Consider the following 288,358-nt stretch of genomic DNA (forward strand, 5'->3'; position numbering starts at 1 on the left):
GGCTAGATTTGAACTCAGGAAGAGGAGTCTTCTTAGTTCCAGGTCTAGCATGCTGTCCATTGTGCCATCTAACTCCCTGAGTGTTAGGATGGTATAACACAGGACTGTGTTAATGAACAGATTCACAGATTAATTGGCACTAGAGGGAAGATGTCGAAGGAAGTTAGCATTCAAGATGATACGAAATGATTGAGCAGAAACTGACTATAATAGGAAGACACAACAATGACAGTTGAATGAACAGCCAAAATGGTAATTTCCTTGAGTGACTCAGCATGGACAACAGAGTGTCCTCAAGGGCTTAGTGCAGCTTTAAGCTATTAAAGCTCAAAACTGCACTAAGCATTTTGGGATACCCTGTAATTGGGAGATCCTGTATTTTCAGAGAGAAATGCTAAAAAAAATTGATCTTAAAATTCCTCCTGCCCTGGTGGAGGGCAATTAGTTTTGGAGTATTACTCTATCACATAAATTGGGCTTTTGCCCAGTCCTTTGCAGGCTTTTTAATCTTTGGACACAAAGTCCCTCCTCCCTTCCACTTAGAGAAAATTAAATGCCCAAAGTCAACTGCTGAAGAATGGCATTAGACACAGATTAGCTTCGAGGTATACTCTCCTCTTCATGCAATCACAAGGGGTGGAATGCCTTGCTATTTATCATTCACATAGCTAGCTTGCAGTATACCAGGAGTCCTGGCTTCTGTATATCCATTAAGTCATTGTCTCCAGAAATTCCAATGTGTTACTTACCTGAGATAAGTAGCTACCACTTGAATGCTAAATGAAACAGACAGTTTTACTCTACTTCAATAATTAGTTATGGGAGCAAGGCCAAGTTAACCTGAGCCTTGGTTGCCTTATGTATAAAATGGGAGAAGTTATAAAACTTCTACTTACTTCATAGTAGTTGTGGAGAAAGCATCTTGTGAAGCTCAGAGCATGATGTAAGTATGTTTTGTTACTTGGATGAAAGGACCGGAATGAAGGGGAAAGGAAGAAGAAATAGAGTCTAGAGGGGGAAAGCAGAAGTTGCTTAGAGTTACTTGTTGAAACTGAGAAGTGTGAGAAGCTAAAGGAAGGAGGAAAAAACAAAAAGGAGAAAGTGTAAGAAAAAATAATTTTAGCTGTAGAAACTTAGGGGGATGGAATGAAAAAAAAATCATCCTTCCAGGGATATACTTATTATCAATTTTCTGGGAGGTACTACAGATTGAGCATGAAAATAGGTGGTGTAGTTCAATCACTGAATCTTCACTTTAACCATTAAATGTCTGTGGCGGGGTGGGGAATCTGCTGCCTCAAGGCCACATGTGGCCTTCTAGGTCCTTGGGTGCAGCCTTTTGACTGAGTCCAAGTTTTACAGAACAAATGAACAAATACTTTTTTTTTTTAGGCAATTGGGGTTAAGTGACTTGCCCAGGGTCACACAGCTAGTAAGTGTTGAGTGTTTGGTCTGAGGCCGGATTTGAACTCAGGTCCTCCTGACTTCAGGGCCGGTGCTCTATCCACTGCACCACCTAGCTGCCCCAACAAATACTTTTATTAAAGGGATTTGTTCTATGAAGTTTGGATTCAGTCGAAAGGCCGCATCCAAGAAGGACTCAAGAACCTAGAGGGCCACATGTGGCCTCCAGGCCACAGGTTCCCCACCCCTGGTCTATGGAGTCCTGATACTTGGTACATAAAATTGTAGGTGGTGCCTTGAGCTATTTCACATGGATCCTGACATGACAGTTAAATACTACCTAATACCTACCAAGCAAGATTATTTTCTGAACTTTTCTTGTTTGTCATTTCAGTCACGTCCAACTCTTTATAATCCTAATTCGGGGTTTTCTTGGCTAAGACACTGGAGTGGTTTGCCATTTTCTTCTTCAGCTCATTTTACAGATGAAGAAACTGAGGTAAACAGGGTTAAGTGACTTGTCCAGGATCACACAACACAAGTATCTGAAGCCAGATTTGAACTCAGGCAGATAAGTCTTCCTGACTCCAGGCCAACATTCTATCCACTGTGCCATCTAGCTATCCCTTTCTGAACTTAAAAAGTTCAACATAATTTTTTGAAAGTTGCATTCTAATAATTAGTATCTTTGTTCATCTGGTACTATATCCTGGGCTCTTACTTGAATTTTTGTGTTTATTTATTGAGACTAGGTCTCTCTCTCTTACCTGGGTTGGAAGTGCTGTGACCATTCACAGGCCCAATCCCAGTGCTAATTGGTATAGCATTAACTTGTTCCACTTTTTGGTCCTGGGGGGTTTGCTTCTCCTTAGACACCTTGGTGCCCTCCTCTATTCCTTAGGGAGGGATCACATTGGCATTACATTGGCGCTGAACTAAGTGAATCCACTCAATGGTTTTTAGCCTTGCTGAAGGCCAGAAACGCTGAACTCAAGCAATCCAGTAGGCCCAGTCTTCCCCAGCAGCAGGGATTCCAGGCATGGGCCACCATTTGAATTTTAAAGGAAACAGATTCATTATCAAAATCATAAACAATATGACAGCAGCTAAGAAAATTAAATGGAATGGCTGTGACCTACAGGTGCTAATTCAATGTATTTGAAAAACATAGTGGATTTAAAAAAATTAATTCCTCTTTGGGAAAAATAAGACATCCCCAAAAGCAACAACTGGAAATATGTAGCAACAGCTCAGTTATTGTGACTAAATTCTGATTAGACAGATCGAATTCTCAGCTATGGCTGGGCATCTTTGGTATCATTCCCGTATGCCTGTGCTTTCTATATCAGACCTGAAAACACCACAGTACAAATAGCACTTGAGAGACAATAGGTGTCAGCAAGAGACTCATGGTTCTATCTCATGCATTGTTTATAGGCTGGAGGAAAACTGGGCCACGCCGTGCTGCTTTTTGCCAGTTGTCTCTCCCACGTGGAGCATCTGCTGTGTGTCATTTTCTGGGCTATAATTCTGGTGCATTGCAGTGCTTTGCATTCTCTCCACTTGTATTCTCTCTCTCTCTCTCTCTCTCTCTCTCTCTCCCTCTCTCTCTCTCTCTCTCTCTGTCTCTCTCTCTTTCTCCCCCCTTCTCCCTTTTTCCTTCTTTCCTTCTCTCTTCTCTCCTCCCCCTGTGTCTCCTCCTCTCCCATCTCTCTCCCTCTTCCCTCCCCTTCTCTATTTCTTCTCCTTCTCCCTCCTCCTACTAACTCTTGGCCTTCCAGTTTAGTTTTTTTTCCTGTATTAGCCATTCGGGCAACCACTGTTTTGGCTTTTGGATGCCCTGCAAAGGAAAAGGAGGGGTATGTGTGTGAGCATGTGCACAGACACTGTTTGATGTATCATAGAATAGCCATCAGTTGGAAGTAATGAGAAAAGGGTTGGGATCTTTCTGTAATTAGTCAATTAAAAAAAAAAGGAATTGATTTTAAAAATGACATTTAAATGACTGTCTTCAGGGTTTCATTTAAGGTGAGGCAGTATTTATAACTAACTGATAATTATTTGGGTTAGGATAATATGTTGTCAGATTGCTTACTTGGCTTTCTGAGTGTCAGGGCATGAGCACATTTAAGTAGCTCTATTTTTCCCTGGTTAAATATTTATCCTCCTAACACTTTTAGAAAGGTAACCTGAAAAAAACTTGGCTTTGCCAATGCTGCCAATTCTTGATATGTGTGATGGAGGAGAGCAAACATGGACAAGTGAATCCATCTCTAATCCCCAGGCCTCACTACCTGTCAGTTGCCACCTCGCCTCTTTCAAACTTGAACCAAAACTGGCAAAGAGAGAACTCTGGAAGTGCTAACATGAAATGCACTGGCAGGTAATAAATAAAGAAAGAATCTTAGAATTTTGGAGCCTGGAAGAATCATAGGGCTTATTTACTCTGTTTCATTATAACAAGGTGGACCGGAGTTGCAGGTTGCCTCCAGTGACTCAGCTAAGTGTGGTGGATCTGGGTATTCATATGTACAACTCCCTCAGCTTTTGTGTTCTGTTCATTATACCCTACTGCTTTCTCAAATCCTAAATAATTAAAAATGTGTGTAGGTAGGTGGCACAGTGGATAGAGTGCTGGGCCTAGAGTCAGGAAGACCTGAATTCAAATCTGACCTCAGACACTAGCTGTGTGATCCTAGGCAAGGGTTAACTCTGCCTCAGTTTCCTTATTTGTAAAATGAGCTGGAGAAGGAAATGGCAGACTGCTGTAGTATCTTTGCCAAGAAAACCCTATCTAGGATCATTAGGAGTCAGACATGAGTAATTGACTAAACAACACCAACAATACTAACTTTAATGATTTTAAAACTGTACGTTGAGATTGTTGAAATGGCTTTTACCATTTTGAGTACTTGATGTCTCTTCTACAAGGTGGCACAGAGTCTGACGACTCTGTTATACATCCATTAGGCCACTCTACCCTGTGCCTTCTGTAACTTCAGGAGGCTCACCCACCACTTTTTACCTGGGAGATCATCAAATCTAAACAGATTGTTTCAGTGTCAGTCTACTGGCAAAATATACCCAAAGGACCCTTAAATATCATACTCCCCCCTAACAGAAAAAGAAAGTCAAGAAAGATGAAGTATTTGGTCCTATGTTACTTTTTTTATTTTTTCAAGTTAGGAGGCATAATATATTTCTGAAGGACAGTGGTATACTCATCACAAAGCATATTCAAATATAAGTTTATATGCTAAAATTCATGCTATTCAAGTTTCAATAGCATCCTAGAAAACAATAAAGACATTTCCAACTGTGTGAATACACTGAGTGAACAGTAAACTCTACTAACTGTCTTTGGGTAAATGATACTTTCTGGTGGCAGCATCTGCCAAGACTAGGTAGTATGAATGCATGTATATTAAAGCTACCCACTGCTGTGAAACGCTATACCACTGCTCTCTGAGTGGTCACCCTCTCTGGGTACCACTGAATTTCTCCGCTATTTTCTGAAGTTCCATGTCCATTGCAGCCAAGTTTTCTAGTTCCTTCTCCTGTAAAAAATTAGAAAGAGGATTTAGACCAAGGAATATGAGATCTAAACACAAGTTTAGCCCTAGGTTTGAGATGGATGGGTTAAATAAAAGTAAGCAGGCTTGAACCTCTAATCTCTGGGGCCAGATCATTCTGCTTGCCATCTTCTACCCTTTCTAGCATAAGACCTTAAAACTTTCCAAATGGAAGGACTTTAGAAATAAATGAGTCTGTCCCCCATTTTACAAATGGAAAAACTTCTGTTCAGAGAGTTGGTGATTTCCCTAAAGTCACACAGATAGGTTGTGACAATCTTCTGATTCATTCTTTATTGCCCTTTTAGTCACTCTATACTTCCCTAGTCCTTGAAAAGATCTACAAGTAAAGTTTTAGCTCTTCTTTTGTGAGATAGATTTGACCTGCTGGGACTAGGGAATGGATACAAAAATATCCCTAGAACAGGATTCTTAACCTGGGATCCATGAACTTTAAAAAAAATTTTTTAATTAACTCTTTAAATATAATTGCGTTCCTTTGTAATCCTCCATATTTTACTTTATGAATTTTAAAACATGATTCTGAGAAATGGTTCATAGGCTTCATTAGGCTGCCAGAGGGGTCCATGACATAAAAAAGATTAAGAAGCCCTGTCCTAGAGGTTTCTTCCAAACTTCTGGTTGCATGAAGAGGAGGTTATATTTCTAAAGTACTCTGTCTAATGCTATTCTTTGGGAATTGACTTTGGGCCTTCAATTTTCTCTAACTGGGAGCTGGAAGAACCTGAGAAAACTTAGGGAAAGTCAGATATACTGCTCCAAATAGTTATAAAATAGTAACCATGGTGAATGCAAACACTGACGCCTTCAGGATTTCCTCTTTTTCTTTCCCAGTTGGTAACATGGTAAAATAGTAGCTATGAACTTCCAACCAGGTGTTTGGAAGATGGTTTCTATCTAAATTGAAATGTGTTAAGAAGTTTGAGCAGAGAGAAAAATGAAGAATCCCACCTTGAAAAAGTGGAGAATTCTCTGTAATGATTAAATAAAACCTGAATAAATGGTTTCCAAACCTCTATTGGCAAAATAGCTTTGTGACAGGATATTTCACCACCCTTTCCCCCACCACACACGTTTCTTAATTTGCACAAATTTCCCATGGCCACTGTTTCTCTACCTTGAAAACATTTTTGTTCTTACTCATTTTATACCCCTAGTAAGCACTAGTCTTTAAAAGGCCACAGTAGGTAAGGCTCCCATAGAACTCCATTATGAGTGGCAAGTGTCCCTAAGAGTCCATTACATCATATGCTTTGGTGTGTATTTGCAGAAATGGCTCTTGACAAAGGGGAGAATATAGAGTCTGTGGTTTAGATTACTTTTTTCTTTTTTTTTAAATTTATTTTTAACTTATGGAATAAAACAAGCATTTCTATAACATAGTACTAGATTATTTCTTTCTAAGTCCTCTGAAATCCCATGTAATTTTAATACCCAGGGACAGCATGGAGTAGTGGATTAAGAGCTATCATCACAGTCAGGAAGACATGATTCAAGCCTTCCCTCTGACATAATAACTGTGCGATTCTGGGGAACATACAACCTCTCAGTGCTACAGATAACTCCACATCTTTTGTAAAGCACTTGCCAATCTGCATTGGTATTCTTATCTGCAGCAATGAAAATGCATGTCTGGATCCACTCCCACTCCCACCCCTCAAATCTGATAAGCTGCATGGATTACATGCCATCAATCTTATTTATTCATTCTATGTGAATCAATAAGGAAAAGGCACATTGCTTAGGCAGGATGCAATAGCTTCAATAAAAAAATGATCTCCACAAATTTGAAATTCTACTTTACTATATCAATTTCCTTTGTCTTTCACAAGAACTGTTAGCCAGTTAGCAAACAAATTCAGTTCACCCGCTTTCATAATCTGTGTCTCCTTTAGGGCTGAAGGCACTAATGCACTGTGAAATAAACAAGAATCAAGCAGTAGGAGAGAGGTAGTGTGTAAATAAGGGCCTTGTTTATGTAGCTGTGCCCTCCCTATTTTCTCCCAACACCCCAAACATACACTTACATAATCAAGCTTAGGAGGAGACTGTACTCTATGGAGAAGCAAATTCCCTCTGTAAATTTTCTTCCCTTTAATTTCCCCCATTTGCTACTATCAGGTATTCTTGGACCCATCTGTCATTAAACATTGACTAACTTTTTCAAATAAAATTCAAAGGCCATACCTCCTCCTCTGTCAGAGGCCTCTGACCGAGGCCACCATTCTCATTTCTGACCATCTGGTGTTTTCTCATGTCTTCATCAGAGTTATAGAATTCTGGAAATTCATCAGACTTCTTCCTGTAATTGAGAAGCTGAGCAAGTTCATCAACTCTGTCATATTGCCTTTTCAGATCATATTTGGGGATGCTGACAAGATTTCTCTTCTCATTATGCTCCTGATTGATGTCTTCTACAAATGGCTTTTTGTCCCACCAGTCATAATCATTGTAATCAGGGAAGAAAGTCTTTTCATTCAGGCTAGATCTGTTTTCCTCTTCATTCTTGGGAAACTGATCACTCGTCCTGTCCTTTTCCTCAAAATGTCTGTTCTTCCACTGGAGGGGTTCATAATAAGGACTGTATGGAATCCCTAATCTCTTCATTTTCTCTTCTTCATGATGGGTATTAAACTCTTTTTCTTGAAACCTTGTTTCCTCTCTGTTATTTTCACCATCTTCATCTTCTCTCTGCTGCCACTTTCCTATATCACCTTCCTCACTCTTTCTCTTATCATGGTCTAAATAGCTTTGGTCTTGCTCTTTCCTCCCCCTAGGATGCCTCCTTTCATTGTCCACATTGCTTTCTTTTGCATAATGTTGTCTTTCACTGGGATACCTTTTATCATCTCTATTTCCATGAGTGGAATGAACACCTGGTTCTTGTTCTCTGTCTCCATGATGACGGCTCTTGTCCTCATCAAAGTGCCTCCCTTCCTCACTTTCTCCATCATAGTGATGTCCCACCTCTTCAGTTTGTCTGTTGTGATTGTTTCTTTTCTCTTCTTCTTCCTGGCTCTCCTCATTGTGATGTCTCTTAGCTCTGTACTCTTCACTTGCCCTGTCACTATATCTTTCTTCCTCAAGATCATCAAAACTGTGGCTCCCGTGGTAATTCCCCTTCTCTTCACCATAACTTGGTTCCTCCTGTAAATCTTCATAATTGTTTTTGTGGTGGCCTCTCTTGTCCCAGAAATGGTCCTTATCTTCATTTGATTCCTCGGATTCAAGTGTGTTTCTTCTTTCTTCAGAGTGAGCCTTTCTCTCTTCAAAGGACTGATCCAGTCTATATCTCCTGTGATGGTGTCTTGGTTTCAACCGACGTTTGGTCACTTCAGAGACAGAAGCATCTTCACTTTCATCTGATTCTACACTTCCATGTTGATTTTTAGGCTCCCAGCCACGTTTTTCACTACTATTACTCTCACTCTCCTCTTCACTCTCTTCGCTGCTTCTTTCCTGGCTATGTGTCTTCTCAGGATGCTCTACAGAGTATCTATTATGTTTGACTGCAAACTTTTCATTGTTCTTAGCTGTGGCTTTGTTTCTTTTGTCAAGAAAGGTATTTTGAACCTCCGCTGACTCTTCAAAGAGAGGTTTCTCTTGACTTCCTTCTTCACTGTGATCACTTTTTTTATATATCTCAATTTCCCCTTCTACCTTTTCCTTTTCTTTCTCGTTGCTATTTTCAGGCTGATGCTTTCTTGCCTCTTTAAGGCTTTGGTCTTCATGAAGATGAAAGCTTGGTTGATACTTTCTTCTTTCTTCTTTATCTTCTTCCTCCTGCTGGAGCTTTGCTGTGTCTTCTTCCATTTGCCTTTTAGACTCTTCCTCTGCTGGGTTTTCCTCCTCTAAACTCATAGGTACATGAGTTTCCTCATTAGTTGGGTCTCTTAACAACCTTACTGCAAATTTGGACTTTTCACTTTCATTTTCTGTCTCATCTTTGTCCTGTTGCCCACCTAAAATAAAAATTTCAAAGAACACAGTATAACTCATAATCTGTTTCAAACTATTCAATAATTACTCATTTGACTTCCGTATATCCTGAGGCTGCTGAGATATAGACTGAAGTAAATGGCCTCTGAGTACCTTTCTGTTTTTTTCTTTACTTTTTTATATTTATTTATTTATTTTCAATTTATGGTCAAAAACAAGCATTTCCAAACACAATATAATAAAAAAGATGATTGCACACGAAAATGTAAATCTATTATGTACAACTTGCTATTCCTTTTAAATATATAATACAGTTGTCTTGTAAATTTCTTTTTTCTTCCCTCATTCCATTTTATTAGCAGAAAGAGTATAGGTTATATCAAAATTCAAATATAGAATTAGAATCATCTTTGAACTAGAAGGGATCAGTCCCTTTTTTAAAGATGAGCATCCTGAATCTCAGCAAAGTCAAATATATTAATACTCATATCTCTATTTGTGTGTGTCTCTATCATGAGTCTCAGGATTATTCTTTATTGTATTCATCCTGATCCTAGGAATAGAAAGATTATTAAGTAAGATGGAGATATGATCACAGATCAACTAAATTTAATCAAGGTAAACAGCCAATCTGTATAATTCAAGTGCCCAAATAAATCTTCTTCTCTACCCCCAAGTGATCTATTTTGGTAATCTATCTATAATCATCAAATTAATTAGGGCAATGAACTAATCTCTTCTTTTGCACTATGTAGATAGCACCTAAGAGTTAGGACATGATAACTGAAGAAGAGATGGAAACCCTCTGACAAAAAGGGACGTTGTTGAAAAATGTCCAGTAAAGGTCACTTGCTACCTTGTAAAATAGTTCATTCAGTTTTCAGAGAGCTCTAGTTGTTAGAAACCCCCCCTTTTTTTAATTGAGCTGAAATTTGTGCCATTAAAACTTTCACTCATACGGCCTCACTTATATCTGATGGACCTACCAATTAGTCAAATCCCTCTTTCACACAACAGCCCTTCAAATATTTGAAGACAGCTAGGGTGTAGCCCCTTTCCTCTAGGTCTTTTCTTTTCTAAGCTAAGTAGCACTAGTTTTTTCAGATGTTCCTCATGTGACAATTTCAAGAGTCCTCATCATCCTGGGCTTCTTCTTCTGGACATGTTCCAATTTACCAATATCCCTTTTATATGTGATGCTCAGAATTTAGCACAACACTAGATAAATATGTGACAAGCCTAGAGCAGAGTGGTACTATTACCTCCTGCATTCTGGATACTATATATAAAGATGTTAACTTTTTTTAGAAAACAGTACAATATTGGTTCAAAGTAGGCTTGTCATCAATTACAATTCCTAAAAATATTCCTAAATAAAATTCCTGTGTATATTGCTATTAAACCATATTTCTCCCCAGTCTACCCTTGTCAATTTATTTGTTGAACCTAAGTACAGGGCTTAAAAGTTAACCCTATTAAATGCCATCTTATTAGAACTGGTTCATTAAATCACCCTGTCCTTTTTGGGGAAAAAAACAACTCTGTCCTTCAACATATAAGCTGCTTCCTCCAGGTTTTGTGGCATTTGTAAATTGGATACATCTGCCACATATCCTTTTCCAAATTGCTGATGAAAATGTTAAATAGGATAAGGTCAAGGATAGCAAGCCTCCTAGGCTGATACTGATCTATTAATCAACATTCTTTGGCTACTATTATTCAATTAGCTATGAATCTAGGTATCTATCATGCAATCTCCATTTTTCCATCTTGTCCCCAAGGATCACAATATTTCCTCAAATCTACATACATTCTTCCATAGCATTGCATAGTAATCTGACTAAAAAGGAAAATACATTTAATCTGTTACAATTTTCTCTTAGTTGGCTCCGAATGGTTATTGTTTCCCTTTCCATGGCAATTTGTAATATCGTTTACATTCTGAGCCACCAAGCAAACATCTTAGGAAGAGTTAACTGCAAAAATATCCTTTCAGACATCCCACTGAGCTCAGAGGCTGCTCAGGTAGTATTGTTCCCATTCCTTAGCACATAAGCTGGCATGATAATGACCATTAGCTTATATATTTTACAAAGCAATGGAAATTTTATCATTCTAATTATTCTTCTTTGCTGTAGATTACATTCAGCTGCAACTGTGATGGTTGCATTATCAGTTTCAGTTCTGTTGGCTTGGAAGTTTAACATCATCACAGGGAATGGGAGGGTCCAGCTAGCTAAGCAGAAAAAAATTAAGGTAGGAAAAGTATCATTCTCAAGATACAGGCAAATTTCAGAGTCTGTAAAGTCTGAGAATCAATAAAAGCAGCATTTATTAGTAGGGTTGAATGGTGATCCTAGGGTAGAGGGCTTGTTTCATACTAAGTGTGGGTGTGAGTAGTCTTTGATCATGGCCAGAGGGAGGTTAAGGGCACAACTCTGCTTTCAAGTGAAACTTTCCTCTGAATGATGCAAGAACAGTTTCTATGATTAACTTAAACACAAAAGATGTTTTGTTTTGAATTTTTCTCCAGTTAAAAAGGTTCTTGTTTGAAGCAATAGTGTCCAAATTGTAATACTCCCTGCTAAATTTAGCTGTAAGCCATAGCAGATGATAATAAATGAAGGCTGCAATTACAGCTCACAGGCTTAAGAATTCTCCTCTGGGGAATGAAATACTGAACCACAAAATTAAGTTGTGACAAGTTCCACAATTACCCTAATTTCAAAGTCACTAGAATAACCAAAAATGCCATCTAATTTATAAGCATTATGGTATAGAGGAAATAGGACTGAAATGGAGTCAGGAGATCTGTGTTTGAGTCCAAGCTCCAATACTTACTAACTATTTGTTCTTGGGAAAGTCACCTAACATCTGTAAGCCTCAGTTTATTCATCTGTAAAATGAAAATAATAATACTTGCCTTACCCATTTCCCAGGATTGTTTTGATCGAAGTGCTTTATGAACCTTAAAACAGTATGTATATGTGAGTTATTATGTTGTATCAATTGGAGCATTACAGATATCAGTCAAAAGTTAGTCTTTGATATAGAAGGGATCTTTGCTGTAGAATGATTGGGAGATTGGGCTAGGTGATCTCTAAAATCCTTTCCAATTCTAAGACTCTGTAGTTTTGAAAATTCTAAATTTCTATGATTCTCACTTTCCTGCAGTTTTTGTTTTTATTCAAGGACTACATACTGGTTTCAAGATGAGTTAATGGAAAGGTGAAACAGGGAAAAGTAAAGAGGAAGATTGAGAGGAAGAAGACTAAGAAAAAAAGAGTGGTGAATCCAAGGGAAATTCAAAAGCAGGTCACTCAGAAACAGGGATTAGCAATTTCTTAACATTCTGGGCCGAGGAAGCCCATTTATACATTTAAAACAAAGAAGAAAGAAAGGAAGAGGAAAAAGAAAGCATAGAAAAGGAAGGTATTGGCATATAGGGACCTCAAGTCGAAGCTACATCTTTTAATTATTATTACCTTTCTCTGGGGCTCTCTTACTGACCATGAGAGCCCAGGCACTTTTGGTCACTGACCAATAGAGGGCCTAGGTTCTGAAAAGTGGAGACTTTACTAAAGACTCATAAGGAGTAATACTTAGGGTGAATGAATGGCATTTATACTGGCAAATGGATAGCATGGAAGGGAGAAATGTGTTTATGTGTCTAGACTCTAGAAGAAGACCATCCCATTGTTCTGGGTACACAGATATACATAGAGATCCATCCTTTCATCTATTTCTTCTAGAGAAGGGAAGAAGGAGAAAAAGAAGATACAAAAAAAGAAAAGGAGGTTTTTGGAGTGGAGAGTCTTGTCATGCAGAGCAGTGGGAGACAATCTCTAGGCTACATTGGGTATCTGGATAACACTGAGTTTTTCTTTCAACAGACATTTAATGAGTATGATGTGCTGGAGGAAAGGAAAAATGAAAGGCTTCATTCCACTATTTCTAACTCAAGATTTTTTTTTAATAGTGAAGAAGGATAAGAAAAAAAAAAAGAATGAATCTTCTTGACTTATTTTTATCTGGCTTGATTTTTGTACATAGTTGAAAAAGGACACATGATTTTGGAAAACACCTCAGTTATATTTACTGTAAGTAGGTCCTGTACTGTTTGTATTTGTTCAGATCATAATTAAAAGTAAAGACGTCATCAATGTCCCAGGCACCCCAGATATGAGAAATTGACCTTATAAACATGCCCAATAAACATCCTGCTTCAAGCTGGAGTTGTAATCCACATATACCTTTTCTATTCTAACAGGGTTCACACTGAAAGAGACTTTTAAATGATCAGCACCATATGTAGGTCAACTGGTTTTTTGTGTCAATATTAAAGTCACTAACATGACAATGGCAAGTCAAGAGGAATATATTCAGAAGAATGCTTCATTTCTTAATCTTTTCTCTTGTCTTCCCTTATATTCTCCGCTGTTCCTTACCCCATTTACAATTCCATTATTTAAAATATTGTTCTTAAAGAATGTGTGTTGTTAGTTGAATATTGATGAAGATCAATATCAACTGGGAAGTAGGTTTCTATTAATAGATCATAGAGGTCTGACCTTAGCTATATCCAATTTGATATATCTCCACCATATTTGGGGACTAAAGAAAAAAAAAGGTTGAAGGGTTAAATTTCATTTGGCTGACATATTATTTCTTGAAGTTTCTAGATAGTGAATGCACAATCTGGACTGATCAGACTTCATAATCCTACTACATTGTCTCAAATCCAGTTCTCTCTGCTTTTAGATGACCTGAGAGAAGCGATGAGTACATTATACTGCAGGCTGGTTATAGCATATTGAATATGAATATCTCTGTCTCTCTCTCTCTGTATATATATATATATATATATATATATGTAACATGTTGAATATAAATATGCCAGCACCTAACCTCGATGAAGAATGAATATAGCTCAATGCCAAGTCAGAGAAATCAAAATCAACTTCTTTTCAGGGATCTTCAATATTCCGCTTTTTCACTTGCTTCTTACCATCTGCCTACAAAAAAGCTCAGCTTCCTTATCCAACAACAATAAGAAAAAAGTTCTTTGACCTTTCTAACCAAGTCAAAGATCTCTCTCCATACCTTCACTGCCCAACTTCTTGAAAAAAATTTCCCCTCTTCCTTACCTCCCTCTCCTCAGCCCCCTGCAATCTAACTTTCATATCATACTACTAAAACTACTCTCTTAGAGGTATAAATAACCTCCTAATCATGAATCCAGTGAGCTTTTAAAAATCCTCATTTTCCTTGATGTTTCTGTAGCATTTGACTTATCAGGTGTTTCTGGGTATTCTGTCTATCTTGTCTGGCCTTCAGAAACCTCTCTCTCTCTCTTTCTGTAGTTTCTCTTCACTTAAAGTGGATGTTCCCAAAGGTTGTCTTTGGCCCTTTCCTCTTCTCTTTATATTCTCTACTTTGGCAATAATATTTATTTGACTTTAACAATCACCCCAAGTCTATCTCTGTAGCTCTGCTCTTTTCTCCCAGTCTTCAAATTCATATCTTTAATTGCATATAAGATATTTCCACCTGGATGTCCCATTGTTAATTCAGACTCAGCATGTCCTGAGCTTGAACCTCACCTATTTATATCCCTAAACTTCTTTCTTCTAATCTTCCTTTATTTTTCTATCTATAGCATCACTGTCCACCTAGTCTTGGTGTTATTTTTTAATCTTTCTTCTCCCTTACTTCTATCTAGTCAGTTACCAGGTCCTGTCAATTTTAACCCTGACAAAATTTCCCTCACATCTGTTCCCTTCTCTCTGTTCCCACTATTACCATCTTACTAGAAGCCTGTATTACTACCGGCTTGAATCACTGCAATAATCCTTTGACAAACCTCCCAAACTCTCTTCTCTCCCCAGGTCAATTGATTATTCATAATTCTGTCAGATTAATCCTATTTTTGAATAGATTTGGTCATATCAATACTCAAAAATCTTCAGGTACTCCCGATCATATACCAAGTAAAATTCAAATTCCTTTGCCTGGCATTCAAGGCCCTCCACAAGCTGATGCCACCTTACCTAGAGCTGTACCTCTACTATTTTCTATTTCCTCTACTGTTTTCTCTCTCTTTTTTAAAATTTAATATATTTATTTTTAGTTTTCAACATTCACTTCCATAAGATTTTAGGTTTTAAATTTTCTCCCCCTCCCCAGATAGCATACAATCTGATATATGCTCTACATATTTATTCATGTTAAGCATATTTTCTCATTAGTCATGATATAAGGAACAATTAGAACTAATGAGAGGAACCACAAGAATGAAGCAATAAAACAAAACTACAAAGGAAAAGGAGAGTAAATAGTATGCTTCCATCTGCATTCAGATTCCATATTTCTTTCTCTGGGTGTAGATAGCAATTTCCACAGTGAATATTTTGGAGTTGTCTTATATTCTTGTGTCACTGTGAAGAGTCAAGTCTGTCAAAGTCAGTCATCCCATAATATGGCTGTTAATGCGTGCAATGTTCTCTTGGTTCTGCTCATTTCACTCTGCATCAGTTCATGTAAGTCTTTCCAGGTTTTTTCGAAGTTTGCCTGCTCATCATTTCTTATAGCACAATAGTATTCCATTACATTCATATACTGCAACTTGTTCAGCTATTCCCCAATGAATTCTGCAAGTACAACTAAATTGGATTACTCACTGTCACTTTAAATACTCCCTGTACTTTCCTGCTTTTGGAGCTTTACTAACATTGTTCCCAACACACAAAATTCCTTTCTTCACTGCCTTCACCTATTCTAACTCTTCTTTAAAATTCTTTAAAATTCAGCTCAAATGCCATCTCTTCCATGAAGCCTTTCTTGATTTCCCTCTACTCTTAGTTAGTAATCAAAAATGACCTAACTCACGTGGGCTTCACGTAACACTTTGTTTACACCTCTCTAAACTACTTGCTGTACAGTCTTTCATGTTACAGATATTTGTGTATGTGTCATAATCCCTTATTAGACTTTAAGCTCTGTGTCTTTAAGATATTGCTTCTCCCTCAGTGTCCAGCAAAGTTTTCCAAACACAGCAGGTACTTAGTAAATTGCTGTATAAAATGCTACAGCTAGAAGTCACTGAAGAGATCATCAACATGGTGGGAAAAGCACTAGATCAAGAATCAGAGGGTTTGGCTCAAATCTTCTGACACTGCCTGTGTGACCTTGGGGAGGTCACCTAACCTTCCTGGCCTCATTTTCCTCATCTGTCAAATGAGAGGTGTGACAGAAATGGGACTAGAATCCAGGTTTTCTGCTACCCAGCCTAGCCATCTTTCTTCCACAATACTCTGCCAGAAGTAGGGTTGTGCTGGAGCCAGCTTGTACTGTCTTACAAGAACCAAAGGTTAAATTTTCAGTGTGAGAGCATTTATGCCTTAGGAGTCATCAAATGCCATAAACCACGGTTTGATTTATTATTTAGTTGTTTGTCTGGACCTAGAAAGTGATGAAGAAAATGTTAATAAAGCAGATTAAACTTTTAAAGCTTGTCATGTGTGCATTTTTCTCCCTGAGAGCCAGATGTTAAATATTTCCCAACACACCTGGTCAGAAGCAACATGGCTGCCAAATTAAAATGAAACTGAACCCCAATCTAAAAAAGGAGGCTGCTGTGTACCACCAAGTCTCTCAGCTCAAGTCAGGGAGCACAAGATTACACTTACCCTTCTTCAGGATTTTCCTGCACTCCAGACTTATGGGAGGAGCATTTGGTCTTGATAAAGCATTGGAAAGGACTTCTACTATGCAGTGGGTCACCTGGAGAAAGAGACACTTTCATTAGCAGAATCAGTCTAGGGCACCGCCTAAAAAAGACATCCAAAGGAGCAAGTCAATGTGTCATGTACCTGTGAAGGACACATAGAATTACAGATATTACACCTAGGGAAAACCCTAGTGACTCTTATAGCATTAATGCAGATTTATAATCAGGATTTATTTCTAAAGTGATATACTCTAAAATGTTAGTACAATTTTGCCTCATGGAAAGGACAGAGATGAAACACCACTATACCTAAGACCACATAATGAAATTTTGATACTGATAGGAAAATAAATAAGCATGTGAATCTAAAAGAGAAATACATATGGATGTTGATATTTAAAGTAATTGACAAATATTTATTAAGTGCCTATTATGTATAATACAATCATACTAGGCACTATGGGAAATAAAAAGTGCAAGTCACTGATCCTGCCTTTAAGGACAATAGAGATGATAGAGATAATTATATAATGTACACTGATAATTTATGCAGATTTAGGGCCAACTGCACAAGAAGCTTTATTGGGAATATTTGCATAAAATCTAGTGGGTATAGTAAAAAGATAATTGGAGAAAAGGGAATTAAATAGAACATCTCTCTTCTGAGACACTGAATCAGGAATATAGACTTTCAAGTTGAAAGAGAAATTAGAGACTATCCAATACACTACACTCGTTTTAAAGTTGATGAAACTGAGTTTCAAGTAAAGTGGCTTGACAGAATCAAGACTAGAACTCAGGTCTTGCGAGTCAGGTCTACTTCTTTTCTATTATGCTAAGATGCTTCCACCAATTCAAAATAGCAAATGTCAAGTGACATATTAAAGGCATAAATAATAAGCACAATTAGAATTCAGAGGAAAAAGAAATACTTAGGTCCAGGATTGCAGGCAGGTAAGACTTTCTGGGAAAAATAAAACTTGATCTGGGTCTTGAATGAGTAGCACTTTAAAGGCAAAAGGAATAGGGGAATAAAAGTCAGTCATCCCATAGTGTGGCTGTTACTGTGTACAATGTTCTCCTGGTTCTGCTTATTTCACTCTGCATCAGTTTATATAAGTCTTTCCAAGTTTTTTTGAAGTCTGCCTGCTCATCATTTCTCATAGCACAATAGTATTCCATTACATTCACATACCATAACTTGTTCAGCCATTCTACAATTGATGGGCATCCCCTCAATTTCCAATTCTTTGCCACCATGAAAAGAGCCGCTATAAATATTTTTGTACATGTGGGTCCTTTTCTCATTTGTATGATCTCTTTGGGATACAGCCCTAAAAGTGCTATTGCTGGGTCAAAGGGTATGCACAATTTTATAGCCCTTTGGGCATAGTTCCAAATTGCTCTCCAAAATGATTAGATCATTTCACAACTCTACCAACAATGTATTAGTGTTCCAATTTTCCTACATCTTCTCCAACATTTATCATTGTCCTGTTTTGTCATGTTAGCCAATCTGATAGGTGTGATGTGGTACCTCAGGGTCTTTTTGATTTGTATTTCTCTAATCAATAGTAATTTAGAACATTTTTTTCACATGACTATAGATAGCTTTAGTTTCCTCCTCTGAGAACTACCTGTTTGTATCCTTTGGCCATTTATCAATTGGGGAATGATTTGTATTCTTATAAATTTGACTCAGTTCTCTATAGAGAACTCTTGGCTCTTCACAGCAACACAAGAATCTAAGACAACTCCAAAAGACTCATGATGGAAACTGCTATCTACACCCAGAGAAAGAAATATGGAATCTGAATGCAGAGGGAAGTATACTATTTGCTCTCCTTTTCCTTTGTTGTTTTGTTTTATTGCTTCATTCTTTTGGTTCCTCCTATTAGTTCTAATTGTTCTTTACATCATGACTAATGGGAAAATATGCTTAACATGAATGTATATGTAGAGCCTATCTCAGATTGTATACTGTCTTAGGGGGAGAAAGTTTAAAACTCAAAATCTCATGGAAGTGAATGTTGAAAACTCAATATAAATAAATTAAATTTTAAAAAAAGGAACAAGGGAATAAAGAAATGTTTTTCTGAGCTTCTCAAGGTGGGTATCATTTACTTCTTTTATGTCTCCCATAGTCCATAGCACAATACCATAGCACAAATTGGTTCTCAAAAGTAGGTGTTGCTTGGGAGGAAGAGTGGTATGTATGTAGAAGTGATAGAGGTGCAAAAAAAAAAAAGAAAAGTGTAAAAGAACAGGAAAATAGAAGACTGCAAAAGAAAACCGAAGGGGGACACAGACAAGCAGGGAAGTATTGGAGCTACCCTGTTAAATATATACTTTTTAAAAAATGATGTGCATATGATAGAGATTCATGGTTTTACATACAATCTTTTTCTTTTTCTCCTTCTATTCCTCTTTGTATATACAAATGTTCATATTTGTTGATACTTAAGGTCACAATTTAAAAAATTTGAGGAAAATAAGTGTGTGGACTTTACTAGATCTGAAAGTATTTACTTCAAAGTATACCAGAAAGAAATTATTGTGCAACATTGGGACCTCCTTCATTATCCAGTATTGGGCCACTGCCTCATCTAGGATTGTGCTGGGGGAGCACAAGAGAAGGCATCCATATCCTCAAGTGCTAGAACTTTGATTCTGATTCTGAAAAAGCCAAGACCTCCAGGTGGCAAAGTTAGTTTCAGACCTTGGGGCTCTAGTGTAAGGGGATCTACAATGCCTTTCTTGATACCTCCTGGCTGCTTGTTCCATATCTCTCCAACTACTTGATATTTATTCTGTTTATAGTTGTATATTCACCATATTTTCTTCTCTGATAGAATGTATCTCCTTGAGAGCAGAGACTTCCATTTTTTGCTTTTGTTCTCCAGTACTTAGCAGAGTATCTAGTATGCAGTAGGCACTTAATGGCTGCTTGTTTATTGGTTGATCCAAGGGATCAGGCTTTTGTAGCAAACTATGAAACTTGACTTTTTTTTAACCATAGGAAATTTCACTGCTGAAACCAGCAAGCTGGTTTTGGTATCACATTGATGTTGGGGTTGGAGGAAGGGAAGAGATAAAATGCCACCTTTTAAGAAAAAAAAACACATTTGGGGAAACAAAACTAGGGTTAGGAGGTGGATGCTTTGGGGAGGTGGAGGGGAAGAGGGAGAATTCTAGAATTGTGCTTTTAACTATGATTTCAACTCACCATTTCTTCTGTGTGGTCTCCTTTATCCACTGGCATGGAACTGACAGCTTTAGAAGAAGGTAGAGAAAGAGTTGAAAGTTTTATGAATTGATTTAAAAAAACACACAACAAAACTAAAATATATGAACCAAAATTCACAAGACTCCTATCTCTCCATGAGACAATTACCATAACTCACACTTCTACATCACTTTAAAGATTGCTAGGTGTTTTCTCACCTACAACCTTGTGTGGCAGGCAATTGTCCCCATTTATAGGTGACAAAACTGAGGCTGGGTAAGTCAAATGATTTGCCCATGGTCACAAAGCTAAGTAAGTGTTGAAGTTATGACTCAAATTCAAGGCTCATGACTATAAATTCTGTGCTCTTTCCAATCCACATTCTTTCAAGACAGAAGCAGAGAACTGAAGCTGTTCCTAATGTAGACCAAATCCTCATGAATGTTTTAGATTTCAGGTTGGATTCTCTCGCTCCTCTCTCTCTGTCTCTCTCTCCTCCTTCTTCCCTTTTTCCCCCACCCTCCACCTCAGCCCTTCCTGCCAGCAGTTGGGAGAGTTACTGGTGCTCAAGTTTACAGAAGAGCAAGCAGAAACAAAGCCAAGCAAGTTTTGAAAATGACACTCATTTGCAGTGGAAACTGTCCCTGTGTGATGTTGTCCACTGCTTCTACTGTGAAACAAACAACTTGACTTATCCCAGAATAATACTAACATGCTAGCAGGGGAGGAATTTTTCTGGCTTTAAAAGTATGTACAAGGGGGGCAGCTAGGTGGCACAGTGGATACAGCACCGGCTCTGGAGTCAAGAGGACCTGAGTTCAGATGTGGCCTCAGACACATAACACTTACTAGCTGTGTGACCCTGGGCAAGTCACTTAACCCTCATTTCCCCCCCCCCCAAAAAAAAGTATGTACATTTATCAAATATTAAAGTAAAAAGTATCCCTTTTTGCCATCTCTGTTTGTTGTACCCCAGGCAACTACTTACTTGGCCCTGCCCCTAGTCTCAGCTCTGCTTTGTAGCACCCATTATTATTACAGGTTCCAGTCTAGTTCAGCAGGTAGGTGGAGTTTGGGGTGGGGGAGTAAAGGGGAGGTGGCTGTAGTAGCTGATGGTTAAAAAAAAAAAGCATGAGGCTTATATATATAATTATATATTATATATGATAATATATTAATATTATCATATATAATATAAAATTATATATATAATTTTTCTTTCCCTTCTCATTCCCACCACAAGGCAAAGTTTGGGTCCCCCCCTTCCCTCCCCCCACCACTTAAAAAAGTTTTTTAGGCTGTTGTTTCATGATTTCATTGTTCTTTGATATTAATTTTAACCTTGTTTTACCTGTATGGGAATGGGAGAGAGAGAATGAAGGAAGAGAGACATAGTAGGAAATGCCTCAGATCCTGTACCCATTGGCTGGAAGAACTGAATGGGCACATATTCACTTCTAGAGGACCCTGAGGGCTGAGCTGTCTTGATATGTGAGGAAAAGCTCATTGAGCCCACTATATCTAGTTGATATGATCATGCTTCACATTCTAATCAGCCACCTACAGAGGCTACATTGTCATTTTCCCTGATGCCACTGTGAATACCACCCCCAACTCCCAATACTTTCTGTCTCCTGCTTTGGGCACAGTATCTAGATCAGTACTACCATTGCTTCTGGAAAGGGTATGTCTGTCAGCTGCCCTATTAGACAATTCACAATTCCTATCATTCTACAAACTCAAACTCCCTTCCTGACCACCACTTCTCTATATATGTTTTCCCTCCTTTATTAAAATGCAAGCTACTTGAGGTCAGGGATCAATTTATTTTTCAAATGTTATTTTTAATTTATGAAATAACACAAGCATTTTCTTAACATAGTCAAATTAAAAAAAGATGATTGCACATGAAACTTCAAATCTATTATGTACAACCTGCTATTCCATATATATATATATGTATATATGTGTGTATATATATACATACATATATGCATATATATGTATAATTAAATTATCATATAACATTTTTTCCTCCTCCTCTCACAGACTATCCCCCCCACCCTAGAGATAGCCACCATTAGATACAAATATGTAAAATCATTCTCTATATACTTCTGTTTTTCAGTTCTTTCTCTATTTTTGCATTTGCAGTTTAATACATAGAAAAGGTTCTGGCACATAGTAAGCACTTAATAAGTGCATTTTAATTCACTGACCTGCAAAGAACATCCTTCCCCCCCCTGCCATTTTAGTTACAGAAGCTAAGACCCAGTGAAGGTAAATGATGGAAAATGTTATTTTTCAGTGGCTGAGCCAGAAGCAGAACACATGTTTTAAGAGCTCTAATCCCCTCCTCTGTTTAGCCCACTGCTCTATCCATTACAGCAGGCTGAAAATCTTATTGCCCCTATTTTGATTCCTTGGGAGCCAGTAAGAACTGCCCAAGAGAAGAAAAAGAAACTCTCAGCAGAGGGGAGAGTGAAGTGTGGAGAAGTAAACTACCTGCAATCTCCAAAGAATGCAGGTAGTAAGTTATGACCTACTTAATGATTTCATGAGCTTTATGACATCTAGACCTCAAGGAGCTGAGTTGCTCAGAAATTTCTTTTTTTGGGGGGAGGGGGATGCAATTGGTAATTAGTTTCTTAATTATTTGCAAGTCTGCTCTACCACAGTCAAGCCAGCTCCTATAATATTGGGTAGCTTCTTTGAGAAACTTATATTGCAGATAATAAAAGTCAACAATTCCATTTTATGTAGTTGTCAATAGGCAGAAGTATTAATGTTATTAACCTGAATCTGACTCAGGCAATTTTGTATCTAGATTGCAGTGCTCTGTACATGTTAATACATAGATGGAGTTGGCAGAACTGTTTTCTCACTTTCCTGGGTTTGTGGATGATTCATTCTGGAATCATTTGTTTGAAAGACTGCCAGGAATTTGGGGAAAAATATTTTCACGTGAATAAAATAGTTTCACATTTCCTGGAGTACCACACTTATAAAAATACACATTCTGATTTATATCATACTTATTTGTGAAATGTTGTTTTCTCCACTTAGACTATATGCTCTTTGAGCACATGATTTGCTCTGCTACTTACTGCCTAAGTGACCTTGGGCAAATTAACTTCTCAGGGCCTCAGTTTCCTCATCTGTAAAATAAGGGAGTTGAACTAGATGACTTCTAAGGTCTCTTTAAGTTCTAAATCTATGATTCTACAACTGGATTTTATTTCATATTTGTACTCTGGTACTCATTGACTTAGAAACAGGAAGTGATTAATAACTGTTTATTGAATTGGGGCAGCTAGGGTGCTGCAGTGGATAGAGTGCTGGCTCTAGAGGTAGGAAGACTCATCTTTCTGAGTTTGAATCTGGCCTCAGACACTTAGTAGCTATGTGACTCTGGGCAAATCATTTAACCCTGTTTGCCTCAGTTCCTTCACCTGTAAAATGAGCTGGAGAAGGAAATGGCAAACTACTCCAGTATCTGCTAAGAAACCCCAAAGGGGGTGATGAAGATTTGCACATGACTGGAGTGACTAAAGAACACACACACACACACACACACATGTATATATGTATGTATATATGTACACATGTACACACATATATGTGTGTGTTTATACATTACACATGTATGTATATATGTGTGTGTGTATATACATATATATTTATATGATTGTATGACCCTTGGCAAGTCACGTAAACTATTAGTGTCCCCAGGAAAGGTGGCTTTGTCAACATTACCATCCTATTGGAATATCTAGGAAAACAAACCAAACTTAGAGCCACACAGGTGCCTAAAGGTGTCAGTATAAGTATTAATCAGATCTGTTGAATGCTGGCTCAGTGTATATGTATACACAACATGTATACAAAATATGTATACATAATTTCTCTTCCGCCCTCCTACTCCAGCAACAGCTAAAATATATTTCCAAAGTGCTATACCCTCAAGCTATCATACTAGATCTCTGCATTCGTGGCCAAACTCCTTAAAAAAAAAAGCTGTCTATACTTATTGCCTCCACTTCTTCTCCGCTCCTACCTCAACTCTTTGCAATCTAATTTTCAGGTTCACCATTCAACTGACATTGCTCTCTCCAAAGCTATTGATGAACTCAGTCTTCATCCTTCTTGACTTCTCAACTGCATTTGACATTACTGACCACCTTTCTGGATATTATCTCCTCTCTGGGTTTTCATGATAACAACCTTACTTGGTTTTCTTCCTACCCGTTTGGCCACTTCTTTATACTCTCCTTTGATCAGTCTTTGATTCTTTACTCTCTCTATAATCTTTCTCAGAGATGTTATCTTCTTTAGCTCCCATGGGTTCAATTATTATCTCTATGCAAATGATTCACAGATCTATAAACCTAGCCTGAGTCTCTCACCTGAGCTCCAGTGATGAATCATGACATAATTATTAGACATTTCAAAATGAAGGTCCTGGAGACATCTCCAAATAGATGTGTATAAAACAGAGCTCATGTTCTCTACCACAATGACCCCTCTTCTAAACCTCTATTTTTGTCAAAGACACCACCATTCTTTCAGTCTCCCAGACTCATAACTGTGATGTTATCCTTGACTCCTCACTTGCTTTCATCTATATGTCCAATTAGTTGCCAATTCTTGCTGTTTCTGCCTCTACATCATTTCTTGCATTTTAGCCCCCTTTTTTCCCTACTAATATAGCCATCATCTTGATTCAAGCCCTTACTGCTTCTCATCTAGATTATTGCAGCAACCTTCCCTGCTGACATTCTTTCTCTTCACCAATACATCATCCATATAGCTGCCAAAGTGATTTTTCTTGAGCTCCGATATGCCATGCCATTCTCCTACTCAATAAATCCCAGTTGTCTTAAGAATCAAATATAAACCCCTCCATTTAGCTTTTAAGCTTTCCATAAGCTGACCCCAAACTGTCTTTCTAGCCTCATTGTATATTTCTTTCCCTCTCACACTCTGTGATCCAGCCAAATTGGCCCTCTCCCTGCTCTTTAAACATGGCACTTCATTTGCAGTCATTGTATTTTTGCACTGACTGTCCCTCATGTCTGGGATACGTTACTTTTCACCTCAACCTCATAAAATCCCTGGCCATTCAAGATTCAGCCTCAGCATCACCTGCCACATGAAACCTTTTCTGATTCCTCCAACTATCAGCACCCTCCATCTGGAACAACTTTGTATTTATTTCTATTTTATTTGGGATTTACTTCTTGTCTCCCCTGTTAGAATGTATGCTCCTTGAAAACAGAAGTGGCTTCATGCTTTATATTTGAATCCTCAGGGTCCAACACAATGCCTAGCACATGGTAGGTGTTTAACCAATGCATGTTGATGGATTGATGATCATTTTTTAAAAACAATAAAATTTCAATCTTCATTTAAACCTGAGTTTTAAATGTTAATATCTTAAAGAAATGACTCGAGGCATTTCAGTTTGCCTGTGTCACTTTGCACAGTGCCAGGCACATAGTAAGTGATTTTTGACTGACTTTGCAAAGCTCCTTAGACCTTTATAGTTTACATTGTTACTTTGTCCTTTTAAAGTCCTTTTCACTAGAGAATTTCAAAGCATTTATATATAGCCTGTACATGGTAGAATCATTACAGCCCTCTCAGAATTCCATGTCACAGACAGAGAAGCTGAGACAGAGTAGCATAATGAGTGGTTCTAGGTCATACAGTAATAGGAAGAAGAGAGAACAAAGCTCAAGTGTTTAAAAACACTTAATACTATAGATCAGTAAAACAACCATATACATATACAAAACAACAACACTATAAACCAGTAAAATAATAATTTTATGGATGATTACCACCCTGAAATCTTTTTTTCCACTCGATTGCTACCTTATCTTCATATGTAGTATTATGATAGGTAGTGACATATAAACAAAATACTACCACTTCCATTTATATTGTTTCTTGTCAAGATGAATGCCTGATTGTTGTGATCTTAAGCCCATTCTGCCAGGCAAAGCAAAGTGACTCAGATCATTTTCATCCTTTACACAATAGCCAAAGAAATCCAAATTCTCTAGTTCAGTAACAAATGGGTTACTTGGAATAGCAAAGTGTACGAAAACTTAAGCCAGGGAAAGAAATTTAGGCAAGTTTACTAAATGCTCTAATTTCAACATATTGGACTTTTATCTTCCTTGCCTCCATTTCTATGTAGTCTCTCTGGAGGGTGGTTCACCAGCTATTTTAATTTCATCTCAGGAATGGCTATTTCCTAAGACTACTCCTGCTGTGTAGCTGACTTTTCCCAGATGAGAAATCTATAAAATTCTTTGGAATGAAAGGCCTCTGAAGCTGCAAGATGATTGTTCCCTTAATGAAATATAAAGTTATCTATTAAAATCTAGCTAGAACCAGCCTGCCCTCAACTCTGCTATTTCTAAAAGTATTCTATTTTTACATAAAAGTGTAAAATACTCAGTACCCAGTGTTACTGAATTGCTTTCATTAATGCCTGTAGGTGCCAAAGTAATAATATCCAATATGTTCAGGTGGATGATAATGTGTTCTTTTTCACAGCAACAAACTGCAACTTGATATTAATTTTTCAGTTGCTAATTTGGCAGAACAATGCACTTCTATGGGATTAAGGTTTCCATCTTTCCATTTGATCCTTTGTAATTAGACCAGAAGCTCTATGCTTATAAAAGTGAGCACATCAGTTTTGCCTGTGAAAATAAATCCAAAGCTGCTTTCTTTGGGGGTGACATGCTAATTGCTATTGGCTTTCATCTACAAATAACATCTGTGACATCAGACAAGTGATTTTTAGGTCCCATAAGGTGACCCCTTTCATGTTATGCCAGTGCTTTTAATAAGTTTACTTTTGCATAAAGCAAGACTCACAAAACATCTAAAAAGGGAAAACTAAATGATCAAATTATAAATCAAATAAACAGATGGTAAATTAACTTTTGAGTTATGTATAAAAGGAATTTCTTATGACCCCAAATGGATCTACCATCATAAATGTCTACAATCTCACTTTAGTTTTGGTTACAGGATGAAAATACTGAAGTCAAATGGAAATCTAAGTACCATTTTATGTATGTCGTTGATAAAGATAAGTATAATGTACCTACCCCCTGAACATTTATTTTTAACAAAGAAGACACTAGAACAACACCATTCATTGTGAGAAATTATGAAGTCTCCTTCATAGGAAATCTCTTTAACAAAGTTATAAGACTAGATGGCCTCTTCAGGTTCCTCCCAGCTCTGTCTGAATTTCACATTTCCATTTTAGATGTAGGAAAATAATTGTGAAGCACACAGACAGACACAGAAACTGCCAGATACTTATTGTCTTCAGCTTCATTTCTAAAACTGATATAAAAACTCTACCTAAGATTTATTCTTCAGTTTTTTTTCCATTGTCCTCATCTACTTGGTTCTTCTCTCCTCCCCCAGGTATGTGAAAATTGAAAGAAACACCCATAGGAATTTCTATTATTAGCTAACTGAAACTGATTTAATTGTGTTAGAAAACACCACCATAGAAAATGAAGTATATATACAGACAAATTGATTACACACATGTGTGTACATACACAAATACATACAGGGAACACATCTTACTACATTTTATGTATTCATAGTAAAATACAAGAAACAAATGCCTAATTAGCACTGCATTGTTTATACTCACATATCTTCTTGGACACTATCTTTGTCAGAAGTCAGATAAACAATTTAAGATACTCTAGATTAAATTTACATCTAGACCAACAGAAAAATCCATAGATTTAAGAAATGAACACACACACACACACACACACACACACACACACACACACACACACACACACACACACACACCCCAGATATCTTTCCCTCTCCCCAAACCCCCACCACCTTAACCCATATTAGGTGTTATTCTTTGGGGCAAAGATTTTTCAGTAAAATCAAGTTGCTATCCTTTTAATACTCTTTCTTACCCAAAATAGGTAGAAGAAAAATTAAATACTCCCTAGGTCAGGCTAGGAAGACCCCCAAACTTCCCCAAAACTGAAGCAGGAAAAGGGAAAAGCAAGAAGGTTGTACAGGAATTACCAAAGTGACATTGGAGACAGAGGAAGCCCCAAGAAAGAGGGAGAAAACTCCTCACACATCCCAATCCTGTCCCTCAGCCTCACACACACATTTTCTCCAATCCTCCCATGGCACTGCAGGGGAAAGATAGAAGGAAGTACAGCCAGACATAAGGGAATAGCTCGAGACACATAAAGAGCTATCCGAGGTGCTGAATTGATTCCCCAGATCAACTCACCTCCTAGAGCCATGGCTCCCAGTAGACTGAGTAGTATTAAGGGCCGCATGGTCCTTGATCGCTGAGGGCCAGCGACTTGTGCTGGCCAGTTGGTGGGGTAGTTAGTGGAGAAGGACCTGGAGAAGAGGGGAAAAGGAGGTATTAGCTGAGCTCGGAGGCAACCGCAGCAGTAGGGGGCTCAGGAAAGAGCTGCTCTACCACACCCTAGGTTCACCGAGGGGCGTAAAGAAGCAGCTGCTCTACCTCTATTTAAAGTGGTTGAATGGGGGCGGAAGGGCCAGGAGGGGGCAGACAGCAAGAGCTGAGATTCAGTCGGGAGGCGGGGACCCCTAGTTCTGTCCTCCTGCGTCACGAGGAGCCCAGGAAGAAGTGGCTGGGAGGAGGGGAGTAGAGGAGGGGGAGGGGTTAGAGAGACATACAGGAGGGAGGGGGAATCGCCGCAATGAGGCAGAAACTTCAGCCTGCCCAGATGCCTACTACCTAGGACTTGGGAGCTGAAGCTGAAGGAAAGAAGGGAATAAATGGAGAAAGTTGGTACAAATCTGACTCTGGAGGGAGGATCTATGCCCAGCCTGCCTTCTTGCATCCCTCACCTCTACTCCCACCCTCAACTAGAATGACAAAGAGAAAAGACAATAGTCTCTTCACCAGGGAGTTTTTGAGGTTGCCTCTGAATGCATGCATGTGCTTATATATATTAATTGTGTATAAATACATGCATATATTGCTATAATAGATGTATTCAGATATCTGTGTATTAATTAATGTTTGCTTTATGGTATGAACATGCTGCCAGGGAAGAAGAAGGATGGAAATAGGGAAAGGAACTGAAGGTGGAGACAAATAAAAGAAAGATTATTCTTAAAAAGAAAAACAAATCTTCCAAGATTATGGTTACTAGATTATATAAAGTCCTAAGTGAAAGACTACTAAAGAATATAAGGAACCATGTTATTACTGCAATTAGATATTCAATAAATACTGCAGAGTTAAAGTGAAAATCAGTCCAACTGTGTGATCCTTGAGTTTCTCCTGTTCATATGGAGAGAGAGATTTTTCTCAGTTTAGAAGAATGTTCCCTATATTAAAATATAGCCAAAATAACCCAGGCTTGTCTTCAGTTTTTTACAATTGGGATAGGATTGTATCTCTGCCATACAGCCTTGAAAAATGAGCAGCATTTTACAGTACAGAGAGCATTGGCTCTTGAGTGAGAGGACCCAGGTTCATAATCCTACCTTTACTGCCTGTGTGACTTTGGACCTTAGTTTCTTCATCCTTAAAATAAGGGAGCTGGATTACATAGCTTCTAAAGTCTACTCTAGGTCTGTGATGCTATGAAAGATATATTCCCTTAGTAGAGATGAGAAATGTTCTCCTTTCTCACATCGATCATCCAAACTAGTCTCTTCTCAATGGAAAAGTTGCAATGTGATTCCAGAAGTATATGCCTTGCATCAGAAAGAAGGAACATTCCAGAGTCTTCATTTATAATGTAGATCTTAGTAAACAGGTTATGGACACAGATTTGTGCCTTCACTCAAGGTCTCCTTTCAGGGAAGGAATATAAATATGTAGAATTGGAGAGTAGCATTTGCATTCCTGAGTTTAATGGAGTCTAATTATTTTCACAGAGGTTAGGTTGCAAATTTTGCACTTTTTGCTGGCCTTCTAAAGTAAACCAAGTTACTTCACCTAGATGATTTCCACTGACTATTTTAATTTGATATTAAATAATGATATTAAATTAAATTAAATAATGATATTAAATTAAATTAAATATTAAATAATGATATTAAGTACAATGTCAAGTGGTACATTAAATATATGTATATACTATAAATATAAAGCAGTAAAAATCAAAAAGGGATGTTTTGAATAGGCTCTGCCCTTTCTTCCAGTTGTGATTTGTATGAAGCTCTTCTTCCCCTGATGAAAACTCATTAGAGTTATAACAGCTCCTTAAAAGTCATTGATTCACCTCACACAAAGCTCTAAAATTTCAGTCTCCAAAAAAGAAGACTGAATTCCTGTTTCACCTTCTGCCAATAAATTCCTCCTTATCCTCGCTGCCTCAAAATTCTGTAGGCAATTAAAGTTCCTTTTTTTTTTCATCTGAATGACCGGGATGCCAAGTTCTTTCTTTTATTTCTAAGACTAGATATGTGCATAGTATATTGCTAAACTGATGACAAGACTATATTCATGAGGCAGGCAGTTTAAAGTGTTTTCAAATGAGCAATTTAAAATTCAAAAGAAACATTTGCATGGATTTGTGAAAGACACCAAGCCTTTCTTCTCCATGATCTGGGGCTTGCATTCACAACATTGACCATTCTTTACATGACCGTGGTTCAGGTTGCAGATATTGCTGAAAAGTAAACTTTGGTGAATACTAAAGAAAATAAAAATCCACAAGCTAGTGGAGACAAAAGGTTTTGCATTTGATTTCTGTGAGAACTGCTTTACCTACAGGAAGGATATTTGGATTTTTTCCCAGTAGTCAGTAACATTCCCTATTGTAATTTCTATCTTTAAAATGAACTGCTGGAGAATTCAGTGCACCTGAAGCAGACAGAAATAGTATTTTATCACTTATAATGAAAAGGATTTGCTCTTGATACAAAGTGTGTTTACACCACTCTCACTAAAGGTGTAAAAGCCTAACATATTAAAGAAGGAAGTATGTTTGGTGATAATCAAAATCCAATTCTCTTAAGTAAGTTATTTCATGGATATTTTGGCTATGTAACTCAGTGATCAAATCGACTTTCCATTTGGACAATCCCAATCAACACTCCCCATGCAATTTGGCACACTCAGTTTGTAAATTATAACACACCTGTTACTCCATGTATTTTGACACATTGATTAAAATTTATATTTCACCAGTGAAGTAGCAATTGCAACAACCTTTTTCTATGAACAAAATTTTTCAGTATTCCATTTGAATCCAAATGGGCAGCTACTGGAAGGGTGTTTGAAGAACAGATGGATTGGCTTTCTCAAAATGAAAAGAAATTTTGCAAAATAATGGACAAAAGGGTATATCAATACTGAAGGGGAGAAATATTGCCACTTTGGAGATGAGATGAACAGGTTTAATGTCTGTGAGACAGACAGTGGTGCATCTGTCTTTCAGTTAATCCTTTGGAGGTACAATAATCTTCAATCAACTGATTAGGGAACTGACACTAGATATACACTTGGGTGTGATTACTTTGCTACTCAGTTTTGCTCTGTTGTTTTGCTTTGTAGCTGGGGAGAGTTAAACGGGAGTGAAGGGTATATTGGAAAATAATTGTGATATTAAAAACTCCAATGACATAATTTTAAAAAGAGGAATAACACTAATAATCTTGAGGACATAAACTTCCATATGTACTACTGCCTTTTTATATCATATTAATTTTTAATATATCCATCCCCTCTGCCTAATAAGCCATCCATTATAACAAATATCTGGAAAGAGGGGAAAAAATGTGGCACAAGAAAACTAATGAATAGTTATCAGGCATTCCTTCCCCCCCTCTTCCTACATCTCTCCCTCCCTCCACTAAAAAAAAAAGAATTATAGACTCACATAAGCACAATTAAGTAAAACAAATTTGTGCATGGGTCATATCTACAAAATGTTTCTTATTCTGCATGTTAATCATCTTTCTGTCCTGAGGCAGAATAGTATTCTTCTTTATCACACATCTAGAATCATGATTGATCATTTAACTGTTAAACATTCTTAAGTATTTCAGAATTATTCATTTTTATAATGTTGATGTTAAAGTATAAATTGTTCTTCTGATCCTCTTAATTTCATTCTGCATTAGTACACACAAGTCTTTCCATGTCTCTTTGAAACTGTCTTTCTCCTAATTTCTTATAGCACATAGTATTCCATTACATTCATAGGCCACAATTTGTTCAGCCATTCATTTCCCAATTGATGGATACCTCCTTAGTTTCCAGTTTTTTGATAATAAAAATTTTGACAATAAAAAGAGCTATTATAAATATTTTTTTATAAATAGTGCCTTTTCCTCTTTATTTCATTTATTTAGGATATAGGCCTAGCTGTTTTATAGCTAGCTCAAAGGGGTTGTACTATTTAGTAAATTTTCATACATAATTCCAAATTGCTTCCCAGAATGGTTGGATCCATTCACAACTCCACCAACAATGTATCAATTTCCCTGTAACTTTTTTTTTCTTGGTCTTCTTTGTAATATCTGGTGGGTGTAAACTGTAATCTCAGAAGCATTTAATTTGCATTTCTCTAATTATTAGTGATTTGATGCATTTTCCCACATGACTGTAGATAACCTTGGTTTCTTCTCTTGATAATTATCTAATTCGTATCAATTAAGAAATGACTTATTTTTATAAATTTGAATTAATCTCATATATTTTGGAAATGACATTTTAATCCAGGAAACTTACTTTTCCCCTTAGCTATTTCCCTTCTAATCTTAACTGAAATGAAAATTTCCATTTTAATTTCTGTGATCATCTCTATCCCTTGTTTGGTCACAAATACTTCCCCTACCAATGATTGTGAAAAGTAATTTCTTCCTTGTTTCTCTAATTTACGTTTTTATGTTATATGGCAAGATGTGTGAGATGTTGTTCTAAACCTAATTTCTACTATACTGCTGTTCAGTTTTCCAAATTATTTTTTTTAACCAAATAGTAAGTCCTTATGCCAGTAACTGGAGGCTTTCTATTTATCTAACACCAGGCTACTAAGTCAGTTTGCTGTTCCACAGACCAATCACTCTATTTTATTTAACCAGTACCAAATTAAATTATTGTTTTGTAGTATAGTTTGAGTTCTATTATTCTTGGGCCTTCTTCTCCTCCTCCTTTAAAAATTATTTTCTTTGAGATTTTTAAACTTTGTGACTCTATATGAATTTGTTATTATTTTTTCTAGTTTTATAAAGTATTTGGTAGTTTTATTAGTTTGGCATTGAATAAATAAATTCATTTCAGTAATACTGTCATTTTCATTATATTAGTTCAGCCTACTCACAAGCAATAAATATTTCTCCACTAATTTAGGTTTGCCTTTATTTCTGTAAATAGTGATTTTAGTTGTCTTTATAAGGTTCTTGTGTGTATCTTGGTAGGCAGCTTCCCAAGTATTTTATATGTTCTATAGCTATCTTAAGTAGAATCCTTCTACTTATTCCTGCTGCATTTTATTGGCATTATAGAGAAATGCTGGTGATTTATATGGATTTATGTTCTACCCTGCAACTTTGCTGAAGTTATTGTTTCAATTAATTTTTAAGTTGACCCTCTAGGGTTCTCTACATATATCATCATATTATCTGCAAAAAGTGATAGTTTTATTTCCTCTTTGCCTATGCTTATTCCCTCAATTTCTTTCTCACTGCTATAGCCAACATTTCTAATACTATGTGAAATGGAAGTGGTGACAATGTACATTATTATTTCACCCATGATCTTATTGGAAAGAATTCTAATTTATTCTTTTGCATATAATGCTGGTTCTCAGCTTTAGAAATATGTTATTTATCATGTTAAGGAAAAATACATTTATTCCTATGTTTCTAGTGGGTTTTTTTTTTACCCCAACAGACATGGGTGCTCTATTTTGTCAAAAGTTTTTTCTTAATCTAGTTATATAATTGATGTTGATATACTGATATATAGATAGATAGATAGATAGAATAAATGATTTGTCATTTTTTATATTGATGGTTGATTAAGTTTTATTATGGTTAACTAAGTTTATATTTGTCCTAATATGAAATCCTGCATTTCTAGTACAAATTCAGTCTAGTCATAGTGTATAATCTTTGTAATATGCTATTGTGGTCTCATGGCTAATATTTTGTTTAAATTTTTTGCATTATTGTTTATTAGGTATACTGATCTACAATTTTGTTTGTGTTTTTTTTGGTTTTGACTACCCCAGGTTTAGGTATACAAGACAGTGTTTGTGTCATGCAAAGAATTTGACAGAATCCCTTCTTTTGCTATTTCTCCAAACAGTTTGTGTAATATTTAAATTAATTCTTGTGAATCCATCTAGTCCTGAAGTTTTTTTTTTCTTTTGGAGTTCATTTATGGCTTGTTCAATTTCTTCTTCTGAGATTAATTTAAATTTTCTATTTCTTGTTCTGTTAATCTGGTTAACTTATATATTTTTTTGGTAAATGTTAATTATATAACATTGAAATAATTTATTCAAATTGATGTTTTTCTTGGAACATAATTGGGCAAAACAGTTTCTAGTAATATTCTTTATTCCTTCATTTATTGTGATTTCTCCTTTTTATTTTTTATATTGGTTTTCTTTGTTATTTTTAATCAAATTAGTTCATAGTTTATTTATTTTAAAAATAGCTCCTGGTTTTATTTAGTAATTTGTTGTTGTCATTTTACTTTCAATTTTGTTAATCCCTTCCTTGATTTTCAGAATTTCTATTTTGGTATTTATTCAGGGGATTTCAATTTGTTGGCTTTCTAGGTTTTTTTTTAAATCTGAATGACCAATGCAATGATCTGTTCTTTTTCTTTTTTGTTAATGAAAGTGGTTAGAAACATAAAAATTGTCTTAAGGACTGCTTTGGCTGCATCCCAAAAGTTTTAGTAAAAATTTTTTAGGTTCATTATTATCATTATCTTTAAAGAAATTATATATAATTTCATGACTTGTTCCTTGAACCATCAATTCTTAAAGATTGTTATTTAGTCCCTAGTTGATTTTTAACACTTTTTAGTGGCCTTTTATTTTACATATATTTTTATTGTATTGTGGTTAGTAAATGATGTGTTTAATATTTCTGCTTTTCTGCATTTCTTTGTAAGGTTTTAATATCCTAATACAGGGCTAATTTTTGTAAAGGTGCCATGCACAGCTGAGAAATTTACTGTAACTTCTCATGATATACTTCTTTGTATGCCTATTCTATAATTACCAGAGATCTGTCAAATCTAATTTTTGTAAAAATTATATTCAGGGGCTGAGTTCTAGGTCTCTTCTACTCTGACCAAGTTAAGACTCTTCCCTTTCCCCTAAGCCCCTTCTTAATCCTGGCAGTCTTTCCTTTACCTGGACCCCCCATTTCTGGGAGCTCAAACCAAGTCAGGGCCTCTAATTTAGCCCATGTCCTGCCTTCATCTGGTACACAGAGATTACCCCCTTCTTTGGGATGGCTCTTAACTGAAGCTCTTTCCACCAGAGGGGAAGAGAGATGAAAGAGAAGTCTTTTCTTTAATCTGTGGCTAAATCCTAGGTTGCCCCTCTTCTGATGGAATGGACCTAGTGGAGGCCTCTTCCTAGAGAGAAAAGGGTAGGGGGCATGACTTTTTATTTAAGGCCTTTTTCTTTTACCACCAGCTAAAACCCTACCCCCTTTATTTTTCTAAAAGCAACTGACAGCCTGAACTAAAGCTTTTTGCTTCTTTCTGAACCTATTTTTGTTTACTTTCACTTTCACCCCTCAGGGCATCCAGATCAGCTCTATTGTTTTTTGAGGAGGGTGAGGTTGTGTTTTAATTCTGTTGTTTGGTGGATGGGATGTGCTCAACTCTACTATTTTCTTCTACTCCACCTTATTGGTCAGAATCCATATATCATTTATACAGTGTGTACTTCTGTCCCATAATCCAGTACAGAGCTATTTACTTTCAGAACTTGTGTTTGTGGTACACATGTACACACACAAATACACATCATCACCAGAAATAAGCACATAACAAGGGTACTCTAAAGCTAGATTGGAGGAGGTGTAGTGAAGGTTGTCTTAGGCAACTAGGGAGAGAGAAGTAATTGGGACCTGGAGCCTAGTAGAGCTGCTAAAACAGGTGATTACAAAAAAATTTACCTATGACATAACTGTACCCAGGTCATACATAATACTAATGAGAAAAAGGAAGGAAGGAAGGAAGGAAGGAAGGAAGGAAGGAAGGAAGAAAGAAAGAAAGAAAGAAAGAGAGAGAAGAGAGAGAGAGAGAGAGAGAGAGAGAGAGAGGGAGGGAGGGAGGAGGGAGGGAGGGAGGGAGGGAGGGGGAAGGAAGGAAGGAAGGAAGGAAGGAAGGAAGGAAGGAAGGAAGGAAGGAAGGAAGGAAGGAAGGAAGGAAGGAGGAAGGAAGGAAGGAGGAAGGAAGGAAGGAAGGAAGGAAAGGAAGGAAGGAAGGAAGGAAGGAAGGAAGGAAGAAGGAAGGAAGGAAAAAAAAAAGGAAGGGAGGGAGGGAGGGAGGAAGGAAGGAAGGAAGGAAGGAAGAAGGAAAGAAAGAAACAAAGAGCCATTACTTTCCCTTTACTTTTCTTCCCTCTCCACTTCTCAGGATAATTAGGGCTGGTCCTTTGCAAAATTGTGAGTATGCTTTCACCTTTCCCTTTCTCTGACCTTTTTACCTTTTAGTGATACTTCACCAAGGTAAACTGGATGTGGTCAAACAGGAGAGGGAATAGGTGCATTTAATTCAGCTGATAATTACATATACTACTGTAAGCAAGACTCCCTTAGAAATGGAGTAGCTCTCATAGTCAATAAAAGGGTGAGAAAAGCAGTACTGGGATATAATCTCAAAAATTACAGAATGATATCTGTTCAAATCCAAGGCAAACCATTCAGCATCATGAGTCTATACTCCAACCACTGGTGCTGAAGAGGCCAAAGGTGATAAGTCCTATGAACATCTAGAAATAATACCCCCAAAAGATGTCACTCACATTCATCGTAGGGGACTGGAATGCTAAAGTAGGAAAGTAAAAGATTATTGGAATAACAGGCAATTTTTGCCTTGGAGTGAAGCAGAGCAAAAACTAATAGAGTTTTGTTAAGATAACTTGTTGGTCATAGCAAAGGCTCTTTTTCAACAACCCAAAAGGTGACTACACATGGACATAACCAGATTGTTAACATCAAAATCAGATTAATTATGTACTTTGCAGCCTGAGAGAAATTATTTTCCTATTATATTAATGACCAGTTATAAAATTGGGATCCAGGCTTTTCTCCTCAATTTCCTCATTAAGGCTCAGTTCCTGTAAAAAATCAGTCTCTGAAGGGCATGAATGATTGAGGAGATTACCCCAACCCTCAAGGAACATGCTCTTCAATCTTGGGCAGGACCCCACCTGACTAGGAGACCTAACTTCTGTTTAGAGTATAAACAGAATCCAGTTTGGATGAGTTCTTACCCTGGGGAAAGGAGCCCCTGTCCTTGTTCTCCTCCATTAGAGTTTAGGGTGAGCCAGCTCATGAAAACCAACCATAGTAGTCTGGATGGAGATGGATTCCCCTGTCCAGATTGCCAGAGGTGGCTGAGTCTTACAATCAAGTTCCTTTCTCAAAAGGAGGAGCTGAAGACTTTTAACCCACCTATCATTAAATTCTACCAATCAGGGTTGATTTCACTTGTCAGGGGCATTCCCTTTTTTAAAAAAAGTATATAAAGCTTTCAGGCTCTCCATAGGTTGTCTTTGGTTACCAAGAGAAACCACTAACCATCAATTTATTGATTGCTGGTTAGTCTTATTAATAAATTGATTACTAATTACCCAGAAACTCTGTCTCTTGGGGTTTTTCATCCATAACAAGACAAAAGTGGAGAAGCAATCAGTTAAAACAAGACAATTTGGAGCTGACTGTGGCTCAGATCATGAGTTTCTTATTGCAGAGTTCAAATTAAATCAAAGAAAGTAAGGAATACCATCAGACCATATAGGTATGACCTAAATAACATCCCTTATGAACATGAAGTGGAAGTGATGAATAGATTTAAGGAGTTAGATCTGGTAGATAAAGTGCCTGAAGAATTATAGATGGAGGTTCACAATATTGTACAGAAGGCAGCAACAAAGCATTCCAAAGAAAAAGAAGATCAAGAAAGCAAAATGGTTGTCTGGTGAGGCTTTAAAAATAGCTAAGGAAAGCAAAAGGAAAGGAGAAATAGAAAAATATCCCAACTGAATGCAGAATTCCAGAGAATAGCAAGGAGAGATAAGGTACTCTTAAATGAGCAATGCAAAGAAATTGAAGAAAACAATAGAATGGGAAAGATAAGAGATCCCTTCAAGAAAATTAGAAATATCAAAGGAATATTTCATGCAAAAATGGGCATTACAAAAGACAAAACTGGTAGGGACTTAAGAGAAGCAGAAGAGATTACACAAAAGAACTATACAAGAAAGATCTTAACACAACCACAAAAACCATGACGGTGTACTTACTGATCTAGAACCAGACATCTTGGAGAATGAAGTCAAAGGGCCCTAGGAAGCATTACTAATAATAAGGCTAGAGGAGGTGATGGAATTCCAGCTGAGCTATTTAAAATCTCAAAAGATGTTGCTGTTAAAGTGCTGCACTCAATATGCCAGTAAATTTAGGAAACTCAATAATGGCCACTGAATTGGAAAAAGATCAGCTTACATCCAAAACCTAAAGAAGAACAATACCAAGGAATGCTCAAATTACTGAACAATTGCAGTCATTTCACATGCCAGAAAGGTTACGCTTAAGATTCTGCAAGCTAGGCTTCAGCAATATGTGAACTGAGAATTACCAGAAGAGTAGACTGGTTTTTAAAGAGGCATACAAACTAGAGACCAAATTGCCAACATTTGCTGATTGTGGAGAAAGCAAGGGAGTTCCAGAAAAAAAAAAATCTACTTCTGCTTGACTGATTAGACTAAAGCCTTTGACTGTGTGGATCACAACAAAATGTGACAAGTCCTTAAAGAGATGGGAGTACCCAATCATTTTATTTGTCTCCTGAGGAACCTGTATGCAGGTCAAGAAGAACAGTTAGAACCACAGAACTGATGAGTTTAAGATTGGAAAAAAGTATGACAAGACTATAAATTGTCACCTTATATTTTAAACTTTTATGTAGAGTACATCATGTAAGATGCCAGGCTGGATGAATCAAAAACTGGAATTAAGGTTGCCAGGAGAACTATCACCAGTCTTAGATATGCAGATGATACTGTCCTGATGGCAGAAAGTGAAGAGGAATTAAGAAGCTCTTGATGTGGGTGAAAGAGGAGAGTATAAAAGCTGGCTTGAACTTTACTTAAAAAAAAAACAACCCAAAAAAACTAAGAGCTTAGCAACTGGTCTCATCACTTTCTGGCAAATAGAGGGAGAAGAAATGGAAGCACTGTCAGATTTTGCATCCTTGGGTTTAAAGATTGTTACAGATGGCAACTGCAGCCATGAAATTAAAGATGCTTGCTCCTTGGAAGGAAAGGTATGACAAATCTGGACAGCAAACTAAAAAGCAGAGATATCACTTTGCTGACAAAGGTCCATATAGTCAAAGCTATGGTTTTTCCAGTAGCAATGCAGGGCTGTGAGAGTTGGACTATAAGGAAAGCTCACCACTGAAGAACTGATGCATTTGAATTATGGTACTGGAGAAGACTTTTGAGAGTCTCTTGGACAGGAAGGAATTCAAATCAGTCAATACTTAAAGAAATTAATTCAGGCTATTCACTAGCTCAAATACTGAAGCTGAAGCTTAACTACTTTGGCCACATAATGGAGAAGATAGGCAATCAATCAATGAATCAATGAACAAGCATTTATTAATTACTAGGCACTATCTTAGGTGCTTGGTATACAAAGATAAAAGCAACACAATCCCAGTCCTCTAGCATGGTGGCAAGTCAACCAAACTTTAGTTTCCTCATCTTTCCAATGAAGTGGTTGGACTAGATTCCCTATAAAGTCCCTTCCAGCTCTAGATCTAGGATTCTATGAGGCTCTGTCAAGCATCTTTAATTTCTAGTGTGTCCTAGCAAGAGTTAAGGAAGATGAAATGGAAGAACCTGCCTAACCTGAAATCATTCCATATAGACAGCAAACTACTCTGCCTACTTGTAAGTCCAACCATATGGAAAATTTGGATCCAATTGTCTGCCCCAAATAATGAGTATGTTGAACTGTATCTTTCCTTTCATGTCAACTGCCAAATTTCTCAGCCCCTCCAATGTACTTGTCAACAATCATCAAAGGATTTTAGAAAAGGTTATGAATCTGTGATTGCGTGAAATTTGGCTGATTTTATAGGCCCTCTAATTACTATGAGAGGAAGGACTGTGCTGTTACTTTGTTATTTTCAATTATTTATGTTAAACACAGAACATTCTGAATGCCTAGCTAGGCTTCAAATCAATGAAAAAATTGCTTTATGGATGCTAAATACAAGAAAACTTCATGTAGACTAATTTCAACTCTGTCACTAAAGAATACTTACTGCTCCAGCACATTATAATGGTCCTAAAGAAACCAATACAATTGGGTAAATATGTATAATTAAAATTAGCCCAATATGTAATTATACTTATTTCCATTCTGCCTAATAAAAAAACTTACTCTTTTAGCACATCAGCTCTCCTAACCTTCAACTATAAGATTTCTGTCCCTCTATTTATTAATCTCTTCAGTCCCATTGCTCTCTATTTTATATTATATTTACTGATAAAGCACAGAAAATGCAGTCCCCCAAATTTCTCCTTTATACTGCCACATAAATATGATGCTCTCTGAAAATACAAATTCTAATGGATGTGCCACTTCCAAAATAAAATTTGATGACTGTATTTCTGTTAGTGCTTTTTCCTTTCCTTCAGTCATGAAGCTAAACAATAGAATTCTTACTTGTCTGACTTTATAGACTTCCTAGAACTGGCTTTTTCCTTTTCTTTCCTTGTTACCTATATCTGATTCCCAGAAATAGAGTGGAGGTAGAATCCATAGCTAGACTTAAGGGAGATAGAAGTCTTTCTAGAACTCTGCCCAAAAATTCTGAAGCAGTAGAGAGACCTAGATCCAGTCATCCTGAACCTGAATCCCCAATCAGTAGAGAGCAGATAGGTAAGGCAGGGTACTATATGCATCTGGAGTACAAGGAACACTTTTTATTATTACTTTTTATAAATGTACATATTTTTAATGCCAGAAAATTCTGTTCTCTCTAGAACGCAGGTTTGTATTCTGTGACATGTCAAGTCATTTGAAAGCTAAAAGCCTCAAGTGTACAGAGATCACAATTTTCATACCTTCTGAATATACATGGTATATACTGTTAATTACAGACCCCACCCAAGAGTTCTCCAAATTATGGATAATCTGGGATTGGTTTGGCTCTCTCTAGAGCTAAAGTTACACTTCTGTGAGTTAGAGCATTGCCTTGAATGTATAGGACTTCAATACATGTCTATTTAACATATCAAACTTCATGTGACCACAATATGGGCTTGAGCAGGAACAGAGAGAACACAGACAAAGTTTTTATCCATTGTAGTAGAACCACACAATAGGACTCTTAGAGGGTGGTGCTTTCTGCTTCTTGTGCTACTATTGTGTATACTGTGTTAGTTGTGTTGAATCATACAATGCTGTGACACAGGCACAAACTTAGGTAAAATTTTGGAATGGATAAAGTCTATGATTAGTTACACTCATCTTTTCTTTGTCTACTCTTTTCCTGTCTCCCATTTTACCCTCACCACAACTTGTCAGATTTTCATACTGCCCACACCATTGAATCAGAAAGAAATTTTATCTAAAAAGTTACTAATGTCATTCACTCAACAAATATTTATTGAATAACCCACTAAACTCCTTTAGTGAGACAAACATCATTCTTATATCAAGCCAGGAAAGGATAAAGAAAGTCAGTGTAGCACAGTGGAAAGCATTCTGGATTTGGAGTCAGAGGATCTGGTATCAAATCTGACCTTTGCTGTTTATTATCCATGTGACCTTGGGCTAACCACTCCTGACCTATTACTATAAAAAGTAATAAAGGGATTGTGCTAGATGATCTCTGATATCTTTTTGAACACTAAACGTATGACCATAAGAACTGTATACCAAGATTGCTAATGAACATTGACATAAAATCAATAAAATCTTAACATAAATATCATACCAGTATTTAAAATTTACTTACTATGACTAAGTTGTATTTATAATGGGTATGCAAAGATGGTTTAACATTAAGAAAATATTTTATAAAATTAATTATATAAGCAATAAAAGGGACATAAAAGCTTTTGACAGAATACAACATTTATTTATATTAAAGAATTGTAGAAAGCATAGGCACAGTGGGGCTATCTTTACTATGATCAAAAGTACATGAATTCACATAGACACCAAGCCTCTGATTTCATTTTAGTTGTCATAATGATATTCCTTGATGTAAAGTAATTGAATAAAATGGGAACTTATTTAGTATTCAGCAGCTAGATGGTACAGTGGATAGAGTGCTTGGCCTTGAATCCAGAAGACCTGAGTTCACATCCAGCCTCAGACACTTACTAGCTATGTGAGCCTGGGCAAGTCACTTAACATCTGTCCTTTACAAACATTAAAAGCGCTATATAAATGCTAGCTGTTTTTATTATTTATTTAGAAGAGGCAGGATGGTCAGTAGGCCTCTGGGGATTTTCAGTATTGATTTGTTGACTTTCGGGTAGCATCTCTCATGGTACCATTCACCTTTCTAAAATAGTAGTTTTCACCCCTTTTCTCTTTCTCTTCAAGACCACTTGTGGTGTGGTGAAACTATGAATTATGACAAAGATCAAGATGCAAGTCTCTGTGGGAAGAAAAAGAAAATGCTTGAACAGGTAGATAACCTAAAGGTGGATCACTCCTAGCTTCAAGTTGCCAAGGTCTCTGGTGGTGCTTGACCTTCATTCAAGCTATCTAAGATCTGAGTTGTCCACAGATTCATTGCTTGATTCCTGACTATTACCAACAAGATTCAGAAAAAGAACCTCAGGAAATTCTACAAGGGTAAAAATACAAGCTCCTAAACCTGCACTACAGTCTTAATAATCATGCAAAGTGTCTAAAGACCAAAAAATAGCAGAGGAAGGAACACTGTACCATCTTTGGAAATATGCTGTTAAGGCATAATTTGTTAAGATTCTCAATAAAAAGACAATCTACTATTTTTTTAAAATAGTGCTTCTTGCTATCTCCTGAAAAGTTCTGCACAGATCAATGCTCCTAAAGTGTGTAAGGATGAACATCTCTTTGAAAGCACAAGCATTCTTACTCCCAGATATTTCCTTATTCATTGCAATATAACTAATTCTTAAAATTGAAAGCCATGTACATGATGAGATAAGATGCTTATGTCAGAGCAGAGCACACTAAAAATAAATATCCTCCAAAATACTGATTCTGGCAGCTAAAACTTTTTCATGATAGTTTTTCAAAGGTTAGTCTACAAGGCTGTCCCCCGTGTGTTCCTCTCTTCTCCACTATGAAACAAAGTAAGGGGCCATTTTCTTGTCATCGGTCCAAGAGTCTTTAGATCTTTTCTGTTATTCTAAGCCCAAATTATTAGAAATTGCTGTTTTGCTGGGATTTAAAGATAAAATAAAGCTGTGGTATGGAGAGCTGTCAGTAAACAAGTCCTTGGTGGTTCTTAGGACATGTGTCTGGTATGAATCTTTGGTTTAACTTCCTCTGCTCAGCTTCAGGATATGGGTATATTGGAGGAAGAACCCTTTTACTTGGCATATAAAGTCTACTATCCCCTTCCACGAACAACATATACCTGACCAAGAACTTGCTTCTACATGGAGCCACACAATTGTATCACTAACACTTTACTCAAGCAACCCCAAGTCTCTAAAGCATGTGGCCCGTAGCAGCCAGAACATTCAATTCATGCATGTATATTTGAAGCAAATGAGGTATAGTGGAAAGAGTCTCACACTATAAGTCCTGACTCTACTACTGTTTCTTAGTTATCTTGCTAAAGTCATTTAATCTCTCTGAGCCTCAATCTCCTCAGCTGACAAATGGAAATGAAAATGACTGCTCTTTCTTTCATTAAGTTCAAATGGATAATGTGAAAATGTTAAGAAAACCACACAGGTATAATTCATTTTTAGTACAATTGTTGTTTTTGTTATTTCAAGTCCTTCTCTCTCCCGGAGTTCTTTGACCCTTCAGAATCAATGAATATGCAAACACTTATTAAGTGCCAAGCAATGTGCTGAGTTTTGGGGAATATGAAAAAAATACAAAACCATTCCCTGCCCTTCAAGCAGCTTATATTCTATTGGAAGATAAAATATATGCAAACAAGAACATAGAAGATCAATATATGGAAGGTAATGTTAGAGGAGAAGGCACTAGCAGTTGGGAAAATCAGGAAATGCCTCCTGGAGGAGGTGGTGATTGAGTTGATACTTAATAGAAGCCAAGGATTCTAAGAGTAGAAGGTTGGGAAGGAGTACTAGGTAGGGGGGTCAGGTAGTACAAAGCTATGGATCTGGGCTATGGAGCGTCATGTGTGAGGAACAGTAAGTAGGCCAGGGCAATATGGCCTGAGGTATAGAATGTAAGAAAACTGGAAAGGTAGGAAGGGTTCACAGGTTATGAGAGCTTTAGATGAAAAAAAAAAAGGAAACAAAGAAAGAAGTAAAAGAAGAAAAAGGGGGAAAAAAGGATTTTATATTTATTAAGATCCTAGAAATAGCAGGTTGTCATTATAGTTTATTAAGTAGGAGGATGACATTGTCAGACCAATGCTTTGGGAAAGTCACTTTAGTATCTGTGTAGAAAATAAATTACATTAAGAAGACAATTGAAGCAGGGAAAAAATTAGAAAGTTATTTCAATAGTATAAGAAGAGGTGATAAGAGACTGAATTAGGATAGTAGCTGTATAAGTAGAAAGAAAGGAACATTTCCAGAGATATAGAAAAAGAAATTATAAGATTTGGTAATAGAATGTTCTTATGCCAATTCAAAATAAGCCAACTAGGGAAAAGAAAAGAAATGAGCATTTGTATGGTGCCCATTGTGTACTAGAAGCAGCCAGGTGGCTGTGGAGAGAGTGCTGGGCCTGGAGTCAGGAAGACTCATCTTCCGGAATTCAAATCTGGCTGCAGGCACTTACTAGCTGTGTGATCCTGGGCAAGTTGCTTAACTCTGTTTGCCTCAGCTTCCTCATCTGCAAAATGAGCTGGAGAAGGAAATGGCAAACCATGTAGTATCTTTGCCAAGAAAACCCCAAATGGGGCAGCTAGGTGGTGCAGTGGATAGAGCCCAGGCCCTGGAGTCGGGAGGACCTGAGTTCAAGTCTGGCCTCAGACCAAACATTTGACACATAACTAGCTGTGTGACCCTGGGCAAGTCATTTAACCCCAATTGCCTAAAACTTAAAAAAAAAAAAGAAAGAAAGAAAACCCCAAATAAGGTCATGAAGAGTAGGATATGACTGATAAATGACTGAGTAAAATTTATGTACTAGGCACTGTGCTAAGTGCTTTTACAAATATTATCCCATTTATCCTTAAAAGAATTCTGCAAGGTAGGTGTTGTTATTATTTCTATTTTATATCTTTGGATATTGAGGTAAACAAAGGTTAAATAACTTGTGTCTGAGGTCATATTTGAATTCAGGTCTTACCGACTCCAGGCCTAGTGGTCTATCTACTGTGCCTTGTGGATTGGAAAATAAAAGTTACCTCTATGACTAATAGGCAACCTATACTATGTGGTCTTTACAATGTCATTTAGTTGCTCCAACCAGCTCTGGTTCATCACCTAGTAACTGAAGATTTAACTTGAATAAAATAATTTTTAAATGTTAATGGTGGTGCAGTGGATAGAATGCTGTGTTTGGAGTTGGGAAGACCTGAGTTCAAATTTGGCCTCAGATACTTAGTAGCTGGGTGATCCTGGGCAAATCACTTAACCCTGTTTGCCTCAGTTTCCTCACCTATAAAATTAGTTGGAAAAGGAAATGGCACACCACTCCAGTATCTGCCAAGAAAACCTTAAATGAGTTCATGAAAAGTCAGATGTGATTGAACTGGCCAAACAACAAAAGCTAATACTTATGTTTTAGTTCCTTTAGTTGCCAGTTACAGAACAGAATTATTAAATCCTCCTCTGCCTCTGAGCAATAACAAGCAACATCACCATCAGCCCACCTTGAGTCATTCATGAGGGCATCCAGGTAAAACAAAAGAGACAGAAAGAGAGAGACAGACATGGAGACAAGACAGAAGCAGAAAGAGGAGAGGGAGGGAAATACAGAGGAAAAAAGAGAGAAAGGGGGGAGGAAGGGGAGGGAGAGAGAGGTGGTCTAGTCTCTGTTGACTGCAGCAACAGGGTGAAAAAAAAATATTAGTTTTATGGTCCAAAAGATGTTTTATCGTCTTAGGAAAAAATGTTCATACGGAGGAACTGAGTTTGGTAAACACAGAAACAAAACATTACATATGTAAGGAAAACCTTAATATAACAAGAACGCAGGGTGAATGTCACCAGCTCCACCCTGGCCAACCAATATTTTTAAGTGTTAACTCTAGTGTAATACTACCGGGAAGGGGACTTGATAAGAATTGAAAGCAGTTTACTCACCACAATATATATATATTATATATATATATATATATATATATTATATATATATATATATTATATATATATATATATATGGAAGAAGGGCAAGGGAGGGGAAATTCATGCAGAGGGGTAACAACATTGCTAAAAGAAAAAAAAGACTTTGACCTTAACAGTCTTGGCTGAGCTGGCTGGGTGTGACTGTGGGACTGATTAACAAAAGAGTTGAAATGTGCTGATTAACCTGAGGCCTATTTTTTTTTTTTGCTAGAGAAGTCTTTTAAAAGAGCTATAACCCTCCCTTCGAGGAAAAAAACCCTAGCAGCTGAAGATATCACCAGTAGATGGCAGCCTCTCAACAGAGAAGGAAGCCAACCACAAAAGGCAATAACATCTTAGCGGAGAAGAAGCTTAGCAGCACCTCATAATAGAACCTGTTCAGAACTTCAATAAGCCACAATTTTGGAAATGGTGTGGAGCAGCAACGAGGCATAGTCGACTGAGGAAGGGGACCACAAGATATGTTCCAGCAAGGATGACACCCTAGGGGCTTGAGGTCATAGGTTCATAGATTTAGAGCTGGAAGGGATCTTAAAGGCCATTAAGTCTAAACCCTTCATTTTATAGATGAGGATGCTGAAACCTAATGGGGTTAAGAGACTTAACCAGGGTAACATAGGGTGTTTGAGGCAGGACTTGAGCCAAAGTCTTTTTAATTCTAAGTCTAGTACTCTATGCATTCTACCATGTTACCTTCCAGACATCCAGGGACAGGAATATTATTTCATTCTTTGTATTTATACACCCAGAGCCTGGCATAGTGCCTGGCATATAGCACACAATTAATAAATGCTTTTTGATTGAATGTCCCCCTTTTTATCAGCAATATATGAATCTCTGGAAAATTGTGCCCTTTTTCATGTGTATAATTTTTCCTTGTTATTTTGTTTTAATTCAATGTCTTTTGCTTTGAATTAATGTCATTTGGTATGATCTGGCATACATATTCATTGGAATGGGGTCTTGGAGTTATAGACTGGTACTGATGCTAACTCAAATAACTTATGGAACTTAGGAAGTATCAAGAATGCCCAGAATTATGTAAAACCCTGAGGGGACCTATGCTACAGACACTATCAGAGTAAAGCAGGTGGAGAATGGAAACCACCACAGTACAAGACAAGAAAGGACATTGGAGGAGAAACTGTAATCATGAAGGAATGTATATCATGGCATGTCATAGCCCGTGGTAGGAAGTAAGACCCCACAAAATTATCTTGGTTGGAAGATAGGTCTTGTTTCCTTTGATAAGAGGGCAAAATGGAGAAAGTTTTCTTAAAGATCCTAAACTTTAAAGATAGCCATGTATCCCATGCACCTCAACCCAGGTATGTAATCAAACAGGACTTTGGTTTTGGAGGAAGAAGATAAATGATCTAGGCTCTTGCATCCCTTTCCTTTTTCTTTTTCCTATAAACATATTCAAAGGTATTCAGAGGCAGCTAAGGTGGATAACTTCCAGGACTTCCTGAAGTCAGGAAACCATAGATTCAAATATTACCCCAGTCCACAACCAGAGAAAGAACTATGGAGTTTGAATGCAGATCAGAGCATACTATTTTCTCTTTGTTTTTTCTTTCTCATGGTTTTCACGTTTTGTTCTGATTCTTTCACAACATGACTAATGTGGAAATATGTCTAATATGATTGTACATGTATAGCCTATATCAGATTGCATGCTGTCTTGGGGAGGGGGTGAAGGGAGAATAGAAAATTTAGAACTCAAAACTTATAAAAGTGAATGTTGAAAACTAAAAGTAAATAAATAAATTTAAAAACAAAAGAAAGGCACATCAACTTTGTAGCACCTCACCAAACAAAGTAAAGAAGCTTTAAAGAATGAAAAAAAAAAACACCAAATATTACCCCCAGATAATTGTTAGCTGTATGACCCTAGGAAAGTCATTTAATTTCTCTCTGTCTCGGTTTCTTCATCTGTAAAATGGGATAATATAACACCTACTCCCCTTTGGCTGTTGTGAGAGTAAAATGAAATAATTTTTGTAAAGTGCTTTACCAACCCTAAAGTGTTATATAAATGCTAGTTGTTATTATCATTGTCATCCTCATAGTCATCACGATCATTGTTATCGCCATCATGTACATGTAAAGAAGACACACAGGAATACCTGCAATTAACCCGATGTCTGGAGGCCCTGTTCCAATCATATTGATGTGGCTCACAAATTCGATTTCCTAATTCTTCCTCTTTGCTGTCTGGCAGTATTGAATGTCAAATGACATAGTGACAGATTGCACTATGTGATTTGCATTTTAAAAGAGGACCAAAGGGAGAGGTTTTCAGACACTGTGGCATAGGAGTAAGAGAAATGTTTTGGTACAATGGAGTCAAGCTAGTTCCCCCAAAGTCATACCATCTAGGCTACTATGACCACTGTCAAAAAGGGATGCCTCAATAAATATTAGCAATGGTGAGGCAGGGATAGAAGAAAAAAACCTGCTACCTGGCTATTAAGCACAGGAGAGGCATGATAAGTCAATCACCAACAGATGTTTCCCGAACGTTAATGTGCTAGGCACTCTGGGGGATAAAAAGTAGTATAAGACCCAGTCTATGCTCTCAGAAGCTTAAGCTCTTGGGAGAGAAAACATATACATAAGAAAAGTTAACTAAATATGAAAGGCAGTAACAAATGGCAAATGAATAGTAAAAATGGCAAGAGATATGGGGTTAAAAGAGAGAGATCCATAGAGGCTGGAGTAAAGGAAAGTTCAATGGAAGAGCTGGGGGCTTGATTTGGAGACAATTGCTGACGGATAGGATGCGGATGGGAAGAGATGGGGCTGGGGACAAATGGCATCTTGGCGAGGGGAACAGCGTGAAGTAAGAGCCTTGGGGGTGGTGAGAACAGCCTGGCTAAAGCAGTGGCACAGAATGGAGTCACGTCTCTCCAGAGAACTGGGCAAGCCGCATTTCAAATGTTTCAAATGCCTACAGCGGGTTACAAAGGGATATTAAAATCATCAACATCTAGGAGAGGAAAGCAGGGAATTCAGGATTTTGTTGTTGTTTAAAGCCAACATCTGTACCTTGTCCATTACAGGGGTCATCTCAATCCAACAGAAAGAACATGAAATGAGTTAAAAGTCTGGTTTCTAATAATGTTGAAAGACTTATAGCAACTATGAAAAGGAAAATGAGGTATATCATACTTGTGACAACCTACATTCTAGCCCATCCACATACTAATGCAAATTAGTCACTCTTCTCTGATCTCACCCTGTCATTCTCTGCAATACACTTTTGAAAATGTCATTCCCCATGCTCAGCCCAGTCTCCCTCACACTTCTGCCTGATGAAATATTTCTCCTATGTTGAGGTCTAGCTCAGATGACCTTCCTTCGTGGATCCCTCACTGATTCAGCCTACTCCCACCCCCAAGTTATATGCTTTCTCCTTTCTTAAATCATATGCACTACTATCTAGTATTCCTATTTGCTTAACATATCATGACTTGTATTATAGTTACTTTGTATTTTTTATCTCCTTATTAGAAGATAAAATACTTTTGGGCAAGGAATGTTTATTGGTAGGCACCTAGTAATAACTAATACTTTGTACTTTGGGGAAGGAGGATCCAGATCAGTGATTTCATCCATGTAAGAAATACCTAGTATGCCCACTATAAATTGGATTTGAACCCTGGTCCTTTGATTGATATGATACTCTTTCCATTATATATGCTGTCGACTATTAGGTTATTGAGAAGATTTCTAGTAGATCTGTGCCCAAGTCCATGCCCACATTCTTTAATTAATACAAAATTTAATATTTTATAAATGTATTACCTCCTTTCTCCCCAACAATCCTTGCTAGCAGGGGTTAAAAAAACTGTCCAGAGCCATCCTGAGTATAGTCAGTCTTGTAGTAGCCCCAAGTTAAGGATCTCAGGAAGCTACCCTCACATAGCTTCCCCATTTTTCTATATTCTTCCCCTTCCATTGTAACAATGCTTATTATTTTACCAATTAACAGATTCATTCTTTTCCTTGGGAGAGCTCTCAATCATAATTTATATTTTTTCTACACTACTCTGGCCACAATGTCTTCTCCTCCACCCCAAACTTGGATTCAGCCTTAGGATATTAAACTCTGATAAGTGAGTAGTCACCTTATTTTGTCAAGAACCAAATCTGCATGCCACTTGCTGCCATCTCCACACCTTGATACCCTGACTTCTTTTTTCAGCTCTCCCTCATGTGTTATCTTCCTCCATTAGAATATGAGCTCCTTGAGGGCAGAAACTGCTTTGCCTTTTTATATTTATTTTCCAGCACTTAGCATAGTGCCTGGAACATAGTATACACTTCAATAAATGCTTTAGCTATTTGTCTGTCCTCTCTCTCTCTCTCTCTCTCTCTCTCTCTCTCTCTCTCTCTCTCTCTCTCTCTCTCTCTCTGTCTCCCTCCCTCTCTCCCTCATTCCCTTCCTATTCTCCTTCTCTCCCCATCTCTGTCTCTCTCTTCATCTCTGTCTCTCTGTCTCTCTCTCTCTCACTCTCTCTTTCTTTCTCTCTCATCAGTACTCGATAAAAATGAATTGTGTCTACTATGTGCCAGGCAGCACTATGCTAAGCACCAAGCATACAAATAAGGAAAAAACTGCCCTGTGAGGGCTTACAACCTAATGGGGGAACATCAGCACATAAAAGGGAACTGAAAAGGCTGAGAGGTGCCAGAGGGTACCCAGCATGGGGATAAGATGTTCCTGGAACTGAAACCAAACAGAGTAGCTGGTGGGAAATGAAAAATTGACTGGAAAATTCTGAGCCCCCTATATACATAGGGAGGCTTTGGGAGGAATTTCTTACTTTGTCCTCCACTTAGAGGGGATAGGCAACTGAGGGTACAGAGGAGGTGCTAAGTATCAAAGCTGAAGCAATCTCCATAATGATAAGCTTTCTGGTATGATATATGATAGGTATTATTATCCTGGGGGAAGCATGATTTCTTAGAGTTGAAACCAAGCAAAGAAGTTAGTGGGAAATAAAAATTATCTATCTATCTATCTATCTATCTATCTATCTATCTATCTATCTATCTATCTATCTTTCTTTCTATCTATCTATCTATCTATCTATCTATCTATCTATCTATCTATCTATCTATTGATCTATCATCTATCTATCTGTCTTATCTGTCTTTCTGTCCATCTGTCTGTCCCTCTGTCTGTTTTCCTCTTAGCCCTTATACTTACTCTTATCCCTGAAGGAAAAATTTGAATAATGGAAAGGTAACTTTGAATATTGGACTGTGTTGGAGGGAAGGTCTGAATAACATCCAAAAGTGCAAGACTTCAGGCAGCCTGAGGACATTATGGGTTGCTGGAAACCTGAAAATAATGTAGAGAAATTTAGAAAGGGAATAGAAGAGAGTATTTAAGGCAAAATTTTGCCTAGACCCAACTTTATTAATAAAGCAAAGATACTATGCCTGAGTTTTTTATTTTATTATTTTTATTTTTTCATGTCAAGCATATTTCAATTAATCTGTCCCTATGTCACTAAAAAACAAAGTTTAAAAAAAAGCCCCCCCCAGCCAATATGTAGCTGCAGAGTCAGGGGTGGGAGTGGGGGAATCCTACAATACCTAGATCTGAAAATGTATTTTTTGCTGCATTTTAAATTCCTCCCTTCTCTGTCAGGAGGTGAGTGGAATGTTTCATCTTTATTTCTAGTTTATCATTGTATTTATATCATTGCATCACAGTTCTGATCTCTTAAAGTTATTTTTCTTTATAATGTTATTGTATAAATTATTCTTCTAATCCTGTTTGCTTCACTCTGAATCACTTCATAAAGGTCATCTCAGTTTCCTCTGGAAATGTCTGGTTCATCATTTCTTTTCTTTTTTTTTTCCCCCAGGCAATTGGGGTTAAGTGATTTGCCCAGGGTCACACAGCTAGTAAGTGTTAAGTGTTTGGCCTGAGGCTGGATTTGAACTCAGGTCCTCCTGACTTCAGGGCTGGTGCTCTATCCACTAAGCCACCTAGCTGCCCCCTAGTTCATCATTTCTCGTGGCACAATAATATTCCATTACACTGATATGCCAGTTTGTTTCATCACTTAGACATCCCTTTATTTCTGACTTTTTAACTGCAATGAAAAGACCTGCTATAAATATATTTTTACATATGAGTCCTTTCCCTCTTTGATTTCTTTCAGGGTGTAGGCCTTAAAATGGTATAGCTGGGTCAATGGTAACTTTCTGGGCTTAGTTCCAAACTGTTTTCCAGGAGGCTGGACCAATTCACAGCTCTACCAACAGTGTGTACTAGTGTACCTGTTTCTCTCATCCATATAAAACACTCCATGACTATTTCCAGGTCTTTGCTTCCTCCTCACCTCTACCTCTGAATCCCTAGCTTCTTCTTCTTTTTAGATCAAATAATTAATTAATTTTTAATTTTCAACACTCACTTTTATAAGATTCTGAGTTGTAAACTTCCCCCCCTTTCTTCCCTCCCCCCTCCCCAAGACAACATACATTCTGCTATAGGCTATACATGTATTAAACATATTTCCACACTAGTCATATTGTAAAAGAAAAATCAGAACAAACAGGAAAAACCACAAGAAAGAAAAAACAAGCAAACAAAAAAAGAGGAAATAATATGCTTTGATCTGCATTCAGACTCCACAATTCTTTCTCTGGATGCAGATAGCATCATGAGTCTTTTGGAATTGTCTTAGATCATTGAGTTGCTGAGAAGAGCTAAGTCTATCAAAGTTGGTCATTGCACAATGTTGCTATTACTGTGTACAATGTTTTCCTGATTCTGCTCATTTCACTCTGCATCAGTTTATGTAAGTCTTTCCAAGTTTTTTCTGAAATCCACCTGCTCATCATTTTTTATGGAACAGTAGTATTCTAATGATGGGGGCAGGGCCCAGGCCAAGATCTTCCCCCCCCCCCTTGCAACAAAGGGAATCTGGCTCCCATTTGTCCACAGACCCCAGCTCCTTATCTCCCTTTGGAAGCCTTTGCCTTCACCTTTTGGCCTTACTCAGATGCCTTCCAGCCACCTCCATTACAGGCCCCATAAAACACTTAAACTGCTCCCTTTATCTTCCTTTGACTGATGCCTTCCTGTTCCCTCCATTAGCTATTCCCATTGTCTATTTAATCTCTCAGACCTTCCAATCCGAATTCTCACCTAGACCCTTTTCCCATCCCTCTTCTCCATCCACCCAAAGTTACTTCAGTGTATAAAAATTCCACCCTGGCCCCCATTCAGACGCTGAGAATCTCAAGCTCAAAAGGCTGAGACTTTCTCATGCCCACCAGTCCACTGGCATTAATGGCTGAGAATCTCTCGTGCCCCAAAGGCTGAGCTTTTCTCATGCCCACTCATCCTTATGGGTGTCACCTGGCCAATGCGATTTATCACTGATAAACTTTTCCTCTGGCTGAAGAAGATTTGAGTTGAATTCCAGCGCGATTTGGGGTTTGCAGCACCCCAAAAAGTCCTAGATCTCTTCACTATTACATTCATGTACCATAACTTTGTTCAGCCATTCCCCAATTTATGGGCATCCCCTCAATTTCCAATTCGTTGCCACCACAAAAAAAGTTGCTATAAATATTTTTGTACATGTGGGTCCTTTTCCCTTTTTTATGATCTCTTTGGGATACAGACCTACTAGTGGTATTGCTGGCTCAAAGGATACGCACTATGCTTTGGGCATAGTTCCAAATTGCTCTCCAGAATGGTTGGATCAGTTTACAACTCCACCAACATGCATTAGTGTTCTAATTTTCCCATATCTTCTTCAACATTTATCATTTTACTGTTTTGTCATGTTAGCCAATCTGATAAAATCTCTAGCTTCTTTCAAGACTCAGCTGACATGACACCTACAGGGTGTCTTTCCCAGTCCCCTACCAGCTGCTAATGCCTTCCTCAGTAAGATTACCTTATATCTACTTTATATTTGTCTTATACATATCTATATGTATTGGTTCTCTCCCCCTTTAGAATGTCTACTGCTTAGCACGTTGCCTAAACATAGGTAGCCCTTGATAAAAGTTTGTTGATAGAGGGGAAGACTTTGATCATGTAAGAAAGGCCGTAATGAAATGTCATAAGTTGAGGGAGGGAGGCCACAGTGATTCTCTTATCTACCATACCCTGGTTTCATTTGGAATTATGGTCATTCTGCCTCTACAAGATACCTTTATAGACTCATAGGATCTCCAATTTAGAAGTGGAAGGGATGTTACAGACCATCCAATCCACTGGTATTTTATGAGTGGGAAAACTGAGGCCCAAAGAGATTGTTAAGTAACTTGTCTAAGGTTACATGGTTAAGTAGCAGAAGTCAACTCAGGTCCTCTGACACCCAAACCTATATTCTTGGCATTATACCAAGGCACAACCCCCCCCCCCATCACCACTTTGGTGACTGATACATCAATCAGCTTGGCTAACCTGATCAGCTTTTTCAGACCAAAGGACTAGCATCTTTTCACGTGCTGAGGAGCAAACAAGGACAGAACACAAAACAACAAAGAAACTGTTGATTACCCTGAGGTGATTGCAACATAGTTCCCTGCCCCTGGTTAATTCAGATGGTACAGTATGTACTCAGTTCATATCACATCCTCAAACACTCACCACTACAGAGGGAAATTGTTCTTCATTAATGCATTAAAGTCACCTGTCTATGCCAGGTGCTTTCTCTGAGTCAGAGCCTGGTGAGCAAAGCCAGTGCTTGAAGGGGATTTATTAGACACCTGCTTAATTTCTCACTTAATTTAATGCCATGGAAGCTTTTCTGGAGGCCTATCATAAGTTTATCAGGTCAATGAAACACAGCTGCTCTTGGGAGTAGAGCCACAGTGTTCTGTGAAGCCAGCTAAGAAAGGATGCCCTTTACTCTTTGGGAGATATAGTCTGAGTTTACCCATCATCTCCCACGATAGCTAATCTCTCTGCCCCTCACATTTTTCACAAGTACAATAACTGGAGGAAGGAAAATATGACAGACATACTTTGAGGTAAAGGAAAGAAAAACAAACAAAACCAGGAACTAAAATTTCTGCTCTTGAAAAAAAATTTTTATAGGGATGACACAGAAAAATTCCGAGGCTATGCAGTCTGTCCTCAACTCAACCTATCTTATCTGCTTACTAATTGTAAACTACTTTAAGGCATCGACTGTGTCACTGTTTATCTACTCTGGGTATAGTGTAATAGAAAGAATTCTAGATGTGGACTTAAGTTTGAATACTGCCTCTGACAACTGCTAGCTGTGTGAACATGTAGTAACTTGCTGGCCCTAAACTTCAGTTTTCTTATATGTAAAATATAAGTAATGTAATATAATAAATATAAATATATGTATATGTGTGTATGTGTGTATGTGTGTGTATATACATATATATATATAATGTAATGTAATATAAAATATTGCCCCTGCTCCAACCTTTAGAGAGCAAGCTTTGGAGTCAGGAAGACCTGGGTTCAAAAGTGACTTCTGATATATACTAGCTGTGTGATTCAATTTCTCTTCTCTCCTTCACAGATAAACTTCTTGAGAAAATGTATTGCTTCCACTTCCTGCCCTCTCTCCTTAATCCTTTGCAATCAATACCTTGAAGTCTGATTTCAAGGTGAGGTCCTCTTGGGGCAGGCTGATATGAAGAACTCCCAGTCAGGGTGCCCTTCCCTTATTCCTTTCCCCCAAGACCTGTGGGCTGCCCATTCTTTTAACCCAGGGCTCCCTAGACCTCATGAGGTGGCCAAGTAAGAAGAGCAACAAGTTTGTTTCCACCATTTAGATAAGCTGGGAGTCATCACCTACAACTGTTCCAGTGACACAGAGGAACAGAAGGTCTCATCACCTCCTTTGCCACTGTATTCTAAAGCTGGCCTTCCCATCTCCCTTGCTGCTATGCCCCACCCATCCTCCAGATAGGGGCATGTTTGTAAACATTCAACAACCATCTCTCTGGGGGAAAATGGACCTATCACACATTTTAAAGTTTAATCTGCATTATTAACATCTCATCCACTTCTTTCTTAAGTTTAGACAACAAAATAATAAATCAAGCCCTGATTTGTAGTGTTTGCCTACTTCCTATATGGAAATGCTTACCATGAAAATTTAACGATTGGTTCTTGTGAGTTCAGAGCTGGCTCCAGCACACCCCTGCTTTTAGACCTTTGGGCAGTCATCCTAACTACTAGTTCACCCTAAACGTCCTTAGGCATTGCCATCTTCCCCAGGGCGGAAACCTCAGGGCTTCTGGGCCCTTCTATCTGCCCTGTAGCTGAACTCTTTTTATAAAAATGTGTTACTTCCCCTAGAGTATTAACTCCTTGAGAATAAGGGTTGTCTTTTTTTTGCCAATATGCATCTCTAGCACTTAGTACAGTGCTTCTCACATAGAAAAGCATTTAATAAATATTTTTTCATTCATTCATTATTTTACTGAAACTTCTCTCTCAGAGCTCATAGTAAGTGTCACAGTAAACAGCCACTATCAATACATGTATCACCAATGGGCATCACCAGAAACAGAAGGGCAAGCCTCACCAAAGCTTAACTTCCCTCACAAAGCAGCCTTTCCACACTCCAATGAGATCATTCTGAGCCAATCCTGCATGACTAATACCACATATTATAGCAAAGGCCTGATACAAACCAATCCCTTGGTAGGTTAGGTTCAAGAGTAGAACAAAATGAGACATTTGTGGAACCCTTCACAATTGTTAAAAGGTTTACTTAGCCATAACATAGGAAGGGCATTCAGAGCAGAGAAAGGATGTTCCATGAGGACACGATTTTGATTCACTGAGCACAGCTTTCCTCTGTCCATATTGATTATCCCACTGGTCTGAGGTCAGTGGAGCTCCTTGTGTGCCCTGGCTGTTTTTCTGTTCAAGTGATTAGAAAACTATGTCAACAGCCTGAGCCTCAGTCCCCTAAACCAATTAAATCTCAAAGACAGTTTCAATACTATTTAAATAAAACTAGTTCAATCTGTATGGGGTGAGTATATAGTGTACTTTGCTCCCATCACCCACACCACCACCAACAGACACAACTAATGCTTCAGAAGAGGTGCTTCAGAAACAGTTTTTACTTTCAGTCTCTATCTATGACTAGATTTCTTTGTTTTGAAAATGACTTCCACTTCAACATCAGAAAGCATTTATTAAAATTATTACCTGAGCACAATGCTGTGAAAGGTCCTATTAAAAGAGACTTATCATACATGGTCAACAAATACCAACAAAGAATTCTTTAAAGAGCAACAACTAGTGACAACCATAAGAAGGTTCCAAATCACTAATAATAAGAGAAATAGAAATCGAAACAATTGTGAGGTTTTGTCTCACATCCAGAAAAGGAATGCTGTGTTGTAATAAATGATGAACATAATCAATACAAAAAAGCATAAAAACCCCTTATATAATGGGAAATGTAGTTGATGTAAAAAATATCAATAAAAAACTTTGAAAAAACAATAAAAATCTCATCCTTGCCTTCTAGGAACTTACAATCTTCATTGTTATTAAAATTTCAGTTAATTTTTGTACAAGACAGGTTATATTCTGCTTTCTCCCTACATGTTGGTGCTTTGGGGGAAGTCACATTTGAACCTACGTCTTCCTGACTGTACATCTAGTGCTCTATTCACTGTTCCATCTAATTGCACATTTGCAAATAGACATGCTCTTATACCCTGCCTAAGAACAGAGAGCAACCTTTTTTGCTTAGTGTTACTTGTGTGTGATTGGGCAGCCTGCTAAATGCCCACCGTTCCTGCCTCACCTTGCCATTGGTTTCATTTTGTCCATGCACTGGAATTGAAATGGCAAGGCATCAAGTAGAATAGCCTGAAAACCCTTAGTAACTAACTACAAAGTAAGACTCTTCAATACAAAGCATTTACATTTGTTGAGTTTCTTCTTTCTTTAACATATTCCCCATCTCCAGTAATGAGTTTGTTGAAATGTGGGGGAAATCTCTAGCCTCTGTCTCCTCAAATTCACACATTCTACAGGGAAGAAGAATGCTAACTACCTAGGAAAATAATCTTTTTTGATTTACTGACCAGAAGGGCTGGTAAATCAGGAAGGAGAAAATGATGTATCTTTTCTGGCAATCATCACAGGCTTGTTCCTTTAGGATTGGAAGACTAAGTCAAACAAAACTACTGGAGCTTCTGTTTCAACCAGGAAATGACAGCAATGCTTAGGAAATAAGAAATAGACATCTACTCCAACATTTCCCAAATACATTTAAGCAACCTACTACATTTTTCATAGAGATTATAGACCAAAAAAAAAAAAGAGTCCTGCCACTCAAGGTGAGAAAAAATTTGCCTAGAGTTCATCTATTTTAGCATGTCCCAAAATCTTTTATAAATCTTTTGTTGTTAATTAAGATATTCTCCACAGATTTTTGAAGTCAGATGGCTGTCTATACTGCAAAGAAGGCAATGCAGCTGAGCTGCAAGGTCATAGTTGTATCCAAGAACAGCACAATGTCTTTTATACCAGAGCATCCTTCAACTACCACACATAAAGAGAAAAAAGCAGAGATTCTACTCCTGGTATTTGGAAACTAGCCCACATCACATACAGTGTACAGAGTCCAATTGCGCTTGGAGGATCTTTTGCTGGTTCTTCATCAGTGTCAACTATTGGTGTCCCTAAGGCTCTGTCCTGGGCCCTCTTCCTTTTTCCCTCTAGTTGTAGTCTCATAAGCTCCCATGGGTTCAGTATCATCTCTATTCCAATGATTCCCAATCTATATGTCCAATTCCAGTTTCCCTCCTGAACTCCAGTCCTACATCACGAATTGCTTATTTGGCATTTCAAACTGGATGTCCCACAAGGATCTCAAACTTAACATGTTTGAAACAGAACTCATTATCTTTTCCCTTACCCATCCTTCTTTCAAACTTCCTATTTCTATCGAAGTCACCACTGTTTGTATAGTTGCAATCCATGTATCATCCTTGGCTTTTCACTCCGACTCACCCCACGTGTATAATCTCATCATTTCTAACTCCACATTTTAATACATTGTAAATTATGTGCAATATTTTGTATATCTCTGCCAAGGGTGGGGTGAAATATCTTCTCATATCTTTTCTTTTGAGCCATGCTTGTATTTTATAATTTGGAAACATTCACTTTCGATTTTTTTTATGATTGTTCTTCCACTTACACTGTTGTGGTCATCGAGTATATTATTTTCTCAGCTCTGCTTACCTGACTGCATCAGTTCTGTAGATCTTTCCACGCTTCTCTGCATTCATCACAGTTATCATTTCTTACAGTACAGTAATATTCCATTATATTCACGTACCACAATTCATTTAACCATTCTCAAATCCATGAACATCTACTTTATTCATAGTTCTTTGCTATCACTCCCTCCATTGTCCCCCCTATACACACACACACACACACACACACACACACACACACATACATGATGCTGTAAATATTTTGGTGTATATTTTGGTGTATATATTTCTCTTATCAATGGCATCCTTCTGGTATAAAATGGTAGTTGAATCTCTGGGTTAAAGAATATGGACATTTTAATCACTTTATTTGCTTCCAAATTGCTTTCCAAAGTGGTTATATTCATAGTTCCACTAACCCTGAGGGTCTTCTCCCAGATTAATTTTTTTTTTGACTAGGTGAAAGAAGTCATTCTCTGCCTCATTTCTTACCTAGCCTTAATCATTGAATGGGTGTTGCCTCAGTCAAACTGAGACCTGTTAAAGACTTCAGCTTAAAAAGGCCAACCTGCATTCAGGATCATCTCCAATTGTCACGATCTATATTTTTCCACTGGACCCAGATGGCTCCAGAGAAGAAAGTGATGCTGGTGACTTTGAAAAGCCTTCCCACACTTAAATCCAGTTCACCTATATGTCATGCATGGCATCATCTTCCTGACGTCATAGTCTCTTCCAGAATGAAGGACGAACAATAACAATGTACTTATTTTCCTACAACTCTTCCAACATGGATTATTCCCATCTTTTGTCATATTTGCTCATTTTAAGGGTGTGAGGAGAAACCTTAAGGTTACTGATTCGCATTTCTCTTATTATTAGCAATTTGGACCACTCTTTCACATGGTTGTTAATAGTTGGATTTTCAAGTCTTTCAAGTTCAATAGTCTTGATTTTCAAGACCATCTGTAAGTTAGAGGACCCTTAAGCCATCCTTTTTATATCAGATTTGGAGAAATCCACAGATGATACTAATACTTGGAGTCTTATTAGAACCATTGAATCATAGCTGAAAGAGACACTAGAGAGCATCTATTTCCAATTCCCTCATATTCTAGGTAATGAAACTGAGACCCAGAAAAGTTAAGTGATTTGCTTACAGTCACACTGAGAATAGCAAAGTCATCATTGAAACATCAGGTATTCTGAATCAAAATTCACTGCACCACACTACCTCTTTCTTTCCCTCAGACAAAGAGACTTAAAAGATATAAATAGCCTTTAATCTAAAGTCTAATATATGATATAGAATTATAAAATGTGCAGTCAATCAACAAGCCTTTATTAAGCACCTCCCATGTGCCAGACACTGTGCTAAGCTCTGGAGATATAAAAAAGATAAAAGACAGTCCTTTCTCTTAAAGAGCTCACAATCTAATGAGGGATTCAACATACAAAAAACTATGTACACACAAGATCTATACAGGATAAATCAACAGAAGGAAGGTACTAGTGTGAAGGGAACAGGGAAAGGATTTCTATAGAAGGTGGGATTTTGGCTGATACTTGAAGAAAGCTGTGGAAGCTAAGAGGTAAAGATCAGGGAGAGGATCCTGGGAGTCAGGAGATGGATTGTCTTGTGCAAGGAACAGCAAGGAGGCCAGTGTCATCCCTATTTAAAGGGACTTCAGGGATCATGTAGTTCAATCCTTTACTTTATAGAAGGAAAAAAAATCAGACTTCACAGAGATAAGTTGACTTGTCCAAAGTGTCACAGCATCAGACCAGAAATCAGGACAGCCAAGTCCAGTTCTGTCACTCATGCCACACTCTGCTTTCCTAATTTAACCTCAGTAAGTTCTAAGATCATGCTGATTTTTAGCCCTTTGTCGCTTTTCCTACACATTCTGACCCCCACTACACACTCATTGGTCAGTAGAAGTCTTCCCCAGCAAAGTAGCACTGTTCTAAACTCAAGATCTGCAAAGCAGGGAACCAAATCATGTCAGAACAGGTATCCTCTGCATGATTTGTTCTTTAGCCTCTGTTGCTCAGAAGGGCCACTCTGAACACGCTGTAGATGAAAAGTGAGAATTAAGCTGTCTCTTTGACTTTACTTTGATGTCCAAAGCAAGCATCCTGGTTTCTAAGACCAAAGGAAACCCTGCCCTGGGGTTTCTGCTTTACTTCAAGTTACGCTGCTGGTGTGATTCACAGCTGTTTGGTGCAGTTATATGTCAAATTGGGACAAAAGCTCAGAACTCCTGAGACAGGTCACAGGAGTCTGTTTCCTTGCTGTTGAATTCTATGGGGGAGATTTTGTGCAATGAATAGTACTGTGCAGGAGCTACCACCATAATTAGCAAAGGATGAGAATCTATGAGTGGCAAAAAGTGCGCTTTAGTGTTCTGTACCACCATGAGGATGTCAGGCAGGACCTAGATTCTGCTGTTCTCTGCTGCTTGGAAGGATTATAAAGTGAAATATCAGGTCTTCTTTTCATTGCCTTTTCTATCTATCAGCCTTAGTGTTATCAGTCACACAAACTCCAGATTCTTTAGAAAATCTTTAACTGCATCCTTCATCCTTCAAATCCCAATTCTCATTGAGAAATTCCCATTTTTCCCCATTCACATCACATTTTTCATTGGTCTTAATGAGTGAGTTGACGATGTGTTGGACTTTTCTCCCTCACTGAACGTACACATGTTTACACGATGTCCTTAGTACCATATACTGCCTATTGTACCAAAATTGCCAAGACTTTAGTGAACAGTTGTGTTGTACTGTGAAAAACAATTTTTTTAAATTATTTTGTTCTTCAAAAATATTTTTATGATGCATCAAACATACAGAATGAGCGCTGAGCACTGGGACTAAATAAATGCTCCACTCATTCCTGCTACTGCTCCCTTTTCTGTGATGGGGTGACTTGGTTGGACCCGAGCTTTAGGAAAATCACTTTGGTGGCTGAATGGGGGATGGATAGGAGTGGGGAAGAGACTTGGGTAGACCAGCAGACCCCCTAGCAGGCTATTGCAATAGTCCAGACATGAGGTGATGAGAGCCTTCACCAGGGTGGTGACAGTGTCAGAGCAGAGAATGGGGACTATGCAAGAGTTGTTGCAAAGGGGAAATTGACAGGCTTTGACAGCAGGGTGGACAATGGGGGCCAGTGAGGGATAGTGAAGAGTTGAGGATGACACCTGGGTGGTGAGCCTGAGTGGGAGGATAGTGTTGCCTTCTACAGTAATAGGGAAGGGAAGAGGTGGGGAGAGTTCAGAAGGAAAGATAATAAATTCCGTTTTGGACATGTGGAGTTTAAGACGTCTACTGGACATCTAGTTCAAGATATCTGAAAGGCAGTTTGAGATGGGAGATTGGAGGTTAGCTGAGAGGCTGGGTCAGAAAAGGTAGATTTGAGAAAGCCAAGTAGAATGTGAAAATGGAGTTAAAAGAGATACCACCCCCTCCCAAAAAAAGGGCTATGGAAATATAGAGGAGGAAGGGATTATTCTGGCTATGAGAATCTGGGGAGGTTTCAGTGAGAAGACAATCATTTCAGCTGGGTATTAAAGGAAAGATAAAAATTAACACTGGGGTAAGGAGAGAGTATAGGCAGAGAAGCAGTAAGGAAGTGAGAAGACTTATAAGGGCATAAGTATTACCTACATGTTGGGACAAGGGAGAATGAGAAATCAAAGATTATTCTGAGGTTTTAAATTAACCTGAATGGAAGAATCATGGTTCTATTGAGACAAATAGGAAAAGCAGGCTTTGGAAGGAAACAGAATTTTACATTTGGGTGGGATTTGGGGGGGCCACTTAGTTCTACCTATATTTTCTCCTTTCCTTCCATCCCAAACCTCATTAAGTAGTCTTTGCCCAAAGACCTCAGTGTATGGGAACTTCCCAAGACTGGTATTCCATAACATTGCTTCCTTTTCTTTGAGGAAATCACTTTGTGGAATCACTTTGTATAGCTTCACTTATTAGAAGTTTTTCCTGACATCAAGCCTAAATTTTTCACTTTGTAACTGCACTTTCTACCCCTGCTCCTGATTCTTATGTCTGAAACCAAACAGAATAAGCCTAATCCCTTTTGTACTTTGCAGCAATTCAAATACAGGAAGTCTGTTATCTCTATCTGAGTCTTCTCTTCTCTAGGAGAAACATCCCTATTTCCTTCCACTGATGCTTATATGACATAGACCCAGGGACCTTTCCCAGTTCAAATCCTGGCTGCCACCTCCTGATACTCTCTAGCTTATCAATCTCTTTCTAAGCTGAGGCACCCAGAACTGAATATAAAACTACCAAAATGATCTGATGAAGGCAGAGTGCATCCTCTTAAGGAAGCCACCTAATGAGACAAAGGAAACAGGACCACAGCAAGAGGAAAGCAACTGGATCTTAAGAAATAGGTTTTTTGTTCATTTTGGTTGTCTTTATCATCTGAGTGAACTAATCAAATTTGAAGGCAGAGGGCAAGCAAACCAGTGGATGGGGAGAAAGTAAAGATTCTCAAGTGTTCTGATTGGGTTCTGATTCTATTCTTATTGACAAGAGTCCTGTATAGAGGCATTTGCCTAGGTCACACAACACAGCCCCTTCATAAAGAGAAAGCAGATGACAGGTGTGCTATGGGATCCTGGAAGGAACCCTTTAATATGTCACCAGAGGGATAGCTAGGTGGCACAATGTATATGTTGTGGTCTAGAGGGTCACGGGAATCCTGAAATGCAAGGGTAAAGAGCACAGGTCAATCTTGAAAGAAACTGACCACTCAAGTCTTCTTTCAGTCCAAGTAGTGAGTTTATTAAAACACCTGTTAGGGTGGGCACTGATTTTAAGGGGTCTGATTTTAAGAATCTGAGCATTTGATGAGGGTAATGTTGATATTTTATACAGAAAGACTGTGGGAAGATCTGGACGGGGATTAAGGATTGGCAAGCAGCCTGGGGTAGGCCAGGTGCAGACAATTGAGGGAGTTAAGTGGCTGGAGAGCCACAGTGAAAGGGCAGTTAAAAAGATTTTTTTTTTTAGGCAACTGGGGTTAAGTGACTTGCCCAGGGTCACACAGCTAGTAAGTGTCAAGTGTTTGGTCTGAGGCCAGATTTGAACTTAGGTCCTTCTAACTTCAGGGCTGGTGCTCTATCCACTGTGCCAACTATCTGCCCCAGTAAAAAGATTATTGACTGGGATGGGAGATGCCTCAGAGGAAGGGGAGGGATCTGGGAAAGTTCAGAGCCTTTTAGGGGTCCATCATTAGTGCCCCATCAGATAGAATATTGGTCCTAGAGGCAGGAGGACCTGAGTTCAAATCTACTCTCAGACATTCATCAGCTGTGTGAACCTGGGCAAGCCAATTAACCCTGATTGCCTCAAAAAAAAATACACACACATCACTGAAGAATCTGAACAGTTCAAATGGACAGGAATAAATATTTCATGAGGCAGAACTCAAAGCAATGCTATAGCAATCAACACTGAGCAAACTCCTCTAGAGGACAGGAAACTTCAGGGGGTAAAAACGAAACAGAGAAGGTGCCCATTATTTCCAGAGTCTTCCTCAAACATACATTCTGAATTACTAGATGTGGGATTTGAACCCTGGGCCTCTGAATCCCAAGCCAGTGCTCTGAAACCAAGGTTTCCGAAAATAAAGTGATCTGGCAACTCTATCTACAAGTTAAGTATTGTAGATGTCCTTTCCCAAGGGCACCCAGTTTGCAGCTAGGCCCAGAGATGGCTAGGGATTTACATTTTGAATATAAAGCTGTTGCTCAAGGGCCCAACTGAAGCAAAGTGATTTCCTCAAAGAGAAGGAAGCAACGTCATGGAACACCAAGCACCAGAGAGAGAACTGAAGGAATGAGGAATGAGAATGCAGGGTTAAGGTTTGGGGGAAGGGACTAAAAAAGACTTAGAAATGCAAAGGAAAGCAATAGGCTGTCTCCAAACATACTGAACTATGAAAATTGTTATGCAAATGAAATGCAACCACTGGACAGAATGGGAATGTCTATGCAAATGGTTCTGCCCTCAAGAGATCTCCAGATGAAAAGATTTAAATGCTGGCTGCCATTGTTTTTTTTTTAAGACTTGTGCTCACCTGGACAGTGCAAGGTTCAAAATGAACACTGTTGGATAAGCCATTCAAATAAGGAGGAGTTTATAAGTCTAAAACCTAAAAGAAATTACACTAGGTCTAAGAGGAATAAGGCCCCCAAGAAATTAAACTATTTAACAAAGAACTGAAAACAGTGACAAGTGGTTTACGGAGCATAAGCAAAGAATCCCAGAATTGGAAGGGAACTGAGTCTAACTACAGCTGAACAAGAATCACCTGGCCAAGTCATCATCCACCTTTGGCTGTAATACTAATGCTAATAAACAGAGAACTTTGCAGAATGTTTTACATGTGATCCTTGTAAAGCAGGTGCTAGCATATCCATTTTACAGATGAGGAAACTGAGGTTGATCAAGGGTAAGTGACTTGTACTGTGTCACACAGCTTTTAAGTTTCTTAGCAGGATCCAAACTTGGTTCAGGGCAGCTAGGTGGTACAGTGGATAGAGTGCCAGGCCTGAAGTCAGGAAGAATCAACTTTGTGAGTTCAAATCTAGCCTCAGACACTTCCTAGTTGTACGACCCTGGGCAAGTCACTTAACTCTGTTTGCCTCAGTTTCCTCATCTGTAAAATGAGCTGGAGAAGGAAATGGCAAACCACTCAAGTATCTTTGCCAAGAAAACCCCAAATGGGGTCACAAAAAGTTGGGCCACAACAACAACAATACAAGCAGCACAGTACATTAGAAATGCCAACCCAACTTGAAATCAAAAGATCTAATATGAATCCTGCCTCTGCAGGAGCATAATCAAAGAATCCCAGAATTGGAAGGGAACTGAATCTAACTGTCCTATGCAGGATTCATATTTGTCCATCACTTCATGTCTCAATGCCTTGGTTTCCTATAAAATTAAAAGCATGAGAGTAGATAACTCCTAATTTCCTCCTTGTGCTGGAACATACCCTCCTACTGTCAAAGTCATTATCTTTGGACACAGATAAGTACAGGCTGGTAATAACCTTTGTAGGCTGATAAGATCTTGGTGAGTCTATCTGCAAAGCTGAATCAGGCAACAGTGCCCAAAGCCAGGGGAACAAGACCTTTGTCTCTGTTGTCATTAAAGCTCTTTCTGGATAAATGGGCAGTGTTAATCTGTCCTCACTAAAGTTCAAAATAAAGATAAAGATTGAAGGGAGCCAGATCTCTCTCTCCTATTGACGCATCACTACCACTTAGACACAAGTAGACTTACCCCACTAGCTCTTTAACCTGAGGCGATTTTGGCTTTTAGATTTCTAAATTATCTGGACAAGATTTAATGCCATTAAGATATTCTACCAGGTGCCAGGCACTCACAGCTCCATGACTAATAATGGTGACAACATTACTGATATTGAAATCTCACAGAGGAGCAGAAGGCCACTGCCTACTCGATAGATTCAGACAGTTTGTGCACTTATCAAATATCTAGGAAAATCATATTTTAAAAGTCATCAGTTTGGTCTTGTTCATTAAACAACAGGAAAATAATCTTCAGTCACTGAAAAGTTGTTTAGTTGTTTCATTCCTGTCTGACTCTCAATGACCCCGTATGGGGTTTTCTTGGCAAAAACACTGGCATGGTTTTGTCATTTCCTTCTCCAGCTCATTTTACAGATGAGGAAACTGAGACAAATACAGCTAACTGACTTGTCTAAGATCACACAGCTAGTAAGTATCTGAGGATGAGTTTTCCTGACTCTAAGCTGAGCACTCTCTCCACTGCGCCACCTAGCTGCCCCACTGAAAACTACACTCTTCATATTATTGCACCCTGTATGAGACTTTAAATATTTTTAATCTGAGATTTTATGACAACCTCCGTAGTTTCTCTATCATTTTACTGGCCTAAGATTTCAATAGAAGAAATAAGAGAGACAGGAGTGAAGTCTCTTCTGCCAAGAGGAAGCTATCTTAGAACTCCTATTCTTTTCCCTACAAAATATTCATTCCTCCCACTTAGATCTATTTCAAATAGTATTGTCTGAACTTGTTTGTCCTCTTTCCTTCTTGAAATTCTTTTGTACACATTTGGATTTATCTGTGTAAAGGTTACATCTCTCTGCCCCCAGAAGAATATAAGCTCCTTGAAGGCAGTTTTGTCTCATTTTTGCCAGTGTAGCCCCAGCACTTAGTACAGTGCCTTGTACACAGTAGGCAATGAAAAAGAAATGTTTGGTGAGTTGAACTGAATTGAATTGTTTGGAAGCTCTTGCCTCTGGATCTTCCCAAAATTCAGAGTTTTAAATTTATAATTCCCTTCTTTTAAATCAATCCTCTGCCCTATCCAAGTAACATCAATTGTGTAGTCTTCTCTGCTTATAGAGGCAGAGTTCAACTACCCAGTATTTGTTGGAACCCACTCTCTCTCCCAAAAGTAGGACCACTGATAATTTCTTGATTTGTGTCAATGATTATTTCTTCCTTCAAAAGGTCAAGGAACCAACAAGAAGTACTATCCTGCATCTGACTGTATTCAACCAGAAGGAAATAGCTCCTGGGCTGTAAATGATGGGGACCTTAGAAGAAAGTGATTACCCATCCTATTTTTTTGTGATAGAGGAAAGGTAAACTAGCACAGTACCTGGCACATAGGAGGAGATTAATAAATGTCGATTGATTGACTGATTGATTGAATGCTATGACATTCACCTTATATTTGGGGAGAGCTGATTATAAAGAGATAAGAGGCTACATAGGATCCCATGGCCTAAAATTCTATAGATGTGTCAGCCCAGGAAGGATAAACACTCTAGATCTGAGTTCAAATCCTGCCTCAGACATTTACTAGCTGTGTGATCCAGGGCAAATTGCTTGGCTTCTCTTAGTCTCAGTTTTCTCATCTATAAAATGAACACAATAATCTCATGGGATTTGAAGAGTCAATTAGGAACAACTCCAATTAGGAGAAAAGGATATACACATATATATGGATGCAAGGGAAAATCACTAACCAACTTGGATTTTATAAACACATGTCCAGAAGAAGAAAGCTAGAAAAGATAAGAAAGGATGAATACAAAATCATGGCAACAGACATAGCCCTGTAAGAATAGGGCCAGGAATGCTAATGTTAAGAATGAACTGAATTTGGAGGAAAGCTAGGGGCCACAAAAAGGTTTTTAGGGTTTTTTTAAGGTTATATTGGAGGAAAGAGGAGGCTCAAAGAGAAGACAGGTCCCTGTGGCTCAAAGTGGATGGGAGATGACAATGGATGACCAAGAGAAATTTCAAATCTTATTTTGTTTCTGTATTTTCTATCCTTCCCCCTTCCCCCCCCAAAAAAAAATTACCTTTGGAAAGGATAGAACAAAAATGACTAACAAAGAGTTTCACATTTAAGATAAGTAGGGAAATAGTAAGAAAGTCCTTTACTGCCCCAGATGAGTTGAAGTCATGGAGCTTGAACTACATCTAGGGCAGTGGTGTCAAACTTAAGCAGAAAAAGGGTCACTAAACCATACATAAAGATCCCCGGGGGTTGCATATATATATATATGTGTGTATATGTATATGTATATATGTATGTATGTATATATATATATATGTGTGTGTGTGTGTGTATATGCATGTATTTAGCAAACTACACATGTTTATATATATATGTGTATATATATGTATGTATGTATGTGTATATATATATATATATGTATGTATATGTATGTATTTAGCAAACTACACATGTTTATAGATCTTTTTTAAGGATATATCAACACATTAAAATCAGATAGCAACTACACTTGAATCCAGTTCCGGTTCAAGCCCTTGGGAGTGTTGTGGGCGGCATGCTGCCTGTGGGTCAGTGTTTGACACATCTGTACCAAGGCACTGAAAGACCTGGTAGGATTTCCTACTATCTGCTTCCTTTACTCCTATGCAGGTTCTGCTGAATGGAGCTAGAGGAAGATATGCAACCATGCCAAGACCACTACAAATCTATGTTTTCTATTACCACCTGGGTCATGACAAACCTTTAGGGCAAGGCCAACCTTTTGTTCCTCTCTAATTGATTCTCTGCCCCACTCCCCACAGAGGCTGCTCCTTCTCTTCTCTCCATACCACTCTCTTACACAACCTTCTTAGCTGAAGGTACTTTAATGAAAAAATCAAGTCCATTGGCTGTGAGCACCCTCTCCTCCCTTTCTCTACATTTTACATCCCCATTTTTTCCTCTTATTTTGGTCTCTGATAAAAAGGTAGCTTTTTTCCTTGTTAAGGTCAGCTCTTTTCCACATACCTTTGATCCCATTCCCTCCCATATTCTTCACCATATTTCTTCTACAATCATCCCTGCAAAAGAAAAAAACAGAGCAAAATAGTATGCTTTGATCTGCATTCAAACTCCATAGTTTTTTCTCTGGATGTGGATAGCATTTTCCATCATGGGACTTTCGGAGATGACTTAGATCCTTGCATTGCTGAAAGGAGCAACGTCTATCAAAGTTAGTCATCACACAATGATGTTACTGTGTACAATGTTCTCTTGATTCTGCTCATTTCACTCAGCATCTCTAATGTTATTCTTGTAGCAATGATGTAGGAATGTGAGCTACCCAATGATATGGTTAAGTAGACTGAATAGCTAGATACAAAGTGCAGACATTAATGGTCTGATATTAACTTGGAGGTAGGTTTTCATTGGGTTGTCCCATGGATCTGTATTTTAAACATTTTGTCAATGACTTGGAAAATCATGTAGACAGTGTTGATCAGAAGTGCAGATAATTTCAATGGGGAGGGAGAGCTGAGATGAGAGTCAGGATCCAAAATTATCTTGTTAAGTGCTAGGACATTGGCCTTGATTGAATAATGCACAAAAGAATAGGAATAAGAATGAAGTCTTATTATTGGGTTCAAAAAATCAATGTCGGAAGAACAATATAGAGGTGACATGGTTAATAATGATAATAAGTGACATTTACATAGTATGTTAAAGTCTGCAGAATACTTTATATACATGAGCTCATTTGATGTTTACAATTCTATAAAATAGGTACTACAGGTATTGTTATCCAAAATTTTTGTTCAATAATTGCAGCTGTGTCTGACTATTTGTGACCCCATTTGGGGATTTCTTGGCAAAGATACTCAAATGGTTTGCTATTTTACAGATGAGGAAACTAAGGCAAAGTTAAGTGATTTGTCCACGGTCATAGAACTAGTAAGTGTCTGAGGCAAGATTTGAACTCAGGAAGATGAGTCTTCCTGACTTCAGGCCCAGAACTTTATTCACTGTGAACTGCTCTGAAATCTAAAATATATAGATGTTGAAACTGAGGCTCATATAGGTTGTCCAGGGTCACATAGCTATGAAAGGGTAGAGGGTGGCATTTGAATCTGGGTCTTCCTGCCTTCAAGTCCAACTCTCTACCCACAGCATCGTGGTGTCTTTCACAGAAGTTCATCTAAAAATGATCTGGGGTTTTTGGTGGATTATAAACTCAACATCAATCGACAGCAGCTAGGTATGTAGTAGATAGGATACTATATCAGGGGTCAGGAATACCTGAGTTTGAGGGTTGTTGGGAGAATCAAATCAAAATATGTGTTAAATATTTTGCAAACCATAAAGTACCATATAAATGATAGCCATTATATGGCATCCCCACAAAAAAGGTAATATAATCTTAAGTTCCATATGGGCATTATTCCCAGGACTGAAGCTCTAGTTCTGCTATACTCTGCTCTGGTCAGGCCATATTTGAAATGTTATAATCAATTCTGGGTGCCACTGCTTAGGAAATGGCATTGATAAGCTGGACAATGTCAAGAAGATGGTAAAGAGACTCAAGTCTCTCTAATGTGAAAATTAGCTGAAGGAACTGGTGATGTTTTGGCTGAAGAAGAGAAAACTTGGGTAGGCATGATAGCTGTTTTCAAATTTGTGAAGGGCTGTCAAGTGGGAAAAGAATTAGATTTCTATTGTTTTATCTCCCCTGAGGTAAGAATCATGAGCAAAGAATGGATGTTTCAGTTGAAAAAAGGGAAACTGAGATTGATGGCAAGAATAAATTTCCTAACAAATGGAGCTATCCCCAAGAGGAATAGGCTGCCTTAGTAGGTTCCCTTTCACTGGAGGTATTCAAGCAAAGGCTGGAGGGTCTCATATATAGATAGGTTGTGGTGGGGATTCTTTCTGGGACAAGGGCTGGAATAAATGTCTTCTGAGATTCCATTCAACGCTGATATTTTTTGATTCTGTGATCAGTTCTCTGTCTTCTTTTAAAACTATACTTATATTATGCTTAGATACTTATATAGTGAGCCTTTTGCAGAGCTCTTGGATTAGTAAACTTGGTACTAGGCCAATTAATTTTGACCTAAATCTTCTAAAATGTATACTCTTGCTTCCTAACTACACAGGATTATCAATCTCTGCTCATGATAAGCAATGTAATACTTTCTGTCAACATAATTTCTTCTGAGGAGTATAAGGTTCAGTATTAATAAAAAAATTTTTTTCTAAATATCTGTATGGTATGTTCTGTAAATACATCAACGCTAACTGAAATAGTGTTTCATTTTTTAAAGTCCATGATACACACACCCTGAAGCACTTGCCAAGCACAAACTGGGATCATCTGTTTAGAAAGGCACTGAGGAGATGTACTCTTCAACTCTGCTGGAGAGGGGCACCGTGGACAAGGAGCACCTGGTCTCTGAAAAGGTTACAGGAACATCCCACTGGGCAGCCATTTGTATACAGACCTCATGGCAGCTTGAGAGAAGATAAACTAGCTAGCCTCAGGAGACCCAAGCAGATTGTTAGATAATTCTCTAATTGTTCATAAAATGACTGAGGGCTTTGGTTTGAGATTTAGCATCTGGAAATAAACAAATGAAAACAAAAATAAAAGAGAGGCTGCTACCATTTCAGCAGTTAATAAGTTTCTCTTCCCTTTCAACTAGAAATTGACAGGCTGAGAACACAGGGGCTTACTATAGCATAAGTCAGCATATACATGTATATGTACATATATACATGTATATGATGACAATTGGAATTTACTTTTTTCTCTCCCTTTCCATTTGCAATGTGACAGAGAAAAAAAATTGTTAACTTATAAAATCCCCCATGTTCTTTCTATCTCAAACTTTCACCTCTGACTCTTGAGAGGAATACGCATCATTGAAATATGCTAGAGTTTTACTCTAGTTCTTTATTTGTATTCTTTTAGTTCATACATTCTTTATCATATGACCTCAGCCTTATTTCATTAGATGACATCTCACACTTGAATATGCACAGATTCATTTCCATAATAACACCATTTCCCAACTGCTTTCATGTCTTATGTGAGGGCATTTAAATTATCACCTATCAACAACAAATTATATGTCCAGTCCAGCTCCTTTAGCTATATGAATTATGTTTCTTTCACTTTATTCTCCTTTAAGAGAAAACTAATTACATCTTTTGAAAGTCCTGGGGTTGGCTTTTCTTTATCCAGAGAAGCATCTCTTTCTTCCAGTGGACAGAAGAGAACATCTTTAGAATGATTTTGTATGACTGAATATCCATCTCGGTTTAAAATCACCTGGGCCATCTGAAAACTGCGGAGTGCATACTTTTGATTCTCTTGACTGGTCAGTTCTGTGATTTTCTGAGAAAGGCGATGAGATGCTGTCTCTGAGAGTCCATCCCTTGGAGGGGGTAGTGTCTGACCATATACTTCATAGAAACGGTCCAGAGATTTCCTAAGTCCATCATCTTCCATGGTCTCTGGTTGGTTTGCCATGGAGTGGTTAAGCCAAAAGTTCTCACTGGTCCCAGAATCATTCTGTCGTGAATTTAAGTGGCTGCCTTCTAAAAAATAAAACATTTCAGTAATTGATTTCACATTTAAAAATATTAGAGGGCAGATCAAAATCAGATTATGCCACTTGGTTACAAGCTCTCCCATGTCATTCCCTGCCTCCTCATATCATGTTGCTGATATATCAGCAGCTGATTCTTGAATGTTCTCCCTTTGCATTCCTAGACTAATACCATGATCACTCTTTGAATTTCCAGGGTAAGATGTTAAAGACGTCCTGCAGAAAACTTAAACTCAATATATCTAAAATTGAGCTTATTATCTTCCCCTTAACTTCTATCTTCCTAACTTTCCCATTATTGTTCAGAATACAACCATCCTCCCAGCAACCTGGGCTCACAACCTAGTTGTCATTCTTGACTCCTCTCTCTCTCTCTCTCTCTCTCTCTCTCTCTCTCTCTCTCTTCTCTCTCTCTCTCTCTCTCTCTCTTTCACACACACACACACACACACACACACACACACACACACACACACACACACACACACACACACTCATATCCAATCAGTTGCCAAGTCCTGTCATTTCTTCTCTCATAAAATCTCTCAAATATGCTCCCTTCTTTCCTCTGACACTGCCACCACTTAAAAAGGTGATGGTTTCCCACTGCATCCAGGGCCATCTCCAGTTGTCCTGATCTATATCTTGCCACTGGTCCCAGAGGGCTCTGGAGGAAGGAGTGAGGCTGGTGACTTTGCACAGCCCTGCCTGATTTAAATCTAATTCACTTGCAAGTCATGGCATACCCTTTCTGTTGTCATGGTCCTCTTTAAGAACAAAGGACTAACAACAAAAATCCTCATCACCTCACATCTAGACTGATGTAACAGTTGACTAATTGTTGACTGATGATGGTGAGGAGGAGGAGGAGGAGGAAAAAGAAAGAGAAAGTAATGATATTATTATTATTAGTACTACTACTACTATAACTACCACTACTACTACTACTACCACCACCACCACCACCACCACCACCACTACTACTACTTATTACTACTCCTAATGACTAGCATTTATATAGTGTCTACTCTGTGTGCCAGGCGCTGTGCTAAGTGCTTTACAAAGATTATCTCATTTGAACTTCACAACAACCCTGTGAGGCAGATGTTATTATCCTAGCGCTTAGTATAGTACCTGGCACATAAATGGCCCTTAATAAATGTTGATTAATTATTCCTATTTTATAGTTGAGGAAACTGAGGCAAACAGAGTTTAAGTGATTTGCCCAAAGTTATACAGCTAGCAAATGTCTGAGGCTAGATCTGAACTCAGGTCTTCCTGACTCCTAGCCCAGTGCTCTAGACACTGTGTCAAATGCTTATTTAACATTTTAAACTGGATGGGCTATATCTTAAATTCATAAGATCATATATCTAGAAGTAGAAGGAACCATAGACCCCATCTAACCCTTCACTTCAAAGATGAGGAAACTTGAGGCCCAGGTGGGCTTGCCCAAAGTCATTCATACATGTAGCAGTATCTGAGGTGGGATCTGAATTCAGGTCTTCTGACTCCAGAGCAATGGCTTTTAAATTAAGTTTGGAGCACCGGCCCTGAAATCAAGAGGACCTGAGTTTAAATCCAGCCTCAGATCAAACACTTGACACTTACTAGCTGTGTGACCCTGGGCAAGTCACTTAACCTCAATTGCCTTAAAAAAAATTAAGCTAGGAACTTAGATCAGAATCAGATTAAGCTGTGATTAAAGCAGTGAAGGGTTATTAAAATAGTTACTGATGTGCCTAGTTTTTCTTTTCTTTTTTTAAAATTTAAAACATTATTCTTAACCAGTAGTTCTCAAAGCACGGCCTAAAGACTTTTGGAGGTCCCCAAGACCCTTTCAGGAGGTCCACGAAATCAAAATTATTTTCATGATAATACTAAGTCATTATTTGCTATTAAAATTCTCCTCCCTTTTCCAACTGCACATCTCTGTAAGGCCAGATTATTTTCATATGCTTATTTCATCTCAAACAAAATATCATGACAGACTGAATGCAGAAACAGATATGAGAATCTAGCTATCTTCAACTAATCTAAACATTAAAAAGATTTGCAAAAATATGTAAAACAATGCCACTCTTCTCACAAACTTTTTTTTATTTTGGAAAATATTTTCATAAGATATGTTATTTATGTTACCATGTAATAGTTTTGTTATTGTTATTTTAAAGTGAATAAACATTTTAAAATTTATCATTTAATTTAAATTAAATTTTAAATTAATTATTTTTAAATCAGTTTTAATTTTTTAATGTGGTAAATATTGGTAGATATAACCTACATAAAAGCACTTTGGGATGCTCAATAATTTCTTTTTCAATGCTCAATAATTTTTTTAAATGCTCAATAATTTTTAAGAATGTAAATGGGTCTTCAGAACAAAAAGTTTGAGAATTGTTGCTCTATCTTTACCAAGTTTTAAACAAATTTGAAAATACCATTGACAATTTAAATCAAAAAAGAATTCTAATTTTTTAGAGAAAAAGAACAATTGGTATCATTCCTTCACCACGGCTATATCCACACTGCCTGATATCCTCTTGGTTGAAAGTAAAAAATACAAATGAATAGTGGAAGTAAGAAGGGGAACACTTGATAAATTCAGTTCATGGCAATTCAACAAAAATGTATTAAGTATCAATTGTGTTCAAGGCACCGAGATAAGACTACAAAGATAAGAACAAAAGAGTTCCTTCTAATTAAGCAGCTTATATTCTATGTTCGTATACATTGATATTAGGCATTCATTCATTCATTCATTCATTTATTCATTTATTTGTTTATTTATTTATTAAGAGGTAAGTAGGTGGTGCAGTAGATATAGTGCTGGACTTGGAGTCAAAAGACCTCAGTTCAAATCCAGCCCAAGACACTTATTATCTGTGGGATGCTGGGCAAATCACTTAGCCTGTTTGCCTCAGTTTCCTCATCTGTAAAATGGGAATAATAATAATAGCACCTTTTTCTCAGAGTGAGGATCAAATGAGATAATGTATGCAAAATGCTTTCCAAACTTTATAAGTTTGTATAAGTTAACTGTATAAGTTAACATTATTAACATTATTATTGTTATTATCTTATCTTCCTCCCCCTGCCCCCCCCCAAAAAAAACACAGTCTAGGGAGGGGTAAAACGTTATGTCTAAAGGCGACTTATTTAAGTCTTGGCAACTGCAAATATCAGGAAGTTTTTCCAATATCAAGCTGAAACTTACCTCTCTCCAACTTCAAGTGTAAGGGGCATGAATAAGTCAGGGGCTGTAACAATATGATTACCAAGGAACTGGCCAGCATATTGCTATTGCAAACTCTACTTGGTTTTGGACTAGTCGTTTGGAATCCAATGGCCACAAATGTATACCAAAAATACACCAAAAATGTACACCATGCAAAAAATGCCTGGACACTATATTTTATCTAAATATGAAATAGAATTCAGTCCTATATATTATATAAGAAATTTACCTCTTGAGAAATTTCATACTACAGGGAAAGTTTTTCTATGGACCACATAGTCTCAGTTTATTTTCTGTTCTCAGTCCTGAAGTTATAATAAGAGTTGAGTAAAATGTCACATCATATTCTTTTTTTAAAAGACATTGTCCTTGGTCCACTTAAGTCTCTAATCTCTTCTTAAAATCTGCTTAATTCCCAGCTCTAAAATAATTCCTGTCATGTGTCAATTTATAGGCAATCTAGAAGAAAGCTCATGTGTTTCTTTTTCATATCACTAACTGCCTCTTCACCAGCAAAACTAATAGAGAGAAGGAACATGGTCCTTTAATGACCTACTCCCACATGGTGTTGATGTCTATGGTGAAGGTTAATGCATCTTCAATAAATCAGCCAGCTGTGTTTCAGTGATGTATACTCACAGCTATTTTCAAATTCCTACTTTATGTATAGCCAAGAGGAAGGAGATGCCTAATGCTGTGATCCTTAAAGACTCTCAGACAGATAAGTAGGCAAGACTGTTACTATTCAACTTGGCAGAAAGACTATCTTCATTCCCTTTCATTATCTCATTATTTAATTCTCCTCACTCCACCCTCTTCTCCCATCTTTTTCTTATGTCTCTCTCCCTTCATGCTAGCCTTCATTTCTAGAAAACCATGCAAACAATATAATGGGTCTCTTCCTTTTCCTTTGACAAAACCACATTCCTTATTCAGAAAAGAATACAAAGGTACTGGAATGATACTGAATCTACACTTGCTAGTTGAGGATATGGCAGAAGCAATTACAGATCAGATTCAGAAAATCATATAGCTGATTTTGTTTACCTTTAAATGTCATAAAAAGTTTCCCCCCCCTTCCTTTCAGTTTAAGGATGTATGAAATGCTTGTGTGAACAGAAATCTGACATCTGTTTCACTATATTAAAGCCTCCTATGAGCACAGATCCAGTTAAGTATGACTTCCACTGTACAGGGTAATAGAAAGAATAGAATAATGGCAGAGGAGTAGAATGAAGCAGGTGAATACTGAGCTTTCATGTAGCCCAAGAATGAATAACACATGTACTTAAAGGACAAGAATAAAAGACAATGAAATCCTTCAATGATTAATCAAAATCATATACTTATGAACACAACATCAATAAGGCTAAACTGTTTACATCACTATACAGTAAAATGATATTTGTAACTCTTGAGAACTGTATTAGTTCTCTATTAGGGCAGTTAGAAGGGGTATACATAGACAGAGGGTGTGGGTATAATTGACTTAGATGTGATGGTATAAAAAATTAAGGGGTGAAAAAAAGGATTATACTGGGAGAAGATGAAAGGGGTAGGCAGAATGGGGTAAATTACATCAGATGAAGAGGCATGAAAGACCTATTACAGTAAAGGGAAACAAGGGAAGGGGGTGGCAAGCATTGTTTAAACATACTTACTCTCACTGGATTTGGCTCAAAGAGGGAATAATATACATACCCAGTTAGGTATAGAAATTTATCTTACCCTATAGGGAAGTAGGAGGGAAAAGGGAAAAGAAAAGGAATGGGGGGAAGCCAATAGAAGGGATGGCAGATTGAGGGAGGCGGTGGTCAGAAGTCAAACACTGGTGAGGAGGGACAGGGTGAAAGGAGAGAAAGTATAAACAGGGAAAAGTAGGACGGAGGGAAATATACAATAATTATAACTGTGAATGGAAATGAGATGAACTCTGACATAAAACAGAAGTAGAGAGCAGAGTGGATTAAAAACCAGAATTCTACAATACGTTGCTTACAAGAAACACATTTGAAACAGAGAGACACACACAGAGTAAAGGTAAAAGGCTGCAGCAGAATATATTAGCTTCAGTTGAAGTTAAAAAAAAAAAGAAGCAGGGGTAGCAATCCTAATCTCAGACAAAGAAAAAGCAAAAATAGAGCTAATTAAAAGAGACAAGGAAGGAAACTACATCTTGCTAAAAGGTACCACAGACAATGAAATAATATCAATACTAAATATATATGCACCAAGTGGTACAGCATCCAAATTCTTAAGGAAGTTAAATGAATTACAGGAAGAAATAGACAGCAAAACTATACCAGTGGAGGGACCTCAACCTCCCCCTCTCAGAACTAGAGGAGTCTAACCACAAAATAAATAAAAAAGAAGTTAAGGAGGTGAATAGAATTTTAGAAAAGTTAGACATGCTAGTCCTCTGGAGAAAAATGAATGGAAATAAAAAGAAATATAGCTTTTTCTCAACAGTACATGGCACCTACACAAAAAATGACCATTATTAGAGCATAAAAACCTCATAATTAAATGCAGAAAGGCAGAAATATTAAATGCATCCTTTTCCAATCATGATACAATAAAAATTACATGTAATAAAGGACCATGAAAAGATAGATTAAAAATTAATTGGAGACTAAATAATCTAATCCTAAAGAATGAATGGGTCAAACAACAAATCATAGAAGCAATTAATAATGTCATCAAAGAGGATGATAATAATGAGACAACATACCAAAATTTATGGGATGCAGCCAAAGAGAAACTTAGGGGAAATTTATATCTCTAAATGCTTACATGAATAAATAGAGAAAAAGCAGATCAACGAATTGGGCATGCAACTAAAAAAGTTAGAAAAAGAACAAATTAAAACTCCATAATTAAATACAAAATTAGAAATTCTGAAAATCAAAGGAGAAAATAAAATTGAAAGTGGAAAAACTATTAAATTGATAAATAAAACTAAGAGCTGGTTTTACAAAAAAATAAAATAGATAAACCTTTGATTAATTTGATTTTAAAAAAAAGAAAGAAGAAAACCAAATTACCAGTATCAAAAAGGAAATGGGTGAATTCACCACCATGAGGAAATTAAAGCAATAATTAGGAGCTATTTTGTCTACTTATATGCCAACAAATCTGACAATCTAAGAGAAATGAATGAATATTTACATAAAGGTAAATTGCTCAGATTAACAGAAGAGAAATAAAATACTTAACTCCATTTTAGAAAAAGAAATTGAACAAACCATCAATGAACTCCCTAAGAAAAAATCTCCAGGGCCAGGTGGATTTACAAGTGAATTCTACCAAACATTTAAAGAACAATTTAATTCCAAAACTATATAAACAATTTTGGAACAATAAGTGAGGAAGGAATCCTACCAAATTCCTTTTATCAAACAAATATGATTCTGGTATGTAAACCAAGAAGAGCCAAAATAGAGAAAGGAAATTATAGACCAATTTTCCTAATGAATGTTAATGCAAGTTTTAAAAATAAAATAATAGCAAAGTGATTACAGCAATTTATCACAAAGATAATATACTATAACCAGGTAGGATTTAAACCAGGAATGCAGAGCTGGTTCAATATTAGGAAACTATCAGCATAATTGACCAAATTAATAACAAAACCAATAGAAATCATATGATTATCTCAATAGATGTAGAAAAAGTCTGACAAAATGCAGCACCCATTCCTATTAAAAACACTTGAGAGCATAGGAGTAAATGGAGTTTTCCTTAAAATGTTAAGTAGCATCTATCTGAAATCATCAGCAAGCATTATCTGTAATGGGAATAAGTTAGAAGCCTTCCCAACAAGATCAGGGGTGAAACAAGGATACCCATTATCACCACTTTTATTCAATATTGTACTAGAAGTATTAGCTTTAGCAATAAGAAAAGAAAAAGAAATTGAAGGAATTAGAATAGGCAACTCTTTGCAGATGATATGATGGTATACTTGAAGAATCAACTAAAAAACTACTTGAAATAATCAATGGCTTTAGAAAAGTTATAGGATATTAAACAACCCATATAAATTATCAGGATTCTATAAACTATTATTAAAACCCAGCAGCAAGAGATAAAAAGAGAAATTCCATTTAAAATAACTGTAGATAATATAAGACATTTGGGAGTCTACCTGCCAAGACAAACCCAGGAACTATATGAACACAATTACAAAACATTTTTCACACAAATAAAGTCAGATCTAAATTGGAATATATCAATTGCTCATGAGTAGGCTGAGCTAATATAGTAAAAACGACAATTCTACCTAAGTTAATTTGGTTATTCTGTGTCATGCCAATCAAACTATCAAAAATTATTTTATAGAGCTAGAAAATATAATAACAAAATTCACCTGGAAGAATAAAAGGTCAAGAATATCAAGGCAAGTAATGGGGAAAAAAAATCGCAAAGGAAGGTAGCTTAACCATATCGGATATAAAACTACATTATAAAGTAGCAATCACCAAAACTATTTGGTACTGGCTAAGAAATAGTGGTGGATCAGTGAAATATATTAGGTACACAAGACACAGTAGTTAATGACTATAGCAATCTACTGTTTGATCAACCTAAAACTCCAGCTTCTGGGATAAGAACTCATATTTGACAAAAACTGCTGGGAAAACTGAAAAATAGTATGGCAGAAACTAGACATAGATCAACATCTCACATCACATACCAAGATAAGGTCAAAATATTTGGACATAATTGGTAATATGATAAGCAAATTAGGACAGCAAGGAATAGTTTACCTATCAGATCTATGGAGAAGGGAAGAATTTATGATCAAACAAGAGACAGACATCATTATGAAATGCAAAATGGATAATTTTGATTACATTAAACTAAAAAGGTTTTGCAGAAACAAAGCCAATGCAACCAAGATAAGAAGGGAAGTAGAAAGCTGGGAAACAATTTTTACACCCAGTGGTTCTGATAAAGGCCTCATTTCACAAACATATAGAGAACTGAGTCAAATTTATAAGAATCTAAATCATTTCCTAATTGATAAATGGTCAAAGGATATAAACAGGCAATTTTCAGATGAAGAAATTAAAGATATCTATAGTCATGTGAAAAATGCTCTAAATCACTACTGATTAGAGAAATGAAAATTAAAACAACTCTGAGGCACTACCTCACACCTATCAGATTGGCTAATATGACAGAAAAGGAAAATGATAAATGTTGGAGAAGATGCAGGAAAATTAAGACACTAATGCATTGTTGGTGGAGTTGTAAACTAATCCAACTATTCTGGAGATCAATTTGGAATTATTCCCAAAGGGCTATAAAACTGTGCATATTCTTTGACCCAGCAATACCACTACTAGGTTTGTATCCCAAAGAAACCATAAAAAAGGGAAAAGGACCCACATGTACAAAAAATATTTAGAGCAACTCTTTTTGTGGTGGCAAAGAATTGGGAATTGAGGGAATGCCCATCAATTGGAGAATGGCTGAACAAGTTGTGGTATATAAATGTAATGCAATACTATCATTCTATAAGAAATGATGAGCAGACAGAAAAACCTGGAAAGACTTACCTGAACTGATGCTGAATGAAGAGAGCAGAACCAGGAGAACATTGTGTACAGTAATAGCAACATTGTGCTATGACCAACTTTGATAGACTTAGCTCTTCTTAGCAATACAATGATACAAGACAATTCCAAAAGACTCATCACGGAAACTGCTATCCCATCTAGAGAAAGAACTATGGAGTCTGAATGCAGATCAAAACATACTATTCTCATTTTTTTTTGGTTTTTTATTCGTTCTCATGGTTTTCCCTTTTGTTCTAATTCTTCTTCAACAGTATGACTAATGTGGAAATATGTTTAATATGACTGCACATGTACAACCTATATTAGATTGCTTGCTGTCTTGGGGAGGGGGAGAGGATGGAGGGAGATAGGAAAGTTTGGAACTCAAAATCTCATAAAAAATTAACATTGAAAACTATCTTTACATGTAATTGGAAAAAATAAAATACTATTTCCAAACAAAAAAGACAATCAGCTCTTCAATCAGAATAATGCTCCAGATTTTAACAAACACAAGCTTACAAGTTCTGGCTCTCTTTGCATATATCTGCTACCTATGGTTAACCTAAGGCTAGAAGAAAAACCAGTACCCTCAACATGGCTATTGGCAGCAATTGATGCTTCCTTGTCTTGACATCTCAAATGTATTAATACCATTTTATGCACTCTGCAAAAGTTTAGCTCAACGTTCCTTAATACTAATTTAGTCAACAGAACACTTTGGGGACTGAAATATATTAAAGGAATCACACGTACTAGTCCAGGGAATTTTGACATAGAAAATTCACTTGAGAAAAAATAAGGTAAGAATCAATTTTGGAACAAGACTGAAAAAAAGCTACTTTCAAACCAAAATATGTTATACATTGTAAGTATTTTTGGTACACAATTCAGTATTTAATTTATTGTAGGAGAAGATTTCAGTAGCATAAAAATTCTCACAGAATCCATATTCACTCAATACCTAAGTTCCATGCAATAGTCCTAGAAATGTTGTTTTAGTTAAGGCTCTTAATGATAACACCTCATATGTTTTCCAGATGTCCCCACAAGTAAGAAAATGAGGAACATCTAATCCATGTTGATTCCCAACATGTGTATTACCCACGGAAACATAGTACAAATATTGGAACAATGCTGGAAGGCTTCCATACTTTGCTTGAACTTTACACAAGAAGGGATACGGTATGGTATATTAGCACTGCAGGTAATATCTAGGCTTTCTTTGTTATTCTGAAAATAAAAACTCCAGTTCTGTTAAAGACTTATTTTCTAATTTGAGAATCACATCTGGAATTTGATAATTCCTGACATTCATAAGGATCAGATAACATTTTGAAAACAACCAGAGACATAGTCTGCACCTGATATGTAGAAGTGCTATAATTATAATGTACTGAAAAAAGCATAACTCTTAGTCACCTTTATTCCAACCTGACCTTACAATAATGATAGTTATAAGATGTGTCACATCTAATTTGCTACCTGCTCCAATTGTCCCACCCCAATTAGCAGGTACAGATCATCATTTACATAAAGAAATAAGGCCATGAGAACTTTAAAAGACTTCTATGGCTTTCCATACTTTTCAGAATTAACCTATCAATTAATTCATATCTGAGCCTCTGCAAGACACATGGGGTATACAACTTTAATGAACACAGTGAATCAGGAAACACTGTCCTGGTACTAAGGCTTTAAGGGAAACAAAGAATTATGCTAACTTAAGAAAGGAAATTCTCAATTTGGGGAGAAAACCCATAATTCAAATCACTCATAATATGAGAAATGTAAGCCAAAACAACTCTGAAATTTCACAACAAAACAGGCAAAGATGAAAAAAGACAGAAATAATCAGTGTTAGAATGTTAGTTAGAGAGTTTAACTTCTCTGGTTAAAGAGGCTGTGGGAAAACAAGAACATTAATAGATTGCTGGTAAAACTATGAATCAGTTCAACCAATCTTGCAAATAATTTGGAATTATTCAAGAAAGTCACTTAAATTGTCTTTACTGTTTGAGTCCAGAGACCCACTGTTGAGGAAGTCAAAGACAGAAAGAAAGGTCTCATATATCAAATATTCATTGCAACACCTTTTGTGTTAGCAAAAAAACTGAAAACAAAGTGAGTGCCAATGATTGGGGAAAGGCTGATAAAGTATTGTATAATGTCATAGAATATTACAATACTATGAGAAATTACAGATATGAGGAGTTCAGAGAAACATAAGATTTTTATCAACTGATGCAGAATGAAGTAAGCCAAACCAGAAAAACAACATACACAACTACAATAAAGTAAATGAAAAGAACACTAAAATGAAATTTTAATTATCTATAACTAGAATGACCAATCTTGGCACCAAAGAAGAGATGACTTAATGTATCTTCTTCCTTCTTTTATGGAACATATGGTGGTTGCATCAATTGCTTTAGCTTAATTGTTTTTCTTTTTTAGTGGGAAGGCTCACTAGGCGAAAAGGTGAAATTTGACAGGGGAAAGTGAGTGCACTAGGAAAGACTGTGACATAAAAACAGAAGGCATCAATAAAGTTTTTATAATTAAAAAAGGATAATAAAAAAATTTCTAGTTTCAGGTAGACAGTGGTCTACTGCACATAGGTCCTACACCACAGATATAAACTTTTAAAGAGGTAATATACATAACGTTTGAAACATAGACACTTAACAAAGATTTGCTAAGTTGAAATGAATGACAAGGAAACCCAAAATATAAAGCAGTAAATTACATATTCCAAATAAGTAGCACAACTAGTAATTGTTGTACAAATTATAAGAAAGGAGAGAAGATTTTAAAATGAAATGATCAAGGAAGGATTCATGGAGAGCAGTGGACATAGTGCTCAATTTGGGAATCAGGAAGATGAGAGCTCTATTCCTGCTTTAGACACATGCTAACTGTGTATGTGTGAGTTTCATAACCTCTCTCAACTTCAGCTTCCTTACCTGGAAAATGGGGATAATAATACCTACTCCATAGGGTCACTGTATGAATCAAATCAAATAAGCGACTATATTTAAAGCTCTCTGCAAACTTTAAAACATTAATAATAATAATAAAATGTATAATTTATTAACATGTATTATATTAATAAATATAAGTTTAGTTATTATTATCCTAATGGATGATATAGGATTTAATTGGGTCTTGAAGAAGGGATAGGCTTTAGAAAAACAGAGGAGAAATGAGGGATTCCAGGCCAGGGAAATGCTGTGAGCCAACAAGCTGAGGCAGAAAACATAAAGTCTGGGGATAACAGTTTGATTGGACTAGTAAACATGGGTAATAGTAGGAGATTAAAATGGGGATAGGTTCTGAAGGTCTGCCTACACTGCCAGAATTAAAGAGCCAGATGAATATTTCTGAGAGCCACCCTCACTTAGTAATACCATACTATGAAAATAATATTATAACACTAGTAAAATGGGGACAATTCAATTGAACTCAATAAATATTTATTAAATACTATAGACAAAACACTAAGTAACAATTGCAGTACAGTTTTTTGGCTACATTGAGCTGAACTTCATACTATGAGCTAATGGAGGGAGGGAACATAGAAAGAAAAAAATATAAAGTAGTAATTTATATGTTAGAACTGGAATAATCAGAGGAGCATAGATTTCAATCTAGAAGGGACTGGATAGTCCAACCTTCTCATTTTATAGATTTGAGAACTGCAATCTAGACATTAAGTGACTCACTCAAGATGACACAGATGAGATTTGAACCCAGGTTCACACTGGTCCTGAAAGGGAGTCAACATACTCTCCTCTACAATGCCACTTCCAAACATATTCTTTTTATTGGCAACTTCCATTTAATTTCCTCCCTATTTCAATAGCTACCCCATTCATTAACCTTGCTTTCCAGGTCATATTCCTATTATTATCTGCCACTTGGAGGAATCCTGATTCACTATACTAGATCCTTATGTTTAAAAATTTTTCTTCTTCTTAGTCTTATTTTTTTTTTAAAAATTCATACTTAGCTTATTGTACTTTGAAAAACAATAGTAGAGATTTATTAAAATTTCAAAAGATCATTTGCCAGCATGTATACAGTAAAAACTTATCAATCAATCATTTTCTACATGTAATCAACAACAACAATAACAATTCTTATTAATTGGTTAAAAATCTTCTTAGGAAAACCAATTCTAATAGCATCAACTTCTCACTACTATCAAATGCTGATTGTGTCAACTCTATGAAAGTCATAAAGCCATCTCTAAATATCTACATGATGTACAAAAATGTTGTTAAAAACACAGGGTTCTCCCATTTTCATTTTACAAGTGAAGAAACACACAGATGACTGGGCAAGACTCACAGAATGAAGCTGTGATATGCTAATAACAAAATCCTTGAGAGTCTAATGCTGAGCTATTGTTTGGCCCCTTATGTAATTTAAAGTCTCTCCAAGTGGCTGTATTTTACAATGGGGTGGAAGATAGTAAATGAACTTAGAACCTACAACACTCAGGGAAGGGCTTACAGAGGAAATGGGGGATTTGTGGGGGGTTTTTGTTTGTTTGCTTTTCTCTGTGTGTGTGTATGTGTGTGTGTGTGTGTGTGTGTGTGTGTGTGTGTGTGTGTGAAGACAGGGAAATACAAGTTTAAGAATCAGGAAGACTTGATTCAAATTTCACTTTTTATACTAATTAGCTGGGTGGCCATATGTTGATATATTTGCAACTTAAGGATGCTGGCATATTTGATTTAACATTTAACTCGATAGAAGTGCCCAAGTTTAATGGTCTTGGTCACTCCAAGTGGCCCCCCCTTCCCACTTATAATTGGGAATGATTAAATGATGGTTTTTTAAAATGAGGAGCAAGATTAGGCATCAGAAGTGAAGGCCCAGAACAATGGTTTCTTGAAGTACTATTTGGGAGTAGGGGATGTTACTCAGACACTGGTAACACTCAGTAAATGATATTTTAGACTAATAGTTCAGACTATATTTTTACTTCATTTTAAATAGGTTTCGGCAGAGATGTTTCATATCCTAGACAATAATGAGAAAGATTTGTAAATAGAGGGGAAAAACATTTAATGCATGATTTGGATCACTGGTTGCCATGGCAACATGGTATTTTGATGAACACAGCTTTAGCAGAATTAAGTTTACCAGAAGAAGTTAATTAAAATAGTGCTTAAAGCCTGGAGTGTAAAAACAATGCTAAAATTATTTAGTCAGGTTGGGCTGCATTTTCAGCAAGGCCTCATTCAGCATGGGGTAATTTCCATTTACCATGTGAGAAAGAGCCTGATTTCTTCTTCTTTCATTGAAATAAAATTTCCCACAATCTACTCAAAATCAACAAGTAAAGTTTTGGTAGCTATGAGAACTAGAATATGATGGAATAGGATTCACATCAAGACAGGGTAACCTCTAGTACAGAAATCTACATAAAAAGGAGGAGGGGAACTTTTCAAAATGAACTATATTTGTGCTTTATGCTTATGTTGCATGGGATGCATACTGCTTTTTTTCATACATAGCTGAGATTCTCTTGGATATAGACTTCATCCTACTTTGTTGATTACCCTAAATCAGGAGTGGGGAACCTATAGCCTCAAGTCCACATGTCGCTCACTAGGTTCTCAAGTGAAGCCCTTTGACTGAATTCAAATGGCCTCAAGGCACAGGTTCCCCACCCCTGCCTAAACCAATCAATATAAGGAAGGAAATTAAGTGATTACTCTCTTCTAACTAAACTGTAAGTAAGGTCTTTGAAGATATTTTTTCTCTTTCCATATTTATATGAACAGAACCTAATATAGTGGTGATTTGGCTACTCCTTCTACTAATACAGATTGCAAGCCCTCCATGACCTGGAAAATAATCTTCAAAATGTGCTGGGTCCAAACTAGTAGCTCCAATCTAGTCTCTGCAAATTCAGCTATGTCTTAGACAGAAGACAAACCCGATCCATTGCCAAGTCCACACACAATCCCCTTGCTGGGACCCACCAGCCTGTGTTTGATGGTAATACTCAAGCTTAAAGTCCCTTTGCTGTCATAATAAGACAACTAAATGGAACTTTCAGCAAGGTGCCTGCCCATAGTGGGAGGGTGCTCAATAAAGAGCTGTTTTGCAGATAACTGATCTCATAAATATGCCAGAGCTCATCTATTCAAGTGAATGTGATCTCCTTCAAAACTCTTAGTTCAACAACACTGCAATGTGGATATAGGAATCAGTCATTTAGATTCTGGTAAATCACTGATGAAGCTTGGTGACACCACTGCTGGCAAAAGCACACATGCATATCCACAAAGTCTCACTATAAAAAAATGTGACTAAGTTTCATCTTTAGCATATAAACAGTCCCTGAATCCTCTAAAAAGGGATTCCTCAGTTTTTAAAAGGATACTCCTCTAAAAATGATTTGGGTGATGGCAACCAGATTGAAACATGTACAAATGAACTCTTAAGGGGACTACTTTGAGAGGACATTATTCATTAGAACTATGAGTTATGGCTAAAAAAAAATCAGTTTCATTACTTAATACTGACATCTGATAGGTCTTGATATTTCTGTTGTGATAACAATTTATCTTGAAACAGCTCTATGATGAACAAAGTTATAGAAGTACACAGGGAGCCACAGTCTGACCTAAGCCATAAGACCATTTGTCATCTAATCTTTTTTTTAATTGTTGTTACTATAATATGCACAGACACATATCTGTAACTTGATATATTATTTACTGATTATCCTATGCCATCAGAGAAGCCCAGGTTGGCATGAACTCTGGATCATAAAAGGAGGGTCCCCACCTTTATACACAGTCACTGCTATCACAGGGTGGTGACAGAGGTCCTAAGGAATATTAGGAATGCACTAAGCGCTTACGCTATGAATTACACAGAGGATCTGGGTGTGATGTACACAAAGCTAACATAATCATATCATGGTCTTTATGGGAAGAAGCAAAATGTGCCTTGACAGTGGGAGTTTAAAACTCAGAAACACAGAGCTGGCAGAGTCCTCCAGATGTCACCCAGAATATTCTCCAATGGGCAAGCACCTAGGTTTGTTATTTTTCATAGCGTGGGTGTGACCCAAGTGACTCAAATTCACAGGTTCTGGATTTTTTTGGTTGCTTTTGTAAATCTAATGAATTCTATAAATTGAACAAAACTTCTCAGGGACAAGTACAAATCAGTACACTTAGGGATGAAAAATAGGCTGGAAAGTATCCAGAAGATCTAGTGAATGATCAGTTAGATGTGAGTCAGTAATGCAGTCCTGTTAAAAACAAGTAGGGGCAAAGGATATGAACAAATAGTTCACTAAAAGAATTGCAAACTATTAAAAATCACACAAATCATTAATGATAAGAGGCTTACAAACCGAAACAACTCTGAGATTTCACCTCACACCCTAAAAGTTGGCAAAGATGACAAGTGGTAATATAGACACACTGATAGATACATTGTTGGTGGAGCTGTGAATTGGTATAACCACTTTGGAAAGCAATTTGGAATTATGCAAATTAAGTAGATAAAATGCCTCTAGCCTTTGACCCAGAGATTCCATTATTGGATTTATATCCCAAGGAAGCCACTGATAAGAATAAACCCCCATATACACTAAAATATTTATGACAGCACATTTTATTGCTATTTGCTATTTAGCCATTAGGGAACACCTAAACATTAGGTAGCACATGAATGTAAAGGAATATTACTATACTGTAAGAAAAATGAATGTGATGGATACAGAGAAGCATGGAAAGATCTACATGAACTGATGCAAAGTAAAGTAAGTGGAACCAAGAAAATAACATACAATATGACTACAACAATGTAAACTGGAAGAACAATCACATGTACAAAAAATCAAAAGTGCATGTTGTGCATGTTTTCAAACTTTTCCCACACATTGATTAATTGTGCCAGTTTCTTCTTCTTTTTCTTTCTTTCTTTCTTTCTTTTTTTTTGTCTTTAAAAATATTATTGTTATATGGGGTAGTGGGAAGCTAGGTGATGCAATGGATAGAGCACCAGGTCCAGAGGCAGGAAGACTCATCTTCCTGAGTTCAAATCTGGCCCTAGACACTTATTAGCTGTGTGACCCTGGGCAAATAACTTAACCTCATTTACCTCAGTTTCCTTACCTGTAAAATGAGCTGGAGAAGGAAATGGCAAACCACTTCAGCAACTTTGCCAAGAAAACACCAAATGCAGCCAAGAAGAGTTGGATACAACCAAAACAACTGAACAACAATAAAAAAAAATATGGGATATCTCTCTGGGAGGAGGGGAAAGGATACTGGGGAAAACTAAGATTATGTGAAATACCAAAGGCATCAATAGAAACTTTTTAAAAATTCTGAAGGTAAAAGAAATATCAGTATAACAACTAGCATTTATAGAGCGCATTGAAGTTTGCTAAGTACTTTAAATATATTTTCTCATTTGATCCTCACAGTAACACTTCGAAGTAGGTGCCATTATTATTTCTGTTTTATAGATAATGAAACTGAGGCAAACAAAAGTTAAGTGATTTACTCAGGGTTATTGTCCAAAGCAGGATGTAAATTTTCCTGACTCCAAGTCTGGCAATCTACTCCTGTGACACTTAGCTTTCAGTAGAAACAATTATAGGAGGTAATTCACAATCTTTTCATTTTCCTCAGACCTGATCTGAACATGTACAGTACTATACATGGCTATACCCATGTACAGTTCTGTATGGGATACAACTCAAGGGGATATTGAGGAGTCTGAGGAGTTCAGAGAAAAATCACAAAGTTGACAGAAGAATTCATATAATTTAAAGAAACAGGGATTACATAAACTAAAAACTGAAAGATGACTAAGTAATATTCAAGTTATTATACCTGGAATAAATTACCTGTTCTTCTCCAAATCCACTTAGGATGTGAATATGTGACATGAGAGAAAATATTTTAGATGGAATTTCTTACAAATAAGGGCATTAAAGACTAGTATAAATAATGGAATGCAGCTGTGGAATTCCCTTCACACACATGGACCTTGAAGGCTTTGTCAAGGAAGGTCATACTCTTGAAGGAGTGTGTGCATCTTTTGGAGAGATGATCAATGTGGAGTAATGAAAATTAGTCAAATCAAGTTAGACAATCAATAAAATGACAGATGCCACAGTCAACTCAGCTTTACAACATAATCTTCCTCTCTAGGGTTCTTTAAAAACAAGAGAGATTATTATTTGCTTGGCATGATTTATGTGTAGCTTTGTCCAAAGGCAGATTAATGGACTAGATGTCCTATCCTGGTCCTTTTCAATCCTTTGATAGTTCAATTCTATTTAATTTGTCAATGTAATCTAGCAACCCTTGAAAGAAAAATCAATCCAAATGAACTTTGATCTTGTTCCCATATTACACATAATTTTCTTCAAAATATATTTTTCCATCCTCATATCTTTAAACTACAAAAGTTCAATTCATGAGAAGCCAGTAATTTGATAAATCATCCAGCTTCAAAGTTAATATAACTTGGTTTTTTTTGTATAACTATCCAGATATTTTAAATATTCTGTAAATGACTCTCTCTTTCTCTGTCTCACCATTAAATAGCTGCTTTTGATTTGCTTTTCAAATAACCTGACTATGCTAGCTCTCTAAGTGAACTAATTTCTCCTACCACTATTCATCCTTGGTACTTCATTAAAGAGGTGATACCTTGAGAATGGGGCATGAAAGTATCAGTCACTGAATATACTTTTGGCAGAGAAGGAAAAAGTTTTCAGGTATCTATATCATAGTCTTCAGAGTGGTACTTTGATTTAAGTACCAAAAATTAAATTTTAAAACTTCATTTTAGGAAAGGAATAGGCCAACAAATAATAATAACATGTATATTCAGTGTTCATGGGTAATTCAATCGTTTCCTAAAAAGACTGATTCATTTATTCATATGCTCCATTATTTATTGATTCCCCAAAGATTTATAAAGTATGCACTATATGCTAGGCATATTATTGCATATTGGTAGGGTAGAAGAGGGGAACAGGGAAAGAGAATACAAAGTATTTTAATCAGTTCCTTAGATATTTTGGACACAAGACCTTCATCTGAGAAACTTGCTGCAAAGATTATTTTCCGCACTTGTTTCCCTTTTCATCTTTAGTTTTATTAGATTTATTTATGCAAAAATTTTGGGATTTTATGGAATCAAAATTAGCCATTTTATTTTCTGTGATCCCCTCTATTTTTGTTGTTTGTGAACTTTTCTCTTATCCATAAATCTATTAGGTATTTCCCTCATATTTTTCTCATTTGTTTATAATGTAACCTTTTATAGCTAAGCTTATCTTTATATAGGGTATAAGGTGTTGGTTTAAAACTAATTTCTTCCATACAGCTATCCAATTTTCCTAGCAATTTTAAAAAATCAAATAATGACTCTTCATCCCAGTGGCTTGGCTCTTTGTGTTTATGAAATATTAGGGCATTAGATACATTTATTAGGTATATTGTATTCCTAATCTGTTCCACTGATCAATTGCTCTACTGCTTAACCAGTATCAAATTGTTTTAATAATTACTGCTTTGTAGTATAGCTTGAGATCCAACACTGCTATACCTTCTCTGTTCCCATTTCTTTTCATTATTTCTCTTGGGATTATTGACCTTTTTTCCTCAAATGAATTTCATTATTTTTTAAAATTTCTATAAAGTAGTCCTTGGGAGTCTGATTGATATGGAATTGAATTAGTAAGTCAACTTTGGTAGTATTGTCATTTTTATTATATTGGCTTGTCTAACCCATGAATGATTAATATTCTCTGATTATTTGGGTCTATATTTCTATAAACAGTTGTTTATATTTGTATTTATATAATCCTTGTGTGTATTTCAGAAGGTAGACTCCTAAGTATTTTATACATTCTTTAATAATTTCAAATGGAATTTTTCTTTCTTTTTCTTCTGATGGGTTTCATTAGTATTATATAGAAATGCTGTTGATTTTGTAGATTTATTTTATATCCTGCAAGTTTGTTGAAGCTATTGTTTTAATGAAGTTAAAGTACAGTTCCTGACTTAACAGAGCTTAATATATCTACATTTTCAGATAATGAATACCATCCTCAAAAATATTCCTCTTCATATACAATTTAAAGGTTTTTTTCCCTAGAAATGAATACAGATTTGAGGGGTACATGACAAAGAAGAAAGAGAATTCATATTCACAGGCAAAACTGAAGTAAGTGACATTGAATTACAAGATTTATAGTTGGCAAGGTTCTTCTAGTTCAATCTTCTTACTTTACAGATGAGGAAACTGAGACTAAGAGAGGGGAAGTAACTTGCCCAAAGTCACACAGATAGTACATAGCAGAGCCAGGATTTGAGAAAACATCTCTGACTCCAAATCCAGTGCTCTTTCAACTGTATCATACTGCTTCATCTTGGGAGCCATCTCCAGTCGTCCTGATCTATATCTCACCACTGGACCCAGATGGCTCCTGAGGAGACAGAGTGCAGCTGATGACTTTGCACAGCCCTGCCTCCCTTAAATCCAATTCACTTGCAAGTCATGATGTCTCCTTGATGTCATGGTCCTCTCTGAGAATGAGGGACTAACAACAACAACTGCTTCCACTCAAGTCTATCCTCTTTCAGGTAACCTAATTTTAATGACTTCAAAGCAGCACATTCCCAAAGAATTCTAAAAATGGGTCCCTTAAAAAAAAGTCTATTCAAAAAGCATTTCCCTCTGTTTTTCTAGGCTCCCTCTCCAGAGATGATTCAAGCATTTTATCCAATTTCACATTTGGTACAATGTTAGTAGAAGGTCAACTTTGGCATCAGGAAGACCTGAATTCAAGTCTCTTTTCTGGCACATAGGCTGTGTAACCTGGGCCAAGTCAACTCAACCTCTAATTTCCCCCAGGGAACTTTCTAGGACCATAAATTGCTCAGAAGGCATGGATAAGTATGGCTAGAGCAAGGTACTCACTGGGAGCTAAACTGATGACATCATTGATTTGGTAAAGAGAAAACAAAAGATAAGAGCCACTGAATTTTAGAATTGAAAGAGACTTCTAAGACTGCTTAATCCATTTCCTTCATTTTATAGAGGAAGAAACTGAGGCACAGGAAGGTCAGGTAATTTGCTCAAGAGCACATAGCTAATTAATGAGATGGGCCTAGACTAGAACCTGATCCACTGACTCTATTTCAGGGCTCTTTCGACTATGTCAAACTATTTCTACCCATTAATAAAAAGTAATTTTCCTTGTGTTTGTTGGTGAAACACACCTTGCAAATGGAAAAAAAAATATGGTAAAATGTAAGAAGCAATAATATGATGGAATAGTTCACTGGCATAGCCTTTCATACTTTTAAAGTACTGTCATTATTATTCTCCCCTTGTATTCCCAAAACAACCCTGTGAGGTAAGCAAGATGAGTATTACTTCTTTTCATTTGATAGATGTTTCATTGTGGCAGGGAAAGCCAGGGGCCAACAAGTTGGAAAGCCTTTGATTTCAGGTCTAGGATAGGAGTGTGTGTGTGTGTGTGTGTGTGTGTGTGTGTGTGTGTGTGTGTGCGCGCGCGTGTTCCTTTTGTTGCAGGATTAATATACCTACATTCAGGAAGGCTCCCCACCAGAAAGCTGGACACAAGCAGATCAGAGTTGTTTTTTTTTTTGAGGGGGGCAGCCAACTCATGACACAGTCTTGAGTCATAAAGGTGTTATGATTTCTTCAGTAGAGATAACATATGTAATGTGTTGTAGTAAATAAAGCTTTCACCATCATCATTTTTCAACACCAAGAAAATCACAGCTCTTTTGAAGCACTGAGGTATGTACAGATGAGAAAACTGAGACTCACAGAAGTCACATGTCTTTCCCAAATTCGTACAGCTCAAAAACGGAGGACAATACTGGAGCAAGCCCTGAGTTTCCTTTCAACAAACATTTATTAAGCATTTACCATTGAATTAAACTCTGGGATCACAAAGACAAAAATGAAATCATTCCTTTCCTTAAGAAGTGTTCATCCTTTCTATTACATTATTCAGAACAATGTCTCTGTAGCACTATCCCTTTGAAGAATTATAAGAATATTTTTCAGAGACATCTCTTTGCCTTTTATAAACAAATATGCACTCACACAAATTGTATACACATTTCAGAATACTTTTTAGCTCCCTCAATCACAAAGAATAAACATCGGAAGTGAAATAAAAGCAGGAATGTTGCTGCACCAAGTTTTTAATGAATGGTACCCTGTATCCTCAACTATTTTAGCCAGAAACCTCATCCTCAAAAGAGAAAATCAACAAATCATAAAATATACAGCACAGATTGCATGAGTGGGTCAAAACTCTGGGTCATCTAGTCTTCTAGACTAGATAAGTTAAGGAGACTTTTTCAAAAATCATGATAGTTATCATCATCATCATCATATAATTTTATCTTTTTTCCCCTAAAACCTAACATAACATCTTACACATAGGAAGAGTTTAACAAATGTTTCTGAGTTTAATGAGGAATGGCACTTTATGACATGGAAGTGAACTTGGATTCTCAAAGGCTGTGCAAACTGATGGGTTTACCAAGCTGAAAAGGCTGAACAATTCAAGCCTGACAATAGGATGTATGTATGTTGCACAAAGAACAGCTTAGATAAGTTTAGAGAAGATCTTCACTGCAGATTTGGTTATTCTTTTTTTTTTCAGTCACAAATACTCATACAGATTGCCCACTACAGCTTACTCAAAAGGCTTGTGATCTGAATTGGCAGAGGAAGTATTCTACACAGAAGATCCTTGGTGTAATGAAGTGAGAGATATGATGAGCTCGAAGACATGGTGTTTTCATTCCAAGAAGACTACTTGGAGGGATGGGTCATATCCTTATGAAAATATCGCTAAGATAAAGATAAGTGCCAAGTGGGTGGTTAGGATAGCAAGTATGCTATGGGAGTTGAAATGAAGAAGGGATCATTAGGTTGGGGTGGGAAAGCTCTAGATTAATCACTGTAGTTTCACTGATTAATTCACACCTTCAATTAAGCCTCAAATTAACTCTTACCAAGATTTATATTTTCAATATTTACAATTTCATCTGCAAGCAGAAGCATCTGGAAGTCCTCACTGTCTCTGCAGAATCCCTTTTCAATTTGGACTCTGAGGTGTATCTCCTCATTGACAGTGGCAAACACTATATAAGTCTCTCTATTTTATGCCTCAGTTAATATCAATAATCAAAGGGTCAAATAAAGTTATTCTGCCCTTATAGATCTCAAGGATTGATGTATAACTCCACATATGTATTAGAGACATCTGCCTGGAACATTGCAGAGCCCCCTAACTGAAATTCATAATCACTCAAAACACATTTGACTTAATTTATAAACAAAGAAAAAAAACCAAGTGAATGAATCAATCAGTCAACAAGCATTTATTAAGCAACTATTATGAGCCAGGAAGCCTGTTATGAAGAATGCCTACTGTTCAGACTATAATATGTGGTTGGAGAAATAGCATATAGGGCTCATCCATCACTACATATATATCATGGACAGATGGCAAATGCACAATGAGCTAAGTGCAGAGCTAAACCGGAGGAGAGAAAGCAAGACTAGAACTTTATAGTTCCTTGAGTGTCCTTGAGTGTCTCTAAAATAAAGCCTGCCTTTTTAGCATCACCATTCTTCTAGTGACATTGTATGGCTCCAAGTTATGGAACACTACAGTCTTTGAACTGAAGTTGGGATTTACCCAAAAGGCAATAGAGAGGTTACTGTGGGTACTTAGAGATTGTAATATATTGTGAACAAGGAATTATGTAGAAGAAAAAGCATAAAATATGTCATCTCTAATACTCAAATGGATTTGTGATCTTGTGGACTTAGAATTTCCCTCCAAAGATGCAGATCATAATTTATACATACCTGCCCATCCTGTGTGACTTGGTCCTACCAAAAGTTCACTACAGGGTCCAACCAACATGTTGGAGTCCTTCAGTGCTTTCTCCCAACAAAACAAGAATACTAATGGAGCAATCTGGCCATTCCCCACCATCCTTCACTCTAGCTACCTAACCAAGCCCATAGTCCTTCCATAGCTCTTTCCATTGTACAATTATTTGCTGACATCTTCTGCTTGTGTTCTTTTTTTAGAATTCCTCATTGGTTATAAATTACAGCCTGTTCACACTCACCATAAGCCGTTCTTTTGTGCTCTGTGTGACACTTATCTTAGTTTTTAGGAGGCAGTGGTTATCCAGGTCTTGCTGACCTAAAGCAATACTGGTAAACTGTTTGAACTAAAAAGATGGGTCTCTATCATTATGGGAAGCCAATAAAAGTGCTTTGCAGTTTCTCCAAAGCAATCCAGACTGTTGTCTGGATTTTCAACTTCAGATTCAGATTATTATCTACCTGCCTTGTCTATGCCAGATCTGAAATGTCTATTCCAGACAAGCTGCTAGACAAGCTCTAAAGGATGACCATTCAGTTGAAATCTGGGCAATAGACAAATGGCCATCCATTTAGCCTTTCCCATGTGGGCAGAGAGGCCAAACTCCTTTGAGTGATTACATATTTTTTCCCCAGGAGTCTATGCAATATCTTTTGACATTGTGCTATCTGCAAACAAGCAAACAAGAGAATATGGAAAACCTCATCATCCACAGGGAAGCCCTCCTCGACCTGAGTGCTGTGTTACATTTCCTCCATCAGAGTGGCAAAAACTTTTACTGTGCATATGTCTTCTTGTTTTATGCTTTGCCTGATGTTTGTTTCTGTTGTTACAAAAGGATCTTAAATAATCTTGATGGGAGACAACTTGTTGGAAAAAGAGCCTGTAAAGTAGCTTTTCCCCCCTATTGTCAAATGCTCTTTCGTGATCGATGAACAATAAGCATAATGAGGTTTTATACTCTTTACACCTTTAGTCACCTGTAAAACTGTAAAGATATGGTACATTTTTTTAAATGTTGCTTCCAAAAGCCCATTTGTTGCACGATAATACCCTCATCGAGAATGCTGTCAATTCATATATAAAAGGTTCTCATAAAGTTTTGTATAGCTGGACAAGTAGGTATATAGATCAATAGTTGCTGATGCTTTCTTGGTCATCTGTTTTTGAAATTACGAAGGTCCACAATTTTTTCCATACCTTTGGTTTCTTCCATCCCTTTAGATATTTTGTAAATTGGCCTCTCAATGTCCGCACAGTTATATTGCCTAAGCACAGATCTCTTGTAAATATGCTTGATCAAATACTATTACTTTCCTTATCTTTTGTGCCATTTCTACTTTTTCTGTAAGCATCTGAGGGATCAAAATGGCAGGGTCCAGGTGTGGTGGTTTCATTATTTTTTTTATAATTTCATAAATCTTTTCCATCACTCTTTTGTTTGTAGTCTTTCAATTTTCATCCTTAAATGCCCTTGGGATAATTTTACTTAGTTGAATATCTTGCTAAATTTTTAAAGACTGATTTAATACATCATTGCCTCTCTCTGCTTAATAATAATAATGACAATATTAATAATACTTTGTATTTATTATTATTATCAATACAGTGCTTTAAACTTTTTGAAGTTCTTTACAAATATTATTTTACCCTTACAACAATCCTGGGACTTAAGAGATATTAGTATTCTCTTTTTTCAAATGATGATGAAACTGAGGCAGAGAAATGTTAAGTAATTTGCCCAGGGTCACATAGCTAATAGATATCTAGCTCAGAATTTGAACTCAAGTCTTCTAATGGTCTATCTACTGTTTATCACCTAGCTATTTATGATAACAATACTGTCTATAAACATCCATCCAGCTTTTATAGAATTTAAAAGACGTCAGCAAAGAAATATATTACCAGAAAAAAAAAAAAGAAAGATGAGCTGGTCACATAGCACATTAGTAAAAACTTACTGTCTATTATTTGCATTAAAGGTATATGTGAATGTCTTATATGCTCTTAATATATGGTAAGCTCTATGATCCCTTCCCCAAACTTTTGATTTCTTCCATTACCTAATACAGTATTCTACAAACACATAGTAGGTGCTTAATAAATATTTCTTGAATTGAATTACACTAAATCATAGGAGGTCACATGGTATAGTGGAGCTAGCGCTGGATCCAAGGTTCACATCCTGGCCCTGCTACTTGCTACCTGTGTGACTTTGGGCAAGTGCCTTAACCTCTCTGAACCTCAGTTTCCTCAACTGAAAAATGAGGGGTTGGACTAAAAGACTTTGATAAGCCCTTTGAGATCTAAATCTATGATTCTATTAATTATTTTTAGGAGGAAGTCATTCAGTGGACAAGGGAAGTCCAAGGAGAAGGGATTTCCATGGACAAATATTTCTACATCCTTAATATAAGGACAATCCATGTATACCTTTAATTGCTGCACTGGTGTAACTACAAAACTTTCTGAGTCATCTAATAAAAAAATTAATTACTTCACAGTATAGTTTAGTGATGTGTTGGTCATCCAAATTATGGCATATGTGGTAAGGATGTACTAATCAAATTTCTGATAAATTTTAACAGTTTATTTCCCACAACCCAACTATATTGAATAACATATGTCAATTGGGGTGAAGGGAGGATCATGTTACATCAGAAAGACAGCCAGGCCCAGGAATCAAGAAGGCCTCAATTCAAGGCCTATGACACATGGTCACTGAGTAACTATGGACAGGTCACTTAATCTCTTAGTGTCCATGCAATGTTTAAGACAATAAGTTGCAGATGAATTACTGATCTATATCAGTACAGGATGTTGTCATACTAAGAGTTCCCTATACAGATGAAATCACAGTCTCAGATCTACTTCCCCTCCCCCAGTATATATATACACATATATCATATATGCACATATATACACATAACATATATTACATAAAATAAACTAGAATAAAAGCATTGAACAAAGGCATAAATTGAGAACATCAAGCATAGGATAAGCACATTTTATGTGTGAGTATCCAGTTAAAAGGGGCAAAGGAAAGAAAATGGGGTAAATAGTCACAGAAGGAGTTTCACATCAGCTTGGACAAGGGGGATTATTAACTTTTTTAAATTACTATTTATGATTAAGATCCTACCTGGGCAGGAGGAAGTATTCTCTTTCTGGGAACTTAAAATTTGAAAATCTGTAATGATGAATACTGGCTCTAGACTACAGACTGGAAAAGTTGGTATATGATTAAAACTGAATTAAAAGGCCCTAACAATGCTTCTGTCACCTCTATTCATGTCAGATGTGGTGCTGTAGTAACCATAAGCAATAATCAAGGCTTTCTTCATAATAATGAAGGGAATAATCACAGTCTTAGGAATGATTTATGATAAAGGTAGCCCGAGTTAATTATCTAGTGCACAAAGGAAAATGGTTTGAGTTATACAAACAGTCAAGTGTTTTAAGCTACAAAATGAGCTTGTCGTTAAAGGATATCAATAATTTGTCCAGCAAAAATCAACATTAGACAATTATATGTCAAAAGACATCTTTAAATAAATGTAGCAAAATAAACTAGTTCAAGGTAATGAAGTAGATCTGCTTCTCAATTTGACTATCTCCTTCCTTTATGTAGCCATAAATCCTCATATCTTCATCCTGTCTAGCTAATAAGAACAACTCAGTTATATCATGATTTGAAACTTACAAAGAGTTTTACTCATAGCAATCCTGCAAGGTGTCATTAAAATATTGTTATTCCATCATAAATATGAGGAAAATGAGGTGTTGAGAGATTTAATGACTTTCTCCACACAGCTAGAGTGTGATCTCAGAGAGGAAATAATCAACCAAATGAAGGCCTGAGAATTAAAAGGAATTGGGACAGGCTGTAGTTGGGATTTTAGCTTGGGAGTTGAAGGAAGCCAAGGAAGCCAAGGAATCCAGGAGGTGGAGATGGGAAGGAAGAATGTTCTATGTATGACAGAACCAAGAAAAATATCCACTCAGGAGATGGAGTGTCTTGTTTAAGGAATAGCAAGGAGGCTAGTGTCATTCTGTCACTGAGAAAATAAAACTGTTTCTTGCTGAGCCCCAGGCCTATATTTTAGTTCCAATTTGAAAAGGTTATCTTCATAACCACTTAAACCCCAACAAAGAAATACTAATCAGTGTTTTCTCGCACAGAAACTTTCCCCAATCTAGCCTCTTTCTTTACTTGGGACATAACCCTCATTCAGCCACTCGTATTCCTCCCCTTCTGTTCTCTACCTTCACATCTATTCTACTTGCTTCTCCATATCACTAAATAACATGCATTAAATCACTCTACCAGATCTCATGCTTTCTGTCCTTGTCCCCACATTTCTATTTTTATACCTATCTCACAAGATTAAAATCCAAATTTGTTTAGACATATTCCTTGTGTAATGGGTCAAATAACCTCTTCCTATAAAAATTAGCATGTCTAAACCTTCCAATTCTATTACTCAATCCCAGTTAGGGGTATTCCATTTCTTAAACTGAAATAAAAATCTGCATGCATTTAGGGGCGGGAAGTTTTGATAGCATAGTTTCCAGGTCTATGCTAAACGCACATGTGGAAATAATCTTCCAACATATCTATAAGAGCTATTAAGAAAGTTTGTCTGTTAATACCTAGTGGCAAACAACAGACAAAGAAAATCAATTTTAACCAGGCTCCCTCTGCTCAGGCCAACCATTATATTCAGCTTTCTCCCTTTGTTTCCCCATAGAAAGGTTTTCTAAAATGACAATCCATACCTCACAAAAAATGCCCCAAAAGTAGAGGCCGTCTGTGTACAATAACAAGATACAAATCTGTGCAGATACACCTGAACTGAGTCAGAGGAAAAATGTATTCTTATCAAGGAAAGAAAAAACTCAAATTAAAAAAAAAATCAACCAGTTGCCAAGGAGACATGAAAAAATGAGAAGAAATAATATACAGTTCCAATCTTTGGCAGTGAACACTCAAAACCATATTATGAGATAGAGAGCTCTCGAACAGTTATTTTGTTCCTTTATTATACAGTTATATCAGTGTATGTATAATGAGGCAAAACAGGGAACAAGGGCTGGACTGATTTGAGTTCCAGTTAGAACCCTGACATTAAGTAATTGTGTGTCCATGGCTAAGTTGCTCCATTACTTTAGATCTAGTTTATTCATCTCTAATAGGAGGCAGTTAGTTTAAGGCCTCTTCTGGCTCTAGAAAGGCTGTGTAGAGTAGGAAATAGAACAATTTGTTCATGGCCAGGAAATTCTGAGCTTAAATCTTGATTCTGACATATGTGCGGTTCTGGGCAATTTGAGTAACCTCTCAATGCTCTAAGTGCCACTTAGAAGATTTTAAGTGGCAGAGAAGGTTCCGACCTGCATTGGAAAAGAAAATGTCCTCATCTGGGAGTTCCCTATACTAATAAAATTATAGGTCCAATCCCTCTCCAGTATAAACATGCCATGTTATGAGCTTTGCTGAAGTGCCAATATTAGGATAAATAATGAGGAGATATATTCTTAACAGAGAATGAAAGAAAACTGTAATTTAAATATACCCCAAGTCTTGGAAATGGAAAATATTTTCTTAGCCTATTTTAAAATATCATTTATTTAATAACTTTCACTCAAGATGATGTTTAATTTCCCGAGTACTTTCCTTTTATATCAGGCCCCAGGGTTACTGAGAAAATCAGGTAGTCAAAAAACTGCAGTCATCAATATCAGGTTGGAAGAACTGCTTAAAACAATTTAAATACCTCTTATAATACCTGGTAGGCCAAGGTGCCAAAAGTCAGGTCAGATCATGCTATTTCTGTTAAAAATCAAGTTGGAATATTTATTATGATTACTAGGAGGAGCCCTACTGCAATCTTTGGGGCTTTTTTTGTTCCTCTAGTTTTACACTGTGGTGATTTTTAAAATAAGGTTTGCTCAGAGTAACTTTTCAGCAATTAAAGACTGTCATCTTAAAAGGCAGTTACTGTTCTTCAACCTGTTTTAATGGTGCCCAACACATTAGCACTCCTATTGCAAAAGGATTGAATAAACCCTTCATCACTATAAAGAATGTGATAGATCCAGAGGAATCACTGACTCTGAGTATTGATGGTGGTCTTGGTGAGATGGAAGAAGAAAGGGAAAGGAAAGGAGAATTAATTTATGACAGCCTGGCAGTAGGAAGAGGATGGGGCACAAAATATGGAAACCTGAGTGAAAGTCCAAATTCTGCCACTGGTGGGGACATAGGGCCAAGTTAATATATCTCTGGGCCTCTGTTGCCTCATCTATAATGTAGTGATTGGACTATTTCATTTTTTTTTGAAAAAAGAATTAACTACAAAACCAATAATAAAAGCCAATAACCAAATGAACATTCAAAAAAATAAATGAAATAATACATAAACATTAATACATTACACTGAAATTTTAATGAGGTGAACTATTGATATACATGAAAACAAGGAAAAGGTGCATTTGCTTTATGTCCCCTTCTAAAGTTCTGCTGCCTTCTGGTGTTTGGTATTCTTTAGTTTTCTTTCCTTTCTTTCTTTTTTTAAAATAAATACAGTGGTAAACAACATGTGTTATGTCTTGGTTCAGCTGATTCTCTTGCCACATTTCCTTGGTTTCTTCATATTTATGTTTTAATGGTACCATAATTTCTTGCTTCCTCTCTTCCCTCTTCTTCCTCCTTCTCCTCTTCTTCTTCCTCTTCCTCCTCCTCCTTCTCCTTTTTCTCCTTCTTCTCTCTCTCTCTCTCTCTCTCTCTCTCTCTCTCTCTCTCTCTCTCTCTCTTTATTTGAGAGTGAAGTTCTAGGAAGGAAACTTAATTCACTAATGTAGATCAGCAAATGTTCTGCAACCTATAGAATTACTGTGGGGCACTGGGAGGGCCAGGGTTAAATAGCCAGTATATATACCACAAGTAGGTCTTGAATCAAGGTCTTCCTAACTCTCAGGCTAGTTCTCTATTCACTATACCACATTGCCATAATATTGTAGGGTATTAACTGAGAATTCTAAATCTGATTCTACTAATCAAACCTCAATTAACTTTGTAATTTTGCTCTTAAATCATATGAGGATAAGACAGGTACTTCATTTCTGGGGAAATAGAAGTGTCTACAAAATGCGGTGCAGGCTAGCAGGGCTAAATTCCCGATAATTTCAGTGATAAACAGGTCCATGAAATGAGATTAAGAAAGTGACCACAGAATGTTCTGTGTATTTCTCAAGGCTGAGATTTCTGGTCCTTGCAGCTAGGATTTCCCAACTAGGTAAAACTCCCTTGTAAGTTTCTTAATAATGATCCATTAATCATGCTTTATTAGGGGTCAGGACTGCCACCAAGGCAAATTTTACAAATCAACCTACTTCCTTATTCCTATTATACCTTCCCTATTCCTGGAAACTCTACTGTAAGAAGTAATATACTTAGCCAAAGATGCTGCTTAACTATTTTTTTGTACTTAATTACCACATTTTGGGGTATTTATTCTGTTTATATTAATTCTGTACCTATTTACATTTGTACTTCTCGTCTTAAACATTGGAATATGAATTCCTTATAAGCAGGGATCATTCCATTTATTGCATTTGCATTTCTAGCTCCTGGCACATTTTGTTTTTGTTGAGTCATTTTTTTAGGTCATGTCTGACTCTTCGTGACCCCTTGTGGGTTTTTTTTTAAATTTTAAAACATTTTTATTTAAAGTTTTAAGTTATTCTATCCCTCCCTTCCTCCTCTCCCTTCCCCCATGATGGCAAGAAATCAGATATAGGTTATACGTCTGCAATTATGTAAAATATTTCCATATTAGTCATTTTGTATAAGAAGACTTAAATAAAAGAAAAAATGAAAGAAAGAAAGAAAGAAAGTGAAAAATAGCATGCTTCAGTCTGTATTCAATCAATATCAGTTCTTTCTCTGTAGGCAGGTAGCATGTTTCATCATTAGTCCTTTGGGATTGTCTTGGATCACTGTATTACTGAGAAGAGCTAAGTAATTCATAGTTCTTCATCATATAATATAGCTGTTACTGTGTACAATGTTCTGGCTCTGTTCACTTTACCAGCTCATGTAAGTCTTTCCGGGTTTTTCTGAAATTGTCCTGTTTGTCATTTCTTAGAGCATAATAATATTTCATTACAATCGCATACCTTGTTTAGCTATTCCCCAATGGATGGGCATCCCTTTCATTTCCAATTTTTAGCCACCACAAAAAGAGCTGCTATAAATATTTTTGTACAAATAGGTCCTTTTCCCTTTTTTTGGATGTCTTTAGATCTAGACCCAGCAGTGGTATTGCTGGATCAAAGGGTATGCAGTTTTGTGGCCTTTTTGTCATAGTTCCAAATTGCTCTTCAAAATGGTTGGATCAGCTCACAACTCAACCAACAGTGCATTGGTGCCTCAGTTTTCCCATATCCCCCCCAACATCCAACATTTTCCTTTTTTGTCATATTAGCTAATCTGATAGATGTGAGGTGGTGCCTCAGTGTTGTTTTAATTTGTGTTTCTCAATAATGATTTAGAGCATTTTTTCATATGACTATAGATAGCTTTGATTTCTTTGCCTGCAACTGCCTGTTCATAACCTTTGACCATTTATCAATTGGGGAATTACTTGTATTTTTATAAATTTGACTCAGTTCTTTATATTTTTGAGAAAGAGGCCTTTATCAGAGATACTTGTTTTCTTGGCAAGGGTAGTGGAGTGGTTTGCCATTTCCTACTCCAGCTCATTTTAGAGATGAGGAACTGAGGCAAACAAGCTTAAGTAATTTGCCTAGGGTCACACAGCTAGTAAATATCTGAGGCTGGATTTGAACTCATGAAGAGAAGTCTTCCTGACTCCAGGCCTGGCACTCTATCCACTGTGCCACTTAACTGCCCTCTTAGCACATACTAATGGATTAAATAAATATTCATCAATTGATTGTATTGCACAAAACATTTTTAAACATACCTTTTTAGGATTTATTTCCAAAGCTTGTTTATAAATCACATAGACATATCCACCTCATATTTTGTAATCATACTTTGTTTTCAACTAAAAAAAGCCCTACTTCAGCTTCATTGCCCACCAAATTTGTGAGAATTGACTCCATATAACTTTAAGTTGTTCCTGAAAACTAGATTCACTTCAAAATACAAAGATTTGACACCAATGAAGGTAATCAAAGACTTTGTTACATTTCATACATATAGTTAAATTTACAACTTCGTACCTCATACTTATCAGAGATAAATCAAATATACTAGGATTTTGTTACGGTTTATACATGCAAAGTATGTGGAAAAAAGTGAGAAATCAGACAAATGCTTTTTAACTATTAATATCTTTACTGGCTGATCATGTTCAAGGTGCTACTACTATCTACATTAATTTAAGACAGCTGCTCTGTTTGGTCCAAGGGGCTCATAACATAAATTTTAGATAGAAAGGGTCAGAGATTCATCTGTTTATTTCCAAAGGATTACTAGTAGGATTTTCTAACAAATTTGTAACCTCTCAACTGCAACTAAATATAGATATACCAAGCTCACAAGCTCACAGTTTGCCAACCATATGCTTCCCACACAGTAGGGTCACCATGCAAAACACCTCTTAGTGTATGACACAGTAACAAATTTGGCATTAGGCTACAACCTCTCTGATACTGTAACTAACACAAAGTGATTGGAGATATGAAATAACCAGATCAGTGAAATCCAAAATGCCCTTCATAAAGTCTTAATATTGATACTGAAAAGTTATGCTCATTTCTTATAATGGAGAATTCTTTTGTGTATTACATTTTAAACATGTTCACATTAATAGGGTTTTTGGTGCATTTCAGCAAATCAGTATATATTACATTGGTGATTAATTTTTTTTTCCACACTAGGTAAACAAACAGGCCTACTGTATTTAAAAAAATGAGGACAGCTCCAATTATTTGCCACTGTGACCCACTGTCCTGGCTTAAATGGACCTCTGAATCTCGGAGTTCTCAAGAAACTAAATTTGTGTATATATGGTGCAGTTGAATTTTAAAGCTGAAAGACACAGACTGAGTTGGAAGGGATTTTTAAAATCACTGAATCTTTTCCTTTCACAGGTGAGGAAATTGGGGCCCAGAAATAGATATCTTCCTCAAGATCACACAGCTCTTAGTGGCAGAGCTATTTTTTCTATCAGGACAAAAGCCCGAAAACATGAACCATTTAGCTGGCTTCCTATGAGGTAGATAGGAGAGCAGGAAAAAAAAAACCAGATGCCTAAACTGCATACTTATATTTTGCTAATTGGTACCAGAAATTATAAGTTAAATTTTTTTTTAATCTTTAAGCTATGCCAGCCTGTTAAAAATGCATATATCTTTGAGGGAGGTTAATATATGTAAAGCACTTTACAAATCTGAAAGAAGTCTATAAATGTTAAAATGAGTTTCAGAGCCTTTGAGAGCAGATTTTGATAGGAAAATGAAAGAGAAAGAACATAAAGGTATTGGATGCCTAACAAAGAATGAAAGGTGCCAGCTCCAAAGAGGAGAGGAAAGAATATGGGGAAATGCAATGTGTCAGATGACCTTCCATGATCTTCATAATTGTTTTTATCAAGTAAAATGAGAACTTATTTTTACTTTATGCACATTGTGTCTCTATCCTGAGTGAGAAAACCTTTAAAAGCAGTAATCAAAAATGTAATTACCAACTACATTTACCCATTTATATCTTTGGGAGGTATAGATTTTAAAAGAATAATACTAATTGGTCTGTGTCTTTTTAAATAGCGTTGTACATTTAAAATGAAAGCTTCACTAAGGTTTTACTTTTACATCCATTTGTCTGGAGCCCCTCCGTGTTCTGATGTTTTTCTATTTGTACAATTTAGATGTGAAAAATGTTAAGCTTTGATTCCTGTATGTGGTGTTTATAAGAGTACCATACTATAGCAATTCTTTCCCCTAGTCCTAAACAAAGGTCTAAGTAAAATTACATTTTATTGCTCTTGTTATTTTAAAGAATAGCAATCATATTCTCTTAAGTTTCATTCTCTTCAAGTTAAGACATTTCCCAGTTTCCTTCAAATGATCTAAAGGGCTAAGGGTGGGCAGCCCTCCAACATTGCCCTTCTCTGGATACTTGCTAGTTTAATCAATATCTTTCCTAAAATATGATACTAAGAGATAAACTCAATACCCTAGTTGTGGTCTGGTACAGCAATTATGATTCCCCTCTCTAGCTCCGGACATAATGCCTTTACTAATTCAGTCAGATACTGCATTAGCTTTCTCAGCTTCCAAACCACTATCAAGTCATAGTCAACTTGTAGCCCACTAAATCTCACAGATCTTTTTTAGATAAACTGCTGCCCATCTCATGTGAACTTGGATTACCACCCCACTGAAAAACAGTTTATTTTTTCAGTGTAACTAAATAATATCTTGCAAGAGATGCCAAAATGAGCAATTCATACACAAAGAGAAATGAGGATATTACAACAATCACGAAAAGGAGTATGCTACTGAAAATGTTCCCAACTGACAAAAATAAACTGGCAAGATTTTTAGGTTATGCAACATAAATGCTCTTATACATCTGAAGGTAACATTAATCACTGATCCAAGGTTAATTTTACCAAAAAAAAATAGTGAGTAAAGAGAAATGAGGGTATTGATAACAAATAAAAAACAATGATTGCTAAAGAGTTACACAAAGATGGGTTGACTCATATGGAATCATTTTTGACCAATTGTTCATTTTGTTAGACAATATTTTAGCTCACAGACCTCTCCTTTTGCAGCCTTCCAGCTTTGTAGACTTGCTCCTGGCTGTGTTCCTCCAACAACTGTCATTTTCCTTTTTATCATTTTTGCCAATTTGATGGGTATGCAGTAAAGCCTCAGAGGTGCTCTAATTTATATTTCTCTATCATTAGTGTTTTGGAGCATTTTTTCATGTAATTATTGATGACTTAGATTTCTTCTTTTCAGAACTGACTTTTCATATACTTTATCCAGTTTTCTACAGGGGAATGACTCTTATCCTTCTATATCTGAATTAGTTCTTTATTGGTTTCATTGACTTTTATTTATTTAATTTTTTTTTTTGGTGAGGCAATTGGGTTTAAGTGACTTGCCCAGGGTCAGACAGCTAGTAAGTGTCAGTGTCTGGTCTGAGACCTGATTTGAACTCAGTTCTTCCTGACTCCAGGGCCGGCGCTCTATCCACTCCCTTATTTGTTTTAGATATGAGATCTGCATCAGAAATTTGCTGCAAATATTTTTTTTCTTCAGTACACTACCTTCTAATTTTAACTGTATTGGTTTCATTTGTGCAAAAGAAAAATTAATTATGTAATCAAGGTTTTCCACTTTATATTCTCTGATTCTCTCTATCCCTTTTGTTTGGTCACAAGCTCCTCCCTTTACCAAAATTGTGAAAAGTTATTTCTTTATGAGAATAAATCCTAATGCAGCATACTACAGATCTTCTGGACAGAAAGGAAAAATAAAAAAGAATGGAAGAAAGAGATCACAAGCCTAGCAGAGAAGCATAACAGAGATATGTTGGCAGATTTCAATTATACAGACATCTGTCAGATTTGCTTTAATGATAATTTCATCTTTAAAAACAGAGAGGGGAAATTTCATTCTTACCAACAAGAAAAATTTTACTATTGCTCTAGACAGGTGGGATAACTACTTGACAGTTACTTAGGTAGAGGGAACTCTTATATAAGTATGTGATGGCTTGAATGGTCCCAGATATCCAACCCCGAGCCTGTGAGTGATCTCTACCTCTTGAGCATGCTCTGTGATTTCCCACCTGCCAATCTTTGCTCACGCTCTTCTGGGCTCCTTGAACATTCTTTTTCCACCTTCACTACCATTTAAAGTTCCTGAGTATCCTCTGAGGTCCAACTGAATGCTGCCACCTCTTCTGGGAAACCTTCTCTCTAGGATGTTAGAATACTTATATTATTGTGTATCATAGTTATCAGTAGAAGCTATTATGTATAAAACCAATTTTTTTTTAACAGAGGACTAAAAAAAGCCTCATTCCCTACTCTGCCTGCAGAAACGGTATGATTTAATGGATAAAACATTAGATCTGAAGGCCAATGATGTGGGTTTCCATTCTAGCTCTGTCTCTTATTCCTTCTTTATGTAACCTCAGCCTCAGCCTCCTTATCTATTATAGCTGAATATTGATATATAACTTTGAGGTTTGCAAAGATCTTCTAAATATATTCTAAAAGATGAGTTAAATTACATGACTTCTCAGGTCACCTGGCATCCTTATAGCTATGCACCTATAGAAACTCTCCTAGAGCAGGCAGTGTGGAATGGCAGAAAGAGCAACAGAAAGAGTTAGGAGAGACTCTCAAATATTCGCTAGCTCAGACCCCACCAGCTTTGTGACTTTTGGCAAACCACAACCTCTCTGAGCTTCACAGTTTTCTCCTCCATATACTGGGGATAACAATATTGACTGTCTCACAGGGTTACTGTAAGGAAATTGCATTGTAAACCCTAAATGCCTACTATTCCTATTATCTTCACATATGCTCTTCCCTTCCCCCTTGCTTAGCACTAGTCAACAGTGTGATATAGTAGCCAAGAAATCAAATGTGAACATAGCTGCATGAAAAGACTATATTAGAAGCACTACTCACATAGCAGATATTTAATAAAGGTTTGCTGACCATTATGACTTAAATAGGGACACCATTTTCAATATAATCTTCAAATGTTCACTGAAACTCAGTATATTCATTTTGGCTGAGAGAATATAATGAGATGTAAAGTATCAGATATTCTCTAATATTGCATCAGAAATGATGAAATGGACAATTCCAGAAGAAACTGGTAAAACCTTTAGGAACTGATGCAGAAGGAAATAAGAAGGAAAAGTAGAACAATTTATACAATAACAACATTACAAAGAAAAATAACTTTGAAAGACTTTAGAACTCTGATCAGTACAAAGATAGACCACAAGTTCAAAAAAATGAAGATGAAATACTCCACTCACCTTCTGACCAGGGTGATGAACTTTTAAAATGCAGAGGGAAGCACATTTTCAGACCTAATGTAGGAATTTGTTTTGCTGGACTATGCAGCTTTGTACTGGGGACTTTGTTATTGTTGTTTGCTTGTTTTTAATTTGCTCAGTGGTGGGGATAAAGGAAGCAGTAGGGCCAGGATAATTTTTTAAAAAAATCTGTTAACTTTAAAAATAATAAACTATTAAAAATTTAAAAAGTATCAGATATTTTATGCCTTCTGCTCTAGGCTTCTGGAGGTGGAGATGAGAGAAAGATGTGATCCCTTATGTGTTTTTCATAATACTATAAAATCAGCAACCAAAATTTTGGCAGTGAATATTACTTGAGGGTCACAAAACATCAGCTTTGTGACTAACAACACTCATTCTGCTGGTGAGTCACTGCTTCAAATCCCATGCATAACAATCCTTGCCTAGCTCACAGAGATATGTATATTTAACTAGTAAGGATTCTAAGAGGTTAAACAAACAAAAAATGATAAGTGATTAAAAGAAAACATTATAAGCAAAAAAAAGATACTTTACATGAGAAAATATAGCACTCACTTTAAGAATGGGGAGAGGGACACTGCATAATAGTTTTAGTATTATAACTATAAAATCTAATGATCTTATGACTCTAAGAGTTGATAATTTTCTGAATTTAAGGTACAAAATGCTTATTCTTTGCACTACTTTGTGCAAAAGAATACTCAAGACAGATACACAGGAAGAAAAATTCCATTAAAATGAAGCTTACTTTCCCTGAAACGAGAAGAATCTACTATAAACCTCCTCTGAAGGGTGTACTACTTTCAGCTATTTTTTTTTTATAATGGCTTTCTTGTCTGGAAGGAGAAGGCACAGGCAAAAATTGTTGCTCATAAACAAGCTTTTTTATTTTTTAAAGTCTATGCCTTTCAACTAACCCAAGAGATCACAACTATCTATATCATAAGTCAAGTTGCTCTTATGTAAACATCTGATTCCCTTAAAGTAGAATATTTCAAGTACAGTATGTTCAATGCAAAGATTAAATGAAGAAAATTATATTTTGAGCTATGACACAGAAGATAAGAGTAGCATTTTAGACAAATGGAAATACCGTGACATGATTATGGCTAACTTTACTAAGAAATGAAAAGATGCTAAATGTTAAATAAAACAGAGATAATAAATACAGAACCTGTTCTCAAAAAAATGTTCTATTGTGGCTAGACCACAATTACCAAAATATTGTCAGTATTAATCCAAATTATTTGGAATGACAAAAGAGAGACATTGTGGTGCAGTTGAAAAAACTTTGGATTTGGGATACGTGAGTTCAAATACTGACTCTGCCACTTCCATATTTGTGTGACCTTGGGAAAGTAAATTAATCACTCTGGACTTTATTCTTTGTAATTCTCAGTCTATAATCCTATGATCTCTAAGGTTCCATCCAGATTTAAGACAATGATCCTATTTTTCAAATTAAACATCTTTCTCCTCCTCCAAGAGTTGTTCGCAGGTCAACGAATACACTTGTTTTAACAGTCAGGAAAAGCATAAGTTACTACTGTGACTTGAATGACATTTCTTCTTACTAATAAATAACTCCTTTTAGTTCAACAAATCAGAGTTACTTCAGAGGTCTAGAAGTAGCATCATACTGATCTGGACTTACTAGCACAACCACTAATGTGTTCTAAACAAGGAGATGACATCAAACAGGAAGGTATGAACATCAGTCTGTTCTGGGAGGAAAAATTACTGTAAATTCTATATAGTATAATGATGATACACAAAACAGAAAAAGATCTAGGAGACAAAATAAAGTTCTGGGGTTTTTAATGTATTATAAACTCAATAAGGTAAATTGTCTTCAAGTAGATGAAGGATTGTCATGGAAAAGAAAGGTTGGACTTGTTCTATGTGGCTATAGGACTCAGAATTACGAGTTACAGAGAAACAAGCAGGCATGATATAAGGAAAAACTTCCTAACAACTAGAGCTATCCCAAATGGGCTGAGCTTTTTTGGGAGAAACTTGGCTCCCCCTCATGTGAGGTCTTTAAGCAAAGACTGGATGAACATTTGTTGACTGTGTTGTAGAGGGGTTCAGGTACGGTTTGGCCTGTAAGTTGGTCTTTCATGTTCTTTCTAGCTCTGAGGTTCTAGAATTCTGGGATAAGCTGAACATATATATTGGTTATATAGGCTTTTATTAGAAGGCAAGAATATTACCGAGATATATAAAATAGCATAGTACTTCATAGAATTTTGGAGCTGAAGACACCTGCACGATCATTTAGTACAGGTTTATCATTTTTATAAGTGGAAGAAAAAAACAACTGAAACAGACGTCCAATCATGGCTTCAAAAGCTTGTTGATGAATCATCCTTCCTACCTCCTGGCAGAGAGATGATGGACTAGATGAGTAGAGTGAGACATTTTTAGACATAGCCAATGTGTGGATTTGTTTTGCCTTACTATACTTATTTGTTACAAAAGCCCTTTTTTTTTTTAAAGGCAAGGGGAGTCATGGGGAAAAGCTAGGGGTGGAGAGTAAAACAAAAAAGAGAAAAGAAAGAGTCAATAAACATTAAAAATACACAGAAGAGAGCAGAAGGAAGTTCAGAAAGGTTCACAGACAAGCAGAGTATTATTAGAACTACTATGTTAAAATTTTACATATATATGCATATATACACACAGACATATCTGTATATATTTATATTTTTCTGTTCTTTGTATGAAGTAAAAATCATATTTGTTAATGTTTATTAAGTTCAGATTAACAAAAAATATAAAAAAATAATAGCTAGGTGGCAGGTCTTCCTAACTCCAGGCCCCTCGATTAATCCACTATACCACTTAGATGACCCAAGGTAGTAGACAAGAAAAGGGGGAATGATTAATGGGGCATGATGGTGCCTGACAGAGATGGAAGGAGATGGATCAAGAATACCAGCAGAGGGGTTAGATATTGTATCCTCTGAAACTAGAGCAAAGGAGACAAGGTGGAGATACAGAAAAATTTTTAAGTGTGAAGGAAAGGAAATGGGGGAGCTTATGATGGATGTTCTTAATGTTCCTAGTAAAATAGATAGTGAGGTCTCTTAGATCTTCGGAGAAAGAGTATAATTAGGTGGAGCAGGAATTTAAGAAGAGAAGACACTATGGGAATCAATTAATAAAAGAATTGCGGGCCCAACTGAAATTAGTATAGGAGTTTGTTGTAGACTCAGTATTTGGTGACTTAGAATAGAAACAGAGAAGGCAGATTGTGGGACTCTCAAGGATGAATTGTTGTTCATCCTTCTTTTCAAAGAGGACCAATGACCAGGTGATTTCTTAACTTGCAAGTGAAATGGATTTAAGTCATTAGCCTCCCTCTTCTAGTCATTGAAGTGCAGTGACAAGACAAAAGTCAAGATGATTGGTGATGACCCAGAATGCAGTGGATGACCTTGACATTTTCAATGTCTGTCCAAGCTCTAAGTGCTTCACAGCACCTGCTTCAGCTGCTTTTATGTCCACTGGAACAAATTGTTCTCATCTGTCCATTCTGCCCGGAAAAGTCTTCACTTGCTTGGGGTAGAGACATCCTCCCAACTCACTGATGGGTTGCAGGCTTGTTGGTTACCCTCCACCTGGTTTAGCCCATCTACTGAGAGAGTTTTACTGGGGGATGGTCACTGAGCTGCAGCTTTTTGGAGCTACAGGTAAGAGTTGGGTGGATGGGAAGCCCTGAAAAGGACTCAGCAAGCTCTCACAATGGAGGTGCTAGTCTTCCCTGAATACCCCATTCACCCCTGTTTTGAGGCAAACCCTGTTTGCCTCAGTTTCCTTATTTGTAAAAAGAGCTAGGATGAATAAAAGCATAAAGACAGAACTTCAGAAAGGAATGTGACTTGAGCTAGGCCTCCAATTGTGCTTAGGATTTCAATAGACTCATTTGGCTATTTGTAGATAGTTATGCACAGAGGAAAATGGACTGATGAATCTCACCCAAAAAGTGTCTGAAAGTCATCACTCTCAAACATGCTCCCCTTTCTCCTGTGACACTGCTGTTCTGGTGCAGGTCCTCATCACTTTAGGCTTTGAGTAGGGCAACAGCCTCCTGCTGAGTCAGCCTGCCTCAAGGCTTTCCCCACTCCCACGAGCCACTAAAGTGATTTTCCTGAAGTGCAGGTCTGATCACATTACCCCCTTTCTCAATAAACGCTAGTGACTTCCTATTGTCTTCCAGAGCAAATGCAAAATGTTCTGTTTGGTATTCAAAGCCCTTCTCAGCCTAGGCCCCTCCTACTTTTCAAGTGCTCTTATACTTTACTCCCTAACACACATTCTTTGACCCAGTGACACTGGCCTCCTAGCTGTTACGTGAACAAAATACTCCAGTTCTTGGCTCCAGCCATTGTTCTCTGGTTGTCTGCACCCATGCCCACTCTCCTCCACTCTGATGACTGAACTCCCTGGCTTCCTTTAAATTCCAAATTAAAATCCCACCTTCTATAGGAAGCCTTTCCCAATCCCTCTTAATTCTAATGCCTTCCCTCTGTTAATTATTTTCCATTTATCACCTGTATATAGCTTGCTTTGTTACATATTCATTAACATGTTGTTTCCCCATTAGATTGTAAATTCCTTGAAGGCAGGGACCATCTGCCTCTTTTTATATACACAGTATTTGGCATAGTGCCTGGCACACAGTAGGCACTTAACAAATGTTTATTGATTGATAGGTCAAAGCAATGAGATGTAGAGTTAAGAGTAAATGCCCTGAGTCATCATCTAGTGGATGGATGCCTTCTAGTACTGCATTCTGCTCCTGGCTCCCCTCTTCATCCGCTTGTGACTTAGGGCAAATTACCTCATCTCTCCGAACTTTAGTTTCTTCATCTATAAAATGGGAATAATACTTGCCCAACCTCCCTCATAGGTATTTGTGATGACTGAGTCAAATAATGTATGGATATGTTTTGGAAACTTCAAAATTATACAAAGCTTTTAAACTCTGAACACTTCAAGAGAATCTTCCAGTGGATTCACCGTTGTGTTTAGCTCTAGTCAGGGTCAATTTGACATTTATATTACTTCCAGCCAATGTAAAAAGATATTGGCATAAATGTTTCTCTCTCAATTTCAATAGTATTCTCTGGTCATTCGTTAGAATACCTATCAGCAGATCAAATTTAGGAATATAGGTTTTAATCAATATAAAGGATTGTATCGCATTATACTGAGTAGCAATCAATTTTTCTACAAATTACTCAACAATTTTTCAAAGTATCATTTTAATAAAAACTAGCTTATATTTATCTGAGAACTAAGGCCCAATTTTACCTTTGTTTGCTTTCTGTTAACTTCTAACTCAAGGTCTATGGCAAATGCAATTTTCTTTCATCTTCTACAAACAAGTCTGTTTTATCTATTTTTTAAAAAATAATCTTTTCTCAAACATAGGCTATTTATCTTTTCCCAAGGAAGAGCTAGCTATTGAATTTTTCAACCAAATGTCCTGGAGTAAATTAAAGTGATTGAAAGGAATTGCATTTTAGTTAAAGGCAAATCATATTACAAAGAACAAGATGTCTAGCAAAAGCCACTTGTGATTATGATAAAATTCAAAAGAAATCAAATTACCCATATGAAGCCAACTGCCTATTTGTAAACTCATGAAAAAATATGCTGGTGTTGAGTTTTTAATTGTCTGCAGTACAGAACTCCAAACCTATGCTTCAGTTATCAGGCAGAAATGAGGCGATTAGATTGCAACAAATGTGTCAGAGAAGGCAGTGTTATAACATGGCTCCAGATTTAATCTTCCCTAGTTTTATGAATACCATCTGCACAATGTCCCCCCTGCCCTTAGGTTCTTAGTTTTTCTTGACAATTCTGCTCAGGCAGAAAACCAAATCTAATTGCTTTTTCTGATCAGTATCTTCTTTTATTGGCATAAAACTGAACTAAGTCCCTTAAAAAGCTCCACTATCTGAAAGGCCCAAGTTTAATTTCCTTTCTAGAACTTTTTGCTCCCCAAAATATTTAATCTCAAGAAAAATAACTTGAAGAAGTACTGATAAAAATAACTTTTACATGTATTAATGTTTTGCAGTTATATGACATGTCCTATTTACATAAAACAATCATTTACAGGTTGCATTTCATTTGGGAGTTTTAAATACAATTCATTAAAACAAATCACTAAATCTGAAATCTGGTTAAATTATTACGATAGTAACTAACATACCTTAATGCCAAAGACCTGCCTATGCCTATGCCTATGTTCACTTTCAAATGACTGATTATATTTAATACTCTAATCAAACATATTTTAGTTAGAATTAACTTTCTAAATCCAAACTGGGAGACTACAAAGGAAAGTAATTAAAGAAGTGATACAAGGGCTACAAAAAGCAACAAAAATAATTCTTCAATTAAAGCTATCTACAATCACATGAAAAAATGCTCTTGATTAGAGAAACTGATTAGAGAAATGCAAATCAAAATAACTCTGAGGTACCACATCACACCTATCAAATAGGCTAACAAGACAAAACAAGAACATAATTAATGCTGCAGAAGGTGAGGGAAAATTGGAATACTAATGCATTGTTAGTGGAGTTATGAACTGATCCAACTATTCTGGAGAACAATTTGAAACTATGCCCAAAGGGCTACAAAAATGTAATCCTTTGACCCAGCAATACCACTTCTAGGTCTGTATCCCAAAGAGGACATACAAATGCGAAAAGGACCCTCCTGTACAAAAAATATTTATAGCAGCTCTTTCTGTGGTGGCAAAGAATTGGAAATTGAAGGGATGCCCATCAGTTGGAGAATGGCTGAGCAAGTTGTGGTGTATGAATGTAATGGAATACTATTGTGCTCTAAGAAATGATGAGCAGGCAGACTTCAGAAAAACCTGCAAAGACTTAAATGAATTGATGCTGAGTGAAGTGAGCAGAACCAGGAGAACATTGTACACAGTAACAGCCACAATGTTAGATCACTAACTTTGATTGACTTAGCTTTTCTCAGCAATGCAAGGATCTAAGACAACTCCAAAGGACTCATGATGGAAAATGATGTCCACATCTAGAAAAAGAACTATGGAGTCTGAATGCAAATCTTTGCCCATTATTTGACATCTCTTTTTTTTTCTTTTTCTGTTTATTTCTTCTTTCTTGTGGTTTCTCCCATTGGTTCTAATTCTTTACGACATGACTAATGTGAAAATAGGTTCAATATGAATGTATATGTAGAACCTATATCAGATTGCATGCTGTCTTGGGGTGGGGGAAAGAGAGAGATGGGGAGAAAATTTGGAACTCAAAATCTTATGTAAGTGAATGTTGAAAGCTAAAAATAAATAAATTAAAAATAAAAAAGAATAATTCTTCTAATATGTCCATGTTCTTCAGGGATAAAAAAGAGAAAAGTGAGTGAGGAGGTTCTATATTTAAGGACAACTTTGCTTGATTAAGCAGGCAGTTGCCTATTTAGTTTGAGGGAAATAAAAAGGCACTAACCATTTCTCCCCACTTCCCTCCAAGAAGGATTCCCCCCTAGTGATTCTGACTTGGTACCTGAAACTCTCACATTTTATTTAGCTAATGGGAATGATTGCCCCTGTTAGCTTGGAAATATTATCTTGGAAAGATAACACATTGAACCAGCATCAACCACTATCACCTTAGATTAGAGTGTTTCATCGAATCAGTAAACCTTCCAGGAGGAGAGAGAATTCCACATAGGATGGGTAAATTTGATGAAAGGATTGGGATCAACAACGTTTGATAGACCCATGAATATAAATTACCTAGGAAATAACTCCCTATTCCAGTGGTTACCATTTAGTGATCTGTGAACCAGGATTCACCATGATAGTCCAAGGGGTTAATGCTAAAAATTCTTTAATGGTGCCTTAAACAGTAAATTGTCCAATTATGTTATAAATATGTGTGACATCAAATATGCACATGTTTAAAGAATTGTAGGAGATCATTGTAGTTATTTTAAGCAGTTAGTGAATAAACTAAAACAATATTTGCCCTAAAGGTTCACAACACAATTTTCTTTTCTTTGGCTAAAGGGGTTTGAAGAACAACAAAAAAAAACCCTTAGTAACTACTTCCCTATTTGATAAGAACTGCTAGGAAACTGGAAAGCTATTTGGCAGAGATTGTTTCAACCAATTTTGTGCTACCACAACATACTCAAAATTGATGTGATCTGAATGTTAAAAATCATACCACTACCCTTTCCCTTCCCCTCCTCCTCCAAAAACCTAAAATGAAACTGATGTTTTATATATAAATAGATATACATACATATATCTATATCTATATACATATACACACAATAATCTGAGGAGGATGAGAACACTAAAATTAGGGGAATCAGGAGATTAGGGTAGGCTTCCTGTTGGAAAAGGTAGGTTAGCTAATCTCTGAATGAAGCCAGAGATTTTAAAAAGTAGTAATGAGAAAGAAGTTCATTCCAGAGATGGGGGACAGGGCCACCGATCAAGGAGACAGCCTATTCAATGGCCTAGAGGTGAAAGACAGAGTATTAAGCTTAGGGAATAGCAAATGGGCCAGTTCCACTGGAGTGAAAAAAAAGGGAGTAATGTGCAATAAGCCTGGAAAAGTATACTACATAGCAAAGAACAAAAATAAAATGGGTATCCATTGGTTGGGAAATTGTTGAACAAAATGATATGGATATAATGGAATCATATAAGAAATGATAAAATGAATTCATAGAAACTTGAGAAGACTTGTATAAATCAATGCAAAATGAAGTATACAAAACTAGGAAAATGATTTACACAATGAGCATAATAAAGTAGAGGAAAACAACTCTAAAAGACTTTAGAACTCTAATCAAGAAGTGACTAATCATGACTTCAGAAGCACATCTCCCACTCCTTTCAGCAAGGTATATACTAAAGGTATGGAAGGAGGGATGACCAATGGTTTGATTTGTTTGGCTAAACTTATTTCTTACAAGGAAGAGTTGGGGAGGAGGGATTGATGTGAGCAGAGGACAGTGGTAGAGTTTTGGGGTTTTATTTTTAAGAACATCAAGAAAATATATATGTTGGAGCTTATCGTGAAGAGGTCTGCCAACAACTTGAGGAATTTGCATTTTACCCCAGAAGCAACAGAACACCATCAAAGTTTCTTAAGTGGGGGAATGCCATTGTCTGACATATTTTAGAAAGATAGTTTTGGAAGCTAAGTAGGGAGAGTGGGTTGGAAGGGAAAAAAGAAAGAGGAGAAGCTTGGAGTCTGAATATGAAGTTGTTGCAATATTTCAGACAAGGTGACAGAGGCTTGAACTATAGAGGTGCTTGTGTGAACTGGAGAGAAGGGAATAAATCTAAGAGATATTGTAGAAGTAAATCCAACAACACTTAGCAATTGATTGGATTTGGGGGGATGAAGAAAAAAGAAGAGTTGAGGATAGTTAAATGGGGCACACTGAACATCAATAATTCTTTAAAATATTATATTATTCAAATAAACTGTGCTTGGATTTTTGATTAAACAAAACAAATTATTAAAATTATTAATTATTAAATTTATTAAACAAAAGAATGGACACAAAGGCACTTTAAAAAACTGAAAGAGTTAAATAAGTGTGAGGTAATCTTATTTATTTTTAATGTGGCATTGCTCTATTTTAACTTACATTGTCTTTCTGGAGTCAGCTGTCCTCATCAGTCATAGTTTTTACTCCAACAAGAAATAGTTTGTGCAGTGGTTGTTTCATTCTCTTTAACAGAACAGAGTAGAAGAATGTCTCCTTAGTCAGTACTATCTATGCAGCCTACTGGACCCAAATTGCTGAGACTTTAGTGAGGAATCCAATAACAAGAAACACAGAAATTCTGATAAGCTGTTAAGGAGAGAAGACCTGTTAATGGTACACAGCAGGGGCTCAATAATAGTTACTAGTTTGGGGCTTTTATTTTGTTTTTCATAAAAATATTTTTATGCTGCATCAAACATACAGAATGGGTTCTGAGTATGGGGATTAGGATAAATGTTCCATTCATTTCTGCTGCGGCTCCCTTCTCAATGACAGAAAACTGGTGGGATTTTATTTCATTAGCAAGATGGGATAGGACATAATTAATCACTGTTAATTAGCCATATCAGTCAGTCAATAAACAGTTTTAAGCTTTTACCACATGCCTAGCACTATGCTAAAGACTAGGAATAATTTAAAAGAAGAGGTAACAGATAGCCCCTGCCTTCAAGGAGCTTACAGTCTGGTGAAAGAGATAACAAGTAAATAAATATTTAGAAACAAGCCATATACAGGACAAATAGTAAATAATTAAAATAGGGAAGACACCAGAATTTAGAGGGGTTGGAAAAGGCTTCCTGTAAAAGATAGGATTTTAGTTGAGATTTAAAGAAAGCCAATAGATGGAGATGAGGAGGGAGAGCATTCTAGGCATGGAAGACAGCCAGAGGAAAATGCCCAGAACCAAAAGATGGAATGCCTTATTTGAGAAATGGCAGAAGGCCAGTGAAACTGGATTGAAGAGTATGTGGAGGGGAGTAAGATATAAGAAAATTAAAAAGGCAGGAGGGGCTACATTATGAAAGGCTTTGAACATTAAACTGAAGATTTTATATTTGATCCTAGAGGCAACAGGGAGCCACTGGAGTTTATTAAGTGGGGGGGGGGTGATATGGTCAGAACTATGCTTTAAGGAAAACCACTTTGATGGCTGAAAGGAGGATGGATCAGAATGGAGAGAGGCTTGAGGCAGTCAGACACACTAATAGGCTATTGTAATAGCCCAGGCATGAGGAAATGAAGGCCTGCACCAAGATGGTGATCAGAGAAGAGAAAGGGGCATAATGGAGAGATGTTTCAAAGTTGAAACTGACAAACCTTGTGACAGATTAAATATGGGGGTGAGAGATATTGAGGAGTAGAGGATGATACCTATGCTGTGAACTTCAAGCACTTGGAGGATGATGTTGCCCTCAATAGTAATAGTGAAGTTAGGAATGAGGAAAGATTTAAGGAAAAAGATGATGGGTTTGGTTTTGAACACATTTAGTTTAAGATGTTTATTGGACATCCAGGTTGAAATGTCTGAAAGGCAAATGGAGATATAAGACTGGAGGACAGAAGAGAGCTTAAGGCAGGATAGGGCAGATTTGAGAATCATCAGCATAAAAATGGTAATTAAATCCATGGGAGCTGATAGGATCACCAAGAGAAGTAGTGTAGAGGGAGACGAGAAGAGGGCCCAGGACAGAATCCTGTGGGACACCCACAGTTAAAGAGCATGATCTGAATGAAGATCCAGCAAAAGAGACTAAGAAAGAATAGTCAGATAGATGTGAGGAGAACCAGGAGAGAGTGGAGTCCCAAAAACCCAGAGAGAAGAGAGTATCAAGGATTGGGTAACAAGAGTGTCTAAGTCTACAGAGAGATCAAGAATGAAGTTTGAGAAAAAGGCATTTGATCTGGCAATTAAGAGATCATTGGTAACTTTGGAGAGAGCAGTTTTGTTGGAATTATGAGATAGGAAGCTAGATTGTAAGGGGTTAAGAAGTGAATAAGAAAAAAAAAAGTGGAGACATGCTATTGTAGATGGCCTTTTCTAGGCAGAAGAAATATAGGATGATAGTTGGGGTGGAAGGATCAAGTGAGAGTTTTTTTGAGGATGAGAGAGAGAGACATGGACATATTTGTTGACAGTAAGGAAGGAGCCTATAGACAGGGTGATATTGAAGATTAGTGATACGGCAGAGATGACAAAGTGTGCTCTCTGTTAGAGGAGATGGGATGGAATAAGGTCGCTCATGCAGATAGAAAGGTTGGCCTTGGACTTCCGCTTCTGGGAGCCAAGATGGCGGAATAAAAAGGTAGTCACTCTCACTCTCCCCTATCAACCTCTGAAAACCCAGAAAATATCACCCAGAAAAAAAAAAAACCCTGGAACACTGAACTAGAAGAAAGAGGGGCAGCAGTGCAGCAGCCCAGCAAATGGGTCTCCCAGTGCCTCAGCAAAAATAAGGGAGGCAGAACTACAAGGGGCCCCAGGCAGATAAGTACCCTGCAGCATTCATCTGAAAGGAGGTGAAGAAAACAACCTAAAGGCTTCCTAAAGCCCCAGCCTTGCTGGTTCCAGCCCAACACCAGGTGAGCTGTCGAAGCCCTACAGCCTCCAATTGTGAAGAAATCCTGAAGCCCAGGTGGTAGAGCAGGCAAACACCAACACCTGGACCTCCGAGTGCCTCAGTAGGGTGGGGAACCGTGGAAACCAGCTCAGAAAACCACCAGGTGCCTCGCACTCTACCAAAGGAATCTCCCAGTGCATTAGCAGAAAGAGGAGCAACACTGCAGGGGCCCCAGGCAGATAAACACCCTGCAGCACCCATCTAAAAGGAGCTGAAGAAAGCTAAAGGAAAGGAAAAGCAGGCAACCTAGAATTGCCTGAAAGTTCCAGCCTTGCTGATTCCAGCCCAACACGAGGTAAGCTGCCAGAAACCTACAGCCTCCAATTGCCAACATAAGAGGCCCCAGCAAACAGCCAGTGACCAAGACCTAGGCTCCCAACACAAGAAGCTTGGGTCAGTCTCTGTTCCCCAGCAGGAGAGCTCAATCTCTTTAAAGGCCAGGGAATAAAGAAACACCATGAGTAAAAAGAAACATACCATAGATTCATATTATGAGAAGAGTGAAGATCAAGACAGAAATTCTGAAGAGGACAACATTGTCAACAAACCCACATCTGCAACAACAAAAGGGAATATGAACTGGTCTGAAGCCCAAAAAGCCTTCTTAGAAGAGCTCAAGAAGGATTTTAAAGTCAAATGAGAGAGGTAGAAGAGTCCTTCAAAAATACAATTGGCCAATTGGAAAAAAATACACTGAAGAAAACAAGTCCCTAAAAAACAAATTGGCCAATTGAAGAAGGAAGTACAAAAACTAACAGAAGAAAACAATCTGTTAAAAACTAGAATTGGACAAATGGAAACTAATGTCTCTATGAGAGAGCAAGAATCAGTCAAACAGAAACAAAAAAATGAAAAAATAGATGAAAATGTAAAATACCTCATCAGTAAAACAACCGACCTGGAAAATCGATTCAGGAGAGACAATTTAAAAATTATTGGACTACCTGAAAATCATGATGAAAAAAAGAGCCTGGACAGTATCTTTCAGGAAATCATAAAGGAAAACTGCCCGAAGTCCTAGAACCAGAAGGGAAAATAACCATAGAAAGAATACACCACTCACCACCTGAAAGAGATCCCAAATTGACAACACCAAGGAATATAATAGCAAAATTCCAAAATTACCAGATGAAAGAGAAGGTGCTGCAAGCAGCCAGAAAGAAACAATTTAAATATCATGGAACCACAGTCAGGATTACACAGGACCTTGCAGCTTCTACATTAAAAGACCGCAGGGCATGGAACATGATATTCCATAAGGCAAAGGAGCTTGGAATGCAGCCAAGGATCAATTACCCAGCAAAAATGAGCATCATTTTTCAAGGGAGGATGGATATTCAATGAAATAGGAGACTTCCAAACTTTCCTGATAAAAAGACCAGAGCTCAACAAAAAATTTGATCTTCAAGTACAGACTCAAGAAGACATAAAAAGGTAAATGGGACAGAAAGATACAATATGTTGTTAATAAGGGCGTTTAAACCCTACAAGGGAATATGACACTTGCAACCTTGAGAACTGTATTGTTATTACACCATGTTAAAGGAGTATACATAAAGAGGGTGGATATTAGTTGACTTTGATGTAATGATAAAAAAAAATCTAATCAAGTGGGTTAAATGGATCCAAATAAGTGGATCAATCTGATCTTAGAAAATGTACTGAGAAAGGAGGAGGCAGACAAGGGTAAATTACATTACAGGAAAAGACACAAAATCCTATTACAGCAGAGGGAAAGAAGGGAGGGGGAGCATTGTTTGAACCTTACTCTCATCAGATTTGGCTCAAGAAGGGCATAACATAATCAGTTAGGTATAGAAATCTAACTTGCCCTATAGGCAGGAGGAGGGAAAAGGGGAAAGAAAAGGGAGGGGGAAAGAAGGGAGGGAAGCAGTAAGGTAAAGGGGAAGAAAAGGGAAAGGGATAATAAAAGGAGGGACTGAAGGAGGTGGTGGTCAAAAGCAAAACACTAGTGAAGGGGGAAAGGAAAAGGAGAAAGAAAAGCATAAAGGGGGGGAAAGGATGGAGAAAAAGACACAGATAGTAATCATAACTGTGAATGTGAATGGGATGAACTCTCCCATAAAACGAAATGGATTGCAGAATGGATTAAAAACCATAATCCTACAATATGTTGTTTACAGGAAACACATTTGAAAAAGAGTGACACATACAGGGTAAAGGTAAAAGGCTGGAGCAGAATATATTATGCTTCAGCTGAAGTAAAAAAAGCAGGGGTAGCAATCCTGATCTCAGACAAAGCAAAAGCAAAAATAGATCTAATCAAAAGAGATAAGGAAGGAAACTACATCCTGCTAAAAGGCACCATAGACAATGAAGTAATATCATTACTAAACATATATGCACCAAATGGTCTAGCATCCACATTCTTAGAGAAGTTCAGGGAGTTACAGGAAGAAATAGACAGCAAAACTATACTAGTGGGGGACCTGAACCTCCCTCTCTGACTAGATAAATCTAACCACAAAATAAACAAGAAAGAAGTTAAGGAAGGTGAAGTAGAACATTAGAAAAGTTAGGTATGATAGACCTCTGGAGAAAACTGAATGGGGATAGAAAGGAATATACTTTTTTCTGGCAGTACATGGCACATACACAAAAATTGACCATGTACTAGGGCATAAAACCCTCCAAATCCAATGCAGAAAGGCAGAAATATTAAATGCATCCTTTTCAGATCATAATGCAAAAAAAATATATGTAATAAAGGGCAATGGAAAGATAGACTAAAAAATAATTGGAAACTAAATAATCTAATCCTAAAAAATGATTGGGTCAAACAACAAATCATAGAAACAATCAATAATTTCATTCAAGAGAATGACAATAATGAGACAACATACCAAAACTTATGGGATGCAGAAAGCAGTTCTTAGAGGAAGTTTTATATCCCTAAATGCTTAAATAAATAAAATAGAAAAAGAGGAGATTAATGAATTGGGCATACAACTAAAAAAACTAGAAAAAGAACAAATTAAAAATCCTCAACTAAACACCAAATTAGAAATATTGAAAACCAAAGGAAAATTAATAAAATTGAAATTAAGAAAACTATTGAACTAATAAATAAAACTAAGAGCTGGTTTTATGAAAAAACCAATAAAATAGATAAACCTTTGGTTAATTTAATTAAAAAAAAAAGAAGAAAACCAAATTACTAGTATCAAGAATGAAAAGGGTGAAGCTACCACCAAGGAAGAGGAAATTAAAACAATAATTAGGAATTATTTTGCCCAACTATATGCCAACAAATTTGACAATCTTAGTGAAATGGATACATATTTACAAAAATATAAATTGCCCAGATTAACAGAAGAGGAAGTAAAATACTTAAATAACCCCATCTCAGAAAAAGAAATTGAACAAGCCATTGATGAACTCCCTAGGAAAAAATCTCCAGGGCCAGATGGATTTACATGCAATTCTATCAAACATTTAAAGAACAATTAATTCCAATACTATATAGACTATTTGGGAAAATAGGTGAAGAAGGAGTCTTACCAAATTCTTTTTATGATACAAATATGGTGTTGATACCTAAACCAGGAAGAGTCAAAATAGAGAAAGAAAATTATAGACCAATTTCTCTAATGAATATAGATGCAAAAATTTTAAACAAAATACTAGCAAATAGATTGCAGCAACTTATCACAAGAATAATACACTATGACCAGGTAGGATTTATACCAGGAATGCAGGGTTGGTTCAATATTAGGAAAACTATCAGCAATTGAGCATATCAACACCAAAACCAACAGAAACCACATGATCATCTCAATAGATGCAGAAAAAGCTTTTGATAAAATACAACACCCATTCCTATTAAAAACACTAGAAAGCATAGGTATAAATGGAGTCTTCCTTAAAATAATAAATAGCATCTATCTAAAACCTTCAGCAAGCATTATATGTAATGGGGACAGGCTAGAAGCATTTCCAATAAGATGGGGTGAAACAAGGATGTCCATTATCACCACTGTTATTCAATATTGTACTGGAAACTTAGCTTTAGCAATAAGAGAAGAAAAAGAAATTGAAGGCATTAGAATAGGCAAAGAAGAAACAAAGCTATCACTCTTTGCAGATGACATGATGATATACTTAGAGAATCCTAGAGAATCAAGTAAAAAACTACTTGAAATAATAAACAACTTTAGCAAAGTTGCAGGCTATAAAATAAACCCACATAAATCATCAGCATTTCTATATATTACCAACAAAGCCCAACAGCAAGAGATAGAAAGAGAAATCCATTTAAACTTACTGTAGACATTATAAAATATTTAGGAGTCTACCTCCAAAACAAACCCAGGAACTCTATGAACACAATTACAAAACACTTTTCACACAAATAAAATCAGATCTAAATAATTGGAAAAACATCAGTTGCTCATGGGTAGGCCGAGCTAATATAATAAAAATGACAATCCTACCTAAGCTAATTTACTTATTCAGTGCCATACCAATCAAACTACCAGAAAATTATTTTATAGAGTTAGAAAAAAATAACAGGATTTATTTGGAAGAACAAAATGTCCAGAATATCAAAGGAACTAATGAAAAGAAATGCAGGGGAAGGTGGCCTAGCAATTCCAGATCTTAAATTGTATTATAAAGCAGCAATCATCAAAACTGCTTGGTACTGGCTAAGAAATAGAGGTGGATCAGTGGAATAGGTTAAATATGCAAGACACAGTAGTCAATGACTATAGTAATCTATTATTTGATAAACCCAAAGACCCCAGCTTCTGGGATAAGAACCCACTCTTTGAAAAAAACTGCTGGGAAAACTGGAAAAGAGTATGGCAGAAACTAGGCATAGACCCAAATCTCACACCATATACCAAAATAAAGTCAAAATGGGTTCATGATTTAGATATAAAGGCTGATATTATAAGCAAACGGAATAGTTTACCTATGGAAAACAGAAGAATTCATGACCAAACAGGAGATAGAGAACAGTATGAAAAGCAAAATAGATAATTTTGATTACATTAAATTGAAAAGTTTTTGCACAAACAAAGCCAATGCAACTAAGATTAGAAGGAAGGTAGAAAATTGGGAAAGAATTTTTACAACCAGTCTCTCTGATAAGGGCCTCATTTCTAAAATATATAGAGAATTAAGACAAATTTATAAGACTACAAGCCATTCCCCAATTGATAAATGGTCAATGGATATGAACAGACAGTTCTCAGAGGAAGAAATTAAAGCTCTAAAAAATGCTCTAAATCATTACTGATTAGAGAAATGCAAATCAAAACAACTCTGAATTACCACATCACACCTATCAGATTGGCCAACATGACAAAGCAGGAAAATGATAAATGTTGGAGAAGATGTGGGAAAATTAGAACACTAATGCATTGTTGGTGGAGTTGTGAAATGATCCAACCATTTTGAAGAACAATTTGGAACTATGCCCAAAGGGCTATAAAAACGTGCATACCCTTTTACCCAGCAATAGCACTTCTAGGGCTATATCCCAAAGAGATCATACAAATGGGAAAAGGACCCACATGTACAAAAATATTCATAGCAGCTCTTTTTGTGGTGGCAAAGAATTGGAAATTGAGAGGATGCCCATCAATTGGGGAATGGTTGAGCAAGTTGTGGTATATGAATGTAATAGAATACTATTGTGCTATAAGAAATGATGAACAGGTCAACTTCAGAAAAACCTGGAAAGACTTATATGGTCTGATGTTGAGTGAAGTGAGTAAAACCAAGAGAACATTGTACACAATAACAGCCACGTTGTGCGATGACTCATATTGATAAACTTAACCCTTCCCAGCAATACAAGGATCTAAGATATCTCCAGAGGCCTCGTGATGGAAAATGATATCCACATCCAAAGAAAGAACTATGGAAGCTGAATTGCTATCATTTTTTTTTCTCTTCTGTTGAGTTTTGTTTCCTCTTTCTAATGGTTCCTCCTATTGTTTTAATTTTTACTTACAACTTCACTAATGTGAAAATATGTTTAATAGGAATGTAAATGTATAGCCTATATGAGATTGTGTGCTGTCTTGGGGAGGGTGGTGGGGAGGAAGGGGGAGAAAAATTTTGAACTCAAAAGCATATGGAAGTGATTGTTGATAAATCAAAATATATTAATAAAATTTTTAAAAAAAAGAAATGTTGGCCTTGGTAAAGTTTTCATGTGAGACACGGGTGGAAGGGAGAGTGGCAGAAGGCTTTATCTGAATGGTATTAGATGAGGAAGATGGGAGAAGGGGGAATTCACTGAGAATGGCCTTATTTTTTTTTTTGCATCTCTCTTCCTGCCACCCTCTCCACCCAACTTTATCCTTTTTTCTTTTCTTTTTTTAAAATTTATTTATTTTTAGTTTTCAATATTCACTTCCACAAGATTTTGAATCCCAAATTTTCTCCCCATCTCATCCCTCCCCCCACCCCAAGAGAGCACGCATTCTGAATATCCCTTCCCCTAATCTGCCCTCTCTTCTATCTCTCCGGGGCACTCCCCTGCCCCTTTTCTCCCCCTTCTCTTATCCCCTTCCCCTTCTATTTTCCTGTAGGGCAGGATAGATTTCTATACACCACTGCCTGTATATCTTACTTAATTTTTTTTTGTAAAATACAAAGCAAGGTTCTCAACTGAAAGGGGAGAGGGAGAGCCATGGGAGGGTTACCAGAAGTGTTCTATACTTTGATCAGACAAGTATTTATTAAGCACCTACCATGTACTAGAGACTCTGCTAGGCACTGGAAATACAAATATAAAGAATGAAACTTACTTATAATGAATTTTCATTCTAATGGGAAGCACTAATAAGTATCTATATAATATATACAGCATAAGTATGTGAATAATTACAATAATAATATCTAACATTTACATAGCACTTTAAGTTTTGCAAAGTGCTTTACAAAAATTGTCTCATTTTATTTTTCACAACAACCTTCAGAAGAAGGAACTATTATCATCCCCATTTTATAGATGAGGAAACTGAGGCAGATGAATTTTAAGTGACTTGTCCAGGATCACACAGCTACTGAGTATCTGAGGTCACATATGAAGTCAAGTCTTCATGAGTCTGTCTAGTTCTTTGTGCATGGTGCCATTGAGAAGAATAAATAAATACAAATATATGCAAAGTAGTTCAATACAAGGTAGTTTGGGAGAAAGAATGATAGAAATTGAAATGATTGGGAAAGGTAGAAGATGGTGCCTTTGATGCATTTTGAAAGAAGAGAGGGATTTTACAAGGCAAAGTCAGGAAAGAGTTCATTTCAGACCTATGGAAAAGATAGTACAAAGGTACATAGATCAGAGGTGTAGCACTGTGTATGAAGAACAGAAAAAAGTCATTTTGGCTGGATTGTGGAACATGGAAAAAGAAGTATTGTCCAATAAGGCTGGAAAGATTGGTAGAGTCAGACCACATAGGACTTTCAAAGATAACCACAGGAACTCATATTTTATCATTTAGGCAAGAGAAAGCCATTGGAATTGTCTGAATAAAGAATCCACGTGGTTAGATCTCTTTTTAAGGAAACCACTTTTGGCAGTTGTGTGGAGGATGGACTAGACTAGAGAGATACTTGTAGCAGGTAGACCAATTAGGAGGCCACTGCAATAATCTAGGTAAGAGGAGATATGGGCCTTAATTAAGATATGTAAATGAAGATAAGAGGTCAGATTTGAGAAATATTGTGGAGATAGAAATGGCAAGATTTGACAATTGATTGGATATGTGGGATGAGGGAGAGTGAGTAGTCTATGAAAATGCTGAGGTTAAGGATCAGAGACACTGAAAGGATAAATGGTTCCTTCAACAGAACTAGGAAACTGTGGAAGAGGGGAGGGTTTAGGGGGACAAATAATGAGTTCAGTTTTGGACATGATGAGATTAATATGCTTCCAGACCATCCAGTTTGAAAAGTCTAACAGGTGAATGATGTCACAGGACTAAAGCTCTGGGGAGGGACTGGGATTTTATTATAGATCTCGGAGTCATCAGCAGTGATGATAGTTTAAACCCATGGAAGCTTTTTAGGCTATCAAGAGAGAGGGCACAGAGGGAAAAGACAGCCTAGGAAAGAATCCTGAGGAATATTTACAGTGAGGAGTCATGATATGGATTATAAGACTTCACATTAGATGGAGAAAGAGTGGTCAAAATGACACAAAAACTTGGAGAGAGTAGTGTCATGAAAGTCCAGAGAGGGAGAAGTATAAAAGAAGAGATAGGTTGGAAAGGAATAGGACTGAGAAAAGACCATCTGATTTGGCAATTAAGAGATCAATGGTAATATTGGAGAGAGCAGTTTCAGTTGAGCAATGAGGTTGGAAGTAAAATTGCAAAAGATCAAGGAGTGAGTTGGAGGAGAGAAAGTAAACTATGAAAGCTTGAGGGGATGGTAAGACCTAGTGAAGGTGCTTTTTTTTTTTAAAGATGAGAAAACTTGGGTCTGTCTTGAAGGGTCTGGTTGATAGGGAATGATTGATGATCCAAGAGAAAGGGCAGGGGGATGATTGTGAATGCCAACAAATGGAGAAGATAGAAAGGGATGAGATCAACTGCATGTGCAGAAAAGTTTGCTTTGGCAGGAAGAAAGGCCACCTCTTTGGCCAGAGAAATAATATTAAGGGGGCTTTGGGATGAGGAAAATGGGAGAAGGAGCTCACATAGGAGAAAAGTAAGATAACGTTGAATGGTCTCAATGTCCTTAGTAAAGTAAGAGGCACAGTTCTCAGCTGAGAGAAAGAGGGAGGGAGATCCCACTGAGAGTAGATAACATGAATTTTTACCGTACTAAGGCAGCACAGCTCTGAGCCTTTCTTCTTCCAGCTGTGTTCAGCACAATATGAGTAGGACTGGAATATGTGAATGATGGTCGTAATTCAAGGTTTGGGTATAGCAAGATGTGAGGGTAGACGGAGCAAAGGATAAAGGATTTGAGAGGAGAAGACAGTGTAAAGCTGAACTAATTAACTATAGGGTCAAGAATATGAAGGAAGGAAATTCAGAGCAAATTAACATACTGAAGGGTAGAGGGACTGGAGCTCAGTACAGGGAACTATAGTTTTAGACACTACAGGTTTAGGAAGGATGAGGCATAAGTACAGTGAATGAAAGGTGGTTATGGTCAGATAGAGGAATGTCACAGGTTTTTATTAAGGAAGAGGGACACATGGTGACATCCTAGGTGTGACCATCCCTGCGCAAGGCTGATGTGGAATGGAGGAAATAATTCATTCGATCTGAAGAGATTGAGAAACTGAGAGGTTAGGATATCAAGAATACTGAAGTTTCCCCAGTATGACAGCAGAAGTTGAGGAGGAAAGGAAGACAGCCAGGTGCTGAATTCCTTAAGGAATGAGAATGACCTGGAGGTCAATAGATAATAGCCACCCTGATTTGTATGGGGTTAAAAAGTTTTAATAAAGTTAATTTTAAAGTAGAGGGGGCAAGCAGCTAGGTGGTGCAGTGGATAGAGCATCTGGCCTCAGACACATAACACTAGCCGTGTGACCCAGGGCAAGTCACTTAACTCCACTGCCTAACCAAAAAAAAAAAATAAAGTAGAGGTGGTTACTGAATGATGGCAGCAAAGAGAATGTCTGCAAGGATCATTGTATGTGGGGTTATGTGAGAAAGTGTAGACAATGCCAGACAAGGGCTGCAGTATCATCTAGGTGGGAGTCAGATCTCAGTGTAGGTAGATGGAAGGAGTATGACAGGAAGAGGATCAAAATGAAGGGAAGTGTGTTCTTCTAAGGAATGGGAATTCCAAAGGGCACAGTCAAAGGGGCAGAGCTGAAGTGGGCATGGTTGGTGTAGGCTTAAGGAGGATAGGGATAAGAGAGTAGGAGATGGGGAATGGAGATAGTTTACTCTGAGGTAGTCTACTAAGTAATACGAGGAAAGGAAGAGTAACAGGTGGGATGAGTTTGCTAGCCAAAGGAGTAGCAATGGGTGGTGGCAGATGAATTGGAATGCTCACATCCTCCACTAGGTGGTGGGCAAAGGCTAGAGGCGAGGGCCTTGATCATTCCTTGTACTAGATGGGGAGAAAGAGCAGGGCAGGAGGTGGTTTTACCCTTTCTTACTCAACAAGAAAAAGAAAATGGTTTGCTCCTTGGTTTAAATCCAACAGTATTAAAATTCTATTCTATTCCAAACCATTTGGTTGACAGAATCAAGAATACCAACTGTTATGGTTGAACAAATATGGTATATATCAATGTAAGGGAATTCTTTCTTCAAAAGGGAATTTTTCAAAAGGATAACTGTGAAGAAAATGCTACAAAGCAATATTTGCAGAAGATATGTATCTATGTGTATGTATGTAATAACATAATTTGTATAATGTAGAATAATACCCATAACATATACATATATAACAAGTTGTATATGTATGTGTATGTGCATGTAAAACTAGATGAATTATTTCATTAGTTTAGGCAGCTCCTAATGAGACTTCCTATACCAATGTTAATTGGCTGAAAAATGCAAATTAGCACATTTTCTGCAATTTAAAATCTTAGATGAAGAAGGGATCATAGGCCCAGAGCAAGAAGGCTGTGTAGTCCAATCCCCAGAAGAAAGAAAATGAAATCAGAAAATAATAGGAGTGGGAAAACATTTAAAAATATTTTTTGTTAATACATTTGTAATACCTTGTTTAAATATTAAGGGTTTTATGTTTATTTGTATTTTGTATGTTTATTTGTTTTTGTTGATGGTTATTGAGTTTATAATACATTTAAAAATACTAACCATTCTCTGTAACACACCTACTAAAAGTGAAAGTAGAGAGCAAACAGTAGGCTTCAAATGACCTCCCACATACCCAATTTAAATCCTCCAGAAACTGGCTAATGTTGCAATTCCAGTGCTTTGGGAATTACAGAAAAATATATTTGCCTACCCGGAATAGATAAAAGCAAAAAACAAAACACACGTCCTAACAGAATTCTCTTGAAAAAGTCAGCCCATTAATTCTGGTGCAGAATATAACAGTACACAACTCCCAAGGTCACTGTACCAGATGTACTGAATCAAACAAAAGACAAAGAGAATCCTTAACTACTAACAAAAAAACTGAAAAAGAGATTTCAGCTTGAGTTAAAATGTTGGGACCCCAAGAAAAATCAGGCAAAAGGAGGCCTTCTGTTGCTCTTATTCTTGTCATAAAACTTGCTGCCACTGGTACCCAAACATTGCTCAAAATAATTTGAGTATTTGTCAGTATAACCTGAAATAACCTTCTGTACCATCTCAGGGAGGTAGGTAGCCTCATCCATCATGCCCTGCCCTTCAACACATTAAAACTTTCTTGGACTAAGAGTGAGAAGTTACCTATCCCAGAAGAGGCAGGCCCTGGTTTTTAATTCTAAGCCTAGCTTTAGTGATTAGTTAACAATGCTCTTCGTTGGCATAGCAAGAAAAACTGATTTTTTTTTGTAAATAGTGTTTTATTTTTTCCAGTTATATGTAAAGATAGTTTTCAACATTCATTTTTTATAAGATTTTGTGTTTCAAATTTTTTCTCCCTCTCATTCCCCCTCTCCAAAGACTGTAAGCAATCTGATATAGGTTATATACAGGCAATCATGTAAACATCTCCACATTAGTCACATTGTAAAAGAAGAAACAGAACAAAAGGGAAAAGCAATTTTTAAAAAAAGTGAAAATAGTATGCACTGAGCTTATTCAGACTCCATAGTTCTTTCTCTGGATGTGGACAGCATTCTCTAGAGTCTTTCGGAATTGTCATGGATCACTGTATTACTCAGAAGAGCTAAGTCAATCACAGTTGATCACTGCACAATGCTGCTGTTACTATGTACAATGTTCTCCTGGTTCTGTTCACTTAACTCAGCATCTGTTCATGTGAGTCTTTCCAGGTGAGAAACTGACTTCTTAAAGAAGTGTCTCTGTACCTTTCAAATTTAAGTCTCTTTGATCACACTTAAGTAGAACAACACAGCAAAAAACACAGTAGGGAATACTTGAGAACTTTCTGGTTGTGAGTCCTGAGACAGTAATGCTTTGGATTGGTCCAGCTCAGGGCCTCCTCAAAACTGTGATATTGAAAAGCCAAATTCACAAACCCCTAACTTCCCCATTTTGTACCTTTCTATCTTCTTTAAACATATAAAGGCAGTAGATATTAGGACAAGAATGCTCATTAAAAAGAACTAAAGGGAGAATCCTTGTAAGAATGAAAGAGATGAGGTACTCGTTTCCCTCGGATTATAGACCTTTTGCTCAGTTCTCTCACCCAGAATGTCTTTCTACCACCTTTGATTTGGTAGGTATTTCAACACACACACACACACACACACAAATTGTTGCTCTTGACAAATTGGTCAAGAATGAGAATAGTGAAAAGGCAGAAGACAAGAGAAGGAACATCTTCCTTACATTCCCTGTCCTTAGTTTTATCTGACTTCAGCTGTATAAAGGGATTATATCAGATAACTACTATGGTGCTTCCAGTTCTAAAACTTATAATCCTTTGATCTATCCAAATTCCATAATCTTATCCTAAGACTCCTTAGCTGCATCCAGGGCTTCATTTTTTTCTTTCTCTCTTTCTTTTTTTTTGCCTAATTTAAAAATTTAAATTCTTTTAGTGTTTATTACCCATTTTTGTGTTGAGGGACTTACTGATTTGTTTCTGACAATCATGGTAATGCTATCTTCTTTAATCCACATTTTTCCCCTGTTTTGTCAGAATTTTTTCATTTGTTCATTTTTTTCCTTAATTTTCTTTTGATGACTGATGACAATTTTTCTTCTTTTTGGCATTTCCATAGTAATTTTTGAGAGCAATCCTGAGGAAATAGACTTATTTATAACATCTTACTCTGCAATGTTTCTCCTCTATCCAAATATGCACCTATAGTGATCTGCAAAGGTATCAGAAGATGGCACTTTCTCAGACTCGATCTGTGTATTCTGTTTGTTTGCTATGCAACTGAAGGGGTTGGCTCACGTACATACAACTGAGGCCCTGACCCATAATCCCACATGTCTGAAAAGAAAGAAGAATAAACGAAGCAGTAAGAGGGAAGCCACATGGGCCTGTGTGAATTAACTTCCAGTTAACTGAAACATTTTTTTTTATCCAAACAGCATTCTCCATGCTCCCAAAATGCCAAACAAAAATATTTCTGAACCCTGTTTTAAAGGGCAATTAAATAGTGGTTTACTGCTTTTACACAAAAAATACCTGTATCCAATACTTTGACATTGTATGGCTCCATAAGCTTTCATTTTTCTATCTGGTCGAATATAAATACCAGATGATTTTTCAAGGAAACAAACTGTTACCATGATATTCAATATCTAACAGAGTATTTCAAATAAAGGTTATGAAAGTGGCTCTTTGGGACTTTAAAAGAGTTACTTGTATGGTAAGCTCTTACTGACTAGCTCACTGGGCTGCTTTGTGAAACTATAAGAAAGGCCTAGACCTTGGGACAATAAAACATTCAGTTAGTGATGCCCCAACTGACTTTGCTGTCTCCAGTCTCTTTCTGCAGAACAGTATAAATCAAGTGCCCGGGCTAAAAACCACATATCAAGGCAGCAGATTAAAAAAGAAAAATCCAAAGTGATATAAATCAAACCTTTCCCTCTGAGACAGTCTAGCAGTCAGCTAAGCTACAGTCATCTGCTTGAGGTAACACTTTTAATCTTCCTGATTTTATGAACTCTGCTTTATTCCTTTTTCTGTAACAGTTTTATCTCTGAAAGTCTGTCCATCATAAATAACTCTGAAATTATGAAAAAAAATTTTAATATCAGAATTTTTTTCTCCAGACTAGAACATTGAAAATTTTTATTGATTCAATTAATTCTTGACCTTGAGTGGGCCACTGACCAATTATAAGTATTTATTGAATGCCTATATGCCCAGTGTGCTAAGGATGGGGAGGTGGGATCATAGATTAAAGCTGGAAGGAATCTTAGTTGTCATCTAGCCTAACACCCTCATTTTACAGATGGGAACAGTGAGGCCAAGAGAGGCCCAGTTTGATTTATGTCACTTTGCACTTTTCTTTTTTAATCTGCTGTCTTGCTATGTGACTTGTGAAGTAACTTACCTAACATCAGTTTTTAGTGACTGAGGGAAGGTTTGCATTCAGATCCTTGGACCCCAAAGTCAGTGCTCTTTCCATCTTATTATGCTGCCTCTGGAGTTATAAATAAAATAGAAGCAAGGTTCCTGCCCTAAAAGTGCTTTAAAATCTTATGTGCCAAAAATCAGTGGATCTTTATTTATTGATGCCCAACATTTTCTCCCCTCAATACAGTAACACCCTTAATATACAGATTTCACATGATCCAAAAATGTGCTTTGAATGTTCTATTTATTATCTTATTACTTAATAAACAGGTCAGTCATTGGATACTTACCATTTTTGGTAAATGAGAAACAACTGAAAGATGAAACAAAGTTTCCAGGGAGAAATATTTAGAGGAAGCACAGGGAGAGGCAACCAAAGGCATAAATACATATGAGTGGTCCAGGAGGCACCAGCTGGTGGTTCTTCTGTTGATTTGAATTTCTTCTCCCCATGCTACTATCCAGCTCATGCCCTCTTCTCCCCGTACTCTCCACTGCCTGTGCATTCTTCCAAGGGACAAGTAGTTGTACTAGTTAGCCTCACTAGGGGCCCTCAGGGCTAAAGAGGCTACTGACCCTGGTCCAATGGGATAAGCAATGGCTTAGGTATGAGAAGACCTAGAGTCCAGTCTCAACCTTTCTACCAACTCAGTATGGAATTTCAAGAAATAAACTTCCTAAACACTAAAAGGACAACAATATTCATCTCTATCTGCATCATAGAAATGTTATAAAGAAAAAAATAAGAAAATAACTGACATTTTGATATGGCTTTAAAGTCTGTATAGCACTTTCCATGCATCCTCTCCTATGAGTCTCACAACAAATCTATGAGGCAGGTAGGACAGGTATTATTTTCTTCATTTTATACATAAGGAAACTTGAAGCTCAGAGAGATGCAAATGACTATGGTCTCAAAGCTAGTAAGTGAGTAAAGCAGGTTGGGAATCCATGTGTATCTGACTCCAATTCCACTACACCACCACCCTTCAACACATCCATGAACATGTTTCAGAAAATTAGCTCTCTGTTCTTTTCCAGGTGTAGCTTGTTATATTGGAAAGTGATCTGAACTGGGAATCAAGAAGCCTGAGTTCTAGTCCTTCTATCAATTACCTTTACCTTAGGTGAGTCAGATACACTCCTCATCTCTAAAATCAAAGATTTGGACCATATGATTTCTAAGTTCCATTCCAGTTTTGTGATTCATATGACCACTTGTTGGTCTATACATTTCCACTTTCCTTGAAGCATTAAACTTTACATCTACAAAGTTTCAAGATCTGTCTCCAGGGATTATCAACTCTACCATCAGGCTCACATGGATAGATAAAGCTAGACCATCTCTACTCAGAGTTATTGTTTTTGCCTATGATTTAAAACCCCTATTTTAATGCCAAATCAATATTGTTTCTATAATATTTTTAAGGGAGTCAAAAACATAATTTTCTTTAAAGATTTGATGTTTATGTTCACAGTGAATCTCATGATCAATTACTAACCTTCACTTCTTAGCAAAATATAGCAACTCAGGCTATACCAGTCCGGTGAAGTTTTATCTTTTCTCTTGCAGCAGGATGCTTAAAACTGTAAGAAGAAAAGGGATAGGCCAAGAGCACAGAACACTTGTCTTTGAGATATGCATTATGATTGTTCTGAGCTTATCTTACTTCTGGCCTCCAAGGACCTCAGTGGGTCTAGTCCACCCACTAACTACTTCTTCCTTGGAAGGAGAATCAGCATAATGTTCTACTAAGCCTACTTCCATTTAATGATTTGTGATTTCCAGAGTCCCAGATACAGATATGACACTAGTGAAGGAAAACAATTTTAGGGCAATTCTTGATCTTCTGTGTGGGAGTCAGGCGACATTATCAGTAAAAGCAGTTTGGAAAACAGTCTTATTTAAAATTGGATTAAGTCTAACCACAAGGTCAGCTTCACAGAGAACACTCAACTTTAATTAACTCAGTAACATCTAAGTCTCAGCTTGTATGACAGAATATATAAAGTCAGTTCCAGAGAGTAATGCTTAAAAATACTCCAAACTCTTTCTTTTTTTGGGGGGGGGGGAGTGGGTGGGAGGGAGTAAGGCAATCAGGGTTATATGACTTGCCCAGGGTCATACAGCTGCTAAGTATCAAGTGTTTAAGTATCAAGGCTGGATTTGAACTCAGGTCCTCCTGACTCCAGGGCCAGTAGTACTCTATCCACTACACCACCTAGCTGTCCTCCAAACATGGAAAAGAAATGACACAAGGACCATCATATTCCTACATCACACACCAACATTCCCTTCCCCCTCCCCAAACTATTCAATTTTCTGTTAACTAACTTTGTAGAGCTGATAGATCATGGACTCAAAGAAGATTATGGCGTGAAGGGATGACCTTAGAAAGGCTGTAGTCCAAATCTCTCATTACACAGGGAAGATAGCCAAGACCCAAAAATATGTACTCAAGGTCACACAAGTTTGTAGCAAAGCCAAAACTGGAACCAAAGACAGGTCTTCTGCCTCTCAGACCATTAGGTTTTGCAGTGCTCCACAAAGCTCTACAAAGCTGCTGAATACCTCTATCTTTCTTTAGCAATCCATAGGTAAGACAATAATCCCCCAAAGAGGGATTTCATTATATAAAATGTTAATAAATACCTAAGATTTTTAGAGATGGCTCTTAGATTAATTCAACACTGAAACTGTTAAACAATTAGGAGAAGCTGTGGGAAGGCAGAAAAACTAATGCCTTGTTGGCAGAGCTTTCCATTCTGGAAAGTAATTTGGACTGACCTCCAAAATACTACTACTAGGAATTTATCTCAAATGATATCAAAGATACAGGGAAAGGACCCATATGTACAAAAATATTTATAATAATGCTTTTTGGTCTATCAAAGAACTGAGAATGAGTACCAATCAAAGGGGGAATGACTGAGTAAATTATGGCACAGGAATTAATGGGATATTATTGTACAAAGGTGAAAGGGACAAATTCAGAGAAACCTCAGAAGATTTATACTAATAGATGCTGAGTAAAATGAGCAAAAACAGAACAATTTATACAACTACAACACAGCAAAGGAAAACAACTTACAAAAACTTAAAAGCTACGACCGATGCAATGAGCAGTCACAATTCCAGAAGACTGATGAGGAATCATGCTTCCCACTTCTTAACAGAGAAGTAATGGACTAGAGGGACAGAATGACACATGTTTTCAGACATGGCCATATGTGGGTTTGTTTTGCTTGATTACATGTATTTGTTACCAGGGGGACAGTTGTGGAGAAGGGGAATAGTGATAGTGATGACAAAAAGAAAAGAAGAAAAAAGCATCACTGAATCATCTTAAAAATACATAGAAGAGAGAAGGAAATTCAGAAGGGGACCCATACAAAGCAGGGTCACACTGGGACTATGTTAAAATTAATATTTGCTTTTTAAAAAACTAGGACACATCTAATGGAGATTCATAGTTGCATATAAAATCCTCTTTTTCTATTCTTCATATGTAGAAATATTAATATTTGTCCATTATCTGTCCAGTTCATCATAAAAAAGAAAAAAGTTTTTAAAATATATCCTTAGAAATCTCTTGGTTGCCAGAGATAAGGAAAATTCAAAATAAAAACTTAATTCATTTTTTTTGGTTGCCTAATTATTACTGATATTTATTCAACATCTGTACCTACTATGTGCAAGTTACCTGTCAGGCACTATGAGAATAACAAGAAAAACAAGAAGCTTTTTTGTTTTAGTGTTTTCAGGGAATTCACATAATGAGTGGATTGTTTTAAATTTGTTTCAGGTGCTAAGTCAAAACATAGTTTTTCAGTAAAACAAGGCAAAGCAAAACAAGACATGATCTGTGCCTCAGGGGAGCTCTTCAGTCAGTCAGGCAGTTCAGCACAAACAACTGTAACATAAAGTGTACCATGGAAATGCAGTAAGAGAATTACAAAGTGCTCTAGGTAGCCACGGGAAGGAGAGGCCTTTGCTAGCTTAGAGAATGGGGAGATGGGGAGATCAGAAGGAATTCATAGAGAGATGGTTAGAAATAAATTGGCAGGGATGGCATTCTAGGTAGAATGAACAGGGCAACATTAAGGGATAGCATATAAATGTAGCCATCTCCCTCAAATTACTTCCCTACTATCTGAAACATTTCTGTCAGTCAACAGGAAAGTATAAAAGATGTAGCCTGTTGTGGAATTACTTTTTCTAGGAAAAGAAAAAAAAACCTTATTAAATTGATCCATTCATCTAAAGACACCCAGCATCCATTAAATTTTAAAGTCTCCAATCATTTGGACTCAGGTTAATAATCTTACCTTTGATGAGAAAAAGAGAAAGGAAGATATTCTAGCTCACATGTGGACTATGTACTGATAAGGCATAAAACGATGAAATTAATACATATGGCAGCGTGTCTGAACTCTAACAAGCTCACTTGGTTTATAGAGTTGGGCTGTAAGGAACTAACTCATTTAGATGCCTGTATAGCACAAAAGAAAAATTGCCCTGAGCATTTCATAGTAAGTCTCACAAAATCTAACTAAAATCTTTCCATCTTGGGAAACCTGACAGCTCAGAAAATGATAGGTCTCACTGAGAATGGTTCTTAAAAAGATATACTACATTTAAAAGAAATAGGATAGATAAAAGAACAGAAGGAAATAGTAATATATACTAAGAAGAGATACTCATGTAAAGAAATGTAGGAGCCAGAGGAAGGAGGCATGGTAGAGAGAATGAGGGAAATCAAGATGCAAAATCAGAAAGAATATTGTTGAAAGAACTTACTTTAGACTACATGTAACAGAGGAAGTAGATGAGGAATTTGAGAAGGAAGGAAAGAAGCATTATTAACTACCTACTATATGCCAGGTACTGTGCTAAGCATTTTACAAATGTTATCTCATTTGATCCTTACAATAGCAGCTGCTATTATCCCCGTATTATAGTGGAGGAAACTAAGGCAAAGTTTAAGTGACTTGTCCAGGGTCACATAGCTAGTAAGTATCTGAGGTCACATTTGAACTCAGGTCTTTCTGACTCTTGGCCCAGTACTCTTTCCACTGTGCAACCTAGCTACCTCCAGGAAATGGATCACAAGCCTGACACAGAGGTATAATGTAATAAAGATGAAAGACTCACTAATCTAAACATCTGTTGCATCTTTGTTGGCCTCTCTCTCTCTCTTTCTGTCAAGAACTACAAGAACCAGCCATTTTTTTTACTTGACTTAATGGTAATTTCATCTTTCAAAAGCTGAAGAAAGCATCTTTTGAATTCCATTTTATTATTTATTATATTCACCAATAAGTAGAACTGTTTTTGGAGTGGAAATAATGGGAAGTTAAGAGAAAGGGGAGAAACTGGCTATTTCCCTACTAATTGGGGGTGTCATACAGAGTATTTTTGGTCAGGTTTGGGTTAGACTAGATAGAGATACTCTCCAATTCTGAGATTTTTGTGATTCTTTGACACTTGCTTCTCATTACAGGCCACATATACCAACCATATATTTAGTGTTACCTTCAAAGATGCCTGAATTTGTGCAACTCTTAGCATTTGTTATTTAAAAAAAAACCCCAAACAAACAAACCCACTAGCTAAAATACAACTTAGGGTTAATTCCTTTTATCTGAAAGCACTGGATCAAGGGAGAATCATAATTCAGGTACCAGACTGATGGTACTAATAATTTTAGGAAATAGACCTAAACTTTTCAATATCAGTCTGCCAAGAACCAATAATATTTTTACATGTCTTGATGATAATTTCATCTTTAAAAAGGTGAAAGAAGAATCTCTTGAAATTCTATTTTGGATTTTATCTTCATCATCAAGGAGAACTAGTTGTCAAAGTACCATCTTAGTTTTTTCATCTATAAATATTGAATAATATTATGTTTCTTTCTAACTTTCAGAGTTGTGAAGATTAAATGAGACAATGCATGTGAAAGAAAGTGCATTTTCAATTATGAGGTGTTATAAAAATGTATAATAGCAAAATTAACATTAATATTAGTATATACATGTAACCCACTAGAATCAGAAATATTCATCTTTCAGGCACAGAATTCCAAAGCAAAGGCACTATAAGAATTAGGAATATTACATGTAATACAGACTCAAGGTTCCCTGAACCCATGAGAGGTAGAAGGTACCAAAGTGATGACATCACCAAAAGCATATTTAAATACATCCTTATCCTACCACAGCAACATATTTGCAATGTTGATAGCATAGCATCATAGAGCTAAAAGGGACTTTTGAAAAGATCTCATTTTATATATGAAGAAACAGTCACAAGGGATAAATGACTTGACCAAGAAAACATAGTCAGTGGCAGAGCAAGGACTCCTAACTCACAAAGAAATATCCCTTCTGCTTTCTCACACTGCCTTATCCTATTCATTCATGAAAAGAGCCCAATAACACTTTAAAGAAAAATACTATACAATCAAATATATATTAAGCACCTTCTATGTGCCAGACTAATCATGTCAGCTTGCTGAAATAATAGTGAGACATCAGGGTACAGTTAATTCTTGACTTACTTATACTGGTAAAAGGAAAATTCATTTAGATGATAGAAGATGGAAGATAAAAGTTGTTGTAAAGAAAGCCATTATAATATCATAGATTCAGAGCTGGAAAGATATCTGAGGTAAATTAGTCCTACCCTCTCATTTTACAGGTGAGGAAACTGAGGCCCAGAGAGGAGGACTGACTGGTGTACTATTACCAACTAGTAAGTGAGACAGCTCCCTGACTCTAAAATCAGGGATCTTTCCACTGAACTTCAGTAAGATGTTCAAGAAGTGTCAGCTGTGGAACAGTTTGGATAACTGAGTGAGTAGCCATGTGAAGAACGAGTTAAACTGTGGACACTTTGGGGCCCTTCTGGGCAAGAACTGAAAGCACTACAGATGGACACTGCACCTCAGTTAAAGGGGAGATAATTAACTATCTGACCAAAGGAAAGTACTTCTTAGCTGTATGCTTAAAATTACCATGATAAGAAAATAAATGTAATCCTAGGAATTTCTATCTCAGGAGAAACTGAGTAGGTCTCCTAGATTTACCACAAACAAGAACAATAATAATGACTAGCATTTATGTAGTTCTTTAAGGTTTGCAAATCATTTTACATATGATCCTCACAAGAACCCCATGAGGTAGGTGCTATTATATTAGCCACATTTTACAGATGAGGAAATTGAGACTCAAAGAGATATAAGTGACTGGTCTAGGTATTTTTAATTATTAATATCCACATATATTAAGTGTCTCAGGCAAGATTCAAACTCAGATCTTTCTAACTTTATCCACCATGCCACCCAGGTGACTCAAAATAAAACTTGGAAATTACCTCATGGAATCAAAAGGCTTGCAGATGTCCTTCTTTAAAAGTGTCTCTGAGTGCCTTCTACCAATTAGGCTCCTTAGTAGAAGACAAGCCTCACAGGAGGAGGGACTATTTTCCATTTTGTCTTTGTCTCACAAGCACTTTGCTTATAGGGCTAGCTATGTAAATTATTGTTGTTTAGTCATTTCAGTCCTGTCTGACTTTTCATAACGTCATTTGGGATTTTCTTGGCAAAAACACTATATTGGTTTGCCATTTCTTTCTCCAGCTCATTTTACAGATGAGGAAACTGAGTTAAACAGGATTAAGTGACTTGCCCAAGGTAATACAACTAATATATGTCTGAGGCTGGATTTGAACACAGGAAGATGAGTCTTCGTGATTCCAAGTCCAGTGCTGTATCTATTATGTTACCCTAGCTGCTCTATGTGCATAGTATGGGCTTAACAGCCCATCTAGGTATTTGGTTATTTTTTTTAAAAGCTATTACCTCCATCACCCCTGAATATAGCTTTAGAAAGAAAAAATCTGCTCCAGTCTTTAATTTTTATTTTAAAAAAAAAGGTTCTTCATATCCATATCTAGAAAATATATTCTAATGACTTTTAAATATGACTTTATTCTATTTGTACAGCACTGTGAAAAAATTCTGCTACCTTAGTTTTCTCTTCATGTTTCATCAATTTGACCAATATTCCAATTGTGCCTATTAGTAAGAATTGCCAAGTAGAAAGTTATACAATGTATCTAACTAAATTGACTCTGAAAATGCTTCTAACACCAACAAATTTGTTTTCACATCATTGAAAAAAATCTCAGCCTTCATAACAAATACTTTTCATGAAAGTGTTTAGTGCAGTTTTTAAGATCTATTTTATCACAATTGATCAGCAAAACTCTAAACAACAAATGTTAGAATTAATTAAAATTGTAAAGGTATCTGGCTCAGTTGAATTTTCAGTTAACTTACAAACTGAAGATCTTTTCCTGTCTCAAAGTCATCATTCTTAACAACAGTTTCCTCTGCACATATTGTAATGCTAGATGATGTTTTGGGGATGGGAAGGAATGTATATAGTACATGACATGTCCTATGTATTCCTTTTTGGATTAAATTCCTGATAGTGGTTTATTTTCTTATCTTTTTTTTCTTCATTCTTCTAAAAAATAAATACAGGGGAAAATTTTACATGTTATATAGGATTTCAGAGATAAATTCCATGGAGTTGCCTGAGACAGAGAAATGAAGTGATTTACCAGTGTTCTACAATTGGTAACATTAGAAGACAGAGTTGAGCCTATACTTTCTGACTCTGAGCCATAACTATATCCAGTAGGCTGCCATGTCACTAATTAGAATGATATCAAGAGAAAAATAAAATCAGAAATGATTTATTTATGTGTATCATACACACAAAAATATAAAATACCTTTCTGGGGAACAATGGGGTGGCAGAGGGGCTGACACGAGACTAGAAGCAGTGGTAATCAAGAGACTTGAGATTTAGTCCTGTTTTTTACTATTTGGGAAAGTTTCTTGACTTTTCTGGGGTTCAGTTTCCTTACCTATAAAATGAGGATTAAACTAAATCTCAAAAGCCTCCTTCTGCCTCTAATGTTTTATGATTGCTAAACTAAGGGATGTATCAAATTAGGTCCAAAGGCGGTGATTCTGAGTGATCTCCTTTTCCCTTTTGTTTAGTTAAGAGTGCTCCCTTGCACCTCAACCCCTTGCCATAGTTGTGGAGAGGAATACAACCACAGATCTAGAGCTAGAGTGGACCTCAGAGGCCATCTAGTACAACATTTTAAGGATGAGGAAATTGAAGCTAAGGAAAGTTAAGTGACTTGCCCAAGATCATACAGGTAGTACCTGTCAGTGCCACGATTTGAAGCCAGGCGCAATGACACTGGAATCAGGACTCTTTAGCCCTGTACTACTTTGGAAGGAACTTGATCTTATCTTCCAGTTACTTATGGTGCAACCTTTTATATTCAGGTCATTTATTCATTTTGAGTTTATCATAATATAACATAGAGTAGTAAGTAGATATACAACTATATCATAAAATGTTGCTATGAACTCAATTTTTGCCAAATTGTTTTCTGTTTTTCTTAGCAATTCTTGTAAAAAAAAAGTGCTTTCCCTCCAGGAGTTTAAAATCTTGAGTTTCTCAGATACTGGGCTACTATTTTTGATTGCTTCTGTTACTTGCTTATCTAATCTGGTATTCAGAAAGATATGTTCTGGGACACTCTACATATCTTTCTGATTACCATACGGTCTGCTTTTCTTTCTTCCCCAGTGCTAGAGGGGATGACACAGTCATTAGGATGGCAATTACTATTCTTTGTTCTGTGTTACTGATGCTGTCCACTATGCTTCCAGACCAGTTAGATGTTCCTAAGGCATGGGATATGCTGAACATAGTTCATTTCTCCGAAGTAAGAGAAAGGAACACAAAAAGGAAAAGGGACTATAATCTCCAGAGCTCTGAATGAGGGTCTAAACTATTTCTGCTGCCTATCAGGGAGTGCATCTCAAACATTAGTCATACAAGGAATAGAAGGTTGTACATACTAGGTTTGCAGTTTCATGTATGATCTTTTTTTCTATTCTATTATGTTGTAGAAATGCTTGTTTTATTTCTTAAGTTCAAAATAAAATTTAAAAAATTTAAAAAACAAAGAATAATAGTCTTGGTTTAAAACATTGTTTTGACTATATTATAAAACATGAGGGCTATGTTTTATTAAAAGTTTTTTTTCTGAATTAATTGAAATAATCATGCGGAGTTTTTGTTCTTTGTTGTTAATATGATTATTATAACTGTTTTCCTAATGAACCATTTTTGAATCCCTGGTAAGATTCTAACTGGGCCAGAGTGAATTATTTTCTACATATGTTCCTGTATTCTCCTTGGTGTTCCTCATCTACTTTTTTTTTTAAACCTGCCTGGATAATTAGGCCAAACTATTTTGAGTAACTACAAATCTCATTTAGTGGGCTCTGCAATGTTCTAGAGCTTAATGCAATCAGCACAATGCTATCTGCAAACAGGAGAATCTGGAGGTTCCTCCCATCTACAGGGAATACCTTGTCAGTTGAGACTCTATGCGAGATAGCCTCCGAGGATTTATCTCCCTTTTCTATATCATGATTGAAATTTATAATCAAAGTCTCTGAACAAAGTTATTTCTTTTGTTGTAACTTTCAGGGAATTATGTATAATTTTGACATGAACAAGAGACTACTTGCTGGAAAAATATCCTCAAGTTAGTATTTATTCTACTTAATAACTTTATAATAATCAACCAACAATAAACAGTGGGATTTGGCATTTTCTGCAACTGTCAGTTAATTGTGTATGACTATAAAGATGTGACTTTATGTAGAATATAATTTGTGAAAGTCTACCCGTTTCTTTCTCATGTTTTTATCCAGCATGTCATCTATGGATATATAGATTTTTCTGAAAAAAAAAAATGAGTAAAGATGAGAAAGGCAGCTAGGTGATGCAGTGGGGTCTAGTGCTAGGCTTGGTATCGGCAAGACTCATCTTCCTGAGGTCAAACCCAGCTTCAGACATGTACTGGCTGTGTAACTGGGGGCAAGCCACTTAATCCTGTTTGCCTCCGTTTCCTCATCTATAAAATGAGCTGGAGAAGGAAATGACAAACCACTCCAGTATCTTTGCCAAGAAGAGTCAGACATGACTGAAACAACTGAACAACAATAACCAAGATGGGAAAATAGGCGTGTGAAATACAGGTCACAGGATCATTTATCTAAAAGGAACCTTCCAGTCTCCTCATTTTACAGGTAAGATACATGAAGCTCAGAAAGGTTGTTATCAACACAAGGTCACAGAGAGAGTAAGCATCAGAGGCAGGATCTCAGTGAAGGTTTCCTGCTTCCAGAGCCAGTGATCTTACCACTGTAGCATGCTATCTTCATTATCGCCATTCTCAGACACTTTTGGGGAAATAATAATAGCAATAATGATGAGGAGGAGGATGAGGATGATGAGGATGATGATGTCCAAGATGTTTTTCAAGTACCATCTCTCTTTCACAGACCTTGGGAGTCAATCCCTCAATGCCCTCAAAACTCCAGCATAGACTTCCTTACTATAGTAGTCAGTTCCTCTTGCTCTTTTCATTTTTGCTTTCTCAGCACCATTTGTTCTTCCTCATACAGCATCAGGAACTGTGGAGTTGATGCAGTGTCTCCATTGTTCCAGATGGTGAAAAAAGTTTATTATAAAAATCTTTGCAGGTCTTTATTTCTTTTCTGGTTGTTTTCCTCTATCCAGTTTCATCCTTAAATGCTCCAGAACTGACTTGTAGTTGGAACTTTATCAATCGTTCTTTAAATTTGTTTTTTCTTCCATTGGATCTCATCATTTTATGAGGCAAAAATGCTTATAAGATCACAACATCTTCCTCTATAAGATTTTATAAATGAATTTATATTCTAAACCAGCATTATACTTAAATTCCTGGTCTTTCTACTTGACAAGGAGATCACATTATTTCATGTCTGAGGCAATTTCTACATTCTTTTGACCTCTTCATTATGGCCATCAATTAAGGTTATTTAGGAAATGATGACAGTCAATGTCAATGTCCATTCTTTTTTTAATTTCTTACTTTCCTGCAACAATAGCTTGTTTAAATAGATCAGTTTGGAGCTGCCTCATTTGCACACCACATCTAGCTCTTATTTGCTTTTTTTTATCTTTGCTCTAACAAGTTGGTAGTCTGACTATACACAGCTGATTTGGAAATGACTCTCATCAGTAATCAGTAATTTCCTGTCTGTTCAAATACAACTCATTTAAATTTTTGTGATATTATTTGGCACCTCCTGACTGTTTTCTCAAAGAAAGTGTTTATAATACATGAATATAAATCTTCTGTGTAGTTTGTAGCTCTTGTCCTCTTTTGTTTCTTACTTCTGAACCGCATCTACCAAAATGTTTTCTTTGCCCCCACTCCTTCTCTTTGCCCACATATGTACAGAAGTCACCAGAAGCAAAGTAGTAAAATTTATTTTAGAGGATCTTGTTAAGTTCCTCATAGAACTTCTCTTAGCTCCTCATCTTGTGCAATGAATGTTGGTACCCAAGTCCCAATTATTTTCATGGCTATTTTTTTTTAATATTTACCATGAGTACTTGCAGTTCAAAGTGATCACACGTCTGGTGAAATGATATTTTTTGTTGCCTTTGTACACACAATAAGACCAACTTCACTAATTCCTTATTTTAAGGAGAACCTATGAAAGATCCTTCCATTTAGTTACAACTTGTGTCCTCTGGTTTTATCTATAGTGAGAATGTTAAGATTGATATGATTCAGTTCTTCCAGCAATATGTTCATTAGCCAAACACTTCATATGTTGCATGTTAACAGCTAAGCTAGTGTTTATAGATAGCATACTGTCTACAGTGTGCTTCTTAGCATTCTCTGTCCCTTCTCAACTCTCCTACTATTCTCGCAGAAGTGAAAGGGAGACCTTGGACTGATGGCCATTTTGAATTTTGGTTTTTTGGATTATGATTTGCCATGGCCAAGAATTCATTATCATGTGTTTGTATATTTCATATATGTATATATATATATATGCATGTATACATATATATATATTTCACATATTTATAAAACAGCTTTTTTAGAAGATCTTAAAGATTGTGAGAAATAATGATCTATCAAATCCCAGTTTATATCAAGGAAATGAACTAAATAAACTTGTAAGATTTCTTCCAGTTCTATAACACATTTTCCTGAGAAGTTTCAGGGATATGAAGACAAGGACAGCTACATGGAAACTAAGAATGGGAGCTTTTTGCTTCTCTTTTCCTAAAATACTGTAAATGTGGCTATATAATGAATTATTATAAAATTCTAGGCTTGTTTTAGTCATCTAAATGGATTGTCAGCTTTCGGCAGAATATCCATTTAAGAACTTCCAAAATTGTTGAATCTTGTTTAGAGGCCAAGAACATGAAACCATTGATAAGAGGATTATCAATTTCAATCACCTACTTTAGCACATTTTTATCTACTGTTTTGACTGAAATACCCTAAGGGATGTTTTACTTGTATGTGCCTCTGTGTTCAAAAAGGAAATTACTTTAAGAAAACTGATGGATAGAAAATTTCTACCCATTTTGTAGGTACATGGAAAACTATTTCTACTATCTAGTAAATAAGAACAAAACTAATACCCCTAAGACTCATGAGAAACTAATAAAAGATTCCCCAAATATTAGATCCAAATGATATTAAGTAATCCTTTCATTCAAGACTTTAGTCACAATGCAGAAAAAAAAGCCAACAACCCTGAAAACATATTGAGATTCTTTTCTTAACCCCTTTATCTAAGCAAAATCAGTTTCTTTTCTTGGGCTTTATATAATATTTTGAATTAGATGACTTTGAGAGCTAATTACCATGGATTTCTACTGAAGTAGGTCTTTAAATATCAGAATAACAGGAAATTCTATTATATGTCAGTCAACTTGGAAGACTAGGTTTTCATTTCCTGTTTTTCTTTCTTGCACATTTCTCTATTTTTCCTCTCACTGTGGTGTTTCAATCCTTAAAAACAAAGGGGTTGATGGTGGTTCAGATGAGGATGTGGGGCTTTAGTAATAAACCTAGCAACTGTCAGCCCTTTTGCTTAAATAAACTCTTTTGATGCCAAAAAATCCTGCCTTTCTACAGAATTGGGCAAACAGAACAAACCAGTTGATAGAACACCAAATACATATTTGTTAGGATTGGAAAAGAAAAATCCCTGAGGACATGTTATAAATATACACTACTAAGTATGTGAACTTAGTAAGCTTCTAAGTCTAGATATAAACTTCTTTTTCCAAATTTATTGTCACTTCCTTTCTAGAACTTGCTAACTTCCCACTTATTGTTTATGAGTTAGTGGCGTCGTGGTACTTGTAGCTCCCACTTCAAAATCTAAGTCTGGACCAGGGAAGTGTCTAATGCTCTACAGTCTTCTTGGTCCATGCATCGTAGAATGTGCATTCTATTGGCTAGGCCGGAACATGCTGCCTTTCCTAGAAACACTGATTAGCCTGCCTTTGGATTGAATGAAATTAAAGCCAATTATCCATTAATCAGGGGTTAAATCACCAGTAGAAGCTTTTAAAAAAAAGATCCAGGCTATTTGCTGACAAGACAGATGGCAGCTGATAGCTGTTTAAAACTTATATTTTCTGTTTTTGTGATCTGTCCAAGTAATTTCTAACTTTTGCCTTGTTTTAAGAGATTTGGATATAAATCATTTCCAGAAAGGTCTAAGTTATAGAAATACGTGGATTCAGAGTGCCTGAAAAGTAATTTCTGACAATGACAGATACACAGAAAGTGACATCCTTTGGGCAAACTTGAGAGCATTACCCCAAATTAAAGTGTGCCTTTGAAGCTTCTCGGCCGGAGGCAGTACAGGTTTTCTGAGGTTGAGAGTTTAGTATCTCCTGGAACAGGGAAAGTACATCTGAGATCAGTACCAAGAACTTGTCTCCCAATATGATCACAGTGGAATGTTGCTGAGGTTCCAGCCACATGATACTGTGAAATAAATGACCTAGCACTCAGCAAACTACTTAGCTTCAAAGCAAGTATATCTTTCCTCTGTAAATAAAACTATTGTCAATTCTCTATAATTTTCTGTCTTTGAACATTCCAACTATTTGAAGCTGAAATAAAACATTTGGTTAAAAATTAATAAAATTGTGCTGATTAGTTATGAAGGGTTTGTGGTTTTGTTTTTTAGGTCAAAATTCTGTTTCTTTGCCTAGACATTAAGAGTTCACTAACCAGTCCCCAAAGGCAACATGACACTGCACTACAAGGTAAGGTGACAACAGACAACATTATCTAACCACCACATTAAAGAAGAGCAATTTCTATAATGGAATTGCTAAGGTATTGATGACATAAGGCCACAGATGGGCTTTTCTTGTACACATAGACTATCCTGAGAAATAAGGATTGTAGTATCTGGGGATAGTCTGATAAATAAAAAGAATTGTCCCTGGGTATGAGATGACAGTTTTTCACATTGAACAATTGCTTAAAATATTGAAGATATACAAGAAAACACTGAACACAAGCCATATAAAAAGCATGCATATCCACAATGAAGTAATTATTCTTCCTGGTACAGCGTTTTAAGAATAACACTTGAGATAATGAATCATAACGAAAATAAGTATTTCACATACAGGGATGATTTCACTAGTGACCTACATGCTGTGATTTGAGGAGGTAACTAGGCAGGTCCCTAGTCTTAAATATCAACAATAACCACTTACAGTCATTACATTTTTATTCTTTCGAATCTTGAAGTTTTTTTTTTAATCCTTAGGAGTGCCTCTATTATTATGTTAATAGAGCTTGGTGATGTTAAGATTTACCAGATAACACTTTGTTGGACAGTCAGTTAAGAGCAAGGAGTTTTGGGGGAATGGGACACAAGTAAAGGGGTAAAAAAGGAGGGACAAGAGAACCAAAGACTAACTTCACCTACTAACTTTTCTGCCTAGGTTTGCCCATGAAAAAATTTACGTTGAGATATCCTTAGAAAAAATACCCTTAAAAGTATTTTTGCTACAGTTAATATGGACATGGAAAGAGCCCATTTTCCCATAATGCTGTGGATCTAAGGAACACAGCTAATTTCAGCAGAGTTGGGCTTCCTAATGGAGAAAGACAAGACATGCTAGGGAACATCAAGTTGCCTAGGTCTAGGTTATGTCAGCTGGTGGCAGTATCTGTTGTTGGCTCAGCACCAAGTGCTGCAGAAGTCTCAGTACTCTGGCTATGCTGGATAGATTGATGTGTGATATATCTAGACTAAAGTGGATACAAATGCAGACTGGACAAGTACATGTTGAAACAAACAAGCCAAGCAAAGAAGGCAAGCCAAAAGAGAGGAGGTATACACAGCCAGTCACGGAAGCTCCCAACTCACACTTTCTTATTGATGTCATGCTAACAGGAGTCAGGGGCAATTCTCGCTTCTGTACCTGATTTTGATCAGCTAACTAGTGAAACCCATGGATATTGCTCCTGAATGGAGTCATAAGCTCAATTTGAAGCAATGGCACATTTCATTTTCTATTATCTCTCATATTTTATATTTGTAGCATACTTAGAATTTTCAAAGCATATTCATGTCTACTACCTCATTTAATTGTTTTGATATTTTATTTAAAAATTCTTGCTAAACGCCCTCACCCCTTCTATGTTCTCTATGATCCAGAGACCCTGGCCTCTTTGTTCTTCACACATGACAGTCCTTCAATCCTTCAACTGCTTTAGTTCTTCCCCAGGACATTATGCCTACATTGGTTATACCCTCCTCCCTTCCTCTTAATGAATCAGTTCAACTCTATGCTGTCCTCTTTTCTTGAATGTCTTGTTTATTATGGGCTTGAGGATCAGGGAAGTTTTCAAAGGAGATGGTACTGGAGTTGGGTTGGGTTTTTTCAATGTTACATTTAACTACTTTTTCAGTCTTCATTAGTCAGGCAGGGCTGCTCTAAATTCCTTTTAACTGAATTCATATTGTTGTAATAGTGGAAGAAGTTTGGGATCACATTTGAAGGGCAATAGAGCTGGAGGACGTACTTTCCTCTTGGTTTCCTCCTCTCAGAGCATGGCAATACATTGGACTTCACTGACTACTTCCAAATACTATCCTGCTTCACAGAACAGAGGAAAGAGCAAATTAACATCTGACAAGTGACTACAGATGTGGCCTTCCTCTTCTCATTTGTAAAATGAGGATGCTAAATAATCTCTGAGTTCTTCCAGATCTAAATCTGATTCCAAATATGCAACACACAAAGATTCTCATATCATGATCTTGCCATCACCCGCAAATGCTCTACTTTCATGTTTATGAACTCTGAAGTTTCCCCATACTGATAATAATCTGTGGTCATTCCACCTCTCCCTCTGGCTTGTAACCCTAAACCTTTTTCTTCATCCCCACCATGACCTTCAATCCTTCAACTGCTTTAGTTCTTCCCCAGGACATTATGCCTATTGGTTATACCCTCTTCCCTTCCTCGAAGTGAATCAGTTCAACTCTATGCTGTCCTCTTTTCTTGAATGTCTTGTTTCTTTTTATCAATGATTTTACCCTGCCAAGCCTCAGTCCTGGATTACCCCCAGAATCTTCTGTCTTTACTCCTATACAAGTGCTGCCAAAGGAAGCTGGGGAAGATCACAAAAGGATGCTGGCTGGATCCACTACAAATTTGTTCCTTAATCTCAACTGGGCTCACATTGCAACAAGGCAATTCTTTTACATCTCACTGTCTTACTGCAGCAGCTATTCCAAACCTTTTCATGCTTCCCATAGATATCCCTCCCCTAGTCTTTCAGCTGAGAATCATATCTCATAAGTCATTGAAAAAAACTGAGGTCATTCACAGAGGACTTTTCCCCCTTCTTCAACACACATCTCTCAGATGTCTGTAGTCAATATCTCCTCCTTCACCCATCTCAAAGTATGAGGAGGCCCTTCTCCATGCCAAGACTCTCCACATCCACAAGTGATTTGATTCCATCCTTTCTCCAGTATATTGCCCCCACTATCATCCCCACTCTCCCTTATCTTCAAACTCTCCTTGTTTCCTGCTACTTTCCTATTACCTACAAACATGCCTAATGTCTTCCCCATCTTCAAAAGTCCTTCATCTGATTATCTAACCTGACTACCATTCCATCTCTCCTGTCTTTTGCGGTTAAACTCCTTGAGAAGACCATCTATTACAGGTAACTCTACTCCCTTTCCTCTCTCTTCATTCTCTTATGAACTCTCTACAATCTGGCTTCTGACCTCATCATTCAACCAAAATGGCTCTCTCTCAAGTTGTTTACAATCTCCTAATTGCAAGATCTAGTGGTCTTTTCTCAATCTTCACCCTTTTTGATATCTGTGAAACTTTACTGTCAATCAAAACCTTACTGTCAATCACCCTCTTCTCCTTGACACTCCCTTATCACTAAGACTTTTTTTTAAATCAATTTTATTTTCAGTTCTGAATCTCCCTAGTTCCTTTCCCTTCCCACCTATTGGAAAGACAAGAAAAACAGAACCCATTACTAATGTCTGTAATCATGCAAAACAAATTCCTATTTTAGCAATGTCAAACAACAAAGAAAAATAAAGAAAAGAAAATATGGTACAATTTGTGCTTTGAGTCCATTAGCACTCTATCTGGAGGTAGAGAGTATGTTTCATCATGAGTCATTTGGCATTGTGATTAGTCATTGTGTTGATTAGTTACTAAGTCTTTCAAAATTCATTGTCTTTACAATATTCCTGTTACGGTACAAATTGTTCTGGTTCTGCTCACTTGACTTTGCATTAATTCATGCAAGTCTTCCCAGGCTTTCAGAAACTATGCCCTTCATCACTTCTTACAGCATAATATTTTATCACCTTCACATACCATAACTTGTTCATCCATTCTCCAATTAATGGGTATTCCTTCAGTTTCCAATTCTTTGCTACTACCAAAAAAAAAAAGGCTGTTGTAAACATTTTTGTACATATGGACCCTTTTCCTCTTTCTTTGATATCTTTGGGGAAAAGACCCTGTACTTAGTGGTACTGCTAGATCAAAGGGTATGCAGAGTCCAAGAGCTTTTTGGGCATCATTTCAAATTGCTTTCCAGAATGGTTGAATTAGGAGTAGCTAGTATAGGATAGTTTAAGATCTGGTACTGCTAGGCTCACTTCCTTTCAATTTTTTTTTCATTGATTCCTTTGATATTCTTGACCTTTTGCTTCCAGATAAATTTTAGTTTTTTCCCTATTGGCATGGTAATGAATAAGTAAATTAATTTAAGTAGTACTATCATTTTTATTACATTGGTTCAGCCTATCCATTAGCAATTAATATTTCTCCAGTTATTTAGATCCGTCTTTATTTCTGTGAAGGGTGTTATATAATTGTATTCATATTGTTCCTTGGTGTGTCTTGGCAGGTAGACTTCCAACTATTTTATATTATCCATACAGTTATTTCAAATAGAATCTCACTTTCTATTTCTTCCTGCTGGATTTCATTGGTAATATACAGAAATATGTCATTGATCTGACGTGGTGATGGGACCTGGACCCCTAAAAGGAAAAGACCTCGTCTTTGAAAGCAACCCATTCCCTGAATTTTTCCATACATTTCAGCAGCCCAGATCACTGGAGCCTTTGCTTAAGTAAACTGGCCCACTCCAGCCCACCTAGATTACCTAATTAGCTTGCTTGAGATTCCTTTCACTGTTGCATTTCACGGACCTCAAACTACTTGCTTATACTACCACTCCTTAATCCCATCTAAATCACCTAATTAGTCTGCTTTATAGTCCTTTCACTGTTTTGGCCCGGCCTACCCCAGACTACTTACCACTCCTAAATCCTATCCAGATCCTTTCACTGTCCTTTTTGTATATAAGCACTGGTCTCACTCCCATTAAGTTGCAGGTTCACTAGGAACCCTGCTCGTTCCTATTGGTGTTACAATAAACTTTGCCACTGGCTTGAAGATGGTTGGAGTGCATGAATTCATTCCAGGCAGACACTACCCTGTACCCTAACATTTAGGGATTCCCAGCAACCCAAACTGCAACCGACCCCCTTCAAGAATGAAGGACAAACAACAAGGGTTCTGTATTAAATTTATATATAGAGAGGACTTCCAGAGCAGGTGTTGTGAGTTAAACTTTGTCACAAATACTTCTTAAATGTGTGCCTTACTGCAATTATGGTGGTCTAAGTTTAAGCTTACTCCTCCCATGGAGGCTGTATTTGTGGGATGGAGTGAACTAGGTGCTTAGAAGAATGTTACATATTAACTCATGTTATCTGAGAGTAGTAGTCACTGCTGTCATTGTCATTTTCTTTTTCTTCTATTTAATTACTCTTTTTTTCTCCAAAAAAGCTTGAACAATTTACTTTTTGTCCTGTGTGGTTTTCATTTTTCATTTCTTGAAATATGGCTGTGAAAGGACAAGCTTTTAAAAGCCCATTGCCTTTTAAATGAAGCTATTTGATTCCACCTTAAAATCCAAATCACTGGCTTTCATTGAATGGTCAATAATAATCCCAATCCAAGCCTAGGTGGCTCATTGTTTAGATTTTGATAGTTTAGAATGAGTGTAAATAGCAATTGTTTTCTGTTCAGACCAGACTGATATCTTGGTGATGGTAAACTCAGTCATCTTTCGTCTACTTTAACCCAGCCCTGAGTCACTGAATTGGTGTGGCCTCAGACAAACTGAAACCTGAGAAAGACCTTAATTTAGGAAGGCCAAGGTCACTCAATGCATCTTGGGCCATCACCAGTTGTCATGATCTTTGTCTTGCCATTGGACTCTGAAGACTCTGGAGGATAGAGTGAGGCTGCTGACTGTGTAGCTGTGCAAGCAATTCACAAGCAATTCAAGACATCCCCTTCATGATGTCATTAGTCCTTTTTGAGAATGAAGAAGAAACAACAACAAAAAAAGAGAATGATTTGTGCAGGTTTATTTTATATCCTATAACTTTGCTGACTGACATTTCCTAATTGTTTCAATTAGGTTTGGTTTTGGGTTTTGTTGTTGTTTTTTTTTAACTCTCTAGGTTCTGTAAACTATCATGTCATCTACAAAACGTGAGAGTTTTGTTTCCTCTGTGCCTATGCTTATTCCTTCAATTTTTTTTTATGCCTTAGTTATAACTAGCATTTCTAGTACAGTATTAAATAGTAATGGTGATAATGAGAATGCTTCAGACTGATCTTACAGGAAGTCTTCTAGCTTACCTTCATTATAGATAATGCTTGTTCTTAAGATTTATATGGACAACTACTTATCATTTATGGGAAAATTCCAGTTATTGCTATGTTTAGTGTTTTTTTAAAAAAAGAACAAATATATTTTTTCAAAAGCCTTTTCCAAATATATTGAAATAATCATGATTTGTTTTGATGAAGTTATTAATGTTGCCAATTATGTTTATAGTTTTCCTATTATTTAACCAGCCCTTCATACCTCATATAAATCATAGTGTATGATCTTTGTGACATATTGTTATAGTCTCCTTGCTAATGTCTTATTTAAGGTATTGCATCAATATCTTTTAGGAAAATTGACCAATAAGTTTCTTTCTCTATTTTTGACTCTCCTTGGTTTATATATCAAAACCATATTTAGTAAGAATTTAGTAAGAAACTTGTTTATCTATTTTTTCAAACAGCTTATGTAATACTGGAATTTATTATTCTGTAAATGTTTGGCAAAATTCATTTGTAAATCTGTTTCTAGATTTTTATTTTGGAGGGTGGGTCAGGGAGTTCATTTATGACTTCTTCAATTTCTTTTTCTAAGACTGAATTATTTAAATATTCTATTTCCTGTTCTGTTAATCTGGAAAATTTATATTTTTGTAAATATTTATCCATTTCATTTATATTTTCAGTTTGATTGATACATAGTTGAATAAAATAGCTCCTAATAATTGGTTTCATTTATTCTTACTGGTTGTAAATTTACCTTTTCATTTTTTTTATATTAGTAATTTGGTTTTGTTTTTTCCTTTTCTTAATCAAATAAGCTTTTTTAAAAAAAATTAATTCATGGGTTTTTTTTTTTACTTTCAATTTTGTTACTCTCTTCTTTGATTATCAAGATTTGTATTTTGGTGTTTAATTAGAAGTTTTTAATTTGTTTTTTTCTGTTTTTTTTAGCTACATGTCCAGTTTTTGATCTTTTTTTAAAATCTTTTATTGATGAAAGAATTTAGAAATATAAAATTTCCCCTAATTACTATTCCAGCTTCATCTCGAACATTTTGGTATGCTGAGTTATTGTTGCCATTATCTTCAATGAAATTATTGTTTTTATAATTTGTTCTCTGACTCATCTATTCTCCAGGATTAAGTTATTTAGTTTCCAACAAATTTTTCATCTTTGCATCAAAGGTCTTTACTGAATATTTTATTATATTATGGTCAATAAAATATGTATTTAATACTTTTTTCTGCATTTGTTTGTGAGGTTTTCATGCTCTAATACATGGTCAATTTTTGTCAATGTGCCATATGCTGCTGAGAAATAGGTATAATCCTTTGTATGTTAATTCCCTATTCTCCAGAACTCTAGTATATCTAACTTTTCTAAAATTCTATTCAAGTTAAACTTCTTATTTTTTTTTGTTTGATATATCTAGGTCTGAGGGGGATAAATTGAAGTCCTCAATTATCAGTACTTTATTGTCTATTTCTTTCTATAACTCACCTAACTTTTCCCTTAAGAATTTAGATGGTATGTCATTTGGTGCATATATGTTTAATACTGATATTAATTCCTCATCTATAGTACCTTTTAGCAAAATGTAGTTTCCCTGCTTATCTCTTTTAGTAAGATCAATTTTTATTTTTGTTTTGTGGGAGACCAGAATTTCTATTTTTGCTATTTTTTAATTTCTGTTGAAGCATAACAGGTTCTGCTCTAGTCCTTTATTTTAACTCTATGTGTATCTTTCTGTTTCAAGTGTATTTCTTGTAAACTACATATTGTTAGATTCTGTATTCTAATACATTCTGCTATCCTCTTCTTTTTTTATGGGTAAATTAATGCTATTCACATTCACAATTATGACTGCTAATTGTGTATTTCCTTATATCCTATTCTCTTATAGTTATTCTTTTTTTCCCTGCTCCCTCTTTAGAGTTTATATTATTTCTGATCAATGCCTTCTTTTGTCTGCCCTTCCTTTTATCCACCCCCACCTCCTTTTCCCCTTATCTCCTTCCTATTTTCCTGTGGGAAGATATATTTCTGTGTCCAACTCTCTCTCTTCCTCTCACAAGACACTCCATCTCCCAACTCCAGGAATTTTCACTGGCTGTCACCTATGCCTGGAATGTTTTCCTCTTCCTGGCTTCCCTGGCTTCCTTTAAGTCCCAGCTAAAACCTTACCTTCTACAGAAAGCCGTTCCTGATTCCCCTTAATTCTAGTGCCTTCTCTCTGTTAATAATCTCCAATTTATTCTGTATGTAGCTTGTTTTTATATAGCTGTTTTCATGTTGTCTCACCCATTAGACTATGAGCTCCTTGAAAGCAGGGACTATCTTTTGCCTTTCTTAGCATTCACAGTGTTTTGCATTGTGCCTGGCACACATATGTGTAATTGAGAGAGGGTTCATATAAATTATAGGTAGGCCAATGTCCTACATAAAGCAGAGAGAGTCATTTTCTATAATCCTGAGCTTCCCAAAAAGTTCATGACTGGTACAGTATTAGGAATAGACTAGGGAGTTGAATAAATGCTTATTTATGAATGAACAAAAAATAAATAAATAGGAGAGACATCAGTAACAGTAAGAGAGTCAGAATATAATTTAAGGCTACAATACGGGCCAACCAAAATAAACATAGTATTATTATTTATCAGTCATCCTAGTACTCAGGTGGGTAAACTGGGTACAAAGAAAACAATTATGTCATCTATCATACTGCAGATGTTCCTTACTTTGTGCCTTCCAATTTATCAAATTTTACTTTGCTACTTTCTTCCGAGGGCCATGAAAGATTAACTGCTGCTCCAGTCTAAATGAGCACCAAGAAGTGAAGAAAAATATCCTTCAACCAACCTGCTCTGTGAAGTAAGAAATCATGACAATGATTTGACTTGGCAAATTAACCTTAGATCTCATCTTCATAGTAACTACTCTGATATAAATTTAGGGGTCTGACAACCACTGGAGTCCAGAGTGAAGCAAGGGAGAGCTGTGAAGTGCTTATACATGTACAAAATAAAAATTCCAATGGGACTACCTCAACTTACAAACCAAACTGCTGACTGCTGGTACATATTTCCCTAGACTCTCTTGCTAACCATTAAAGCCCTACAGCTAACTTTTTTTTTAAAAAAGCACATAATTTTAAATGGAATATAATTTTCAGAGATGTTCCTAGCATAAAAACACCAGGGTCTAGTATTAAATATAGTTAAGGAAAATTTCCTTCTAAGATATTATTGAATTTTACATTATTGCTATTCTGCCTTGGTATTTGTAGAACAACATGTTGGTTTCTTACTCCTTAGTGATTTATTTTCATGTAATACAGAACTAAATGGACTTGATGGACAGTCTTTCACAAAGACCTTGTCATGTGAAATTCAATACTATTTAGTCTTTCCTGACACAGTAGATGTCTACTATGTTAATGAATTTCCTCTGTTGTGTGCTTTCATATAATGCTTTGTATTGCTTCCTTTTTTTCATACATAATATGAACTATATAATAACAGAACTAGATAATGATAACAGCTAACATTTATATAGTATTTTAAAGTCTGCAAAGTACTTTAAAAATATTATTTCATCTTATCCTCACAACAACACTTTAGGTGGGTATTATTATTACCCGTTATGCAGATGAGGAAACTACAAGCAAACAGGGTTTAAGTTACTTGCCTAGAATCAATTAGTATATGGTTAAGGTCTTCCTGACTCAAGGTCTAGCGCTCTATCCATTGGTGCACCACCTTACTACATGATAAACTCCTTGAGGGCAGGGACCATGCCTTACATCATCTCTTTTCCCATTGAGATTTATGTGGTAATTGGTACTTATGAGATACTCCAAAATAATAACAGCAACATTTTTATAGCACTTTAAAGTTTGTAAAACATTTTACATATATTTAATAACTATTTATATTCAACTTAAACATGTTGTACAGTAATAGAAAAAAACCTTAGCTTCATTTAAAACTTTCTGGGATTAAACAGGATCATCCACTATAAAATTGCTCAATACACCTTCAAATGAGGCATCAATGGACACTATTTCTGGCCATGGCTTCTGTGCTACTGCATTCTTGGTTCCCTTCCTACCTGTCTGCTTCTTTTCTCCCTTCTCTATAGCATCATTACCCTCTACTGTCCCCAAAAATATAGGCAACCCCCAAGGAACTGTCCTGGGTCCTGTTCTCCTGTCTGTGTTAGCTTTTCCTGTGGTAATCTTCTAAGTTCCATGGGTTCAATCATCATTTTCAGGCAAAAGACTCTGAAATCTATCTATCTGTACTTTATGTTGAATATAGCTATTTTTTGGAGTATCTCCTAAGTGTGTGTGTGTGTGTGTGTGTGTGTGTGCTCCAGTCCAAACCTCTTTCCTAAACCCTACTCCAATATTACAAACTACCTGAATAAAATAAATTAATCTAGAATAAAACACAAAGTTCTCAACATGATGTTTTAGCTTTCAGTTACATTTCTGGTCTTATTTTATATTATTCTCCTCCACATAGAAGGGAAGGAGAAGAAAAGGGAATAGGTATTTATACAGCATTTACTATGTGCCAGGCATTGTGCTAAGCACTTTACAGATATTATCTCATTTGATCCTCACAACAACCCTGTGAAGAAAGTAGTTATTATCCCCATTTTATAGTTGAGGGAACTGAGGCAAGCAGAGGTTAGTCAGTTGCCCAGGGTCACACCCCATTTGTAACTCTTACAAACCCTGCACAACTCAGATAGTCCTTCTTGACATGAGATCCCTCCCCAGTTTTTCTTGAACTCACTTTTTATCATACTGTGTATACTCTCTAGTTACTCTATCCATGTTCATCTCCCCAACTAGAAAATAACTTCCTAATCACAGACTCTATTACATTTTTTTTGACATTGTATCCCTAGTTCTGAGGCCATACAAGATACTTAATAAATATTTGTTTAAACGAGCTAGTGTTAGCACTTTACAAACAGAATCTCTTGATAACTATAATCATCATCTACAAGTAAGGAAATTATATGAGTTTAATTTATTGAAAATTATACACAGAACCAGCAGAGGCTATGGCAAGAATGTTTCCTACCTTATAACTATAGGAAGATTGTCTGTCAACACTTTTATTCAGAAAATGGATCAATATACGGCTATCAAAATGATTGCCTGAAGATTCACTGTTAATGCTAATCCTACAAACAGAAGGAAAAAAAAACCTTCACCACTCAATACATATTGATTGAGCACTTACCAGGTTGTTCAACTCTGTGCTAGGTGATATAGGAAACGTAAGATCTAGTCTTACTCTAAGTCAGCTCACAGTGTAGAACAGAAAAGGAATGAAGAGGAAAAGACAAATCTGAAAAAAACACTTTGAAGGAAGAAACAACAGTATTTGCCAAAAGGTAGCATACATGTTTCTAAACCTCATGCTTACATCTTTCCAAATACAGCACGTTGTTTCTTGCAAATGCTGAAAGGCATACATCAAATATTAGTCCTGGCTGTTTGTATCCAATCCCACAATTAACCTATTGAGGCTATTTTTAAAATAGGCTAAAAAATGTGCAAAGCACATGGAACAACTATAGCTTGCTATTACTTTACATGTTAAATTTGGCAAATTCCATTGATTGAGTAAAATTAGCTATAACAATCATTGAATTTTGACTCTGTTCAGGAAAAATTATTACATTATTATATAATATTATGTATTATTACATTAAAATAACAACACTGTAGTTCATTTCTTTTTAATAAGAAAATATTAGAAATAATTTAAATGAAATCACTAGAGGGCAGTAGAAATCAGATACAAATACAACTTTGTGCTTAGAGATTTGATTGTATAGTAACGTTCAGTGTAGCTGTATTAAAGGGATTCCTAAAGTTGCTTATTACATACTTCAAAACATAGTGGTGTTTTAGTCCTTTCTTCCTCAAAGAGTACCACTAAACAGCTGCTGCCCTACTGGTATTTTTATCACCCTTTGACTTATTCTATGTGTAACATTCTTTTCCTGTTTCTTTTTATATATTTTTCAGGAAATAAATGAATGGCTGAAAATATATTGTAATGAAATTAATTTGAATTTGTTGTATAAAATGTTCTACTTTTTAAGTAATATTTTATCTATTAAGAAAGCCCTTCAGAAGAAAATTTTCTAATAACTGTAAGCTATTATCTTAATTTAAACATTGCTAGTAGCAACCGGCTATTACAAAAAGGGGACTGCATGCAGATATAATCAGTAACAGTTTTGCTGAATAAGGCTTACAGGGATTTTTTTTAAGTAAAGGAAAAATACTTCTTTAATGATAAAAAAGAGGCATGGAGGCTTTTAAGATCTCAGTCACATTAGAGCACAAGTGGCTATTTCTAGCTCAGTCGATTTTTGGTAGAAGAAAAGAAGCAAAAGATCAAGAAAAAAGTGTGGTTTCAAAGGCAAACAAAAGCCTTCTTTCTGTGAGTGGCTAAAGGAATGTCATTAGAGGGGTGAAATCCATGAGTTGTTGAGATTTGAGCAAGCCTGAGTGCTTTTGAAACCAACAGAGCCAGAGATCTGTTGAAAGCACAGGGAGGGAGACCAACAAATATGTCAGAGCAGGAAGAAGCAGGGTGGCCAACCTCTCCCCACAATCACTCCAACAAAGATCTAAGAAGAGCGCCAGAACAAGGAGTGATGGGGAAATTTAAGAAGAAAACACAACGGATCCTTCTTCCACTTCAAGATAGCAAACTCTGCCCTGAGGCAAGTGACCAGGGCAGGAACTGCGATGCAGCTTTGACGCTCTGAACTTGCAGAGCAGACAGAGGCTGAGGGCAGTAACTATCTACTGGAGCACCACTGAAGGGCAAATCCACTGTAGTACTGCCTAAAACCAAACTAGGATCTAGATCCTAGAAAATCTAGTACACTAATCAATCAGACTGAACCTTAGATCAGTCTGCTTAGGGCCCTAAGTTTGAAAGTTTGAAGTTTCCCAGACTGAGCTGCCCCTTTGATCCTAGAAGAATATAACATGTAATGCCAGGTGGAACATAGCAACAAGATTCCAAATAATACAGACCAACGCTGAGCACTGCCTGACATTTCTATCAATAGGCACTATGCTAAACACTAGGGATTAAATAAAAAAAAAAAGAGGCAGACAGACCCTGCCCTCAAGGAGCTTACACTCTAAAGGGAGAGACAACAAATATATATGCCTAGTCAATGACTAAGGGCTAGGTAAGATTCAGGACAAAAGATGGTCCAAATCACTGTCACAAAAATATTCTAGGAGGGGAAGATTCTCAGAATTTCTAGCCAGAATAGAAAAGAATTGCTATTTACACTCATTCTAAGCCACCAAAACCTTAACAGTGAGCCACAGAGGCTTGAGCTGATATTATTAGTGTGAGAGATGAACTCTCAAAAGTGAAGCCTCCTCAAGGTCAATAATTTTTGATTATTATTTTCAAAATCCTCCCCCACTCAGACCCTGCTTTTAAGCATGTAACAGAAAGAATAAGCCCTGCCCCACTCCCAACCTGAGCCTTTGCCCTTGGCTTCCCGCCTCTTTCCTCGTCTTTGAATTTTGGGCCTGGAATGTAAGCCCCCCTTCCCAGTTAAGGGGATAGGAAGAAACTTTTGAGCTTAGAATGTAAGCCCACCCCCCAGTTAAGGGGGTAAGGAATGGTGGTGGGTGGACACTTGTTTGCGTAGTAGGTGCAGACTTTGCCATGGTGGGGGGAGAATTGCTCTTATAAGGCGCCCCTGTTACTTGGTCTCTCTCTCTCCACGTGTATCGAAGGAGCAGACAGCTATCTTGCAAGATTGTAATAAAAGTAATCTTTGCTTGCATTAGGTATTCAGTGAAAGCTAGAGTGATTTGGGTTTAAGGGCTACTCAAGTAGCTCCATTTGAAATACAATGGGTTTTTTAAAGCCAGTTTTTTCTGAGCTATATTCAAGAAATCATAGATGAAAACTACATAGGACAAAAGTGAATTGTCCCAACTTTTCCAGGAACAAATTTAAAAATCTAAAATCTTAGCATCTAGCCCCCAATCCCCAAAATAAGTGACCAAAAATTGTTGTTGTCATTCATCTTTCATTCTTGAAGAAGACCAAAAACACTATGAGGCTAATTCCTGACATGCACAAAAATCAGATTTAAATAAGGCAGAACTATGCAAAGTAGTCAGCCTCACTCTCCTTCAGAATCACGAAATCCAGTGGCAAGACAAAAGTCGACACAACCGCCAATGGCCCAGAATGCAGTGGGTGACTTTGTCCTTTTTAAACTAAGGTCGTTCCCAGGCCAAAGTTTGAGACTAAGACAGCTCCCAACCTTGACTGCTTTGGTGAGCTGTTCACCAAGCCACTAGGATCAATCATGACTGTTGGTGAGATAATTTCTCCCTTTTTAATGACTTTAAAAGTGGGGCACTAGAAAGTATTTCCCTAAAAAGTCACCTGGGGAAGTGAAGACTTCAGACTTTCACCCAAGCAGTTTACAATGAAGAACATTCTCTATATACACTGTGCAGGAAGTTCTGTGTAGTGTAAGTATTTTGATGATTTAGGGTGGAAGAGAACTGTATTTAGCATTTTCTTTCCTATATGAAGGCAACTGTAAGTTTAAACTATACAGCAGTTTAATGCTTCTCTACTTTTTTAAATAGTTTAACAATACTTAGACTTCAAAGGATAAGATAATCACTACTTGAATCTTCAGCCATTGTAGTGGAAGGAATATTTCTGAGTCCATTTAGTAAAGGTAATCTAATCTATGAGAGTTTATATTCCTCTGGGTCAAATGAAGTTGGGAAAGAGATAAGAACCCTAATGGGAATGGGGAAAGGGGTCACTTTTGATGAATATATGAAATATTGCATTATAACTTCTGCAATTTTAATCCTGGACAAAATGAAACATAATAGGATAAGGCCAAGGTAGTGGGAGGTTGTAAACTACATAGTGAATTCAGGCTAGTTTGTTTCCTGCTATGTATGGGATTTCTTGAGGGAGGTCTAAACTGGTAGTTCAAGCTTTGAGCAGTGCCCTGTGGCAGCTCTTGCAGTGATTAAACTGTGCATGACTGTTGCAGCCCCACCCTGAGAAGCAAATAATCTGAATAACCAAAATAATTCGGATAATTTTTGTACTGGAAATGACCAAACTAATAGGGAGTTAATAGCAAAAACAAGGAAGGAAATAGTAAGAGAGCATTAAGCTGCTCTTTAAATTCAAGTTACCTGGGGAGTTGGAGGGGCTGTGGCTGCTTCGAAGGAACGTGTCTGACACAGACCTCGGCAGGCAGGGGGACCGGTGCTTGGCAGACACTATCGTGAAGGTGAGTACAGGGTTTGGATTGGGAATTATTTTCTCACGTTCTTCAAAAGAAGGATGTGGCCATTAGCCTTTGGTTCTGGCATGGGATTGGGAATGGCTTACTCCAACTGTCAGCATGATCACCAGGCCCCATATCATCTGAATGGAAAAATATGTCAAAGAGCAGTGACTTATGACTGAGAACATCCCAGTGGGAGGAAAAGAAATCATGTTTATTCCTCAGGAATATTGAACTGCCCTGGAGTAAGCTGAAATTCTTCTCTAACAATGTTATCAGTAAATGCTTTATACTCCAGCACACTGTTCATGTATTTGAAACCAAGTCTGTTTCTTGTTTTGTATTTTCTCTCTGGAAATTGCAAGAAGAAGGTCTTAGGAGGAATAAATTAAATGAAAATTTAAAAAAAATTCAAGTTACCTGGCCTAGATGAGCTACATCCTCAGGTCCTCAAAGAAGTGGCCAATGTGACCACTGAGACAGGGTCTGATATTTGTAAGATCGTGAAAGATAGGGCAGGTGCAAGAAGGGCAAATGCTTCTGTTTTTAAGAAAATGGAAGAGAACAATATACAAACTATAGGACAGTGAGCTTAACGCTGATTCAAGATGGCTGTCAAACATCTAGAAAGGAAAGCAGTGTTTATGAAGAGTCAAAATGGCATTACCAAGAACAGACTATGGTCAGACCCCTTTAGCCTTTGTCACCAGCTTTTGTGCTATCTTCAGGCTGGCAGTTCTGCACCGTCCTCCAGTGGGCCATAAGGCAGCTGAGGTGATTGGGGAAAGGTGTTACAACTGTTGAATTCCATCCATCTTGAGCATTTCCATGGGGTCTTCCTATTCTGTCCACGTTAAGAACACTTGAAGTGAAACAGCTGCAGTGCAGGCACAAAGCTGGAAATAGTTTGTCTTTAAATTCCATCTCTTAGCTTTCTACTTTGTTGTACTTTGGAGGAACACCAAGACACCATGAACAGCTTTAGCAATAATGAACTTAACTTCAATTTCCTTGATGAAGACTTTATTGCTAAAGATATTTTGGACCAGAAAGTTTCTTCTGATGATGATAAAGATGCCTTCTATGTTGCTGACCTTGGTGACATCCTAAAGAAACACCTGATGTGGTACAAAGCTCTTCCTCCAGTAACTCCTTTTTATGCTATTAAATGTAATGAAAGCAAAGCTATAGTGAAGACACTATAGTGATATACAATTAGTACAGAGTCTTGCGGTGCCTCCAGAGAGGATAATCTATGCAAATCCATGCAAACAAGTGCCACACATTAAGTACACTGCTGACAATCGAGAACAAATGATGACCTTTGAGAGTAAAGTATGAGTTAATGAAAGCTGCCAGCCCTCATCCAAAGGCAAAGCTGGTCTTGAGGATTGCCACTGATGACTACAAAGCTGTTTGTTGTCTAAGTATTAAATTTGGTGCTACTCTCAAAACTACTAGGCTACTCCCTGAGTGGGTAAAGGAACTGAACACTGATGTTATTGGAGTCCATTTCCATGTGGAAAATGGTTGTACTGATCTACAAACCTTCTTCCAAGCAGCTTCTGATATCTGATGTGTCTTTGACATTGGGTTGCAGTTTAGTTTCAACAGGTATCTTCTTGATATTGGTAGTGGCTTTCCTGGCTCTGAGGATATAAAGCTTAAGTTTAAAGAGTTCTCAAGTGTAATTAATCCAGCACTGGACAAATATTTTCCTCTGACTCTGGCATGAGAATCATAGCTGAACCAGGCAGATACTGTTGCACCAGTTTTCACTCTTACAGTTAACATCAAAGCCAAAAACAAAAAAATTGTATTACAGGAACAGACAAATCCTGACGATGAAGATGAGGCAAATAACCAAATCTTTATGTACTACGTAAATGATGGAACATATGGATCATTTAATTCTATCCTGTTTGATCATGCACATGTTAAACCTATTCTACAAAAGAGACCCAAACCAGATGAGAAGTATGACTCTTCTAGCATATGGGGACTACTACATAATGGCCTTGATTGAACTGTTGAATGCTATGATTTGCCAGAAAAGCATGTGGGAGACTGGATGCTGTTTGAAAACACTGGTGATTATACTGTTGCTACTGCTTGTACTTTCAATGGATTCCAGAGACCCACCATTTATTATGTGATGTCTGGGCCAGCATGGCAATGTCTCTAACAAATCAAGAACCAAGGTTTTCTGGCAGAAGTAGAGGATCAGGATATCAACACTTTGTCACTGTCCTGTGCTTGGCAAAGTGGAATGGAACATCATTCAACAACTTGTACTTCAGTTTGTATTAATGTATACATGCTATTAGTAGCTATTAATTGTAAGTTTAGCTTAAATTACAGCACTTTGGGGGACCATTAACTTAATTCCTGCTAGAGTTTTCAAAATACTTTTTAAGAATAGAAGTGGCATAAACCTGGAAAGACTTACATGAGCTGATACTAAGTGAAATGTACTGTGTACAATGTAACGGCAATATTATAAGATGATCAGCTGTGAATGCTTTAGCTACTCTCAGCAATACAATGATCCAAGACAACTCTGAAGAACTTATGATGCAAAATGCTATCCATTCCCAGAGAAAGAACTGATGGTGACTGAATACAGATTGAAGCATACTTTTTTTACTTTATTTTTTTAAGTTTTTTTTTGTCTATGTTTTCTTTCACAATATGACTAATATGGAAATGTTTTATATGACTATACTTGTATAACCTATATTGAACTGCTTGCCTTCTCAATGGGGAGAGGGGAGGAAGGAGGAAGGAAGAGAATTTGGAACTCAAAGTTTTAAAAATGAATATTAAAAATTGTTTTTACATGTGACTGGGGAAAAATAAAATATTAAATAATTTTAAAAAAAGAATTCAATAGCAAGAATAGGGTTGGCACAAATGCAACAATATGAAAGAGAAAGATGGGCTCACACATATGTTCCTATGGAAACTATATGAATATTTGTGTTATATGGATTTTACTCACGTTTCAAATATGCTCCTAAAGATTGTCCCTCAGCTGCTAAACAGGCTTGTACAATGGCAGAATGGGACTGAGTTCAGTGTTGCAAGCTGTTTTAAAATAAAAGCATACTGAAATTTAAGAAGAAGAAAAAAAAGAACAGATCATATTGCTGAGGTCTAGGGGTGCTGAGAACCCCGAAATTCAAGGGTAGAAGATGCGGGTCCTGCCTCAAATGAATTTGACTAAAGCCTTCTTTCAGTCAGAGACAAGGTTTATTAAAACACCGTTTGAGGCGAGATTTTAAGAATCTACCCTACCATCCAAATTTTAAGAATCTGAGCCTTTGTAATGAGAATACAACTGAGCCAGACTCTTATGGAATCTGACCAATTTAATGGGAAGCAAGATGGACCTTATATACAGAAAGACTGTGGGAAGAGCTGGATGTGATCTAGGAGTGGCCAAGTAGTCTGGGTTGACTGGGAGGTAACAGAGAAGGACCAGGAAAGGCTAGGTGTCCCAGTAGAATGCCAGGGACCTGGGCCATGTGGAAGGGGTCTAGATGGAATCAAGGAATAGTGGTCTTGGGTGAGACCAGGTGCAGACAATAAGGGCTGGGCTGGTAACAGCTGGGAGGTAACAGAGAATTGGAGATTGGGGCAGGATAAAAGCCACAATGCAAGAACAATTCAAGGGTTTATACTGAGATGAGCCTCAGGCAAATACCAAGGCCATGTGGAAGATTCCAGGAGAAGTTGGAGGGGGAGGAGGATTTCCAGGGCCTATACCCCATCAATACTAGACTAACTTTTTCTTTTTTTTTTGACAAGTTTACTAAACTAGTAGTTAAGGAAAATGCTATGGATTTTAGCAAATTTTTTGATGAAGTAGGCAATAGTCAACAGACATTTATTAAGTGCCTGTTACATGCCAGGCACTGTGCTGTGAAGTATTTCATACTGTTCTTGTGGAGAAGATGGAGAAATACAGACTAAACAGTAAGACAGAAGGATTCAGAATGAGTTGGGTGACCAAACTCGAAGTATACTGGCTAATCATTCAATATCAATTTAACACATGGTCTCCAGTGGAGTACCCTTGGCACTAAAGGCATAGAGAGCGTGCTCCTCAAATCTGCAAAGGACTCAAAGCTAGGAAGAATGGATAACACAGTGGATAAACGAATTAAAATGAAAAAGAAATTGACAGCATAGAGCAGCAATTGGTAAACTACAACCTAAGGGCCAAATCCAGCCCACTCTTTGCTTTTGTAAGGTCCTCTCCAGTCCCTCCCACTTCCAGCTAAAAGCAGCTTTTATAGCTTTAAATATACTAAAATATTATTTAAAATGTAGAAACCATTCTTGACTTGAAAGCTGTACAAAAATAGGCTGCAGGCCAAACGTAAACCTTAGTTTTGCTGATCCCAGGCAAGAACACTGGACTCAATCTAATAAGATGAAATTCCATGGGGATACATATAAAGCAGGCCTGCACAACATATGCCCATGGCCCCCTGTGGCCCGTCACAGGATTTCAGGGTGGCCCTCAAAAAATGTGGGGTTGCCACTGCACACTCTCAGGTTTATCATGTGATACGTGGCAACCAACCATCATCAGTCTGTCTCTAGTCTAACCTAACTGGTGCCTGAACCTCCTGCCAAGTTGTGAAGAAAAAAAGAAAAAGAAAAAAAAATCAACTCCATACATGTAAGATAGAAGTGGCATGGTTAGACAGCAGTTGTTCTCAAAGATATCTAGGAGCTTTTAATTGACTACAAGCTTAATATGTTTCAGCAGTGTGATGTAACAGTTGTAAAATCTAATGGGATCTTATGCTGCCTTAGGAGGAGCTGAGCTTCCAGAAAGAGTGAGGTGATTGTCCCAGTAGATTCCTCCTTCATCAGAGCTCCTCAGGACTACTGTGTTCAGTTCTGAGCACCACTATTTAAGAAAAACATTGTTAAACTGGAGAGAGTAAAGAGAAGAAAAGAAAGAAAAGGGGTATGTGATGGCAATCTTGAAGCATGTGGAAGAGGTGCTGGGCTTGCTCTGTTCCCAGAAGTCAGAATGAAAAGCAATAGGTAGACGTGTCAAAGAGGCAATTTTGAGCTGCATGTCAGACAAAACTTAGTAGACTGGACTATAGAGAGAGGCAGTGGGTGGATTCCCCTTTCAGGGGCTAGATGAGCACTTTTTGGAATGTTATAGGGGAGATTTCCCCCATGTGGCTAGAACTAGATAACCACTGAGGTCCTTTCTAACCTTAAATTCTGCAAGTTTGTCAAAAATATTAATAGTGGCACTTTTGTGGTAGCCAAGAACCTGAAAATAAGGTGCTTTCCACTGACTTGGGAATAACTAAACAAATTCTGGGATATGAATGCAATAGAATGCTATAGCAAAATCAGAAATGACAAATATGAAGAAATCAGAAAAATCTGGGGACACTTGTATGAACCAATTCAATGTAAAAAAGGTAACCAGAGAAGCTTATATACATACAATTTTCACAGAAATTTAAAAGAAAACATCATCAAAATACATTAGAGTTTAAATTAATGTAACACCAGTCTTGATGCCAAAAGGCAGCTAATAAAACCTACTTTCCTCTTTTCAGGAGAGAGTTAAATAAATGGCTTTGTTGTTGTTTCCTTGCTCAGTCATTCCCATTGTGATTAACTTTCCAACTCTCTTTTCTTGGCATTTGCCATGTCCTTCTCCAGCTCATTTAACAGATGAGGAACTAAGGCAAACAGAATTAAATGACTTGCCCAGGATCACATAGCGATTTGAACTCAGGTCTTCCTGACTGCAGACCAGCACTCTATCCATTGATCCCCAGAGCTGCCCAGTTAAGAGCTAATCAGTGTGGAATGCTGTCAGACAATGATTGATGGGAGTTTGCTTTTTTTGTGTTGTAAAGGAAGGCTCTATTGTGGGATGGGGTGGTTATAGGGAAGTGTTAGTGTTTTGCAAAAAGCATCAATTAAAAAAACAACTCTCAATAACAGAGAGTTAGCCACTGCCCAGTCAATTGAGATCTACTTTGCTTTCAATTATTTGATACTATAAGAAGTGTTGCTATAAATATTTTGCTACACATGGGACTTCTGTTTCTGTGTTTATCCTCCTTAGGTTAAATGCTGAGCAATGGGATTTCTGGGTCAAAGGGATATGAACATTTTATTTTCCTTCTTTTAAAATACTCGCTAATTCCATTTGACTTATCATTTTATTAAAGCCTACAACCTGTTAACTTTTCATGTTAGTTTCTGTGTAAATTGTTGTTGTTGAGCCTTTGTTTTTGAAGAGGACTAATGATATCACAAAGTGATGTCTTGACTTTGCTCATGAATTGAATTTAAGAGAGGTATAGTTGTACAAAGTCATCAGCCTCATTCTTCCTGAGTCATCGAAGTCCAGTGGTGAGACAAATGTCAAAATGACTGGCAATAGCCCAAGATGCAGTAGACGAACTTGGTGTCTTTGATGTCTGACCAAGCTCTAAGCACGGCATCTACTTCAGCTGCTTTCATGGCTATTGGAGCAAATTGTTCTGATTTGTCCATCCCAGGGGAAATCTTCACATGCTTGGGGTAGACATCCCCCTAACTTACTGATAGGTTTGAGGCCTTTCAGTGAACCTCAACCTGGTTTACCCTGTCTACCAAGATAGTTTTACCAGGCAAAAACCATGGTGTAAATAAATGCTCTTGAGTTTTATATGCCTTCCGTGTCTGTGTACCAAGTCTCTGAAACTACCCTGTAATCTTGTCCAAAGCAAGAACATTGCCTTTAAATGCTTTCTATAGCAGCAAATACACTGCTATGAACCCACTGAAGGCCCAATAAATGTAGCTGACTAACTTACCAAGTTGGCCATGAATGAAAAGTGGGTAATAACTAGGAAAAAAGGATGTGGTTATCCTAAAACCAAGATTTCCCCTAAAAAAATTTCATGTCCCATCCCCCCATCTTCTAAAAGAATTTAATACAGATTTTTAAATTGACTGGCATTCTGAGATTTGTAGTTCAAAGGGACGAGCATATTCCCTCTTACCTTTGAGCCTCTGCTCTGTTGAACACTGTTTGTGTCTTTTTAAGAAAACCTGGGAGAGACTTAAGCCCCTTCCAGAAGAAAGATCTCAACAGACCTAAATCACTTTCAAGGCTGAGAAGGAATCTTTAATTACAATCTTTAATTACAAATCCCAGGATGCCATTTAGTTTTCAAACTTCTATTACAGAGGGGTAGGGATAGATAATTTCTTCTATAAATGCAAATCAGCAGTTTCTCAACTTTAAGAGAGTTGCCTAAAGCACTAAGAGGTTAAATGACTTGCCAGTTTGTGTCAGAGGAGAATTTGAACTCAGGTCTTCCTGACTCCAAGGCCAACTCTCTCTCCACTAAGCCATCCTATCTCTCATCACTAAAAGCAACTTCCTAAAATGCCAAGATCTTGAATGCCTCTATCTTTCCCTTTAAGCCCCTTTCCAAAGGAAAAAAAAGAAAATATAGATGGGGTAGCTAGGCGGCACAGTGGATAGAGTACTGGCCCTTAAGTAAGGAGGACCTGAGTTCAAATCCAGCCTCAGACCAAACACTTGGCACTTACTAGCTGTGTGACCCTGGGCAAGTCATTTAACCTTAATTGCCTAAAAATTAAAAAAGAATTTTTTTAAACATAAAGAAAGTATATGCTAAACTGGCACTGAAGTCACATATGTTTAATGCAAGGCTCTTAGAGCATCAGTATTAAAACAGCAAGTAAATTTAATATTTATAAAAGGCTCCTCAGATACGTGGACTCTGTTTAGAGAAAAAATAGGGATTACCGATTGAAGACAGGTGGAAGAGCTTGTAAATTATTAAATACTGTAACTAAGATGTGGGAAAAGATTATAAAAGTAAAAATAAATAAATTTATAAAAGTTTATATTATAAAAGTTATAATAAATAATTATAAAAGTGATATTATATTTATATTATATATCATATATTATAAAAATTAAAATAAATAAATTGCAAAACAATTTGGATCAACTAAGTAATTTAAGATTAAAGAACAAAGGACAATTTTATAAATTTGAAAACACAGGCAGATTATAGTGAGGACAAGTTGGGCAGCTTATGAATTAGTACCGCCCTATATTTAAAACTATCACCTGAAAACCGGTTTCCTGGTAAGGGCTAGACTGGAAATGATAATCCTTTTAAAATCAACTGCATATATAAAACATTTTCTCTCTGTAGCAACAGGTACTTCCTGTGACCCAAAAGAATGATGTTTGGGATAAAAATAAATAACCCTTTAAGGATACATCAAAGGCATTTCCAGTAATTTTTTTCTCATCAGAGGTAAAATTCCCTTTGAAAAAATGCAACAGTTTAGTAAAACCCATTCTAGATTGTATTAATTTCCTCCTTAGTTTAAAAAAATGGGAGTATGACTTTATTGGACAAACTTCCTGAAAGGTTAGGATCAGAAAAATCCATCAGCTGATGGCCAACCTGATGAGTTTTTCAAAGGAGGCCAGTCCTCAGCCAAAGGGAAAAGTCTATTACCAGGACCATGTTTTCTAGCTTGTAGGTCTTTCCACAGCAAAGTTTTCAATAAATAAAGATTACCTCTACAGGGGGAAAGGAGAAAGGATGAGAGAGTTTAGGACTTAGAGTCAGAAGATCCAGACTTAAATGCCAGAGCTTCCCCTTGCTACTTCTAGGACTTCAACAACTCACTTAACTTCTCTCATCACTATTTCCTCAATATACAAAAATTTTTTAAAGTTCGATTAAGTGATTTTCAGGTCATCTTCTCAGTGTGAAATGTATGATCCAGGCCTTAGTAGACACTGGAATAAAAATATAGTGGAGGCAAACAAAAAAAAACATCCAAAACATTTTTTCTAGGAATTATATCTGATCCTATCGTGGCCTATATAGGCCATTCCTTCTTTGTTATAATAGCAATTTTGTCTTAGTAAGAAAGTTGCATAGCTGTAGGGGCAGCTAGGTGGTACAGGGGATAGAGCACTGGGCCTGGAGTCAGGAAGACTCTTCTTCATGAGTTCAAATATAGCCTCAGACACTTACTAAATGTGTGATCCTGGGTAAGGCTCTTAAACCCTGTTAGTCTTAGTTTCCCCCTCTATAAATTGGTCTGGAGAAGGAAATGGCAAACCACTTTAGTGGTTTGTCAAGAAAACCCCAAATGGAGTCACAAAGAGTCGTACATGACTGAAAAATAACTGAACAACAACATAGCATGCTTTCCTTCTCATTAATTATTTTAAAAATCCTAACATATATTCAGTAACAAATTACCATAATGCTTAAATAGAGTACATTCAAAATATATTTTGATTACCTATTATATGCAAAGAACTCTACAATAACCCAGTTCCTGTTCTCTAAGCACTTAAAATTGGCCTAGCAGGGGAGATATAAGACAGGTATACAATAATACTACATATAATAAGTACCACATGAGTAGTAACCACAATACTATAAATGCTACAGGAATTCTAAGCAAGGTAATATTCCAACTAGAGAACTGACTGATGATACCTAGAAGAAGTGTGCTTTGGAGTTGGGTCTTGAAGAATAGATAGGATCTAGATAGGAGAAGATTTAGAGGAGAAAATTACAGAAGTTCATTCCAAGACAAAAGAAAAGCACTCACGTAGCATGATATTCAATGGCATGAAGAACACCTCTCCATTCTCTCTTCCACACACACACACACACACACACACACACACACACACACACACACACACACACACACACACGCACACACACGATGAGTAGTTTTTCACAGGGAGAACCACAAGGAAATCAGATTCCTCTGGGAGGTGAGGGGAAACAGGAAGCAAATTAGGGGATAAAGGACACACACAGTTCAAGCTAGGATTGTAGGGGTAGGGGAAGAATGAATTCAAACTTTATGTACTTCATAATTTTACCTAGGTTCCCAAGGACAAAGTGTTAGTCTTTCCTATTCCTATTAATGTATAAACGATGCTATCTTAAATCTTAATAAGAGGCTTAACTCTATTAAGCAAAGGTGCTACTTAAATTCAAAGGAGTTATTTTCCAAGGGGGACATTAGAATCTTTTTTTTAAATCTACATTATCTAAATCAGAGAAGCAGCTCAGGTATTTCTTCCTACGGTTTGAAAAAAACTCCACTCCCTATTTGCCTCAATCATCAATGCTGATGCTCTCAACATTTAAAATTCCCTAGATAGATTTCAGAAGGTATCTCAGTTATTGAAGATTAGCATTTTTTTTATCTAAAGGTTGTATCTCTGCCCTGAGACATCCTTAGGGCACTTGATTGATTGGTCCAATGGTACTTCCAATTCTAAGTAGAGACTTGCCTTTGAAATTTGTCCCTTCAACTGTGTTTAAACAAATGATTTTCTAAGGCAAGCTATTGATGTTTGGAGAGGAAAAAACCCCATGTACCCACATACTTTGTGTTCTGGTTTGTTTGTTTGTTTGTTTGTTTTTTAATGTCTGCTTCTTACCTGAATCCAGAGAAGAAGTAAGAATGTCCATAGAACTAGAAGTCTCACTACTGGCCTCATGCCTAGGCTTCTGTTGTAGCTGCTGTGCTATGTCATAGGTTGGGGATAGGTCCAGAAAGTTGCTGCTCTCTTCTGAGCAATGATTTGATGTGGCTTTCTGGCCTTCCATAGCTCTCCCTGTCACAAACAAAACAAACTGATCAAAGTCATAGCAAAAAAAAAAAAGTTTCTCACGTTTAAGCCTAAAGAGTTTATTCTTCCTCAAATTAAATTGTAAAAGTATCCACACAGCATTTGTTTGTAAACACATCATTTCACCACAGAGAGAAACCATTAATAATTAAACTTGGAAGAAAGACAAGCAATTAGAAATTGGTCTTCGCTACAGTCCCAAGGAGAACAGAATGCCGCAGGATTACATCACATTAAAGAAAACTATAGAGACAAGGTTCGTCCAAGATCTCATTTTTCACTGCCTTCAGAAGTTTCTCTTTAAAGTCTCACATCTTGATCCAAAAAAGATTGCTGAACAATGTTGCTGCTTATAAAACATATTTCCCCCCACAAACACAAAGTTTTGTGTTCTTCCTTCCAAAGTTCCTCATTTTTACTGAGGGTACTACATTCCTCTCATTCATCCAACTTGCAACCTCAGGGTCATCCCAGGCTCTTCTCTCTCCATAGCCAGTCTCCAAGACTTGCACATTCCACTTTCACAATATAGCTTCCATCTATCCTTTTTCCTCCACTTACAGGGCTTCCACTCTAGTTCAGGTCCTCATCATAGCTAATCTAGATCAGTGGTTTCCTAAGTGGGAAAAGATGTCCAACTCATCCAAGGATGGTAAGATGGGCTGCATCCCACTCCACCCAGGATAGCTAATCATGGAGCTTGTCTCCAACAGAAATATACCTACCCTCATGCACTAACACTCCCCTCACTATGCCCTCTCTCTGTCTTCTTCTGAGCCAAGTGGCAGCCTCCCAGGACAGTTATGCTCTAACTGCTACACTAGCAGCTGCACAGATGCTATTGGGAAAGTTCTGATGCCCACTCACCCACCACCATCTCTTCCTTGCTGGGGCAGGTGTCCTTGGAGAGCAGTGATTGGTGAGTAAGAGCTCCACCTCTCCCCTTTTCATGAAGATAGGACAGAGTGAGTCATATAGGATGAGCAGTAAAGGATGGGACGTGCTTAACATTGACAATCTTATTATATCATCTTTCCTTCCTCTTCCAAACTTCCCTATTACAGTCAAGGACACCACCATCCATCCAGTCACCCCCTTTTACCTTTCTAGTCCTCTTACACATTATTCCCCCACCACATACTCATCGATCCAGTGACACTGGCCTCCTTGTTATTCCATGAACAAAATGTTCCATCTTTGGGCCCCAGACATTTTCTCTGGCTGTCCCCCATCCCTGGAATGCTTTCCCTCCTCATCTCTGCCTCCTGCCTTCCCTGGCTCCCTTTAGGTCCCAACTAAAATCCCATGTTTTACAGGAAGTCTTTCCCAACCCTTCTCAATTCTAGGCTTCCCTCTGTTAATTATTTCTTATTTATCCTGCATATAGCTTATTTGTACATATTTGTTTGCTTGTTGTCTCTCCCCCATTGGACTGTAAGTTCCTTGAGGGCAGGGCATATCTTTTGCTCATTTTGTAATCTCTACTGCTTAGTAAAGTACCTATCACAGGGTAGGTGCTTAATAAATGTCTATTGACCAGATGACTGACAGGATAAATGTAATTATCCTCACTCTCCTATATGTCACATAGCCAATCAATAGCTAGAATCTGCCATTTCTCCCTCCATCTTGAAATAGATTGAAAATACTGAAATAGACTGAAAAAGAACTTGAAATAGAAAGGAATTTGTAATACACAAAGGAAGAAAATTTATAATAAAGGGTTACATTTCTGTATAAAGGGCTGATGGCTAACCTTTTATGGAATGACCAAAGGCTTATCAATCTAGAGCTGGATTGGACCTTAGAGAGCAACTCCCTCAATTTAAAGATGAAGAAACTGAGGTTCGAAGAGGTCAAATGATTTGGTTCAAGTCAACCAGATATTAAGTAGTATCAAAAATTTAAAGCTAAAAGGGACCTTAAGAGTCATTCAGTACAACACACTGATTATATAGATTTGGAAACTGAGACCCAGAAAACTCATAGTTAGGAAGTGATAGAGCTAGGAATGGAATCCAAGTCTCTAATTCCAAATCCAACCCATTCTACTGTATCATACTGACCATAAATGAGATATGTAATTATTTCTTTTTAAAAATTATTTAGTATTTTCCCCAATTACACGTAAAAACAATTTTTAACATTTGTTTTTTAAAATTTTGAATTCCAAATTCTCTCCTTCCCTTCACCCCCCTCCCACATTGAGAAGGCAAGTAATTTGATATAGGTTATACATGTGCAGTCATGCAAAACGATCTATAATTATTTCATCAATTATTAATCATATTGTCCCTATGCTGTTCAGTATAAAAGTATCTAAAAAGTACATATGGATCAGACAACTAGGGCAATGCCTTACTATATAAGCTACAATTATTTGTACCCTACATTTGGCCTACGGGGTAGGAAACTCATTTTATAGAAATTTCCCTCTGTTTCTCACGGAGTCTAACATAGTGCCTGCTAATGCTAAAGTATTCCTTATCCACAGGAATCATACTGACACTTACTTTTAGTCTGCATTGTATTGTTAATTAAAGGCTTTCTCCTTCCCCAATGGGCTGTCAACTCATCCTAGGCAGCATCTGTGACTCACAGTTCTTTTGCATCCCTCACAACACTGGCCACAGGAATTTATCAAGCATTGACGGTAGGCTCAGGATTGGACTAGATACTCAAAGACTGGAGGTAAATAACCAGTTCACAGGCAGGTGGTTTAGTGGAAAAAGCACTGCACTGGAGTCAGCCAGTCAGTAAGAATTTATTAAGGGTTTACTATGGGCACCGAGGTGGTTCAGTGCATAGAGCACTGGGCCTGGAATCCAGGAAGACCTGAGTTCAAATTTGACCCCAGACATTCACTAGCTATGAGACCCTGGGCAAATCACTTAACCTCTGTATACTTTAATTTGCTGGAGAAGAAAATGGCAAGCCACCAGACCTTTGCCAGGAACACCCATATGAGGTCACCAACAGTTGGACACAACTGAACAACAACAACAACATGGGCCAAGCCTTATGCTAAGCGCTTGGGATAGCAAGTAGGTGGCAAGGTGAATACAGCACCAGACCTGGAGTCAGGAAATCAATTCACATCTAGCTTCAGACATATAGCTGTATGACCCTATATGTGTAAAATGGGGATTCTAATAGCACTGAGCTGTGAAGATAAAATGAAATATTTGTAAAGCATATTACAATTAAAGTGTTATATAAATGCTTCTCTTATTGTTACAAAAGCAAAAAAAACCTCTGCCTTCATGGAGCTTACAGTCTAATATTATATATAAATAATTAGGCACACACAAGATATATACAGAGTAGATGAAAAGTAATCTCAGAGGGAAGGTGCTAGCAGCTGGGGGACCTAGAAAGGCCTCTTGCAGAAAGTACAAGTTTAGCCAATGAAACTGAGGCAGAAGTGAAGAGGGAGCGAATTCCAGGCATAGAGGACAGTCAGGGTAAAAGCAGGGAGACAGGAGATAGTGCTGTGGTTGGGAAACAAGTAGCCTACATGCATGGAAGGGAATAAAATATAAGAAGACTGGAAAGGTAGGAAGGGGCTAGGTTGTGGAGAGCTTGAAATAACAAATAGAAGACTTTATATTTGATCCTAGAGCTAAGACGGAACCACTGGAGTTTACTCAGTAGGCATGTGACATGGGCAGAGTCATGCTGTAGAAGGGACAAGAGACTTGGGTTCAAATCCCACCTCCCAAGTGTCATTGGGGAAGACATTTAACTTCCCTGAACCTCAGTTTTCTCCAAGGTAAAAATAGGGCTGGACTAGGTGGCCTCTCAAATCTCTTTCTAACTCCTTGCCTAGGATTACATGGTCAGTCCTCAGCAACATCCTTTAAAAGGCACATTTGTCAGCCACAATACTACCTAACCTGTGCCCTCAGCCTTTCAACCCCTTTGGAATATGTTTGCAACAAGCAAGGCCACTCTGGAACTATATGAAACAGGGTTACCAATTACCATTTTAACATGAAAGGGAATACTTTAACAATGCCTCTGGCCACACAAATTAGACCAACCTCAAATAATTCCCCAAGTATTCTTCACCAGCTTTCTGAAAGTCTAACTAACTCAGGGATTTAATCAGTGGGAAAGAACTGGCATTTCTGCTGGTGGGGAAGTTCTGCTGGGAATGCAAATCCTGGCCCTGCAGACTGTAGCACTGGTCCGGAATACTATTAAATATATGAAGATCAGTGATTTTAAAGGAAATCAGGGATTAGAAAGAATTTGTTATGGATTTAAAGCCAGCACTTTAATTTTGAAGCAAACTACGTAGGTGCTGAATAAAGAACAAAAGGTTTACTGTATTTGATATAATACATTCGATCTCATTAAAGAGGCTTTCCGCTCTCCACTACTTGAAATGTACAAGTTATCTTCCTAACTGGAAGTAAATCTAATCTGAAAGCTGCAATGCTCTGTACAACCACAAAAAAATTACTGCTAAAAATATTGGTTCATTCCATCGAATCATTTGAATTCTAAAGCTGGAAGGGCCTTAGAGCTCCTCTTTTTTTTTTTTTTATAGATAAGGCCGAGACACTTAAGTAATCACATTAGGTCTAGTGGAAACACACTGGCCTAGAGGGTGTCAGCCTCATTTGTAAAATGTTAGAGTTGGGTTAAATGAACTTAATACTTTCTTCCAGTTCTAACATTCTATAACTAATTGGCTTGCAAAGATTGTAGAATCATAGACATAGAAATGGAAGGGCCCTAGGAGGCCATTTAACCCAGTCATTTTACAAAGCAAGTTAAAAAACTGAGGAAGGTTAAGTGATTTGCCCAGTCATACAGAAAGTTAGAGCAAAGGTGATATTTGAAACCATGATCTTTGCCTCTAGAGCCAAAGTTCTTTCTACTGTTATGCAGTTTATTTCCTTTTATTATCTTTCTATTCATTGCTTTGGTGTAAGTTATCGTTAATGAGTCATTTTTCAATTGTGTCTGTTTCTTTGTGACCACATTTGGGGTTTTCTTGGCAAAAATACTGGAGTGCTTTATCATTTTCTACTCCAACTCATTTTATAGATGAAGAAACTGAGGTAAACAGGGTGAAGTGACACAACTAAGTGCCTGAGGCCAGATTTGAACTCACGAAAATGAGTTTTCCTGACTCCAGGCCCAGCACTCTATCTCCACTGTGCCACCTAGCTGCCAGTGCTTTAGTCTAAATTACTACCTTAATACATTTAGATTGGAAGAGCAGACAAGTTTTCCTTTGGGAAGTATCAACCTGAGAAATCCATGCTATTAGGCAATAACAGTATTGATGACAATGATGATAATAATTGCTGACTTTACACCGTGATTTGTAAAACATTTCACACACATTATCACATTTGGTTCTTACAACAGCTTTCTAAGGCAGAGATTCTCAAATTTTCTGGTCTTAGGGCTGCTTGATATTCTTGAAAATTATTGAAGACAAAAAAGAACTTTTGTTCATGTGGGTTATATGTATTGATATTTACCATATTAGATACTAAAACTAACAAACTTTAAAAAAAACTTTATTGATTTAAAGAAATAGACCCATTACATGTTATTTTTATGAAATATATATTTCCCCAAAAAAATGTTAGTGAGAAGAGGCATTTGTTTTTTTGTTTTTGTTTTGTTTTGCAAAGCTCTTTAATGTCTAGCTTAATAGAAGAGAGCTGGGATTCTCACATCTGCTTCTGCATTCAATCTGCTATAATATGTTGTTTTGATTGAAGTATATGAAGAAAATCCAAACTCACAAAGATATGTAGCTGGAAAAAAAAGGATTATTTTACTAGGCAAATAACATCTTAAATTTTTTATGAAACCAGTTTTGACCTTGGAGACCCCCTGAAAAGATCTCAGGGATATCTATGGAGTAGTTTGCTGTTAAATGTTTATTTAACAACCAGTTCTCACTGGGGAGAAAATTTATAAGTGACATACTTTAAAGTTTAATCAGCATCATCAATATTTTCTCCACCACTTTCTTAAATTTAAACAATCAACAAAACAATAAATCAAGCCCTGAATTGTAGCATTTGCCAAAGTACATGTTCACACTGAAACTTTGATGTTACAGCTGGCTCCAGAATATTCTTGCCTCCCCCCCCCGGAATCTTTGGACAACACTTTGAGAATCATTGCTTTAAGACAAATACTAGTTATTTTCTACATTTTGAAGGAAAAAAAACCCAAAACACCTATGTCTGAGAGAGGTTAAGTGACTTGCCCAGGGTCACACAACTCATAAATGTCTGAGGCAGAATTCAAACCTAGGTTTCCTTACTCAAAGTCCAGCACCCTAGCACTAGGCCAGGATCTATTGCCACATATGTTCTACATGTGGATGAATCAGTTTTAGCTGATTTATCCTGAAACAACCTGAAAGTTCAAGGTTCTCAAAGAAACAAAACCATACCAGTTGTTTTTTTAAAAAATTTCTGTCACATTAGCCAACCCAAGTTGTGGGTGCCCATAGCCGTCTCTTTCAGGACTCTGTAACATACCTCTTGCTGCTATCTCCCTGGTCTGAAAACCAGACTGATGAAACATAATCAGTGTTTAGCAGCTGCAATGGTGCTAAAATTCTTCGACCTTTGACTGCAAAATAGTTTGACGTCAACAACACCCTAGTGTTTTATCAGAACTGTGATAAAAAGAGATTTCCAAGAAAGAACAGCACACCACAATAAAAAAAATTTATTAAAAAATTAACATCATAATATATTAAATACCAAACATGTTCTAGGACTGGGCACTGGACCAAGGAAAAACTTGCTGATAAGCAGAACTCCTTTTTAAAAATAAGAACCATTTGTATTTGCAAAAATAACTTTAGTGCTAAGTAAAAACATCCTATAGCACTCTTACTGGAAAAAACATAAAGGACAAGGAGAGCTTGAGAGCCCCTTCTAGTAGTCTGGGAATAACTAGATTTACAATCAGTTTAGTTGATGGTTACCTTAAACTGGCTTTCACCCTATATGACCTACATCTACACCTGTCTACACCTTTGGAAGGGAAATATCTCCTTTTCAAGAAGTGTTCATTTTCATTTCTTAATAATACATGCCTTATGGTGTCACATTGGTTAATACGGTAATTTATTTTGCTAAATTGCTTTTTAAAAAATTCTTCCTGGCCTCCCTAATAAGGAAAACAGGGAAGTTTATAGTAGGAAATTAATGTGATGTAAAAATGAAAGATATGAATAAAGTTTTTTTAAAACTATGTGCATCTATAATGCTTTATGTGGACATTTCTTCCTCATGCTGAGGAATAAAGTACGTGTTGTAACCATATATATTCTCAGGCCCTAACCATACAAAATACAATATATCAAGAGAAGGGGGAACCTGGTTTTTTTTTCTTTTCTTTTTATCAGTTAAGGCCATATATGAATATCAGCTTCATTTAGCTTTTTTTCCCCCTTAAAGAGACCAATATAAAACGTTCAACTCATATTTTAAAATTAAGAATATAGAATATTATGCAGTAAGTGCGATGTACTTTGCTACAGATGGCACCTCACTGAGAGGTAGATTAGGGGTTGGAACGCAGGAAAACTTGGGTTCAAATCTTACTTCTGACACTTTCTGGCTAACTCTGGGCAAGTCACTTAATCTCTCTGGACCTCGGTTTCCTCATCTGTAAAGTAAAAAAGTTGAACTAGAAAGCCTCTGAGATCTCTTCCATCTATGAGCCTGAGGTTATAATCAGTTAAGGATGACGACTTTATTCTAAGTAAATAGTACAGCTCAGATGCCACCTCCTCCAGCAAGCCTGTCCTGATTTCTGCCCGTTTTTAATGTTCTTCATACCCCAACATACTTTGTATCGGTGAGGTTTCATCTCCTCCAGGCAAATGAAAGCTCCGAGGGGCTGCTACTGTTTCTTTTCTGTCTTGGAACCCTAAGTGCCGGGCACATAGTGGGTGCTCAATAAATTATAACTGCATTTAATATTGTTGGTTTTACTGCATTTTAAACACTGTTCTGTGGCGGATGAGAAATGTCTTTGTGCGGGGTTGGGGGGTGGGGCACCTGAGTCGGATTCCAAAGGAAGAACAGGTACCTTGGGTTCATAAATCATGGATTGAAAGCTGAAGAGGCCCTCGGGGCCCTCCAGGACCACCAGAGGAGGAACCTGAGACTCACCGGTTAACCGACTTGTCTACAATCACATGGGTCAGAAATTTCCAAGCCGGGATTTGAACCTGGGCTCATCCACCTTTCCATTGCTAACTCTAAGTAACAGTAAATGACCCAGAACGCCACCCCGCCTTCCCCCAAAGCCGTAGCCCTGCAGCACGAAAGCTACTGTGGCTCCGGCTGAGAGGGGGAAAGGAGGAGGGCTGGGGAGGGAGAGTCAGCTCCATAGCTTTACTACCAAGCACCGACACCATTCCCCCGCGGCCCGCAGACCCACCGCCGCCTCCGGTGTACAGAAACAAGAGACTTAGCATTTATGCACCGGAACAATACTCACCAGCCTGAGGCGGCCGTACGCACTTTGCTGAACAGGAAGTGCAGCTACCATCTTTGTTAAGGGAAAAATAGACTCCAACAGGAAGTCGTGTCACCGTCTTGGGTTTGAAGGGAAAGGCCGTGGCAGCCATTTTGATTAAGGGCAATTGCTGCTGGAAGAAAGCTTTGGCGGTTCCAGCCTGGTTGTGGAGGGCAAGGCACCGGGGATGTGAGTGGTTACCCTGCAGCTACTGTTTAAAGGCAGGTCAGGGCAGTTCTGAGGTAAATTGTGAGAAAACCATTAAGTGAAAATGAAAAAATGACAAAACTCAGAAGAGATAACGAGAAATTAACAGCATAAAAAGATGTTAGGTTTCCAGATCACTTAATCACTTTAAAAGCATTTTCACGTAGATGATCTCACTTTTTAAAGGCTAGCTCTGTAGCGTAAAAAACATTCAGGAGCCATGAGACAGAAAACACTGTCTGCACCAAGAAATTCTGAAATGCCAAAATGGCACTAGACACTAGCCTTTCTCTACAATTCAAAGGAGATCATAAACATGCTTTGTATCTTCTGGACTTTACTGCTCCTAGAAAGAATACAATATCGAGTTATCAGGGACTTATAGATTAGCTTACAATAGTTTATTGAATTAGTTACCAAATGCTAGTTGAGGGCAGATTTTGATAAGAAAGTGGGTGGAGAGATTATAAAGTTATTAATAACATAGGTTTGTCTAGAGAGCAGATCACATGGTATGTCCTCTAACCAAAAGGAGTATTAAGAGCTGCCTTGACAGAAGTCACAAAAGAGTAACATGCAGCCTGAGACAAGTCTGTGGAAGGGAACCCACTTACTTTGCCTTGGAGGAACCAGAAGGAGAGAGAGAGATTTTGTTCAATTCTGACTGTGTTTCCAGTATACAAAAGGATAGGATGTCATTGGCATGCGTTCCCTTTGTTAATTTGGGTTGGCAATTTCTGTGCAATTTATAATTGTGGGCAGATGCCTAAATCACTGAGAGGTTAAATAATTTGCCCAGTAAGAGTCAGTAATTCCAAAGGCAGGGATTGAACCCCAGTCTTCCTGGATTTCTTGGATTGCTGTTCACTGTGCTATTGTTTCTCAAAGTAATCTGAAAGCCTTTCACAACCTGAGGTCAAAACTATTTTCAGAACAATACTAAGGCATTATTTCCTATTAAAATACTTCTTTTTCTAACTACTTATCTGTATGAGGATGGGTATTCTCTATGTACTTCAAAAAGGGTAGAGAAATTATAATGGTATTAATGACATGGGTTTGTGTAGAGAGCGGTTCATATATACACATATCACAACATACTGATTTAAGCAAATATGAGAATCTAACTATCTTCTCTTAAGCTAGATATTAAAGATATTTGCAAAAATATGTAAAACTGCTACTCTTATCACTTTTTTATTTTAGAAAACATAGTTACTTTTTATTTAAAATATTATTATGGGTTTGTTATTGTTACTTTTAAAACAGATTAATATTTTAAATATATCCATTTTAGTTTTCAATATGGTAAATGCTGATAGATACAATGCACATACACAAAAACTCTTTTGGGTCCTCAATAATTTTTTAGAGTATAAAGGGATGGCTTTATACTGAGACCAATAAGTTTGAAAACCATTATATTGCACTATGCTGTCTCTCATTTAAAATATATACAAAACAAATATAAGGTAATTTAGTGAGAGGAGAGGAGGGAAGCCAGGAGAATCAAGAAAGACAATGTAGGAGGTTGCTGTTGTTGTTAATCCTTCATTTTTGGAGAGGACCAATGACATCACAAGTGATGTCCTGACTTGCACGTAAATTGGATTTAAGTGATGGAGAGTTTGGGAAAGTCATCAGCCTTTTTCTTCCTGAGTCCTTGAAGTCCAGTGGCAGGACAAAAGTCAGGATGCCTGGCAATGGCCTGGTATGTAGTGGATGACCATTAATGCATATACACATATGCACGTAAACACATATACACATACATACATACATATCCCTTGGAATATATGCGTTCTTTGGGAAATAATGTGTACCTGACACTTTATAGTATGCTGAACTGTCCAATTTATATTTGTGAATTATATAGATGGTGTTGTTTATGTTTAATTATCTCACAAAATATCACTGTCACCTGAAAATATAGCTTCAGTTTTCTTCCTAATGCCAACTCTGATAAAACTGATCAATATTAAAGTCCAATAGGTGAATTACCATCTTATTTTGATAAACGTATCCATAAATGTCATCCTATCGTGAACAATAGAATGTTCATTCTCATATCTTAGCATATTTATACTATATCCAGTGAAGTTTATTATTTGCCAGGAACCTAAAGCTATAACCAATTTCCCCAAAGAAAGCATATGTAGGAGGCAACCTTTCAAACTCAACTAAGAGGGAGAAGTGAGGGAACAGGATGGTCACAGGCACAGGTTTGAGAGATGGAATGTCCCTACTAAAATATCTCTAAAATACTATTATTTCATATTTGTTAGCTCACACTTACATAACATTGTGTGGTTTATAAGAGGAAGTATGATGTAGCAGATTTGGCTTTAAAGCCTGAAATACCAGGTTCAAGTTCTGCATGTGACAGATATTATCCATGTGACTTTGGACAATCACTTACCCTCTCAGTGCTCCAGACAATGTTCTAATACTTTAAGTTGCAGAGAAAATTCCAACCTTCATTGGTTGAGGGAGTTTCTTCACCTTCGTGTTCCTTATACCAATGAAGTCACCTGTCCAGTCCCTATTCCTTTATGATTTACATACTGTTTCACATGCATTCCCCCTCTCCCACTATTTGACCCTCACAGTAGTCCTGTAAAGTAGGCGGTAGAATCTCTCATTTTGCAGATGGGAAAATTAAAGTTCAGAGTCATTAAGTGATTTGTCTGAAGTCACATAGCTAATAGGTCACAGGAGCCAGGATTCAAATCCAAGTACTGTAACTCTAGGTAACAGGTAACTCTAAATCTATTAATGTCTTTTTTTTAAGGAGTGAAGAATGGTGGGAGGCAAAAGTCATGTTTTTTTGTCTCTCTGTCTCTCTTTCTCTCTCTCTTTCTCACTCTCTCTCTCTCTCTCTCTCTCTCTCTCTTTCTCTCTCTCTCTCTCTCTTTTAGCACTAGCTGGTAAAGCCTTTCCTTCCTCACTACTGGCTTACTGCCGTAAGTACTTCCCAGCCACCAGCATACCCTTCTCCTCTGCCTTCTAACCTCTCCACCAGGATTACTGATTATATCCTAGGGGAATTTCTGATGGTAGCAGCCTTTGTTTTTCCTAGCATACCTAGCATTACAGCATGGGAGGCCGGGAAAGGAGGCCAGGGTCCTAGTTGGATTAGGCAAAAACTTCTTTATCCAAGCTAAGCAACCCAAGGATGGAGTTGGGGGGGGGGGGCGCACGGTACTGAAGAGGAGGAGATGAAGGTGATGGTCAGAGAAATGACATCATCACTGGAAGGGCCAAGAAGTAGTTAATCAGCCTTTGCTTGAAGACCTCCAGTGTGGCCAGGGAAGAAGTACTGCCTCCATTCCCCCTTTGTTCAACTTCAATTGTTAGGAAGTTTGTATAGACATTAAGCCAAAATTTAACATTCTTCACCACCCATTGCTTCTAGTTTTGCCCCCTGGGGTCAAGCTCACAAATGTATTTCTTCTTCTTTAAATACTTGAGGATCGCTACTATGTACCAGTCATAAGTCTTCTCTTCTTTGAGCTAAACATCCCCAATTTCTTCAACAGATTCTCATATGGAATGAACTCATATAGCATAAATCCTGACTCCCTTTCCCTTTTATACTACCTGCCTCAAAACCAAGATGCATGTAGAGTCAACTCTTGATTATCCTTGGAGAGTTTTTCACTCTAATATATAATACATTGTACAGTGAAAGATTTCTGAATCCTTAATAGCAGCCTTCCCTCTGCCATGCAGAGTTGCTCCTCCCACTCCTATTAATTGGCTTTTGTTCAAAGAATGAAATACATGTACATATATATGAATGTATATAAATCATATATATGATGAAGAGAAAGGGAAATCTGTTCCTTCCCCTTACCCCAGAAGTGAAAGTGAATATATTCCAAAGTCGATTGTAAATGATTTGCCAGTTTCTTTGCTTTCTTGAATTATACAGATTACTGCTTAATTCCATTGGCAACAATTATAAAATGACCACATAAAATTGTATATATGCATATATAAAATATATGTAAATATATGCATGTATGTATGCATGCATGTATGTATACACAGACAATAGGGAGAGAAGGAAAACTGCTGATGACCATCTTCCCCCTCCCCCCCAAAAAAATCGTGGTAAATGATTTGGGGATTTCTTTGCTGTCAAATTATCTAAGCTTCTTGTTCCTATTAGCTATAATTATAAAATAACTTACAAAATGTGATCTCAAAATGACAAACAACACTATTTTGAAAAACACAGTATTTTGGTATTCAGTTTTATTTTTATAACATTAAAATCAGCAACCTTAGCCACATTTCTTTTACAGGAGTCATGTTAGGTGAAAGAAATATCTCAGAGACTTTGCATTCTTTGTTTTCCTAATGAGGACAGTATTTTCCTTATCTCCTGCTTTGTTATTTTGACCCTTGATCAAATTTCTCTTCCTGGTGCTGGATAACTTTAAGCAAGAGTAAAAATAAAAATAGCTAAATACATATAAAGGTCAAGTAATTTATTTATTTTCCAGATTTCTTTTATTTCCTAACAAGCAATGTGACAAAGTAAGTTAAGAATGCACCAATTGAAGTACTTATCATTGTCGGATCATACCTAGAGTATTATGTTCACTTCTGAGCATCATATTTAAATAGACAGATTGAAATATTGCCAGACCATGGCAATCTGGAAAAGGGACTTGAAAACGGGTTGTAAAAGAAATAATAGTTAAAGGAACTAAGATTGTTTAGCCTGAATAAGAGACTCCAGAAGACGAAAGGTTGATATGATAGATGCCTTCCAATACTTGAAATTTTCTTGTCATTTTTCTGTGTGATTCCAAAGAGAAAAACCAAGACCAACAGATAAAAATGATAGGGAATCAGCTTTAGTCTTTTTTCTGCATGGTTGATTATTATCTTGATGTCCTCTGTCTTGGCTTCTGTAACATTGTTCCTTCCTATTTGTGCTCTTACCAGTCTGTTGGGTTTTTTTGAATCTTTTTTAATAGTTGTTCTTTCACCTTCTGCCCCCTAAATGTGAGTATCCTTCAGTGCCTTCTCTATGTTTTCTGTCTTGGCAATCTACTCTCATGGTTTTAATTAATATCTCTATGTAGATGACTACCAAATCTATATATTCAGCCCCACCTGTACCATGAGCTCTCATTCTACATTTCCAACAGTCTGATGGATATCTCTGCCTAGTTATCCTGTCAGCTCATCTTATCTTTTCCCTAAATCATCTTCTCCTCCCAAGTTCCCTATTTATGTTGATGGTGTAATGCAGAACATTATTTTGCCATTTAGGTAGTAGGACCCTTTAAGCCATGGAAAGCAAAAATTGGTGCTTAATCTTGCCCCAGACCTCTTTCCTCCTAAATCTAAACAATAGTGAAATGTACTGTTCCATAGCTCAGCATAGCCCATACCTCCAATGCAAATGGATAAGAAAGCTTGCGATATAATTGCTTTAGATAATTATGTTTATACCAGAGACCAGGACACCTGGTCTGGTTTGTGTGATCTCTGATCCGTAATAATGGGGTGCTTGGGTGCTTGTGCTTGTGCCCCAATTTCTTCCTAGTCTCAGACACACTGTCTCTAACAACCATTCCCCAGCCCAAGGATACTGTGCCTAGCAGTTATTCATGCATGGGCCTCAGCATGACCCTTATCTCTCTCCCTGGTACAGCTACACAGAGCTGGGCTGCTCAGGCCCCAGCCCTCAGATCATGTCTCTGGAAGCCTCCCAATTCCTCAGTAAGTTCCTGTGTTATGAGAAAGCTTTTCCTTGTTACAGAGCATTCTCTCATCAAGAAAGAGGGAGAGGGGTGTCCTTGACCAGCCCAAGGACTCTTCCTCCTGCCAGACTCCAAATATCCATCCCCCTCCCTGTCCGGTATACTCCCTGTACTTCCCCATCCATAGCCCCCAAAGACACCTGCATCTTTGGATTACCTCATCAGTGTTCCTCGCATTTCTTTCCCATGCTCTTTTCTATATAAACCCTAGCTCAACCCCTGATGGGGGCTGCTTGATTTGGATGTGCATACCCCTGGCAGCCGCGCGCTAATAAAATCCACATCTTAAATTATGTCTGGGTCTCACTCGCTGATTTCTCAGTACAACAATGGCACCACTCATATTTAAAACATTACTCATTTTGACTTTCAATTTTTTTCTCACCCTTTACCATAAATTAAATCATGCAACATCAGAATTGGAAGAGACCTCATAGACCAGGCATTCTTAACCTAGGGTATGTAAACTTGTAACATTTTTGTTTTTTAAAAAATATTTTGATAACTGCATTTCAATATGATTGGCTTCCTTTGTAATCCTATGTATTTTATTTTTTTCATTTTAAAACATTATTCTGAGAAGGTGTCTATAAGCTTTATAAAATGGCCAAAAGGGTCCTTGATACATTAAAAAGATTAAGAATACCTACCACAGACTACCAATCAATCAATCAATTAATTAATCAACAAGCATTTATCAAGACATTTATCAATATGTTAGTTAAGGTGCTAGGCACTGGGGATATAAAAACAAAAGTTAGGAGCCCCTTGTCCTCAAAGAGCTTACATTGTACTTGGGGGAATAAAACATTTACAAATTTAAAAAATATAGATAATATACAAAATTAACACACATTGATTTGGGAAGAGGAAGCAACTAGATGGTATCAGGGAAGATCTCTTACAGAAGATAGAACTTGAGCTGAACCTGGATGAAAGTAAGGGATTTCATTAGAATGAAGTGAGGAGAGTGGGAGTGAATATTCTAAGAATAAGAGAACATTCCAAGTATGCTGTACAAAGTCATAGAGACAGGAGATGGAATGTCGTGTATAGGAAGTATTAAATAGGCCAGTTTGATTAAAATTTTGAGTACATGAAGGGAACCCATGTATAATTAGTGTAGAAAGATAGGCTGGACTGTGAGGGTGAAGGGCTTTAAATGCCAAAAAGAAGAGTTTGTATTTTATCCTCAAAGAAATGGGAAACCACTGATGAAATCTGAGAAGAGAAGTGACATGGTCAGACCTGTAGACTAGAGTCATTGTGATGAGAGTCAAGAAAAGGCAACAGATACAAGAGAAGAGATGGAACTGGCAAGATCTTGTGGTTGATTGGACTTTGGAGGTGAGGGAGAATGACGAACTGAGAATGACTTCTGCATTGTGAAACTGGGTGTCTAATGGTGCCCTCAACAGAATGGTAGGAGAACAGGTAGGTTTAGGGCAAAATCAATTATTTAAAAAAACATTTATTAGGTGCCTACTATCTGCCAGGCATTGTGCTAAAAGGCTGGGGATACAAAAATGATAAAGGCAGACCTTGCCCTCAAGAAGCTTACATTCTAATGAGAGAAAGCAACAAGAGGAAATTAAAAGGGGAGAAAAGAGAGGAGGAAAGAACTTGGGGTCAGGGGCATGATGGAGTCTGAGGAGTGCAGCTGATGAGAAACAAAGAGAAGATTGGCCTGTGAGCCCTTTTTAAACAGAGCTTTTAGAAGTTCTTCCCTCTGCCCTGAAGCCCTCCAATCAGAGGAACAAAGGAAGGATAATGGGTTGTGGTCTGCATATGCTGAGTTTGAAATTCCTATGGGACATCCATGTGGAAACATCAAGCAGGCAACTGAAGATGTAAGACTGGAGTCCAAGAGAGGCATGAGGGCTGGATATGCAAATGTTAAAGTCATCTACATGGGGATCATGATTCATGGGAGCTAATAAGATCATCTAAGTAGAATGAAAAGAGAAAAAAAAGGAGAGCTCATGGCAGAACCTTGTGGTATGTTTACACATAAAGGCTATTTAGTTCAACTGATACAGGGCAGCTATGTGGCACTGGGCCTGGAATCAGGAAAACCCAAGTTCAAATCTAGCCTCACATACTTACTAGGTATGTGATCCTGGGCAAGTCATTTAACCTCTGTTTGCCTCAGTTTCCTCAACTTTAAGTGGGGATAATTATAGCATTTACCTCCCAGGTTGTTGTGAAGATCAAATGAGATAATATTTAGAAAGTATTTAGGATAATGCCAGACACATAGTAGGTGCTATATAAATGCTTATTACCTTTCTCTTCCCAACCAATATCTGACCAAGAATACCTTGGACAACATTCCCAGTAAGTGGTCATATTGACTATGTCCTGAAGATCTTTATCTCCATAACCTTTCTCATATCTCCTTTCTACTCACACTATTACCACCTTGGTTAGTACCCTTATTACCTCTAATCTGGACTATTTTAGCTAATAGTTTCTTGGTTGGTCTTCTTGTCCATTGTCTTTCCTCTCTCTATGTTAGACATAATCTTTGTGTCAGAAACTTCCTCCTGACACCAGGCACCCAAGGACACTTTGGAAACATCTTATTTGTATGGTCCATTCTACCCATGCAGGTAGAACCTGGGAAATTCAGTATCTGCTACTCCCTGAAGAGTGATTCTAAACTGCCTATAGAGGCATTCAGGTTGATTCAGGTTCAAAATATAGGATAGTTTAATTTATATGGTAAAGGACCCATAGCTGAGCTGAAGGCAGTCAAGAAGCTTTCCCTCATTGTGGCCTTCCCCCATCCCCTTCCTCCTAAGGATCTGTACAATAGTTTCTGTGACTGCTCTTTCACAGGCAGTTCTTTTCTCGTCACTGCTCCTTGTTGGGAGTCTATAGTACATTGTTTTTCTTTGGCAATTCTCCCGTCACTGCTTCCCACTCCTGGCAGACACCATGGTTCCCTGGAGCTAGTTACCTTCAGGGTCTAGTTCTCAAGTAACTGGATTATGGGAAAATCATATTGGAGCCTTGGCTGATATTGTTATAAAGATTTCCCATTCCCTGGATCAACAACTGTCTCTAGTCTGTTGTTTCACACCCATATTGCTTAGTCCTAACCTCCCAAAAACATGCAAAGGTTATCCTTAGGTGACTATGGGACTTATTTCTTCAGGTCTCTTTTTTCAGGTCAACCCTCATGCTAAGTCAATAATTATTGATTTCCTTCCTTTCACAGTGCCTAGATAGTATATCCAGGGGCAGCTGGGTAGTGCAGTGGATAAAGTACAGGGCCTGGAGTTAGGAAGATCTGAGTTCAAATCCAGTCTCAGACACTTACTAGCTGTGTGACCCTGGGCAAATCACTTAACCCCTATTTGCTTCAGTTCCTTATCTATAAAATGGGGACACACTAGAGAAGGAAATGGCAAGCTACTCTGATATCTTTGCCAAGAAAACCCCATAGAATGTTACTCAGAATGGGGCACAAGTAAATAATTAAACAACAACAACAACAACAACAGATAGTATATCCGCTGTTTGCATTAATGCCCCATAACTGAGTCTTAGACTTCAGAGGGACACTTCCACTTTCTTTTCACATGAATTTCTCCTGTTTATCCTCATCTGGGGCAATTGGAGAAAACCATGAAAATCACCCTGGGCTAATTCTAGAGGAATCTCCAAAAGGGAGAAGGAATTTGGGTGGAGCTGTAGGCAGTTCTCATCATGTTGAGGAAGAGGGACCTGCACCAAGGCAAATGGGAGATTTTTGTAGTTCCATCACTATTATGAGCACTGGCAAAAGTGAAACAATCCCTGACCTCAAGGGATTTATATACTAATGGAAGAGATAACATGAAAACATATAAATATAAACATAAACTAAACAAAACCAAATTAATTTTGGAAAGAAATGCGCAAGTACTTGGGGAAACCAAGAAAGGCTGCCAAGAAGGTGGTACAAAAACAGAATATTAAAGGAAACCAGGGATTCCAACACGTGGAAATGAAAAAGGAATGCATTGCACACATATATAACAACTAGTGAAAGGCATTAAGATAGATATGGAGTATACTGTGTGCAGGATGCTGAGTATGCCAGATGTCTGGATCACATAGTGCAAGAAGGAGGGCAAAGTATAAACCTAGTAAAATAGAAGGAGTTTTGTTGTGAAGATCTGAAATGCCAAGAAAAAAAGGATGTAATATTTGATCCTTAGGGCAATAGGGAACCACTGGAGTTTGTTAACTAGAAGGGCGGGGTGAGGCGAGTAGTGGCAGGGAGATGACATGATCAGAGCTGTGCTTCAGGAAAAACACTCTGGCAGTTAAGTAGATGATTGATTGGAGGCTTGGGACAGAAAAACCAAATAGGAGGATATTACATTACAGGTGATTAGATCATAAGAGGTAATTTGATTTTGAACTAGTTTGGAAGCAATGTGAATGGTGAGGATGGGACACTCTAATATGTGAGAGATTTTTTGGAAAGCCAATGTTTGGCAACTGATTGGAAATGGAGTGTGAGTGAAAGGGAAGAGTTGAGGATGAATCTGAGGATGCAAGTCTGCGTAACTGGAAGAATGTGGGCCCCTCAAAAGCAATATGCAAATTCAGAAGCATAGTGAGTGTGGGAAAGATAATGAGTTGCATTTTCAATACGTCAGCTCTTTATCAGAAATTTGATTAAAGAAGGAAAAAGCAATAATTGATAGTAGGGGCTGAGAAATGAGGAGGAAGGACAGCCTGGTGAGGAGGAAGAAAAAGTGGATAGATTCAATATTTTTGATGAAGTATGTGGCAAAGTTATCAATTGAGAGAGGAAAGGAAGAGACTACTGTTAGAGACTGAAAGAAATTCAAGTAGCCATTAGGGAGAGAAGGAAGGAAAAATAATTAGGGAGGAGTAAAAGGATTGTTTTGCTATAATGAAGGCTCAAATGAGATTAGATAACATAAATTTGGAGGGTATATAATCTTCAGTTTTTGATTTTCACCAGCTCTGTTCCGTAGCGCGTGAGTAGGAGCTTAGGAAGCAGATGGTGGGAATAATCCAAGTCAGAGATCTGGCAAGGCATAAATGTCAATAATACAAGAAAGCAAAGGATTCTAGAGTAGAGGAGAGTGAAGAATTAGACATGTTCACTAAGGGATCCCAATTGGGAAGATGGAAAGGGCAAACCAGAACAGAGATAATAGCCTGGCAAAGTAGTGAAGGCCTGGAGAGATTGCAATTTCACAATGAGGATGAAGAATAGGTTTGGGAGGAGCAAGGTACAGGGAAAAATGGAATGAGAGAACATTATCATCAGACAAAGGAATTTCCAAAATCTCAATTTTATATTTATTTTTGTACGTGTAGTAGTCCTTTTAGATTATAATTATGTAACGCTAGAGAATTGCAACAGGTTAGGCTCATAGTCTGATAAGGCATATTTAAATGCCAAAATTTATAGTAATGCTACCCTTGGAAGTGTATGTGTGAAACATGTGAATGGCTTGTGATGATGTCCCCAAATAGAGAATGAAAACTCTAACAAGTATACTAAAAGTTGGAATTCCAACCCTGGGCTAAGAAAGATCACATTCCCTTGTGTAGCTCTTATAGCATTCCTTGTGTCATAAACAAAGGGACACAAAAAAATACAAAGGACAAAGTCAATGATAAATGTTTATAAAAAGTAAAATTAGATATGTCCAATGCAATCTATATCAGAATAAAAGCACACATTGGGAAACAAGTTCTGGTTGCACCCCTCTTAAGTAAGGATGAGGAAGAGAATAAGGATTGCCAGTTCCTGCTATCTCTTTGTATTCTCCTCAGAAGTCCAGCCCTCTGAAGAAGCACCACAGATTAAAAACACAAAAACAAAAAAACAGAAACAAATCACAGGCACATAACTTGTTCATTAGCTTTGCCTCTCTAGTTTCCCAGGAGAAGGGTTGGGAGATGTAGTCAGGCTGCTGCCATGGTCCCACAGTTGCTCCATGAATTGGGGAATCTCTGCCACCTTCTTCCTCTCTCCCTGTTCTCTTTTCTCTTTCTCAAGAGGTCATTAAAACCCCTGCCAGAGGGAGAGAACTTAGCTCTCCAATCCTGATCTCCTGTTAGCTTCCTCTCTTCCCATACAGGGAAGAAATATAACCTCCCAGGGTCATTCAAGAGAGCCAGCCCAAGACTTGCCAGAAATACGATTGCAGGTGCCTAGGAAATAAGAATGCTGTTAGTTTTCCTCTTTACTCACCCAGCATCTAGTACAATGCCTTACATATGGCAATCTTTTAATAAATATTTGTAGAATTAAACTACTCATTGAATGCTGAAATGACTGGGTATATAAAAGGTCAAAGTGACCTAAGAAGAATTACTTTGTAGTTGTATCGGGGACTGGTTTTTGGAAGAGGTAGTATCTGAGTTGTATCTTGAAGGAAGAGAAGGCTGCCAACTGGCAGAGATAAAAGAAATAGTGCATTCCAAGCATGGAGGATGTACAATTAATCCTCAAATTCAAGGGGGGGTAATGTTCCTAGAAAATGACATGAAAGTCAAAAATGAGAGAATGTTGATACATTGAACCTTTGGGAAATAGGGAATTAAGTTCCTGCAACCACCAAAACTATAATCTTTCACTAGAGATGGCTGAAAATACACTTTTCTGAATACAATTTTTTATAACAAACCATTAGTTCTGATAATATGGAGTTTTCCTAACAGAGTAACCGTGAAATAGCCTATAAAAAGCAGTACATGAAATGAAGTTGGTAGTATGCAAGAAATTTTTTCTCACTAGTAATTCCTGAGAATTCTGTAACGTTTTGTCCTAACATCTGAATTTTAAAAAAAACAAAAATCATTGATTTCAGACAATATTTACTTTTCATAACACATGGAATGTATAGTACCACAAATACTAAACAGCAAATAAAATTCTTAAAGCTAAAATATGTTTTAACCTGTCTTACCTTCCACTGTGTTAGATGGTAGTATGAGGCCATTGCACTACATACTCTACTGCTATAAACCTCTTTATCCTGGCTGCTCTCTGAAAACCAAGGAAGGGATTGCTGGGATTTTAGTTGTTGCTGTGCATTAGGGTACCAGCCACCCTACAGACTTGTACCCATTGTGCCATTCATTTTTTTTCTCTTCTGTACATAGCCTCAAATGTGCATGAGTGCCAATGCAAAAAATGAAAATGAGGTTACTAATAAAATCACTGAATGCTTGAGGTCATGAAACTTAAACACTGGAATGTTGAAGATTGATTGTATATACATAGATGAAGAAAAGGGAAGGCCAAGATCAGGAAATAATGGGAGAGGTCTGTTTTCTTCTTGATGTGTGGATTCAGGACCTAACAGAAAACCCCCAAAGCCTTGTCCAAATTGATGATAACCTACTTATCGGTTTTATGGTAGATATCTACATGGCCACAAATAACACTCCTAGAAAGAAAGCAAAAAAGTATTATTAAAAATTATGAAGTCTTGGGCAAGAAATTGAAGAGTCCCACACATGATGCTCCATCTTCATACTCCAAGCATTTTCAATGGCTGTCCTCCATACCTGGAATTCTCTCCCTGCTCATCTCCATCTCTTGGCTTTTCTGACATCCTTCCGGTCTCAGCTAAAATCCCACCTTCTAGAAAACATTTCTGATTACCCTTAATGCTAGTGCCTTACCTCTAAGATTATATCCAACTTTTCCTGTCTATATCTTCTTTGTAACCAGTTCTTTGCATGTTGTTGCCCCTACTACACTATGAGTTCCTTGACAGCAAGGACTGGATTTTTGTTTTTATTTGGGTTATTTTTTTTGGGGGGGGGAGCATTTTCTTTGTATCCCCAGCACTTAGCACATAGTTGGCACAAAGTAAACATTTAATAACTGCTCGTGACTGACAAAGAGCTTGTATAGAAGCACAAATTAAAGAGTTTTGCTAATTACAAAGATCTAATGTCCTAGTCGTGTTTGATGTGAAATATAAAAATATTCATAAACCATTTTTTATTAGACCCACTCTCATAAGCTGGTTTCCTTCTTTGTTGCAGGTTGTAACAAAGCTTTATGAGAGGCAGAGGAGGTCTGCATATGTCTAGGCATCAGAGAAGTTGTGTCAGCTTTCTTGGTTGCACTCATTTTTTAATCTATAAAACGTACATAATTATTTCTATCTTGCCACATGCACAAGTTCAAGAGCTAATGTCTGGTCTGGTGTAATGAAAAGATCGCTGGATTTGAAACCAGACAACCTAAACTCAAATCCCTGACTTTCCTTTTACTAGCTGTGTGAGCCTTGGTTAGGCTAGTTCTGCACATAAAATGGTTATAAAGGCTTGTTTTGAGAAACCGTGGAAAATAATGGAATTCTTAAAGGACTCATCTGGGACTTATAGGTAGGAAGAGATTCCAGGTGTTCTGCCTGGCAAAGCACATAAGCTACTCCAGAATTGCAGAGCCAAATGTTACCAAAAATAGCTTCAGAGTATAAAGGAAAAGCTCTCTTCCAACTCAAAAGTTAGAGATTATTTTCATACCCTTCTAAAAGCATTTTACCACAAACACACAAAGCCTTGGCTTTCAAGGCCCTCAGTGGTTTGGTCCCCAAATAATTTTACATTCCTATTTTCTAGTATTTCCCTAAGCATATAATATAATTCAGTTAAATTTAATTGTTTGCCATTCCCTGAACATAGTCTATCCTTTCCTATTTTTCTTCAATTATATCCCTCCCTCCCCAACTATCAAGATCTTCTATATGCTTGAAGGCTTGACTCTAAGTAATCTTCATAAAACCACTGGCAAATTGTAAAGTATCTAGAAGGGCAACCAGGATAATGAAATGATTCAATTCCATGCCCTGTGAGGACTAATTGCAGGAACTGGGAATGTTTACTCTAGAAAAGAGAAGTCTTGGTAGGAGAGAATTGCTATCTTAAAGTATTTGAAGGGTGGTCACTTGGAAAATAGATTAAGCAACTCCGGGTTGGCCCAAGAAGAATAACTATGAGTAATGTGTAGGAGTTACAAGAAGAAAATTTAGGCATGGTGTAAGCAAAACTTCCTAAAAATCATGACTTTCCAAACTTCCCCATTTTCCCCAGCTCCTAGTATCTTCCTCTCTGAGATCAACTTCCATCTACTTTGTATCTTTCCTATATGTAGCTAGTTTTTTTACATGTCTTCTCCATAAGATTGTGAGCTCCTCGAGGACTTTTGCTTCTCTTTTTATCTCCAGTGCTTAGCACAATGCCTAGCATATAGTAAGCATTTCATAGATGTTTGTTGACTGACTGTAGTAGAAGATAGAGTATTTCTCTTTCTCTGGAGGTCTTAAATCAAAGGTGACCACTTTTCAGATACATTGTAGAAGGGATTCTTATTGAGATATGGTTGTGCTAGATAGCTTCTGAAGTACCTTCCAAATCTGGGATTCTATAATTCCTTGAAGTCTTTCAGTGAAAAATGAGCTCATCTGCTTCTGAACCCAATAGTTCTTTGTACCTCTCTATCCCATTTGTAAAATTCTTCCTTGTATAATTATACTTTAATATGAACATATTTCCATTACTTTTTCTTCACTCTAAGATCTTTGGCAGCAGATAGATCTTCTAAATTTTGGCAGCATCTAATAACAGCACAGAACATTGAAAATAATAAGCATTTAATAAATGTTTGTTAAATGAATAAATGACAGTAGTTTGTTAAAAATATCAGCAATTCCCAATTTAGGAATTCACTTGTATGCCAATTTTTCAAAACTTTGGAAGTGTTTTCACGTAGAAACAATGTTATGTAGGAAAGCCTATTTGATCTACACTTTACCTGTAATAGTTAATGCTGCTAATAGTATTACAGAATCTAATTTCCTTGTGTAACTATATTTCTATGGGAAAAATACTTTCAGAATTCCAATTTGGGATGCAAAGACCACTTCTCTCTTACTACAACACAGGCAGCAAGTATATTAACTCCTCTTTTCCACCTGCTAGGTAGTAAAAGCCATTATTTATGCCCTAGGACAGGGGCACCCACAGGGCAAGGATTGGGTTGAGGGTGAGAGAAGCGATTAGCATTTTGAGGCCCAGAAACTTGGCATAAGAGTGAGAATAATGAATAAGGAAGTAGGAATTTTTAGCCTTATTGCTAATTGCTTCTTTGTTTGAGATCTTAGCACAGAGGTGAGCTGAAGGCAGCTTCTGTTTGTACCAGAGCTTGGTAAGAATTACCTCATAGCAAATAGAGGCTGAGCAAGTTAGCATCATATTTCAAGAAAAGACAGGAAACCCCATACAAATTAATCCTTGCATAGAAGATTACCACTCCCCCCCCGCAACATCCTCAACTGAAACAACCAGAATAGGTATGGCAAACAGGTAGGTAGCCTGAAGAGTCTGCCAAGAAAACTACTAACAAGAACAGAGAACTAAGGATCTTGCTTATGATAAATGTTAGAGGCAAGGGCAATTTTGTAAGGTATGCTGGTGTATGTTTGTGTCTGTGTCTCTGTGTATATTTGCCACTGACAAGTAGTTACTATGTGTTCATAGATATCCTCCTAGAAAAGAAAGTCAAAGAGCTTAAAGAATACCTCTCTACTCTCCAGGTTATCAGAGAAAATGGGGTGTTCTTTGAAAGAACAGAAGAAATGCTTGAAGAAACAAAGAATAAAACTAAGAAGAGACTGAGGGGTGTCTTAACCGGCATCAGGAGGCTAGATGGCAGAAGAATGTGATAGGAAAAAGAAAGAAAAAGAAAGATTACTAAACATTTGAATTGAATTATAGGAATGAGACTTTTCCCATAGAGGGAGGACCTAGACCCTGTTAGGAGGAAGTAGCTTCTTGTCCTCCAAGAAATAATGATGTTATTCCACAGATGTCATTAGGGAAAGGAACCATCCAACAACAGCCAGAGGAAAAATAGACATGTAGTGGTGATTAGTGACTCTTTGCTGAGTCCAGATACAAAGGCAGCTATTTGTTGACATAGCATAAACAATTGAGAGGATTGCTGTCTTTCTGGAACATGTGTTCAATGTATGATAGAGACTCTCCTAAACTTTGTGAAATATCACAACTACTACCCACTCAGGGTGATTCATGTAAGTCATGCTGACCAGAAGGCATCTAGGATCATAGCTATAGATTAAAGTCATGGGATAGAGACTAAGGATGTTAGTGATCCAGGTTGGGTTTTTATCATTGCATCATATTAAAAGTAAGTGATTTAGATGACAAACAGATTTGAAGAGTAAACATCTGGTTTAAAAGTAGTACCTGAGAATTTGATTTGAATTTCTGGACCACAGCTTAAAATATACAATTAACTGACTTTTGGTTAGAGACGGAATATAATTAATGAGGTAAAAATGTTTCCCTGAAGTGAATCTAATCATAGGTATTTAAAATAAAAAGCAGAGAGGGAAAGAATAAACATATCATGCAGAGTAGCAGATATAAGATGACTGCTATTCTACTAAAGGAATAATAGTAAAGAAAACCAGTAATTCATAGGCCAAGAACAAATAATAAAACAAAAGCAGTATGTAAAATAAGCAATAAAAACTCATGGCTTAAAATAATCTATAATATCTAAAATAATAAGGCACAGAATATAGGAAATAAAGGTGAGCTGGTGTTTCTAACACAAATGTAATAGGCTCTTGGCTTATATATGCACAAACCTCCATCCAGTGTATTCCCTCCAATATCAGTAGTTAATATTATCTAAATATATTAGCAATTAGCACCTCATTGGAAGCATGGCCCTAACATCAGACCCCTTCTTAACTCAGATTCAATGTTGGGACAAAATGAAATATTTGCAAGTCATTGAATATTGAACAAAGGAATTTTACTTTGCCCTAATCATCAAGAATATGAGACAAGGATACAGTGGCATTTAGCATCTCTGAATATGGCTCTCTTCATCTCTGTCTGGAAATGAGTGTGGTCATTAAGTCATCATGGTAGGTAGGACAACTTGCATGATCTTAGGAATCCACTAAATCCAAGAGAAACAAACTCTATATGTTGGGAGTTTTTATGCCTCTGGATGACCAGGAAGCTGTGTCAGGAAAGCTGAGGCCAAGCAGGTCTCTGGGGCAGCTTTGTCTTCTTTTAGGGAAAGCATTCTCATGTTGTAGGTGGGAGGAAAAAAGATGTATCGGGGAAACACTGATTCTATTACATATTCCAACATCAATTTACCGATTGATATTTCCTTGATATCATTAAAAACCAATTATTGTCATTAGCTTTTACAAAGGGATATTTACAGGGAAAACAAGCAAGACCCAAAGTACAAAAAAAAAAAATCTCTGTAACTGGGATCGTACTCTCTTCTACCACCTCAGTTCCCAGGGAGACTGGGCTGCAACTTTAAAAGTGGTTGTTACAAACATTCCTCCTAAGAACTTCACTTTGGGTTGTAGCAGAGCCAATTGACAAGTACTTTTGGTTCCTTCTGACTCAAAATGAGAGATAGAGGGAGGGATGGAGGGAGAGAGAGAGAGAGAGAGAGAGAGAGAGAGAGAGAGAGAGAGAGAGAGAGAGAGAGAGAGATGTTGTTTGTCTTCTATACTCACACTCAGTTTCAGCTCAGCAGCCAGTTAAAAGGCTTTTTATTACCAAGCAGTGAACTGACAGGTAATAGTCACAGAATAACTGTGCATGCTCTGAATTGGAGAATAGTCCCTTCATTAAGCATCTACACATAGACTGATACCCAGGCAGAATATATTTTATGTTCTTGAAGGTTTGGTCAGCCCTCCTGAAATATAGTAGGATGGAACTCAGGACTGAAATGTGATATGGAAAAGCACATATTATTGAAAAGAAAAAAAAATAGGAAAAAAGAAGTCACTGTATATAATGAAAATATGAGGAAATCCAGGAACCAGAGGAGGTTTGTATTATGTAGAGCTCTTCAGTGATGATCAGTGGGGGGAAAAACAGAAGTAATTTGTCATGGGAGTTTACAATAGAACCATATGAAAAGAAGGAAGGAATAGATATAGAATTTAGGATACAAGTCATATACTTGGCATGGAAGCATGATATCAAAGTTATGGGAGATTTCAATTATTGACATCTATTAGAGTTCTAACTCTGCCAAAAAAATAGATAACTTAAATCCTTCTTGTGTTTTAATGATAATTTCATTCTTGAAAATACGGGGGAAGGAATAAGGAAAATTGCTATTCTAGACCTTTTTCGGGCCAACAAGGAAGAATTTATTACTGAAGCAGAATTACAGGAACCTTAATAGAGGAGAGGAAATGTCACATATAGAATTACAGAAATTCAGTTTTGTTAGGAGCCTCAGAGGGCATCTGGTTCAATCCACACCTGAATTAAGTATCCCCACTAACCTGACAAAGAATCATCCAGCTTTTTCTTGAAAACTTGCATTGAGAAGGAACTTTCTATTTCCTACAGTAGCCCACTCCATTTTTGGACAGCTGTGTTCCAGTTTTTCCTTACTTTGAGCTGAAATCTGCCTCTGCATTTTCCACCCATTGTTGCTAGTTCTATTCTCTAGGGCTAAGTAAAGCAAGTCTTGTCCCTCTTCTACAGGATAGCCTTTCAAATACTTGAGGCTTTTTAAAAAATCATACCTCTCCTAAGCCTTGGCTTTTTTAGGCCAAATATCCTGAGTTCCATCAGTCAGTCATCACAGGGTATGATCTTGAGTCCCTTTACTATCCTGGTCACCTTTTTCTGCAGATTCTTCAACTTGTCAATTTTTTCCTAAGATGTGACAGCTAAATCTAACTCCAGTACACCAGATGGTTTTCTGACTGGGGCAGAGTACAATGGAACTATCAACTCTCAACATCATACCTCTCTTACTGAAACTTAAGATCTCATTAGCTTTGTTTGGCTGCCACATCACAGTTAATTCATTTGAGTTTGCAGTCTATGGAGCTCTCCACATCTTTTTTTTTTAATCAAAAGCAAAACAATTTAATTGGATTCAAAAAAAGAAAAGCATGGTAATATTGAGAAATACTATTCAATATTTAATGTAACAAAGTCATCACTTTCCCTTATGCTCCTTAACTTCGTCTTCCTCATTCTCTCAGGCTGAAAGTTGTTCTCTTCCCAATCCACATGCTACTTCCATGCTCTCAGAAAAGAAACTAGCCAATCACTCACAGAGTGGTTCCAGCAGCTCTTGGAAGGATTTGGATTACATTAATAACTCTATATATCTTAAATGGTCATGGGATCCTTTGAGTTCTCTGTACATTGACTCTTTATATTTGATCATTTAGCTCCCCAGGTGTTTTTCAGAACAATTGTCTACTAATATCTTCCCCATAAGGTACTTATAAAGTTGATTGTATTTGTAAGACTTGACATTTACCCTTCTTAAACTTCATCTTATTAGAATTGACCTGATACTGTAGTCCATCAGTATTTTTTAATCCTGTCATCTAATTGGTATCAAAATAGAAAATATACATAAAAGTGCTTTGCAAACCTTAAAACACTATGCAAAAGCTAGTTATTATTATCTTCTTATACTAGCTTTGCATTGCCTGCAAATTTAATAAACTTGCCATCCTTTATTCAAATCATTGGTAAGAATATTAAATAAGACAGGGCCAAGGAGAAGTTCTTTGAGCACTTCACTAAAAACTTCCTTCCAGTTTGACAGCAAACCTTAATGAATATTCTTTGGGTCTAGCCATTAAACCACTTACTTCTCAATTCACCTAATTATACTATCCTCTAGACCACATCTCTCTAAATTGTTTACAAGACCAACAGGAGAGACTTTATGAAATGCTTTGCTAACTTTAGATTATAACTGCAGAGTTTCATTCATCTGCCAATCTAGCAACCTTGTCAAAGAGGAAAATGAGTTTAGTATGACATAATCTAATCTTTATTTTTTAAAGAAATGGTTATTGCTTTCCACTTGTAAATCACAGTTATTTTTAGATATACTCTGCCATTCCCCAGAATAAAACCTTCCCCTGCAATGAGAAATAGCAGGCAAAACTGATATAAGGGCTCTTTCCACCAATTTGTGTGTATGTGATGGGAGCATGCCCAGAACTACCCTGAATACTTCTGGCCAACCATATGTGCTGCCTCAGAGCTAAAGTCAAACCAATTCAAGTCAATGCTTGGATTTATTAAGGACTCAGAATGTGCCAGATACTATGCTAAGCACTGAAGATACAAATAAAAGACAAAAAAAAAATTCACTGCATGTTCAGTCAAATATGGGAGACAAAATGTAAACAACTATCTAGAAATAAAATATATGCAAGATAAATTAGAGATACTCAACAGAAAGTAGGCAGTGACATTAAGGAGGATAAAGAAAGGTTTCTTACAGAGGTGAAATTACAATTGAGATTTGAAGGAAGCTAAGGAATTCAGGAGGCAGATAATTCCAGGCATGTGGAAATATTTTTCCACTATTACAGGCTGTCACCAGCAAAAATGTCTTGAGTCAGGAGTTGAAGTGTTGTATTCTAGGAAAAGCATGTGAGGGCCTGGACCAATGTGTAGGCAGTGTCAGGGGAGAGAAGGGAGCACATTAAATAGATGGTATGAAGATAGAATTAACGAAACTTAGCAACAGATTGGACATCGGAGGAGGGAAGTGTGAAAGAGTAAGGATTTCAGGATAAGCCTAGGTGACTGAGAGGAAGGGTTCCAGAACTGTGAAATGATAGAGAAATCCTTTTAATAGTGCTTTAATCTTGTGATGGCAGTGGGGGAGGGTATGCATTTAGTTTAAAAAGAAGAGAGAGTGATACTAAGATGGACATAGCCTACTTGGAGGCAACCTTGTAAGTTTGTGAAGTTTGGAAATTCTGGGTTTCTTTGTCAGAACTGACAGGAAGCAGGGAAATTTTGTAAAGGACACCACTTAGAGGGCAAAGAGCTCAACTAGCTGATTTGACAGAATATATGGACCTGAGGGCATTGTTTGACAAGTATGGAGCCATAGTGAAATGTAAAAGAGATAGATGTCTGTTCATCAGTGTCTAAAAAGCTTTATGCTTTGGGATGTTTGCGCGCGCGCGTGTGTGTGTGTGTGTGTGTGTGTGTGTGTGTGTGTGTGTGTGTGTGTGTGTTTTAGTCTCAACTTCTTAGGAGAGCATAATAGTATTTTTAAGTTATTGTATCCTGTTTTATCTTTCAGTCATTGTGCTCTTGTGGTTCTTGTATATGTGAATTATTCCTTCTGTGTTGATGAAATAAATAGCTATCTTCAACCTGATTCATACAGAATATATTTAGTAGCCTTCTATTACCTCCTTCAAGAAAGCCCTAGACATGAGCCAAATCTAAGCTTGAAGTCATTTTTCTCCGAGGTGGTGGTTGTGGTGGTGGTGATAGGTGAGGTATAAAGAGCCAAAGAGTTCAAGATAAAGAAGCCTAGCTTCTTCACAGTCTAGGCTCCCCTCAGAATTGAACTCACTCACTGAACGTGTGGTTCTAGAGCAGACATGCCTCTGCCCTACTTTTGCTTCCATATACTATATATTTTTTTAATACAGGTTGGCTGAGGAGCTCTCTATACATCTATATTCACCAATATCTTTAGATAACTCACCCCTATTTCTCCCTGACAGAATTGTCCCTCTGAGTCTTCAGCAGTTCAAAACTTTACTTTCTCTGAACACTGAATTTAGTCTTCCCCAAATCTATGTGGTTTATTCCACATTATGCCCAACTTCCTTCTCCCTTTTTATCAGAAACCCTAAGACAGAATATTCCCCTTTCCTTGGTAGTCCCACAATGTTCTCCCCAGCAAGTAGTTTATTTTCATTTGGAGAATCAGATACAATTTGAAATTTCCTCTTGTTGATTCCTTCATCATTTAGGGATGAAATTATCATTAAGGAAAGCTAAGAAATTATTCTCTGCTTTGCTTTTGGCAGACAGAGTTCTGGTGGATTTCTACATAATTGAAGTACCCCATGACAGGTTTGTGTGATACTTTCCAATGTCCTCATCTATTTTCTCTTTCTGGACAGATGGTCTTTAGTTATAATCTGAAGATTATATTGCTTTATTTCCCCTGCCTTTTACCCAAATGTTCTCCACCATTCTTTCTCCCTTGAGTTTCTGGAATCCCTAAAATGAATATATAACCACAATGGAGACAAATTCCAAAATATTTATCTGGTTAGTCCCTGGAGTGCTGTGAGGCAGATGACTAATCTGATGATTAACCTCTATCCCATCCTGAGGGAGGGAGGAGAATTCTCAAAAGATAAAACCCTAAAGAGTAGAGTCTGAACAAAGATGAGATTCTAGAATGAACAAACTGTGGGGGGGGGGTAGGAAAAGAGGGAGCTGCCAGTGCCTCTGGCACAAGGGAAAGTGAGCACTGATGAGCAAGTATGAAGAGAAATGGGGCACAAGCATGCTACTGCTGCTTCTCTGATCTTAAGTGAACTGGAAGGGGAACAAATATGGAGATGCTGAGAAAAAGGCTATTTCTGAGTTATCTGAAAACCAGGGAGAATGTACCTGATCTGGAATATCTTGCTCAATTCTGGCCATTATTTAAAAAGAACATTGATAAGCAGGAGAATGTGTAGAGGCAGGTAACCAGGATGGTAAAATGAACAGGACACTTATCCTGAAGAAGAGAAAACTCAGGTGACACGTAAGCTGTCTTTAGTTATTTTTAGAGCTGTCGTGTGAAAGTGGGGTTAGACTTAGGTCTGGCCCCAGAGGGCAGAACAGGAGTAGTGACTGGACATCACAAATAAGTTAATAATGTAGGCTCTGTGCCAAGAAAAGCTTCTAACAATAATGGCTGTCCAAAAGTGGAGGGGTTGTCTAAAGAGGTGGTGAGTTGCCTCTCCTTGGAGGTCTTTGAGAAGAGCTGCGTGACTACTTGTTGGGAATGGTATAGAGGGGATTCCTTTCAGGTATGGATTGCTCAGAAGTCTGCTGAGCTCCCTTCCAACTCAGATTCTGTGGTCTTGAGATACAGCGATTGGAGCCATTCCTGCTGCTGAGAATAGAATTCATACTTTCCTGTCCTTGCTTCCTTCCTACTCTCATTCTGAGAATTAAGCTTCTTTCCCAAGCATTGTTCCTTAAAGAGTTTGTGTTGCTTTCTGATTCATTGTTTCTCTAAAATAAAATGGTTAACACAATTCTGATATAATGTTTCATTATTCAAAGGCAGCTAAGAGGCCATAGGTGGTAAAACACACTGGAGGGAGAAGCTGGAAATTATAAAGTGTAAGATAGCTATCTATCTCTATATGTGTACGTATACTTGTATATTTGTGCATATATATGTGTGTATATACATATATAAATATATATACACATTTATATATATATATATATATATATATATATATATATATATATATATATATATATATATATATTTGCAGAGAGATAAATTGTCTTCCTAGTTTCTAGTACCTTTACAACTTGAGGTTCAAGATGTACAAAAGATAATTATTGATTTATGTTTTTATTGCTCCCTAAAACCAAAAGGATGGATCAAGGATAGTTCTAGATACAAAATGAGTCAATAGTTTCTGTTTGGGGGAGGGAAAGACTGTAAGCTCTTAGAGCCAAGCGAGTGACTAAAGGAGAATACATTGAGAAGGAACTGGGGAAGAGTTGAGCTGCCCACATGAGTTCAGGGGCCAGAAAGAGGGAATAACTAGTCTGCTAATCACCAGTTAGCTCTCTATTGCACACATCTAATATAATTGCTATAAATATATCTTTTACAGTTTCACTTCCTGGTCCCTTTCTTCCCCTCTCCCTTTTGCCTATTCCAAGTCTTTTGAATATGTAATATGATGTATGGCCATCATTTTAAGAGAGCATATTTCTTTTCTTTTTTTTTTGCTTTTTTATTAGTGAAACTTATATATACAATAAGAAAAGATAAAGAAGCATATTATAAATTTAAATATTGAAACATAAATACAAAATAAGAAAAGAAAAAAGCCTGTTGTATACAGCAGAACATAAGAAAAGATTCAAAATATATAGCAATAAATTTCCATTTCAAGAAAGCCTATATAATAAATACTACATGTTATGTTGAGAGCTGTTCATCTTTTCTTTGTTTCCTTATTAGTTTTCTTTGTTCTCTGCTATGCACTTTTTACTTTGTTGTTTCTTTCCCCTTCCCTCCCAGAAAGCTACAATTAAGCATGGATATATTTATATATAGATATAGCTATACATATATATATATATATATATATATATACATATATACATATATATATACATATATATACGTATACATGCATATATATATACATACATATACATACATATATACACACATATACTTTCCCTAACAAATTTCACTTTTGAGCTTTGTTTTTATGTTTGTGTGTATCTCTTATTTCCTATCCCTCCTAATTCCTCTACTTTACTTCTACCCTCTACCTTGCCCTCCTATTACTTAACTTCCCCCCCTCCAAGGAGTCCTCCCTTATCTATCTAAACACCCTTCTATACCCCTCTGCTCTAAAGATCCCTCTTTTATTCTCCCAAGGATCTCTCCTTTGTCCTCCCATTCCCATTAAGAGAGCATATTTCAAAGAACTCACAAAGGAAAGAAGATCACATGGCCTAAAGTTTTTTTAGGGAAATTAGTTGAAACTTAGATTTTTGAAGACATTTATAATAGAAGCAAGGGCAAGTGATGGAAGATCAATTCAAAAGATTGGTAACATCCTGAAACATACTATCTGAGGCAATGTTTTTTAAATGATTTGTAGCTGCTGGCAAATTTTCAGAACGATAAAACAAGCTTTTAAAGCTGTGTTGCATGTTGAAGATGGACTGAACATTTCTATAGTGTTCTCAAAAGATTGTTAGTAATCAATGCTGAAACCATTGATTGTATACCTCGGGTTGAAGTCAATCCCTCTCTACCAGCACTTCCAACTGAAGAAGAGGTTTTGAATACCATTAGTCTCCACTTGTGTGGCAAAGTGCCTAGTGCTGATTCTATTTCAGCTGAGATTTACAAGGTCGGGAGTCCACTGCTCATACAAAAGCTGACTGAAATTTTCCAGGTGATATGGCAAGAGGAGGTTATCCCCCAGGAGTTCAAGGATGCTTCCATTGTCCATCTATATAAAGGTAAAGGAAATAAATTGTCCTGTGACAATCATAAAGGGATCTCTCTCTTAGTCAATGCTGGCAAGATTCTTGCCAGAGTCCTCCTTAATAGGCTAATCCTTCAACGAAAGATGGTCATCTACCTGAGAGCCAGTGTGGCTTCAGAAAGGGCCAAGGAATAGTAGATATGGTGTTTGCTGCCTGACAACTCCACAAGAAGTGCCAGATGCAAAACATGGGTCTCTGTGTTGTGATATTTGTCTATCCGACCAAGGCCTTTGATACAGTCTGTTGTGAGGGCTTATGGAAAATAAAAAAAAAATATTTAGTTTGTCAGTATTATACTCAGTTTCATGACAGCGTACTTGTCAAGGTTCTGGACAATGGATGATGATCTCAAGTTTTCCCAGTCACCAGAGGAGTAAAGCAAGGCTATGTCCTTGCTCCCATGCTTAACATGATGTTTTCAGGAATGTTGTCAGATGCCTTCAATGAGGATGAAAATAGCATCAAGGTCAGCTACCATATTGATGGTAAATTATATAACTTGAGAAGGCTACATACAAGCCAAGACTAAAGGGGAAGGAGAATTGGTGCATAATTTTTTGTTCACAGATGATTGTGCTCTCAATGCAGCTTCTAAAGCTGAGATACAACAAAGTATGGACCAATTCTCTGCTGCTTGTGCTAATTTTGGCCTAATAATTAACACCAAGAAAACATAGGTTCTCCAACAGCCAGCACCACATTATCCATACATGAAACCAGCAAATGGTACAGCAAATGGGGACATTTTGAATATTGTGAATAACTTCACTTACCTTGGCAGTATACTTTCCAGAGTGGTACATACAGAGGATGAGGTTGAAGCAGGCATTGCCAGAGCTAGTTCAGTGTTTGGGAGGCTCCAAAGGAAAGTATGGGAAAGAAGAGATATTAGGCTGCCTAACAGACTGAAGGTCTACCAAGCCATTGTGCTGACCTCGTTGTTATATGCCTGGGAAACCTGGACAATCTACCAGTGCCATACTGGGAAATTGAACTGCTTCCACTTGAATTGTCATAAGAAGATTCTGAAAATCACCTGGCAAGATAAAGTACTGGACACTGAGGTCCTTTCTTAAAGTAAATTGCTAAGCATTCAAACTCTACTGCAGAGTACAACTCTGATGGGCTGGCCACGTTGTTTAAATGCCAAATGTACATTTGCCTAAAAGACTATCTTATGATGAACTCACAAAAGGCAAGCACTGACATAGAGGTCAGAATATACAATACAAGGACACTCTCAAGGTCTCTCTGAAGAACTTTGGAATTGATTTTTGATATGGGAGATATTGGCAAAGGATGGCCCAGCGTGGTGTGCCTACATAAAGGACGTGCTTGCTCTATAAGTGAAATGGAATTGCAGTAACTCAAAAGAAATGTGAGATGTGAAATTTAGAGACAACTCCAATCCAAATGTTCATGTGGACCATTTGTGCCCAACCTGTGGTAGAACCTTCTGAGCTCATATTGATCTGATTAGCCACAGTCAGATACATTTTACCTCGACCCCCACATAGTGATGTCATTTTGGTCCTCTTCAGGAATGAAGGACAACAATCAACCAACCCACCAGCATGCCAAAGAAGGGAGAAGATTCTTGCTTGGGGTAGGTGGGACAGTGAAAGCAAACAACAGAAAGAGGGTGGGACTGTTCAGCACTTATTTTGCTTCTGTTTTCTATGTCAAGGAAAGTTGTTTTTGTACTGGGAAGGAAAGAAAAAAAAGGCAATCAGAGATTCAAAACTAAAGATTCAATTCAGCAAGCATGTATTAGGCACTTACCATATTCCAGGCACTATGTTAGGTGCTAGGATTCCATGACAAAAAAATCAAACTAATCTCTGCTCAGGGAAGCTAGGTAATGCATTGGACAGATAAAGCACTGGGCCTGGAGTCAGGAAGATCTGAGTTCAAATATGGACTCAGACACTTACTAGCTGCAAGTAAATCACCTGAGCAAATTGCCTGACCCCGATTTGCCCCAGTTCCTTACCTGTAAAATGGGAACACACTGGAGAAGGAAATGGCTAACATTGTAGTACCTTTGCAGCTAGGTGGCTCAGTGGATAAAGTACTGGGCTTGAAGGCACGAAGACTTATCTTCCTGAGTTGAAAGACACTAGCTGTGTGACTCTGGGCAAGTCACTTAACCCACTTTGCCTCAGTTCCTCATCTTTATAATGAGCTGGAGAAGGAAATGGCAAACCACTCCAGTGTCTTTGTCAAGAAAACCCCAAATGGGGCACAAAGAGTCAGACACAACTGAAATGACCAAACCATCCCTACCCTCAAGGAATTTATATTCTACTGAGGAAAAATAACATGTTTATATATAAATAAATATGGTTTTGGAAGGGAGAAAGCGCTGCTAATTTGGAGGATCAGGAAAGACTCTGTGAAGGAAATGACTCTTGAGCTGAACTTTGAAAAGTTCAAGAAGATATTTTTGAATATCTATTCCAAAAGATAGAGAGAAAGAGGGAAAACATCCTAGGGCCAGCCTATAAAAAGGCACAGAGGTAAGAGTGTAGTCAAGAGCAGAGTGTTTAAGTGTAGTCCATAAAGCTAAGAGGATCCTTTTCTCTCCTAGATGAAAAAGGCCACATCTCCTGCTTAGAGTTTGAGGAAGTACCCCTGAGGAGTTGCATTTGATCCTATAATGCTAATGGCTCTATCCCCCATGACTATCAGGTGTTTTTTTTTTTTAATGCAGTTGGGGTTAAATGGCTTGCCCAGGGTCACACAGCTAGTAAGTGTCTGAGGCCAGATTTAAACTCAGGTCTTCCTGACTCCAGGGCTGGTGCTCTATTCATTGTTCCACCTACTATCCCTCATGATTATCGATTGAGAATTGTTATAGTTAATCAAGTTTTTGAAAGAGATATTTACTAGAATGGTATAGTAAGAAGAATCATTGCAAACATCTTCCAAAAAGTCTGGGACACATTCCTACAAGTATATACACAGTTCAGAGGAAAGTGGGTTTGAGCTTCAAGAACACATGTGGCAAAGGGATAACTGGCTACTAGTTGATGAAAGTATTTTTCTTCCATTTGTGGGGCGCTCAAGTTTTTTTTGTTTGTCTGAGGTGGAGGCCAGGCTCTTTATGGAAGAGCTGTGAATCTCTGTCTAGTCTGTCCTTGACTCCTACTGCAGATACTGCCATTGGGTGATATGGGACGCTGCTAGGACACTGATGAGAAGATAGAAAGTCCAGCATTCTCCAGATCCTTGCAGCTAAAAATGTCCTTCTCTAGCCAAAGGGGAAGTGAGATAAAGAAGAATGAGCCCAAAGCGGAAGCCAAGACTTCTCTATGTTTTCCTCCTCCCCCCACCATGTTTCTCATTAGGAATTTTACTGTTTGCTCCAATCTCTCCAATGATTCCTTTTTTAATTTGCTTGATAATCTACAAATGACTCCTAGGACAAGACCAAGTTTCTTTAATTTATCTGAACCCTCTTCTAGTACACTCAGTCTCAAGTTTAGTGTTGATGGATTATTTTCACCTGGTTAAGGTACCAGGGCATCTTATCACTTACTTTTAGATGGGGTAGAGTGACTTGATTGAGGAAAACAATCAATCTAATCATTATACAGGGAATTGTAAGTCAGCAATTTGGCTAGAATGTAGAGTAGGAAGGTAGAAAAGGAGTGCCTAGCTGTTCTCAGCAAGTTCAAATCATCAAAGATTTAGGGATAGATGAGCTCTATTCCAGATTATTGAAAGAAAAGGTGATTGTGAGAATGTGAGAGATGTCTCCAAACTAGAGAAAGGAAAATTAATAAAGTTTTACTATGCAAGTTGTCAGGATCTGTAAGGTGCCAAATAGTATTATGAATAATAAAGTGACAGATGATACTTCAATCTGCTACCCTTCTCAGAAAAATGTAATTCTAATACCAGTTCTGACTACAACTAAACAGAGAAAATTTAATCCAGATTCCAAACTTTAAATAAGGTCCCAATAGCATCCAAAATCTGCTTCTTGCTCTTATTTAAATAATTGAGCTGATAATTGTTTTTATTTTTGAGTGTGCCTTTTCTCCATGGAAAGGCAAAAACAGTTTAGAGCAAGAATTAGGCAACTCAAAAGTTAAGTTTAGAGGAAGGGACTTCTGAGGGCAGAACCAAGATGGAGGAGTAGAAAAGCACTCAGTGGAGCTCTCCCAACATTGCCCTCTGAACAGCTTTAAAATAATTCCTCAAATCAAATTCTGGAGTGGCAGAGCCAATAAAAGGCCAGAGTAAGACATTCTTGTAGCCAAAGCCAACAGAGGAGGTCAGAAAGAGAGATCTGTGACATGTAGGAGGAGGCTGGCCCAGAGCCCACGTGGATGAAACACCAATGGTGGAACAAAGTGGTGGTGACAGAAGCAGCAGCAACTTTGGGAACTCTCAAGCCAGAGATAGTAATGGAACTTGGAAAATGGTCAGAAATAGATTACAAGGTACACCTGTTTTAGCACTGGATGCAGGACCAGATGCAGTTTGGCAACTCCATTGCCTATACCTAATTCTGGGTCATAGTTCAAGAGCAGAGGGGACCACTTTTAATCAAGAGGGACTGAGGGGCAGTATCACTTCTGGCCTCAAGCAATCAGGGACCCTGAGGGGCAGTACCACTTTTGGTCTCAAGGAAGCAGGGGCCTTGAAGATCAGTAATAATTGCAATCTCAAGGCGCCCTTCCTGGATAAAAACCAGAGTATAGAACAAGAGGGCAGTGATCACACTTCTCCCCAGATCACACTACCTTGGAAGCGCTGAAAACTTCCTACCACCCAGAACTAGTTCTGAAAACAGCAGTGGAAAAAAGCCTGAAGCAGAACATTACCATAAAAATCAACTAGGGTGAAAAAGAAGATCAAGACACATTCAAAAGAAGACAATAAAGTCAAAATCGCTACAAGCAAAGCATTAAATAAAAGACCCAGCAAGAGTTCCTGAAAGAGTTAAAGTGATTTTTAAAATCAAATAAGAGTAGTAGAGAAAAAAAAATAGGCAAAGAAATGAAAACAAAGGGAAAATTATGAAAAGACAATTAACAGTTTGATGAGAGGCACAAAAAATACCGCAGAAAATAACATATTGAAAACCAGAATTGACCAAGTGGGAAAAGGTACAAAAATTCACTTATGAAAATAGCTCCTTGAAAAGCAGATTTGGCAAAATAGAAAAAGAGGTACATAAGCTCACTGAAGAAAATAACTCCTTAAAATTAGAATTGGGCAAATGGAAGCTAACGACTCCACGAGACATCAAGAAACAAAATAAAATATAAAGACTGAAAAAATGGAATAAAATGTGAAATATCTCATCTGAAAAACAATTGACCTGGAATATGTCAAGGGGAGATAATTTTAGAATTATTGGACTACTCAAAATCTGTGATTGAAAAAAAGAGCCTACTCATCATGTATCAAGAAATTATCGAGGAAAACTACTTTGATGTCCTAGAATCAGAGGGTAAAATACAAATTGAAAGAATCCATTGATCATCTCCTGAAAGAGTTCCCAAAATGGAGTACTATAACCAAATTCCAGAGCTCCTGGGTCAAGTAGAAAATACTTTAAGCAGACAGAAACAAACCATTCAAATGCCACAGAGCCAGAGTCAGAATCATACAAGATTTAGCAGCTGCCATATTAAAAGACTGGAGGCCTAGGAAGATGATATTCTAAATAACAAAAAAGCTGGGATTACAACCAAGAACCACCTACCCAGCAAAACTGAGCATAATTCTTCAAGGGAAAATATGGATTTTTAATGAAATAGAGGACTTTTAAGCATTCCTGATGAAAAGAGCAGAGCTGAATAGAAAATTTGATTTTAAAATACAAGACTCAAGAGAAGCATAAAAAGATAAACAAGAAAAAGAAATCATATGGGACTCAGTAAGTTTAAAATATGTATCTTTCTATATGGAAAGATTATATATATATATATATATATATATATAACATTCTAAGAACCTTATCATTATTAAAGCAGTAAGAAGGATCCTAGATAGAAAGAGGGTGTGGAAATGAGTTGGTCATGTTGAGATGATGTAAAAAAAAAAAAGAGGATAGACAAAAAAGAGAGATGTCCAGAGAGAAGGGGAAACGGAGAAGAAGAATAAGCAAAAATATCTCACATAAAGAGGCATAAAAAGAAGGGCTTCCATGGTGGGGAGGGGTAAGGATGGGGGAGTAAGCAATGCTTAAATCTCACTCAAATCTAAACTGGTTTTAAAAGGAATATGTGTGTGTGTGTGTGTGTGTGTGTGTGTGTGTGTGTGTGTGTGTGTGTGTGTGTGTACTCAGTTGGTAACAGAAATCTATCTTATCTGGAATAGTATTGTGCTATAAGAAATGATGAGCAGGATGCTTCCAGAAAAACCTATACAGACATATGAATTGATGCAAAATGAAGTAAGTAGAACCAAAAAAACAGTGTACACAGCAACAATAATATTGTATGATGATCAGTTGGGAATGACTTTGCTAATCTCAGCAATACAGGGATCTAAGACAATTCTAAAGGACTTATGATTTAAAAATTAAAAAAAAAGATATCCACCTCCAGAGAAAGAACTGGTGGAGTCTGAATACAGATCAGAACATACTTTCTTTTCTTTCTTTTTTGGTCTGTGTTTTCTTTCACAACATGACTAATATGGGAATATGTTTTTCATGACTGTACATATATAACATATATCAAATTGCTTGCCTTCTCAATTTAGGGGGGAGGAAGAGAAGAAGGGAAGAGAATGTGGAACTCAAAATTTTGAAAAAGTGACTGTTAAAATTGTTTTTACATGAAATTGGAAAAATTCCTTTAAAATGAGATACAAGATAAAGTGTTGGGGAAGAAATCATGGGCATGTGAAAAATAGGGATGACTTTATGAGTGGGATCAATTGGAGACCCCAGAGTAGTCATCATAACAAAAATAAGAATACAAAGAAATATCTGTCTTACCCAACAAGAAAGTAGGAGGAGAAGAGGATAAGAAAAAAGGAGGAGGGCAGCTAGGTGGTGCAGTGGATAGAGCACCGGCTATGGAGTCAGGAGTACCTGAGTTCAAATCCAACAGCAGACCAAATGCTTGACACTTACTAGTCCTCCTGACTCCAGGGCTGGTTTTCTATTTACTGCACCACCTAACTGCCCCTACAATCAATACTTTTATTAAAGATAATGACAACAATGAGTTAATATTCTAAAACTTGTGGGATGCAGTGGAAGCAGTACTTAGTGGGAAATTTATATCTCTAAATATGGACATCAGTAAAAGAGAGAAAGCAGATCAGTGAATTGTGGATACTACTAAAAAAAACTAAAATAAGAACAAATTTAAAATCCTCAGTTAAACACCAAAATGGAAATCCTGAAAACCAAAGGGGAGATTAATAAAATTAAATGTAAAAAACCATTGAGCTAATAAATACAACTAGGAGCTGGTTTTATGGACAAAAAAGATAAACCATTGGTTAAATTATTTTAAAAAAGAGAAGAAAAGCAAATTACTAGTATCAAAGATAAAAAGGGTAAATGTATCACCAGTGAAGATAAAATTAGAGCAATTGATAGGAGTTATTTTGCCCAATTATATGCCAGCAAAACCAACAATCTAGGTGAAATGGATGAATATTTACAAAAAATATAAACTGGCCAGATTAATAGAAGAGGAAATAGAATAATAATTGAATAACCCTATCTTATAAAAAGAAATTGGACAAGTCATAATTGAGCTCCCCAAGAAAAAATCTGCATAATCAGATGAATTTATAAGTGAATTCCACCAAACATTTAAGGAACAATTAATCCCAATATTATATAAGCTGTTGGAAAAAAAAAGGCAAAGAAGGACACAAATATGGTTTTGATGCCTAAACCAGGGAGAGTAAAAACAGAGAAAGAAAACTATAGACCAATTTCCTTAATGAATATCAATGTAATAATTTTAAATAAAATACTAGCAAGGAGATTACCAGCAATATATCACAAAGTTCATACACTATGAACAGGTGGGAGTTGTACTAGGAGTGCAGGGCTGGTTCAATATTAGGAAAACTATCACCATAATTGACCATATCAATAACGATAATAACAAAAATCATATGATTATATCAATAGATGCAAAAAAAGCCTTTTACAAAATACAACACCCATTCCTGTTAGAAACACTAGGAATCAGTGGAGCCTTTCTTAAAATGATAAGTAGTAGCTATCTAAAACCATCAACAAGCATTATCTGTAATGGGGATAAACTTGAAGCCTTTCCAATAATACCAAATGAGAAGCAAGGATGTTCATTATCACTGCTATTATTCAATATTGTACTAGAAATGCTAGCCATAGCAATAAGACAAGAAAAAGACATTGAAGGAATAAAAATAGGCAAAAAGGAAATAAAACTATTATTCTTTATAGATGACATGATGTTATACTTAGAGTAGGGCTTCTTAAACTTTTTCCACTCGCGACCCCTTTTTGTGTTTTGGCAGTGCAGTGCAAAGTGCACATGTTTTGTGGCCAGAACCAAGACCGCAGTGAAGCTGTGCGATGCAACATGAGCAAGCATTACCAGAAACATCTCAGATTCATTACACATTTGATTTTGAATTAATTTTTGGCTGTTGCCTACTCAAAAACTTTTTTGGTTGCCAAATTTTTCATGACCTCATCTGGGGTTGCAACCCACAGTTTAAGATGCTCTGATTTAGAGAACCCCAGAGCATCAACTAAAAAAACTAGTTGAAACAATTAACAACATCAGCAAAGTTGCAGGATATAAAATAAACCCACATCAAATACAAGTATTTGTAAATATTACCAACAAAACTCATCATGAAGAGATAGAAAAGAAATTCCATTTAAGATAACTGTAGGAAATATCAGATACTTGGGAGTCTACCTGCCAAGACAATGCCAGGGATTATGTAAACACAATTCCAAAACACTTTTCACACAAATAAAGACATATCTAAACAATTGGAGAAATATTAATTGCTCCTGGGTAGGCTGAGCCAACATAATAAAAGTGACAATTCTACCTAAGTTAATTTACTTATTCAGTGCCATACCAATCAAACTACTGAAAAATTATTCCATACAGCTAGAAAAAATAGTAACAGAATTCATATGGAAGAACAAAAGATGAAAAATATCAAGGTAATGAATGAAAAAAAAAGTTATGCAAGGTGGCCTAGCAGTTCTAGATTTCAAAATTAAAAAAAAAACTTGCACTGGCTAAGAAATATAATGTGGTGTAGATAAAGAAATGGGATTTTTTGGTTGTATTATCTATACAAAGTTTTAAACAGGTATTTTGTATTGAGGTGTAAAACACCTTTAGAAAATCATAACCATTATGGAAAGAAGGGACAAAATTGTTCAGTGCCATGTATCAAATATGTGATGTTTGCATCTATCCCATGGCTAAGTTACTATTTTCTATGTTCTGAGTATAGGCTGGTCTCCCTTCAGGAAGAGACAAAGATACTCAGGAAGGTAATGAACACCTCTCCACACTTCAAATTGTTAGGGAGAATGAAGCATTCCAGAAGTAAACTGAAGTAAAGAAAGAAAATTGAGTTGAAGAGGGGATACCCTTTTCAGTATGATGGAGAATGGGTACACAGAGAAGAAAGGGAAGGGGAAGGAAAGTTGTACTTTAGAGCTTAAAAACAGATTTGAGGCTCTTCCTGAAAAGGAGAGAGCTGGATGTTCTGAAGAAGAAAAAGTTGCTTGTTTTCCCAGGAATATGATAGGGTGACAGAAGATACCAGTCATAAATGTTACCTCCACATCGCTAATTAATGGGCAGAGAAAAAAAGAGAAAAGTTGGTTAGTCGGTTCTTCCTTGTTCAGGACTACTGAGGCAGGTACTATTAGACTTTCCTAATAATAGAAAAATCTATTGTCTCCCTGGTGAAGGTATCCAAATTATGAAAGAGAACTTCTCAACACTTATCAGCATGGATGATAACTATCCACTTCTGGTGATTCATATGGCCAAAAATGATTCTTCCAAATAGAGCCCAAAAAGTATGAAATCTTGGGCAAGAAATTGAAAACTAGGGGAGCATATTTTTTTTTGTTTTCTTCTCTGTTGCCCTGTGAAGGCAAGAGATGCAGAAGACATAAATTAATTTAGGAGGTGAACAACTGGCTAAGAAAGTAGTATCTGAGAAGGGGATTTGACTTTCTGGATCACTACTTGCAATATGCAGTTGACAGATTCCTAGCTAGAGATGGGAATGTATACCTGAAAAAGGCAGGTAAGAATGGATTTTCTGGGTATCTTGCAAATCTAATCAAAACACCTTTAAACTAAAAGGATGCAGGAGAGAGAAGACTACACATGACTCTAAGTTAGACACTATAGAGAACATTCATAAGTATTTAAAAAATAGCTGAGATACTTAGAAATTCAGAAGAGACAAAATATAAGAAATGAGCCAGTAGTTAATTCTACAACCTAAAACATCTATATACAAATATTTAAGCTTTAGGCAATAGACAAGAGGAACTAGAAGCCCTAATGAAAGGGATGAAGCAATATTCTAAATTAAGATGTAAAAAAATTCAGAAACCAGAAAAAGGAAGGATGACAGAGTATTTGGTTAAAGGTCAAAGGAGAGCAGAGCAGAAATGATGTCACTGGAATATACTACAGACCAAAGGAACAAAAAAGAAAGAGTAAATAGGTAAGGAATTTGGGGAACAGATCACAAATCTAGCGCAGGGCCATGATATATAGTGGTAATAGGGGACATTAATTATCCATATATTGCCTGAGTTCTCTCTGTACCAAAGTAGAGCAATTAATAACTTCTTGACTTACATTAGTGATACTTTCTTCTTTCAAAAGATGGAGGAATCCATCAAAGGAAATTCTATTCTGGATTTGATTTTAAGTAACAGGAAAAAGAATTGATTGATAGGATAGAAATGATGGAAACCATATTGGGAAATGATCACTTTATTTTAGAGTTTTTGATACAGAGGGAGAGGAAATCTGGGCATTTTCTGATCCTGACTTCAATGCCTTGGGAAATTCTAGACTAGAGATCATGGAAGAGAAGGTTGTTGAACACTTGGAAAGGGGAGAAGTGATTACAAAGAGATATCACAACTTCATCATGAACAGGAAATACCTAACTTCACTTCCTTTTTTTTTTTGATAGAATTACCAACCTAGCAGATAAGGGAAATGTTTATCTAAATTTCAACAAAGCTTTTACAAAGCATCTCATTCTATTCTTCTGAAGAAGGTGGAGAGATAGGGATTAGATGATACAATCAGATAGAATCAAGTATTTTCAGGTTTGAAAACCAACTAGATGGAGTAGAGGTTTCCAAACTTATTTGGCTTACTGCCCCCTTTTTGAAAAATCACTCAACACCCCCCTGGAAATCTACTTTCTTCAACCCTTTAACTTTTTTTTTTAATTTGCATCTTTTCAAAAAAATACAAAGTGTATTTTTTTAAAATGATGCATCTTAAATTTAATAATTTATTGTAAATTTGTGGGGTTTTTCCTGCACTGCAATTTTGATGATGCAATATTGCCATGTAACTGTGTAGTATTGTATTATAAACAAGTCATTACATTCCTATCTATGCATGCTGGACTTCCTGACCCTATATGCTCACCTGCCAACACTTGCTTGTTAAGACCTGTTGGTGGACTTGACTACTGATTGGTTATAACTTGCATTTTGTGTGTTTTTTTGGAAAATATGCCTTTAACTCTGTTATACAACAGATGAAACATGTACAAACAGTTTTTCAAAATGTTATTATCTTCTCTTCTTTCCTTATGCTTCTACCACCCCCTTATTTTTATTTAATGCCCCCCAATTGCACCTGAGGTTACTACCTCCCTCCTGGGTTCCAGCACTCTTCAGGGGGTGATATAGCCCACTTTGGGAACCCATGAATGGAGGATTAGACATTTTCTCTGAAGCTTACAACCTCTCAAATTTCCCTCCAAAATAGGAATTGTGTGCAAGAGATAAAGTAATTTCAGCTATCTCTATGGTCTAGGATATTAAAAAAAAAACACAGAAGGGGTAACAATTAAATGAACTAAGAACAAAGAAGGCTAATTAATACCTAGCTCCTAATGAGCTCATTCAGCACCCTGTCCCCCACTCTGTACCACACTCCAAGCCCACAAACAATAGGTTACAACAGAATATAACTCTACCACTTTCTCCTCCCAGTACCGCTTAAATCCAAAGAGCAGAAGCTCAGTTGGACTTAGATTGTAGCACTGCAGCGCAGCAGCACTGTGTGCTACAACAGAATTCAGACAGAGGACTAAACAACAGAAGGGAATGGGGAAGGATGTGTGGAACATGTGACTATGTGGCACTTTACTAAGACTAATGGAAAGAGCCCAGCATTTAGCTGGGACAGTTCCATCCCCCCAGAAGTCACTCAGAACAGAGAATGAGGCTGGTGAACCATGAATTACCAGCTTGGGAAGAGGCTGAGAGAACTTTGAGTTCCAGCCCTCAGGACAGCATGAAACCACAGCAGGATGTTCCTGAATGGTTTATAAAAGAAATATTAATTTCAAAAACAGGATTTATGACCTGTTTAGTAGACATAAATTGTCATTCAGTTATGTAGTCATGTCTGACTGTTTGTGACCCTATGGACCATAGCACATCAATACTATCCATGGGCTTGTTTTTTTTTGTTTTTTTGGCAAAGATGCTGGAGTGGTTTGCCATTTCCTTCTTCAGCTCATTTTACAAATGAGGAAACAGGGTTAAGTGACTTTCCTATAGTTACACAGCTTGTAAATATCTGAGGCTAGATTTGAACTCAGGATTTCCTCACTCCAGGCTCTATTCACTGAGCCTAGCTGCCCCACCAACTAAAGACTTTCCTTTAAATAACCAGGAAATGACCTCTGTATTATGAACACTGGTTTCTTACACAAAAAGTCCTTTTATAATACCTCATTGCTATATGGAAATGACCCTAGGTTCTTGATGTCTATTCCTGTAGACAGCAAGCAATGTCAGGTTCATTGTACTTGGAAAGCCTTTAAATATATATCACAAACCTATCCCAGCCAGCAAATATTTGGTCTTCTAAGTGGAAAGAGATGGCACCCAGGTCAATAGCCAGGTGTTAGAATATATGCTTATTTGCATTTAAGGGTGGACTTAAAACCTAGAAAGACTTAGCTGGCAAGTAAACATATGAACCAGGAGAGAGACAATGACTTTCCCCCCCTCGCATTCAGTTTTTTTCCAATGCCTTTCCCTTTACTAGGCATTTAATGGGAAGAAAAAAAAATTTGGAATTGAAACTTGAGACCCTAGGCATTTTGTTAGAAATGTAGCCTAACCCAGACAATGATTACGTATCGTTTGTCTACTGGAAATTAAATTGGGAGTCATGTAGATTTTCTAGCCCTAAACTAGAGAGAGGGTCTCTGAGAATGACATGAGCTTCAGTGTTTAGGAAATACAGTTTTCAGAATTAAGCCTGAGGGCACAAATTAGCTAGTATTGTTCTTTGTGCCAAAGAAGTTGAACCTGGGTCAAAGAGTATCCTTCTGGACAGTTAGTCAGTCAATAAACATTTATTAGGCAACTACTCTATGCCAGACACTGTGCTGAACACTAGGGATACATAAAGAGGCATAAGACAGCTCGTACCTTCAAGGAACTCCCAGTCTAATGGGGGAGACAACATGTATGCACAAACTAGTTTATACAGGATAAATAGGAAAGAGAGAGGGAAGGTGCTAGAATTAAGAACAGTTGGGAAAGACTTCCTGTAGAAGATGAGATTTTAGCTGGGACCTAAAGGAGGTCAAGGAAGCCAGTAAGAGATGAAAAAGGAGAGTATCTCAGGCATGGGGAGCAACCAGAGAAAATGCCCAGATGGAGTGTCTTACTCATGGAACAACAAGGAGGCCAGCGTCAGAACTGACAGTATGAAGCAAAGAGCAAGGTGTAAGAAGACTGGAAAGGTAGGAGGGAGCTAGGTTATCAAGGGCTTTGATCACCAAAACAGAGGATTTTATTTTATCTTGGAGGCAATAGGGAGTCACTGAGTTTTACTGAGTAGGGAGGTGACATGGCTAGACCTGTACTTTAGGAAAATCATTTTAGTGGCTAAATGAAGAACAGACTGAAGTGGGGAGAAACTCGAGGCAGGGAGATGCACCAGCAGGCATGAAGTGATACAGCCCTACACTAAATGGGTGGCAGTGTCAGAGGACAGAAGGGGACACATTAGAGAGATGTTACAAAGGTGAAATCAACAGGCTTTGGCAACAGATTGGATATATGAGGTGAGAGATAGTGAGGAGCTGAGGATAACTTGGAGAGGAACAGCCATTATAACCAGCCAAGAAACAGATGAATAGGGAGAAATGCCTGGTAGAGACTATACTTCTTATGGAGTTTACATATCCAGGACTAATTATGCATCTAGCAAGGACTATGGGACACCTGAACCCAGTGGGAAGTATCTAGCATAGTGCCTGACACGCCTCTTAATAACTTCTATCTATCTATCCATCTATCCATCTATCTCTCTATCTCTGTCTATCTGTCTGTCTGTCTCTGTCTGCCTATCTGTCTGTCTGTCTATCTATCTATCTATCTATCTATCTATCTATCTATCTATCTATCTATCTATCTTTGTAATCTATCTATGGATCTGGTGGCCTAAATTGACCCCTATATGTATGTGGCCCTACTATACATGTTCTCTATGTGTAAATATATGGGAAATACATACATTCATATAGGGAATACATATATTAGACATAGATAAAGGGCATGGGTGTGAATCAATTATGTTAGGATTATTTTTTTTAATGAAGAAGTGGGAAAGAGGGACCACTGGGAGAAGGGGGAAAGGGAGAAATAGAATGAGGAAATATTTGTCACATAAAAGAGGCACACAAGGAAGAGTTTTTACAATGCAGGGGAAAATGAGGAACCAGGCAATTCTTGAACCTCACTTGCATCAGAATTGGTTCAACACAATAAGAATAGATATACATACTCAGTTGTGTATAGACATGTAACTTACTTCACAGGGATATAAGAGGGGAAGGGAGATATGAGAGGGAGGATGATAAAAGGAGGGTGGGTTGAAGGAGGCAGTGGTTAGAAGCAAGATAGACTTTTTAGTGGGGACAGGAGAGAGACAGAAAGAGACAGAGAGAGGCAGAGAGAGAGAGAGAAACAGAAGATAATGGGATGGAGGGAAATATACAGTTAGTAGACATAACTATGAATGTGAATGGGATGAGCTCACCCGTAAAAAGAAAGCAGATAGCAGAATGGATTAAAAACCAGACTCCAACAATATGTTGTTTACAAGAGACACACTTGAAACAAAAAGACACATACACAGAGTTAAAAAAAAAGAGCTGGAGCGGAATCTAATATGCTTCAGCTGAAGTAAAAAAGGCAGATGTAGCAATCATTATCTCAGACAAGACAAAAGCAAAAAATATACCTAATTAAAAGAGATAATCAGGGAATCTACATTTCTCTAAAAGGTACCATAGACAGTGAAGTAATATAAAAAAAATTTGTAACAAATTTCTCTGATAAAGACCTCATTTCTCAAATATATACTGAGTATGCAACTGAGTTAAATTTATAAAAATAAGAACCACTCCCCAATTGACAAAAGGTGAAAAGGTTTGAACAGGCAGTTTTCAGAAAAAGAAATCAAATCTATAGTCATATGGAAAAGATGCTCTAAATCACTATTGATTAGAAGAATGAAAATTAAAACAACTGTACCACTTCATACCTATCAGATTGGCTAGGAAAACAGGAAAGGAAATTGACGAATGTTGGAGGGGATGTGGGAAAATTGAGATATTAATGCATTGTTAGTGGAGTTGTGAGCTGATCCTACCATTCTAGATAACAATTTGGAACTATGACCAAAGGGTTGTAGAACTGTGCATACCCTTTGCCCCAGCAATACCACTAGTAGGTCTGTATCCCAAAGAGATCAAAGGAAGAGGAAAAAGACCTACATATACAAAAATATGCATAACAGCTCTCTTTTGTGGTGGCAAACAATTGGAAATTGTGGGGATATTCATCAGTTAGAGAGTGGTTGAACAAGTTGGAGCATATGATCGTGATGGAGTACTGTTGTGCTATAACTAATGACAAAAGGAATTGTATCAGAAAAACATGTGAAGACCTATATGAACTGATACAAAATGAAGTGACCAGACCAAAGAGATCATTGAACACAGTAACAGCAATATTGTAATGATGATCAACTGTGAAAGACTTAGCTACTATGTTCAATACAATGGTCCAAGACAATTTGAAAGGACTCATGGTGAAAAAAATGCTATACACCTACAGAGAGAGAACTGATGAATTCTGGGTACAAATTGAAGCATAATTTTCTCACTTTATTTTTCTTGCTTTTTGGTGATGTAGTTAGTATGGAATTATGTTTTGCATGATTTCACATATATTTAATTCATATATTGCTTATCTTCTCAGTGGGTGGGGGAAAGGTGGGAAGGAAGGAGAAAATTTGGAACTCAATTTTTTAAAAAGAATGTTTGAAATAAATGAATGGTAATTTTAAAAAATATGTAGCCTGCAGAGATCCTTATTTATTGATTAATGGTTCCTGTTTCTATATGAGTTTGACAATACTTATTTAGATCTTTTCTTTCCTTTTCCCCACCCATAGCTTATTAATTCCCTTATATTTTTGGGGGGGGGTGGGACAAGGTAATCAGGGTTAAGTGACTTGCCTAGAGTCACACAGCTAGTAAGTATCAAGTGTCTGAGGCTGGACTCAGGTCCTTCTGACTCCAGGGCTAGTGCTCTATCCACTGCACCACTTAGCTTCCCCTCCCCTTAGATTTTTCAAGATATATCTGCTTAGTATCTTTGTGACCTTGGGCAAGTCATTTAACTTCTCTAGTCCTGACCTTCCTTACCTATATAAAAAAAAAGAGATGCCATTAACTGATGTTTTATGTTTCTTTCTATTTCTAAATTCTATGGTTCTTTGATCTTTCTGCCCTATTCCTTCAGAACCTTGCTTCTCAGGAGAATAATTTGATAATTTGAGTCTCAGTAATTGAATTAATGCCTAATCACAATTTTCTATTTTAATAGAATGCTTGAAAACAATATCTTATGTGAAAATAATTAGTATAACTGATAATTTTTGGTACTAGGCCATTTGAGCACCAGGGAAGGTGTTGGGGAAAGAGTACATTTCTTAGCTGCTCTGATCGAAATATTGTGAGTAGCTAGGACCAAGGAAAGACACAGAGAATAAAGTTTGGGACCCTACATATAGTATTATATAGAATGAGCTTAACTAGCATTACAACTGGTTCCTTCCATGACATATCTGGATTCTCCCACTCCCTCTCACTGTCACATATCTCTAAATCTAGAGCAGGGAACAAACTGCACTTCTGTATTCATAATTAATAATTTGCCTGGCTCTAATTTGTCCTAGATCTAAGATTTCTTGTCATCTTCTGGTTGAGTTCTAAGTGCAAAGTTGAACTACTCCAGGGAGTAGTCATTTATTTACCTAATGGCCTGTGACCTACATTTTTTTTTCTCTTTGTAGGAGAGGGGTAAGATTTGAGCCATGAGAATTTGCTCAGTCTATTTTCTATCTAACCTGCTCATCTCATGAAATTCTTTAAAAAGCTATGAGGTAAATAATTGATTTAAAAAGATCACTCAGTTATTGTTAACATTTCTTAAATAATTGAATGGGGGCAGCATGACATATTAGATATACAACCAGTCTTAGAATTAGAGCTAGGTTTGATCCTGCCTCTGACTAATAATAGCTATGGTCAAATCATTTAACTGGTACCTTAGGCAACTCTATCAGACTAAAAGTTACAGCGAAGTTGCAGTCTGCCCTGGTGCAGGGATTTTCCATGGCAGGATTTCTCTACCCAAATGAAATAGTGGCTACCAGAATTATCCCTCCCATCCTCTCCCCTAAAAGGAAATACTTTTTGGAAATATATCATAGCTGTGTTGTCACAGTGATGAAATTGGATTATAATTAGTGGGTGTTGACAGTGATTCAGAACAATTTACCTCAATTAGAATTGAGTTATAGAATTGTAGACTGTCAAGAGTTGGAAATTAGTTTAGAGATTATCTAGTCTAAATTCCTCATTTTTCAGATGAGAAAAACAGGCTCGGAGAAGTTGCCCAAAATCACAGAGCTAGTTAGCCTGAGAAACATAATTACAATTCCATTTGGTAATGGGCAACAGAGTGAGCTTAAATTGTTTAAATTCACTGATACTCCTCAAGTTACATTTTAGTCATCTCTTCCCTAATAACATTTTTGGCCTAATAATTAACAAATTAGAAAGGAAATTATATAAAGCTTAACTTCCTTTCCATACCCTTTCTGATGCCACTGTAAATAAGCAGAAAAGGCAAGAAACGAGACACAAAAAGCAGTAATAATAAGTCCCTGTGAAAATTGATAGTTGAGTGGAAGATACCAGGTGAGGTAATATGGTTAAAAGTGCTTTGGGAAAACTTAAAGCTCTATATAAATGCTTGTTGTTGCTGTTGTAGGAGATGTGGTGGAAAGAAGACTAGGCATGAGAAGACCTGGGTTCTCGTTACAGCTCTGCAGCTTACTAGCTGTGTGACTATGTGCAAGGTACAATCTCTCTGAGTCTCAGTTTCTTTATCTGAAATATATTCACTGAAACAAACATCTCTCAAGGAAAATGTTCTGCTAGATAACAGAGAGATGTGAGAGAGAGACAAAGAGAGAAAGAAGAGAGAAGAGGGGGAGGGGCAGGAGGAGAGACAGAGAGGAGAAAGAAGGGAGGAGGAGAGATAGATGAGGGAGGAGAGGAGAGAGGAAAACAAAGAGGGAGAGAGGGAGGATGAAGAGGAGGGACAAAGGAGAGAGAGAGGAGAGCAATGAGGGAGGGAGGAGAGTGAGAGACATAAAGAAGGGGGAGAGGGGAGGGAGACAGATTGAAATTTGATTTTTCCCTTTTCCCTCTCTCCTCCCAGGTCAGTTGATGTAGTCACAGGATGTAATCACAGATGACAAAGTTGTATTAATGTTAGCAAGGTGTTAACACTCTGTTATTTCTTTATGAAGTATGACTATCTCTCTAAATCAGAATGGAGATATGTCATTTTTTGTTGAGTCATTTATGTTGTGTCCAACTCTGTGACCTCATTTTGGGGTTTTCTTGGCCAAAATACTAGAATGGTTTGCCATTTCCTTCTCCAGCTCTTTTTACAGATGAGGAAACAGGCTAACAGAGTTAAGTGTCTTGCCTAGGGTCATATAGCTAGTAAGTGTCTGAAGCCAGATTTGGACTCAGGAAGGGGAATTTTTTTGACTCTAGGCCTAGCACTGTATCCACTCACTACCTAGCTGCTAATGTCACTGGGCAAACCAAAAAAAAAAAAAAGAGGGGGGCTACAACCTAGAGGGGCTTTAAATAGCTAAGCGCTGGATACTAAGTTCAGCAGTTTGAGAATTCTAGTATTAGAATAGTCAAAAGAGCCAGCAGTAAGGGAAGAATTTAGCTTTGGGAGAGAGATGCCTCCCCCCCCCACCACACACACACGCACACACACACACACACACACACACACTAAACTGGCATCTAGTAGAGCTACTAGGCCAGAAGGAAATATTCCATCATCACTTGGTCAGTTCAAGAGAAGTTGAGGCACAGTAGAGGGAACAGAGACATACACTGCAGACTGACAGGGATACAGAAAGGTAGTCACTCACAGGAGGAAGCAGCTTTGACGAGTGGGCCTTCTGGCAGCAAATGAGAGATCCAGCCTTGACAAGAGAGAATTGAGCTTAGTCAGGACTCCACTAGAAGAGAAAGGACATTAAGGTCTTTATAGTATGAGAGTTGGGAGTTGTCTTGGCCACATGTGGGCCTTCCCAACTTGCACTCTGTTTTTGCCTGTTCTCCTCAAAGATATTGTGTATTCATGTGACAGGATGCTCCAGGTTAATGGGCGGTGGGGAAGGGGTGTGTGCATGTGTTTTATATAGCTACCGTTTTTACTATGATGTCTTACTAAATGTCTTTTTTTTTTTGCTTTTTTTGGTGGGGTTAAGTGACTTGCCCAAGGTCACAGAGCTAGTAAGTGTTAAGTGTCTGAGGCTGGATTTGAACTCAGGTCCTCCTAAGTCCAAGGCCAGAGCTCTATTCACTGTGCCACCTAGCTGCCCTAAATGTCTTTTCTTTAAGCCATTCATGCTTATTGACTGACTATTAATTTAAAACATACTAGTGGGGACTTCTGACCTATGGGGAATCTGGACCCAGTAGCCACCCTAGAGCCCAATGTAGCAGCCACTACCTGGAGTTCCACTGTAACCCTCAAGTACTGAGTTGGGGGAGATTTGATACACAAAGATAGAAAAAAAGTGATTATTGATTATTAAGCTTAAAAAATTAAATTAAATTAAAGATTTAAAAATATGTGGTTTCTGATATTAAAGAGTTTGCAATAAAAATAAGAAAAAAACATGACATATACAAACAAATCTAAGATGAAGTAGATGTGATAAAGGCAAAAATGTCTAAACGAAATGCTTTAAAACATTTGTGGAAAGGGTGATCACTTTCAACTGGCAACATCTGAGAAGGCTTCATGGAGGAGGTGGCACCTGAGCTGAGCCTTCAAGGAAGAAAAAGATTTAATCAGGGACATCTAAAATGATTAGATTCCAGACATGGAGTAGTGGTGGTGGTGGAGGGTGATGGTGGTAAGGCTTGCCATCTTTGAAAATGTGTAGAAGTGAGAGAGGAAAGGACAAGATTAAAGGAGTAACGTTCAGTCCAATTTGCTGAATCACAGAAAATGTGAACGTGAATAGACAGAAATAATGTTAGAAGAGTAGGTTGGCTCTAGATTGATTTGTGGAGGTTCTTCCGAGCCAGACTAGAAAATTTGCATTTTATCTGGTGGGCAATGGAGAAAACCTGAAGATTATCAATCTTGAGAGTGACATGATCAGACCCATGCCTTAGGAGGAAGATCTAGGTTGACCAGGGAAAAGATGAGGCACTTAGGAAAACTTAGTTTAGTAGTAAAATGGCTTAGGTGAAGGGTGAATGTAACTGAAGTAAAACTTAAGACTTAGCCAGTGATAGGATGTGAGCAGTAAGAGAAAAGGGAGGGTCCCAGATGATGCTGGGCCTGAGTGACTGCATGGATCATCAAGTGATATTTACATTTTGGGAGGAGGAGGTTTTCGGCTGTAGAATTTGTGGTACAGCCAAGAGATCCAGATGGAGACATGCAACTGACAGTGAAAGATGTGGGACGGGAGTGCAAAGAGCTCATTCTGAGCTGGATATATATACTTGAGAGTCATCTGCCTAGGAGTGACAGATAATTAAAGGAATGGGAATAAGTGTCACAGAAGCCAAGGGAGAAAAGAATAACAAAGAGTTTCCAGGATGACAGCAGTGAAAAAATTAATAGTTAATGATACCAAATGCCACACAAATGCCACATTTTCTCAGCCTGAGAAAAGACTGTTTCATTTGTCAATTATTAGGTCAGTGCTAACCTTTTAGAGAGCACCAATCAACAAAGTGTTGAGGACAGATTATAGAGGATTGGAGAGTGAATGAGTGATGATAAAGTAAAAAGCAGTAAGTATAGATTGTTCTTTCGAGAAATTAATAGTGAAAAGAAGGGGAAATATAGCAGGATACCTGGAGGATCCAGTAGGGTCCAGGAAGGTTTGTGGTGTTTTTCCCCACTAGGAGAGACCTGAGAATGGAGAGAGACAGACAGAGACAGAGAGACAGAGACAGACAGAGGCAGAGACAGAGAGACAAAGAGAAATAGACAGGGGGGGGGACAAAGATAGGAAGGGAGACACAAATCAGAGAGACAGTGACAGATAGTTATGATGATTAATAGAACAAGATCCCAGATGGTATGGGATAAAGAGCAAAAACAGAGGAGTTAATTTTGACAAGGAGGGTCCCTTTATCCTCTGGTATGGGAAAGAAAGATTAATGGATGGTTTAAGATGCATAGGAATTGAGGTTTGGAGGAAGGAAAATAAGGAAGCTTACCATGGATGTCCTCAATTTCCTTGGTAAAGGCAGAATCATCTGTAAGTGGGAGAAGGTGCATGTATGCTAGGGGAAGGGCAGAGAGACTAGGAAGGTAGGATGAAGGCTTGGAGGGGAGGATGAGAAAGCTTGGGATAGTCACTGGGGGAAACCTGGTAGAGAAGCAATCTAATTAATGAAAGAATAGTTCAAACCAGGAAATATTTATGCAGCTTCTTCTACAATCTAGGTGCTGTTCCAGGTGCTAAAGATACATAGGGTTAAAATGAAATAATCCCTATCTTCAAAGAGCTTACTTTCTGTGGAAGAGAAACAACGTGTTACACAAATAAATATAGTTCAAGAGAAAAATGAAGAGATAAAAAATATTAATAACTAGTAGGATCAGAGAAGATTTTTCACAGAGGACCTGAGCAAAACCTTGAAGAATGACAGAGATTCTGAGAGACATAATTGAGAAGAGACTTCATTCCAGCCACGGGAAAGGAGAATGACTAATTGATTAGTTTGCCTAGTAAGGAGGGGAAAGAGAGACAGAGACAGACAGACAGAGACAGAGAGAAACAGACAGAAACAGAGACATGGAAAGAGACAGTGACAGACAGGGACAGAGACCGACAGAGAGAGTTACAGGAATGGGGGACAGCCAGTGAGAACACTCAGAGTTGGGAGATGGAGGGTCATATTCAAGGAAAGGAAGCCAGTGTCCTTAGAAAGGTATATGTATGTGGAGGTATACAGGGGAGTGTGGGTCAGGTTATGAAGGACTTTGAAAACTAATTTCAAAACTGGATATAGTAATGAGCCAGGAGCAGCTAGGTGATGGATAGGGCACTGGCCCTGAAGTCAGGAGGACCTGAGTTCAAATGTGACCTCAGACCAAACACTTGACACTTACTAGCTGTGTGACCCTGGGCAAGTCACTTAACCCCAATTGCCTAGGAAAAAAAATGAGCCACTGGAATTTATTGAATAGGGTGAGTGGTATGGTCAAGATAACATTTTAGGAAGATGTGATGAGTTTGACACCTGACTAGAGGAGGGACTGGAGGGGGAGAAACTTGGAACAGGGAAACCCACTAGCAGGTTATTGCAGTGGTCTGGGCATGAGGTGTTGAGGGTCTGTTCCAGTGTGGTAGCAATGTCAGGGAAGAAAAGGGGAGATCTATATGACAGATAGCATGAAAACAACAGGACTTGACTACTAATGCATATGGAAGTAAGAGACAGTAAGGAGTTATTGATGATATCTAGGTTCCAAGCCTGAGTGACTGGGAGGATGATGGTAACCTGAAAAGTAACAAGGAAATTAGGAAAGAGGGGGGTTTGATGTGGAAGATAATAAGTTCAGTTTTAGATATGTTGAGTTTAAGATGTTGATAGGTTGTCCAGGTTGAAATTTCTAAGAAACAGAGGTATGAGATTGCAGGTCAGGAGAGAGATTAGGCACAGACAAGTAGATATGAATCATCTGCATAGAGATGAAAATTGAAAACATGGGAGCTGATGAGATGATCAAGTAAAATAATATAGAGGGAGAATAGAAGAGGTCCTAGTCCAGAGCCTTGGGGGACCCCTGCTCTCCAAGAGAAAATAAAGAGAAGCAAAGGAGACAGAGGAGGAGTCAGGTAAGTAGGAGGAGAAATAGGAGACAGCAGTATCATGAAAATTGAGAGAAGAGAATTTAAAAGAGAAGATGGTGATTAACAGTGCCAAAGATTGTAGGGAGGCCAAAAAGGATAAGGATTGAAAAAAAAGACCGTTAGATCTGGTAATTAAAGATTATTAGTAACTGAAAAGAGCGGCTTCAGTTGAGGGTTGGAAGCCAGACTGTAAAGAGTTCTGAAGAGAGTGAAAGGAAAGGACATGGAGGCATCCACTTCTCAAGGAGTTTATCTACAAAAGGGAGGAGAAATATAGGATGATAGCTAACAGGGACCGATGGCTCAAATTAGGTTGTGTTGGAAATGGAGGCGATATCAGCACGTATGCAGGCAATAGAGAAGCAGCCAATGGAAAGGGAGCAATTAAATATTAGTAAAATAATACAGATGATAGAAGGGGCAATTGGCTAGAGGATAAATAATGGAATGGGGTGACTTGTGCCTTTAGAGGGGTTTGCATTGGCAAGGAGAAAGTCCATCTCTTCATGTGAAATAGGTGTAAAGAAGGCGATAGTGGCAGAGGGCAACTCAGTGATGTGAGATGAAGAACAGGGAGCTCTCCGCGGATTTCATTTTTTTCAGTTAAACATGAGGCAAGCTTCCCAGTTGGTAGTGTAGGGGAAGGGGGAGCTGAAGGTGACTTGAGGAGGAATGAAGAGGTTTGAAAAAGCCATTGTTAATCAATTAGGGAGATTTAAAAGGATTGCCTTGTGACAATGAGGGCCCAGTTGAGATTATGTAACATAAAGTTATAGAGGACCCAGTCCATTGTGGAAGATGCACTTAAGAGGGGAGAGACTGAAGGCATGGAAATAAATTGGAAGGCTGCTATAGTAATTCAAGCAAGCAATAATGAGTCTGAACTGGGGTGGTGGCCCTATGCATAGAAAGAAGGTTGTGGATATGAGGAAGATCAAGGAAATAGAATCAACAAGACTTGGAAACTGCTTAGTTGTGAGGGATTGCTCTGTGTTGGTGAAAGCCCACTAAAAGTTAGCTACTGTCTGTGCCTAACTCTCTCAGCATTACTTACACAATCTTTTTCACAGGGTTGTGAAGCACTAAAAGTAACATAAAAGCATAAACGTTATATCTGGCTTGTCTTATTGAACAATACATGTGGTTGTGACTGATAAAAACAATTCATTGATTTCCAGAGTCTACCTTGTTTATATTTTTAGAAAAAAAATAACTGGACCTGTCAACTAATTGATACTGGGAACTCCCAGTGAAGTAACATCCATTACCAATGCTGACTGGCAAATGCTTTCCAACTGATAGTCTTAGGGAATTGATAAATGATGTGCCCTGGGTCACACAGCCAGTATCTGAGAGATGTGGTACTTGAGTCTTCCTGACTCTATGGCTAGCTGTGTGCCTACAATACCATGCTGCCCCTCTTAAAAATTAAAAAAAAATAATATTTTAGTATTTGGTTCAAATACTATGATACAGAACAAAATTCGAAAAAGAGACTATAATTAAACCTACAACTGGTAAAACACTTCCCTTCTTCAATATTCAAGTAGCCTGTCAATTTTGTTCCAGTTTTCATGAGATCTTTCTGAAGTAGATGGAATTAGAAGTAGCGTTCTTTCCTTTAAACATCATAGTATTTACTAAATGCATAGCCCTTACTAAATGCAAAGCATCTAATTCATGAGACGTTAAAGGTCACTTTAAAAAACCAAGGCTTATAGAGAGCCAAGGAGTGGGTATTTCTGGTCGCTGTGCCAGGTGCCTTATTCAACATATGTCCACAAATCCATGGTTGGAACAGTTTATTCCAGTCTGTTTTTTTTTATTTCTTAACTTTAGTCTCAAAGACTTCAGAAGCAATTGCCCATGAACTTATTCTTGCAAAGTATTTGTTTTTAACTAGTAGACAACAGACTGTGGTTTGTGCTGTTTTTTTCCAGGGAAGCTGTCAAATGGCTTTTATCTGCCAGTCTTCTAAACTGTATCACAGGGTGATACTGGCAGCATAGCTGCTCGAGGGATTGTGTCTGACTGGCATGTCATAAGATGTGGAACATGCTCAAGATTTTTAATAGATCAACTTACATAAATCCCATCAGGTTGGACTCTCGTGCCTCACCATGGCACAGTGGTGAAGTTGGCGTCTCCAAAACTATGCCAACAGAGTGTAAGGTCTGGCAGTTCCTATGAAGCTGGAAAGGCATTCAAGTAAAGACTTGTATTGGACAATAAGTCTGTCAGCTGAAGACCAGCCAGCCAAGTTTAGAGGCATATCACCAGGTTGGTGCAGAGTGATGACTATTTTGGCCATAGCAGCTGGGGAAAACCATTTACTAAAGGTTTTGTGATCTGCTTCAAGGTGAAAGAGAATGTCTGTTCTCATGAAATCAGATCTTTGAAGTATAAAGGCAACTCAAAACAAGTTTATTTGTATCTCCATGAACTCCTTTCTTCTATATCCTCATAGTTAAAGTGAGAGCTAGCTATCTGAAATAATTCTTAGGTGAATCCAACCACATTCCCTATGTTTACCTAAATTTCCTAGAGCATAAGGGATTTTAGTATGGATATGTTAAGTAATTATCTCTACCTTTTGCTAACAGCCTTTATAGGTTTAAGCAGAGTTCTTAGAAATTATGACTGTTGTGTATGGATAGCATTATAAGACCAAGGAAAGCAAACTTTAGAGAAATAGAGTACCAACACATTACTTCCCTGAAAATAATTTGTTTCTTATACTCTAATCCAGTATTTGCTTGAGTAAATTAGTGAAGGAAATCCCATCTGTATACTCCTTTTGCACTCCTTCCTCAATCTTGTGTTCTCTCTTTGTATTTTTTAAAATGTTCTCCTCCAACATAATTATTCACTGACAATATTAGCACTATTTTACATATACTATTAGACATAGTTGGGTCTCTGGCTTATTTTACTTAAGCATTTCTTTTTTTCACAAGGGAAGATACTAAAGGTGTAGGCTGGGGGCAGGGACAAGAATTGAAAAGTCATAGTGATATAAAAAAGCAAAAAAAAAAGGCCTTAACAAAATGTTCACTTAAAAGGAAAGAGCAATGGACTGGGGGTGGGTCGGGTGGGAGGGAGGGAGAATATCTGCTTTCTAGTCCTAACTCTGGCCATGGGGAGCCAGGGTTAGTGTGTATTTTTATGCTGCTGTTCAAATAAGGCCACTGCTTGTTGCTATATTTAAGATCCCAAGTAACTGACTGCATCGGAATAAATGTTGAATTTCTGCCTGAAACAAGGAAAAGTCAAACAGTAGAATTATTTCCAGCCCCACCCCCCCATACAAATGAGTACTATTTCCCACAGACTAATACACTGATGGGAAAGGATTTAGGGCCTTATTCCAAGAGAGATCCTCAGAAAATTCACTCTCTGAATGAGTAAGTCTTTTGCTTAAGTGCCATTTGTGGCCAGAAGACTTTTACTGCCTGTGTCCTTATAGCACCATCTCTTAGAACTTTATTTTGAATCTACTTCTTGACTTCACCCCTCAAATCTCTTTGTCATAGTCCAGAAACTCCCTTGTTGCTGACATTCTGTACTGCATCTGCTACCACAAGGTCTTGGAAGTTTGCCATTCTGTTACTACACTTTGCCCATGTAGCTGCCATCCTTAGCTGCTCTCTGTCTCCACAGGGGCCACCTACTGAAATTCTATGCCAATACTGGTTCCGTTCTTTGATATGCTTTGGAGATATGTCACTGCGTTTTTAGGTGAGACTTGTCCAGACCAACATGCCCCAGAGTTAGTCAACGCATCTCCAACTTTCTTGTTAATCTACCTCACAGCCTTGCTAACTAATGTACAAAAGGGCTATTCAGGTAGCTTTAAGAGTTGCAAACTCAGTCTCAATGGAAGGACCCCATTGAGGACAACCTCAAAGGAAGCACTTTACTCTAAGTGCGGATCTCCTCTTCTCATAGAAGGTATTTTTGGTAGTCTTTTTCATGGTCCTTTTGTTCCAGGAAGAGAAAAAGCAAAAAGCAACTTTGCTTTTTCCTTATAGACCTTCTAATATTTGATCACCTGCCTAATCTAGTTTACATACTATTTACCTAACTTCCTGGCTTTGTGCTCCATTGTTTCTGATCTGCCAACTTAAATCTCACCCACAACACATACTGACTTTGCCACTTGTGTGTTCTTGATTCTGACTGATGTATACTCACCTCTGAAACCTTTTGCTGACCCACATTCCTTGTATCTGTTATCTGTCTGTCCTTCCAGACTTTTCTGGAAGTTCACTGATCCTTACCTTCAATCTAGATCTCATATCTATATACTACCTACCAATATTAGGCCTAGTCTGAGGAGGTACAAATAATACATTTACATTATCTTTGCACAATCACTTTCAAAGATTGTAACACTTGGCCCCTCCCAAGATCACAAAAATACTATGAGGTCGATATTACATAATTGAAGAAGTTTTCTTCAGGAATTTGATGAAATCCAAACTAGTTTAGAAAAAAGATATACATTTAAACAGGGCAGCTAAATGGTGCAGTGGATAGAGTGCTAGGCCTGGAGTCAAAAAGACTCATTTGTGTGAGTTCAAATCTGGCCTCAGACATTGACTAGTTGTGTGACCCTGGGCAAGTCACTTAACCTTGTTAGCCTCAGTTCCCCATCTGAGAATGAGAAGGAAATGGCAAGCCACTCTAGTGTCTTTGCCAAGGAAGCCCCAAATAGGGTCATGAAGAGTCAGACACAACTGAAAAATGATCTATTTTCCCCAATGCTGAAAACAGTGGATGTTTTCTACATAAAAGAAGACAAGTTATACAACCTTGTTATTGATTTCTGATGAAGGAAGGAAGCAAGAATTTAAGTGCATATTAGGACCTGTGCCAGCCCCATGCTAAATCCTGGGGATAAAAATACAAACAAAAAGAAAGGTAGTCCCTGCCTTCAAGGGGCTGACATACTAATATGAGAAGAAAACACACAAAAGAGTGTTGAAAAGGTGGAGGGATGAAGGAACCCATGGTGGGAAGCATGGTTTGGAAGTCTGGGATCCAGGAACAGTGCTAGTAGGGGAATTAAGACCAGCCTGGGTTCCTCCACAGAAAATGAAGAGTCCAGGAGAAATTTACCAATGAGAGAAGAGGGTGGGCATTTACAGAGAGATATTCCATATTGAGAAGGTTGCAGAAGTGGTGGTGGGCATTCCACCAGGATGAGACAGTGTGATTTAGAAGTCTAGAAGACAGGAACAAGGCCAAGAAGGGAATGAATCCCAGCCTGGACTCCTCTACAAAATGGAGGCTACCTCCATTTTGAGACCTGAATTTTTATTCTGCCATTGGATAACTACATGATTCTGTGGACAGTCGGTACTGAGGCAGTGTGAGCCTCAGGAGCAATGTCATCTTGTAGGATGGCGAGATTAAAGAGAGCATGATGAAGTCCAGAGGAGTATAGCCAAGTGGAAAATTATCTATTAAGTAACTTTTAGAAATAAGTATTTACTAAGGTGGAAGAATACATGATACAAGACATTGCTTCAAAAGTCTGTGACGTTCTCCCACAAGTATATACACTCTTCAGGGAAAATGGGCTCAAACTTAGAGAGCACCTATGGCAAAATAGTAACTCACTATTTTTAGTTGGTATAAGTCCTTGCTGTCTTTCATGGGATACTCGAATAGTTCCCTTTAAGGATGATAGATTTATATCCATTTATCTTTGGCCCCCAAAGATGAAAGCAGTCTCTAACCCTGGTGTCCCAGGGGAATAATTCTAGGACACTGAGAAGAGGTTAGGAAGTTGAAAATCCTCTATACCCTTTGAAGACCAAAAGATCCTACCAATCAAAGGGGTCAGGAGTAAGAAGAGCTCAGGTCTCTCCTCCACTCCCATCCCCAGATAGTTCATTCTTAAGTGAATTTCAGCTGGAACTTCATGCTCGCTCCAGTTTCTGGAATGGATTCCCATTCCAGGCAACTGAAAGCTTTTCTGTAGAACCCAGAGGGTGTAACTAAATCCCTCAGCCAAATGGAAAATACCTCTTGTCTTGTATAATTTCATTTTATCAAATGACTTTCAAAGACTTTTTTGTACTTAGGGTTTGGATTAATTGATAATGATTAAGATGTTTTCTCACATAAGGTGTCAGGTGAATGGGGTGAAGTGGTTTCATTCTATCCTTACGCTGAACTCCTTAAGGAGTAAAAACTGTTTTTGGTTTTTATTCAAGACCAGACAGTATTTTGTTGTTGTTGTTGTTGTTGTTGTTGTTTGTATTCTATTTTATCAGCTAAGTCTATGATTTGAATCTTATGGTGATGATGAAGTCAGTCAAATAAATCACTTTTTTGATATTCATCCTTCCAACTCCCTTTTACCTTAGAGTGAAATACTCTAAATCAGAAGGGTCAGATAATAGTTCTACAGCAAAGGTTTTTAAATTGGGGTCTGGGGAAAATTTTTTTATTACCTTAATAACTGTATACTATATTTCAATATAATTGGTTTCCTTTGTAATCCTACGTATTTTACTTTATGCATCTAAAAACATCATGCTAAGAAGTCTTCACCAGACTGCTAAGGTGTCTATGAGACAAAAAAAAGGTTTAGAAACCTAGCTCTGGATGGAGCTCAAAGGGACCTTGGAAACCATGTAATCAAAACTCCTCATTGTACAGACTAGGAAACTGTGGCTTAGGACAATCCAATGATTTGCCCAAGGCCATACAAGTAGTAAACATCACAGGTGGCACTGGAATGCGGGTATTCTGGCTGCAGAGACTGCTTTATTCTCTGTATGAATTTCTTCCTAGCCTTAGTATTTGAATTCTTAAGTTTGTTATTGGTATGCAATGATCACATGCAGAGGATTATGAGAATCAGAATAGGAGGCCTATTCATCACCCACAGAAAACTCTTCTGTGACTTTCTGAAAGGTGGTCATATTTCTTTTTTTAGGCAGTTGGGGTTAAGTGACTTGCCCAGGGTCACATAGCTAGAGGATTGCTATATTTTAAGGTGAGTATTTTAACATGAATAAGAGGTCAATATTTATCAGACCAGCTAACTTTAGGGCTTCTTATCACAGGAGTGTAGATTAAAGCATGGACCTAACTTAAAAGTTAACGATAGAAAAGTAATAGGTTACACTGATATAGTATTTTATAGTTCCAGATAACTATGTCTATATACACACACACACATAGTTTCATATATATATATATATATATATACACACACACATATATATACACACACATATATACACACACAATACATATATACATATATATAGTATACATATTTATGTGTGCATATATATGCATACATACATGTAGCATTTCATTTGATCTTCATATAAGTGATTTATGATAACCTACTTAGATTCTGGATCTCATTACTGGCCTAAATCCCTCTGAGATTTTAGTGGAAGTATTATTATCCTCACTTTATAGATGAAAAAATTAGAATTCAAGACAAATTCAGTGACTTGCCCAGAGTCACAAAAATGGTATATGTCAGACCTGTGATTTAAGGTGATGTCTTCTAACTCCAGTAAAGGCATGAAATTGTCTTTCAATTATAAACATAGTCCTAACAGTGAAAGATAAGAAAAATATGAGTAGGTAATTGAAGTCTCCAGATAACACTGAAAAGTTAATATGTAAGAACTCTCTGTAGTTGTAGCTGCAACCTCCTGAATCTTGAAAATCTCTAAAAAAAATTGAAGTAAAGAGGGAGAATATTACTTCCCTGCTATTGTTGACTCATTATTATCATGGTATTGAATAAAGGGAGAAAAATGAAAACTTCCTATATTCAGTAAATACATCCAACATCATATATTTATTTCTCTTTTCATAATTTCAGTATCTTTCTAAGGGTTCTTCTATGCTTTATTATTCTTCTACTTTTTAAGGAGATTAAAAAAACCCATATGATTCTAAATTTAGAGATAGAAGGGAACTCAGAGGTCATTTAACTCAACCCCCTCATTTTAAGATGAGAAACTGAGACCTGGAGAGGTAGTGATTTGTCCAATGGCCACATAGTTGTTAAATGGTATTTGGGATTGGAACCCAGAATCTCTGATGTCATATCACAGCATTTCCCCCCCCCACTGTATCAACCACACTGCCTCTCAAAGAACAAGATGATTTCTCATGTTTGAGTAAGTAGAAAATTTTGTCCTGTGTTCTTATTGTCTGATTTTAAAACGTGGCCAGTAAAAGCATTCAGATCCCTTAATGATTCCAGTTTTATTTTCAAACGTGTCCTATTTTAAGATAACATGCATGTTTGAAAATTATTAAAAGTAAGCATCGTTTTGTGTCTCACGAAAATCACCCACTACCCTTAAGTTGCTCATAAGCCTTATTTTTAACCTTCCTTTTACTTGGGAAGGATTGCAAATGTTTATTTCATTTGGGATAACCATTAATTATTGAACCTTAAAATCAAATTGTAAAAGACACTGATTTTTTAGTGGACTAATAATAACAGCTACATTAGAGCTACAATTTATAAAGCTCTTTAAAGTTTGCAAAGCTCTTTATGTATATTATGTTTCTTTTTCTTTTTAGGTGATTGGAGTTAAGTGATTTGCCCAGGGTCACACGGCTAGTAAGTGTCAAGTGTTTGGTCTGAGGCTAGATTTGAACTCAGGTCCTCCTGACTTCAGGGCCAGTGCTTTATCCACTATGCCACCTAGCTGTCACTCTTTATGTATGTTCTGACATTTGATTCTCACAACAATCCTGGGAGGTTGGTGGCTTTATCACTTTTCCTACTGACATCTTAGTGACCTGACTCTCTTCTGTACCAATCCACTAAAAACTTTTCATGATACAGATCATCCTCACTTTCTGCTATTATTATCCTGATTTTACAGATGAGGAAATTGAGGCAGAGGTTAAATGACTGGGCCAGGATTATACAGCTCATAAGTGTCAGAGGCAGGATTTAAACATACATCTTCCTGCCTCCAGTGCCACCACTCTATACACTAAAGAGAGGAAACTAATGTACTTCCCTCCTTTCTTTGCAGAGGTGGAAAACCGTAGGTATGAAATGCTGCAAATACTTAGAGACTCAACTGACTTATTTATTAATTTTGCTGAACTGCTTTTTTTTTTCTTCTTTATTAAAGAATTGGCCCTGGGAAAGAGAAAGGAAGGGATATATTTGGAAATGAAAATGATGTGAAACCAAACATCAATAACAATTTTAAGAAGAGAAATATTTAATTTCTTAAAAAAAGTTTCTTAATTTCAAATGCTTTTTGAACATCATAGAAAGAGAGGATGACCTATATCATGGAAAGTTTTTAGTGGATTGGTATAGGAGATAGTCAGGCCACTGAGATGTCAGAGGGAAAAAGCGATAAAGCCATGTTAAATATTGTTTTTGTTCAATCATGTCCAACTCTTTGTGACCCCATTTGGAGTTTTCTTGGCAAACATACGAAAGCAATTTGCCATTTGCTTCTCCAGCTCATTTTATAGATGAGGAAACTGAGGCAAACAGGGTTAAGTGATTTGCCCAGGGTAACATAGCTGGTAAGTGTCTGAGACCAAATTTGAACTCATGAAGATGAGTCTGCCTGACTCCAGGTCAAGCACATCACCTGCCTGCCCCCCAAAAACCATACTACATCCATCTATAAAGACTTGTCAATCTCTTACAGCAAATTTAAGTGAAGGCAAAAACTGCTAAAAAAAAATCTTTAACAGAAAATTTATCCTTAATCCAAACCCCTGTTTGGGCTGATCTCAGTACTTGAATATTCACTCTATGTGTTCCTTCCTCACCTCTGCGTTGGAGAATCCCTAGGTTCCTTCAAAATGCAGTTCAGCTATTTCTTGATTTCCCCCTTTTACTGGTGCTTTCTCCTGTGAAATTTTTTTTTCTTTATATGCTTAATGTTTACTGGCTTTTGTACATGTTGTGGTCGTCTCTTCTCCCCACTTCCAGTAGAACCTCTTTTTTTTTTTAGGCAATTGGGGTCAAGTGACTTGCCCAGGGTCATGCAGCTAGTAAGTATCAAGTGTTTGGTCTGAGGTCAGATTTGAACTCAAGTCCTCCTGACTTCAGAGCTGGTGCTCTATCCACTGCACCACCTAGCTGCCCCAAAGTATATTTCTTGAGAGCTGAAACTGTCTTTGCACCCTCAACACCCAGTATAGAGTCCTGCCCAAAGCAGACAATTTTAAAACGTTTGTTGATTTAACTGGATTAAAGCATATGAAGAATCATGTGTCCTAGGGAAATTCAACATCTCATATTCCTGCTCCCCAACCCCACGCGGTGTGTATGTGTGTGTGTGTGTTTACAAACCTGTGCATGTGTATGTTTGGGGAATAGAGAAGCAGTGGGTAGCACTCTGAGAAAGTAGGTCTGGGCTGAAGGGTTGGAATAGTCAGTGACAGCAGTACGAGAACTATATTGTGGTAGCTCCATGGTACTGAAAATAATTATTAGGCGAAAATAAGTAGCTGGGGATCAAAGGAACACCAAATGCTTCAGTCTGAGGAAACAAAATCTTGACTGTATTAAGGTGCTTCTGTGTGACATTCTAACCATTTAGTTCCTATCCTCATCCTGTTCATTACTGGAAGTCTCCATTGGGATGCTGGCCAAAGGTATCTCATTCTCTTTCTGTAGAGTACAGACACTTCATGCTCGCTAGATGCAAATCTCCCAAAGCTTTTGTTCCCAACTGATTGGATTACTTTAGTGCTGTTTATTTTGGGTTAACCATAAAAGGCAACTCAAGAATCTTTTCTGATATGGAGTTGGGTGATTGATTTGCTTAAGATTTGCCCCCTGTCTGGGAAGAGCAGCTTGTCATATGGACACTGTATGAGTTGAGAGAACCCCACTATATTGAGGAAATTCATTCCTGTACCAAATTTTGCACAGTGCCTTTGCACCCTAAAATATGGATAGATGAAAGTTAATAACTTACTGAATTTTTTTGTGTTTCAGTACACTTCATTGGAGTCTGATTGACAGTCTAATGGGGATTTTACTTGGCCCCTAGAAACCCAGACTGACTTTAGGATTAAGAGATTATGTTCAGTGTCTTATGCTCTGACCTAAAGGGAAATGGAATCATCTCTAAATATATAGATTTATCCTTTACCCAATCCCTTCACAGGGTTTCTTGCAACATGTTTATGGTAGTCACTCACTAAGGACAGGTCTGAGAATTGCAAAGACACTTTCCATTTTCCAAAACCTTTCTCTTAAGAAGTGCTTTTTGGAAATACTGTTGATATATATCCTCACACAACCCTCTACTATGTGGTCCCATTGTTAGTTCCATTTCATAAACTGCTTGTAAGAAGGTTGAAGACCTTCAATAGAACTTCATGTGGAAAAGTTGTGTCTAAAATGCAACAGTATTTCTATTGTTTCATGCTTTACCACTGTTGTTGGTTTTAAGTTTCCTCGGGGAAGGAAATGTTCTAGTCCCCAAATACAGTCCACAAAACCAATTGTAGTTCAAACTAATTTAAAAAAAAAAAACCAGAATACAACTAGGCATTGTAATCCTTTCTGAGAACATCTTGTGATTGAATTTACTATAATCATATAAGCATGTTAAGACAAAAATTCTTCTTGATATGATTAAAAAGTAGTAAGCTGAGAGCTCAAGCAGCTATAGTGATGCTGATTTTGAGGATACCTGTGTTCTTCACTGTCTCTAATAGCATGGTGCTATTCAGTTAAAGTAAAATAGTAAGGAGAGTCTGAGCCTCCCATATACCAAGATAGAATATATCTAGGGAGCAATTTGGAATGGAGAGAGGATCCAAAGTTCTGTACCATCAGAAATATTCTCTGTAATGAATCAGTTATTGCAAATACATGCAGCCTGTGTGTTATTAGCTAAAGGCAAAAAATACTAGCATTAAAGAAACTAGGAAAACATTTTCTTCTTAATACAGTGGAGAAAAAAAAGAAAAGAAAGAAATGGATCTACCACTCAAGCTTAGTATTTCTAGAGGATTGAACAGATAATCTAGTTTTGTTGGTGCTTTAATATCTATGAGGAGGTGTGTCTCTTGTTAAACTACTGTACTTTACCACTCTGGACTAAACTCTCTGTGTGGGTGCAGCAGGACATCTGTAATATTATCCTGCTTTACTGCTAAGGAAATTGAAACCAAGGGAGGTTAAGTGGCTTGCTCTACAGTGAGTCACTGATGGTCATGATTAGAAGGAAGGCACATTCAATACCCAAAAGGGTGTGCCAGGTCCTGGCATGTGTCATGTGCCTCATGAGGTGTGCGCTGGGAGTTTAATGACATTCTTAACACGACCTTTCTTGAAACATTCTCAGTCAGACATGCAATTTTCTGAGTGCTTTTCTAACACTGCAGTTGTTTGATTTTTTTTTTTAAGAGGATGAATGTAAGCTAGATAAATACATAAAGAATGTTTCTATTGACTGGACCATTCTTTGCAAGAGTTGAATTCCTAGGAAAATTATGCAATGCATTTCCCCCTCCTCCTATAACTATGTAACATTTTCCAAGTGAAATCTTGTTAAAATGAACAAGGGCAGCTTCAGAGGAGAAGAGCTGTGACAAAGAAGCAGTGAGGCAAGTCCTATCTGCTTTACCATAATAATGGGGATAAGTATACACTGTACCTAAATGTGGGCAGCTAGGTGACACAGTGGATAGAGTGCTGGACCTAGAGTCAGGAAGACTTACCTTCCTGAGTTCAAATCTGTCCTCCTTCACTTACTAGCTGTGTGACCCTGGACAAGTCACTTAACTCTGTTTTCCTCATCTGTAAAATAAGCTGGAGAAGGAAATGGCAAACCACTCCAGTATCTTTTGCCAAGAAAACCCCCAAAAGGGAAAGAGTTGGACACGAATAACCAGTAACAACCTGTGTGAAGCTTCTCCACTAAAACCTTACTCCAATCCTAAACAAAAAAGATGATCTTGGGTTCTCAAAGGCCATGACAACAAAGCATGAACCCTGGCATGTCTTGCTAAATTGGAAAGGCTTTAGCATGGTGCCTTGGGATAAACTATCATGCAGAGTCATAACTAGAGTGGGACAACCCAGGTCTTCGGAATTTCAGGTCCCTGAAATTTAGAAGTTACTGACAATAGTTATTCTTATTCAGGAAGTAAAAAAAGCAACAACCTATACTTAGTAACTAGTTAGCAATAATTACGCAGCTTCTTTCCCACCCCTACCACCTCTTCCTGAAACCCAAGTAATCTCTACACTAATGCCCCCACTGGCCACTTTCCTCCCTACCAATATTCTCAGTGTTTGTCTCACTTCCACTGGACAGTGTCTTACAGCCTCTGCCCCTCCTCCCTCAGGCTTTGTGTCATGAGGTCTAACATTTTCCCAGAGATCTTTCCCACTCAATCAAAATTATCTATAAAGGTTGATTTGAGGGTGCCTTTTATAGTTCATTGCCCTAAGAACCAGAACTGAGATTTGCAGTCTATTGTCATTTGAGCTCAGCCTTAGAAAGACTCATGATCAAAACATTGGCTTCTGGGTGATAACATTTTTGATCATAGACACTTGCGTACTAAATTATGGAAGCAAATGATCTGTTCTCAGCCGACGATCAGGAGGTCAGAGACCGTATTTCATTATATAAGTGAAATCAAGTATCTATTTTTTTGAAGTGTTGACACTGTATCAATACTTATAAAAGTTTGTGAGCCTCAGACTTTTGTTTGCACAGATAAGGTGTAATCTACAATCATGAGCCTGTTCACATGACATCCCCTTTCCTGTAGTATTCTGATAGAGAACTTACCATTAATTTCATGAATTCAGTTTTCTGAAGTGAACAAGTTACTCATTTTATGCAGTATAGCCTACTAGGAAGAGGTTCCACTCTGATTAAAACACAACTGAAGAACTAAGACATCTACTGCTTTCATCTGAAGGCATTAAAATAAAAACTGGCTCTTGGCCCTTTCAGGCTCTACTGATTACAAATATAAGCTTGCTTTCTTATTTCTATTTGTTCTGGCACAACACAGCTACTTAATTATTCAGAGAAAGGCTGAACCTTGCAAGTCTTATTTAGGCTATAATAATCTGATTTCCATGGTTTTAATAATGGGTTTCCAGAGTGTGCTTTCTGTAACATCAGTGGTATAAGATTCCTGGAATAGCACAAAGGTTATTCTTACTGTTCCCAAGCACCTCAGATTTCAATTTCACCTTTCAATACTGCAGAAGTGAAATTTTCTTCCTCATCCATTACCTCATAAGTTGCAGCATGTGGAAGTAATTAACCATAGAATTTTCCAGTGACTGTACTGATATGCATGAGGTGGCTACAACTATAAAAACAGAGGTGTATTCCCCAGGTGTATTCTTGGGGTTTGAAGTGAGGGTCTTACTTTTATAAGCTGTTGTTACTGAGTTCTTTCTTTCTCTTTTCTTTCCTATAAGCTGTGCATAAAGTGAGGGATGGAGGGAAGAAGTGGGCTTATGTGTGTGTGTGTGTGTCTGTAGCATTTCAATTGGAGAAATGAGGAATGACTTATTAGCAGGCACAGACTTATAAGCAAATCTTTCAAGTCAGTTTCTCAGATCAAATCCTGGAGGTCAAGGACCACAGTCTTTGTAGATGGTAAATATTCAATAAATATATGTTGAATGAATGAATGAAGGACTCTACTTAGAATAGCAGGGTAGAATTTTATCCCAGTTTATCCTTGATGTCTTCTGTGCACAAGTTCATACAGTTTCTAGAATCCCAGTGTCCTCATATTTCCTTTAACTTGAGTTTTCTATAGATTCAAAACACACACACACACACACACACACACACAAAATTTTGTCTTTTGTCTTTATTTGTATTACCAGCACTAAACACAGTGCCTGACACATAGTTTTATTCAGTCATTTTTCAGTTGTGTCCAACTCTCTGTGATTCCATTTGTTTTCTTTGTTTTCTTGGCAAAGATACTGGAGTGGTTTGCCATTTCCTTCTCCAGCTCATTTAACATATGAGGAAACTGAGTCAAACAGGGTTAAGTGTTTTGCCCACGGTCACACAAGGTACATAATAATTGCTAGCTGACTGACTGGCCAAACTAAAAAGGTAGTAAGATCTCTGACAATTCTGCTCTGAAATTTTCAGAGAAAAAAGTCTATGTTGCCAGATGAAATCATGTTTTAAAAGATGTTAATTTATTATGCACATTTTTATGTATTTACCAGAGCTTCACTGACTGAGAGCCAAGAAGGACATGCTGCAGCTAGTCATGTGTGTTCTTATGCTGATTGGCCTTACAAATCCAGAGCTGTCTGTCACTCACAGGGCTTAGCACACGTGTACTAGATAAACAAGTAGAATGCCAAGAGATGATTGGTAGATAGCATGTGCAAATTTTTCAACAAGGTCTTGACAACCAGTTATTTATTTAGTCCTACCCCTAAGGAAATTGAGCACTGAAATAGTGGTAGTCCAGAAATTTGGGTACTAGTCCTGGCTCTGTCACTTATCAACTGAGACTTAACTGTTGTTAGGTCACCTTTCTTGAAATTACTTTCTTTATCTATAAAATTGGACTTTATGATCCAATTCAACAAGCATTTATTAAGTGGATACTATGGGTCAGACACTGCTCTAGGCTCTGGGGATACAAAGATGAAAACAAGCATACCTGTCTTTAAGGAGTTTATGTTCTACTTGGGAGAAATGTATATCTAATATAATTAAATGCAAAATATATACAAAGTAAATACGAAGGTGGGGGGAGTCAGGGGAAGAATAAGGAAAAGCTTTTTGTTTGTAGAGGAAGTACGAAGTGGCCCTTAGGGATTCCATGAGGTAGAAGTAAGGTGGGAGGACACACAAGCCATGAGGGAAAGCCTATGCAAAGGGAAATAAAATGTGTATACAAGGAACAGCAAATAGGCCAGTTTGGCAGGTGTAGGTGAGGTAGGGTTAGGAGAAGGGGCGGGCATTAATGGGAAGGATATTTTGTGACTGGGGGAGGGGTGAAGATGTCCTGAGCAGCAGTGGAGAGTAGGGGATGGATATACAAAATGGCATTGGGGTAGAATCAAAAATGATTGGCAACTCATTGGATTGTAAGGAGGAATGAAAAGTTAAGTAGAACTCAGATTGCAAACTCAATTTGGAAGGATGGTGGTACTTTTAGCAGAAATAGGGATGTTAGAAAGGGGATTCTAGGATTCCAGGGAAGGGATAATTAGTTCCATTTTGAATGTGACATAAGTTTCCTTTCTTGCTCAAAAATTCCGTTATTCTCTGGCAACAGAGAATATACTTCTGGAATGGAAAAATTAAGTCAATTGTAAATAGATTGTCATTGTATTATGCACCAAATTTTAAAATAATCATACAGGGACATTAAATACATATAAACAATATCGTTAAATAATTTAGATCCCTGCAAGTAAAATAGTCAGGGACGAAAGGCACCAATCTGTCAACTAGCATTTATTAAGTGCCTACTATGTGCTGAGACTACAAAGAAAGGGGGAAAAACAGTCCCTAATCTTAAAGAGAACTCTTAGTTTAATGGGAGAGATGACATGCAAAAAAAACTATGCACCAACAAATTGTATCTGGGATATATTGAGGGTAATCTCAGAGGGAAAGCACCTAGGTTAAGAACTGAGAAAAGGTTTCTTACAGAAAGTGGGATCTAAGCTAAGTCTCAAAGGAAGCCAGGGAAGCTAGGAGGCAGAGATGTGGGAAATTGTTCCAGAAATGGGGGACAGCCAGTGAAAATGTTCAGAATTAGGAAGTGGAAGCTACTGTACATGTGAAGAGGCTAGTGTTACTGATTCAGGCAGTATGTGGAAGGCAATAAGATAGAGGAATACTGGAAAGGCAGGAAAGGCTCAGGTTATGGAGGCCTTGAAAGCCAGAGGATTTCACATTTGACTAATAGGGAGCCACTGGAGTTTATCCAATTAGAGACGTTACATGGTCCAATCTGCGTTTTTACAGGACACTCAGCTAGAGCATGGAAATGGGTGCTAAGAGGCTGGAGTAAGTAGTGGCTCACCGTGTGGAGTACCAGCACACAAATCCCATCTTTCTATGAAGACTTCTCAATAATCCTAGCCCATAGGGGTTCCATCCTGAACTTCATAGCACTTATTATCTATCATTCATTTGATAGTCATTATAAATGTTACCCTATGGTATTGTTTTTTTCAGGTACATATTCTACCTCACCAATTAAACTGTAAGTAACTTGAAGAAAGAGATCATGCTTTCTACTTCTTTGTGGGAAAGGGACAGTCTCTAGTGTCTGCCACAATACCTTGCTCCATATGTTTTTGCTAATAAAGGTAGCACTTGGAGCAGCTGGGTAGAACAGTGGATAGAGTACCAGCCCTGGAGTCAAGAGGACCTGAGTTCAGCTCTGGCCTCAGACACTTACTAGCTGTGTGACCCTGGATGAGTCACTTAACCTGAATTGCCTCAAAAAAAAAGTAGCACTTGGGGCTCTTTTGGGCAAGATGTCTTTGTGAAGGGCCCCACATCTCCATTGCAAAGGAGGTTGTTGCTGCTAGGTGTCTTCTTACAGAGCTGCTCTCTGCTTCAGTCTATGGGGCTTCCAGTCTTCCCTATTTCCCTATTTCCATTGATACAGATGTGGTGCCCCAACAGGCTTCCCTTAACAAAGGCAGGTTGTCTTCTTTTAGCTTACTGTCACTGGTGATTTAAACCACCGTATGTACCTAAAGCTGGCAAACAAAAGCCAGCCAAAGCATAAGTTAAGTCTATTCTTTTGATTTCCTTGGTGACCTCATCAGCTCCTTTGGGTTTAACTCTGATCTCCATAACATAGAGCCCCAATCTCACTCCTGAAACCCATTCCAATCTCATCATCTGCTTATCAGACACTTAAAACTAGATGTCCTGGAGACATTTCAAACTGAACGTATCTAAAATAGAGTTTATTACCCCATTCCCACCTCTGCCACCTCCCCCCCCCAAAAAAAACCCCTTCCCTCTACTAAACTTCACTTATTCTGCTAAGGGCACCACCCTACTTCTAGTCTCCTAGGCTCACAATCTTGGGAATCCTTCGGACCTCATGCTCCCTAATCCCACATATTCAAGCAATTGTGAAATCTTGTTATTTTTATTTCTATGACATGTCTTGTATCTGACCCTTTTTCTCTATTCATGTAATTATGGCCTAAATTCAGGCCCTCATCACCTCTCACCCAGATTATTACAAAATCCTCCTAATTGGTATCACTATATCATGTCTCTGCCTACTTTAATCCATCCTCTCCATAGCTGCCAAAGTAATTTTCCTTAAGTGCAGATCTGATTGTGTCACTTTTCCACTTAATAAACTCCAGTGGCTCCCTATTATCTCTAAGAAAAAAACATTAACTCCTGTCCTGTTAAAGACCATCATAACACAACCCCTGCTTTCCTACGTCCTCATTACTCTTCTTTCTGCATTCCATAGTACAGCCAAAGCAGCCTTCCCAGCCTTCTTGCTGCACTCTGTCTTCTCCTTCACCTCAGAGAATTCTTCCCTTTCTCCAAGATGAAACTCAAACACCACCTTCTACATGGAGGCTTTCCTAGTCCTCACAAGTGCCTTTCTTAACTCCTTTCTGCTTATTTTGTATTTATTTTCCATATATGTCTTCTAAATATCCTTATATATACACATGTTTTCTCCTCCAATAGAATTTAACTCCTTGAGAGTAGGAATTTTTTTTCATTTTATTTTTTACTTTGTGTCTGAAGCAGCAAACACAATGACTGACTCATAATAAAGCACTAAAAATGTTTGTTAATTCCTACAGCTGGTGCTGCTTTGAAGTCTGTGACTCCAAGTACATGTCTAGCTTAGGGGTAATGAATTTCTATAACTCCCATCTGACCTCTTACAGAGATTCTAAACCTCTAAAAACCATTTTAGGGACTTTGTCCCCAAATCTCTTAGAGGGTCATTCCGGAAACTGAGACTATAAAACTGAAGTTAGCCGGCAAGCAAACTGTGAATGTAAATAAAACTAAGTAAGAACAGAAGCTGAGTGAAGAAGAAAAGGTCATTCCCTTCATTCTCTTGGTTCATATTCCTGTGTTTATTATGCAGCAATGACTTCCCTGACTATTGGGGCATATTCTGACCAGTGTATACTATATATAATTGTAACAGAGGTTACAATTGGCCTAGAAGGATTGTGCCAGGGAATGTGTGCATTGATCATTTGGTCATATCAGAGATGATGAACTTCCTGGTTGCTTCTAGTCATGTGCTGACTCATGCTAAAGTATTAGGATTTTAGTATCATCCAACAAATCCTGTGTGATCCCTTGGTCCATCCACCATCCTAGGACAGCAATAGGAGGGAAGTGCTGAATCAGTTAAAGGAAGAGATAGAACAGTTCTCCCTTCCTTTGATCCTCCAGGTGACATCATATGACCCCAAGATTTTCAATGGGAGGTGGGGAAACGATGGTCCTTCTCCAGTCCAGATTTAAGGTGACTTCACCCAACATGGCAGCTAGTGCAGGGAGGACTCTCTTAGGTGAATTTGCATCTGACACCCTGAATTCCTACTTTTGTTTCCTTTCCTGAGCAAATGATCAAACATTAGTAGGTAGGTTATATAGTCATGGAGGTGACCTTGTAAATATGAGAGATCAGGAGGCCCTTGGTCCAATGAATGGAGCTAGCTAGAGGAAGGAGAAGCTTTTAACTGGAGAGGATTAGCCACCAGCAAAAGGACTGGCTTTTGTGGCAGTAGTTATTTGGACAGCACCAACAGCATGGAGCCTAGATGTAATTAAAATGTCTAATCGTCAATCCTACAAACTGTTTTATATTCTGAGGAGGTTTAAGTTTCAACTTACCAGCAGATTGTAATAGTAGTCATAGGCAAGGGTGTGATGGAGAAAGTCAATTATAAAATTTTCAATGTGAACATTTAAACTTTAGAAATTGGCAAATGCTATAAATCAGAACTTGATTTGTTGATTGGTTAGAATAGATTTAAAATGTGATAGAGAAGATGATAAGAAGGCAGATTAAATTTAAAAATGTGTCAAGTATACTTTTTTTGGGGGGGGAGGGAAGCCAGTTGTTAAACATTTAAATTACCGAATCCTGTTTTAAATTTGTTTTTGTGAGTGTTGAGAATTAGAATACCTTTTGTGTGTAGAAAGTAAATACCTGATTCATATCTGATTCATAGTGGACATTGAATATTTTTTCAATTCCCCCTTTTGGGAAAATCCTAGCTATCCGCCAGGGACATTCTGTCTCATCTTGCCTTTCTCCCTTGTTCCCTGACCTGGCCTAAAGTTGTCCCAGAAACCATCTGGGTTACTTGACTGCTCACACGGCTTAACTGAGATGGAAGGCACCTACTGTACATGGTGGGTGACAAGGCCTTCCATTTGTCCGGCCATTTCTCTCTAAAGCCGCGTAGGCTTTATCTACAGATCCTCAGCACAGTCTTCTGACTTAGTGATGTAACCTAGTCACTGCAAGGTCTTGCCATTCACTCTTCTGTTGTACCTTAGGACTTCCAAGCCTTTCCATCCACTTTGCAGTGGACTGAACTGTCTTTTATGTGGTGTCTTCCCAATTAGAGTGTCAGTTCCTCATGAAGAGGTACTTTTCTATTTGTATCACCAATGCATAACAGTCAATCAGTCCACTAGCATTTATTATTAAGCTGTTGCTATGTGGCAGGCACAGTGCTAAGTACTGAGAATCCAAAGAAGGTCGGCAAAATAGTCCCTGCTCTCAAGGAGCTCACAATTTAATGGGGGACATCATATGAAGACAACTACATGCAATGAAGATCTATACTGGGTAAGCTGCAGATAATCTCAGAGGGAAAGCACTAACATTAAGGAGGATTTGGAAAGGCTTTTTGCAGAAGGCAATATTTTAGGTGAGATTTGAAGGGTGCCAGGGAGGCTAGGTGGAGGAGATACAGAAGAACCTTCCAGGAATGGGGGATGGATAGTAAAAATGCTCATAGTAAGAAGATGGAGTTTCTTGTGCAAGACATAGCAAGGAAGATGCTGTCCCTGGATCACAGAGTAAAGTATAAGAATCCTAGAAAGGTAAGAAGTAGTCAGGTCATGAAGGGCTATCAAAGTCAAACAGGATTCCATATTTGATCCTGGAGACAATTAGGAGTTACCAGAGTTGACTGAATATAGGTTTGACATGGCTGAACTTTAGGAAGATCACTTTTACACGGTGAAGGATGAACTGGAGTGGGGACATATTTCAGAAAGGGAGATTAACCAGCAAACTGTTGGAATGGTCCTGGAAGGTGGTTAAGAGGGCCTGTACCAGGATGGCAGCAGTGTCAGGGGAAAGAGGACATATATGAGAGAGATCATGAAAGTCAGAATGATATAACTTGACAGGTGATTGGATATTTGGGATATTGGACAATGAGTCATCAAATTTACATCTAGGTTGGGATCCTGAGAGGATTATGCTTGGCACATAGTGAGTTTCTAATAAATACTTTTTCATTCTTTCATTTAAGTGAGCCTACACCTTAGCTTTAAATAACTTATTCCCAGGGCATCACAGTAAAGGAATTAATGCATTGAAGTATGAGAAAAGGGAAAGGAAACTCATCTCCTTTCATTTGAGACCAGGATCTCCCAGTTTTGAACTTGGTCAGAATGAATGCCTGGGTTCAGAACAAAAGGGCCCCTTAGTAGAGAAGGGAGGAGTATAACACTCCAGCCCCCATGAGACCAGCGATGGTTCTCCTAGTTAGATAATAATACCTCATGTTTCTATATAACTCTCTGAGGTAGATTCAGCAGTATTATTATTCTTATTTTACAAGTGAAGATACTGAGGCCTATAGGTCAGTGACTTATCCAGGTTTATATAGCTAGTTAGTGTTGGAGCAAGAGCCTGAACCCAGATCTATGGCTCTTTTCTCTAGTACTACATCAGTGCCTAGACATTATCTAGTCCATTTTATTTGTTTTTATCTATTTTAAAAAATAATCTTTTGTTCTTGTTATTATAGTGCAGAAATAGATGGCAAATCTTCTGTTAAGGAAGATTTCTGAAGTTATTATTAAAAGGCCTATATTCAAAGCCTTCCCAGCTTGGTAGAAAGACCTTCCAAAATTTGGGCTCAGTATTCAAGGACCCAGAATCACCTGCCTAATTCTTTGCACCATTGACTTACTTCAACACATCTAAAACAAAATTTTGTCATAATTTCTCATTGTGGCAACCAATTTAAAAAAAAATTAAGTCCCCAATATCCAAATGTATTTTAACATATAAATTGTGTTAAATCCTCAGGACACTGCCTTCAGCAATATCTATACAACTTTTCAAACTTATTCGTTAGCCTTTTGCATTGTCCCTTTCTCAGAAACTGAGATGCTATCCAAAATTTTTCTAATATCCTTACTTTCAAAAAAATTCATTTGTTCATTTGTTTTTACTGTTGTGACCTGTTGAATCAGGGCTGCTGAATTTGATACAAATTCAGAATAATTTCCTTCAAATATTAACTCATACTTGAGGGCTTGAGAAACAGCATAAGCAGCACCTAGTCTCATGATCACTTTCCAGATATATTTTTCATCCAGCAACTTTCTGATTGCAACAAATGAGCCATTCTCTTGAATAACATTAATGGGGATGTGAGTTTACCCAGACCTAATCCTGTGATGAAGGGTTACATCTGAAAAGCCAAGGCAATGCCTTTGATCTTGTTTTTGTGTGTGACCACAAATTGTGAGAACTGTTACAAGTTCCTTTCTGACTTCCCAACAACTTGTGAACCTGGAGCTATTTTCTCTTTTTTCCAAGGAGACTGAGCTCAGTATTGATATTGGTAGAAATACCTGTGTAGAATTCCTCCGGGGCTCTTCATAATATGGTTTGTCCCTTCAGAAAGGCGTCAGAATTTTCTAGAATGTTGACAGTCTGGTTGCTGAGAATGATCTTCATTCTCACTGTGGATAGACTGAAAAGGCAGCTAATTCACTTTAAAGATGAGGGAATTTAGACCCTCACAGACTAAAGTTACAGAGTTCATAAATATCAAATATTTAAACCATTAGATGTTCAAACCAGGTTTTCTGACTCTAAATCTAATACCCTTTCTATCACAGCATGCTTCCTTCTCAAGAAAAAGTGAAATTAGGAAGCTGTTCCCATAATTCTCATTTGTCTTTTAAACAACTCAGGAATAGTGTGCTATATAGTTCCATCTTCTTCAATTCATCTTCAGTTTCATTAAGTTTTGGATCTTTTTTTTTTGTTTTGCAGTATTTAATCATAGACGACTGAACTCATTTACTAGATCCTATTTCTTTCTGCTGTTAATGTTTTCCCTGTTGACCTATCTGCTTATGTTCGAGGTCTTTACTCCACCCTCCCCCCACCAGGTCTTTGGTAATTTTAGTCTTTTTTTTCCCTTCTTCTTTTCCCCTGTTGCTCACTTTCTGACTCTCTGACTTCTTCCCCTCTGATGTTTCCTTGAGTCTCAAAGTATCTTGTCTTCCTCCTAACACAGTACACCAACTTAGGTCTCTGCCCAAACTGACTTTTGGGTGGACAGAACTGACTCTAGAATTTAGCTGGATGCTGAGCGCTTTCCCTCAGACCTAATGAAATGCCTACACACGCTGCTGGGCCTTGTCCCAATATCTTGTCCTGCTCCATATGTTCCTCAGTTCTTTGGCCCAGCACCAGCAGTTCAGAGTTACCATGCTGTTGTTATGGGATTGATTTTTGTAGTTTAGGTCTCTCAGGCTCTGGGGAGAAAGGAAGGGTAGAATGTGGTGTTGAGCTCCATTTTCAGTGCAGACAAATGCCCACTCCTTTACCCTCTGTTCTTAGCTCTGTTGCAGAGATATTTTGTAGCACAGAACACTGCCCCCCTTGGTTGTAAGGCCCCAGAAGCTTCCATAGCTTGGAACCCTGTAGAGTCCGGCTGGCTCTTTGTCCTGGCCTGAATAGACTTCTGTAGCTTGGAGCTGAGATATCCACCGCACTGGGAAAATCGAGGGGAGACCAGGTGTGGAGGTTGGGTTTTGTTGTGAGCTGGTGTGGGTCATCTAATACAGCTTGGCTGTTGGGAGTGGGAGTACGCGGAAGGGATGCTCATTGAGCTCAGTGTAGAAGTCACTTCATGGGTTTATTTGTTTTTTTTGTTGCTCTTGTTTTGCTTTTTACATTATTTTGGGTTCTGGGTGTCCTCAGTGATGGAGATGGCTGAAGTTTATCTTCAGTGCCTAATACGTGTTTTGAAAAAAGTTTCAGGGGCAGCAGTGAATAGTGCTCTGACCTTGGATTCAGGAGGACCTGAGCTCAAATCCAGCCTCAGACACTTGATACTTACTAGCTGTGTGACTCTGGGCAAGTCACTTAAACCCAATTGCCTTGCCAAAAGAAAAAAAAATTGTTAGAGCACTGGCCCTGGATTCAGAAGGACCTGAGTTCAAATCTGACCTCAGACACATAACACTTACTAGCTGTGTGACTCTGGGCAAGTCACTTAAACCCAATTGCCTTGCCAAAGGAAAAAAAAATTGTTAGAGCACTGGCCCTGGATTCAGAAGGACCTGAGTTCAAATCTGACCTCAGACACATAACACTTACTAGCTGTGTGACCCTGGGCAAGTCACTTAACCCTATTGCCCAACAAAAAAAAAAAGAAAAAAAAGTAAAAGGTTTCAGAGGGCAAAGGAATCAGAGAAAATGCCTAGTCTTCCATCTTGTTTGTCATATGACTAGAACTCTTCATGATAGGTATTCAATATTTGTCAAATTTTTACAGTCTGCAGCAATGTATTGCAGTTTCTACTGTTTCCTTTAATAATCTACATTGGTCATTAAGTATGAGCTCCTGAAATTTAGCCTTTCTGGCCACCTCTGATTCTGGGAAAGAAGCGTGCATCGGTTGAGTTTGGGAATGATGAGCTGAAGCAGGCTAAGCTGATCAAGTGTTTGCATTAAATCTGGCACCAGTATAGTGGCCCCTTGAGAGTGGAAGGCCACTAAACTACCTAAGGAGAGGAAAACTATCCACTTTCGAAATGAAGCAGGTAAAAATTTCTATGTCAATCAGAAGTGAGATTGAGCCTGTATATGAATGTTGCACTTCCAGTCTGAGGCGAGAGGAATAGCTAGTAACAAAAAAAAGAAAAATATTTCAGTAATTTTTGGTGGCAGTAATCTGGTCCTGAATTGTTATTGTTGTTGTTCAGAGACTGTGGTATTCAAAGACTAAAAGACATATAGGATCATGAGAAAAATGCTGGGTTGTTTTTTTTCAATGTGGTCTTTTTTTTTTTTTAGAGAGAGACAATTGAGGTAGTTAAAAACATTGTATAAGTTCCCAAAGGCGATCAATCCACCCTCCCCTTTCCATTGAATTCTAGATCCAGCCCATTGTTCAATGTAAGGAAGGGTCGGGTGGGGGGTGGCACATGTACAGATCACATCAGCCCCTGAGATGGCATCTTTCCACATGGAAGATGCTAGATGCTAACAAGAGAATCAGGACGGCATATAAAAGAAGTGCCTTAGAGATACAAACTGTAGGGCTTGCCTAGATATTCTATAACTATTTCTTATCAGCTAAGGATGTGTTGGAAAAGAGGCTTTTTGGTAGATTACTGAAGTATTCAAAAAAATCCTATCATCTTCATTTACAATCTCTTGGCCTTGGTGCTTTTGAAGGAACTTAATTACTTAATTAATTTGAAGAGAGTGGAGCCTATGACCTTGTAAGTTTAAAAAGTCTAGAGGGCTCCTCAGCCTCCTGTCATTCCAGAGCTCTAATATTTCAGCCAATGCAGCATTAATATCCAGAGGAACAAGGAGAAACTTTTGAGATTGATCTTCAGAACCCAGCCTAATGGTAGTTAAGATGCAGGATTATTCAGCAGTCATAGCACCTCTCATCATGAACTTGGTGGGACCAATGTTACATAGAAACTGAGCTTTAAATTTTGAGCCTAATTTCCTTGCCTCCCCAGTACTGGGAGAAATGTTTGTGTTTATTCTTGCTACATCTATGAGGTAAACATCCCTTTGTAAAAGTTAATCGATATTAAGTAGTTAAATAGAACTAGGAATATACTGGTCCCTTAACAGATAGGAGGAGGGAACAGTCAGTGTGGGGCTTGAGCCAATGGCATAGAGATACGCACAAACTATTTGGGGTGCTCTAGAACCTTGAGGAGAAGTAACAGACCTGGGAACAGAGTCAAGAATGTTACACCACAAATAAGAGTTGTCCAGAGGACACCAGAGAAAAGTATGGAGGGTCTGAGTAGGCTGAAATGCATTATCAACCAAGAATTACACAATAGTGTAAAAGAGGTCATCAGAGAGTCATCCAGAGACTGGAAAAGATGGGCCAGTTGTGTTTAAGGGAGAGGAGTATTTGCTAGATAAACTTCATGCTCCACTGAAATGCACATAGCATAGGAAGATAGCTAACATATTCTACATATTCCCTGTATAGGATTTATGGACAAGAAATTATGATTGGAAGGTATAGATGAGTTGAAATCTATACTGAAGGACGGAGTACCTGCATAGACAAAAACACAGATCTGTTAATTGGGGGTTGGGAAAGTAAGAGTTTTGAATACTCTGAATACTCTTATAATTTCATCAATATAGGAAAGTCCTGGTACAGAAACTTCTACCCCCTGGTTCTATAACTCTAATAACATAAGTTATTTTTGCCCTTCACTTATGCTGATTACAGTGGCTTATAGCTTGCTTTATTCAAATTGTCAGAAGAAACAAATGAGAACCATTAGAACATTTAAGGATTAGGATAGGAGAAGGAAGAAATGAACATAAATTCCACTGCCTTCTCCCTCCCACAACAGACCTGGTTGGACAGAAACCTAGGCTAAGTCCACTTCAGATGAGATTTACAAATCTTGCGCAGGCTAGCAATACTGTCTGTACCACCTCTCCACAAGACATCCCTAGGTTATAAATTCTATAAGGGCAGATGCTGGGCTTTATTTTTGCATTTCCTCCAGTGCCTAATATAGTGCTGTGCACAGAATAAATGGTTTGTGAGGGGTTGCTGAATGAGCAGCCATTTGCTGCCATTATGAAAAAAACAATACCTCAATTTCACAAGGCCTGAGTATATTTGTGGCAATCACAATGGACATCTTTGATTGTCCGTATTCCAAGTCCTCCAAGGATGCCCTCCCTCATTGACATATGAGGATTTTTGGAATTTGTTACTAATCCTTTTAGGTTCTGTCAGTTTTTCTAACCAGATTTATTTTGGGGGGGGAGGACTTGACTTCTTCACTCTCTCTTTTTTTGAGACATAGTTAAGAAGCACATTCTGCTAATCTAAATGACCTTCATGCTGAGTCTGATCATGAGTTTCATTTCCTAATTTTACTGTTCAGATTTTCTAACTTCCTAATTTTGTTTCAAACTCCTGCTGTTAGCACCAGTGCCTTTAGAGAAGACAACTAGAAAAATAATTTTATATTTTGAACTGGTTAGGACCCAATTTCCATTCCTAAAGGAAAATAATCCTATTTATAATTGGAATTATCTGTTCTGTAGTTTTATTCTTGAGGTGCCTTCCTTTTTTTTTTTCTCATTTGGGCAGCTATAGACTGTTTTCATTATGGTTCTTCTACATCAGGTGCATTCAACTATTTTTCTTACCCTAAAATATCCCTCCACCATGCTGGCCCCATTCCTATTGATGAGTTCCTCTTGAGACCTTTATTTTGGGGATGAGCCAGTTTTAGTTCCCCTCGTTGCTCTGCTTCTGACTTTCAATACTTTGACATCTTGCCCCTGTGTGCATACCTACCCTCCCTTTACTTTCAGCTTCCTTTTGTATGTTGTCTACTCCCATTAGGAAGTGAGTTTCTCAAAGGCAGGAGCTATCCTACTTTGTATCCTCAGGACAGTGCCTCTCATTTAGTAAGCCCCTAATAAATGCTTGTTGCCTTGCCTTTTATTCTATTTTCCTTTGTTATTATTGTTCAGTTTTTTTCAGTGGTATTTGACTCTTCATGACCCCTCTGGAATTTTCTTTTGCAAAGATACTAGAGTGGTTTGCCATTTCCTTCTCCAGCTCATTTCATAGATGAGGGAAACTGAGGCAAACAAGGTTAAGTGACTTGTCCAGGGTCATACAGCTAGTAAGTGTCTGAGGTTGAATTTGAACTCAGGTTTTCCTGATTCCAGACCTGGCTTTCTATCCACTGTGCCACTTAGCTTCTAATCAATAGGAAAGGAAATGAATTCTGGAGTTTGTCACACATATGCACCTGAGAAATAAAATGGATTAATTAATTCCGTTAGGATTATATAGCTGCTTGTCAAATATTCCCTATACTCTTTTGAAAAGCTTCTCTATCCCAAGTTGGGAACTTCTGTTCTACTTTATCTGAATGGCTTTCTGGGATGATTTGTATGTGGGAGCACCAGGCAGATCTGGACACTTTAAGATGTTTCAGAAGCCCTGCCTTTTATTACTATCCTGCTTTAGAGCTCAAGATTTCCACTGTTATCCTGCTTCTATGAGTTAAGATTTTTCCCAAGGAAAATTCTGTTAAAATGTTATCTGGGAAGTGATAAGGCATAGACTTTTTAATATGGAATAGTTTATCTGATTAGCTTTCTATATCCTAGTACAAAGCTGACTGGAAGGATAGGAGATAAATAAGGTTTATTTTAGGTTTTTAGCACTATAAAAGTTTCTGTTATCATTTCCCTTTTCTCTGCAGGTCACATGAGCAGGTCATTACCTTTAGGAGTTAACCTTTCTAATTATGCAGATCTTTCCCCTCTAGAAGAATAAGATCCTTTCCTATTAGAGATCTAACCTTTACTGGGTTTCTGATAAAAACTGTTTGTAGAGTTACTTCTCTTCACAATGTGATTGGTTTTCTCCTCTAACACTCCCTAGAGTAGATTCTGTCCCACTATTTTATTTTTCTCACTTTGGACTCTTAGAGGCAGGGTCTAGATCTGAGATTTAAAATTAACCATTATGGATGTTCCTGCACTCCCTCAAAAATCCCCCCCTTTTTTTCTTATCTTCTTTTATTTTTCTAACAGCCCACTTTAACTTTTTACGACTCTTGCTCTTCCCATCTCCAACTGCCTTTGTTATCTCTAACTGAATGTCCAGCAGACATCTTTCACTCAACATACCTAAAACTGAACTCATCATCTTTACCCTTAAACCCTCCCCTCTTCCAAACTTCCCTATTATTACTAGGGCATTACCACTTCCCAGGGCCCAAGGCTCACAACCTAGGTGTTATCCTGGATTCCTCATTCTCATAGGCAATGTCTAATTTGTTGCTAACGTCCACAGATTATACCTTTGCAACATCTTTCTAATGTACCCTCTTCTCTCCTTTCCTACTACAGTCACCCTGCTACAATTCCTCATCTCCTCCTGCCTGGATTATTGTAATAGCCTGCAGGTTGGTCAGCTTGCCTTAAGTCTCTCCTCATTCTAATCCATCCTCCATTCAGCCACCAAAGTGATTTTCCTTAAAGCATAGATCTGACCATGTCAACACCCCACTCTTTGTTGAGTGACTCTTTATCCAGTGATTCCCTATTACCTCCAGGAGCAAATATAAAATCTGCTAATTATAACCTAGGGGGACAATTTACTTTTCTAGTCTTCTTATATCTTATGCCTCTCCTTCTGATAAGGTCTAGAAGTTAGTGGTCCTGGAACCCCAAGATCACAACACGCAGGTCCTGCTCAAAAGAATTTGACTGAAACCTTCTTTCAGCCAAAAACATGGTTTATTGAAGATTCGCCATATTACCCAGACTCTTAAGGAATCTGAGCATCTATGGGCTATTTTGCTAGATTGTGAAAATCTGAGCAGTGGCTAGATTATAAGAACTCCAGTCCCTTAATGGAGACAAGATGGACCTTATATACAGGTGACTGGAGGAGGGGTCTAAGGAGATCTGGATGGGAGTGGCCAGTATGCTGGGGTGAACAGAACTCCTGGGACCTGGACAATGGAGCCTAGCTAGGATTAAGTGTGGGAAATGGCCATAGGGAGGCAAAACAATGGAGGGGAGATTGGATGTAGCCCTAATAAAAGGCCAGTAGATGGGATTATAGCCTCAAGAAAATGCCAGAGTTTTGGCCATGTGGGAAAGTCCAAGGTTTTTCCTTTCTGGGGCCCAGATCCCAACCCCATCACTCCCACCAACTCTTTCTACTTCACCAAGTACCTGGCCCAGTTGAAGTTTTCTATCTTCACCCAAGTTATTATAATTCCCTTAAAAATAACTCTATTTGGAGATTCGCAATTCATTGCAGGTCAAAGACAGTTTTCAATTTGCTAAAGAAAAGTCCCAAGATTTTCAGCGAACATTAGCTCCTAAGGATTACATATGGTATTGATGTGGTTTAGGGGTTCAGGAAGTCCTGGGACCCCAAAATCACAACACATGGGTCCTTTCTTAAAGAATTCGACCCAATCCTTTTTTTTAGCCAAAGACAAGGTTTATTAGAATATCCATCATATTGGGCAGACTCTTAAGCGGTGCAAACATGAGTAAGCAATGGCTGGATTATAAGAATCACAGCTCAAGGCTAGATTTTATCTAAGCATCTTAATGGAGACAAGGTGGACCTTATATACAGAAAGACAGTGGGAGGGACCTAGGAGTGGCCAGTAAACTGGGATGAACAGAACTCCTGGGACCAGGACCCTGTGGCCAAGAGAGAATAGAGCCTAGCTAGGATTAAGAGTGGGAAATGGCCGGGGGCTATACATAGGGAGGTAAGACAAAGGAAGGGAGATTGGATGTAGCCACAATGAAAGGCCAGTTGATGGGGGTTATAGCCTCAAACACCACAGTTTTGGCCATGTGGGAAAGTCCAGGGGTTTTGCTTTCTGGGGCCCAGATCCCAACCCCATCATCACGAGATGAATTTTTTCTTTCTAAATATAGTAATGGGTACTTACCAGCAGTTTCCAAACAGAGGCTTTCTTCAAGTCTGAGGCAACAGTGCTGGCAAAGATTGTAGATTTTTTTTTATGTTTAGAGTAGTTTTGAATGAGCAATCATTACCATGACTGTGATTTTTTTTTCAGATTTTTGACATTTCAAAGTTGTAAAGACTTAGATATTAGTTGATTTGCTATATATGACAATTAATTAATCTAAGAAAAACTATTTCACATTCCAAGTAAATACAATAAATGCTTAAGGAACAATAAATTTTAGAGGGTCAGAAAATTGTGTATCTTGCAGCAGATTTACAATAACTTTATTCAAATAGGTATAAATCTCAAAAATATTTTCAAAACAGTTATAAAAGGGAGTACAAAATAATTTAAACATTGCTGTGATTAAAAACTGTTGATCCTTAGAAAAGCATAATGACACATTGTAAATTCAATTAAGAAAGATCTGCCTAGGGCCTTTCTCTGTGATGGGATTGTTTTTTGGAATGCAGATATACATCACTGGAACTCCATCCTAATTTGCCTTAAGTGAATCCTGTTAAGAGAGGGGGACTAGCCAATAAGGACTCAATTCTAGGAGGTTATGAATGTTTGATGAGCCTGCTTCTGGGCATGCATAATGAAGTATGAGCAGGTATGACTACTTCTAGTATGTTAACCAGTTGGTGAAGAAATAGATTTTCCATTGGCTGCTGACTCAGAACTGGGTGTGTGTTGAAAAGATAGCAATTGTCCAAAGTTTCTCTTAACTCCTGGTTGCCCTCACTGAGTGAGGCAGAAGGAAGATACTTGTAAGCCTTCATTCAGATGAGGAGAAAGGTAGTAGTAATGTTTAGGGTTGTCTGTCTCTGCAGCTTTCAACACTGTTGATTACCCTCTCATTGATATTCTCATCTCTTTAGGTTTTAGGGATACCACCCTCTCCTAGTTGTCCTACCTATCTGTCCATTCCTCATCCTCCTTTGATGAATCCTCATTTAGGCCACACTCTAATCATAGGTGTCTGCCATGGTTCTGTTGAGGTTTAGGGGTGCTGGAACCCCAAAATTATAACACATGGATCCTGCCCAAATTAATTCAACCCAAATCTTCTTTCAACCAAAGACGAGGTTTATTAAGGATCCATCATATTGTCCAGACTCCTAAGGAATTTGAACATTTGTGAGCTGTTGACTGGGTTCTTAAGGAATCTGAGCACCTTAATGGAGACAAGATGGACCTTATATACAGAAAGACTATGGAAGGGATCTAGGAGTGGCCAAGTCGTCTATTACCTCACAAGGGACTGTGAGGTAACAGAACACCAGGGACCTGGACCACAGGCCAAGGGAGAATGGAGCCTAGATAGGATTAAGGGTGGGGTGCAAAGAAAGGTAAAACAATGGAGGGTTAGGCTAGGTTAAGGGTAACAGAATTGGGAGATTGGGTGTAGAAAAACCAGTTGATAGGATTATAGCCTCAGGGGAAATGCCAGAGACCTCCTTGATCAAGTGGCAGAATTCAAGGAGACTCCCTTAGACAAATGGGACCCAAATTCTTTTTGAGGTAAGGGGCAAAGGTCTCAGCTTGGGCTCATACCCCATCAGTTCTATCCTGAGTCCTCTTCTTTTCACCCTCTATGGTATTTCATTTGGTAATCTCATCAGCTGTCATGGATTTAAATGCCATCTCCATGCCAACAATTCTCAAATCTACCTATTCTGTTCCTACTTCTCTGCTGACCTGCAACCTCACATTTCCAACTTCCTTTCAGATATCTCAGACTGGTTGTCCAGTAGACACCTTAAGCTCACATCCAAAATGGAACTAATTTTCTTCCCCCTAAACACTCCCAACTTCCTTCTCACTGTAGACCACAATACCAACCTCCCAGTCCTCCAAAATTGCAATCTAGGTGTCATCCTTGACTCCTAACTATCCTTATTCTTTCATATATAATCTGTTTCCAAGGCCAATCAATTTCACCTTTGCAGCATCTCTTGACTATGCTCCCTTCTCTCCTGTGACACTGCCACCACCTTGGTGTAGGCCATCATCACATCACTTCTGGAGTAGCTATTAAATAACCTTTTGGTAGGTCTGCCTGCCTCAACTCTCTCCCCACTCCAATCCATCCTTCATTTAGTCACCAAAGTGATTTCCCCCAAGTGTAGTTTAAACCATATCAATCCCCCCTTACTCAAGAAACTTCAATTACTCCTATCACCCCCAAGACCAAATACAAAATCTGTTTAGCATTCAAGGCTCTTCATAACCCCCTCACTACCTTTCCTGGCTTCTTATATCTTATACCTCTCAACACACACACACACACACACACACACACACACACACACACACACACACTTCAGTTCAGGGACACTAGCCTCTTTACTGTTTCAAGAACAAGACGCTCCAGCTTCTTGACTCCTGGAATTCTCTCTGGCTATCCGAATGCTAGAAATGTTCTCCCTTATATGTCTATCTACTGCCTTTCTTCACTTCCTTTAAGTCCCAACTAAAATCCTGTCTTCTAAAGACTTTCCCAACTCTTCTTAAAACTAGTGCCTTCCCTCTCTTAATTAGTTCCTATTTATCCTGTCTGTAGCTTGTTTTTTATAATTTTTTGCTTGCTATCACCCCCATTAGATTGTGAGCTCGCAGAGAACAAGGACTATATCTTTTGTCTCTTTTTATATCCCCAGCACTTCTCACAGTATCTGGCATATAGTAGGTGCTTAATAAATATTTATTGGATGACTGTCTCTTCACCTGGGCAAACATGTGAGCATGGTACTCCTAGCTGCATGAAATGTTGGAGATGGAATGTCATTACCATGACCTGATAGGATTTCAAAAGATTCAGGGACAAGGAGTCTATAGTAGAGTTTGTAATCAATACAGTCCAAAGAACAACCTATAAGACTTAGCCCAACAGTTGAATCAAAGTTGGCAATATAGATGCTGCTGGAACAATTTTCTCCATTGGCTAATGCATATTCAGAAATAAATGGGGGGCAAATGCTCTGTAGCAAACCCTTTAGGTTTGAGTCCACTCTTCTTAGGCACTAAGGTGGTAGTGGAAAACGCGTGCTGATTCATAGAAATAGTATCTACTTCTTTTCTTGTTATATAGTCTCAATAAATAGCACTTTGAAAAATCTAATTGTAGTTAATTTGTTGAATGATACTGGGCCACTAATTACTGTGGTGGGTATTGATAATTTAAGGGAGATAGCTTATAACTGGTGTCAATCACTTACAGAGTTTGTTCTAAGAAAAGACAAACTAAATTGAGTCCACATTTTAATTTCTCTCAAGCTGGTGATATGCATTTCATGGGAGTTACAGTCCAGAACATGGGGGTATAGAGTTATAAGCCCTTTGAAGAGTAGGTATTCCCAAGGGGTGCCAATCAACTCTGATTGGTCAACACACTGGGAAGTGGGCTATATTAAAATGAGAGTCTAGAGTACAAGACTTAGGTCACTTAATCTTAGTCAAAGAGACATCAATTTCCATATCACTTGTCTTGATAGTAGGGAGGAATCAACATTCTTCCAGACCAGTCTGGGCAACACAATGAACAGGAACAGAACCACTAGATTAGATCTTAATGTTCTTCTGAAGAACTGAACTTTGAAAGAAAGGGGGATGGGGAAGCTCTGAGTCTCCAAGATAATGATTACTAAGAAAAATCTTTTTTTACATTGGCAATTGATACTGGGGAGAAAACACTGAAATGGGGAGTTGAACTGATAGCTTCAGAAGAACTCCCCTTCCTCTTAAGGGTACCTCTGGAATATAGGGTTTTTTTTTGTTGGGGGGAGAGCGCAAAGAGACATAAGCTAGTCTTGTTTTGGGATCTTACTTTTCAAGTACAGTGTAAGTTGAGATAAGGACCCCCAGAGTCTGTATATATATAAACAGGCTACAGCTAAGAAGAAGTGATTAACCCTATCAATAGTTTCTCACCTTTGCTATGGGTTTGGGTTGTAATATATGATATCTTAGTAATGTAATAAATTGACCCATGAGCTTCTAAGTGCCCTGTCTCAGACACTTAATAGCTCTGTGGCCCTGAACAATCACTTAACCTGTGTCAATCATTTCTTCATCTGTATTAGCCATGTGACCCCTGCCTCAGTTTCGGTTTCCTCCTTCAAAAGCAGTGAGGATAATAATGGCACATGCTTTATAGGGTTGTTGTGGGGATCAAAGGAGATAAAGTCAAGTGCTTAGCAAACCTTAAAGTTCTATAGAAATGCCAGTATTATTAATAATATTACTATTATACTAATAATGTATAATTTTGTTGTGAAGATAATTTGTTGGGACAATATTTTATAGACTCTGTATAAGAAATGTTCTTGGGTGCTTTGTTACCTGCTTAATTAACTTCTATAGCCTTTCTCTTTCTTTATCTTGCACTGGGAGTTTTTTCTGGCTGTATTTCCCCATGCCTATAATGCTCTCCCTCCTCCATTCTGACTACTGACCTCCCAGGTGGTTTAAAAAAATTTTTTTTTCTTTTTCTTTTTAGGCAGGAGGGGTTAAGTGACTTGCCCAGGGTCACACAGCTAGTGTCAAGTGTTTGGTCTGAGGTCAAATTTGAACTCAGGTCCCTCCTGACTTCAGGCTGGTGTTCTATCCACTGCTCCCAGGTGTTTTTTAAGCACTAAAATCTCACCTTCTACAGGAAGCCTTCCCTAACCCCTAGTACTTTCCCTTTTAAAAATTTCCTATTTATCTTATACATAGCTTGCTTTGTATATATTTGCATATTTTCTCCCCTATTAGATTGTAAGCTCCTTGAGGGCAGGAACTGTCTTTTGCCTCTTTTTGTATCCCCAGTGCTTAGCACAGTGTCTTGCACATAATAGGTGCTTAATAGATGTTTATTGATTGATTAATTATCAACAAACCCTGGTCAGCTACAAACTCACTGTGAGAAATTGAGCCTTAGCACTTCGTCTTTCTGGGTCTGTTTCCTAATTTGCAGAAGATGTGACTTGATAAGACTTTGCAATGGCTATCTCTCATGCCTGGAATGTGCTCCTTCTGCCCCTCTTGCCTCTAAGAATCCCTTGCCTCTAAGAATCACCACTCAGCTCAAGTAACACTTCCTACATTAAGTTTTTCCTGATAGCCCAGCAGCTCCTGCCCTCCCTCTCAAATACGTTGTATTTATTTTGGATATATCCTGTATATATTTTCTTTTATATGTTATTGCCTTTGCTGATAGAATGTAAACTCCTTTAGAGCAAGGAGTTTAGAACAAAGAACATTTTTGTCTAAGTGACTCCAATACCTGGAGTTAACACAGCGTCATATACATATGTATGTATGTATGTATGTATGTATGTATGTATTTATGTATGTATGTATACTAGGTAGCTACATACTAGTTGCTTCGTATATGCTTGTTGTTTGTGTAATTGATTCTTCATATTTGTATTTTCTTACTGCACGGTAATGGTGCAATGACATTAGGTCCTGCCCTAATGAATTCGACCCAAACCTTCTTTCAGACAAAGACAAGGTTTATTAAAACATTGATCTCAGGTGGGTGAGATTTAAAGAATCTGCTATATTGTCCAGACTCTTAAGGAATCTAAGCATTTGTATGGCTAATGCAAGCGGGTCAGATGTTAAGAATCTGAGCACCTTAAAAGAGGCCAGATGGACCTTATATACAGAAAGACTGTGGGAGGGATCTAGGAGTGGCCGAGTAGTCTGGGGTGACTGGAGGAGGGGTCTAAGTAGGATCTTGATGGGAGACGCCAGCAAGTTGGGGTGATTGTGAGGTAACAGAAGGCCAGGGACCTGGACCAAGTGGCCTTACTAAGGGAAAATGGAGCATAGATAGGATTAAGGTGAGGGGCCATAGGGAGGTAAGACAACGGAAGGCTGCGCTAGGTTAAGGGTAACAGAGAATCGGAAGATTGCGTTTAGGCAATAATGAAAGGCCAGTTGATAGCCTCAGGCAAACTCAGGGATTTGGCCAGGAGGGAAAGTCCAAGGCTTTTTCTTTTTTGGGGTCTAGATCCCCAAGACATGGTCTTTTCCTTTTAGGGGTTCAGATCCTATCCCCATCAGTACATTACATTCACGTACCACTGTTTATTTGATCATTTCCCAAACAACAAGCACTTGCTTATTTCCCAGTTCTTTAGTATCACAAAAAAGTAGGGCAATAAAAATTTAGATATATGTATCTTTTCTGCCAACCTTTTCAGGAGCATACATAGGCTCTATGAGTCAAAGTATACGAACACTTTAGTCACTTTTAAAACATAATTTTAAATTTCTTTCCAGATGAGTTGGACTAATTCACAGCTCCACCAACAGTATATAAAGAAAGCCAATCTTCACAAGCCATTCCCCAATTGACAAATGGTCAAAGGATATGAACAGGCAGTTCTCAGATGAAGAAATTAAAGCCATCTATAGTCATATGAAAAAATGCTCTAAATCATTATTGATTAGAGAAATGCAAATCAAAACAACTCTGAGGTACCACATCACACCTATCAGATTGGCCAACATGACAAAACAGGAAAATGATAAATGTTGGAGAGGATGTGGGAAAATTGGAACGCTAATACGTTGTTGGTGGAGTTGTGAAATGATCCAACCATTCTGGAGAACAATTTGGAACTATGCCCAAAGGGCTACAAAAATGTGCATACCCTTTGATCCAGCAACAGCACTTCTAGGGCTATATCCCAAAGAGATCAAACAAATGGGAAAAGGACCCACATGTACAAAAATATTCATAGCAGCTCTTTTTGTGGTGGCAAAGAATTGGAAATTGAGAGGATGCCCATCAATTGGGGAATGGCTGAGCAAGTTGTGGTATATGAATGTAATGGAATACTATTGTTCTATAAGAAATGATGAACAGGCTGACTTCAGAAAAATCTGGGAAGACTTATATGGTCTGATGCTGAGTGAAGTGAGCAGAACCAAGAGGACTTTGTATACAATAGCAGCCACGTTATGCAATGACTAAGAATGTTAAACTTAACCCTTGTCAGCATTACGAGGATCTAAGACATCTCCAGAGGCCTTGGGATGGAAAATGCTGTCCACATCCAGAGAAAGAACTATGGAAGCCGAATCGCTCTCACTTATTTTTACCTTCAGTTGAGTTTTGTTTCATCTTTCTGATGGTTCCTCCTATTGGTTTTAATTTTTACTTACAACTTCACTAATGTGAAAATATGTTTAATGGGTATGTAAATGTAAAGCCTATGTCAGATTGTATGCCGTCTTGGGGAGGAGGGGGGAGAAAAAGGGAGAAAAAATTTTCAACTCAAAAGCATATGGAAAAAAAAAATTAAAAAGAAAAAGAAAAAGAAAAAAAAAAGAAAGCCAATCTTTCTTTAGCCCTTACAACACTATTTCTATCTTTTGTCATCTTTGCCAGTTTGGTGGGTGTGAGGTAAAGCTCAGAGCTATTTTAATTTACATTTCCATTATTATTCATGGTTTGGAAACCATCAAAGCTAATGGTTTTATATGGTTGTTAATAGGATTCAATTATTTTTGAGAATTTGAAAATTCTTAAAATCCCACATTTATACTTTAACACAGAAACCTTAGGTTCTCATCTGAAAATCTGTCCTAATTAATAACCACCTTTTTGATGAATGAACATTTTCCTAGAGGGTATCCATTCAAATGATTGTATTTTAAAGGACCTTTTGCAAAAATCTTTCCTATTTTTCCTTCTGTTTTGTGTCAGACACAAAATTCTCTCTTTTTTAGCACCAACATTCTTTAAGGGGTGCTACAGGACTATGAATCATGAAATAGCACCATCTCCAAACAATCAAAATTATAGTTGACCTAAAAGGAAAAGCAAGACAAATATAATGAGTTCAGTTGGCTACAGCATAGTGTCTACAAGTAGTGGTACTGATGTCATCTATGAAATGTATGATCAGAAGGAGGATGGGCCTCTCAATAATGTTTATTGAACTGAGCCCTGAATTCAATGTAGCAAGAAGGAGACAGAGAGTCTGAGTGCAGAGTTTGTATGCAAGCAACGTCAAATGACCTAGAACAAGCCCTTCAGCACACTGGGTGTATCCTTCCTGTAAGATGTATGGGATAACTGGATAAGAATCACCAGATGCAAAGGCAAGGATATACTTTAATTTGCACCACTAAAGGGAACCCTCACATTGATGAGGATACAGATAAATGAATTGAAATATTTAAATACAAGTGTTGGGATAATAAATATAGAGATTTATTTAAATCTAGAAATGGTTTTAAAAAACCCTATCCATAAAGCTATTCATATAAAGATATTCATAATAAGGATATCATCTGGATAACTGGAGAAATTAAGCTTATGTATTCAAGTGCAATTACAGCAACTCTTCCTTTTACTCATCAAGATCATTATATACTCATCAAGATCATAATGATTTGTGTATAATTAATTGTTTCATACTGAGCTTCTTTTTTTAAAGGAGTCTAATTCTTAATGAATCAAGGCCTGACCTGCCTCCCTTTAGATAAAAATGATATTGAATCAAATGAAATCCATAATACCTCCCTGTAACCCTAGAAATATCACTGAAGGAGCAGTGATAACTAGAAGACAAGTTTTAGTGAAGAAAAAATTAAGCACTGGAAATTATTTTTTAGCTCAGGCAGATTTATTGAATGAACTGGCAAAGGATTGTTAGAAGAAATCTTTGCTCGAGCCTCACACTGATTTATAAAGCAAACTTAGGGAAATTAAAACAAAAACGAGTTTATCACAGTACACTAAATCAGCAGCCTTGGGGGCTGCCAGGGCCTGAATGCAAACTGTGAGCTGCTTTTATAACCAGAAATAAACACTCTCCCTATAAAGGAAAGACAGTTTTGTTAGGCACAATGAGGAGATGGGGTTGGTGCTTTCTCAGCTCCTTCCTAAGTATTTTGATTGATAGGTACTATGAGCTATTGGCACTATTGGTACTATGAGGTGATGGGATTAGGGAGAATGTGTATCACCATTTTGGGTAGCTAAGTGAGGCAGTGGATAGAGCACTGGGCCTGGAGTCTGGAAGACTTCTAAATTTAAATTTAGCCTCAGACGCTTACTAGCTGTGTGATCCTGGACAAGTTGCTTAACTCTATTTGTAAAATGAGCTAGAGAAGGAAATGGCAAACCACTCCAGTATCTTTGCCAAGAAAACCCCCAAAAAGCATCACAAAGAGTCATACACGACTGATGTTGAAAGCAGATTTTGATAACACACCTCATTATAATTTTCTATCCAAGGAAATTATTATCATTCTGCCAACAAGTAATTACCGGGTGATCACTATGAACCAATCATTTTATAAGATATGTTAAAATATATGTTATGATTTCCTCTAGTTGGTGAGATAGGAGAGACAGACAAAAAGACAGAGAGAAGATGATCAATAGATAGATAGATAGATAGATGGATAGATAGAGGTACATACACATATATCTTTCTGTGGGAAGGGAGTGAGAGAGAGAGAGAGTGTGTGTGTGTGTGTGTGTGTGTGTGTGTGTGTGTGTGTGACCAGTTCATTCGTTTAGGGAAATCCTAGTGAGAAAACTTCTAACAAATAGCTAATAAATTGCTCTGCAATTTATACTCTTAGATTATTTCCTAGGGCTCCAGGAGGTTTTCCCAGGGTCACATAAGTGAACATAAGCTATGATTCCAGCCCTTACAAAGTTTCCAATTTGGTAGGTGAGATTAGAACAAAATGTATGATTGTAAGAAGTGAAGCCAAGAGAGAAAATCAGAACCAGAATAATTGTGCAATGACAACAGACAAATAAGCGAAAACAGCTAAGGTCCCACATTTAGAGTACCAGCAGCAAGCAAATGCTTATAGATAGTCTAAAAAATGAGCAGGGTTTAGTCCCTCTTCCCTCATTTTCCACTGCTCTGCCCTCATGACGGCAGGAGTAGGTCTGTACAGGACTCAGGGTCATATTATATTTTTGTTATTGTTTCCTGGATTGCCATGATCAAATAGTTCCTTATCAATTGGCCAGTCTACTAGTGATGAACATGTCAATGCTTACCTAGGCTTGTTTTCAGGAAACAGATAATCAGTTGCCAGGATCACTCTTGTAGTGTTTTCAGCATGGTAGAATGTACCAGACCTTACATTCTGTTGGCATAGATTTCAAGAGCGTAGCGTCACCTTCATGTCAGGATGAGGAATAGACTTTGTGGAGGTGCTTCTTAATATTAACTACACATACATACGCATGCTCACACGCGTGCGCGCGCACACACACACACACACACACACACACACACACACACACACACCCCACTACCACTACAACCATGCCACCACCAAAAAAACCTCAGAAGTCACAGATTCCCATTTGGCTTTGAGGAGGGGTCTGGAGTGTTGTAGATGAATTGTTTGCACATGGAGGATATTTTCACCAACCTGGGCTCAACTTTAGGAAACCTCTTATTCCTGAAGTTTAACTCCTTTGGTGGCCAATAACTAGGTCACATCAATGCAGAAATAAAATCAGTGAGAAGAGACCTTGCTGATACCTGTGCTACTGTCTCACTATAATGAGCTTTTAACCCATGTGGTAACAAAGCAGGAGTGACATTTTGACATAAGGTGTATTCAACTAAGAGTTGAAAAGAATAGAGGATTGAATCTGTTCTTAAAGCTATTCCATATTTTTGTAACACCCACTGCTTTAACACATATGATTTGAAAGTCAGGGTAATTTATTTCCCCTGCTGTCTGTTCCCAAGGTGGAAATGTGAATTTCACAACTTCCCTGAAGTAAACATATGGGGATAGGGCTAATGTTTCTAAGCAATTTTGTAATAGTTTGACAGCTGGCTGGCCCGCTCTCTTCCACAGTGTTATTCTGGCTCACAACCATGACCAATTCTTTGACCAAAAGAACAGCTTGTATCTTTTGTAGCATATCGTGTTCTCTGAAGAAGGTGAAAAATGTATTTGAAAGTAATGATTTTCTGTTTCACAACTACAAAAAGATTCTCTTTTCTTGTGTGGTGGCCTATGTTTAATACCTATACTTAATAACAATGTGACCCAAAATAATTTAGGGAAAAATATACGCATTTAATCTCTATCAGAGCAAGTTCTCTATTGGAGAAAAGCTGCAACCAACCACATATGCAATCATCAAAGTGATTTTCATATCAACAAGATTCTTCAGAAGTGACCAGAAACTGAAGAAAAGGAAGACTATAATGTCATTTACTTTTTTAATATAATGGAAAAAATTATTCTTTTACTTATAAAGCAAAAGCTTTTTTTCCATTTTATTTATTTATTTTTAGTTTTCAACAGTCTCTTCTGCAAGATTTTGAGTTCCAAATTTTCTCCCCATCTTTCCCTTCCCCCCATCCCATGACAGTGTGCATTCTGATTACCCCTTCCCTTACTCTATCCTCTCTTCTATCATCCCCCCCTTTCCTGTAGGGTAAGATAAATTTCTATATCCCATTGCCTATGTATCTTATTTCTCAGTTGCATTTAAAAACCATTTTTAACATTTATTTTTAAAACTTTGAGTTCCAAATTCTCTCCCTTCCTCCCTACCCATCCACCTTCATTGAGAAGGCAAGCAAATTGATACAGGTTATACATGTGTAGTCATGCAAAACACTTCTATAATAGTCATATTGTGAAAGACTAACTCTATTTCCCTCCACCCTATCCCACCCACCATTTATTCTGTTCTCTCCTTTGATCCTGTCCCTCCCCAAAAGTGTTTGCTTCTCATTACTCCCTACAACAATCTGTCCTCCCTTTTATCACCCCTCCCTCTCTTATCCCCTTTTTCCCTAGTTTCCTGTAAGATAAGATAGATTTCCATATCCAATTGAGTGTGTATGCCATTCCCCCCTTAAGCCAAATCCAATGAGAGTTAAGTTCACTCAATCCCTCTCACCTCCCCCTCTTCCCTTCCAAGTTTTTCTTGCGTCTTTTAGTCTTTTATGTGAGATAATTTACCCCATTCTACCTCTCCCTTTCTCCTTCTCCCAGTACATTTCCCTCTCCCCTTAATTTTCTTTTTTAGATATCACCTTTCATACTCAATTCACCCTGTGTGCCCTGTTTATATATATTTCCTCCAACTACCCTAATAATGAGAAAGGTCTCATGAGTTACAAATATCATCTTTCCATGTAAGAATGTAAACAGTTCAACTTCAATAAGTACCTTATGATTTCTCTTTCCTGTTTACCTTTTCATGCTTGAGTCTTGTATTTGAAAGTCTACTTTTCTATTTAGCTCTGGCTTCTCAAGAATGTTTGAAAGTCTGTTATTTCATTGAATTTCCATTTTTCCCCCTGAAGGGTTATACTCACTTTTGCTGGGGTAGGTAATTCTTGGTTTTAATCCTAGCTCTTTTGACCTCTGAAATATGGTATTCCAAGCCCTCTAATCCCTTAATGTAGAAGCTGCTAAATTTTGTGTTATTCTGATTGTGTTTCCACAATACTTAAATTGTTTCTTTTTGGCTACATGCAATATTTTCTCCTTGACCTGGGAACTCTGGAATTTGGCTATAATATTACTGGGAGTTTTCTTTTTGGGATCTCTTTTAGGAGGTAATCAGTGGATTCTTTCAATTTCTACTTTACCTTCTGGTCCTAGAATATCAGGGTAGTTTTCTTTGATAATTTCTTGAAAGATGATGTCTAGGCTCTTTTTTTGATCATGGCTTTCATGTAGTCCAATAATTTTAAAATTATCTCTCCTAGATTTATTTGGCAGGTCAGTTGTTTTTCCAATGAGATATTTCACATTGTCTTCTATTTTTTCATTCTTCTGCCTTTGTTTTATAATTTCTTGATTTCTCATAGAGTCATTAGCTCCCATTTGCTTCATTCAAATTTTTAAGGAATTATTTGCTTCAGTGAGCTTTTGGACCTCCTTTTCTATTTGGCCAATTATTCTTTTTAAGGCATACTTCTCCTCATTGGCTTTTTGGACCTCTTTTGTCATTTGATCCAGTCTATTTTTTCAGGTGTTATTTTTTTCCATTTTTTTTTCGAGGTCTCCTTCAGCAAGCTGTTGACTTGTTTTTCATGATTTTCTTGCATCATTCTCATTTCTCTTTCCTTTTTGAGTTTTTCCATGGCCTGAGACCAATTCATATTTTTCTTGGAGGCTTTGTAGGAGCTTTGACTTTATTGTCTTCTGATTGCATGTTTTGATCTTCCTTATCACCAAAGTAAGATTCTATAGTCTGAATTTTTTCTGCTGTTTGCTCATTTTGCTAGTCAATTACTTGACTTTTTAACCCTTTATTAAGTTAGGAGTCTGCTTCCAGTGTGGAGGATCTCCTGTCCCAAGCTTCAGGGATTTTGTGCAGCTATTTTCAGAAATACTTCTAGGGACCTGTAAGTTTTCAGTTCTTCCAAGGTGGTACGATCTAAGGAGAGGTATTTACTCCTGTCCTGACCTGTTCTCTGGTCTATGAGTGACCACAAGCATTCTTTTCTGCCTGGAACTGTGAGGGAGGTTCCCTCTCCACTGCTGCCACAAGCTCTGCTATGCTAGTGCTCCTCCTTGCCCCTGGACTACCACCCAGGACTACAACCCAGATCCAAGTTTGGGCAAAGCAACAGGATCCTGCCTCAGTGCCAGCAAAGAGATACATGTAATCTTCTGATCAGTTGTTCAATCCCCATAACCATCTGTGGACTGAGAGCTCTGGAAGCAGCTACTACTGCTACCACAGCCACTGCTACTCCCCCCAGCCCCAACCTGGGGCTGCACTGTGCTCCTCTCTCACCCAGGTCCAACAGACCTTTCCCACTGACCTTCTAAGTTGTCTTTGGCATTTGTGGTTTGAGAAGTCTGAAAACCACCATAACTGCCCATGATTCAGTCCCCTGAGACCTGCTACCAATTTGCTGGGGCCAGGTCTGTGCCCATGTGGCCTACATTGAACTGTATTCCTTTCCCAGCCCAGTGCAATAGACCTTTCCCATTGACCATCCAGGTTGTCTTGGGCTGGAGATTTGTTTCACTCTGTCTTTTTGTGGGTTCTGCTGCTCTAGAATTTGTTTAGAGTAATTTTTACAGGTATTTGTAAGGGTTTGGGGGAGAGCTCAAGCAAGTCCCTGTTTTTACTCCGCCGTCTTGGCTCAGACCTGAGTCATTTACTTTTTAAGTTGATCAACAAGTTTTACTTCATTGAAACAATGTCAGCAGATGTTTTGAAGCATGTGTGGAAGACCTATAGATTAATAAGACCTGAGAACAAACGTGATAGCTTGGCTTTATGAACCATACAAGCCTTATTTCTCTCATTATGGGAAAGGTATCCATACTTTTCATGATAATTTTTTTTATTTTTCACAACATCCATGTGAAATAGATTATGCTATCAGTAGTCAGAAGCATGGAGAAGATGATGACTGACAAGCACCCAGCACTTCACTCTTTACTGTTATATCTTTAGTATACTCTCAGAAAAATTATCTGAAATTACTCATCATTCATTGTCTCATTACCCTCATCTTATTGGCTGGCTCTATTTTTATAGACTTAGACCTATTAACATTCACTCAGTTCCAGGGGTCACAACTGAGCAAACAGTTCAGTTAGATACATAAAAGCATAATAAAACATAAAAGATATAGACAGGTGCATTGCAGAACACAACATTCCAGTCACTTCCTAGTTCAAACTCCCTTAAAGCAAAATAGATAGATAAAATAATAAATAAATAAACAAATGAGTGAATGAATGATGTTAGAGTGTGGTTCTCCTAGCTGCGACATTCTAGCAACACAGGAAGCAGAATACAGAAAGTGATTATCTGATTATAAGTGTCCCAATTCCTCCTCACAGAATGGGATTTACAGTGATGGGAAGCCTAAACTCAAAATAGGTGGCCACATGGAAACTGGAGAGTTCGCGATAAGTTCAATGATTTTTCTGATTGCACTTGTATGGGAAAACAAGAAGACAGAATCTCATTTCCTGGGTCCCCTCTTGATTCCACTGTGTAACATCTGGCTTATGCAACTACTTGTCTTTGAAGGTTTCCTCAATGAGCAGAGATGCTAACTAAAAGTTCCTTGGGTCAGTGCCACCTGAATGATTACTATCACAAGTCTAATGCTAATATGCCATGGGGGACCAGAATATGATCATCCCACCTACCATTGTGTCACTCGCTCAATACTCTATAACTATAAAACTCTAGCAACTGATATCAATATGCAATTCAACCAATCTGAGCCATGGTGAAAACAAAACCAATTATAAATTATCTTGTCTCAGTAATATAAATTATTCTATCTGTGGAAATACTATCCTCAATGGATTTATGCCCTACCCATATAGCATAGACCAGAGTTATTTTTTCTATTTCATAGATGGAGAAATTGAGGCATAAAAATAAAAATTGCTTTCTCCTTGTGCCTTCACAGAGAGGTATCCCTGTTTACTTTGTGGCCAGTCCATTTACCTCACTGATCTGGGTTATTTTTTGTTTGTTTATTTTACTGGATAATTGTACACACACACACACACACACACACACACACACACACACACACACACGTATGTAATTGCATCAGCTCACAACCTTAGGTACCACCATCTTCTTAGCATTTGGAAATTAGTAACTTTTAAAAATGGGGTAGGGTAGAGTGTAAAGGAAACACCTGAGAATGATAGGGAGAAGGCCTTTTCTATTTCAGAGTGGAGAGGAAAAGGCAAAAGATTCCAGAGTAACTCTGCATTTCTCTCTCTACCCTTTCCTCTTTCTGTCCAGCTTGAGCATTTGACCTTTTATCTCTTGGATTTCCCCAATGCTTCCATGATATGGACAATTAGTATTAGTGTGTCCAAGTTACAGCTTTGCCACTACCCTAACTACAGCCCTGTGCCAGAATTGTTGATTTGGAACTTTGCCTATGCATGAAATTCTCATAGGGCCCATTAGCTGTTTTGCTACAACCATGAGGAAACTATCTCAACATAGAAATTCTGTTGTTTTTGAGACATTCCTTGCTAGCTGAACTCTGGGGTTGCCTAGGTATCTAAGACATAGGTTATACTCAATTAAAGAGGAATAAATTATTTTTGTTAAAATAAAAGCGATGTCAACAAAGATGTATTGGTTTTTACTGAACCCCCCCCCACTAGATTTGGAGTTTGAGTCCTAATCCTGCCTACTACTTATTACTTGTATGATCTTGTGAACTTGTGTGAACGAATCTGAGGCTTTATTTCCTCAACTACAAAATGAAGGAGCTGATCTCTAAGGTCCTTTTCAGTGCTGAATCTATGATCCTATAATCTGGAGATACAGAATCGTAGAATAAATCTTAGTCCTGATCCTTCTCCTCATCTTCAGTTCTGAATCACCAGCTCCGCATTGTCTGATATCTCTAAATGGATGTCTTGTAGACATCCTAAAGTCAATGTGTTTAACACAAATTCATTATCTGCTTTACAAATCCTACCCTCTTCCTAATTTCCTTATTGCTGTTGCCATCCCTCCTAATCCTTTTAGGTTGGTACTATCACCTAGGTTAGCAGTGTAGGAGTCGTCCTCAACTCTTCCCTCTATACGCAATAAATCTCCAAGTCTTATCAATTCCATTTCCACAATATATCTCCCATCTTTATTTTCTCCACTCAAAGTTTCCACCTTAGTTAAAGCCTCCATCACCTCTTTCCAATTTGTTATTGTTAAGTCATTTTTCAGTCATGTCTGACTCTCTGTGACCCTATTTGGGGTTTTCTTGGCAGAGATACTGGAATAGTTTGCCATTTCCTTCTCCAGCTCATTTTACAGAAGAGGAACTAAAACAAACTGGGTTAAGTGACTTGCCCAGGGTCACACAGCTAGTGTCTGAGGCTGGATTTGAATTCATGAAGATGAGTTTTCCTGATTCCAAGCTGAGTGCTCCATCTACCTTGCCCCCTAACTGCCCGATATCCTTTCCAATACTATTGCAATAACCTCCCAATTGTCCTCCCTGAATCCAGGCTTTCCTGTCTTCAAGTCAACTGTCAGAGTGATATAACTTAAGCCCATGTTATTCCCCTGCTCAAGAAGCTCCACTGGATCCCACTTTCTTCTAGGATAAGATATAAACTTCTAAGTTTGGCACTTAAAGGCCAGGCTTTTTATATACTACTCTCCTTCATAATTTTATATTCCAGCCAAACTGGTCTACTTCCTATCCTTCACCTTTATACCTTTGCCCACACTGTTTCGCATGTCTGAAATGAAATTCCTGGTTTCCTTAAAGGCTCAGTTCGAGCGCCATCTCCTACAGGAGGCCTCCTACATGAGATCTAGCCTGATCCTATCCCAGCCGCCAACTGCTAGGGCCCTCTCCCACCATCAAATGACTTTGTATTGACTTTGCATGTGCATTCCAATTAACCTTAGAAGGCATGAACAACTTAATGAAATCAGTCAATCAAGAGAATAAGCCAGATGCTAATGAATTTTCATGTAACCTCATCAGAATATGTGGACATCCCTTTAAGCAATTTGAAAGGACCATGAAACTTTGGGCCATTGTACAAAAGTAGATGAAGCTGTACAGGAGATGTCCTGTGACTGGCTAAAAGGATCAGAAATATGTCTGAGCTTATGAATAAAATAGCATGTCATTTCGGAGTCATGGAATCCACTAGCAGGCCAGGTTACTAGTGGAGGAGTTTTAGCCAAGTCCTTAAGAGGGAATCACTTGAGAAGAGAAGAGTATTTATTTTTCTCTTCTCCAAATCCCAGGCACTCTGTGAGTTGAAGAGATCCTGCAGTCCCATCAGAATTCTCAACAATGACTAGAATCAGTAGCAGAGCCCTCCGGAGCTCATAGCAATAGCACACAGAGTCAGGACATGCTTGAGCAGTTACCTTGAGACAGACATGTCCAAGGAGGCCAACTTGCAAGCATTGAATTGTCAGGAAATATTTCAAGGTGACAGTTGATATCTTCTCCCCTGGCACTTTAGCAGAAGTCAGGGTGGGACAATGGGGAGGGTAGTAGCAGCAGCAGTGCAGATATGGCATCACTCTGGGCTGCAGAGGAGTAGCCCAGTACAGCAGCAGGTCGATAGTCATGATCAGAGATGGGTCAGTTTATCCCAGCATCAATACCTCATCCTTACAAAGAACTCATTTATCACTAACACAGCACCAGGCAGCAGACTTCATGAGGGCTCTCTAGAAGTGAAGGAATCCTGGTCACCAAGAATTGTTAATTTTCCATCTGTCCTCTTTTGTTCTCTACACGTGTACCTCGCTATAATAATGACTAGCATTTATAGAATGTTAAGTTTTGCTACTTAAAAAAAATTCATTTTGATTCTTACAACAGCCCTGTAAAGTAGGTGAAGAAGCTGAGACCCAGAGGGTTGAAGTGAATTATCATGGGTCCTACAACTAGTAAATGTCTGATGCAAGATTCATACTCCTGTCTTACTGGCCTGAGTCAGATTCAGTTCTCTAGCCATTAAGCTACCTAGCTATCTATAATTACCATCTCACTACAGGTTTGAACCCATATTTTCCTGGACATTGTGTACTTGTGGAAGAGTATGCCCCAGGCCTTTGGGAGAGAGATTTGACCAGTTATTCTTATCATACCATCTTAGTAAATACCTTTTCTAATAGCTAATTAAAGCTATCTGATTGATTGTTGATGGGAAGCATACTTTTAGGGGCTTTTGGACAGTCATGCTGTAAATTCAGACTCTCAGGTTTATGCCCACAGGGGTGGGAACCTGAGGCCTTGAGGCCACATGTGGCCTTCTAGCTTGGCTGCAGCCTTTTGGCTGAGTCCAAGTTTTACAGAATAAATCCTTTTATTCAGGGCATTTGTTCTGCGAAGTTTGGATTCAGTCAAAGGGCCACACTTGAGGATGTAGAGGGCCATGTGTGGCCTTGAGGCTGCAGGTTCTCCCCCTCTGCAAGAACCTTGGGGCAAATAATAGTAAGTAGGACCTCAATATATGAATGTGAGTGTGAGTTGAGGGAGTAGCCCTAGAGGGGGTTATTTTTATATATATACATATATGTATTTATATGTGCATGTATGTATATGTGTGTATATATATATATGCATAGATGGTGATAATATGTACGGTGATGTGTGGGTGATAATAATAATATCTAGCATATTTATATAGCACCTATGATGTGCCAGGCACTGTGCTAAGCACTTTACAAAAATTATCTCATTTGATTTTTACAACAATCCTGTAAGGCAGGTCCTATTATACTATTATGACCCCCCATTTTACAGTTGAGAAAACTGAGGCAAACCGAGGTTAAGTGACTTGCCCAAGGTTACACAGCTAGTATGTGTATGAGGGTTGATTTGAATTCCTGACTTCAGACTCAGCACTGTATCCATGTACTACCCAACTGCCTAATGTGTGTGTGTGTGTGTGTGTGTGTGTGTGTGTGTTTGTGTGTGTGTGTGGGTATCCCCTAGTTTCTTCTGCATCTCTGCTTAGAGGGAAATGTAAAATGTTCCTCCCAAAGCCCCATTCTGAACCCCTTTTGGGCTCAGAAGCCCAGACAACTCTTCATTTCCCACCTGCTGTACAACTTGGTTTTGACTCCAACATCATCATGCTGCTACATAAAGCACCATCACACACCACCTCTCCTTTTCAGGTTCTCTTTGCATGTTGTCTTCTCAGGTCCTTGAGGGTAGAGACTTATTTTCATTATTTGTATCATGAGAATGTAGCACAGTGCCTGGCAC

At 37.5% G+C, this 288,358-nt stretch overlaps 2 protein-coding genes and 2 pseudogenes across 3 annotated transcripts; 2 read left to right on the top strand and 2 right to left on the bottom strand.

Moving 5' to 3' along the window:
• Positions 1–4,550: 4,550 nt before the first annotated feature.
• CHGB (chromogranin B) lies at positions 4,551–28,446 on the bottom strand. Its single transcript, XM_020985513.2, has 5 exons — positions 28,209–28,446; positions 19,892–19,938; positions 16,625–16,718; positions 7,185–8,959; positions 4,551–4,961 (listed from the first exon to the last, which is right to left on the bottom strand). Exons 1-5 carry the CDS (start codon positions 28,255–28,257, stop codon positions 4,878–4,880), a joined length of 2,049 nt encoding a protein of 682 aa, XP_020841172.1. The 5' UTR covers positions 28,258–28,446; the 3' UTR covers positions 4,551–4,877.
• A 13,953-nt stretch (positions 28,447–42,399) lies between these two features.
• On the top strand, positions 42,400–43,123 carry LOC110210260 (large ribosomal subunit protein uL29 pseudogene; annotated as a pseudogene).
• A 27,783-nt stretch (positions 43,124–70,906) lies between these two features.
• SHLD1 (shieldin complex subunit 1) lies at positions 70,907–187,857 on the bottom strand. Of its 2 annotated transcripts, XM_020985494.2 has the most exons (3): positions 187,713–187,857; positions 179,019–179,195; positions 70,907–73,788 (listed from the first exon to the last, which is right to left on the bottom strand). In XM_020985494.2, the coding sequence occupies exons 1-3, from the start codon at positions 187,840–187,842 to the stop codon at positions 73,349–73,351; spliced, it is 747 nt and encodes a 248-aa protein (XP_020841153.1). In that variant the 5' UTR covers positions 187,843–187,857; the 3' UTR covers positions 70,907–73,348. The 2 variants fall into 2 exon arrangements, with proteins under 2 accessions (XP_020841153.1, XP_078005857.1); XM_078149731.1 differs by lacking the exons at positions 179,019–179,195; positions 187,713–187,857 and adding an exon at positions 111,608–111,831.
• Positions 169,474–170,882, top strand: LOC110207716 (ornithine decarboxylase pseudogene; annotated as a pseudogene).
• Positions 187,858–288,358: the final 100,501 nt, after the last annotated feature.

The sequence above is a fragment of the Phascolarctos cinereus genome, unplaced genomic scaffold (genome assembly GCF_003287225.1).
Source record: "Phascolarctos cinereus isolate Bilbo 61053 unplaced genomic scaffold, phaCin_HiC Scaffold_2;HRSCAF=192, whole genome shotgun sequence".
Classification (NCBI taxonomy): Eukaryota; Metazoa; Chordata; class Mammalia; order Diprotodontia; family Phascolarctidae; genus Phascolarctos; species Phascolarctos cinereus.

Bases quoted from the DNA above. Each gene is read 5' to 3' on its own strand.
- CHGB (XM_020985513.2), bottom strand. From the start codon at position 28,257: ATGCGGCCCTTAATACTACTCAGTCTACTGGGAGCCATGGCTCTAGGA. The intron at 19,939-28,208 runs GTGAGTTGATCT...CTTCTTCTAAAG, and splicing joins GGGAGCCATGGCTCTAGGAG to CTGTCAGTTCCATGCCAGTG. The intron at 8,960-16,624 runs GTAAGTGTAATC...TTTTTATTTTAG, and splicing joins CAGGAAAATCCTGAAGAAGG to GTGGGCAACAGGACAAAGAT.
- SHLD1 (XM_020985494.2), bottom strand. From the start codon at position 187,842: ATGGCTGCCACGGCCTTTCCCTTCAAACCCAAGACGGTGACACGACTT. The intron at 179,196-187,712 runs GTGAGTATTGTT...TGTTTGTGACAG, and splicing joins CGTACGGCCGCCTCAGGCTG to GGAGAGCTATGGAAGGCCAG. The intron at 73,789-179,018 runs GTAAGAAGCAGA...TTTATTTTTTAG, and splicing joins TACTTCTTCTCTGGATTCAG to AAGGCAGCCACTTAAATTCA.